This window comes from Prionailurus viverrinus, chromosome C1 (assembly GCF_022837055.1).
Source record: "Prionailurus viverrinus isolate Anna chromosome C1, UM_Priviv_1.0, whole genome shotgun sequence".
Lineage (NCBI taxonomy): Eukaryota > Metazoa > Chordata > Mammalia > Carnivora > Felidae > Prionailurus > Prionailurus viverrinus.
The window spans coordinates 56,797,058-57,085,415 of record NC_062568.1 but is presented as its reverse complement, the minus strand read 5'-3'; the positions used below and the strand labels follow the sequence as shown (position 1 = coordinate 57,085,415).

The following is a 288,358-nucleotide window of genomic DNA, read 5'->3' as shown; positions in this document are numbered from 1 at the left end:
AAACCATATGGTATCTGTCTTTCTCTGTATGGCTTACTTCACTTAGCATCACACTCTCCAGTTCCATCCACGTTGCTACGAAAGGCCATATTTCATTTTTTCTCATTGCCACGTAATATTCCATTGTGTATATAAACCACAATTTCTTTATCCATTCATCAGTTGATGGACATTTAGGCTCTTTCCATAATTTGGCTATTGTTGAGAGTGCTGCTATGAACATTGGGGTACAAGTGGCCCTATGCATCAGCGCTCCTGTATCCCTTGGATAAATTCCTAGCAGTGCTATTGCTGGGTCATAGGGTAGGTCTATTTTTAATTTTCTGAGGAACCTCCACACTGCTTTCCAGAGCGGCTGCACCAATTTGCATTCCCACCAACAGTGCAAGAGGGTTCCCGTTTCTCCACATCCTCTCCAGCATCTATAGTCTCCTGATTTGTTCATTTTGGCCACTCTGACTGGCGTGAGGTGATACCTGAGTGTGGTTTTGATTTGTATTTCCCTGATAAGGAGCGACGCTGAACATCTTTTCATGTGCCTGTTGGCCATCCGGATGTCTTCTTTAGAGAAGTGTCTATTCATGTTTTCTGCCCATTTCTTCACTGGGTTATTTGTTTTTCGGGTGTGGAGTTTGGTGAGCTCTTTATAGATTTTGGATACTAGCCCTTTGTCCGATATGTCATTTGCAAATATCTTTTCCCATTCCGTTGGTTGCCTTTTAGTTTTGTTGGTTGTTTCCTTTGCTGTGCAGAAGCTTTTTATCTTCATAAGGTCCCAGTAATTCACTTTTGCTTTTAATTCCCTTGCCTTTGGGGATGTGTCCAGTAAGAGATTGCTACGGCTGAGGTCAGAGAGGTCTTTTCCTGCTTTCTCCTCTAAGGTTTTGATGGTTTCCTGTCTCACATTTAGGTCCTTTATCCATTTTGAGTTTATTTTTGTGAATGGTGTGAGAAAGTGGTCTAGTTTCAACCTTCTGCATGTTGCTGTCCAGTTCTCCCAGCACCATTTGTTAAAGAGGCTGTCTTTTTTCCATTGGATGTTCTTTCATGCTTTGTCAAAGATGAGTTGGCCATACGTTTGTGGGTCTAGTTCTGGGGTTTCTATTCTATTCCATTGGTCTATGTGTCTGTTTTGGTGCCAATACCATGCTGTCTTGATGATGACAGCTTTGTAGTAGAGGCTAAAGTCTGGGATTGTGATGCCTCCTGCTTTGGTCTTCTTCTTCAAAATTCCTTTGGCTATTCGGGGCCTTTTGTGGTTCCATATGAATTTTAGGATTGCTTGTTCTAGTTTCGAGAAGAATGCTGGTGCAATTTTGATTGGGATTGCATTGAATGTGTAGATAGCTTTGGGTAGTATTGACATTTTGACAATATTTATTTTTCCAATCCATGAGCAGGGAATGTCTTTCCATTTCTTTAAATCTTCTTCAATTTCCTTCATAAGCTTTCTATAATTTTCAGCATACAGATCCTTTACATCTTTGGTTAGATTTATTCCTAGGTATTTTATGCTTCTTGGTGCAATTGTGAATGGGATCAGTTTCTTTATTTGTCTTTCTGTTGCTTCATTGTTAGTGTATAAGAATGCAACTGATTTCTGTACATTGATTTTGTATCCTGCAACTTTGCTGAATTCCTGTATCAGTTCTAGCAGACTTTTGGTGGAGTCTATCGGATTTTCCATGTATAATATCATGTCATCTGCAAAAAGCGAAAGCTTGACTTCATCTTTGCCAATTTTGATGCCTTTGATTTCCTTTTGTTGTCTGATTGCTGATGCTAGAACTTCCAGCACTATGTTAAACAGCAGCGGTGAGAGTGGGCATCCTTGTCGTGTTCCTGATCTCAGGGAAAAAGCTTTCAGTTTTTCCCCGTTGAGGATGATATTAGCTGTGGGCTTTTCATAAATGGCTTTTATGATCTTTAAGTATGTTCCTTCTATCCCGACTTTCTCAAGGGTTTTTATTAAGAAAGGGTGCTGGATTTTGTCGAAGGCCTTTTCTGCATCGATTGACAGGATCATATGGTTCTTCTCTCTTTTTTTGTTAATGTGATGTATCACGTTGATTGATTTGCGAATGTTGAACCAGCCCTGCATCCCAGGAATGAATCCCACTTGATCATGGTGAATAATTCTTTTTATATGCCGTTGAATTCGATTTGCTAGTACCTTATTGAGAATTTTTGCATCCATATTCATCAGGGATATTGGCCTGTAGTTCTCTTTTTTTACTGGGTCTCTGTCTGGTTTAGGAATCAAAGTAATACTGGCTTCATAGAATGAGTCTGGAAGTTTTCCTTCCCTTTCTATTTCTTGGAATAGCTTGAGAAGGATAGGTATTATCTCTGCTTTAAACGTCTGGTAGAACTCCCCTGGGAAGCCATCTGGTCCTGGACTCTTATTTGTTGGGAGATTTTTGATAACCGATTCAATTTCTTCGCTGGTTATGGGTCTGTTCAAGCTTTCTATTTCCTCCTGATTGAGTTTTGGAAGAGTGTGGTTGTTCAGGAATTTGTCCATTTCTTCCAGGTTGTCCAGTTTGTTGGCATATAATTTTTCATAGTATTCCCTGATAATTGTTTGTATCTCTGAGGGATTGGTTGTAATAATTCCATTTTCATTCATGATTTTATCTATTTGGGTCATCTCCCTTTTCTTTTTGAGAAGCCTGGCTAGAGGTTTGTCAATTTTGTTTATTTTTTCAAAAAACCAACTCTTGGTTTCGTTGATCTGCTCTACAGTTTTTTTAGTTTCTATATTGTTTATTTCTGCCCTGATCTTTATTATTTCTCTTCTTCTGCTGGGCTTAGGCTGCCTTTGCTGTTCTGCTTCTAGTTCCTTTAGGTGTGCTGTTAGATTTTGTATTTGGGATTTTTCTTGTTTCTTGAGATAGGCCTGGATTGCAATGTATTTTCCTCTCAGGACTGCCTTTGCTGCGTCCCAAAGCGTTTGGATTGTTGTATTTTCATTTTCATTTGTTTCCATATATTTTTTAATTTCTTCTCTAATTGCCTGGTTGACCCACTCATTCGTTAGTAGGGTGTTCTTTAACCTCCATGCTTTTGGAGGTTTTCCAGACTTTTTTCTGTGGTTGATTTCAAGCTTCATAGCATTGTGGTCTGAAAGTAAGCATGGTATAATTTCAATTCTTGTAAACTTATGAAGGGCTGTTTTGTGACCCAGTATATGATCTATCTTGGAGAATGTTCCATGTGCACTCGAGAAGAAAGTATATTCTGTTGCTTTGGGATGCAGAGTTCTAAATATATCTGTCAAGTCCATCTGATCCAATGTCTCATTCAGGGCCCTTGTTTCTTTATTGACCGTGTGTCTAGATGATCTATCCATTTCTGTAAGTGGTGTATTAAAGTCCCCTGCAATTACCACATTCTTATCAATAAGGTTGCTTATGTTTATGAGTAATTGTTTTATATATTTGGGGGCTCCGGTATTCGGTGCATAGACATTTATAATTGTTAGCTCTTCCTGATGGATAGACCCTGTAACTATTATATAATGTCCTTCTTCATCTCTTGTTACAGCCTTTAATTTAAAGTCTAGTTTGTCTGATATAAGTATGGCTACTCCAGCTTTCTTTTGGCTTCCAGTCGCATGATAAATAGTTCTCCATCCCCTCACTCTCAATCTAAAGGTGTCCTCAGGTCTAAAATGAGTCTCTTGTAGACAGCAAATAGATGGGTCTTGTTTTTTTATCCATTCTGATACCCTATGTCTTTTGGTTGGCGCATTTAATCCATTTACATTCAGTGTTATTATAGAAAGATACGGGTTTAGAGTCATTGTGATGTCTGTATGTTTTATGCTTGTAGTGATGTCTCTGGGACTTTGTCTCACAGGGTCCCCCTTAGGATCTCTTGTAGGGCTGGTTTAGTGGTGACAAATTCCTTCAGTTTTTGTTTGTTTGGGAAGACCTTTATCTCTCCTTCTATTCTAAATGACAGACTTGCTGGATAAAGGATTCTCGGCTGCATATTTTTTCTGTCTAGCACCCTGAAAATCTCGTGCCAATTCTTTCTGGCCTGCCAAGTTTCAAAAGAGAGATCAGTCACGAGTCTTATAGGTCTCCCTTTATATGTGAGGGCACGTTTACCCCTTGCTGCTTTCAGAATTTTCTCTTTATCCTTGTATTTTGCCAGTTTCACTATGATATGTCGTGCAGAAGATCGATTCAAGTTACGTCTGAAGGGAGTTCTCTGTGCCTCTTGGATTTCAATGCCTTTTTCCTTCCCCAGTTCAGGGAAGTTCTCAGCTATGATTTCTTCAAGTACCCCTTCAGCACCTTTCCCTCTCTCTTCCTCCTCTGGGATACCAATTATGCGTATATTATTTCTTTTTAGTGTATCACTTAATTCTCTAATTTTCCCCTCATACTCCTGGATTTTTTTATCTCTCTTTTTCTCAGCTTCCTCTTTTTCCATAACTTTATCTTCTAGTTCACCTATTCTCTCCTCTGCCTCTTCAAGCCGAGCTGTGGTGGTTTCCATTTTGTTATGCATTTCGTTTAAAGCGTTTTTCAGCTCCTCGTGACTGTTTCTTAGTCCCTTGATCTCTGTAGCAAGAGATTCTCTGCTGTCCTGTATACTGTTTTCAAGCCCAGCGATTAATTTTATGACTATTATTCTAAATTCACTTTCTGTTATATTATTTAAATCCTTTTTGATCAGCTCATTAGCTGTTGTTATTTCCTGGAGATTCTTCTGAGGGGAGTTCTTCCGCTTGGTCATTTTGGATAGTCCCTGGAGTGGTGGGGACCTGCAGGGCACTTCCCCTGTGCTGTAGTGTATAACTGGAGTTGGTGGGCGGGGCCGCAGTCAGACCTGATGTCTGTCCCCAGCCCACCGCTGGGGCCACGGTCAGACTGGTGTGTGCCTTCTCTTCCCCTCTCCTAGGGGCGGGATTCACTGTGGGGTGGTGTGGCTCGTCTGGGCTACTTGCACCGTGCCAGGCTTGTGATGCTGGGGATCTGGCGTATTAGCTGGGGTGGGTAGGCAAGGTGCTCGGGGGCAGGAGGGGCAGGCTTAGATCGCTTCTCCTTAGGTGATCCACTTCAGGAGGGGCCCTGTGGCAGCGGGAGGGAGTCAGATCCGCTGCCGGAGGTTTGGCTCTGCAGAAGCGCAGAGTTGGGTGTTTGCGCGGAGCGAGCAAGTTCCCCGGCAGGAACAGGTTCTCTTTGGGATTTCGGCTGGGGGATGGGCGGGGGAGATGGCGCTGGCAAGCGCCTTTGTTCCCCACCAAACTGAGCTCTGTTGTCAGGGGGCTCAGCAGCTCTCCCTCCCTTTGTCCTCCAGCCTTCCCGCTTTCCGAGCAGAGCTGTTAACTTATGACCTCCCAGACGCTAAGTCGCGCTTGTTGTGGGAACACAGTCCGTCAGGCCCCTCCGCTTTTGCAAGCCAGACTCGGTGGCTGTGCTTGGCCGGCGAGCCGCCCCTCCGCCCCGGCTCCCTCCCGCCAGTCCGTGGAGCGCGCACCGCCTCGCCGCCCTTCCTACCCTCTTCCGTGGGCCTCTCGTCTGCGTTTGGCTCCGGCGACTCCGTTCTGCTAATCCTCTGGCGGTTTTCTGGGTTATTTAGGCAGATGTAGATGGAATCTAAGTGATCAGCAGGACGTGCGGTGGGCCCAGCGTCCTCCTAAGCCGCCATCTTGCCGCCGACCTCCCCCAAATTTTAATAAGTAATAGTTTCATTGTCATTTAGTTCTACATATTTTTTTTATTTCTATCTTAATTTTTTTGTTGAAAAGTAAGTTATTTTTTGGGGCGCCTGGGTGGCGCAGTCGGTTAAGCGTCCGACTTCAGCCAGGTCACGATCTCGTGGTCCGTGAGTTCGAGCCCCGCGTCAGGCTCTGGGCTGATGGCTCAGAGCCTGGAGCCTGTTTCCGATTCTGTGTCTCCCTCTCTCTCTGCCCCTCCCCCGTTCATGCTCTGTCTCTCTCTGTCCCAAAAATAAATAAATGTTGAAAAAAAAAAAAAAAAGAAAAGTAAGTTATTTTAAAATGTACTTTTTATTTACTATAATACATGAGGCTTTTGTTCATTCATTATTTACCATCTTTTTAACAATTCACTTTGAATTTTATTACTTTTTTTTCATGGAAAATATATCCATTTTTGGGGATTTCTCTTCTTTTATGGCCTAATATATGATTTGTTTTTGAAAGAGTTTATGTATATTTGAAAATAATGGGCATATTATAATTTTGATGATAGAGTACTGTTTTTGTATGAAGCTGATAATTTTGTGGTTCAAGTCTTCTAGAGGCTTACTGATTTTTTTGACTATTTGATTTATTAGTTTTGGATAGATGTATTAAAATTTTCCACTATGATTTCAGATTCGTAAAATTTTCTTGTGATCCTGTTCATTTTTTGCTACTTATATTTTGGCCTGGTTATCAGGTATATATGAAAATGGTAGTTACTTTCTCTTAGTGCTTTTACAACATTCATTGCTTTTGCCTCTGACCTCTATTGTGTTGTCTATCCAATTGCTGATTCAGTGTCAGCAAACTGTCTTTCCATCCTCCTTGTTTTTAAAGATGTTTCCCCTTGTCTTTAAAGTTCTAATATTCCATCATGATGTTTCTAGGTAGATTCCTATTTGGAAATCTTATAGGGTCCCAAGGTCACTCAGCACTTATACCCTAGGGCCAATATCCTGGTTTGATCTTACCCTGAGCAACTGGCAACTTTTGGATCTTACTACTCTAGCTTTGAGTTTTTGCTTCATTTCCAGACTTAATTGTTTTCTTCTCACACTTTTTTTTTAAATTTTATTTTTTTTAATTTACATCCAAATTAGTTAGCGTGTAGTGCACGCTAAGATTCCTTAATGCCCCTTACCCATTTAGCCCATCCCCCCTCCCATAATCCCTCCAGTAACCCTCTGTTTGTTCTCCATATTTATGAGTCTCTTATGTTTTGTCCCCCTCCCTGTTTTTATATTATTTTCGCTTCCCTTCCCTTATGTTCATCCGTTCTGCATCTTAAAGTCCTCATATGAGTGAAGTCATATGATATTTGTCTTTCTCTGACTAATTTCGCTTAGTATAATACCCTCTAGTTCCATCCACGTCGTTGCAAATGGCAAGATTTCATTCTTTTTGATTGCTGAGTGGTACTCCATTGTACATATATGTATACCACATCTTCTTTATCCATTCATCCATCAATAGACTTTTGGGCTCTTTCCATACTTTGGCTATTGTTGATATTGCTACTATAAACATGGGGTGCATGTGTCCCTTCAGAACAGCACAGCTGTATCCCTTAGATAAATACCTAGTAGGTCATAGGGTAGTTCTATTTTTAATTTTTTGAGGAACCTCCATACTGTTTTCCAGAGTGTCTGCACCAGTTTGCATTCCCACCAGCAGTGCAAGAGATCCTCTTTCTCTGCATCCTCGCCAAGATCTGTTGTTGCCTGAGCTGTTAATGTTAGCCATTCTGACAGGTGTAAGGTTTTGATTTGTATTTCCCTGATGATGAGTGATGTTGAGCATTTTTTCATGTGTCGGTTGGCCATCTGGATGTCTTCTTTGGAGACATCATATCTTTTGCCCATTTCTTCACTGGATTATTTGTTTTTTGGGTGTTGAGTTTGATAAGTTCTTTATAGATTTTGGATAGTAACCCTTTATCTGATATGTCATTTGCAAATATCTTCTCCCATTCTGTCAGCTGCCTTTTAGTTTTTCTGATTGTTTCCTTCGCTGTGCAGAAGCTTTTTATCTTGATGAGGTCCCAGTAGTTCATTTTCTCACACTTTTTCCTTTATTCATTTCTTCCATTAAAAGACAACTTAGTAATATTTCTCTCCAGCATTTCTATGTGTTTCTAGTGGAAAGAGGTGCTTCATCAGCTGTTGTCAATATTGATGAATCTGGAATCATCTTTACTTTTATGTGAGATCATGAAGAAGCAATGAAGAGTCAGCTGCTTTCCACTGAGAACTTGGCATTGAGAATCAAGAAATAGTATTCTCTTTCACACAAAATCCCCATCTGACTTAATATCACTGTAATTTAAAAATATAGACAAAAATGCATGAAAGTAAGTAATGCTATATTGAAAGGACATGTTATTCACATTTTACAGAGGAGGAACTGAGGCTCAGAAGTTAGGTAACTTGGGGTACCTGGCTGGCTCATTTGGTAGAATGTGTGACTCTTGATCCTGAGTCTGAGTCCCACACTGGGTGCAGAGATTTTTTTAAAAAAAATCTTGGGGAGCAGCTGGGTGGCTCAGTCGGTTGAGTGTCGGACTTCGGCTCAAGTCGTGATCTCACAGCTCATGAGTTCGAGCCCTGTGTCGGGTTCTGTGCTGACAGCTCAAAGCCTGGAGCCTGCTTCAGATTCTGTGTCTCCCTCTCACTCTGCCCCTAACCCACTAACATTCTTTGTCTGTCTCTCTCAAAAATAAATAAACATTAAAAAAAAATTTAAATAAAATCTTGGGGTGCCTGGGTGGCTCAGTCAGTTAAGTGTCTGATCTTGATTTTGGCTCAGGTTATGATCTCACGGTTCATGAGTTTGAACTCTGCAACAGGCTCTGTGCTGACAGTGCAGAGCCTGCTTGGGATTCTCTCTCTTCCTCTCTCTCTACCCCTCCCCGACTCACGTGTGTGTGTGTGCTCTCTCTCTCTCTCTCAAAATAAATTACCTTTAAAAACTAAAACTAAAAATAAAATCTTAAAAAAGTAAAAGAAGTTAAGTAACTTGCCCAAAATTACAAAGACTATAATTGAAAGAAGTGAGATTTTAAGTTACGATTCTGAGACCAAAGCACCTACTTTCTCTACTATGCTACTTCCTAGGAAATTGTAATCTTTATAACAGGAAGAGACATGTTTAAAAGGTAAAAACTAAAGAATCAGAATACATTTAAGGGCTAAAGCGTGTAGTATAGAGAAAACTATAAAAGGAAGATATCAGTGCGGGGTGTGTGTATATATATATAATTTATATATTTATATAAATATTTATATATTATATATTAAATATTTATATATTAAATATATATTAAATATTTATATATTTATATATTTATTTATATATTATTTATATACATATATATTTATTCCTTTTGAGAGAAACCAAATAGCTGCATGTCAGTTGAATGCATTCCTCACAGATAGATTTACCTGTTGAGTATGTTTAGACGAGTTCACTAGATGGCATTCCAAATGAGAGAATGCCCATGTGGACTGTGAAGGCATAATGGTTTTCCAACATCTATGACTGTCTCTCTGGCAAATGACATTGCTTTGAAAGGTGCATTTTTTTCTTTGTCTTTTGAAGCCTATGTCCATTTTTAAAGAGAAGCACATCTGCCTTATATTGATTGGATCTGTGTAGATATCAAATTGTGTGTGGCAGTTAACCCAATGATAGTGGGTGATTCTGAAAGCAGAGATACTCTAGCTGATTACCCCTAATATTCTCATTCTTATTTCTTCATAAGACAAAGGGATATGATTTTGCAAGTAAATATGATATTTCCTGATGTAAAGTTGATGATAAATGATGTCCTGGATTTTAATTCTAATGGTTTTTGGCTGTATATAATAGAAAACCCAACGAAAAGTGGCTTAAACAGTAAGGATTTAATTTTTCCATGTAGGTATTCTGGAGATAGAGTGGTTGGTTAATTTAAGAGTCCAGTAGTGCCATCACAGACTTTTTCCATGAAAAACATGGCTCTTTCCATGTTTTCTTGTTCCCATCTCCAATGTGTTGGGTTTTGCCCTCGTGTTTTTCTTATCATGGTTCCAAGATGGCTGCCTCATCTCCAGACATCTTTCCCTCATACAGCAATGTTGAGAGATCAAAAGTGGCAGTTTTCCCTCATAATCACAGAAAAGTCTCTCCCAGACGCTGTCATAGAAAAATTTCTTTCAAGTCTTGTTTGCTAGTATTACCTCATACATTCATTCCTGAATAATCAATGGCAAGAAAAGTGGAATTTCCACAATGAATTTTCCTAATGGTGACTTACTCTTTGGAGCTAGAGAAGGGCTCCTTCACTGAGCACATGGCCATGATAAGGGTGAACCAAATCACGGTTCTGTTGGTAAGCAATATGGGATGAACTGGCTGTTGATAGGCAACTAACAGTATTTGTAACACTTAAGTCCTGTTAGACAAGGGAAATGTGCTAACAATTATTAGCTTGGTCAATTGTTTGAAGGAGGAGGAGTATCACTATTTAACTACCAAAGTGCTATGAATGACCATTTTGGTTTTGGCCACAAATATTTTATCTTTTTTAGCTCATGAAGCTTGAGCCTATATCTTAAAATAGTATTTAGTTTTTTCTGCTCAAAAAGCATCCCCACATCTTTTTTTTTTTGAAAATCAAAATTTTCACCACTCCAAACAAGTGAATATTTTGCATTGCTAATCACTGTATCTCCTTCCCTAACCATAGAGCTGAGCATCTGATTCAGGATGGTCAAATATATTCATCTCTCTGGCCACAGTGATTGGTCTGTGATGGGCGCATGGCCCAGACTAGGTCAAGTGTCCTTCTAAAGATTTATCTAACTGGAGATGAAAGAAAATAATCATTTTTTGAGAGTTGGGGTAGGATTCAAACAGAATTATAAAGCCTACACACAAATGCAGCCATAATTCTGGATGCATAGTTGTAACTGGCCTGAAACAATGAGAGACTATGCAGAAGAAAAAGGAAAAAAAAAAAAAAAAAAACAGAAGCAAGATATGGAATGGAGAAAGGGAGAAAGAAAGGACAGAGACAGATATATAGTAGCATTTAATTCCTTGAACCCCTCATTTCTGCCCCTTTTAAGACTTGATGATTTGAACCAATGAATTCTTTTTTGTTTAAGCTAATTTGAATTAGATTTCTCTTAATTGCAACAAGAAGAGTCCTGATTAAACAGAGTCTTTAATTACCTAAAGTATAGTTAGCTAAACTACAGTTGAGGAGGATCCATTGTACAATAGAGGAACTGTATCCGTCAAGATTCAATCAGGAGGTAGATGCCAAATACTAATTTGAACAGAGGAAGTTTAATATAAAGAAATATTAACCATAACAGAGAATCAGAATAATGAGGGAATGGATAGTAAGAAGTAAAGGGAGCTCTAAGTAATACAGGAATAGCAGCTACAATGGAGCAGCCCCTACCCTACGGCTGAAATAGAGTAACTGTGGAAGCATCTCCCAGTCTTTCTAGGTTTAGAGCCAGACCTTGTTGGAGTGGGAGGGACAGGCAGCTCACTGGAAGGCAGAGAAGTCTCTGTAGTGCTATGTTAGTGCAACTTCCTGGAAATACACCCTGCTAAGAAAAGCTTTAAAGGAAGAGGTATCTCGCTGGAAGCATTCTACTACAGAACCACATGAGTGGGGTGGGGTATTGCTGACACCTGACCCTGCAGTGGTCTAGTTCTGGAGAAAACTCCCGTATTGCTGGTTGCCAGAGTTACCACCTATATATACTCCAGGAGCCTGCTGCAAGGCACAGAGGGACTAGGAGGGAAAACAACTTTTTCCTGCAGTGTCTCTCCAGCAGTCCCTGCTGTGAAACCTTGATATTGTGTCAATTGGCAAAGGAAAAAATATTTCAACGTTTATTTATTTTTGGGACAGAGAGAGACAGAGCATGAATGGGGGAGGGGCAGAGAGAGAGGGAGACACAGAATCGGAAACAGGCTCCAGGCTCTGAGCCATCAGCCCAGAGCCCGACGCGGGGCTCGAACTCACGGACCGCGAGATCGTGACCTGGCTGAAGTCGGACGCTCAACCGACTGCGCCACCCAGGCGCCCCAGGAAAAAATATTTAAAATAGTTAAATATCAAAAATATCAGAACCTGATAGGAATTTTTTTAAGGTTTTCTCCCATAAGCTAAATTGAAACCATGTACCCAGAGAGAGAGAAAACCTGAAGCCTTTATGGAAGAATTTGCTAAAACATTTCAAAGACAAATAGCTCTAAATACAGAACACAGAAGTCTTTTGATTTCCATCTTAGTTGGAAATCGTCTCTCTGATACAAAGAAGCAAATTGAGGATAATGTAATCAGATGGGTGGATCAACCTGTGATGTGATTTAAATCGAAACCCAATTCCTGGAGGAACAGAAAGCAACTATCCTCAACTTACAAATCTTTGCAAAACCAACAGTTCAGCTGCAGACATAATTTAAAGTCTACCTATCTTTTTTTACCAATGCCAAAACCTCCGCCACTTATCTCAAAAGGCTTGCGAGTATGGTAAAAATTCTGGCCTTAGGAAACAAAAATCCTTCCTCAAGGAACTGGCTTTCTTTCCCTGTGCCTTTGAGATGTGAATGTTCTGCCTGGTCTTCTCCAGTAACTCTTATCTAGGTCATCTCTTTGAAATACCAACTTCAGAGAGATAATTCTTATTAGAAGAAAAACAACAGGGGAAGTTTATATAAATGAAGAATCTGAAGATTCTTCATATAATAGAAAAAGTTTTAGCCATCAGAGCAGGTTAATTTATTCTCACTGTTCTTTTTTTTTTTTTTTTAATTTCTTTAATGTTTATTGATCTTTAAGAGATGGAGAGACAGAGAGTGAGTGGGGAAAGGGCAGAGAAAGAGAGGGAGATACAGAATCCAAAGCAGGCTCCAGGCTCTGAGCTGTCAGCACAGAGCCCCATGTGGGGCTCGAATCCACCAACTGTGAGATCATGACCTGAGCTGAAGTCGGGTGCCCAACTGACTGAGCCACCCAGGCGCCCCCTAACTGTTCTTTTTATAAGCTAATGAGTTCTGCATGATCATACATGTCTTATGGCTAGAACTTCAAAATGAAAACTATAAGGTCTCTGTTTTTATGTGTGTGTTTACATGTATCTCTATATAAGTGTTGTAAGTGTGTGGGATTTTCTACTAGGGATTGTATTGTTAAAATTAATTTGTAAAAGAGTCCTATTTAATTGGCTTAAGGAAAACTAAGCACTTATATAATTAGATATTCATAAAATTCTCAAAAATATAATAGAAACTCACCCAAATGCTTTTCAGGTTCATGTGATATTGGAAATATTTGGCATTAAGGCTAATTTAAATTTGTTGGGGGGTGCCTGGGTGGTTTAGCTGGTTCAGTGTCCGACTCTTGGTTTTGGCTCAGGTCATGATCTTGAGGTTCGTGGGTTCGAACCCTGCATCAGGCTCTGTGCTGGCAGGGCAGAGCCTGCTTGGGATTCTCTCTCTTCTTCTGTATTTGCCCCTCCCCTGATTGCTCTCTCTTTCTCTCAAAGTAAATAAATAAAGTTAAAAAATTTTGTTTTTAATTTGTTGGTTTAATTAAAATAGAAATGTCTTTAGAATCACTAACATTGAATGTAATGCAGACATATAATGTTTATCCTACCTGGATTTATAAGTCAAATAAGTTCATGTTATCCCTTTTACGAATTTTGACAGCAAGAAAAACAACTTGGTCTTTATGATAGGTGTACTTTTAAAAAGTTCCCAAATCTTTTTGTAACCTAAAACTTTAAAGTTTTCTAAGTTAAATTAAATGACAGAGAGCTATTAAATATCTACATAATTTCCAAATAAGATAAAATACTGAAACCTTAATTACTGAACATAGGTTTTCTATTTTGGTTTTCTTCCACAGAGAAAACTAAAAATAATGTGTATTAGGAAACATGTCTAATATATGAATACTGGAAAAGGTACTATGAGAAAGTATGCATTTTTAAAATTATAAAAAGAATGTACAAGTCTGCCAATCCACAGACAGCTAATGTAAGAGCTAGCACACAGTTGTTTTCTTCTTAATTTCCACTAGAAAATAAAGTTTTAGGGGTTAAAAATTCTAGGATATGCAATTAAGGCTACTAGAAATACTAGGGTAAACATCTCTATACGCGCAAGGATGTGTGTTTTCAGTAAATGAAGGGATGAGAAACGGAGACGTGTTTTGCAAAGGGGAAAAATGTAAATTTGTCCTAAAGTAAAACTGGTTATTTCAGAACAGGAAAGAGAAGAATAAAATACAAAATGGTATAGAAAATCGGGAAGAGAGAGAATTTTACCTTGTGTAGCCAAGTTGGATAAAACTGGAATTTTTATTATAAGGGCTTAAAATATAAGCTTTAGTATTAATAGTGTACTTATACAACACTAAAACTTGATTTTCTTTCTTCCTCCCTCCCTCCCTCCCTACCTCCCTCTTTCTTTCTTCTTTCTTTCTAGATTTTATTTTTAAGTAATCTCTATGCCCAATGTGGGGCTTGAACTCACAACCCTCAGATCAAGAATTGCATGCTGCACCAACTGAGCCAGCCAGATCCCCCTAAAACTTGATTTTCTTTAATCTGCTAAAAGGATTGGGGTTTTTTTTGGTTTTGTTTTTTTGTTTTTTGTTTTTCTGACTACTGAGCTGTTCCTAATAAGAGATTGTCAAAGGTTTTTCTTTGCCTTTTAAGTAATTTGCCTAGAAAACAAAGATTTTGTGTTTTGTCAAATAATTTCCTATACTTTATCAGGTCTGATGTGTTTTGCTCACAACTATGTAACCTTCTTTATTTGCCTTTGAAACCTTTTATTGTCACTTTGGTCAAATAGATGATTAAATATTGTTTCATAATGATTTGCAATCCTAATTAGTCATATGTCCAAAACCTTTTGATATTTTGGACAAAGTTCCCAAATTCAAATTCTAAATGAAGTCTTTTTGACCTCAAACTAAATGGGATTTTAAAGAGGGTCCTGGAACATCTCAAAAGATTTGTTCTCCCTCTTTATAAAAGAGAGGTGTTTGGGTGCCTGGGTGGCTCAGTCGATTAAGTGCCAGACTCTTGATTTCGGCTCAGGTGATGATCTCATGGTCATGAGATTGAGCCCTGTGTTGGGCTCTGTGCTCTGTGCTGGGTGTGTAGCCTACTTAAGATTCTCTCTCTCTTGCCCTTTGGCCTTCCATCTTTCCTGCTCATGAATGCAGTTTCTCTCTCCAAAAGCAAAAAGAGAGAGAGGTGCTAAACAAACTGGCCTAGTTGATATGTTAAATTACATAAAAGGCACTGTCAATTAAATAATGCTAACCTTTAGATTATATTTGTGTAGATATATAAGTGTCCCAGAAATTGTATGAAACTCTAGAAATCTGATATGTCCTGGTATAATGTTTTTAGCCATAATTTTAGTAGTATCTTGTAATGTTTTATGACACAGAAATAACCAAATGCCTCTGTCGATTGTGTTATAATGAAGTCTAATCAGATCTTTAACTGTGACCATTTTTAAATCTTTGTCATTTACAGAAGCTACTTGTTTTAGTGTGATGTTTTTGCAGATGTGTTTCATCTTCAGATAGATTCATAGAAAGGACTCTGACAAATTACACACTTCTTATAATTTTAAGATCATACCATTGAGCTGAATAAGAAGTTATAGAACTCTAAGGGAAAACTTGATTCATAAAACTGCGAATGGAGAACAAGAGTTAATAACATGGGATTGAATGAACTGATGAGGATGATTGTAATTTGTTATGACTTTTTGTTTGACGCACCACTGGTCCTTTAATGTTTTGTTTTTCCAGATTTCAGGAAACATTTTTCTCTTTCTCTTAACCTGTCTGTGACCTACAGCAATTTGATAAAGTATACCTTTGTGAACAAAAATGAAACATTTACTTTTTCTCCACACCTGATCCCTCCAGAATTTGGAAACTAAGATCTTAATGAGTATTCCTATTTTTCATGTCAATATAGTTATTTGCATAAATCAATAAGAATCTGTTTTTCTTGTAATGGGACACAGTTGGAAACATTGGTTATATTACTAAGGCTTTGGATGGAATGTCATATTTGAAAATGATGTACATAAAATCAGATATGACCAAACGATTTAAATAAACTAAGGTTGACTTTATGGAGTCAATAAAGCCTCTTGGTAAAACATCCTGGTATCTTGCTTAGAGGGTTCCTGACAGCTTTACCAGGTGAGTAAGAAAAGTCACTTCCTGGGGCACCTGGGTGGCTCAGTCAATTAAGCGTCCAACTCTTGATTTCAGCTCAGGTAATGATCTCAGAGTTCATGATTTTGAGCCCTGCAAGGGGATCTGAGCAAACAGTGCAAAGTCTGCTTGGGATTCTCTCTTTCTCTCTCCCTCTCTCTCTGCCCCTCCCCCACTCATGCTATCTCTCTCTCTCAAAATAAACAAATTAATTAAAAAAAAAAAAAAGAAAAGAAAAGGAAGATCACTTCCTGACAGATACAAGAAGCCCAGGATATTTAGGAGATCTTGGCAAGAGAGGAATTCACTCAAACTATAGTATTGCAGGCAAAATCTGATAACAAATCTGTGGCTTGGCTTCCTAGGCTCAAGAGGCTTTTAAAAGACCAATTTTGAGATTCCTTATAAAAAGTTCCAGCAAAGCATATTTAAAAGAATCTAGGGGCGCCTGGGTGGCGCAGTCGGTTAAGCGTCCGACTTCAGCCAGGTCACGATCTCGCGGTCCGTGAGTTCGAGCCCCGCGTCGGGCTCTGGGCTGATGGCTCAGAGCCTGGAGCCTGTTTCCGATTCTGTGTCTCCCTCTCTCTCTGCCCCTCCCCCGTTCATGCTCTGTCTCTCTCTGTCCCAAAAATAAATAAACGTTGAAAAAAAAAAAAAATAAAAAAATAAAAGAATCTATATGGGAGTGCCTGGCTGGCTTAGTTGGTAGAGCATGTGATTCTTGATCTTGGGGTTGTGAGTTCAAGCCCCATGTTGGGTATAGAGACTACTTAAAAACAAATAAACAAGTAAGTCTATACGGCCAATCACTATTCTTGTTGCACTTACTTAAATAACCAGGACAAGTTTATTTTGTAAACAAATTTGTCCTAATTTGGCTATCTCTGGTAGAAATGAGGGTGGTTTTAGAGGGAATAATTATGTTTCAGTAGAAACTATAATATATACTTGTGGATATCAGATTTTAGTTCTGTTAATTGTCTTTGAGGTTTTGTTTTCTGCATGTAAAATGGACTGGATCCTAACTTTTAGTTTCCTCAAATATCTAGCTACATTTCTCCAAACTGTTTGCAATTTTCCCCTATCCTTCCAATTTGGAATTACTACAAACAATGACGGCCTTTGAATCTCCTGGACAGGACTGTATCAGGTGTCTTCACTAGCCAGATACCAGCCAACTTCAGGGACTTGAACCTTGGGTACACATCTCACAGCTAAAAAAAGCTCCACCCAACATCTAGTCCTGTGCAGACACTGGAGAACTCTGAATCACATTGACTAGGAAGAGAAGTAAGTGACATCAATGTAGCCCGCTTCTACACAGGGTGCTGGGGCAAGACTTTATACCCTAACTAAACATAAACCGTCTCTTCTTCTCTTTCCTCCCTTTACTCTGGCATTGGCCTGGAAAGATAATACCATCATCTGTATCTCCCAGACCATTGCTAAGGGAGGTAACCCCCAGACTGCTGGATTTGTCTTCAGAAACTCTGATCTTTCCATTAACAATGTCACCTTAGTGGGAGTGATTTGTGCCCTGACAGGATTTATCTTTGCCTGTGGTGGTTATCATTCTTCTTGGGCCTGTAAATGACTAGATGGCTGGTGCATAAGTGGGCAATGCCTCCTAGGTAACCTAACTGTGCTCCTAACTATTCACACACAAAGACAGTTCTTTTGTCAAGTCCCCTGAATTGACACTGTCAGGTTAGAAAAGACCTAGCAGGAAACCCTCATGATTCAGGATTTATCTCCTTTGCCAGGGCCCTATATCTTTTGTTAAGAACAAATGTATATGAGGCAATGATCAGGAACCCCTCCTTAACTTTTGAAGATAGTGCAGAATCTGCTACTAAAGTAATAGCTGCCCAATAAAAATCCTCAGACTCTCTGCCCAAAGTTGTTCTGGATGATAGGATAAGCCTTGATTGTCTTTTAGCCAAGCAGAGGGTGTCTGTGATGTGATCAGCACTACTTTCTACTGCTGGATTAACACTTCTGGGGAAGTTGAGCCTCAGTTGTATAAGATCACTGAGCAAGCCACATGGCTTAAAAAGGTGACTCTTCCAACAAGGTCTTTCTTTGACCTGTTTGATTTTTCTTTAAAGATTATTTTTATTTTTAAGTAATCTCTACACCCAATGTGGGGCTCAAACTTACAACCCTGAGATCAAGAGTCTCATGCTTCACTGACTGAGCCAGCCAGGCATCCCTGACTCATTTGAGTTTTGATTGATTTGAGTCTTGGGACCATGACTTTGAAGTATCCTCTAGACATTGTGAATTATCCTGCTTATAATAATCATAGTAGATCCTCTGGTAAGCTGTATTTTCTCAGAAGTTTTAAATGTATGTTTGCAGCTGCTAACCACCAAGCAAATGATATCCCTAAGACTGGAACATCAGAAAAGAAATGAAGAGAACCCCTGACTTAAAAAAAAAAAAAAAAAAAGTGAATGTGAAGTCATGACCTGTGAACACCACACAGAGTATCAGCAAAAACTGAAAAAACTAAAGAGTGGTAGCTGGGAGTAGTGCTGATGCCTTAAATTTTGACCACATCTCTCAATTAAGCTGAGAGTCTGATGAAAAGGGAGTAATTATTTTAAAAAAGACAACAGGTCCAAAATGGAGTCACTGGTGCTAAGCTCTCCCCATCAACAAACCAAGACTTAATATCTAACCTAATTGCAGTTTCAGCCTCTCCTAGGAATAATCTTAACCTGGAATTACCTGGTCAGCACTGGTGAAGTAATTTACCTGATAGACTGCTTTCTTCCCCCCAAAGGAAGGTGACCTTGCCTGAAATAATCCACTGTTTGCTACAGTAACTTCCTTGCCCTGTCTTCTTCTGCATATAAAAGTCTATAGGAATTTTGTACAACTCCTTGGAACTCCTGTCTATCTGCTAGATGGGAAATTGATAACTTGTGAACTGTTGAATAAAACAATTAGATCTTGAAATTTACTCAGTTGAATTTTTTTTTTTTTCTTTAACACTATGTAATGGACAGAGTGCAGGATCTGGAGTTGGGTAGCCTGAGTTTGACCATTTGGCCTTTTACTAGCTATGCAGGATACTTGACCATTCCCTTCCCTATTTCTTTCATCTATAAACTTATGATAATAGTATCTCCCTAAATGGTTGGTATGAGGATTGAGGGAGTTGATATGCTCAATCGCTTAGAACAATTCCATGCCTCATAGTAAGTAGTGTGGGGGAGGAAAAAGAATTTTTGCTCTACCCTTCCAGATTCTGGGCTGAGACATCCCAGTAATAAAAAGTCAGATTAACAGGAGAAAAACAAACAAAAGTTTAATAACACACGTACTCCCCATAAACATGGGAGAGAGACTCAAGAAAACTGAGTAACTCTCTGAAGTGGCCCAGGCCATCACCTTAAATACCATCTTCAGCTGAAGAAGAAAGAAAGATGATGGAGTTGAGGAGCCACTCATGGGAGGTGACCAGGAAGGCACAGTAAACAAGGGTATGGTTGCTCTGCAGATTTGTCCCCGTGCCGTCTCCACTGATAAGAGTTTCTTGAGATTTGGTCATTCGCCTCTTGCTAGTACAGCAAGGAAGACACCCTTACAAATGGAGAGTTCCTTCTACATGTAAATGTCTTTTACAAAAGGGCGACTTCTACTTGGTTTTTAGAGCTTCTCCCATATCCATTATTAAAAAAAAAAAAAAAAGAGCTTAAAATAATCAATATGCCAAAGAGACGTATTTGGGGGTGACAAAATTCTGCTTCCCTTCAGTAGCAATTATTATTAAAATGAGACCCTGGAAAATACAACCACCAGAGGTTATAAAAGAAGACAAGGCTAAATTATTTGCAAACTCAAACCCTCATGGGCTCTTGACACTTTCCTCTACCAAAAGAGTGGGTAAAACAAAGAGAGGCTAGAGGAGAGAGGAGAGACAGGCAGATAAAGAGACAGAGAGATACTCTAGGCCCCATTCATCAAGTGTCTTGTCATTCCCTCAGTAACCAAGTGGCCAGTTTCTGCTCTATTTTCCCATGCTCCTGATTAGGCTCTACTTGACTGAAGAACCCATGATTCTTCGATTTCTATAATGAAGGCTGGGTCAGTGGCAACAGGAGTCGCTATCCTCTTTGGCTGACATTTTCTTAGAGGAGGGAGATGCTCTGTTCTGATTTTACTATGTAACAGATGATTGATACAGTGAACAGTCATTGTGTGAATTTAAATTATGCCCTCCATCCTGACCCTAAACAAGGATTTGCAAAAGATCCTCTCTTCAAATTGCTATGGTCAGAAGTGCTCTCTCTGTGAGGCTTTTCCTTCTATTCATGGACACCAAAATGCAGCAGTGGGACTGGCTCTAGGAAGAGCGATTAGAAAAGAGGGGGCCTATGGTGGCAGGGGCAGGGCCTATCTGCGGATTGAAATAAGGAAGGGACTTGCAGAACAAGGACCCAAGGGTAGAAGTGAAGGGCAGGTTTTGGCTGAATATAAGGTAAAATTTCCAAATAGTGTTACTCTAAAATAAGATAGGCTACTGTACTAAGTAGGGACTTCTCCAAAGTAGACAGGTTCAAGCACAAGTAATAGACATTGTAAAACAGGTTCTTACTTTGGTGGGAAGAATGGATGAGGTGACCTCTAGACTGTCTATGAGTCCATGGCACTTGATGGGACAAAGGGACCGCTATCCTCTAACATCAGTCTTACAGAGAGCTGCTTGATGATGTTTATCAACTCAAAGGCTCCGGCATTAACCGATTCTTTTTTGGGTATCTGACTGACCAGCCATCATCAAGGCTTTCATAATTTAATCTTCTCAGCGAGCCAGTATCAATTATTATGGCGCTTTTATAAAGGAAGCAACTGAGGCTCTGAGGATTTAGGTTGCCTATATTAAGTCAAATCCAGTCTTGTCTTTGAAGATTTTTTTTCTTAAACACTTTACTAAACTGAAACACTGATTACAAATTTGTAAGCATATTTCAGATGCTCTACAAAATCAAGCAAACTTTAAAGGTAGTCAAGCAAATTTAGATACAAATCATTGTTACTAACTACAGCATTAACAGCCACTCCTTAACAAAATCTTGATTTTTCTCTTCCGCTTTTCAGAAAACCTTCCTTTCCCCCTCCACCCTCAGGTTTAAAGCTTCCAGGCCTATGGCATGCTATGAATGAATCACTATTTACAAGTCATAGTAGACGTTACGGGGTGTCTCCTTTTGTGTATGTTAATTCAGAATTTTGAATAGTAAGTTTTCCATGTCTTTAACGACATCACTGTTGCTCTTATGTCTGCTTTCCTTACCCCTTCTTGTTCCTGTTTAGAAAAAAAATCATGTTCTTAAAGGCGAGGAAAATGTTTCCCTTCCCTTCTACACTTCTAGGTTCTGTGGCTGGTCTAAGAATTAAGCTGACATAAAACCGATTAACAGAAGGGGAAATTTTTTCTTAATTATGGGCATGGGAGCTTCACAAAGATCTGAGACTCAGCAGGCAGCCAGGTGACTGAGACTTGTATACCAAAGGAAGCTCAGCTAAAGAGAAGGGTTTGGGTTTTCTAGGCGCCTGGTAAATAACAGATACCTTGTTATGCAGATAATTCTCTCTGGTGAAGCAAGTTCTCTCTGGTAGTAGCTCACTCCCTTGGTCCAGGTACCCTTTCTAGTGGAACTTTCTTTTATAAATGTAGATCTATCCAACAAATGGGGAATATCTTACCTACTTTTAGGCAGTTAAGAGGGAGATAAAAAGCTTCTCCTGAGACTTCTGGGTCTTGATTCTCTTCTGCTCAAAATAATCCATATGCCAGAGTGGTATATTTTGGGATGGCATGTTCTGAACCCCTTCGCTCTCCTTGTGTTTTTTCTTCTACCACTGTCCAAAGTGCGTCTAACCAGTTTGTTTCCTTTAAACCAGGAAAAATTTACTCTAGTAACCAAGTTACTAATTCACTTAATTAACTTCCTCTTCTACTACTTCTCAATTAGCTTAAGTGACTTCTTTGCTAAATCCTGCAGTCTGACAATCTGCGGTTGCCAACCTGCATCTTCAAAGAGACTTTTTTGCCTAATAAAAATACTTTAAACACTTCTTAACAGAATAGAACCATTTAAAAATAAGTTATGCATGATAAAGGTATAGGGGTGGGTCCATACACCTCACTTGATTTCTCTTCTTAAAAATGATGCTATCAGTAAAAATGATGTAAGCTGAATCTGATTTTCCCCTTGGAAGCCACAGGAAGGCGATGAAGCATCTGACGAAGGGCCTGGAGCCCATGATTTAATGAATGCTAGGAATTCATTAAAATGAAAGAAGTGAGAAACTGGAAGGAATTTTAAAAATCAACCAGAGACTCCATCTCTTCTATTTTACAAATATAGAATAGCAACCTTATACTCCACAGTCCATAAATCATATATTTAATGCTGAATAGTGTATAGTTTCCAAAAATATATGCAATCCAAATACTAATTCATCACACACAACTTCCATTTTCATGATAAGAACATACGAACACACTATAAAAAGTCTTTTTTAATATTTTTCATAATTTGTTCCTTATTTTTACTGTGGCAAAGCAAAAATGGAAGGATCATTACACCTTGAGCCAAGAAACTGTAAACAATTTCTAGGGATTTTGAGAAAGCTTCTTGGGAAGGTAACTTTGGGGAATATTTGGGGGAGAGTTTTGGGTACATGGTTTAGGAAAGTTTGTTTTATTGTCTAATGTCCTAGCTTTATATCTGAAATTAATGCTGTTAGATTGAGGTAAAATAAACTTATATATTTGGTCTTTGCCCCCAGTTCCTGCTACAGATCTCTTAAAATGCTTGGAATTTCCTGAGTGATTGGAGTGTCTTTTTTTGGTCCTAAGGAGCCACTTTCAAAGATATCAACATATATGCTAGTGAAATGACCCAAGGTGGGGCCCGTAGATAGTTTCAGTATGGGGGCTGGTCACCAGAATGACCAAACAGGTGATTACAGCCTTGGAATTTTCAGTTTCCCTTTCCAGTGAGGGGGTGGTGGAGAGGAGATGGAGTTCAATCACCAATGGCCACTGATTTCATCAGTCATGTCTACTTAATGAAACTTCAATAAAAACTCTTGAACAATGAGATTCAGAGAGCTTTTGGGTCAGTGACATCAATGTGCCGGGAAGTTATGGCATGGGGGCTTGGCACTGACACCCACTCCCACCTCCAGTATCTCCCACATATGGCCATTCCTGCGTTGGGTGCTTTATAATACACCGGTAAACATAAGTAAAGCTCTTTTATAGGTTCTATGAATTGTGCTAGAGAATTATTACACCTGAAGGAGGGTCATGGAAACCCCTAAATTCGTAGCCAAGTTGGACAGGAGTGCACGTAGCCTAAGGATCTAGGATGTTTGACTGACATTTGAAGCACGTAGTCTTGTGGGGCCCAGCCCTCTAGGTGGTGATGGAATTGAATAGAATTTCAGGACCCTCAATTGGTGTGAGAAAATTGGAGAACTGGTGTTGGAATAAGGCATTTGTTGTGAAAGAAACCACATGGTTGGTGTCCGAAAAAAACACACATGGTGTATGCAAGGTTAGGATCTATTATGGGATAAATGTTTGCGCCCATGAGAAATTCATACATTGAAGTCCTAACCCCCAGTGTGATGGTATTTGGAAACGGAAATGGGGCCTTTGGGAGATAATTAGGTCATGAGGGTGCTACCCTCATGAATGGGATTAGTGTCTTTTAAGAGGATGAAGGGACCAGAGTCCCTTTTAGCCTCTTTTAGTCTCTTTTAGCCATGTGGGGATACAAAGAGAAGTCCGAAGTCTGCATCCTGGAAGAGGGTTCTCACCAGAACTTGGTGCTGGTGCCCTGACCCCAGACTTCCAGCCTCCATAACCATGATAAATCAATTTCCCTTGTTTATAAACCACTCCATTGTTTCCCAGTTGGTCAGATGATGCTACATTGCAGCACTTGTAACACTGTATCAAACTGCTTGTTTCTTTATCTGACCTACTGACAGGTGAGCACTTGGACGAGTCAGTTGGGCCTTCATGCATCTGTGTTCCAAAAGCCACACATCAGGGGCAAATCTGAGTTCTGTGGGCTTAAGGCTTATATGGTTTGGGGAGGGGAGGGTTTTCAAAAGAATGCAAGATTCGGTGGGAAGAAATCACAACAAATTACAAATATTAAGAGCTGATAAATTACCACAAAATTTATAAAAATGAAATATTTTCATTTAACTGCCTGACTGCTCTATAATATTTTTTCTTACTTTTTTGATTCATACTTTTTGATTGCAACGTATGACACCAAGTTAGAAGTTCATTTTCTATAGGGATTAGAAAGATAGTTCATGCTTTTCTCCAAAATAGTTGATCAATAAGTTTTCTATTAATGGTAATTTTATTTTATTTTATTATTAAAATTTTTTTAACATTTCCTTATTTTTGAGAGAGAGAGAGAGAGAGAGAGAGAGAGTATGAGTGGGCAAGGGGCAGAGAGAGAGGGAGACACAGAATCTGAAGCAGGCTCCAGGCTCTGAGCTGTCAGCACAGAGCCTGACATGGGGCTTGAACCCACCAACCATGAGATCATGACCTGAGTTGAAGCTGGATGCTTAACTGACTGAGCCACCCAGGCACCCCTCTATTACTGGTTGTTTAAAAAAGTATCTTTCAGTTTCCCAACTCACTACTGACAAGTCATGTACATTTCTAGGAATGTTGTCTACTTTGGGAAAACCTCTTAACCAGGTTTCTCTCATATATAGGCTGATATTTCAGGGCACTCAAGTTTTGTTTTGCAGTCACTAATCTTTTTTGTTTTTTAAAGTCTATTTTCATTTTGAGACAGACTTAGAGAGCAAGCAGGGGAGGGGCAGAGAGAGAGGGAGACAGAACACCAAGCAAGCTCTACGCTGTCAGCTGTCAGCACAGAGCCCAATGGGTGGCTCAAACCTAAGAATCATGAGATCACGATCTGAGCTGAAATCAAGAGTCAGACGCTTAACTGACTGAGCCACCCAGGCACCCTGTATACTGACTAATCTTAAATATTGTTTGAATTGACCATACTCTCATTTACCAGTGGATGTATCATCAATGGCCCCGCACCTTCAGGTCACAACAATGGTGAGTTGGCATAGTGAAAGGTAGGAGTATTCCTACAAGGCATTCCTGAGCTGGGATGGCCAGCAACAACTGAACTATTCACAGAAATGACTGCCAACCACATAAACATATCCCACTGAACCCAAACAAAATGTATTCCTAACTTAACTTCCCTTAGATGGGTCCTTAAAGTGACCACGGACTTTATCCAAGGCCATCAGACAAAAGGGAAAATTGTGATAGAGGGTATGTCAGACTTGGAAGAGATAACAGCCCTAATCAATTGTGGTTAAAATATTTCGCTTTTGCAAATTCTGTAAAAACCTATGACCACATGAATATATTGCTAGGTGCCACATGAAATAGCAAGTCCCTGAAGATCAAGCTTTTTGGGCTTCATATCAAATTCTCCTCTGCCTAGCACAGTGCCAGGCACAAAATAGGTCCTTAATAAGCATTTGAAGAGTGCATAAGTGAGAGAGGTCATCTGTGTGCTGCCTGTCAAAGGGAAGTAGCTCCACACGAGTGGGGAAGGAGGAAGGAAGCACTCTGAGTTCATTATTCTAAGTCAGGGACTGTCTGAGCTTTCCTCTTAAACGTTTGTTTCAATGTAGTAAAAGTAATAATAGGTTCCTCTGGTTGAAAACAGTGAAGTGATTACATCCCAATAGCTCTGAAAATAACTTTTGTAACACATACCTCATGGTCTCTTCTTGCTACGTAAAAGCAAAGAGAGGGCTGGCAAATCCACTGGGGGATAAGAAGTTTTTCCAGTTCCTTGGTGCCTTGATTCTGAATATTCCTCTAGTCACTTAGTCTCATCGCCCTGGTGAGCATAACCATAATTTGGGGAAAAGTTCTTTAAAAACTTTGATATGATAAATTGTTTCTCATCATCAGATTAGGGCTTACATTTTATATTCGTCAAATAAAAATGTGAAAACAAACTTTAAAAAATTTAATTGGCACTCGTAGGCACCATCAGGAAAATGCCTTCACAAACCGCTTAGGGAACATTTCTGATCATGAAAATAACAAACATTTCCAAAGTTTGAAAAAATAATATTAAAAGTTCATATAAAATTATACCCCATCCTAATTATTTGGGCCATTTATATTCTAGCTGAAAAATGAGCTATGTGCTAATATTATGGAATACATTAAAAGTCTATATTGCTGTGTAGCTTATTGTTTCTTTTATAGTCTCAATTCTGGGTTGTGCCCTAACTTGTGACTTATGGGGGCAAACAGTTGTGACCTTGTTGGGAGTCAGACAAGTCCAAAGTTGGAGAAAAGTAAAGCTAATAAAAATGAAAATAAAAATAGGTTACGTAAAGGATAAGGGCTCACAGATAGGCACACTGGGAACATACCCAGGTTAGAAGCTGATCCTTTGGATGTCTGCTTGTAGTTTGTCCAACACTGGGTAGTCAATCCTCCTTAAAGACTCTACATAGGAAATATTTACTATCGTTGGGGTGCTACTCAGCATCGGACACCCCCTCCTATGTTTGGGGATTGAATGTCCTTTTGTGAGTCTTAGAGGGAAACAGTGCCTACTTCTCACTTTAGAGGCAGAAAATTCCAGATGCTCACGTCCCAGCTTCCATACCGGAAGACTGTGTCACAAAGTGGGCAAAGCCAATGAGAAATACCTTATACTTTGAATCAGTGGTGGAGAACATACATATTGCAGAGAATCTTTGTGTGTGTGTGTGTGTGTGTGTGTGTGTGTGTTGGGGGTTAGAGAGTGACAGTATCACCACCTAGACCCCAAGACCTGGCTTTTACAATCCACCTGCTTGTACTTGCTAACCTTTGTCTTACATTTTCCCCTAAACTCTTCTTCCCGACTTTCCTCTTTAACTCAGGCAAATGAAACCCGAAACCACCCCCAGATGATGGCAAGTGCTCTAACAAAAATCTCTGGCCGGCCCAGACCTCCCAGATGGGTGCCTAAACTAGTGCCTGTGCAGATAGACCACGAAGTGGCCTCTGGGATGCCCTTGAATCACCTTTACCTGATTATAGTACTAAAATCTCTGCCCAAGGAGGAGCACAAGCCTCATTTACATAACATACAATGTATGTACAGAGGCATATTTCCTTAAGGTGCATATGCGACATTATGCCTGCCTCCACATAGGATGACAAGGCTTCCCTATCTAAATAGTCGCCCTGGGGTGCCTGAGTGGCTCCGTCTCTTGATTTCAGCTCCAGTCGTGATCTTGTGCTTCATGGGTTTGAGCCCAACATCAGGCTCTGCACTGACAGTGTGGAGTCTGCTTGGGATTCTCTGTCTCCCTCTCTCTCTGCCCCTCCCTCTCTCTCTCTCTCTCAAAAATAAATAAATAAAAAGAATAAATAAATAAATAAATAAATAAAATATTTGCCTTAACCCTAAACAAAAGCAACTCATCCACTCACCCTCTCTCAGGGAGTCATGGCTTTGGAAGTCATTCTCTGTGATCTCCTTATTGTTTTCAATACAAGTTTTCTTTGTGTCACAGCTCAACCTGGTACAGTTTCTGACTCACCAAGGAGCCAACCCACGTTAGTTTGGTTACAGCACCACCGAGGCAGGGGCAGTGTTGGGTGACATGGTTTTGGCCACAGTCCTGGCTGCTTTGTGCCCTCCTTGTTCTTACCCATTTTTCAAGCCTGGAAATTGTAGGAGTTACTCAAAATTGTTTCCAATTACTTTTTTCTGTCGCACTTTCCTAAAAAAAAAAAAATTGTTCTTTGCTTAAATCAGCCAGAATTAATTTCTGTCATGTGACATGTGTGACCAAATTGTAGCTCTCACAGCTTGGTCACAAGTAAATTGTTATTTTAGCGGGCTTGAAGGGCACTTTGAAATTTTGAGTAGTCTCTTTAAGTACAGTGGAACCTTGGATTGAGAGTAACTTGTTCTGTGAATGTTCTGAAAGACAAGCAAACATTTCTGATAAATTTTAACTTGGTAAACAAGTGATGCCTTGCAATAACCACTAGTACATGATGCCAAAGGCACATGATCACAACTGAGCCAATGGGTCTTGAAATTCACTATGATACACAAGTGCTTTGGATTATAAGCATGTTTCTGGAACGAATAATGCTCACAAACCAAGGTTTTCCTGTATTTAAATATAACTTTGTCCTGAATTTTAACCTTAAAAAAAATGGCAACATCTATTATGATCATTGACCCTCATGGTGACTAATTGGGGCACATATTGTGAATACAACTTTACAGCTTTGGAAACTGAGGCACAGAGAATCAAGTGCTCTTCCCAAGTAAAAAAGCCCATTTAATAGCAAACCTGAGAATGCTGAAATCCAGTCTTAGGTCCTCTTTTCCCTTTCTTTCTTTCTTTCTTTCTTTCTTCTTTCTTTCTTTCATAATCTTTTTTAAAAATTTTTATTTATTTTGAGAGAGAGAGAAAGTGAAGGTGGGAGAGGGGCAGAGAGAGGGGGAGAGAAGGTGGGAGAGGGGCATATTGAGTACCCGCACTGTCAGTGCAGAGCCCAATGCGGGGCCCCAACTCACAAACTCACAACTCACAAACTCAGGTCATGACCTGAGCCGAAGTCTGACACTGAACTGACTGAATCACCCAAGCACCCCACTTTCATAATCTTTATTGTGAAAGCAAAAGAAAAGCAAAGAGAAAGGTGCAGTATCAGTCCTCAATTCATATAAAGAGCAGAAAGATAAAGATCAGCATATCTGGAGATAGCTGATAACTTGAGGTAGCTCCTTCTGTCAAGGCAGCCCCCAAACTCTGAAACCAGGACCCGAAGGCAGCAGAAAGGGGATTTCAAGTGCCTCACTCATTTTGCCGCTAAAGAGGCAAATCCAGAGATTCCTCCTTTCTCTGCGGCCGGGTGATGTAGACTGTGACCAATTGGTGGAGGACGGTCTCAAGATAATCAATCATCAGTTCTCTCTGTTCAAGAATGACCTCTGTAAGGTTATGTTAAGTGGAGCAATCACTTCTAAAAACACAGCCATGGAGTAGCAATCAGAAAGGTTTTCTCTCGCACAATTCCCAAAGGAGGTATCTGTACCGCATAACATATTTAAAACAAACCTACTCTGAAGAATACATTTCGGTTCCCTCCTAATGCTTCTGCTTTATATAAAACTCAACTCTGTACAGGGTAACGTGAACACTCATCGCTCCCAGGATATCAACCCCCAAACGGTAATGTGCATTTAATGAGAATTTCAAGGAACGTTCCTTAATTTGGAAGAGGTGCTGTCTACAGGCAATGGTTGTAGTTATTGCAGACAACCACTGAGAGTTCAGCTGTTGTGTTAAAAATAAAAGGTCGGATTCCATCTTGGAGTTTCTCACAGATGATGTTCTATTCACACTGACACATAACAAAATGGTTTGGGAAGTTATTCTTTTGTGTACACTGCTCTAATTCCGGTTTTTGTCTAGATGTAGTTTAAAAATGTACGGCTGCTCATTTATATCCTCTATTATCTAGCTGCAGATGATGAACGGCAGATTGAACGCCACATCAATACAACTGCTGTCTCTGCTTGTGGCTGCAGGGCCGGGGAAGTCTGGCGAAAGGGAAAGCCTACTGTTTTCTTTTGAATAAGCTTTTTATTTTAGAACAGTTTTACATGTACAGAATTGTTGTGAAGAAGGTACTAAGAGTTCCCATATCCCCCCCCCCCACCCCGCATAGTTTCTCCTCGTGCTAACATTTTATGTTAGTACATTTGTTACAATTAATGACCCAATATTGACATATTATTGTGAACTAAAGTCCATAGTTTACTCAGACTTCCTCAGTTTTTCCCTAATGTCCTTTTTTCTGTTCTAGGATCCCATCTAGGATTCCACATACTTAATTGTCATGTCTCCTTAGGCTCTTGGCTCTGAGAGTCCCTCACCCTTTCCTTGCTTTCGATCACCTTTTGAGGAGTACTGGTCAGGTATTTCATAGAATGTTCCTTGAGTGAGATTTGTCTCATGTTTCTCTCACGATGAGACCGGGGTTATGGGTTTGGGGGAGGAAGACCACAGAGGTAAAGTGAAATTCTCATCCAGTCACATCAAGGGTACATGCTATTAACATGAATTCTCATGTTAAATGTTAGGGAAGGCCTACTCTTTCTCCCACACTTTGGTACTTTTTTCCTGGCCCCCAAATAACACTGACTTGATTTCTCTCCTGATTACTTAATTATTGTAATTTAGAAAGTAAAATTGAAGATCTAATATTCAAAGGTAGAGAGAGTCCCTAATGCAGGCAGGAAGTCTATAAATTCCAAACCTGCACCCGAGGAGAAGGCAGGGAGAGGCTTTTTTGTCTGAGCCTTTGTCTTCTCATTGTTCCCCTGACAAATCAAATCACCCCAGACTGATGAGACTCTTCTCACATCAGAATATGAACCAGGCGATACTTGTCAGTAAAGGACAAGAGGAATTGCCAATTGTGTCAATCATACTGTCCAGTAGATTTTTATACAGCTTTGGTCTAGCTAAATATAGTTGTAATCCATTTCTGTTGCTAAGCGTCATATTTTTATTAGACAAGTTACTCTATTTGAAAATGCAAACGGAGTCTGGGTTTTGTAGTGAGGTGCCTGGAAAAAAAAAAAAGGACTAAATGTCAATGACTTTGGTCAGTTGGGCTTCCAGAATGGCGTGGTACAGTTTCCTAAATCCACCTTACAAACGAGTCCAGGGAATGACCTGCTTTCATCTTGCAGCCTACTTTATTTTATTGCCATCTCTGTATGTCTTATTTCACATATCTTTCCTGTCAGCTACAGAAAGGCTGAGCTACGGCTATGGCTGCTGAGCTCTGTCTATCCACAGTCATGTGGTTCAGGTGACAACGAAAGAAATAGCTCACTCAGATGAGCGAGGGCTCTCCAGAGCAGAGTAATCTATAGGAGAGGGAAACAAAAAGCTATTTAAAATCCTTCCTCATGAGGAGACTCTGGAAATATATTAGACAGTGCAAGGAGTCTACGGGTTGCTAAAAATTGCAGCAGGTGACCCACGGAGGTTTATGTAGAAAATTCTTCTTTGGCAGCTGAAGAAAAGCAGAGTGGGTATTTGTCTATCTCAGTGGCTTAAGAATAAGCTTCTCTTAAAGCAAGCATAGACTAAATGTATTAGTCAGTGTTCTCAGTTGCAAATGAGAAACCAACGGTAGGTTGTTTAAGCGGAAAAGGAATGTTTTTACAGAGGTCAACAAACGTGACCTGCCATTTCTTTCTGTATGGCCCGCAAACCAAGAATAATTAAAAAATTTTTGAAGAGTATTTCACGACCCGTGAAAATGATAGGAAATTCAAACTTTAATGCCACAAGTAAATTGTTACTGGAAAACAGCCACACTCATTTGTTTATCTATAGCTGCTCTCATGCTATCGTGGCAAAGCTGAATAGTTGTGATGAAGACTGTATGTCCCATAAAGCCTAAAATATTTACTAATGTCTTAGCCAGTTTGGCTGCCATAACAAAATACCACAGACTGACTGTCTTAATAACAGGAATTTATCTCCTCACATTCTGGACACTAGAAGTCCAAGATCAAGGTGCCAGCACGGTTGGTTTCTGAGGCGTGCTTTCTCCTTGGATTGCAGATGGCTGCCTTCTTGCTGGTCCACGCATAGAAAGAAAGAAAAAAAGAGCAAGCTCTCTGCTGTCTCTGATTATAAGGGCACTGATATGGGCCCCACTCTCACCACCTCATCTAAACATAATTACCTCCCCAATTCCCAATTTGAAATATCATCACATTGGGGGTTAGGGCCTCAACATATGAATTTGGGGGTGGGGAGACATAATTCAGTCCATAGCCCATTCTGTAAACTATCCCTTTACAGAAAAGTTTTTGCTAATCCCTGTATTAAATGATACTAGGACACACACGGATTGTCCAAGAGGGCCAGAGTATCATGCTACACACTGTTGGTGTCAACACAGCCAGGAAATTCACAAAATCACACTGTAAACTTGTTCAGGGAGACTCCATTTCCACCACCCCAAGGTACTGCTAATACTTCCAAACACAGGCACTGGACAGAACTCTAGGATCCTCGGCAGTGCCGCCTCTGCGAACTGGAATGTTGCTCTTAGCACCTCATCAAAACAGATGCAGCCAGTGCCTGCTACTGGCCCACAGACATTTGATTTAAAGTCTGGTGTGAGTGGGGGTACCTGGCTGGCTAAGTCAGAGGAACATGTGACTCTTGATCTTGGAGTCATGAGTCTGAGCCCCACATTGGGTATGGAGATTACTTTTTTTTTTTTTTAATGTTTATTTATTTTTGAGAGAGACCGAGACAGAATGCGAGTAGGTTAGGGGCAGAAAGAGAGGGAGACACAGAATCCCAAGCGGGCTCCAGGTTCTGAGCTGTCAGCACAGAGCCCGACGCGGGGCTCGAACCCACGAGCTGTGAGATCATGACGTGAGCCGAAGTCAGACGCTCCACCGACTGAGCCACCCAGGCGCCCCTGGGTGTGGAGATTACTTAAATAAATGAACAAACAAACAAGCTTTAAATAAATAAATATTTAAAGTCTGGTACGGGTAGATCTGATTAGTGTATTCCAGATCACATGTCTATGTTGCCCACAGCTGCAAGGGAGGCTGAGACGAGTGTCTGGTTTTTGCAGTGATGGGGGTAGGGAACTCATAATGCGGGGAATTCCCTAAATACCTTATGATACTATCTAATAGCAGCACATAGTGTTAAAATGACTTGTTTCCCTTCCCTTCACATGTTTCCCTTTACTTGTTTCCCTTGTCATTTCCCCTGACAATTGTTACCTCTTCAATGAGCTCCTGTTCTCTTTGGGAAGTATCCCCAGGTGGCATCCCGATAGGACAAGTCTTCGTGGATCCAGAGATTGTTCTTGACAAAATGAGAAATGGAATACAATGGGGACTCGGTGATTAGGAACCCCTCAGCAGTGGCATGACACGCTTGTGTCTCTCCTTCCTTTCCTTTCTAAATTCTCTTCACCGGAGATGAGCTGCTATCAGTGTTTCCCACTTTGGAATTAGGATTTTCCCCTTCATTCTGGGCCAGAATTTACTTTGATTCTTTTCGATCAAAACAACATGGACATTTGGGAATAACTAGAAAGGAAAAAAAATCAGAGGACCTCTTTATTTTTAAAAATTTTTTTTTTCAACGTTTATTTATTTTTGGGATAGAGAGAGACAGAGCATGAACAGGGGAGGGGCAGAGAGAGAGGGAGACACAGAATCGGAAGCAGGCTCCAGGCTCTGAGCCATCAGCCCAGAGCCTGATGCGGGGCTCGAACTCCCGGACCGTGAGATCGTGACCTGGCTGAAGTCGGACGCTTAACCGACTGCGCCACCCAGGCGCCCCCAGAGGACCTCTTTAAAATCCCATGTCAGGTGAATTTCCACTTTTAGCCAAGGTAGGGTAACTAACAGACCAGCTTTGCCTTTGTGCCCAGAACAACCAAATCTACCCCTCCACCAAAACAAAAACAACAGCAACAATGACAGCAAACAAAACCTCAAACCACAAAACCCCACATGAAATGTATAAAACAGTAGGTTTCAAAAACTGGACGTCAGGCATTGTAAGATACAAGATGAGCCCTATAATCTACCTAGCCTACTGCCTTGGGAGAGTTTCTAGGTAACAGTGCAGGAAGGGGGACCTGGGAGGACTCTGGCCCACTCTTGGTGTTGAGGATGGCCAGCTGAGAGTCCTGGGTGATCAAGAAGTCTAGTATTCCAGGGACGAAAGAGCTCCACAGCCAGAGGACTCTGGCAATCTGCAAAGAGTACCACTCGAGCACTAAGCAGAGTACTTGTCAGCCCAGATGAGCAAGAGAAGTGTCCCAGGCCGGAGAAAGAGCAGTCTTAATGATTTGAAAGAACAGTGTCCATTGGTAACACAGGCTCAGGAATACTGCCTGCTCCCACCAGCTATACTGGTAAACCTCGAAGTTCACAGGGCATTTAGGAGAGTATGCAGTAAGGTCTTAGTGGGGAACTGGTCTCACCTAACAAAACTTAAAAGCAAGATAAAAAATGTTTAATCTGTTTCCAAGTAATTTAACTGTATCCCAGGACAAAGCTCAAAAATATTTATAAGAATACAAAAATATCCAGCACCTAATAGAGTAAAAATCACAATATTTGCATCTATTGTTAAATAGTTAAATAGTTAAAACCTACTAGGCATACAAAGAAGCAGGAAAATACAGCCCCTGATAAGGAGAAAAATCAACCAATTGAAACTGATACAAAATTGACACAGATATAGGAATTAGTGATAAGGACATTAAAACAGTTATTATTATATTCCAGATGTTCAAGAAATTAAGCAGATACATGGGGGAAAAATGAAATTTCTAGAGATAAAGACTATAATATCTGAGATGAAAATTACACTGATGGGATTAGTGGCAGAAGAAAAGATTAATGAACTTGAGACACAGCAATAGAAACGAAACAGAGAAAAGAGGATTATAAAAAAAAGTGGAAAGAGAATCAGTGAGACAACTTCAAGCTTCCTCGTATACCTGTAATCAGTGTTCCCAAGTGGGGGAGGGACAGAAAAACTATTTGAAGAAATGATAGCAGAAAATATTCCAGTTTATTCAAAAACTATAAACCCAATAGATCCAAGAAATTCATTGAATTCTAAGCCCAAGAAACATGAAGAAAACTACACTAAGACACCTCAGAACCAAATTGCTCAAAATTAGCAACAAAGAGAAAATCTTAATAGCAGCCAGAGAGGAAAAGATACATTTTATATAGAAACTCAAAGATGGGGTGCCTGGGTGGCTCAGCTGGTTAAGCGTCCAACTCTTGATTTCAGGTCAGGTCATGATCTCATGGTTCATGAGATCAAGCCCCACATCAGGCTCTATGCTGATAACACAAAGCCTGATTGAGATTCTCACTCTCTCCTTCTCTCTCTTCCCCTCCCCCACTCTTTCTCTCTCAAAATAAATAAATAAAACTTAAAAAAAAAAAACCTCAAAGAGAAGAATGACAGAAACTTCATGGGAAACAATACAAGGATAAGATAGTGGAGCAAAATCTTTAAACTGTGGAAAAAACCCCACTAAACTATGACTTAGAAATTTATACCCAGAGAAAATATTTTTCAAAGAGGAAAGTAGAACAAACACTTGTTCATATATACAAAAACTGAAAGACTTTATCACTAATGGACAATAAATTATCACTACAATAAATTTTAAAGGAAACCTTTCAGGCAGAGGGAAAATAACATCACACGGAATTGTGGACATACATAAGAATGCAGAGCAACAAAAATGGTAACTACATGAGCAAATATGTAAAATTTGCTTTTTTTTTTTTTAGTAGGCTCAATGTTCAGCATGGAGCTTGAACTCAGGACCCCAAGATCAAGAGTTGCATGCTGTACGTACTGAGCCAGCAAGGTGCCCCATAAGATTATTTTTTAATGATTTGAATATCTTTAAAAGACAAAAATAATTCAATGTATTGTGGGGAATTATAACATATGCATGAGTAAAACATGAAAACAATAGCATAAGTGTTGGGAGGGAGACATGGAAGTATACCATTATAAAATTCTTAAAGCATATGTGAAGTGGCATAATATCACTTGAAAGTAAACTGTGATATACCTCCTATCTATCAAAATGGCTAAAATCAACAACACAAAAAACAACAGTTGTTGGTGAGGAACTGGAGAAAAAGGAATTCTCTTGCACTGTTGGTGGGAATGTAAACTGGTGCAGCCACTGTGGAAAACAGTATGGAGGTTCCTCAAAAACAGTTAAAAATAGAACTTCCCAACAATCCAGCAATCACACTTCTAGCTATTTACCCAAAGAATATAAAAACACTATTTCAAAGGGAGACATGCACTCCTATGTTTATAGCACCATTATTTACAGTAGCCAAGATACAGACCAAGTGTCCGTTGGTTGATGAATAGATATTCATCATATCATGATGGATATGGATGGATGTCATATATATGGAATATTATTCAGCCATAAAAAAGAATGAAATCTTGCTATTTGCAGTGATATGGATGGGGCTAGAGAGTATAATAAATGAAATAAGTCAGTCAGAGAAAGACAAACACCATATGATTTCACTCATATGTGGAATTTAAGAAACAAAACATGAACAAGGGAAAAAAAAGAGAGACCATAAAACAGACTCTTGGGATGCCTGCGTGGCTCAGTTGGTTAAATGTCCAACACTTTTTTTAAAAAATACTTATTTATCTGGGGGAGAGTACAAATGGAGAGGGGCAGAGAGAAAGGGATAGGCTGACAGCAGTGAGCCCAGTGTGGGGCTCAAACCCACGAACCACAAGATCATGACCTGAGCCGAAGTCAGATGCTCAACTGACTGTATCCAACTCTTGATTGCAGCTCAGGTCATAATCCCAGGGTCACGAGATCAAGCCCCGTGTTGGGCTCTGTGCTGGGTGTGGAGCCTTCTCAAGATTCTCTCTCTCCCTCTCCCTCTGCCCCTTCCCTGCTCTCTCTCAATAAATAAATAAATAAATAAAAACAAAAAACAGATTCTTAACTATAGAGAACAAACAGATGTTGGCTGGACGGGTGGTGCATGGGGGATGGGCGAAATAGGTGAAGGGGATTAAGGAGTGTATTAGTTGTGATGAGCAATAGGTATTGTACAGAAGTTCTGAATCACTATAACATATATCTGAAATTAATATAACACTGTATGTTAACTAAGTGGAATTAAAATAAAACTTAAAAAAAAGAAGACTGTGATACGTTAAACATATACTGACAACCCTAAAACAGCCACTAAAATAACAAAACAAAAAGTTATAGCTAATAAGTCAACAAAGGAGATAAAATGAAATCAAAATACACTCAATCCAAAAGGAGACCAAAAAAAAAGAGGAATCAAGAATATAGGGGTCAAATAGAAAACAAGTGGCGAAATGATAGATTTAGACCTAACCAGGCAATAATCACATTAAATATGATGGACTAAACACCCTAATGAAAAGTCAGAGATTGTCAGGTTGGATAAAAAGGCAAGACCTTCCTTTATGCTGCCTAAAAGGAATCCATATTACATATAATGGACACAAATAGGTTAAAAGAAAAAGGAGGGGAAAGTATATACCTTATTAGCCCTAGTCAAAGAAAGCTGGAGAGCCTGTATAAATAAATGAAAAAGAAAATTTCAGAACAAAGAATATTGCCAAAGATAAAGATGATTTCATAATGATAAAGGGATCAATTCATCAACAGACCAAAATGATGAGCTGCAAGGAGAAATCAACAATTACGTCCAGAGATTTCGATAGTACCCTTTCAATAACTGATAGAGCAATACTAGCATCCAAGACTTAACTGGTTCAACAACCATCAGCAAAATAACATTCTTTTTAATTTCATACAAAATATTTACCAAGAAAGACCTTGGTATACATCTATATAACAGGTCTCAATAAATTTAATAATTTAAATATATTTTCTCTGACCACAGGGAAATTATAGTAGAAATCAAAAAGTTCCCAAATATCTGGAAATTAAATAACCACCTCTAAGTAACCCATGAGTCAGAAAAAAAAAGAGTCAAAAGAGAAATTAGCATTTTGACTTGGATGTAAATCCAAGTATTTTGACTTGGATGTAAATACAACACATCAAAATTTGTACAGTGCTGTTAAAGATGTACTTAGAAGACAATTTATGGATCCAAATGCCTATATTAGAAGAGAAAAAAAGACCCAAATTAATAACTTCACTTTCCACCTTAAGAAACTAGGAAAAGAATGGGGCTCAGAGCCTGGAGCCTCCTTCGGATTCTGTGTCTCCCTCTCTCTCTGCCCTTCCCCTGCTTGCGCTTTGTCTCTCTGTCTCTCAAAAATAAACAATTAAAAAAATTTTTTTAAAAATTTAAAAATAGAAACTAGGAAAAGAAGAGCAAATGAAACTCAAAGCAGGAAGAAAAATGGGAATAATGAAGATAAGAGTGGAAATCAATGAAATAGAAAATCAATGAAACCCAATACTGGTTTATTATCCTTATTCGGAAATAGAGTCTTGCAAATGGGATTTGCAAGGCTTATATCTGATAAAGGATTTGCATCTAGAATATATTTTTAAAAAGACTTCAAAGCTCAACAATAAGAAAATAACCCAATTAAAAAAAAATGGGCAACAGATTTGAAAAGACATGGATGGCAAATAAGCATATGAAAAGACAGTCAGCATCATTAGTTATTAGGAAAATTCTAATTAAAACCACATTTAGGGACACCTGGGTGACTCAGTCAGTTGAGTGTCTGACTTTGGCTCAGTTCATGATCTCATGTTTCATGAGCTCGAGTCCCACATCCGGCTCACTGCTGTCAGGGCAGAACCCACTTCTGATTCTCGTCTGATCCTCTCTGTCCCCCTCTCCCCTGCTTTTGCTCTTTCTCTCTCTCTCAAAAGTAAATAAAACATTTAAAAAACACAATTAAATATCAGTATACACTTACTGAATGGCTAAAATTAGAAAGACTGACCATACCAAGTGTTGGTGGGAAAATAAAATCGTACAACCACTTTGGAAAACAGTTTGTCAGATCCTAAAAAGTTGAACATACACCTACCATATGATCCAGACATTCATTCCTAGGTATTTACCAAAGAGAAAACAAAACATACATCCACAAAAATGTATGCATGAATGTTAATAGCATCTTCATGTGTAATGACTCCAAACTGAAAACAACCCAAATGTCCATCTATAGATGAGTGGCTAAACTGTGGTATATGTACCCAATGGAATACTCCCTGGCAATAAAAAGGAATCTCCTATTGACACATGGATGAATCCCCAAATAATTATGCTGAGCAAAAGAACCAGACAAAAAAGACTACATACTGTATGAGTTCACTTATATAACATTCTAGAAAATTCATACTAATGTATGAGTTCACTTATATAACATTCTAGAAAATTCATACTAAATTCAAACTAATGTAGATCAGTGGTTTCCTGGTGGATGAGGAGATGGGAAGGTACAAGAGGAAGAGATCACAAAAGAGCATGAGGAAACTTTTGGAGGTTATGGATATTTAAACTATCTTGATTGTGGTGATGATTTCATGGGTGTATTCATGTCAAATTGTGCACATCAAGCATATGTTATTTATTTTATGTCAACTATACCTAATAAAAAATGAAGTATAAAAATAATAAATATCAGTTATGAAAAAATCAGTGTTAGGCATTGTCCATACCGTGTTTGACCTCTTAGCTCTTTGAAGCTGGGATTTTTAATCATCATAATGGTTCAAGCCCCAAACTGGTAGTTCTTTTGTGGAGTTTTGTCTGTTCTCTTACAGCCATGTCTCTACAAGCCATCCAAGGTGATAGGAAGGGGTGGGGGGCCATAGTGTTGAGCTTTTGTATTTCTCTCTTCAAGGCAGAAATTAAGGTCTCTTAGGGTCTTCCGATCACAATTCTCTTATCTCATTCAAGTCACTGCAGGCAGGTTTCTTTGTTTTATTTTATAGAAACATAAAGAGTGAGCATGATTCCTAAACAAAGTAGTATATTTGTAGATGTTCTTGTCCCTTGATGCAGATATAAAGCCTATCTTGTGAGAAAGGACAAAAAGATTCATATGTGCCTTGCTTGAGAACAATAGACAAATGTCACAGCCTGTTAATTCCATCTGCTTTCCAAGAGAAGAAAGAATTTGTACAATGAGGTGTCAGAGGGTCTTCAGGCCCCATGGTGGAGATTTTCCTGAGGGGATCCCTTAACAACCTTTTCTGTGTATTTAAGCCAATATGCTCTACCTCCTAGGGTAGTTTGCCTTATCTCTAACTATGGAATAAAAGGCTTTGTCTTATTAAGAGAATTTGAGGCATGGGGAGAATGGAAAGTATTTTGGTTGGTGGGGGTGGGGTGGGGTGAAGTCACATGGTTGCATACTTCCCCGGCCATGATGAAATCATTCGTGTAGGGAAGAAACATTCAAAGGACCGTCATCTACCATATTCCACAGATCATTAGCTTTCCTGAGGCATTCAGTTACTGGAGCAGATAAATTGCTAGCAGAAGATAGTAAGGATCAAAAAAAAAAAAAAAAAAAAAAAAAAAAGCAGACAGGTTCAACTTTATAGGCCATATTTCTCCATTCTTTCTTTTCTGGATTTGTGGGGATATGTCTGCATAGCAAGGGGTGGCCCATTCCTCCCTTGCTTAGCAAAGCCTCAGCTGCTTCCCAGTCTCCAGGATCTCTATCTCAGCATGTCAATAGGCAGGCTACTCTGCAATGTGATGTGTGGGTGTCCAAAGGACTCCCCACCCAACAAACTCTATTCCTTCAGGATGATTCTAGCATGTTTTCTAGTCTTCTGCGCATGTGGAGTGTGTCAGAGGAGTCAGGACTGCAGACCCTACTCCTGGCAAGTTTTCCTGACAGGGAATTGGGCTTTGGTCCCAATCAGCTGGATGGGGCTGGGATGCATTTTGCATGCCCAGGCTCCCAGGATATGGGTTCTTGCTTCATGAGACTACAGAACTGAGGGTCAGTTCCATGGCTGGGGATATGTGTGAAAAGTAGTGTGGGGATTTCGTATTATGCCTGAAAATGACTATGGAACTCTAAGGAGAGCCTCAAAAATGAATAAAAATAAAAATATTATTTCAGTAATGTAAGTTCTCCTCAGAGGAATCACCTCAGAGAATATTTTCAAAGGTAAGATGGTAAGATATGAATAAAGTGAAAAGTGTTACTTTTATCTCTGTTACTTGATGGGCAACATTAAGCTATTCCATTCTTTAAGGCCTAGTCATCAGTCCCAGAAATCTACTGAGTACAGGAAAACTGTGGGTGGACATAAAACATTAAAATAAACCATATTGTTCAACCTTCAGTAAAACTCAACTCTACATTTTGTTCCCCTTCGAAAAGTACCTAGTGAATTAGTTTGAACAGAAAGGAACCCAAAACGTAATTCAATTGAGAAATAAATACACAAATGTGAAAAATATTCAACAATAAAAAAGGAGACTACAATGAAAGTAGTTTCTCATCTAATCTCTGTCCCTTGTTCTCCTGTCTCCTCCATGGATCCTTGTTAACAATGACTTAATCTATACATAATCTGTACCTGATATTGATGTATACATTGTGTGCATACGTGTATACACACACATACGCAGAGCACATAGAGCACTAGGTAGATATACAGATATCTCCTATGCCCTTTTTATGGTTGTCAATTTCTTGACAAATATATATAATGTATAAATGATGGACAAAGATTATGACTAACATGAAGAGCCATGGTACTGCAAACAGATGACATGCTCAAACGGGGAAGTCACCGTAGAGTTGAATAAAATAAGTATTTACAAAATTGCAAGCAGGTTTAGGGAAACCAATAAAGGATAATGCAATACTCAATGGTTTATGCAGGTTTTGTGTGATTTTGTGTCTAAGGCATACTCAATTTTTAAAACCTTTAAGAAAAAGAAGGCAAAATCATTGATACAAAAAAAATGTAGAGTTTAAGATGAGAAAGAAAGCATATCAAATCACAAATCTATAAAACTATAAATACCACATGTCATAAAATCTAGGTAATACTATCCTCTCATATCACTATTAAATGTATCACATCTCTTTAATACTCTTTGCCTACTTTTTTGTTTTTGTTTTTATTTTGCTACATGCTCTTTTTTTTTTAAATATATGAAACTTATTGTCAAATTGGTTTCCATACAACACCCAGTTCTCATCCCAACAGGTGCCCTCCTCAATACCCATCACCCACCCTCCCCTCCCTCCCACCCCTCATCAGCCCTCAGTTTGTTCTCAGTTTTTTGGTTTTTAAAAAAATTTTTTTTAACATTTATTTATTTTTGAGACAGAGACAGAGCATGAACGGGGGAGGGGCAGAGAGAGAGGGAGACACAGAATCGGAAGCAGGCTCCAGGCTCCGAGCCATCAGCCCAGAGCCTGACGTGGAGCTCGAACTCACGGACCGAGATTGTGACCTGAGCCGAAGTCGGACACTCAACTGACTGAGCCACCCAGGCGCCCCTGTTCTCAGTTTTTAAGAGTCTCTTATGCTTTGGCTCTCTCCCACTCTAACCTCTTTTTTTTTTTCCTACCCCTCCCCCATGGGTTCCTGTTAAGTTTCTCAGGATCCACATAAGAGTGAACACATATGGTATCTGTCTTTCTCTGTATGGCTTATTTCACTTAGCATAACATTCTCCAGTTCCATCCACGTTGCTACAAAGGGCCATATTTCATTGTTTCTCATTGCCACGTAGTACTCCATTGTGTACATAAACCACAATTTCTTTATCCATTCATCAGTTGATGGACATTTAGGCTCTTTCCATAATTTGGCTATTGTTGAGAGTGCTGCTATAAACATTGCTCTTTGATCACCACTTCACATGGCATTGACATTATCCTCCATGGAAAGAATAGAAAGTTAAATTAGTCTTTCCTCTCACATAGTCTCTTTCTGGATCAATTGGTCCATGAGTTCCTCCCTATAAAAACGAAGAGAGTCCGGTGTCACAGTTGGAAAAACAAATTATAGCACATGTCCTGCCAAGCATTGGTCAGAGACACCATTTTTTTTTTTTTTTTTTTTTTTAGAGAGATACCTTTTATTTTAAGTGCAAAGGCCAAGGCATTTTATAAAACTGGGGAAACTCAGTCCACCTTCCATGCCTAAGAATGGTTTTGTCACTTCCTTCTGCCTTCGGTGGCTCCTTATCCCTTCAGGATAAGATCTAAAGTTCTCTGCACGACAAAGGAGGCTCTGCATCCTCCTATTCCTTCTCACCAGCCTGCCTCACCCTTTACCACCTTCCTTGCACCACCTCCGCCCATTCTGTACACGTTTAAATAATTTGCCTATGGCTACTTCAACCTGGTTCTGATGCCAGAAATTCGTGTTGTTTACCACATGATGCTATTCTCCTCGCAGGTAAATTGTGTAGTTTGGGTAGCACTCAAGCCAGCTGCATATGGCATGCTGATCTAACTTTTTCTGAAATAATGTACTGGTCTTCATTTCTTTTTTTTTTTTTTTTTTTTTTAACGTTTATTTATTTTTGGGACAGAGAGAGACAGAGCATGAACGGGGGAGGGGCAGAGAGAGAGGGAGACACAGAATCGGAAACAGGCTCCAGGCTCTGAGCCATCAGCCCAGAGCCTGACGCGGGGCTCGAACTCACGGACCGTGAGATCATGACCTGAGCCGAAGTCGGACGCTTAACCGACTGCGCCACCCAGGTGCCCCATGGTCTTCATTTCTTGACAGATCAAAACCCCATTATGTTTCTGACCCATCCCCACCCCCTCTCCCCCACTGAAATTGCTCTTTTTCAAGGTCACAAGTGATCTCTTTGCTGCCAAATCTATTGGCCACTTTAATCTTTTTGGCTCTCAAAAGTTTTCCACAAAGTTGGCTGTCTCTTCATTCTGGAAATAATTTTCTCTCTCTTCTTTTGTGACAAACCATCCTCTCAGGTTTTTTCTTGCCTCACTGGGCACTCACTCAGTCTCAGTTCCCTTTTCTGACTCTTTCTCCTCTTACCTAGCTAAATACTGACCTTCTTCAGAATGAGGTTTTGAACTAAACTCTGCTTACCCCCTGCCCTGAGTGAACTCACCCAGTCCCAGGAAAGTAGATAGGATCCATATGCTGTTTGACGATTAGCATGTCTCTGGCTCAGTTGTCTGCTTACGCTCATGTGTCCAACAAACTACTTGATCTCTCTACTCAATTGCTTCACTTTTATGCCCTCAGTTTTCACTGGCATCTCTTCATTTCTCCCTTCAAAGATGTTCCTCTTCTAGTGGTCCAGTTACTATTTGCTGTGTGACAAACCACTTCAAATCTTAATAGGTCAGGAATTCAGACAGGGCATAGCGGGAATGATTTATCTCTGCATCAAGATATCTTAGGTCTTCAGCTGGAGAGACTCAGGGACTGGGGGGGGGGGGGAACCTAATAATGAGGGGCTAGAATTATCTGGAGACATCTTCTATCACACATCTGACCGTTGATGCTGGCTGTCGACTAGGACCTCAGCTGGGGCTGTTGACCAGAAAATTTACACAGGGACGATTTATGTGCCCAGGCTCCTTCATAGCCTAGGGAAGCCTCAGGATAGGTGGACTTCTGACATGGTGGATCAAGCAAAGTTCACGCAAAGAAGGTATGGCCTTCTGTGGTCTAAAGGCAGAAGTCCCAGGGTCAACTCCAGTGTTACTCTATTGGTAGAAGTAGTCACAAGCCTGCCCAAACTCAGGAGAAAGGGATGTAGATCCTCCTTCTTAGTGGGATATATCTATCTATCCCTCATACAAGTTACCATTACCTTGCACCTCCTAACTGGTCTCCCTGCTTCCATTTTGTTCCATTCCAATACACTTTCCAATATCACAAAGTGATCTTACTAAAATGTCAAATTTTTTTCTCTTGCTTGAAAGCCATCAATTTCCCAGTGCACTCAGAATAAGATCTTAACTTCTTGTCTCTCCAACCTCATCTAAGGTCACTCTTCCCTTGACTCATCATACTACACCAGATGTATGGTCCTTCTTTTCTACTTTATGGCCTTTGTACTTGCTGTTACCTCTGCCTGAGACATTCTTTGCTTCCCTGGTGTTGTTTACATATGGCTAGCTCCTTCTCATCCATCAAGACTTGGCTCTATGTGACCTAACCACTAATTATAGTGAACTTTATTCACTTTAGTGACCTTTTTGTTCACTCTCTTATCACCCTGTTTATTTTCCTCAGGGCTCATTTACAATATTTAAGTATAATATTTATTTGTGTTCTTGTTTATTTTGGGACTTCTCCATTAGAATGTAAACTCCATGAGGGTCTCTTTAACTGTTTTATCTTCAGCACCCACAGTGCCTGGCACATAGTAGATACTGAGAAAATATTTGTTGAATATAATAAATAGATAGATGATGGATGGATGGGTGGATGGATGAATGGATGAATGATCTGTTTATCCAATGGCAGCAAAAGAAGACACACTTCCTCCTGAGTGCCTTTTTAGCCAAGAAGAAAAACAGTTTCCTTAAGAAGTCCTTCCCCCATGAGATCCCAGGTCCATTTCCCAGCCTTCTTAAGATTCCCAGGCTTCTTGAGATTCTAGACATCAGATCCAGGACCTAGAATGGACCTGTCATCTTGGATCACACTCTGTCCCTGGAGGAGGTATGCTTATCAAATGATCAAAGCAATAGGTCACCTGCTGTCTCTTAGAGGCAGTGACATTAAACCATGCTGGTTTCTGGAGCTCAGAGAGGTCCTTAATGGGTTTCCTAACATCCTCATTTTCATTCAGGCAGCCATTTGAGGCCAGGCCTGACCGTCTACTTTTAGATCATCATCTTTGTAAACATCTTGCAATTCCAATCATTCAAAAACACAGACACAATGGTTTCCAAATACTTTGAGCTCATTACAACACCTCATTTATGCTTTTAATCCCCGCTCATCTAAGAGCTATTGGCATCTATTTGATTTTCTCAAACAAAAGAGAATCAGAATGAAGTAATTTCAAAAGCATTTTTTGAGACTTTGGGTATTTCCTTAAACTTAGTAAACACCTTCAGGTGTCAAAAGACCAGCACTCCAAATCACTCATCTAAAGGCTTTTTTTTTTTTTAATGTTTATTTATTTTTGAGAGAGAAAGAGCACGAGCAGGGGAGGTACAGAGAGAGAAGACACAGAATCCAAAGCAGGCTCCAGGCTCTGATTTGTTGGCACAGAACCCGTTGCGGGGCTCAAATTCATGGACCCCAAGATCATGACCTGAGCTGAAATTGGACGCTCAACCGACTGAGCCACCCAGGTGCCCCTACAGGCTTCTTGACAATCTCATCAGTACTGAAGGTTGGTTTACCCTTTCATTTGGCCTTATCAAGATGTTATTTTTTTTCTCTTTTATTCACACTGGGTGTTCAGCCAAGGAAATGTATTTCCAGTTTCCCTTCAAGGAAAGTTTTGTTTTTATTGTTTTCACTGCACTTCTTTTTCTTTATTTTTTTCTTACTTTATGATAGCTTGCCATGTTCTCTCTATAGTTTATTCTTAAAACAGCATTTAAGCTTTTTACAACTTGCTACCTTTACTGATAACAAAATGGAAGCTTATTTGTCTTCTTCCCTTTGAAACTCAGGGTGGATTTGTCAAGTGTGATGTTTAAAAAAAAAAAAACCAACAAACCAACTGTATCTGTTTGGCACAGATTCACTGCTGCATTTGCGATTCTCCTCTCTAGTACATTTCCTGGGACTGACAGTTTTTTGGTCTATTTCACTGGCTGCTGTTAACATGTTCCCTTTACACTGTCTCATTCCCAATGGTTTGGTAGCGATGTCTGCGATGAATGAGTTCTGGTGAACTGGAACATAGATTTAACACCTGGAACTCTCCACACTGTCCCTCAGCCCTTGTATAAGCCACTTCTCATCCTTTACCTGTTGCGAAGAGCCAGGCAACTTACTCTAATACCAATTCAACTGTCTACAAGTGGAGATTGCGAAACTTTTATGAGCGCAAAGCATGGCTGCTATGTATGGGATTTTCTCTGCTACGTTTTCCCCTTGGAAAGTTTAAAATTTAACTTTTCTGATAGGGAAAAGTTTTATGGTAAGGGATAGTGTTATGGTAAGGAAAAAGAGAGAGTGAATGTTAATGAGCAACATTTTTATCAGTTCTCTCAGGCTTTACCCAAACTATTCAACTATCTTATTTCTAAGAAGAATTCTACAAATCCTTTTCAGATGGAAATCCTTTGGACGGGTGCCTTATAGACCAACCTTGAGAACAATTTAATGTGACTGGGCTTTTATTGTTTTCAGTTCCTTCAAAGAAAGACAAATATTTACTACATCTGATACTTTGTCTCTAGTCAACTGATTTTCTAAAAAGACAAGGTCTTTTTGAGTACTTTATTTTCTCCTAAGTACTCTGAAAAGTATTCTGTTTTGCAGTGCTCTTCATAATGTTCCATCTGTTCTGATTTTTCAGAAGCTTTTTTTTTTTTAAATCTCCTCAGAAAATTCAATGAAAAAAGGTAAAGGCTTTACTGCCAGTAAATTTTTGTTTCTCTTCTTTCTGGGAAAGAGCCAGTTTGAGTTTAAAAATAGACCTGAGAAATGTCTACAGCTTGAGATTCATTCAATCCACTAATATTTGCTCTAGAATAATAAGGATATTTGATACATCTGAACTAAAATGATCCCCATATTTGTCACCTTTTCCATTTCACATCAGATAAAACACCATAGCAGCCTTCTGTCAAAGCAAATTCCATTATGTTAACCACCCCCTCTCTCTTATTTTTAATTTACCCTGAAAAATGTGAAGCTGGTAGTTTAGGTCATTCTAAGCATCCTATGTTAAACATTTGCCCATTGATGCTGTTTATTATTAATTTCCAATAGCAGTTACTGTGGTCCTAATATCAGATACCCACTAGGATAAAAATATTGGGGCAATAAAAAGAATAACTTAATTTTAAAGTTTTTTTTTTTTAATCAGCAATATTGAGCAATAACTGACTACAGTAAAATTCACAAAAGTTAAGTATACAATTAATGAATTCTCATAAGTGCGTATATTTGCTTAACAGCTCTCACAGTTATGGTATAGAACATTTCTGTCAAACTAAAAGATTCCCTTCTGCCCCTATGCAATTCTCTTCCTATCTTTGGCAGCAAGGAACCACTAATCTGCTTTCAGTAACTCTAGTTTGACTTTTCCAGTATGTTACATAAACGAAATCACACACTGTGTGGTCTTTCATGTCTGCCTTCTTTTACTTAGCATAACACTTTTGGATTCATCCATGGTGTTGTGTATATGAGTAGTATGTTCCTTTTTATTGCTGAGGAGTATTCCACTGTATGGACATGGCAGACGTTGTCTATTCAGTCATCAGTTGGTGAACATTCAGGTGATTCCAGTTTTTGACGATTATCAATAAAGTTGTTAGGAATATTCAAGTACGCGTGAAGTATATTTTCATTTCTCTTGGGTGACTGTGTACGAGTGAGACTGCTGGATCGTATGGTAAGTGCATGTTTCATTTTATAAGAAATAGCCACATTGTTTTCTATAGTGGATGCACAATTTTTGCATTCCCACCGGCAATGTACAAACATTGTGTCTGTTCCACATTCTTGCCAACACTTGGTATTGTCAGTGTTTTTGAATTTTAGCCATTTTACTGCCTGTGTAGTGGTATTTTATTGCCATTTTAATTTGCACTTCCCTAATGACTAATGATATTAAACATCTTTTTATGCACTTGCTATGTTCTTCTTTGGTGACATGTCCTCAAATCTTCTGCCTTTATTTTATGTATTTTTTAAAAATATCTATTTATTTATTTTCAGAGAGAGGGAGTAGGGTACAGCTCAGAGCATCAGCACAGAGCCTGACGTGGGGCTCAATCTCACAAATTATGAGATCATGACCTGAGCTGGAACCAAGAGTCAGAAGCTCAACCAGCTGAGCCACCCAGGCGCCCCTCAAATCTTTTGTCTTAAAAAATAAATCAGGTTATCTCCTTGGTACTGAGGTTTAATAGTTCTTTGTTTTGGATATAAGAGCTTTATCAGATTTATGTTTCAGAAATACTTTCTTCCAAAAGAATGATGTAGGTTAGCCAAAAACCAGAGGATTTCTGATAAGTTGGTAAACCTAAAATTGCAGCTACTTGGGGCGCCTGGGTGACTACTTGGTTAAGCATTTGACTTGGTTTCAGGTCAGATCATGATCTCAAGGTTTGTGGGTTTGAGCCCTGCATTGGGCTCCATGCTGACAACGTGGAGCCTACTTGGGATTCTCCCTCTTCCTCTTTCTGACACCCACCCCTCCACACTCATGCTTGCACTCTCTCTCTCTCAAAATAAATACATAAAATTGTGGCTTCTTGAATTTCTAATGTCAAATTAGAGTTCTATATATTAATACATTGATACTTTGATGTAGACTTAGGAACAATGTTGAAAGACCTCTATAAAAAGATGATTTGGATGCTTTGCCCTTGAAGCAGTTCATCTGTGCATACAAAATCAGTTCTAAAGGAGCTGTAGGTAAATTCCCATATAAAATGCTTCCAGACTGAAGTAAATATTCCCCACAGTGGGGATGGATTTAAATTATGGCAGCTCTAATGCTTACAGGAAAAGTAGAGTATACTCTAGGAAGGGAGGGAGATATAGGACACTTAGGTAGGCAAGCTCCTGTGTGTCCTCTTCTGGGTTTTCTCTTAATCTCCTTAAAATACATTTTTTCTCTTTTTCTTGGTAGCTTTTAAGTTTTACATAATTTCAAACTTACAGAAAAGCTGAAAGAAAAAAATACAAGGAACTCCTAAATATTCTTTATTTAAATTCACCAGTGTTTACATTTTACCCTAACTTAAATGCATTTTACATTTAATTTTTTAAGTATTTCATAGAGAAATTATGGTCTAGTTCTTTTTTAGTGTTAATTTATTTATTTTTGAAAGAGAGAGAGAGAAAAAAAACATGCATATGTGGGGGAGGAGCAGAGAGAGAGGGAGACAGAGACAGAGATTCCTTGCTGTCAGCACAGAGACTGACTCAGGGCGTGAACTCATGAACCGTGAGATTATGATCTGAGCCGAAATCAAGAGTTGGACACTTAACCAACTGAGCCACACAGGTGCCCCAAGGCCTAGTTCTTTTTGAAGTTTTTATTTCCATTCGTCTCTAGCCTAAGTGGTAGAAAAAGTAGCAATTAACACCCTAATTAAAATCCTGAAAGACAGAGACACAAAGAATCCAGTCACAGAACGCTGGAGACCCAGCACTCTCCATACCCACCGTCATGAAGCCAACCACCATTCAGCTGTGTAGTCTAGCTTTGCAGCCCGTTTCCTGACCTCTTCCTGGTATGGTTGGCTCCTACTACAGGCCATTGTACTTGACTTTTAGTTTTGATGACTGATATTGCTTTTAACGACCTAATCTTTGGTGTGTTCTCAACCGTTGGTAATTCTGGGAAACAGCCAACCCAGTTCAGCTCACCAGGGACCTTAACCTGGTACCCTGCTTTGCCTAAGCCCTAACAGCAGGCAACTTAGCAAGCAGCAGTATTTGCAAGGAGGCACAACTAGTGATACTAGGTATCCCAGCACTGAGAACCAGAGAACCAAGACATATGAGTGCTGAAAGGACCTTGAAGTCATTCAATACAACTCTTTCATCTTCAGATGAGGACACTGAGACCCCAAGAGATTTAATACTTTATCCAAGGTCACAAGTAAGTTGGTAGCCAAGGCATGACTAAAATTCTAGTTTCGTGCTTTTTCTACAATATAATGTTGCCTCTAATAGTTATTACTACTAATAATTAATTTTCAGCTGCAAAAACTCATGTGTTCACTCATGAAGTTAACATATATCTATTGAGCATTTACAAAGTTCTACGTACAAGGTATACCATATATTTAATCTGCCTTCCCAGATCTTACTTTCTGGCAGAGAAATAGATGATTAAAAAGTAATTATGCACAGCAGAAAACAGTAGAGAAGTTCCTCAAAAAATTCAAAGAAGTTCCACTTCTGGAACTGAAAGCAGGGACTCGAACAGATATCTTTATACAGTATTAGTTCAAACTGCCATAAAAAATACCACAGACTGGGTGCCTTACACAACATAAATTTATTTTCTCACAGTTTTGGAGAAGTCCAAGCCCAATGTGGTATCAGGGTGTGTTTCTGATGAGGTCTGTCTTCCTAGCTTGTAGATAGCTGCCTTCTTGTGTCCTCACCTAGCCTCTTCTCTGTGCATGCAGACAAATCAATCTCTCTTTCCTCTTCTCTTAAGGACATCAGTCGTATCAGATTAGGGTCCCACACTTATGATGTCATTTAACTTTAATTATCTCGCTAAAGGCCCTATCTCTAAATATAGTCATAATGCGGGCTAGAGCTTTAACATGAATTTTATGGAGACACAATTTAGTCCATAACATATACCAATATTCAGAGCAGCACTAATCATAGACAAAAGGTGGAAACATCTAAATGTCCATTGATAGGTGAAGGGATAATCAAAATGTGATATATACCTACAATGGAATATTATTCAGCCTTCAAGAAGACAGATATTCTGACACATGCTACAACACGGATGAGGCTTGAGGCTATGACGCTAAGTGAAATAAGTCAGGCACAATAGGATACATATATGATTCTACATACATGAGGTACCTAGAATAGTCAAATTCATGGAGACAGAGAGCAGAACAGTAGTTTTCAAAGACTGAGGAGAAGGGGAAATGGGAGTTATTGTTTGATGGGTACTGGATTTCAGTTTGGGATGATGGAAAAGTTTTGGAGGAGGATGATGGTGATGGTGGCACAACAATGTAGATTTACTTAATGCCACTGAACTGTACACTTGAAACAGTTAAATGTAAGTTTTATGATATGCATATTTTACTATGATAAAACAAAAATGTAATTTTGACTTCAGTATGTGGCCATAATACTGAGAAACTGGATTTACTCTCCACTTAAAATTGAAAAGCAAGTGTTTGCTTCAGCAGCACATACACAAAAATTGGAATGATACAGAGAAGATTAGCATGGCCACTTTTGCAGGGATGACACCCAAATTCACGAAGCATTCCATTAAAAAGAAAAATTAAGGGGCAGCTGCGTGGCTCAGTCAGCTGAGCATCCAACTCTTGGTTTTGGCTCAGGTCATGATCCCAGGGTCATGGGATCCAGTCCTATGTCAGGTTCCATGCTGAGCATGGAGTCTGCTTGGAATTCTTTCTCTCTCTCCCTCCTCCCTCTGCCCCTTCCCCTGCCCTCCCCCCCCCTTTTTCTCTCTAAAATAAAATTAGGAAACAAGACAAAATATGAAGCAATGGTTTTTAGATACCGGACACTCAAAACCTAGGACAATAATCCCTCAGAGAAAAGAAATAGATGAGGTGAGCCCTACGATAGCTAGTTTAATGCCTACAGAGTTTCCAGGCTATAGCACAGGGAGGAAAATCCCAAACAGAGCCCAGAAATCTCCCTGAGTTGAGTAGCCAGGGTTGTGGATTTGGAGGAACCAAGTATACAGAATTCACAGGGTAGGGCCAGAGAAGAGAGAGCTCCATAGAGAGAGAGAGAGCAAGGGCTTCAGAAAACTGTGGTTCCTTTTTAGTCTTCAGGCAAGAACTAACTGGACATGTGAATGAAGAATGTACCCAAGTAAGGGAAAAGACCCACTGGAAAGGAGCACACAGACAATCATCAGACTTCACACAGGGCCTGGAATAATTTATGTTCCCAGCACCCTGAGTGGACCCTGAGTGGACAAATCTTGTGCTACACTGGTCATCGAGAAGAATGCTCATAAGGGTATTGGTATTTGTATGGCCAAACTCAAAACCCTAATCTAATCATTTAAAAAGTCAGGAAATCTAATAAAGGAGCATCCTGTTATAACCTAACCAGTGTCTCTGAAAACCTCAAAGGTCATCAAAAACAAGGAAATTCTAAAAGACTGTCAGCCAAGAGGAGCCTAAGGAGACATGACAAATAAATTTAATTTGATATACTAGGAGAATCCTGAAAAAAAAGTATATTATGGGAAGGTTAAAGGAATCTGAATAAACTTTAGCTGATAATAATATATCAATATTGTATCAATATTGGTTAATTAATTATAACAAAAATACCATACTGATGTAAGATGTTTATAATAGGGGAAACTGGATGTCAGGTGGGAGTGAGTGCCATGGTTAATATGAGAACTTTTTATACTATTATATTAGTCTTCTATAGTTATAACAAAATACCATAGATTGGGGGCTTAAACCACAGAAACTTATTTTCTCACAGCTCTGGAGGCAGGAAGTCTAAGAGCATGGTGCCTTCAGGGTTGGTTTCTAGTGAGATCTTTTTTTGGCTTGTAGACAGCTGCCTTCTTACTGTGTCCTCACTTGGACTTTCCTCTGTGCATGCATGTGGAGAGAGATTGATCTCTGGTGTCTCTTCCTCTTCCTACAAGGACACATGCTATGGCCTCACCCTTATGACATCACTTAACCTTAATTATCTTCCTAAATGCCCTATTTCCAAATACAGTCACATCGGAGTTAGAGCTTCATATGAATTTTGAAGGGACAGTTCAGGCAATAACAGAAGAAAGAGATGGGTGGGGCGCCTGGGTGGCTCAGTTGGTTAAGTGTCTGACTCTTGATTTTGACTCAGGTCATGATTTCACGGTTCATGAGATCCAGCCCCACATTGGGCTCTGTGCTGACAGCACGGATCCTGCTTGGGATTCTCTTTCTTCCTCTTTATCTGCCCCTCCCCCACTTGTGCTCTCCTCTCTCTCTCTCTCTCTCTCAAAATAAATAAATAAACTTAAAAAAAAAGAGAGACAGAGAAAAAGAGATGGGGGTACAAGACATTTTGAAGAAATAATGGCTGAAAATTTTCCAAATTTAATGAAAATCCTAAACCCATAGATCTAAGAAGCTCAACAAACCCAAGTGTAAGAAACAAGAGAGAAGTGCACCAAAGTAAGCACACATCTGAATCAACTTGTTCAAAACCAGCAAAAAGAGAAAAATTTTAGAAACTGCCAGAAAAACAAAGGTAAGAATGACAGTAAACCAGTAAAGTTCTTGTCTGAAAAAATGCAAACAAGAAGACAATGAAGCAACATGTTTAAAGTACTGACAGAGGGGCTCCTGGGTGGCTCAGTCCATTAAGCATAGGACTTTTGATTTTGGCTCAGGTCATGATCTCACAGTTTGTGAAATTGAGCCCTGAGTCAGGCTCTGTGCTGACAGCATGGAGCCTGCTTGGGATTCTCTCTCTCTCTCCCTCTCTCTCTGCCCTTCCCTCCCTTGCATGCACATGCACCCTCTCTGTCTCTCTCAAAATAAATAAATTTATAAAAAAAAGTACTGAAAGAAAACAAAAAATGACCAAAAAGCAAACAAAAAAACCCTGTCATCCTAGAATTTTATACCCAGTGAAAACATCTTTCAAAGCGAAAGGACAAATAAGGATTTCTTCAGGTATACAAAAGCTGAAAAGATTTGCACCAGTGGATCTGTACCACAAGAAATGCTAAAGGACATTCAGGAAGAAGGAAAATTATACCAGTGGAAAATCAGGATTGCACAAAGGAAACAAGACCACCAGTAATGGTAACTCTATGGGAGGATATAAAAGACTGTTTCTGGCTGTTCTTTTTAAACATCTCTTTAAAATATAATTGATTATTTAAAGTAAACATAACAGGTTATGGTAAATAATTACAGTAAAAGTGAGTTCAGAGTGATGCTATGGGAATGACCTGAAGCTATGAAATAGCAAGAGATATAGGAATTTTAAATAAATCTGCTTGCTTATTCCGTCAGCTTACCAAAAAAGCCATTTCTAAGCTCTTTCAGCATGAATTTTATCACAAAGTAAGATGATTACATTTCATCTGATCTTTTTACCACTTCATACCCTTAGTGATCCCTAGGCTCACAGTTCCTCTGGGAATAAAGTCTCTTTTAATAAATAAAAAATAAAGTGTCCTCCCTTTTAATAAAGTCTGTGTGGGAAAACTGGGGCAGCTCAGAGTCCTTTCTTCATTGATTTCAACTCAGTCATTTAAAAACTAAACGTAGGCTTAGTTTCTAGTACAAACGTTCTTTCTTTCTTTCTTTCTTTCTTCCTTTCTTTCTTTCTTTTTTGAATAAGTTAAGAAAGGGAGGTAATAGTATTTCTTTAAAAAACTAGAGGCAGACATTTGGTCAGGGGGATTGTACATGGCACAGCTAACTACACTCTTTTTCAAGCAACTTGAGGCAATGGAGAGATGGAGGGGAAAATTGGACACAATATTCTGGGTTAAAGATAGGATAGAGGAAGGGTGCCTGGGTGGCTCAGTTGTTAAGCATCTGACTTCAGCTCAGGTCATGATCTCACGGTTTGTGAGTTTGAGACCCATATTGGGTAAGCTCGAGCCCTGCTTGGGGTGAGCAGGAGCCCCACTAGGGGTGAGCATAAGTCCCATTTGGGGTAAGCTCAAGTCTCATTTGGGGTGAGCCCCACTTCTCTGTCTCTCTCTCTCTCTCTCCCTCTGCCCCTCCTGGGATTCTTTCTCTCTCTGCCCCTTGCTCACTTGTGCCCTCTCTTTCTCAAAAAGATAGAGAGAGGGTCTGGATTTGTAAAATGATCTGTATTTTCCTTATTCCCACATATGTCCTCATTGGAAGCACCACTTTGGATCACTTTTTTATAGGCTTATCTTTTTGTCTTTTTTCCAAGGATGTGGGTCTTACTTCCGCAAGCAGAAGGCTGACTCCTTGATGGTAGGGGCCCCACTCTAAAAGTAGAGCACTCTAAAAGTACTGCTTCAAGGTAGGTTTGGCAAAATGAAGAAGGAGAAAAAAATGCTTCAAATTTATATAAAAATAAATGAGTTAAAAAGTGATTTTCTGTAGGGATCAGCCCTCTGGGTTGGACGAGGTTTGAGAAGAAAGCAGTTACTATTTGGTAGCTGTTTGTTTTTTCCAGCTTTATTGAGGTATTATTCACAAATCAAATTGTAAGATATTTAAAGTGTACATCGTGATGACTTCATATATGTATACATTATGAAAAATGTAATATGCTACTTAATAAAATAAGCAGGTTACAAGATAGTGTATAGTGCAGAAAGAGAAATATTCATCAAACCGAGTGGTGAGATTTTAGATATTTTCTTCCTTGTTTACTCATGTGTACATTCTACTTTCTTCATAAGATATATGTTTTATTTACAAAACTAGGCAGAAATTACACAGAGTGGTTTTTTAATTGAATGAAATTCTGGACTCTTATTGAGAATTTGGATGCTCTCAATTGTCACCTGTTTTCAATGGTTCAAGGGCGTTCTTACCTGGGAGAAGTATGTGAGCACATTCCCTTCATTGGAAGATAAGCTGCTCATCCAATAGCCCAGGCAGCTCTTGAAAATGTGAGGCTAAGGAATCCTTAACAAACCAACAGAGAAGTCTCAGAGAAGTCCCAGGAACATTGGAAACAACCTAACGGTCCAGTGGTATGAGATTTTAAAAGTAAATCATGATACCTCCAGATAATTGGAATATTTGCAGGCATCTATGTTCCTAAGAACATTTAGTAACATGGGAAGATGCTCAAATTTTAACATTAAATTTAAAAATTTATATGCAGCATTATGCTATTTGAAATGAGTATTATATATGTAATTTAATTTCTTAAAGGAAATAGACCCAAATATTAATAAACCTTATCCCTGGGTGATAAAAATATGAATAATTTTGGCTTCTTTACTCCTCTGTTCTCAAAATTTTCTACCATGACTTACTTTTATAATTAGAACACATACAATGTTATTATTATAATTATTTTTAAAGAAGTTGGCTTATAGGGCCGGAGAGTGGTTCATTACATGGGCCTTGAAGCCCATCTATGAATGTAAATCCTGGTTCTGCCAGGCAGGCAAGCCACTGTCCCTTTCTGTGCCTCAATTTCCTTACCTTAAAATAGATATGAAAGATAGCACCTACATTATAGGGTAATTGTAAGACTAAATTAGTTAACTCATAATAAAGTGCTTAACACAATGCCCGGTGTATAGTAAGCACCCTCAGATTAATCTGTTATTATTATTATTATTATTGCAGGTTAAAAGTTCTAGCCTCCTACCTATTTACTCATTCAGTTATTTCAATAAAGACTCTTTTCTGAATATAATCACAGCCCTCCAAGACTCAGCAGGACCCAAAGACACTACTTATTGCAAAAAACCCTAACAATTTTCTTGAGGATCAGGTATTTAGAGCAAACTAGTTAGAGACCAGCCTCTGGCTGCTTTTTCTCTTTCTTGGTGGCTTTAATGCTGCAGGTGTGGCCACTGAGTTGCACCTATTTATTCATAGAAGGATAAAGGAGCCCTCTTTGAATTTTTCTTTGGTGGGCTCCAAATTTAGAACTGTATCTCCACTTCTCAGAGTTTGATTCGATCTTGTGATCCAAATTGGAAGAGATTCCATGTCCAACATCACCCAGCTAATAAGGGGCAGACAATAGGATTTGAACTTAGGTCTACCTGGCTCCACATTTCAGCATTTAACTTGTGTCTTATAATACCTTCCAACTAAAAGAAGAAAAGCTTAAAGAAGTCCATTTTATCCATCAAAACCAAAGAGTGGGACATAGAGAAGATCAGTTTGCTTCCCATTTCTTATTTCTAAGTGTCATCAACATAAAATAAATCAAGATCCAGCGTGGCATTGGCGCAAAGATCAGTTCCTGACTCTAAAACAGGGCACAGAGCAGAAGAGACCTACTTCCTTCATAAAACGGAGCATGAATTATAAAAAAGGCCCCATGTGCACCATGAATTGGGCTAGAAATCTGTGTCCCAGCATCATTCTCTCAGGGAAATCAATTTTCTCAGTTGAGGCAACAACTCTAGGCAGACCCATAGGAAGGGAGGGGTAACTCGGTGCTCTGAGAGCCTGGAGTTTCCCTAGCTTCTGCAGCACTTATAGTCCATGCTATCAACCCCTATCTGTCTGTCTGTTGTCTGTATCCCTGCCTGCTCAGTAGTATCTCTTTGACGTGTTTGATTTCTGCTTTAAAACTAGAATGCCGACGGGGCGCCTGGGTGGCGCAGTCGGTTAAGCGTCCGACTTCAGCCAGGTCACGATCTCGCGGTCTGGGAGTTCGAGCCCCGCGTCGGGCTCTGGGCTGATGGCTCAGAGCCTGGAGCCTGTTTCCGATTCTGTGCCTCCCTCTCCCTCTGACCCTCCCCCGTTCATGCTCTGTCTCTCTCTCTGTCCCCAAAATAAATAAACGTTAAAAAAAAAAAAAACAAAACTAGAATGCCGTCACCTCTGCACCCACTCTCTCAGGACACCTAAACTATTCCCCCCTGTACTGAGCTTACCAGCCCTGGGCCTGTTCCTTCCTGACATTGCTTCTCACACTGCGTATGGTTGTTTTCTGTCCTGTCATACCCCAGCTAACTCTTTGAGGTCAAAGATTACAACTTAATTTTTAGGGTTGATGGGAGAATAAATTGAGATGATGTAGGTAAAGTGATAGATCGTGTCTGGTACATAATAGATGTTCAGTAAATATTCTTCTGCTTTGTTGGTTCTCTCATTTGTAGACCCAGGACTCAGTGCAATTCCTTCAAGGCCATGGTTACTAAACAGATTTTTCTTGAATGAGTGAATGCGTAAATTAACAAATGATTCCACCTCTTGCCTCCAGGGCTGGTGTCACATCTTACACTGATCTATATCCCCTCAATATCCTCTTTTATTTATATCCTCTGAAATATCTGTAACAACACTGGCCACATGGCTGGCTACAGTAAATAATTTGATCGATTTTCTCTTGTTGTAAAGGATATTGATAGATGGACCATTTACCGCCGGGGCAGCTACAGGAAACATGTCCTCTATTGTCTGTTTCATCTTGAATAGAGTGAAATTGCCAGGGGTCTTATAGAAAGAGCTTTCAGTCTCTCTAGTAAAACTTTAGCTTAACTCACTTGCCAAGGGCTGTTTTCTTTTTTCTAAACAGTAAAGAGCCAACATAAACTCTAGAAGAATAAGCCCTCCAAAGCAAGAACCCTGCTGAAATCCAAGTATTTATTGTTATGATCCTAAGTAAGGCCTGGAGAGTCTCATTTATTTCTATATCCCTAGCGCCCGCCTGGTATTTAATACATAGTAGGTACTCAAAAAGCATTTCTTTAATAAATGAAGTCCCTTTTAAAGAAATAAAGGGAAGTTATGAACTCTATGGTATAATTTTGTGATGGTCTGTGGCTTTAAACCCATACGGTACAGAGAAGAGATGAAAAACTAATTCACATATCTGGATAGCATTATGCAAGCATAAAAGCATTTTCCCACATGTTATATAATATTATTTACATAGCGTTAATTGAACCCCTACTGTATAATAAGTGATTTACATACCATTGTGTCAAATGCTAACAGATCTTGAATTATGATAATTCCCACTTTATAGCTGGAAAAAATAAGCTGAGATGAGCTAAATGATTTGCCAATGACACAGACTAATAGTGATCCCCTCCACACCAAGTGCCTCTCTACTGCCTAGAACAGTACGTGGCATAGAGTAGATGCTAAATAAATATCTGTTGAGGAAATGTTGAGGTTGGATGACTCCAAAGCTTTCGCTCTTTCCATAACATTGCCTGCTACCCCGGAAAATGGTCTTTTGAATCATCCAGAGAAAGTAGTACATCTTTTCACACCCATGAGGAACTGCGGTTATGGGAGATGAAGTTAATTTGCTTCCAGCTCACAAGGGTGGCTGGGCCAGCACTAGGACTCAAGGGTCCGGTTTCCTAGCAGTATTTCCTGTTGGCCATTCCACAGAGAGGCCATAAGGCAGGGACAGGTTGTGGTCCACTTCCTTTCCCCAGGAAAATCCAGGGAGCCTGGCCTAGAGGTACATCCAAGACTTTCTGCCTAAAACACCAACAGGCATCCTAATGTTGGAAGAAAGTGATGTTCCCCAGTAGATGGGTGGCGATTTTAGGGTTACTTTTGATTATACCAGAATCTGATGTTTTCAGATAGGGCTAAGTCTTGTGGTGATGTCCAACCAGGCAGGTGCAACCTGACAGTAGCTACTTCATCACACAATTGTTTTTTCCTCTTAATCATAACATTATTTTTTCTCAAGATTTTAAGTAATCTCTACACCCAGCGTGGGGCTTGAACTCACAACCCTAAGATCAAGAGTCCCATGCTCTACTGGCTGAGCCAGCCAGGTGCCCCAATCGTATCATTTTAAATAGTTGTGGGCCTTGAACTTGTCAAGGAAGAGATGTGTATTCAATTAAACATCTTAAGGTTATACACAGCTCTTATATATATGTTTTGGCCAAATAACTTTTTTCTACTCTTTTTTAAACTATTTATTTCTTTTGAGAGAGAGAGTGCAAGCACAATAGCAGGGGAGGGTCAGAGAGAGAGAGAGAGAGAGAGAGAGAGTCCCAAGCAGGCTCCATGCTGTCAGCGCAGAGCCTGATGCGGGGCTTAAACTCACAAACCATGAGATCATGACCTGAGTGAAAATCAAGAGCTGGGTGCTTTACTGACTGTCTTCTCTTTCTTTCATTTTATTTTCAACACCAAAGAAAATATCTATGCATATCCTACTGTTAATGTAAGTTAGAGGCTATGGCAACTCCTATATCTATTTGTTAAGTGCCCAACTGGGTATGACCCAATGCTGGGTATAGTATAAAGTCAGTAAGTAAATATATACATAAATAAGTAAATGTGTACAATATTCCATATAGCATTAAAGAGGCCATGTAAAAATAGGCAAACATATATCAAGCCCACAGACAACCAAATAAACCTATTATTATCTGATATAATGAACAATGAGGTTTTTATAGCTACAGTCAAGGCAATAGCTCATCTCAATGTCATTTCTTCCTTGCTTTGTTTATCTTTCCTCTTTTCTTCTTCTTCTCCTTCTTGTTTTAATCTCCAAGTATTTTGCCCATTAATCTTATCAAAGCATCAGAATCCAGGGAAACAAACCAGAGCATATTCTGGTTACATTCATCTCTGGAATCCCCAAACTGAAGTTTCTCGCCACAGCTTGCAGAAGAACCATACAAACTACTCCTGGTGGGGAAGGAAGTCATTGACCTCCTCAGAAGCTCATGTGCTGACAAAGGCACAAAAGGGGAGATTATATATGTGGTTATCATAGCACACAGACATACCATTTGTAGCCGACGCATCGGCCCCTGTATTCTCACACCGTTTCTGTCGTATGCCCTGGCAAAGCTAACTCTGAGGACGCCATGGAGTAGTGGATCCATGTTTTCTTTGGCTATTGTTCCATTCCTCATCTCCGCACTTAATAACTCTGCATTGTACAGTGAAATACTTGGCAATGCAAGAAAGAAATCAAGCCTGGGTGCCAGGGGCATCTCTTATCATTGAAAAGGATCTGTGACTAGCTCTTGCCCTTCTCGCTCCTCCTCCGTGCACTTTTGCTCTCCTCTAATTTTTCCATCTTATACATCTTTTATTGTTTTCTAAATATAGACATGCTAAAACCTCAGTGGAAAGACCATCTATTGAAACCAGAGTGATAGCAAGTAATGTGCCCAGCAGGCAAATCACAAAACAAATAGAGGGTGCACTCAGCACTTTTGCTTCTGCTGCACAAAGGAACCCAAATAAGGCTCCTGGAAACATGGGTTGAGTAATCAAGTCCTTTTCCTGGATGTACAACAGCACAGCTTTGGGAGATAACGAATTCAGCTCGTGTAATTGTACACCCGCCTAAAAGAGTAAAAGGAAGCACAAAAAGAGAAAAAGAGGCGAGTGGGCCAAACTCTTAACTGCTTGCCCTCCTTCTGCACCTGCCATGACTTGCAAACATAATATCGTGTCCCAGCTGGCCACTTGTCCTGAATTCTGAGACCCCAAGACACCCATTGCCCTTGGAATTAAAGAATTACAAATGGAATTTTTGCACCTGCAAATAAAAAAAAAAGATAGTGAGAGAACTTAGAAAAGATCCTTTGAAACATTTCTATCACCCTTGTCAGGCTGTTTTCTGCCCCCGGTGAATACTAACCAGACATATGAGCAAGGACTCCGGAGGACCATTTGGCTGTTTCACTGAAATTAATTTTGGTTCCTACACATTAACCATAAAGACACGCACTGGCTGCAGGTGTGCCAAAGCCAGCATCAGAAGCAAACCCAGCATATTTTGCAGAGATGGTTAATGACTCCTGCAAAATTAATTTAAATTGAAATAGGATAAGAACATATGGAAAAAATCAATCATTCCCTATTTTGAGTGAATATTATTTTAGCATGCATAGATTTGATATAATTTTCTTTCTTTCCCTTAAGGGTCAGGAGGGACTCACACCCTAAGTCTTTTTGCAAAAGAGGTTTTTTTCCTCCCCAGGAAAGAGGAGATATATATTTCTAAATCTTTTTCCTTGTCTAATGCTGAAACATTCATCTGGGGCTCCACACACACTGATAAAAGCCCTTCCAGAAAACCTAACTCTGTTCTTGGGATAATTATGCTTTCTCTAGTGTCTGGACGCTGGTTCTGGCTTCCATTTAGAATAAGATCTGGGCCCACTTATTATGCATGTCCACATTAACTGGACAGTTTACAGAATTTAAATGTTAAATGAGGAGAAAGCACAGAGGCAATGGCAATAGGATGGAAAATATAAAAGAAAAATATTTTTCGAGTGTTTGGAAGGAAATGACTACATTAACAAAAACCCCACAGCCACATGTTCACACTCTTGTACTCCCATTCCATGCACAAAGCCATCTCTGAAGTTCGGCTCCAGTTTCTTTGGGAGGAAAAGAAACAGAAGTAGGCACACCCATTCTAAGGGAGGGGTTCCCAGAGCAGGAGTTACACCAATGTAGTCTCATCTCCATAGACATTCTTCTAATACTATTTATAGTTTATTTACCTAGGTTACTTATACCTTGTTCCAGGGAATATTCCAGGTAATATTATTAATATAAATCCTCATCTATATCATCCACAGATATTTACTGATATTTATTTACTGATATTTATTCATTCTTTATTCAACAATGTAAATTAAGATCTGTTCTGTACCAGATATTGTGTTAGGCACGAGGTAGCAGATGATACAAAGAAGAACAAAGACCAGTCCCTATTCTTTTTTTTTTTTTTGTCTTAATGTTTATTTATTTTTGAGAAGGAGAGAGAGCACATGAGCAGGGGAGGGACAGAGAGACGGGGAGACAGAGGATCTGAAGTGGGCTCTGCTCTCTCAGCACAGAGCCCGATGCAGGGCTCAAACTCACAAACCGGGAGATCATGACCTGAGCCGCAGTTGGGCGCTTAACCCACTGAACCACCCAGGTGCCCCAAGACTCGTCCCTATTCTTGAGGACCAGGTAATTTAGGAATAAAACCTATACGTAACCCCCTCAATTAAAAAAAAATTTTTTTTTCAACGTTTATTTATTTTTGGGACAGAGAGAGACAGAGCATGAATGGGGGAGGGGCAGAGAGAGAGGGAGACACAGAATCGGAAACAGGCTCCAGGCTCTGAGCCATCAGCCCAGAGCCTGACGAACCCCCTCAATTTAAATACAGCAACACTGTTCATGCAAAAATGATATACTGATTTTTTTTCTCTTTTTTTCACTTTGGATTTATTTTCACATATACTTATTGGACATCTATTATGTACCAGGCAGTATGCAAGGAATTGGAGATATAAATTGGGCTACAAAAACCCAAAGAAGAATTTCAAAACAACATTCCATAACTCTAGGGACAGCAGAAAAGAAGTCAGAAGACATCTATTTGTAAATATGTGTGTCAGTGGAAGTGGAGCAGAGAACTAAGAAAATACCAAAAAAAGATTTTATATATATATAAATTTCTATGTGGCTTTGGAAGAGATCCTAAATTTTGTGGCCCATAGGGGGGAATAGGGAAGAGTGAAGAACTAATGATTGTCTAATTCAACTTTCCTCAGGCTAATGTTACAACTAATCCCTGAGTATTCATTAGCTGGGGGCAGGAGGTGGGAATCTGGAGGGGAAGTTTAAATCCAGATTCCACTATTTGGGTTCAAACATTAATTGCACAAAATCCACAAGAGATAATCTTGAATTAGCTGTAATTATTTATAAATAATAACACACAGGGGAAAAAAGTGGACACAAGACAGCTAGAAAAGGTAGTCCCCAAGAGAGAAGGAAAGCTGGAGGAGAGTAAAATAAAAGACAAAATCAGATAGTAACAGACCAAAAGATTAGCACCCTTTTCCCAGTCTTGCTGATTAGAATCCCAGTGTAAGCGGGGCGCCTGGGTGGCTCAGTCGGTTAAGTGGCCGACTTTGGCTCAGGTCATGATCTCTCAGTCCATGAGTTCGAGCCCCGCGTCGGTCTCTGTGCTGACAGCTCAGAGCCTGGATCCTGTTTCAGATTCTCTGTCTCCCTCTCTCTGACCCTCCCCTGTTCATGCTCTGTCTCTCCCTGTCTCAAAAATAAATAAAACGTTAGAAAAAAAAAAATTTAGAATCCCAGTGTAAGCAAGGTTTAACCAATTGGTGTCATTAGTTTATGTACTATATCTGCCTAGCTAATCCCTATGGAGCTGTGATGGTGTTCTGGTCATCGTATCCCCAAACCTAAGCACCGCACCTGGCCCAGAATTGACCTTCAGTAAGTGTTGGTTAAATAGATAAGAAAGTGAATCAAGGGGCACCTGGGTGGCTCAGTTGGTTGACTGTCCAACTCTTTTTTTTTTTTTTAATGCTTATTTATTTTGAGAGAGAGAGAACAAGTAGGGGAGGGACAGAGAGAGAGAGAATCCTAAGTAGGCTCTGTGCTGGCAGTGAAGAGCCTGACAAAAGGCTGGATCTCACAAACTGTAAGATCATGACCTGAGCCAAAATCAAGAGTTGGACACTTAACTGACTGAGCCACCCAGGTGCTCCCCAAGCATCCAACTCTTGATTCAGCTCAGATCATGATCAATCGTGGGATTGAGCCCTGAGTCAGGCTCTGTGCTGAGCGTGGAGCCTGCTTAAGACTCTCTCTCTCTCTCTCTCTCTCTCTCTCTCCCTCTGCCCCTCTCCCCTGTTCATGTTCTTAATCTCTCTAAAATAAATAAATAAAATAATAACAATAATAATAATGTGAATCAAATGAAGAAGATAGAAATAAGCATGCACATGTGTTCATAGGAGGCTCTAATTGCATCTCCTAAGTTTCGGGATACTGTATCCTCATTTTCATCATCTTATTTCTCATTTCTTCCGTGACCTATTGGTTATTTAGGCACAGGTTGTTTAATTTCCACACATTTACGAGTCTCCCAGATTTTCCATAGGGAAATGATAATGTTAAACATCAGTTTGGGGAGCCCAAGATGAACACAATTTGGAGAGGACATGAAGACACAGATTAAACACAAAGTTTCCTGGTGACCTCTGCTCAGAATGAACTCGTCTATATAAACCTGCCCTCCAGCTCTCCGTCCGGAGAACACATATGAGCTCAGCAAGTACATATTCTTCCAAAGTACAGCTGAGAAATATATGCCCAATTACACATGGTACCAGACACGGTGAGGTGGGGCACATGGCAGAATCAGGATTCTGGGCAGGATTCCAGGCAGGATTCCAAGCTTAGGTTCAAATTCCTATTCTGCCATTTTTTGGCTGCATGAGCCTTGGAAAGGTACTTAATCTCCTTAGGTTTCGATTTCCTCCTTTATAGAATGGGGATAATAGTAGTACCTATCTTATAAGGTTATTGTAATAATAATAAGAATTCCTATAAAACACTATAGTAACACCACTGAAACACCATTGAAAGCGCCATAGTAAGCTTTCAATAAATGTTAGCCAGTATTATTTTACTTATTTATTTTGAGAGAGACAGAGACAGCACAAGTCGGGGAGGGGCAGAGAGAGAGAGAGAGAGAGAGACACAGAGACAGAGAGAGAGAGAATCCCAAGCAGGCTTCTCCATGTCTGCACAGAGCTGGACGCAGGGCTTGAACTCATGAAACCATGAGATCATGACCTGAGCTGAAAGCCAGAGTTGGATGCTTAACCGACGGAGCCACCCAGGCGCCCCAGCCAGTATTATTGTCGTCAGTTTGGGCCCTGAAATCTGAAGCTTGTAATATCAACTGTGCTGCTGTACCTCTGGGTTCCCACTGAGTAGAACTGGAGCCAGATTTCTGGTCTTGACTCCTGGTTCTCCCATGTAATGGCTACGTGACCTTCATCAGATTATTCATTTCTCTCTCTCAGTGTCTTCATCTCTAAAAGGGGGTTCAGAAGGACCCTCACAAGGATTTTATGAGCAGATGGATTAATATAGGTAAATGTTTCTACAGTAGAGCCCCACTCATGCTAAGGAAGAACCCCGTCCTAGCAGTGATGAGATTTAAATTTTTGCTAAGGAGGCACACAAAAACCAAATGAGGAGGAAATGAAACAAAACAGTTACACATTGTGAAAAGTACTATGTGAACAATAAAACAGGGCTGAAATAGAGAATGGAGGGGAGGGGGAACTAATTAAAATATTAGGTGATTAAGGAATCCTTTCCTGAGGAGGAAACATTTGAGAGAGCTAAAGGGAAAAGGATGAAAAGGACCAGAAATATCCTAATCTCAACGTTGCTGAGAACTGAAGGAATAACCTTCCAGGAATAGGGAATGGGACGCACAAATGGCCAGAAGTGCATTTCAAATGGAATTCCTAACAATATTTGTAATTGTATAATTCTTTTTTTTAATGTATATATGTTTGTTTGTTTATTTTAAGAGAGAGAGACAGAGAGAGAGAGAGAGACAGACAGAGTGAGAGTGGGGGAGGGGCAGAGAGAGGGACACACAGAATCTGAAGCAGGCTCCAGGCTCCAAGCGGTCAGCACAGAGCCCGACCAGGGGCTGGAACTCAGAAGCCATGAGATCATGACCTGAGCCGAAGTCGGCCACTTAACCGACTGACCTACCCAGGTGGCCCTGCAATTGTGTAATTCTTTGCTAAATATATCATATTTACAGAAACATGATATAAAATGATATAACATGACTAGACGTGAGAACATGGGCAGATACACCTGCCTGAAACTTGGCATTTCACTGAGCTCTGCACATGTGCTACACTGGCATACTAATGTGTACAATTTTATGTAAGTGGACACGTGTAGACCTGAATTTTCGTAGAAGACTAATGCAGACCTAAATCTTCCTAATTAATGATACATTTAAGATATTCAAACAATATATAGATATAGATATAGGGGCGCCTGGGTGGCGCAGTCGGTTAAGCGTCCGACTTCAGCCAGGTCACGATCTCGCGGTCCGTGAGTTCGAGCCCCGCGTCAGTCTCTGGGCTGATGGCTCAGAGCCTGGAGCCTGTTTCCGATTCTGTGTCTCCCTCTCTCTCTGCACCCCCCCCCCCCCCCGTTCATGCTCTGTCTCTCTCTGTCCCCAAAATAAATAAACGTTGAAAAAAAAATTAAAAAAAAAAGATATAGATACATAGATATGTAAAATCACAGGAAGAAATGTCTGTGAAGTCCTGAAATAATTTCACTAAACTCTCAGTGCCACAGAATCGTATGAAGAGCACCGCTGCAAAAAGATCCCAGGTGGGAAAATATTATCACTGTCCGCCATTCTCTCCCCACTGGCTGGTTTTGTTTCATTCAGTCATTCAACATTTACTGAGCCCTATGCTGGTTATTCTTCATGTCCTTCCCCCTTCTTGCTCTGATCAATTCTCTACTCTGCTCCACACTGCTTAGTGCCCTGGAAGGTGAGAGGTGACCTCTAAGGACGGCATCATTCAGGATCCTTTGCCCTCTGGCTTTTGATTCTCTACGGCCAGTGGAGCGCAGAAGAAGATGAAAGGCAGGTGGTCTCCCTGCTTGGCTCCACAGTTCTGGCGGTGACTGGCTCCCTGTATAAGTAGAGCTCCTGCTAGCTGATCCTCTAACGTGCCTGTAGTGCTCACCAGCTCTGGTGACATCATCTCCTTCCCTTGTTTAGGCTGAGTGTTAACTGCTCCCCTCTGTTGCTAGTCTCTTGATGCTTCAGCATCTTTTGTGGATTTCCTGCCCCTACTTCTATAAATCCTCCCTTTGTTAACATTTCTTCAAACCGAGTAGATTTTCTTTTTGCTGCTGAGACACCGACTTGGACAAGCCTCCACGATGTTCGAAACCAGTCCTTTCCAATAAAAAACATAAAGGGCGTCACATATATAATTTTAAACTTTCTAGTAAGTAAAAAAAAAAACAGATAAAATGAATTTTAAAAGGTTTAACCCAGTGTATCCAAAGTATTTATCATTTTAATGTATAATTAATTAATGTGATCAATATAAAACTTTATCAATGACATATTTTACATTCTCTTATTGCTATGTCAAACTCTGTATTTTACACTCAAAGCTTGTCTCAATTTGAACTAGTCACATTTCAAATGCTCAATAGCCCCAGTTCTAGATACCGTGTTAGGGCTCGATATATAGAGATGAAGGATACTGTCCCTATATCACAGAGTTGATGGTCCAGTAAGAATGACAGACAAGCAAATCACCCCCAAACAGTGTAGTAAATGCTTAATTAGTGCTATGAACAAGATCCTATGGAAGTAGAGCTCTTTCTAAACACCAGTGGTGCTGAGAGAGGAGACAATTGTAATACGAGTGGACCCTGCATGCTGATTAGGGTTCCACGAAGAAAATGAGAGTGAAGAGGGCAATACAAGCAGAGGAAGAATCCTTGCCTTTCCATCTTCTCTAGCTGTGTCAATTCTTCTTTGCCTCTACACCAAAGATGGGTATCCTGGCCACCTAGGGTACCCTCGGGTCTCCCTTGTTATTCTGGTCCGGATTTGGGTAGATCTCCACAGACTCAGCACAGGCTCTGGAATGAGGAGTTTTTGAAGGGAACTCAACCAGGACGTAATGGAGAGGGTGCTGGTGAGACATGTGTGAGGAGAACGCCTATAAACAGACATGTTGAGAAAACCTGGATCCATTTTCCTACGGTAATGTAAATCTGGCCACTGACAGGCTCAGTTGGTGCAGGTTCCTGGGCACAAAGCAGAGCTATAATTTCATCTCATCTGTTTGCTCTGCTATTCAATAAGTATTGTCACTGGACTGATATTAGAACTTATTTGTTGCAATCCTTTGGAGATGCTTCTTTTGTTGTTGTTTTTCATCTATTGTCCTCAGATGAACCTCGTTTCTCTAGTGGTTCTGAGGATTTAAGGACCAAAAGTGACCTTCCCAAAGTCTGTCTCTCTTACATGAAAATTCTACTGTCTATGTCCGTCTTCCCATTTCAAAACACAGATTCCCTATAGGACAGCTCAAGAAGTTCTTATCTCTTGTCTGAGAGACACTGGTGGTTCTCTGCCCTTTGAACGGAGAATATAACTTAAATGACATCAAAGGAATGGTCACATCTTTCGTGACTCACGTTACCTTCTCCACTTACGTTGTTAGATATCTTTGGAAGATTCATCTGACTCTCCTGAATCCCCTGACTTCTGTTTCCTAGCATAAAAGCATTTCACACAAATAACATTAACAAAATAGAGCCCCCACCTTTCAAACCCAGGGCCTCAAGTGAAGTTCCTCTTTAGGATAGTAGGAAATGATGCTCCTCAGGAAGCATCTGATGCTCTTTAGGAAGTAAAGTACCTACTGATCTCTTTAGGTGACTCCATAGTGCTTAAAAGCTGGTGATATCAGCTTAATAGGTTGATTTTTGAAGGATACCCAAACAGTAACAGGAGAGAAAAGGAGGATGAGGCACTATTCTTAGATACTAAAAAAGAAGTATGCACTTAACTCAGACAAACATTCTGGCGCCTTTCTGTATGAGCAGAGCTCTGATTTCCAGGAGGTTGGAAAGCTACAGCTGTTTACATCCTTTGTCTGCCACAGTCAGATGGTATACACTGTAGCCTTATTTTCCTTGTCTCCTTAAATCAACCATAAATCATTTTCAGTGCTGAGCTTTCACACAAAAATTCCCTGTGGTTTCTTTCGGTCTCTCACTCCAACTATCATATTGCGATTCCCATTGGCAATAATGTCAGCATCTGTTCTCCATACCAGCACTATTTGCAAATACTTTGAGACCAAGTCCTTGATTACCACTCAAAAGTTCAACTTCTGTTTTCTCAGAGCCAAAACACATACTGTAATATCCAGTTTAAACAGTTTCCAATCCTCATCTGGGCAGCGGACTTCTTCAGTCCTCCCATTACTCATATACATTTTTTTTTATTGCTCTTTATCCTTTTCCTTCAATTTGCTCATTGTATAGATGATTAACTTTTGTCTTGAGCATCACTAACTCTGCCATTCTGAGCTTTGCTTCCTTCCCTCCCTAAGGATCTCTTCCATCCACGATGTTGTAGAATCTAAGATGTTCTTTTACGCCCAAAGGCAATTTATTTAAAATGTCCTTCATTTTAAGTAATCTCTACACCCAGTGTGGGGCTCCAACTCATGACCCTGAGATTAAGAGCCGCATGCTCTTCTGACGGAACCAGCCAGGCGCCCCCCAAAGGCAGTTTATTGATGCCACCTTTTTGTTTTTCTTTTGAGTGGTCTAAGTTAGACCTCAGCATGCCAGGAATCGGGGCACAGTTGCACACAAAGAATCAATTACTCTTAAAGAGAAATTTCCATGGCTTACATCTGCCTCCCTTTCATTTTTCTGGCTTAAAACAGCCACCGTTTTGTTTGTGCGTTTGTAATGTGCGTGTAGGTACATGGTTTGTTTTTGGTTTGGGTTTTGTGGGTGAGTGTATGTGTGCGGTTTGCTTTTGCTTTTGCTTTTGTTTATTTGTTATTTTTCTAAATGACTTGGTTGAACCATTTCTTCCGCAGAGCTGGGCGTGCCCTTCTGAGAACTGGCCACGGCCAACATTTTTGTTTTGAGCTGCCCCTTTTGCATAGACATTGTGTTTCTGGACTTCTGAGAAAACACATACTCATATGCTCATGCGTGCCTATGTACACACACACCCAAAACTAATATGGAAATTGAAACAATGATCTGGGATTAAACACTTCACCAAACCCAGCAGACCAAAGGGATCACATCTATATTATATAAAGAGCTCTTTTATAAAAGTTAATCAAAGATATGTATGTATTTATACAAGAACTAGAAGAAATCATATAAACTGTAAAGAAAACCACCACTATCCTATTGTATAACTAATATCGATGCTACTAACGCTAATACCAACATTTTTTGAAGATTTTCCATGTGCCAGATCCTGTTCTATATGCTTTACATTTAGAAATCTATTTAATCCTGGGGCGCCTGGGTGGCTCAGTCGGTTAAGCGTCTGACTTCAGCTCAGGTCACGATCTCGCGGTCCGTGAGTTCGAGCCCCGCGTCGGGCTCTGGGTTGATAGCTCAGAGCCTGGAGCCTGCTTCCGATTCTGTGTCTCCCTCTCTCTCTGCCCCTCCCCCGTTCATGCTCTGTCTCTCTCTGTCTCAAAAATAAATAAACGTTAAAAAAAAATAAAAAATAAATAAAAAAAATCGATTTAATCCTTACAACAACTCTATAGGCAGGTACTATTATTATCTTGTGTACCGATGAGAAAATGGAGCCACAGACAGGTTGAGTGACTCACCCATCGTTACACAGCCAGATAGATGGCAGAAGGAAAAATGGGACAATTCACAGAAGATAAACTGCGATCACAAATGGAAAAATATTCAAGATTTCCAGTAATCAGAGAAATGTGCATTAAGACATTAAGTGTAATTTCATACCTCATTTTTGGTGAGGCTGTGGTTAAGCTGTCACTCTCAGATATGGTGGCAACCATGTAAATCAGTGCAAGCTTTTAGGAAAGCCATTTGTCAACACTTTCAAACAACCATAAAGAGGCTCCCTTTAACTCAGTTATGATACACCTAAAAATTTATTCTTAGAAAGTTATTCAAATGACAGTCATGCGAATAGAAAGTTTGCTGCAGCATTCTCGGTTATCAAATATTGAAAGCAATCTAAATGTCCAAATACAAGAAATAACTTAGGTAAACTATGGTACATTAATGAAATGGGATATTATGCAGCCATTTAAACTATAATTATGAGCCATAATGGTAAAATTAAAATGTTGTGTAATATCAAATAAAGTGAGCCAGATATAAAATTTTACCTATTTTATGGTTACAACTATGTAAAATTATGTATACATATGTTCAAGGACCAGAATGGAACATAAAATGATAATAATTAAGATGTTAGGATGGCACCTTAAATCCATTTAATCATGTTTATTTATTTTTGAAAGAGAGAGAGAGTATAAGTAGGGGAGGGGCAGAGGGAGAGGGAGGCACAGAATCCAAAGCAGGCTCCAGCCTTGATGTAGGGCTCAAACCCAGAAACCATAAGATCATGACCTGAGATGAAGTTGGATGCCCAACCCACTGAGCCACCTGGCGCCTCTTAGATCCACTTTTTAATCTAATTTTAATTGCCTTTATTTCTGTTGTTTTCCATATGTTGGCAAAGCCCAAAGTTGGGAAAAAATAAAAGATGATGTTTTTGCCCTTTGATAATGCATAATTTAGCTGAGAATTCAAAGAATCATTGACTTTTAGAGCTGGAAGGGACCTTATCAAACTCTTGGTACAACTTCCTAATTTTGCAGCTAAATATTCTGAGGCAGGAAAAGACTGACTTACTCAATGACACATATTGAATTTGGAGCCAGAACTTACAACCCAAAAATGCAAATCAGCCTTGCGTATATTTAGGGTACAATTTTCAATGAGAAATTAAATTGTGAGGACCCTATCTTGAAATATATCATGTCAACAAAAAAAAAGACGATTTTTATCTAACTTTACTTTCTTACTACACTATCAGCTGCTTCCTTTCCCCACCTAAAACAAGCTTTATGCCAAAGCAAGATCCCTGTCTAATTCTTGACTATACAGTACACATCATGCATATTTTTGGCATTTAAAAAATGTCAAAATATTTATAAAGAAGATGAGTATTTCAGTAACAATGGGAAAGCTGCTAGTCATTCTCTTGTGATGGTAACAGCAGGAATTCAAATGAGATTGATAAATCAATTAAATTGAATTTCACTTTCAAACATTAAAACAAAGTTTTTTTTCAACAGTGACTAAAAAAATCTATCCAAACCTCTTCAAAACTAGTTTCTGGGATAGAAATGAAGAATATGAGTGAATATATAAATGTTTACTAAGCCTTGCTGACAGGCCCTCATCTACTCACCTGCGACCACAGAAGGAAAGTATGTCTTCAGGAAGCGACCCATCTGTCAGGTGAAGCTTTTTACTCTTAAACCCATTTAGATTATGATAGATTTTGGCTGAGCTCTTTGAAAGGGCACGTGGAAAACAATAAACACGGGAAAAGCCTAAAGAAAATTTGGAAGTTGCAGACTGGTGTGGGGGATACTAAAGTTGTTCTAGTTTGGGGGTGGGTGTGGTTTACGTGGTATCTAAATGGGATGTGGTTTACGTGGTATCATTTGGATGGGGGCTGCCAAATGTGGGGCGGTGATTGGATGGAAGCTGGTGGTGCAGGCGGTGAAAGAATTCATCTGAGGTGAAACAAAGGAGATGGAAGTTTATTGAACACACCGCAAGGAGTGGCGGGCAGGCCAACAGAGGAGAGGCTATCTACAAGGAGCCCTGGGAGGGGGGGGGGGCTGTTTTTAGAGGTGGAAGATGAGGAGGTATAGGGACAAATGGAATCTTCCCCTTTTTTGGTAACTGTACCTGGTTGTAAGTAGCCCATTGGCAGGTAGGGCCTATGGATACTTTGGGGTGGGTCCCCTGATGGGCTTGTCTGTAGTCAGCCAGGGGGTTGCTGTGGCCCTTGCTACCTTCCATTGCTCAAGCCTATTTGCCTAAAAGCGGTCTCTGTGGTTTATACGAAGCCCACAAGGCTGATTGGAAAAGGAAATCTTGAGGCTACGGTGTGTTCACTAATGGGATTCAAACATGTTTAGATGGACTGGCTTATAGCACAGTGAGCTCTGGGGCATCGCCCCAATAACGCCAGTGACAGTGATGGCTGCTCCCACCAGTACCCTGTACCTGAGCCTCAGCAGCAGTAGGAACCTGTGCTGGCTTTGGGGACTGGGACTGGAGGGAGGCCTTCTCACTGAGTTTGGTGGAAAACCCTGGATGCCATTTAACAGAGGTTAAGAGAGCTGCTGAGACCCCTTTAAGGTCTAAGGAAAGAGAAAATAGAGAAAACTAAGGAATAAGAAAGGAAGACTTTTTTTTTTTTTTAATATTTATTTTGAGAGCTAGAGAGAGAGAAAAAAAGAAAGAGCCTGTGCATGTTCGAGCAGGGAAGGGGCAGAGAGAGAATTCCAAGCAGGCTCCATGCTGAGTGTGGAGCTGGACTCTTAGCTTGATCTCAACACCTGGAGATCATGACCTGAGCTGAAATCAAGAATCAGATGCTTAACCAACTTGAGCCACCCAGGCCCCCCAAAAAAGGAACTTTTTTTTTTTAATGTTTATTTACTTTTGAGAGAGAGAGAGCATGAGCAAGAGAGGGCCAGAGGAGACACAAAATCTGAAGCAGGCTCCAAGGCTCTGAGTTGTCAGCACAGAACCGGATGTGGGGCTTGAACTTACAAACTGTGAGATCATGACCTGAGCCGGAGTCAGATGCCCAACCGACTGAGCTACCCAGGCGCCTCAAGAGAGGAAGACTTTTAAGGAGAAACTGCTTATACATACAATCTGTAGTTTCAAGTTAATATTCACATATTTATGTTAAGAAATCTATTCAAATTTAACAATTTTACTTTGCTTTTTTACAACTCTAAGCCAGTTGAAAATTCATGGAATTCTCTGGGATATTTTTCTTTCAGTTACACTCTAACCCAGTGGTTCTCAACTCTGGCTAAATAACAAAATCTCTGAGAGAATAAAAAACAACCATCCAGGTTGCCTGGCTGGCTCAGTCAGTAGAGTGAGTAACTCTTGATCTCTGGGTTATGAGTTGGAACCCCACATTAGGTGCAGAGATTACTTAAAAATGAAATCTTTTGGGGTGCCTGGGTGGCTTAGTTGGTTAAGTGTATGACTTCAGCTCAGGTCATGATCTCTTCAGTTCGTGAGTTCAAGCCCCACATCTGGCTCTCTGCTGTCAGCAGGAGCCTACTTTGGATCCTCTGTTCCCCTCTTTCTCTGCCCCTCCCCCACTCAGTCTCCTTCTCTGTCAAAAATAAAATAAACATTAAAAAAATAAAATCTTTCAAAAAACCCACAACAACGAATCAATGCAGATGCATGAAATCAGAATCTGGTGGTGGAACCTTGGGATCAGTAATTTTAAGAGCTCCCAGATGTTTCTAATGAACAGCTAAGGTAGAGATCAATTTGCTCCAATGGGAGCAGATAGAAATTTTCTAGAACACTGGGGTGCTTGAATGGTTCAGTCGGTTGAGCATCTGACTCTTGATATTAGCTCAGGTCATGATCTCACAGTTTGTGAATTCGAGCCCCACATCAGGCTCTGTGCTGACAGTGCAGAGCCTGCTTGGGATTCTCTCTCTCTCTGCCCTTCCTGTGTGCGCCTGTCTCTCTCTCTCTCAAAATAAATAAACTTAAAAAAAAAAAAGGGCAAAACAGGGGTGCCTGGGTGGCTCAGTCGGTTGAGTATCAGACTGTTGTTTTTGGCTCAGGTCATGATTTCAGGGTCATAGGATCTGACACTAAGCATGGAGCCTGCCTGGGATTCTCTCTCTCCCTCTCCCCCCCTAGCACATGTGCAAATGCACTTTCTCTCTCTCTCAAAAATGCAAAAGAATGAGGGGTGCCTGGATGGCTCAGTTGGCTAAGCATCCGAGTCTTGATTTTGTGAGATCGAGCCCCTCATCAGCACAGAGCCTCCTCAGCATTCTCTCTCTCCCTATGTTTCTGCCCCTCCCCCACGCTCTTTCAAAATAAATAAATAAAAACTTGCATTAAAAAAAAAGATAAGCATGAACTCTGAAGGGAGATGCAAGGTCAGAAAAAGGAAAATGAATACTCTGGTCAGAAGGCAGGAGGCTGGAGGTTGGAAGAAATGTAGTGCCTAAAATTCCAAACAAAGGCCCTCAACAAATGCTGGAGTTCTTTTATGTCATGCCAGCACGCTGTGTGGGGAAGTCAAATGTTAACAGCTTTGCTTCAGGCCCTCTCCACTTAACCATCACTTCCAACCATGAGGATTTGTGGAAGGCCTGAAAGGTTCCCACGTTTGCTTGGTAAAGGGTTTTGATGATCCATACTTAGGGATGGAAGCTTATGAGAAAGTCATGCAGTGGGGGAAGCCCAACATCTCCCGTCCTTAAGTCCTCTCTCCTGGACCAGGCAATGAATGTGTACGGAAACTGCCAGGCCAAGTCCAAGTGGGCGGGCATAGTGAGGAATAGCAGGAGGCAGGGTGGTGTGTGTGGAAAGCAGGTGGGAAGGGCCAAGAGCTAGAGCCAGAAGGCGGCAAGTTCAAGATTTTGGAAGGCTGAGCTGAACATAAGGGCTGATTTTCTTTTTCCTTTTTAAAAATTGTGGTAAAATATACCTAACACAAAATTTACCATCTTAAACATTTTTAGTATGTAGCTCAGTGACATTAAGTGCATTCATTCACGCTGTTGTGTTACCATCACTACCAGCCATCCACAGAACTCTTTTCATCTTGCAAAACTACGACTTTACCATTAAATGCTAACTCCCCATTTTCCCAGTCCCTTGCAACCACAATTCGACTTTCTGTCTCTATGAATTTGACCATTCCAGGTACCTCAAATGGAGGTGGGGTGGAATCATACCATATTTGTCCTTTCGTGATTGGCCGATTTTACTTAGCATAATGCCCTCAAGGTTCACCCATGTTGTAGCATGTGTCAGAATTTTTTTTAATTGTTAATTTTTTTTTTTTTAATTTGAGAGAGAGAACATGAACAGGGGAGAAGGACAGAGGGAGAGAGAAAAAGAATCTTCAGCAGCCTCCATACTCATGGAGCCTGAAGTGGGGGCAAGATCCTATGACACTTATATCGTGACCTGAGCCGAAATCAAGAGTCAGACTCTCAACTGAATGAGACACCCTTCTTCCTAAGGCTTAATAATATTCCTTTGTGTGTATGTATCATGTTTTGTTTACCCATTCATCTGTTGATGGACACTTGGGTTGTTTCCATCTTTTGCGAATAATGCTGCTTTACACATGGATGTACAAATATCATTTTGGGTCCCTGCTTTCAATTATTTTGGGTATATAACAAGAGGTGGGATTTCTGGTCATATGGTAATTCTATCTTTAATTTTTTGAGACACCACCATCCACCATAATGTTTCCATAAGTGCTGCACCATTTTACCTTTCCATCAATAGTGTGTAAGCATTCTAATTTCTCCATATCCTTGCCAACATTTATTTTCTGCTTCTTGGTGGTCTTCATCCTAATAGGTGTGAGGTGCCATCCCACTGCTTTTTTAATTAGTGATGTCCAACACCTACCTGCCATCTGAGTGCCTTCTCCAAAGAAATGTCTATTTAAGTCCTCTGCTTATTTTATAATAGCGTAGTTTTGGTTTTTGTTGTTGAGTTGTAGGAGTTCTTTATATATTCTGGATATCAACCCCTTATCAAATACATACTTTGTGAACATTTTCTCCCATTCTGTGGATCACCCTTTCACTATGTTGAGTGTGTCCTTTGATGTACAGATTTTTTTATTTTGATGTAGCCCAGTTGATCTTTTTGGATTACAAAAAGATTCTTTTGTTGTTTGTGCTTTTGGTGTCATTTTCCAAGTAATCACTGTAAAACTTGTGTTATGAAGCTTTTCTCTTGTTTTCTTCTAAGAGTTTTATAGTTTTAGGGCTTACCTTAAGTTTTTTTGAAATCCATTTTGAGTTCATTTTTCTATGTTTTACAAATGAAGGGTCCAACTTAATCCTTTTGCAAGTGGATACTCAGTTTTCCCAACATAATTTATTGAGAAGATTGTCCTTTCTCTATTGAATGGTGTTGGCACCCTTTAAAAAAATCATTTGATCATATATATGCAAGGTTTATTTCTGGGCTCCACAGGGGCTAATTTTTGAGTTTATGTGAGACTCAGGTGATAAATGTGACCAAAGGTAAGCCAGACCGGGTTCCCTGCTTGGATGATCAGGTGAATGGTGTACGTGCAAGGAGTGGGGCTTTGTAGCACTATTAGGGAGAGTCTTGTAGATCTCTTGAAGGCAGCCCAGATATCATCTCAGTCGTGACCAGTTAGATGGATTGTGGTGATGCTGAATGGTGCTGAGAGATACTGTGAGTGGAAGCCCTAAATGCTGTGAAGGAGGTGGTCTGTGTAGAGTTATGGGTAGTATTATTAAAAGTGATCTCGGACAACAGAGGGTATATGGTACAGGGGCTACATCTTGAGGACTTTTTTTCACATGCTTTGTTTGTCTTTCACTAGGTATCACACGACTAGATTTGTTCATGGAGGGCCTTGGAAAGGGTCTCAAACATGAGGATGCCAACTGATATGGTACAGTAGGGTAGACTGTGGCAGTGCTGGCCAGTGGAGCCAAGAGGTTTAAGTAGGTGCGTGGAGCTAGGCAATTTACGTGAGAGATAGTTGCCACATCTCAGACAAATGGGCATCCGGCCTAAGTTGCAGGCATCTAAGAAGCAGGGGCCCAGGACTTATTCACCCTAGTATTGTCAGTGTCCAACACAGTTTCTGGAACACAGTGGGTGCTTAATAAATGTTTGAACGCAATTGAATCTAAGCCAAGGAAACAGAAATGACTTTCTGAAATAAAAAACTCAACTCTTCATAGTTAGGAACAGTTTCTTATGGCTAATTTATTTATATTGCAGAAAGAGTCCATTTCTCCTCCTCTCCCCAAAAGAGACAAAGACTTGATCACCATCCTTTGTTTAAAAAAAAAAAACTATTAGTGATAGATTAATAATTATCACTTAATAAGCACCGATCATCTCCAGGCACCATGCCTTACATTTGATGTGCTTTGTATTTTGTATTTGCAACAATCTTCAGGTAAGCAATATCGTCTCCAATTTATAGTTTAGGACACTGAGGCTAAGACACCCAGATAGGTTCTGTGTTTCTTCTCTGAGAACCGTTTTTGCCTGTTCCTCCCTGGGAACTATCATTCTCATCGTCTAGTGTGCTCTTCTTCTAGGACAAATAAACATTTTCTTTAGCTTCTAAACACAGCCTTACAAATAAACTATTAATAATCTTATCTATCTCTGGCCTTCCCCAAGTTCCCCACGTTCTTTGAGTTTGGCATCAACTCTGTCTTTAAAACACCATTCAGTGGGGGAAAAAATCACAGGTTTTGACTTCAACACAAGAATAATAGAATCATCTCCCTTCCATTTTAAATCGGGATAGAAACTATTAAGCACCTATTCACATATTCACAAAAAGCTATTTTTTAAAAAATGAACAAGTAAAAGGAACAATAATCACCAGAAATCCTGGTGAGAGCTGGGTGGTGTGGTGTGGTTTTGGGTGCTTAATACAACCAAGTGTGTAAAAAGGATACCAGGCAACAGCACTGAGCACCTGAACTACACATTTTCTAGGTGCGCAAGCCGGGTCCTGGTGCCGTACACCCAAAGGTGAAGGGACACAGGGTTCAGGAGGTGAAGCAGAACAAATACTGTGATGTGGGTTTAGTCGTCTCCCGTGGTCTAGAGTAGGGCAGCTCAAGGTGTGGGCTGTGGGCAGATGCTAGTCTGTTTTATTGCCAGCCTGTGTCAAGGTAAGTAGAGAAACTGAATAAATTTACGTCTGTTGAATCTAATAAAAATCTTGGGCTTGTATATTACCCATCTTTATTTTTTCCTGTTCATCCCTTTATTTCCAAACACTAGAGCAGCGCTTGACATGTAGCTGGTATACACTGGCTGCCTGGGAGATAATAAGGAGAGATTGCTGGGGAGAGGGCAGAGACTAGGAAACACAATGCCAGGAACTGGAGGATGTCTTTTTTTTTTTTTTTCCTAGTAATTTATCTTTGAAAAGTATTGGTCTATGACAAGTTGCAAATAGGCAAAACAAAACAAAAGGCAACAACTCATTCTTTACCTCAGATAGTTTGAGAAGTGCTGGGTTAGAGCCAGTTATTTGTTTTGCAAGTCAATATAGAAGCGGTGCTTGGCAGAGTTGTTAGATCTCCTGACCATTTATTTAGCAGTCTAGTAAAGATTTAAGTGTAGTAGGGTTCCCAGAATAATTCACTGGTAATACCTTTGGAAACTCACTTTTAGTTCCCAGCATTCCAACCGTCTACATGTGTCAGTGCATATCCTGAAGATTCCATCCATCACCAAGGCAGGTGCTCATAGACCTCGTCCACTGCCGCAGGATTATAGGTAAATGCTGAACAACTAGTGAAGGGGTAGCTCTCTAAGCCTACTACTCAGCAAGTCACAAAGGGCATAGTAGAGTCCACTCCACATTGCTCTAGCCTCAGTAGATGTGGCATAGGTTTACTAGGCACTTATAAACATTTCAGGTAACGCCCACTCCTGTTGTTTCTCGCCATGTGGAGGGACCCACCTGGTTTCTTTAATCCTGCTTTCTTCATTCCTGAGAGAGGTAGAGTACCTTATACAGGTGAATTTGGGAAACGAATTAGGCATGCTTAACCTAGTCCTCCTCCTCTCTCTCTCTCTCTCTCGGAAACTGGCTACTCTGTAAGAGGCTGTACAGGGGCAGACCCCCATGAGCACAGTCAATCTGTGGGTCTTGATTCTTGGATTGAGTAGTAGGAAGCCAATTTTTCCCATGTGCCCTGGGCCATTTTTCTCCAGTATCAGCTTCTCTCAGCTGGTTTGAAGTTTGGGCAGGAACACAGAGATATTTTGGGGGCTTCTCTCAAACCTAACTAAATGGTGGTGACTATACACTGAGGCCTTGTCTCATAGGCTATGCTGGCCTGCATTCTTCACGTGCCTTCCATTAATCTTCTTGCAGAGGGTCAGAAGATCATGAATTACTTGGTGACTACATCATATTGATATGTAATCTGTACCTTCCTCTGTCATACTGGTGAATGAGGGCAATCTTCTGGCTCAGTCAATGTCCCCTTCTGCCTGCACTTCTCTGGGTGTGTTTCTCCTAAAGCTGTGTCCCATCTTTCCAGGTTTTTGAAGATCAATAAACTCATACTTTGTGACACATCATGATGGAAAACATAAGGGTCCTGGAATCAAAAGGAAGAATCAGATAAAAGGGAGTCTTTGCTCTTCCAAAATGTATCAAGAACAAAATGTCTTACTAGCTGTTTCTATGGTATAATTCAGGTAAACAGAAAAAAGCTCATGGCCTCTCCAGCCTTTCCATTTCCAAGGCCAACTTAGGGCTCTTTTTTGGCTCTTTCTGAGCTAGGCCAGGGGGCATTTAAGTTTACAGTCCATTTCTCTGAGATTCAGTTACAAGTCACTCTTGCTATAATTTTCTCTGACCTTGCATTTTTCTTTGGGTCACTGGAGCAGTATTTGGTTAATCTGCCTGTGAACACTGCCTACTTTCTCTAAGCCAGAGTGTGGCTTGCTTCTTCTGGTAGCCCTTCCTAGTGATGACTAGCTACGCCTGGCTGAGGTTGAGAAATGACTGACCCTAGATTCCTTGTCACCATATTGACTCTGTCAACTAGACCCTATTTATGCCCATGGCTTTGTATTTCTTTTCCCCACCCCCCAATTATGGCCTTATTACTTTGTATTACAGATTAAGTCCTTAGGGGTGCCTGAGTGGCTTAGTCCAAGTGTCTGACTCTTGGTTTTGGCTCATGGTTCATGAGTTTGAGCCCCACATCGGGCTCTGTGATGACAGCCTGGAGCCTGCTTGGGATTCTCTGTCTCTCTCCTTCTCTCTCTGCCCCTTCCATGCTTGTGCTCGCTCTCAAAATAAATAAATACACTTAAAAAAAGAGAAGACAGTACCTACCCCCTTGATGTAGTTCTTTGTCAGTGTTTTCTATTTTTATCATTCAACTTTGCTAGTCCAAACATATTTTAATGTAAAAATGCATTAATATAGAAAAGCATAGGCTTCAGGTTTGGAAAGTGGTCCCTTTGGAAAGTTACTGACCTCATAGAACTATAAATAAATTCCCCAAGGTAGGATGAACCAAAAGTAACTTATATTCATATATAAACATAATTAAGTATAGATACAGTTGCATAAGTAGAATAAGATTTAATGTAAATGTGCCAAAGAGAAGAAAGCACCAAAAAAAAAAAAAAATGCATAAAACTTGAAATAAGAAAATGTCCAGAGGCACCTGGGTGGCTCAGTTGGGTGAGTGGCCGACTCTTGGTTTTGGCTCAGGTCATAATCCTATAGTTTGTGAGTTCAAGCCCCACGTCTTGTTCTTCACTGAGCATGGAGCCTGCTTGGGATTCTCTCTCTCTCTCTCTCTCTCTCTCTCTCTGCTCCTCCCCTGCTCACTCGCTCTTGAAATAAATAAACAAACATTAAAAGAAAATGTCCAACTGGATAATAACCAAAGCTTCATTAACTTAGCAGTCTTGGGGACCCAGAAAGTGAGGCAGCCCAAGCCAAATTCCTCTGGTGTTGCAGGTCCTTCTATACCAGCCCAGGCAACTGGCGATGGAACCAGAGCAGGGGCAAATGTTGTGCAGCACACTGTATTGTAGGTAAAAACCAGCAAACAGGGAATTCATTATTCTTGAAAGTTTCCCTGTGTACATGATCAGCTTCTGCGTGCACTTGGAGGAGAGACAACCCTATTAAAATGCCTTTTAAAAAGTCAGAGCTAAATGACTATAAACATTAGAACTTTGAGGAATGGGGGTAAAATCTATGAAGAAAACATCAGCTTATGTATCCAGGGAATGAGCAGAACTTAATTCCCATTCCAGCATGGGGCTGCTGGGCACCAGGCTCCTTCCACTCTGGGTAGAAAACAAATCCCCAAGTTGCTACTGAGCCAAACTTTAAAGGCCAGTCAGGAAATGAGCAGCACTCCCGAATGGGAAAGACTGGATCAGTGTTTTTTCTAAAGTAAACAAAAGATCTGCAAAAGTATTTCCTTGCACTATTTGGCAAGAGAAAGAAGCACCTGGAGAGTGAGTTAGGATGAGAAACCATATAAGACATGGGAGTAAAACAAGGATGGTTATAATGAAGCTTTGTCTCACTAATCTCCAGAGCCCAAGTGTTCTATTAGGAAACAAAGCTGCAAATGAAGAGACACTCAGAAAGACTGGTTGATTAAGAATATATTCAGGGAAAGGATAAATAGAATAAATGCTTTTCTGGATCTCGAATTGCATCCTTCATTTGGATTTTTTAAAAACTTTAAAAATATCTTCTAGAGAGTCAAAGTGGAATATATACATTAAAATAAATGAGGGCTGTGAAGGAAGAAGTATGAGCAATGAAAAAAGCAATTATCCTTGGAGACAGAAATTTCCTTGCTTCAATGCAGCATGTGATGCTGGCAATTTCAGCCATTCTCTTTCAGGTGCTTTTCAGTGTGAGTTCCAAATGCTGCTTGAGGGGACTCGGTCTCAGTTACCTGAGGGACTGGGGCATAACTAAAGATGTATGGAGAGCTATCACATTCTTTACGCCAAACATTCTGTTCAGTAGGATAGCCTCAGGAGGAAGATAAGTCACCCTTGGGAGACAGGAAAGAGAAATGAGGCAGCAATTGCATAGCGTTGACTGTGGTAAGTACATAGCATTAAAACAAAACAGAACAACAACAAAAACCCAAAAAAACCTCAAAGGCATCTCATCATTAATTTTATGAAGTCACACAGTTTTGGCTCTTTTTCCCAATGAAAAAGGCTGAAAGACTTGAAGTGTGATTGCCATTCCTCAATGATTCTGAAACAACCAATAATCAATACATAAAGATTAACGGAGAAAGAAAATTCATTTCTGCTCTTTGTGCAAGGAGCTAGGAAGTGTCACATAAGGGAGCAATGGATTGAAAAAACTGCCAAAAAACTTGTATAAGCCTAACAAAACTTACAGTTTTCCTGGACCAAACCCATCAGCCCAAGTAGGAGAGATGGTGCTTGGGCTTTTAAGGAGGCAATCAATGGCTCACTTCATTTGATAGGCAACATCTGATAGAAAAACATGTATTTTCTGGGGCCCAGGCTCAACTTGGTGCCTACCTGCTGAAGAAAATCAAAGATAAAGATGCAAATCCCTGGGAAGCCAGAGACACAGCTAACTGGACGCTTTTTGTGACTCTCTGAAGTCCATGTGCTCCTAAAGTATTGATTTTTTTTCTCCTTATGAAATGTTAACATGTATTTTTATTCATTCACCTGCCTCTAGCTGTTCCTTACTAAAGGTTAAGTGGTTGTGAAACCACATGCACTAGAGAATCCAAAGCAGCTGTTTCAAGCTCTTGAACAAGTAGTGGTGCCTTGTAGTTCCAGGGGAAGAGGCGGGGGGCTCTCTTTGACCACCTGCAGGTTTTACTGTGCTCCATCCATCTCACGCCAACCTGGCTTGCCAGTGTTAGGGTCACTGTGCTCTGAGACACTTCAGAATGGTGCTCTGGGGAGCTGTGTTCTGCAGCCTCCTGGGCCTCTCCGGCAGGTGCACTTGCATTTTCAATTTGATGCTGTTTTTCTTACCCTCTGCCTGCACTCATACACAGAACTATTATTACTTGTTACTGCATGTTGCTGATTCATACTCGGAGGAAAAAGTAATTTTGTCTTCAACACCTCTTCCCTGTCATTTAAGGCATATGTTAATGAAAGACAGATTTTGGCATCCATTCTCTTTTGCAGCTTTGAAGCCACAATATAAGATTCATTATAACTGAAGATGCAACTGTTATTTTACTTCTATTTATAACAACACCAAAGTCATCTTGCAGGTACCTTTGTGCCTCTCAAATCCCAAACCATATTCCAAGAAATGCTCAACATTTTATGCTTGAATTGGCATTAATGTACATACAATGTTTTAAATAAAGATGTTTCCACTTGTATTTTATTACTGACAATCCCTGAATTCACATATTTTAGATTATACAAAAGCTGAATCCCTTTGAAGACATGTTAAGGGCTTTTTCAGACTGATTTTTTTTTTCTTTAAGTGAGGAGTACGCAAGTGATGGGTGCTCTGCTCACTCGGAGGGGAGCCAAATGGAAGCCTGAAGCCTGACGCCTGAAGCCTGAAGGGGGTGGGGTGAGAACAGAAGTAAACATATGCAGAATGCTGAAAAGAACTGATTGAAAGCTTTTGCTCTGTCATTCCTCTCTTTCCTTTCCTGCTTTTCCTTCCCAGTTTGTGACTGTGGACCAAATGCAACCTACTTATTTCAAAGAATCACTGGATCTGGAATGAGCTGTCACCTTGTAGATTGTCTCATCCAAACTCCTACCCATTGCTATAATTCTCCGCTTGATTCAGGAGCACTTTTTCTCCTCCAGCAGCTTTCCCAGCAGCATTTGAGCCTATCAATTAAAAGTGTGCTGAGGAGACTAAAGGTTTCGCAATCAGTTCTGGGTCCAAACTGTGGCTCTCTCACTGACTTGTGATATCCAGGGCAAGTTATCCCAAATCTCAGGGCCCCTGTCTTATCTGTTAAATGGTTATAATAGAAATGAATTCACAGCAGTCTGAAAATTAAATGAAGTAATAGTTTAATATATAAAACTGTAGTCTATAAAAGACTCAGCACTCAGAGCTAAATTAAGAGTAGCTAAGTGTTGGGGCGCCTGGGTGGCTCAGTCGGTTGGGCATCCGACTTTGGCTCAGGTCATGATCTCGTGATTTGTCACGCGATTTGTGAGTTCGAGCCCTGTGTCAGGCTCTGTGCTGACAGGAGCCTGGAGCCTGCTTCAGATTCTGTGTCTCCCCCTCTCTCTGTCCCTCCCATGCTCTTACTCTGTCTCTCTATAATAAATAAATGTTGAAAAAAAATTTTTTTAATAAAAAAAAGAGTAGCTAAGTGTTTCAAAAGGAACTAAGACCCAAGCTTTCTGCTGACTCCAAGGCAATATTTTTCCACCGCATCTTACTGTCTTTCTCACAAGGTCTCATGAAACCGCTGAAAAAGTTTCTGTTGCTGGAATACTCTGTATGCCGTCTTATAGACTGTAATGTTGTTACTAATCACAATACCTCACACATATTCAGTGCTTTAGAATTTACAATGCACTTTCACATGTGGGGAGGGAAAATCCACGCCAACATGTCGTCTACGGATGACTAATAGAGGCAGGAAGCAGAAGGAGCAGAGGCTCTGAAAGAGGTCTATTAGTGATGCAAATGTGAAGTTATCTGCACTTGTGAGGAGCATAATAAACATTAAAACCAATTAGAAGTAACAACGAGTGATAAGTTCCAGTTTCAGAATTCGGCTTTGATGAGTTAGAAAACCATAGGAAGACAGCATAAGAGTTTGGGGGCAAGAATTTAGCTAACCTGAAGTTTCAGTCTAAATGATTCAGATGCCCAGGGGGGCATCTCTTTGCCTATGGGTGAGGTTTCACAAACTAAAGTAAGTAACTATTTAGATTGCATAATGGTAGAAACCTCCGTGTGTTCATAATTCAGAGACAAAGCATATGGACCAGAGTCAAGCAACACAAATAATTTCTCAGAAGTCAACATTAACTTGGTGTTTCAATACAACAAATGTGTCATACTGAATGCAAAACTTTTAATAACAGAAACCGTTACCTTGGCTTTTTTGCAAACTTCTGAAAACAGTTTGTGTAGGAGAGTTTTTACATTTGGAAAATACTCAAAAGCAAATTTTTAGAAGTGTGGAAAAATAGAGGGTGCATTTTTAATACAGAATATTTCATTGTTTCTATCTTGCAAAAAGATGAAGGAACATCTTTTTCTATTAGAAAGAAAACTGTCCTTTTGAAATTCAGCTCCCTCAGAAGAATTTTTAAATATCAAACTCTGCCTAACTGGTCCTAGCTTTATGTTTATGAAGAAAAAATTAGAATTTCATGCAGTTATCAAATATTTTAAGCTAATACCCAAGCAGATATATTTGCAACACTTCATGATTTTAAAACAACTCAAACTTATTACTTTCTGGAGGTCAGAACTCTGAAATGGGTCTCACTAATCTAAAATCAAGGTATCGGCAGGGCTGCTTTCCTTCTGGAAAGGCTCCAGGGAAGAATACATTTCCTGTCTTTTTTTTTTTTTCTTTTAATTTATTTAAATCCAAGTTAGCTAACATATGGTGTAATAATGATTTCAGGAATAGAATTTAGTGATTCATCACTTACAACATGCATTCACCAAGTGCTCATTCCCACAAGTGCCCTCTTTAATGCCCCCTGTCCATTTAGCCCATCCCCCCACCCAACACCCCTCCAGCAACCCTCAGTTCATTCTCTGTATTTAAGAGTCTCTTATGGTTTGTCTCCCTCTCTGTTTTTATATTATTTTTGCTTCTCTTCACTTATGTGCATCTATTTTCTATTTTAAATTCTACACATGAGTGAAATCATATGATTATCTCTTTCTCTGACTTATTTGGCTTAACATAATACACTCTAGTTCTATCCACATTGTGGATTGGAAAGAATCTCATTCTTTTTGATCACTGAATAATATTCTATCGTATATATACCACATCTTCCGTATCTATTCATCAGTTGATGAACATGTGGGCTCTTTCCATACTTCGGCTATTGTCGATAGTGCTGCTATAAACATTGGGGGGCATGTGCCCCTTTGAAACAGCACTCCTGTATCCTTCGGATAAATACCTAGTAGTGCAATTGCTGGGTTGTAGAGTAGTTCTATTTTTAATTTTTTGAGAAACCCCCACACTGTTTTCCAGAGTGGCTACACCAGTTTGCATTCCCACCAGCAGTGCAAAAGGGTTCCTCTTTCTTTGCATCCTCACCAACATCTGTTGTTGCCTGAGTTGTTAATTTTAGCCATTCTGACAGGTGTGAGGTGGTACCTCATTATGGTTTTGATTGATATTTCCCTGATGATGAGTGATGTTGAGCATCTTTTCATGAGTCTATTAGCCATCTGGATGTCTTCTTTGGAAAAGTGTCTACTCATGTCTTTTGACCATTTCTTCACTGGATTGTTTTTTTGACTGTTGATTTTGATAAGTTCTTTATAGATTTTGGATACTAACCCTTTATCTGATATGTCATTTGCAAATATCTTCTCCCATTCCATTGACTGCCTTTTAGTTTTGCTGATTGTTTCCTTCGCTGTGCAGAAGCTTTTTATCTTGATGAGGTCCCAATAGTTCATTTTTGCTTTTGTTTCCCTTGCCTCCAGAGACATGTCAAGTAAGAAATTGCTGCAGCCAAAGTCAAAGAGATTGTTGCCTGCTTTCTCCTCAAGGATTTTGATGGCTTCCTGTCTTACATTTAGGTCTTTCATCCATTTTGAGTTTATTTTTGTGTATGGTGTAAGAAAGTGGTCCAGGTTCATTCTTCTGCATGTTGCTGTCCAGTTCTCCCAGCACCATTTGCTGAAGAGATTGTCTTTTTTCCATTGGATATTCTTTCCTGCTTTGTCAAAGATTTGTTGGCCATACATTTGTGGGGCCATTTCTGGGTTCTCTATTCTGTTCCACTGATCTGAGTGTCTGTTTTTGTGCCAGTACCATACTGTCTTGATGATTACAGCTTTGTAATACAGCTTGAAGTCTGGAATTGTGATGCCTCCAGCTTTGGTTTTCTTTTTCAGGACTGCTTTGGCTATTTGGGGTCTTTTCTGGTTCTATATGAATTTTAGGATTGTTTGTTCTAGCTCTGTGAAGAATGCTGGTGGTATTTTATAGGGATTGCCACATGATTTTTTATTATCTATAGGCAAAAGGTTACACCCCCTCCTTTTTTTTTTTTCCCTCTGCCAAAAATCTGTTATTTTGTCTAGCAGCAACTTTAAGTAGGGGGCTGATTTAGGTGGGTTAAGCAAGAGAAAGACTAACCAGACAAGCAGAAGACACTGGTAGAAATGACCTATTGAGCAGCCATGTGGATTAAGAGGTCTATGCTAGACGGAGCCCAAAAGAGCCCAGTTTGTGTCTCACAGTCCAAATTTGGTTGATGTATTTTTGAAGTTTCTAAAGGTTAACTACATGCTATAATACATTATAGAAAGACACAAAGCTGAATTTTACTGTGCCAGTCAAAAGCCTGGCTTGAATCTGCTATTTAGGACTGAGAGAGAGAGAGAGAGAGAGAGAGAGAGAGAGAGAGAGAGTATGATTTACATGTGTGAGGATGTGAGAATGATTTTATCTTCTGTTGTTTTTAAAACCACCTTAGGCCATGATTTTTAAATTGAGACACAAGAAGATCTACTGGGGTTCCCATAGCAACATTAACTTATCTAACTGCCCTTGTTGTATGTAATACGTTCATTAGTTTGGCTTTAAATGTACACTTTAATTATGAAATACAACAGAGTGAAGAGTCTCAGGCAAATTTCAACTTTTGGATTATTGACGGAAGCATATTTAAACAGAAACCTTAATATTGTACTTCTGAGGAATTGCTACCAAGGCAAGTATATGCAAAAAGCTTGTGATCCTCCTTGCTCCCACATATGACCTCACTGCATTCCATTCTACATAAGATGCCCTAATCTCTCTAAATATATTCATAACATGCTATCAGTAGGATAAAACAGAAACAAAGAAACAAACTTCAGATTGCTCCAATCCAGAGACTAGAACCCAATGTGTCCCCCCCCCTTTTTTTTTAATTTATTTTGAGAGAGACAGAGAGTGAGTGCAAGCAGGGGAGGGGCAGAAAGAGAGAATCTCAAGCAGGCTCCGTGCTGTCAGCACAGAGCCCAACGTGGGGGCTCCATCCCACAAACCGTGAGATCATAACCTGAGTAGAAATCAAGAGTTGGATGCTTAACTGACTGAGCCACCCAAGCGCCCCCCCCAAAATGTGCTCTTCTATTCTGTCTATAAGCTGACCTCCCTATCTTCTGTCCATGATTCCTCATCTCGAATGGTCCATACCAAACACACTTGTCTTTCATCATCTTCTGAGAGCACATGTTCAAGGACTAGCCTGACACCCACCTCCCCCAGAATGCTGATACTTCCCCTTTTCTTCCCACCAGCTAATCTTTCTCTCTCTTTGGAACCACTATTGCTGCTGCTACCACTACTACGTGACATGTTTATGACTAGGCAGCATCCCTCTTCTCTTTTTTTGATAACAGGGTCTTCATTCTGCTTTGAGGAACTTTTCTCCACTCCATACATTTAGTCGCATCATCAATGAAGCCACCCTGCCCCAACCTGTCAAGAGATGAATCCATGACCCAAGTGGGACCAATCACATTCTTACAGAAAACTGAATTTTAAGTGAATTCAAAAAGGAAAAAACAGTGGGAACTAAATTTTTCCCATGGTGGTCCTTCAAGAGACTATCCATTTCTTCCAGATTTCTGTGGCTCAGAACCAAAGTCCACTAGCTGATAAGTTCCCTATTTGAGTACCTGTTCATATATTATAAGAGATTGTGATTGAGAGGCTTGGGATGTGCACATTTTTCTTTGCCAGCCAGATCCTATTTATGCTCCCTGAAGACAGGACTGAGTCTTTGTTGTATTACTCCATATAATTTTGCACAATGTAAGTACCCAGTAGATGTTGTATAACAAACGAAAAACCAATCTTAGAAACTCTGTTTTTACAAAGTACAATTTGAAAGCCAACTTATACCCTTTTTGAGGCAAGGTGGTAAATAAATTTTTAATTGCTACAATTTAAGAATTTTCTCGTGTATAGCAGTTGTCTTAAAGAGAGATTACAACTTGTATGCCTAAGAATAGCCTGAAAATAATGTTAGCTTGGGTCATACTTCCCTAATTTTAGGAAAGGAAAGAGAAACTAACATTCTATTTCAGACATTAGTTTCTGAATCAAAAAAAAAAAAGAGTTTTGGGAAAAAACAGACAACAACAAAACAAACACCTTAGTCTTGGTTTTGTGACTGGCCAAGGAAACAAGGAGAGCTGCCTTTCCGTTATCAGATAAGAGAGGAAGAGAATTTAACTGTGTTAGACTAATGTATAAATAGATGTTTTTTTCCCACTTCTAAAAAGTGGCAGGGTATAGTTTCTCAGAATCATCTGACTTATATCAGTCATTTAACTGAATGCTTATAAAATTCAAAGAACAAACAAAATGGTTAGACACAATAAACCCAAACAAGCTTGAGCACAGAATATGGTATATATACTCTTCCAAATCATTTACAAGTGCTTAAAATGAACAAAAGAGCTCACCCATGATAAACAGCAGGATATACAAATTCTCTTGTCTTCCCTTTCAAAAATGAAAGATTTACAGAAGTCTTTGAATAGTGTAATCCTCTGGTTTGTACCTTAACATGATACATAACTCAGCCATGAGAAAGGAGTGGTGATACCAATTTGGAGGGTTTTTGAGTCAAGTGTAATGGTTTCTGGAATTTGCCTTGAACCCACACTCGGTGCATTTTCACTTGTTTTTTCCTATTAACTTGTAAGCGACGATCAACCAGATTTTGCTTCTCATCTAACCCAGCCTTGCAGAACATAGTGTGGACTTCCCCTGTTGAGACAAAAGTGGCAATCAAATGTATATGTGACTGGGGCTTGGTGGGGGGAAAAGGAGACAGTCAAGAACAATGGAATGACTGACCATCTAAATTTCATTTAAACCAAGAAACTCTCTAGTACAAATTAGTTAAGGAAACCTGTGAAACCAAATAGGTTTCTTCTACTTCACAGAAATATACCAATATACACAGTTTAACATAGCAGGCATAAATAGATATACATTACTTACTACTGGTTGCAAATTTAAATATTTTGAAAGGTGCCCTCTGTTCTGAGTTTTTGTTAGTTTGCAGAGACCCCAAATGGCACATTTTAAAAGTGCTCACATAAGTTTGGAGAAAATCCTTGCATGCAGAATTCATTTTAAAAGTTTTTTTTTTTTTTTTTAAAGGAGAAATTGACAAGAGACAAGTAATTTTCTATGGACTCTTAAAATCAAATTCCCTCCTTTGGCTGTGGTATGTCATCAGCTTCTTCATATCTGGGCTAACAGTACTTCCAAAATGGAACAGACTACATCTTCATTTGGGTATAAGATGAAACAAGCGATTCTTTTAAAGCAGTTTCAGCTGGGAAAGGATTAAAAGGCAAAAAGGCCATTTTCAAGCTTTCATGTAGAACAGCTACAGTGCGGTGACAGACTAACCAAAGAGTTTTTTTTTTTTTTACAGCTAATTATTTCCCCTTATAGATAAGCATACCTTTCGTAAAGAAATATGCTCTGGTACCATCTCCTCGCACATAAAAATTTTCAGATAAGCAATGCCCTAAAAAAAATAATTGCGATCAGAGAAACCGAGTATTCCTTCAAACAAAACAAACAAAAACTTGAAATAAAATATAAACAAAGCATTCTTTAAAACACATGAAAATAACTCCAAACTGAATATACCCCTTTTAAAACGAAGCTGAGTCTTATCATATCTTCCATAGTCCCGAAATAGCAGCATTCCCCCAGGCTTCAGTAACTTGGACAGTCGGTTTATAACACCTTGCATCCTTTGAAAACAAAGCAAGACACTGTTTACAGAAATCTTGTTTTACATGCCACATCCTAACCTTCTTAGAGATAAAATAAGGAAAGCTCGATGGGGCCGAAAAATCTAACCCACAAAAATATATATATTTTGTATAGAAAGGAAAAAGGGTACCAACTTGCTAAATGATAAGAATCAAAAGGCCTAGAGTATCAAGTAATCACCCAAATGACAAGAGTGGTGACTTCAGAGAGCTTGATATATGATGTCAAAGCTGCCCTGCAAAACCACAGATGGTTCCTGATATTTACATCAAGTTAAGGTAGTTCCAAGGCAGATAAACACTGAAGTTGCTTCATTTTCCTTGAAGATAAAAAAATATTGTAGAGCTATTCCAAATCGCACATATCTAAACAGAGACCACCTTTCCTCCCAGACTAGCTCCTTCTCCTTTATTTAGTTCAAAGGTACCATCATTCATCAAAGTGTTAACACCTCAGAGACATCCTTAACCCCTTTCCTTTTTCTCCTCTTCCACTAACCTCCCCATAACCATCTAGTCATCCAATTCTAGGTGTTCTTTTTTTAACTGATGGCTTTTTTCTCTTTTTTTGTTTCCCTTTGGTGCTCCTTTAGTACAAACTTCTACCTCCTTAGGCCTGAAAACATACTACTTCTTAACATGCTTTATTATTCCCCTTGTTAAGTCTTCCTGTATATTACTGATGAATTATTCCGCTTAAAATGATGGTTTTGTCAAATCATCCCTTTGCTCAAAAATGTTCATGATTTTAACCCATAGGATAAAATCTTAATTTCTTAGTTGGGCCCTTGAGATCTCCTACAACTGGTCTCAATCTCTCTAACATCTTTACCATTACTTCTCAATGTGAAGCATCAACTCTCGCCAAACTGTTATATGCTTGGCTCTGAAGCAGTCCATGCCTTCGTTCACATGGTTTCCCCTCAAAGAATTCTCTCCTTCTTACTTTCTGCCTATTTAAATTCTATTCACACTCCACCCCCAGCTCAATACTGGGAAGCCTTTACTTTCTTTCTTTTATTATTTATTCTTTTCATTTGGCTCTCAATCAAATATGACCCCTTGTGACTGCTCTTGACTTAATGTTTTTGGTTAAGTTTATGGTCTTATGTGTGATTATGGGCCAGAGATGGCAAAGATTTCAGATCTCATATTAATGCCAAGTGACTGACATTGGCTGCCTACAGAGCTCTATTGAGAAGGGCTCTTAGGGCTCACTGGGAATGACAATCAGGGTACAAAATCAGTTATCAGTGTCTGCCCTGAGCAGAGAATGGTAAATGGCAGCCTGTGTGCTAAGTCCTCCCCATCTCTGTTTCATCCATGCTACTTAAAGCTTCTAGATTTTTCTTATTTTAAAAATGAGGGTTTTAGATTAGATAATCTGTAAATCTTTCCAGTTAAAACACTGTTCAGTGGAATAATGGAGTGAAAAGCCAGATTTATGTCAGGTTTTGAAGGAAGTAGTGAGGAAATTAAAGTAACTATGAAAACAAGACAGAAATATAACAGAAAGAGGTGGCATAATTAGATGAAATGCTCTTTTAAAAAACTGGAACATAAGTACATGAAAGGGAAAAAAGAAAAATATTTTTCCTTGTTTATTTTATTACAGGTTATTTTCACACTGTGCTTATGGCCTTAGGCTTTGGCAATTAAAGAAAACTGTATCTAATCCTTAAAATATCCACTTTCAGAAGAAATGTTTTATGTACTGAGAAAAATATCTTTCTGCAACGATTACTAAAACAAGCATGAAACAAAGATGCAGAAAAACAAAGGGCCAAATACAGCCATCTCCGTCTGCAAATCCTCTCTTCCCAATTATCCTTTAATGTCTGGGGTTGTGAGTAAAGGCAAGGGTGGGGAGCTGCTTTTCTTCATCATCCCATCTTGCTTGGCTCAGTGCCAACTTCCAGAGCCACTTCCTGAGAACTGTCGGTGGGAGAGGGCTGGGGGAGATGGACAAGACAATAATGGGTGAAGGCTCCTTTTCTTTCTTTATTCCACTCAGGCCAACTCTGCTATCCTCATCTACCTCTAGTTGGAGGGTGAGGAAAAGGAAGAAGAGATTTTAAAAAGGAGTGTTTATTGACTACCTACTCTCTGCTTGGATCTGTGGTAAACATATTATACTGTACTTTATTTTAATGATAAGGACAGTTAGCTCTTCTTTTGTAGCCTCCTGTGGTTTATTCCCATTTAGGCTAGGATGCCCAGACTCAAGGTCTAGCAGAATCGCTTGCCATTCATTTGTGCATGGATTTTCCAAGCTGTCAAGAAGACACTTTTCCAAAACTTTCACGGGGCTAAATACATCACTGTCCCAAATGACTCTAAAGATACTGTCCTGCCTTTTCACTTACTACTGCCCTCCTTCTACGCATTCACCCTTTTTTTGGGTCATTTGGACCATTTTAGGCAAGAAAATGGCTAGGGACATGATACATGTAAATTTATTTTATAATAATTACATAGAATGAACATACTATAGAATGACAGTAATCCTTCCAAGACATCTGCTTCCCCTTCTTTTTAACATTCAGTTCAAATCATAAGAAAATACATTATCTAAACTAATTTCAAGTAGTGGTTTTGTGGTCTTATTTGGAATTTAAACACTTCCTGTTACAGGTGTCAAATAGAAAATCTTGTTCTCTATCCATCTACTCCATCCTTTTAACTATTCATTCTTTTAACTATGAGACAAAATACATAGATGACATCTTTCTACCAGTACCTGAATGATGCCAATATTCTACCCAGATTAGTAGAAAGACATAGATTATAGAAACTGGGAGGAAATGTAGCTTCATGGAATGTGATATATCTCACCAGGTACAAATATGTTTCATTCAGATTTATTTGAAAATTTAATTTGTCTTTCAAAAAGCAACCAAAAAGCTCATCTCTGAATGAGAAGTAAAAGGACAGTAAAGGGGCTTAATGATTTTATAATTGCAAAGGAAAACGCACACATTAACCCACTTTCTTTGGGAAAGTGTCACACTCATCAAAGAGTGGTTGATATCAAGTCTGTATCTACCAGCAGAGGAACATTCCTGGAGCTAAATCTACTACCAGAGCAGAAAACCCAATTTTAAGAAAACTTACAAATGCACAACCCTTGACACCACACGTGTCTTAATATACATGAGGTGGCAAAATTCTAAGAGAAGTGATCATTTTAATAGCTGGTAATATGTCTTTCTACTTCCTCTCTGAACAAAAGCTATGTTTACTGTTTCAAAACATTGTGTGAACAGGGCGTCTGAGTGGCTCAGTCAGTTAAGCGTCCAACTCTTAGTTTCAGCTCAGGTCATGATGTCGCGGTTCATGGGATCAAGCCCTGTGTCAGGCTCTGCACTGACAGTGTGGGGCCTGCTTGGGATTCTCTCTCTCCTCTCTCTCTCTCTGCCCCTCTCCCACTCCCACTCTCTGTGCCTCTCAAAATAAATAAATAAACTTAAAAAAAAAATCGAAGTCATAAATATTTAAATGACGGCACTAGGCCAACCTTAGATTATAAAGGACCAAGGTTGATCTGGCAAATCTTGAGTACCCCTAATTCCCTAGAGGGCTCTTTAAAACACATTCTTTTTTATTAGTTTTCTTTATTTTTGAGAGGCAGAGAGAGACAGAGCACGTGTGGGGGAGGGGCAGAGAGAGAGGGAGACACAGAATCCGAAGCAGGCTCCAGGCTCCGAGCAGTCAGCCCAGAGCCCGATGCAAGGCCCGAACTCACGAACCGAACCGTGAGATCATGACCTGAGCTGAAGTCAGACGCTTAACCGACTGAGTCACCCAGGCGCCCCTAAAACACGTTTTTTTTAAGTCTTGTGACAGACTGGTATGAAGCCAAACAGATTCACAACCCACCTCTTCACGAACATTCAGTAAGATGCTAAATCAAAGAAAGATGTTTGTTTCTGATCACCAAGTACAATTTCCCTCTTGGGAGTCTATTAGGCTGTTCTGAATTTGTAATCTCCTTAAAGTACTGTCACTTTTAATAGGTATGTGTCTTGCCAGAATATGCTCACTTCACTCTGACAGTGATAGAAAGCTCACTAATGAAGCAGTTTGACCGGTTTCTTTCTAAAAGTCTGAAGAAAGGAAAAACTGCACTTAAAAGGCTGCATGTTATATATGGTATAGTTCACTAAATAATAAAGTTAAGAATTGTCACTTTTGATAGTTCTGAAAACCACGATTGATAAAGGTGCTTTACACATTTGCTTTGCCCTTTCTCGTGTCTTCAGTTACCTGTCAGGATGAATAGAAGAGAGCACAAAGACAAGGAGAATGACGTCCAGGATCCCATCTGGAAAAGGGTACGGTGAATCTTCATCACAAACATCATGAACAAAGGCGCAACACTGAGCTGCTCTGTAGGATGAGTGCAACTATCATGATAAAGGAACAATAATAATAAAAAAGCAGTTAGCAGACTTTTAGCATTTTTCTTAAAATAAAGAGGTCAAATTTTATATTTCTCCCTAGTGTCTTCCCTCTGTAAATATGAATGCATTTTATTTCAGATTCCATATTCTGTTAGCTTATTTCAAGCTGCCATAAAAAAATTAAGTCTAGCACTTGGACTCAACAACAAGTATTCTTCACAATCCCTTTTTAATTTTAAAAGTGGAATAGGGCAGGCTTTTGAGGCAGCGTTGCTGGAAGCCTACCCTATGTGATTTCGGAGGCACTGAGATCATCCTGTTTTCTCTCCCACTGCTTGTCCATGCCTCCTTTGGCTTAAGATACAAATATCCTCTAATACACAATCAGATAATAGTAATGACTGTACAACTCTGTAAATATACTAAAAATCACTGAACTGTATACTTTATTTTTTGAAAGAGATAGAGAGAGAGACTGAGCGTACAAGCTGGAGAGAGGGGCAGAGGGAGGGAGAGAGAGGGATAGGGAGAGAGAGACAGAGAGAGAGACAGAGAGTCTTAAGTAGGCTCTGAGCCCAATTCGGGGCTTGATCCCACAACCCTGGGATCATGACCTGAGCTGAAATCAAAAGAGTTGGATGCTCAACTGACTGAGCCACCCCAGTGCCTCTGAACTGTATAACTTTAAAATGGTGAATTTCATGGTCTGTGAACTATATCTCAATAACTGTTATTTTCAAAAAATTAGAGCAGGGGTGCCTTGGCTGGCTCAGTTGGTGGAACATGTGGCTCTTGATCTCAGGGTCATGAGTTCGAGCCCCATGTTGGGTATAGAGATTACTTAAATAAATAAACTTTAAAAAAATAAATAATGAAAAAATTAGAGTACACACACACACACACACACACACACACACACACACACACACACAAATGCACATGCACACAGTTTGAGTACAAAACAACACTAGAAGCATATATACCAAAACAGTAAGCTCGATTCACCATAGGACTCTAGGAAGTGTGACTATAGGTGAATTTTATCTTCCTCTTTAGGTTTTTTAGTATTTTAGAAAATGTCTACCATGAATAACTATTACTCTTGTTATCAGAAATTAAGTTCCATCTATTGACTACACATTTATGTTAGCAGAATTTCCTTTCCTTTCCCATTTCCTAAAAGTACTTTTTGCTAAGGTAATGCTTACTAGCTTTTGGGGATTGGTCAAACAAACCCAGGCTCCCCACTGTTTTCCAAATAGTCTAGGACATTTTACATTTGTATCATATACTTTCTCAAAATTTGTTTTACTTTCAAAAGTTTCAATTTAACTAGTGCCTACTATGTGTCAGTCTGTGCATAGGGCTATAGGGACATAAATATGAATAAGATCACCTCATAGGACCTGCTGACCTTTCTAGGTGTACCAGTCCCTTCATTTTTATTTCATTTTATTTTCCTTTTTTTTTCCCAGCTTTATTTTGAATTCAAAATAACTTCTATCATTTTAGGGTAATATCTTAGGCATCAGGTGATGATGTGATTCCCAGAATTAGTAAAAGCTCAGTTAAAAATGGTTACAGATAACACTGAAACATTTAAAAAATATCACTTCAACAACAAATAAATTATATCCTTACATGGCTCTCTTTAAAGAAAATATGAGGCATACCTTTACTAGTTCCACAGCTCCGGAAGCAAAATCACAACAATAAAGAAAGGACTCTGGAGCATTCCTATGGAAATGGAAGAAATATTTAAATCTAGAGTTCACATATGCTCAGGTTACAAAAGAAAGGAAACTGTAGGCTTGAACTTGTTAAAAGGTATTTCTTTAATAAAATTTTGGATGACACCTGGCTTACTGTTTCTCCTTTTAGATGGTGTTCTCTATAATGGTGTATGGGTGCCTTCATGTTACTTCTGAAACAGCATTGTCTCAAATACTTATTAATTACAAGGTAACTTTCAAATTCCTGTCCTGGTTTTTTTTGTTTTTTTTTTTTGTTTTTTGTTTTTTAATTTTAGAGAGAGTGTACATGAGTGAGGGAGAGGGACGGAGGAGGAGAGAGAGAATCTTAAGCAGGCTCCATGCTCAGCACAGAGCCTGACACAGGGCTCCATCCCATGACTTGAGCCAAAATCAAGAGTTGGACGCTCAACAGACTAAGCCACCCAGGTGCCCCTTCCTGTCCTGGTTTTAAAGCTCTCTGTTGCTTGGGCCTACCTGCCTTACGTCCCATCACACTCTCACACAGGAACCCTCCAATGCCATCCATCATCATTGCTCCATCTTCCTCCCCCCCAGTCTTTCTTCTGTGCCTCCAGCCAGCAGGGCCTATAGTTCCTTGTTGCCTAGTCAAGTGCTACCCTTGTGCAAGGATGCTCAGATCCTTGTGTTCTTTGGTGCTTCATTCCCCTTTCTGTGTGTACAACTCATTTGGTTCTTGAGCTTCTCACAGAGGCTCTGATGCCCTAATGGGACAGGAATACATATGTATTTTAATAGCATGTAAATACAACTTCTAAAAAAGAGTAAAAAAATACTAATATATTAACTCTTAGTTATCTTTTCAAGTTTTTTCAAACATTTATTAAGACTCATGTATGTACCAAGAATTAGAATACAAGTTAGTAAATGAAATTGTCTAATAAAATAGTAAGAGTATGGATTTTGAAGCCAAACAGACCTGCGTTTAAGTCCTGAATTTGCCATTTATTAACTCTGTGAATTTGACTCATCCTCTCTAAGACTCAGTTACTTTATTTACAGATGTAAATAAATACAGTTATTTTTTGGTTGGAGGATGTTTATTCATATAAAAGTCTTGAGTAATCTTAATTGGCCTCCACTGAACTTAGACAAGTTCTATTTGGCTTTTTACCTGAAATTCAGTAACAATGTCTGGACCATGGTTATTCATGGGCATGCATATACTTTGAATTTTGTGGGTCAGTACTCTTCCCGGTCATCCCTCATATGCTTGTATCAATAATTACTGCATCATGTTGCTTAGCACCATGCCTGAATCACAGAGACTGGCATGTTATGAAACAACAATTATAACTATAGTTCTGGCTCCTGTGGGTTTTACAGCCTAGTTGGGGATATGATTGGTTTTATCTAGCTTCTACAGGGTTATGGATAGGGCAGACTTCCTAAGTCTTACCTAAGGTGTAAGTTTTAACAATTCTGAAGAAGGGGGATAGCAATGCTGAATGGGGAGAAGGATAAATGGTATAGGGCTTAAAGGGGGAGTCATGTGCCAAGGATGAGAAGCAGAGTTGATCCTGAGAGCTCAAACCAGTATGTGGCAGGATATACAAGTGGGCCTTGAAACACATAATTAGAACTTTGATTCAGGAGACATTTCAAGCAAGGAGAACTACTAAATAAATATGGGATACAAGCACAAATATGAATTCCACAAATAAAATCTCACCCAGGCTCAGATAATACTCTTAAATGCTACTCATGGATGAGTACTATGAGAAGGAGTCCTTCATTCTGTGGCATTTGGAGATTTGCGTTCAATTTAAGATCTGTCCAAATAAGTTAAAGTATAATGAACAGGATTTGGTTATGACTTGCACTACTTGTTTTTTTTTCATCTGTCCCAAATAAAAGCAGTATTTAGGGGCACCTGGGTGGCTCAGTCGGTTGAGCATCTGACTTCGGCTCAAGTCATGACCTCATGGCTCATGAGTTTGAGCCCCACGTCGGGCTCTGTGTTGACAGCTTGGAGCCTAGAGCCTGCTTCAGACTCTGTGCCTCCCTCTCTCTCTCTGCCCCTAACCCACTCGCATTCTGTCTCTGTCTCTCTCAAAAATAAATAAACATCGAAAAAAAACCAACAGTGATTTATTGCAGCCTGTACCCCTATTGCTTCCTATGAAATCCATATATTCATGACTCTTAATTTGCTGGGCGGTCATACGTGTTTGAAAATTTTCCGTAAGCACTCAGATGCACGATGTAATATGATGGCAAAGGGCAAGGGCTCTGGAACCAAACTGTCTAGGGGCGCCTGGGTGGCACAGTCGGTTAAGCGTCCGACTTCAGCCAGGTCACGATCTTGCGGTCCGTGAGTTCGAGCCCCGTGTCGGGCTCTGGGCTGATGGCTCAGAGCCTGGAGCCTGTTTCCGATTCTGTGTCTCCCTCTCTCTCTGCCCCTCCCCCGTTCATGCTCTGTCTCTCTCTGTCCTAAAAATAAATAAACGTTGGAACCAAACTGTCTATGGTTTGAATCCTGGCTATACCACTTAGTTGTGTGGCCTTGGAATAGTTACTTAATCTCTTTGTAATCCTGTTTCCTCATCTATAAAGCAGAGATCAATGGCATCTAAGGTCACTGTGAGGATTGAAGGGATTCTTAGAAGTTTCTAGGAAGGTTCCTAACTCAGAGTAAGCACCTAATAAATGTTAGTCATTATTATAATTGTTGTTGCTATTGCTATTATTACTATTATCATATTATAGGAAGATCTGCCTTTGCCTTCTAGGAACTTAAAAACTTAAGAAATTATCATGGTTCTATAAAAACTTCCATATAACTCAAAATGCTTCTCTGGACACTGGCATATCTAGCTCATTATAAAAGGTATGCAGTCAACCTTTGGGCAGTGGTTACTAAACACCCACAAGATATAGAACAGTCTAGCAGTTAAAGAAAGTATGTGCCATTTGCCATGTGGTCCTACCAGGACAGCAGCATGACCTCTGAGACTGAATTCCCATGCATCAGCAGCCCAAGCTGAAGTCTTGTGACCACCCAATGACTTTCCAGAGCTTTTCTGTAAAATCAGCTGACTGCCTTGGCCCTTCTCCCAGCAAGCAGGTGTAAATATCACTACTAACACCACACCACAAAGCACTCCCTTGGCAGGGGGTTTAAGAATTAAATGATCCTTGGAGAATGATATGACCTCTCAATTCCAGAGGTCTAATTATGGTAAAATATTCTGAAAATGTAAAACACTAATCCTGTACTCTCCAAAAGTAATAAAACATAATTTCTTAGGTGGGGAAAAAAAGTCTAATCCTCCCTTTGGAAGGCTAATCACTGATTGCCTTTTAATGATGAATTAATTATCTTGCGTTATCGAACTACAATGAGTTTTTTTTAAAAAAGACAGAGCCACGAAGAATCAGGGAGCAAGGAAGCAAAAGATTGCAATTATTAGCTGGAGGGAGAAGTAAAAAGGGAAAAATATTACTAACAAGTGGGGATTCAGAGATATTAGTCAATATGTATTGAGCTCTAACTATCTGTATTATACTGTTGGGCTACCTGGAAAATCAGATTAGGGTAAAATATGCTTTCTACCTCAAGGAATACAAGCAGTGGCTGGAGACACAAGACATAAAGAAATGACATGCTAAATAATACCTTGGGATGAGTCATAAAGTAACACATTATCAACTGCCAAGGTAGTAAATTTCTGTGTACCATAAGCTCAGAGATAACTCGGGTGAAGGAAACTGGCTACGTGGTATAATAAAACAGGAAACATTGGCCCAGAAATGAGGAAAAGGGAAAACAAAGAGAATAAAGACAAAAGGAGAAAGGCCATTCAGACCTGCAAATGTGCAGTTCTATCACTTCTGCCTGGCCACTTTAACTGGTAATCTGATGGTATTTGGAAATTACTATTTACTATGTTAGTAATGAAGAATATCCTGATTTTTTTGGTGCTACATCACAAGTATTTAAAAGTAGTGTCCTGGGGGCACCTGGTGGCTCAGTTGGTTAACTGTCGGACTAATGATCTCAGTTCAGATCTTGATCTCAGGGTCATGAGTTCAAGCTCCATGTAGGGCTCCACACTGGGTGTGAAGCCTACTTACTTACTTCCGTACTTTATTTATTTATTTATTTATTTATTTATTTATTTATTTATAACATTATCTATTATTGAGAGACACAGAGAGACAGAGCATGAGCATGGGAAGGGCTGAGACAGGGAGACACAGAATCCGAAGCAGGCTCCAGGCCCGGAGCTGTCAGCACAGAGCCTGACGTGGGGCTCGAACCCACAAACTGAGAGATCATGACCTGAGCCAAAGTCAGACGCTTAACCGACTGAGCCACCCAGGTGCCCCTATGTGAAGACTACTTTAAAAAAATAAAATAAGGGGCACCTGGGTGGCTCAGTCGGTTGAGCATTTGACTCTTGATTTTGAGTCAGGTCATGATCCCAGGGTTGGGCTCCACACTGAACGTGGAAGCCTACTCAGGATTCTTTCTCTTTCTTCCTCTGTCCCTTCCCCCTGCTCACAAGTTCTCTCAATAAAAATAAAAATAAAAATAAATAAAGAAAAAAAAAGTGTCATAATGTTGGCATTGTGTTAACTGTTAAATTGAGGTGGTGGGTATATGAGAATTCATTGTATTACAAGGAAACACTAAAAAAATAGCATCATTAGAATTTAAAATACACATAAAGACTGAAAGGAACTATAACAAACAGTAGCTATGTTAGGATGATGGGTGATTCCCACCCCTCTGTCCTCTAATGGAAATGTTCTGCAATGTGCTCATGTTGATTTTATAATGGAAAAAATAATGTGAAAGTTATTGTATAAACTTAAAAAAAAAAAAAAAAGAGGGGCGCCTGGGTGGCTCAGTCAGTTGAGCATCCGACTTCAGCTCAGGTCACGATCTCACAGTTTGTGAGTTCGAGCCTTGCATCGGGCTCTGTGCTGACAGTGCAGAGCCTGGAGCCTGCTTCAGATTCTGTGTTTCCTTCTATCTCTGCTCCTCCCCCACTTGTGCTCTGTCTCTCTCTATCTCTCAAAAATAAATAAAATGTAAAAAAAGAAAAAAAAAACTCAAAACAAAACAAAACAAAACAGAATAGGTAAAAGGTGCTAGAAAAGCTTTGTAAGAAGTGTCTTCATCATGGAAATACCACAACATATACGTGAAGCAGTGAACAGGAAGGATGTGTCAGGAAAACACCTCTGTCCCTATCATCTCTGTCTGCTTTTTTGAGTTTTAGTCTAGTCTTAGACTAGTTGCTGTTACCTTCAAACATTTTCAAGTTATTTGACAAAAGAAGGTCTTCTACTGGGTGTGGCTCCAGAAGTGATGACAAAATGAGGGTTAAGAATAAGCTTTAAACTCAATTCTGTGTGTGTAAAATGGCACCTACATACCTGGAGGAGCAAATCGATTTCTGAAGTTAGCAATTCACAGCTTAGTGGAAGGGTCAAATCCCTTGCTCTTTTCTTATTCTCTCATCCATGCAAACACAAGCTTTAAAAATTACTTTGACCCATGGTGGACAACCCATAGCTGTGAAACATTCTTTTCATAGTAATTCCTCGTTTACGTGAAATTAGACACCGAAACAATTCTTTGAAATTTGCTTCAGTGATTGTTTATATGAGAATAAAAACACTACCAGCATACACGTGACATTTTCCCAGAATTTCTGAACACCCCATACATATGTAAAATTTTGTAGGAGAAAACTTTAAAACTCACTGTAAAGTGTTCAAAATTGGAAAAACACTATTTCCAGCACCACAGCCAACCTAAAAAATTGAAAGAATAAACAAATATCATGAAAAGAAGGTTAAATTTTCTTCACCAATGTTAGATTTTTTTCATTAAAAAAAAAACTAGAATAAATTTACTGGATCTCTAGGTGTAGGAGAGTTTTCTAAACTCAAAAGCAAAGGAATAAGCCACAAGAATAACACTGATTAATTTAACTATGGAAACATGTGAAAATTTTATACACCAAAACTCAAACCAAATTAAAAGGTGACCAATGCACTATGAAAAAAAATTGGCAATAAATATGATAAAAGGGTAGAATTCATTAAAAAAACAGTAACAGATAAATTAGCAAAGGAAATAAATAGAACACAAAAGAAATACAACTGTCTTCTAAACATCTGAAGAACTATCTGACCTAGTTAGCAATCAAAGAAATGCAAATTAAAACAAGGTGTAATTTTCATCTGTCAAAAAGGAAAGCACTTAAATAAGAATATTCTAACCAATGAGAGTGTGATGAAACAGACATATATTGCTGTGAATTTGTATTAATACAGCTTCTTAGAAAATTATTTGGCAATATATTTTAAGAGCACTAAATTTATTATTTTATTATTTTTTTAAGTTTATGTATTTATTTTGAGAGAGAGAGAGAGAGAGAGAGAGAGAGAGAGAATGAATTACAAGGGGTCTCCATGCTGTCAGCACAGAGCCAGATGCAGGGCTCGATCCCACAAACCATGAGATCATGACCTGAAATCAGGAGTCGAATTCTCAAATGACTGAGACACCCAGGTACCACTAAGAGCATTACATTTTTAAAATAAATTACGAATTAGTAAATCTGACCCAAGATAATAAAAGAAATACAGAAAAGTCTATACCCAAAGATATTTTCTGTAGAAAACCTGAAAACAATTTAAATGCTCAGTACTGTAAAAACAGATAAGCAGAATTAAAGTACTCCACATAATAAAATATTTTGCAGCCACAAAAATGTTTATAGAGAATTTTTAAGATAGAAAAAACTGCTTATTATATAATGTTAAATAGAAAAAAACCAAAACCTCAAAATACAGGTACAGTATAGCTCAACTATATAAAATAGTATAAATGAAAAAAAAAAGTTAGTAAAATGTGAAGGGTGGTTAAATCCCTTGTATAGATACCTTTATAACCAAAAGGAGGAGATTTACTTTAAAAAAAATTTTTTTTTCAACGTTTATTTATTTTTGGGACAGAGAGAGACAGAGCTTGAACGGGGGAGGGGCAGAGAGAGAGGGAGACACAGAATCAGAAACAGGCTCCAGGCTCCGAGCCATCAGCCCAGAGCCTGATGCGGGGCTCGAACTCCCGGACCGCGAGATCGTGACCTGGCTGAAGTCGGACGCTTAACCGACTGCGCCACCCAGGCGACCCGAGATTTACTTTTAAAAACAGAAGGTCAAGGGGCACCTGGTGGCTCAGTTGGTTAAGCGTCCAACTTCGGCTCAGGTCATTCTCTCACAGTCCTTGAGTTCGAGCCCCATTTTGGGATCTGTGCTGACAGCTCAGAGCCTGGAGCCTGCTTCAGATTCTGTGTCTCCCTCTCTTTCTGCCCCTCCCCTGCTTGTGCTCTTGCTCTCACTCTCTCTCAAAAAGAAATAAATACATTAAAAAAAAAAAAAAAAAAGAAAGAAAGTCAAGGTCTACACTGGATTATAGCTAATTATATCTCACTTATTTCTATTTCACTTAAAAAGGGGTAATAACAGAAAGAGACAGAAATTAAGGCCAAAACTTTACTGGTATTTAAAACTGCCTTCAAATTAGAAATGAAAACAAATTAAAAAAAAAATTAAAATCACAAACTTAGAGCTTGATTATACATGTGAGTCCCTTCAATATTTTTTATGCACAAAGGCATACTGAACCCTTTTCTAGTTAGATTTGATCATTATTCTCCCTAAAAAATCTGGATCATTAATAAGGTAATATGCAATATACATTTTAAAATTATTTGCCACCTCCCATCTTTGCCCCTGCAGGACAGTACCTCAAGGATTCTGAAAGTGGCACTGCTACCAGGAAACAATTCAGTCTTCAGAGGTCCTTCGCTGTGTTCTTCAGAGTCTAGGTTGGAAAAATGAGATCTTGCTTTGCTTGGACCATCTGATGAACCACACCTTTTCATACCAAGATTTTTTTCTTCAGGCATAATAGGGCAGTGCGTTCTTGAGAAACAATTTGCAGCACCAGTTTTCACATTATCCCATGATGATTCTTGTGTCTTCTCTTCAGTTTTTTGATCAACTGGAATAATTTCAGGAAATTCCCTCAACAGCCAATTACGATCCTTGAAAAACTTATTCTTATGAATCTTATAAAATGTATCCCAATATTGACTAGCTTCATTCTCATACTTAACTAAAATAAAGAGAAAAAAAAAGATTTATTTTACTATAAATAATGTTTACTATTAGTTACTACTTTAATAACTGAATATATTTAATAATTAAATACTGTTAAATATATTACATACATTTATAACAATTACATTTACTACTGAATAACTTTAATATTATAATTTTTATTTATCTGATTTTTTTTTGGCCTCTTACAGGTTAAAACTACAGAGTATTATTTTTCTCAAAATGTGTCAGTGTATGGGGTATTTAGTTCTATCCCCTACAAATCTGCCTGTGTCTTAATAGTTTGGCCAATACATTTTTGTGAGGAATATAATCATTGCAAACTACTTTTTATAGTTTAAATCTGGAATTTATTTTTATTTATTTTTTTAAGGAAGATAGATTTTAAAAAGTTTTTTAATGTTTATTTTTGTGAGAGAGAGCGCATGTGTGCACACAGGCACAAAGGGAGGAGGGGCAGAGAGAGGGGGAGACAGAGGATCTCAGGAAGGCTCTACATTGACAGCACAGAGCCTGATGAGGGGCTTGAACTCATGAATCAAGAGATCACGATCTGAGCCAAAGTTGGAGGCTTAACCAACTGAGCCACCCAGGCGCCCATAGATTTTTTTTTTAAGTTTATTTATTTCTTTTGAGAGAGAGAGAGAGCACACACACAAGCAGAGAAGGGGGAGAGAGAAAGAATCCCAAGCAGCCTCTGTGCTGTCAGTGTGGAGCCCAATGGGGGGCTTGAACCCACGGACTATGAGATCATGATCTGAGCTGAAATCAAGAGTCAGACACCAAATGAGCCACTCATTTAGGCACCCCTAAATCTTGGATTCTTAATACTCACATTTTTACCAATAACTTATAGGACTCTTAGAGAAAGGACACCATTTTTTATGTCTCTGTATATGCAGTTTCAACACAATGAATATCTTGGTAATCAGACAGGAAATTGCAGAATTATAAATTACACAATCTTAGAGCCAGAATGGCCCATTGAAATAATCTACTCCCAACTCCCTTGTTTTGCGTTTGAACAGAAGATAGCACAGATATGAACCCACTTGTTCTAGGCCCCAGAGCCCAGTCACAGCAGAGCTAGGACCACCTATCTTAACCCCTGGAGCTAAGAGCCATCCCATTCTCCCCCTACCTCCAGAGGAATCTCTTCCTATTGACATCTCCTACTATGAAACCTTAAAGAGATATGCCTTTTTAAAGGAAATTTGCGTTTCATGATGTTATCCCTTGGATTTTCCTCTGTCCAGTGTCAGCGTTAGTTCAACCATCTCAGAACTTCAGACAATTCTTAGCTTTCTGCCTCTTTTTTTTCTTAGCCTTATTTATTTATTTTTGAGAGAGACAGAGTGAGCGGGGGAAGGACAGAGAGAGAGAGGGAGTGAAAGAATGTCAAGCAGGCTCCATGCTGTGGAGAGTCTGTGTGAACATGCACTGCAGAGTCTGATGTGGGGCTCAAACCCACAAACCATGAGATCACGACCTGAGCGGAAACCAAGAGTCGGACGCTTGACCAACTGAGCCACCCAGGTGCCCCAGCTTTCTGCCTCTTTTTATTTGTACCTTAAATTAATAAAATAATTCACTCACTCCTTCACTCAACAAACATTTCTTGGACACTGTTATGCATGTACCAGGCCTAATCCCTGGGTTAAGAATTATTCTCACCTGGGGCACCTGGGTGGCTCAGTCGGTTAAGTGTCCAACTTCGGCTCAGGTCATGATCTCATGGCTTGTGGGTTCTAGCCCCACATTGGGCTCTGTGCTGACAGCTCAGAGCCTGAAGCCTGCTTTAGAGTCTGTGTCTCCCTCTCCCTCTGCCCCTCCCCTGTTCGTGCTTTCTCTCAAAAATAAAATAAACATTTAAAAAAAAGAATTATTCTCACCCAATATAGACATGACCTTTTTATTTTATTTTATTTTATTTATTAAAAAAAATTTTTTTTAATGTTTATTTTTGACAGAGAGAGAAACAGAGCATGAGTGGGGGAGGGGCAGAGAGAGAGAGGGAGACACAGAATCTGAAGCAGGCTCCAGGCTCCCAAGTTGTCAGCACAGAGCCCAATGCGGGGCTGGAACTCACAGACCGCGAGATCACGACCTGAGCCAAAGTCGGTTGCTCAACCGACTGAGCCACGTAGGTGCCCCGACACACGACCTTTTTAAAGTGCTTTCAAAGAATAAAAAAGATCTTCTATCGATATAATTTCCAAGATCTAATGTTGGGCAAAAAAGCAAAGTGTAGCACAGTGTGTATACGATACAATCATTTGTTAGGAAAAATGAAGATAAAGAACACATGTGTGTGCATACACAGAAACACAATGCATACACACACACATATTTGCTTGTATACGTACAGAATACCTCTGGAAGGATATTCATATAACCAGTAATACTGGTGGCCTCTAGAAAGGGGAACTGGGTTGGCTGGGGCCAGGAATAGAAAAAGAATTTTCATTTGGGGGTGCCTGGGGAGGCTGAGTCGGTTAAGTGTCCAACTTCAGCTCAGGTCATGATCTCAGGGTTCGGTTTGTGAGTTCAAGCCCTGCACTGGGCTTTCTGCTGTCAGCATAGAGCCTGCTTTGGATCCTAAAGCCTGCATCAGATCGTCTGTCCCCCTTGCTCTCTGCCCCTCCCCGCTTGTGCTCTCTCAATATCGCTCTCAAAATAAATAAATAAACAAACAAACGAAAAAAGGCTAGGAAAGAAATTAAAAAGAAAGAATTTTCATTTGAATTTTGATCTGTATGAAATTACTATCCCCTAAATAAAGTTATAAATAAAAATAATGGAATCATTTCTTTCATAATTGTAAAGAAGCCCCAACCCTCAGAACAAGCAGTTGCCAGCAGTTGCCAGTTCATCTTTGTTGTAGAACCCTGTCCTGAAGCCTTTATAGTTTTCCTTTTCTTTCCATTTTTATCTTTATGGCCTTGTACATGGATCTCCACCCATCTGGCCACAAGACTTCCTTCCCATCAAGGCTGAATTGTATCTGGCAGCAGGACTGCTATAAAGACAGAAACTCCCATCTGTATTTAAGGTCTGAGAAATGAAAGTAGATCTCTGTAACAAAAGAATTATATGATGCTGAAGTCCAAAACATGTTCACATCTGCACTAATGGAAGGAAGCCCATTTGTGGTTTATCTGAAAATTTTATATATTATCTTTAAAATAGTTCTATCTCTACTTTTAAGAACTGGAGTGTGCCTGGTATACTGTGTGAGGAAATAAAACAACATTCTGAAAATCAGATTCAGGAGGAATTAGGAAACTATCAAATTTCCCCAGGGTTTTCTCACACCTCCCCTGTTCCTTTTTCCTTAAAAACTCTCTTTGTAACTCACTCTGTGCTGGTAAAAAATGTTTCAGTTTAATAAAAAGCAACCACCTAAGAAGACCTACATTTAGTAAAATCCCTAGTATCTGAGGTTTCATTGCCAAGCTACTTGTGAAGTGAGTTTGAACCTAACTATCAGTAACTAGAATGTAACACTACATCTCAATTAATCTGTGGAAATATTCCCCTCGGAATTAATCTTCAATAGCCACTAAAATCTAAAGGATAATGATATTAACAGAAAACATTCACACAGACCAGTCTATACACTGATCACAGTTCTAAAGTTTATTATATACCAGGGCCCCTGGGTGGCTCAATTGGTTAAGCGTCCAACGTTGGCTCAGGTCATGATCTCACAATTTGAGCTCCATGTTGGGCTATGTGCTAACAGCTCAGAGCCTGGAGCCTGCTTCGGATTCTGGGTCTCCCTCTTTCTCTGCCCCTCCCCTGCTCATGCTCTGTCTCTCTCTCTCTCTCTCAAATATAAATAATTTTTAAAAAACATTAATATTTATTATATACTCATTTATAATAATCAGATGAATATTTAGAGTGATGGCAACAATTTAATGATTATTAAGTAGTTCTTTCTTTTTGTAAAGTTTTATCTATATCTTATACACAAAACAAGAATTTTAGATGAATTCTTCACTCAACTTGCCGACAGTTTCCTCATTTGATGAGGGGTTGAATTAGTGTTTCTCTATGTTCAAGGTCTAAAAGTCTATGTACTTTTCTTATTAAACCCCATGAATTTATGGAGAACATTAAACATTGTCAGTTCTACAAACTACAAAACCTTGGGTCAGATTGCTGTCTTAAATATGAACTTGTACTACTACTGTTTTAATTTCTACAGTTTATAAAGATGAATCTTCAGTAAGGTGACTGGAATCTGGTTCATTGCAAATACATCAAGCATCTAAATTCAACCCTAGATTATGCAATCTTTAAAAAGGATCTGATTACTATGAGAAGACTACAGTCAAGGTCTGCTAATACGTACACTTCCAAGCCTTTTTCAAGTATTTCCCACTATTCAGGAATTAAGAGAAAAAAACATAAATCATTATATCATTAACAGCAATAACACATACTGTTTGTTATGTGCTAGGCACTATGTCAAATGCTTTATTTGGATTTTTTCCCATTTTAATCCTAATGATACCCATCAGACATATTATTACTCCAATCTACAGACAAAGAAATTCAAGGTCAGAGGGGATAAAAAATTTTCCAAGGTCATCCAGCTAGAGCCAGGATCTGGACCAAGTCTACTGGATGTTTTTTTTTTTTAATATTTATTTATGAGAGAGAGAGAGTGTGTGAGCACAAGTGCACACAAGTACGCATGAGTGGGGAAGGGGCAGAGAGAGAGAGAGGGACAGAAGATCTGAGTCGGGATCCGTACTGACAGCAGACAGTGCAATGCGGGGCTCAAACTTACGAACCGTGAAATCATGACCTGAGCTGAAGTCGGATGCTTAACCAACTGAGCCACCCAGGCACCCCCCAAGTCTATTGGACTTTAAAGCTCATGCTCTGGGGTATCTGACTGGCTCAGTCAGAAGAGCATATGACTCTTGATCTTGGTGTTGTGAGTTCGAGCCCCACTTTGGGTGTAGGGATTACTAAAAAATATAAATTTAAAAAAGAATAAATAAATAAAGCTCATGCTCTTAACTATTACACTATATTGCCTTCCTAACACAAAATCAGAAAATTTTTAAAGTTTATTTATTTTGAGAGAGAGAGAGAGAGAGAACACCAGCAGGGGAGGGGCAGAGTGAGAGGGAGAGAGAGAATCCCAAGTGGGCTCTGCATTGTCAACACAGAGCCCAACCCAGAGGTCTATCTTAAGAATCCCGAGATCATGACTTGAGCCGAAAATCAAGAGTTGGATGCTTAATCAACTGAACCACCCAGGCATCACAACACAAAATCAGTAACAACCCCTCCAAAATATCTCTGAAAATAACCTGTTTTTCTGATTTTGTACTTTCCTCTCATTATAAAGCATCCAATTGAAATTAAAACTTCAGGGGCGCCTGGGTGGCGCAGTCGGTTAAGCGTCCGACTTCAGCCAGGTCACGATCTCGTGGTCCGAGCCCCGCGTCAGATGGCTCAGAGCCTGGAGCCTGTTTCCGATTCTGTGTCTCCCTCTCTCTCTGCCCCTCCCCCGTTCATGCTCTGTCTCTCTCTGTCCCAAAAATAAATAAACGTTGAAAAAAAAAATTAAAAAAAAAAACAAAAAACTTCAGTATGACATAATCAGTATAAATTGTAAAAATAATGCTGATTGGAGTGAACCTTCATAAAAACAAACAAAAAATACAGAATTAAACACCATTTGATTTATATAAAATATAAACTATGCAAAATTATATGATGAAATTATGATGAGCAATGGAAACATAAAATGTTCTATGAGAATAGGTGGGTTTGTGGGATAGAAACAAAACAGAAACAGCACCCAGCATGGGCTGGGGTAAAGGCTAATGGGCCGGAACTTTCTTGTTCTTTGCTTTTTAAAGTTGTGCTTTCAGCAGTATCTCAATCAAAGCTGGCAATTCATAGTTCCCAGTTATGTGTGATGGCTTCTGAGACCCCACCAGAAGCTCATTCACACTCACAGATCTGGTTAGGAGCAAGGTAAACACCTTCAGCATATGATTTAATTTCCTGAACATTAAAGGTCTCTGATAACAGGGAAGTGGAAGAGCTATTTTTCCTGACCATGAGTGAAAAATTTAGTTTCAACCTCCTATTAACTCATCTCAAGTTCAGGCCAATAATGATAAATATAGTGTGGAGAATCTGCCCTTTCTTAATCTTGTCCAAAATACATACATAATGTATGACCCTGAGATCAAGAGTCACATGCTCTCCTGACTAAACCAGCCAGATGCCCCAACCAACTGATTTTTTTTTTTTTTACCAACTGATTTTCTAAATAGGTATATTAATGATCAGTTTTTCTTGAAGAAGCAGTTTTTCCTTTCATATTCCTAGGCTGTGGACTCAGAGTTAATTGCTCAGTGCCAATGGCAGTAAAAGGGATGTAGTGATGTGCTTAACCACAGACAGATGAAGCAAATTCTCAATTATTCATTTATTAAATTTAATACTGCTGAGGGGAAGAAGGAATATGACATACTAACTATACTTAAATATTCAGAACTCACCCTGAATCACACTGAATATCACAACTAAGAAACTGAATTAAACCACTTATGTATCTGACATATGAGATATGATTAGTATGAATTATGAAAATTTACCCTGTTACAGTAAAACAAAAGGCAATTTAGAATTATTTTTACACATCATTTACACAAACACCTGAGCTCTCAAAGTTAGAAATTTCCATATATCACTGATAAAGTTCATTGTCTAATTAAGAAAAAACTCTTACGAAAAGTATACATATATATATACATATATATATGTATATATATATATACACATATATATATATACACACACACACACATATATTTTAAGATTTTATTTTTTATTTTTTTAGAGACAGAGAGAGCACGCAGATTGGGGAGAGAAGCAGAGAGAGAGAGACAGAGAATCTTAAGCAGGCTCCATGCTCATGTGGAGCTCATGTGGATCCCACAACCCTGAGATCATGACCTGAACCACAATCAAGAGTCAGAAGCTCAACTGACTAAGCCACCCAGGTGCCCCAAGATTTTATGTTTAGGTAATCTCTACACCCAAAGTGGGGCTCAAACTTACAACCCTGAGATCAGGAGTTGCATGATCTACTGACTGAGCCAGCCAGGCGCCCCATGAAAAGTGTATTTCTAAGAGCACAGCATGAACTTTTAAACAAACAAAGCTGACTTAAAAATAAATACCCTATGGGCACCTGGGTGGCTCAGTCGGTTAAGCATCTGACTTCAGCTGAGGTCATGATCTCACAGTCTGTGAGTTCAAGCCCCACATCGGGCTCTGTGCTGACAGCTCAGAGCCTGGAGCCTGCTTTGGATTCTATGTCTCCTTCTTTCTCTGCCCTTCCCCAGCTGGCGCCCTCTCTCTCTCTCTCTCTCTCAACTATAAATAGACATTTAAAAAAAAAGTACCCAAAATTTATCAGCACATGAAACTTTTAGCTACTCTTTTTTTTCCACACAGGACACTTTCAAGTGGTAAAGGTATTCACAAGTGGTAAAGTTATTCTTTTACTATTTTGCTTAACATAGATAACTCACCCTAGAGAGGTAGTTATTTGAAAGTATATTTTAAAGTAAAAATAGCAGCTGCTTTCGTTATTAAGTTTTAAAAGCCCATTACATTTGCTAAATGATCAGCTAAGATATAACACACTGGAGATGTTTTTAGGAAATTATAAAATATAAACATGTTAACTCAAAAACTGCCAAATGTGTTTTTCTTATTTCTCTGAATTAATCTGCTTTTAAAAGAAATATGAGCTATTGTAATATTTAAAATAAATTACCAAAAGGAAATGTGGAATTAAAACTATTAATCTGGGCACCTAAGTGGAAGAAATATTGCTAATGAGAGCTTGGATGTTATATACTTTAATCACAGACATGAAATGTCAACCATCTCTCAGCAAAAAACTACACTATTTGTGATGCTTAAGTTCCTATTTTCAGAACTGTGAGGGTGTTTCCTGACTTCAGTTCTCACAACATCTGAGACAATAGGTGAGAAATGAGAAATGGGAGTGACAGGAGGGAGTGACACACACAAGACCAAAAGAAGTGTGCTAGAGAGTAGGCCAGCATGGCAGAACAACCAGTCTTTCCTCCCAGGGACATTAAAATAAGTGAGATAAGATCAATAAATAGTCCTTATGCTATATAATGATCTGCCAACGGAATCCTCTGTGATGGGAGAAAACAGGCTCTTTCAGAGACTTAGGGCTCTCCTGGAAAAGAAGAGATGGTGGTTAACAGAAGCACCAGAATAAGAACCGGGTCAGAGCCTCCTTTGGGTTTTTACAAAGTTTACGAGCAGAGCTTTTAAATGGATCCATTCACCTTGACCTGTATTCATCAGAGACAGTAGATATCAAATTAGAAGCTTCCCCCCGGACTTCCACAGCCTAGCAGGATCTGGCAGAGACTGGCTGGGTGGCTAAGAAGGTATTTAGTCTCACTGTAATGTCTTGTCACTGAACATAGCTCCTCAGAACAGAAGTTCTCTTTCTTTGCCATCCCCACAGCAGCCTCAATTGCGGCTCTATGCAATCTTACTTAAATGGCATAATCTTACTTAAATGGCCACTCTCCCTGTGTGGTCCCCTCCTTGTGGCAATTCCCTGACATGTATGCAGTCCACCGCACCATGTTCTATTCCAGGGTGGGGAAACCTCAATCACTTTGAGTCATTTTATTTCATTTTACTTTTATTACTTAAAACAAAATTTTAAGTTTACTTATTTTGAGAGAGACAGAGACAGCACGAGTGGGGGAGGGGCAGAGAGAGAGAGGGAGAGAGAGAAACCCAAGCAGGCTCTGTGATGTCAGCATGGAGCCCAGCACGGGGTTTGAACCCATGAACTATGAGATCATGACCTGAGCCGAAATCAAGAGTCAGAGGCTTAACCGAATGAGCTCCCCAGGCTCCCCATTTTGAGTCATTTTAAAATGGAGTCTTTAGTTCTGGGTCTCCACAGCAGCCAGAAAACTTGCTCAGAAAGAGACTGTATGTGCTAATAAGCAAACCAAATGCTTCAAAGCAGTATCATCAGTCCTCTCCAGCCTGCTTTTCCTGCTTCTGTAGAGAGAGGCCAGTCACCACCTTTCTATTTCAGTCACACTATGGTTCTGTGGGAACTGTCATTTTCCTTTACTGCGGTTTCCGAGCCCTAAAATAACCTTCTCATTAGCTTCACTCAAGTTCATTGTTAACATAAATAGGCCAAAATAGGCAGCCTCAGTACAGAGCACTTTAAGGGAACATTATCAGCACTGCTCATCTATTTATGTCCTAAACAAATATTCAAGAGAGCATGAAAAAAATTCTTGGTTTTTCATATCAGGAAATATACTGTAGATAATTTTTAACTTCCTGGAAACGAATTAAGATGACTGATAACTTTTAATTCTGTTTAGGCTTGACTCTCTCTGTCACATCCAGGTGGCCACTAGCAGAAGCTTGAGTAATGTGGAAAATATGTCTGTGCAGCTGCTGGCAAAGAAGCAAAATTATACTTCCTCAGAAACAGTGTGACAGAGTTCCTGCAAAGGAATGCAATGTTGGCTGATTTGTAAGCAGAACTGCCACTGGTATGCACCCTCAAATCCAGCCCCAACACTCCCTGGCTATATCCCACTCTGGGACTGCATGGCTGGAGCTCATAAAAATAGAATGGCTCCATCGTGGATCAGGTGCTCTTCTATCCTGCCCACTCTCCAGGACATATTCATGCTTAAGATAAGGAAGGAGAACTAGCTCTAAGGAGTACCAAACAGTGCCAGAGGATAAAGTAAGTCATTAATGGTGGCAGAGAATAAGATAGGGATGAAATGCCCCCTTCATTGGTTAAAAGCTGTTTCATTAGCTCAGTTTTCAAACCTTAGCTACAATTGTATACTAAAGTCACTAGAATAATAGTTGACTATTGGTGAGATTAGTGATTTTCACTATGTTTGGCTTGCACAGAGGAATTAAAACATCTTTCCCTGGGGGTGTTTCAGAACATAGGATTGATCTGGAAACCAAATTCTATCTCAGGAGTTGGCAAACTTTTCTGTAAAGGGTAGGACAGTAAGTAGTCTTTGTGGGCTGTGTACAGTCTCTATTACAACTATTCAGCTCTGTATATATACCTCAAAAGCAGCCATAGACAATATGTAAATAAATGATTATGTCTGTGTTCCAATAACACTTTACTTATAAAAGCCGGCAGTACACTGGATTTGCCCCTGGCCATAGTCTGCTGACACTTGCTCCATCTAACAGGTACTCTGATACTGCTACAAGAATGATTGAGAAATCATCATGACCAAAACCAAGCTGTTCTGGCAAAATTAATCTAGGGTATTAGAAGCCAGAATAGTGGTTGCTCTTTGTGGAGTTGGAGGGGTTGGAAAAGTATTGTTACTCGTTCAGAAAATGAGGAAGTTCTGGGGTTAATGGTAATAATCTGTTTCTTGACGTGGATACTGGTGAAATTCAATGAGCTTTGGGACAATTCATTTAGGAGTTGTGAAAATTTCTCTATGTATTTGGTACTTCAAACAACTTTTTTTTTTTTTTTTTAAAGAAAGAACGAACCTGTTTGAAAGGAGAAATCACTTTAGGAAAAACAAGGTAGAAAGTCTTATCTCGAGAGTACATGGGTTGGTCAAAGTGTATATGGGTTCCTAGCTATGAAGTGAGAATGACACAGACCAAGTTTTTTCTAGTGTGCTTTAAAAAAAAGTGGTAAAAAACACATCACATAAAATTTATCATCTTAACAATTTTTTAGTGTACAGTCCAGTAGTGTTAAGTATATTCACTTTGTTGTGAAACAGAGGTCCAGAACTTTTTCATCTTGCAAATCTGAAACTCTGTATGTTTTAAAACAACAACTGTGTTTCCTCCTCCCCCCAGCCCCTGGTAACCACCATTCTACTTTTCGTTTCTATGAATTTGACTACTTAAGGTATCTCATATAAGTGGAATTATATAGTATTTGCCTTTTTTGTGACTGACTTATTTCACTTAGCATAATATTCTCAAGGTTCATCCATGTTGTAGCATGTGGTGGGATTTTCTTCCTTTCCAAGGCTGAGTAATATCCTCTTGTGTGTATACCACATTTTGTTTATCCATTTATCCGTCGAGGGACATGTGGATTGCTTCTACCATTTGCCTATTGTGACTAGTGTTGCTATGAACATGGATGTGTGAATATACCTTCAAAACCCTGTTTTCAATTTTTGGCTATATATCTAGAGGTGGGATTGCTAGGTCATATGGTACTTCCATTTTTAACTTTCTAAAGAACTTCTATACTGTTTTCCATAGAGGCGGCACCATTTTACAATTTCACCAATTGCACAGTGCATAAGGGTTCCATTTCTCCACATCCTTACCAATGCTTGTTATTTTCTGTTTTTGTAACAGTAGCATTAGCCAATTTTTTTAGAAGCCAGATTCGAAGGTTGGCAAGGTCTTACCTCAATTAAACTCTGAATATCAAAAGGCCTCCAAGAAAAGTACCTTGATGTTTAGCCTAAAAGGTCACAACATTTTAATACGACTTTACCTTTTTTGCTCAAAGTTTCTGAATTTATTAAATATTCCTGGCCAGTAAAATGCACAACAGCATACTAAAAGATGCATAGTGAGGCACCTGGGTAGCACAGTCAGTTAAGCATCTGGCTCTCGATTTTGGCTCAGGTCATGATCTCACGGTTCGTGAGATCAAGCCCTGGGTCTGGCTCTGCACTGACAGCATGGAGCCTGCTTAGGATTCTCTCTCTCCCTCTCTCTCTGCTTCTCCCCAGCTTGTAAGCTCTGTCTCTCTCTCAAAATAAATAAGTAAACAACAAAAACAACTAACTAAATAAATAAAAGATGCATAGCAAGAGGGAAATTTCAAAATTTCCTTGTGTGTATCTCTCAGAAAAATGTAATACTATGATTACCAAAAAAGCAAGTAAAGAGTCAATACATAATTTATTTCACTAACTTTGTCCCACTACACTAGAATAATGGAATTCTCCCAAATGGAACAAGTGGATTGGTGTAGGTAAAAGCTAAGAACTCTCCAAAGTAATGACACAGGAGGAAAACAGACTAACATGTGAACTGAATCAGCGGAAGGTCAAAGAGAAAAACCAGGCTCCAGAAGCTACTACATGTAGTTGCCTACCTTGTTCTTCCAGAAGGACTCGCACAGCTGAGTTTTCCTCTACTCTTTTTCTGGCTGCTGCTTCTTCTTCTTTTGACCACTGCATGTGATCCCTACCAAAAAATGAAAAGATTGTAAAACCTGCTTTATAATTGAAATCAGAAAGAGAGTGACAAAGGATACATCTTTCATTCTAGCAGAGTCAAAGACAAATGATACAAACTAATTCTGTGTTGAATGAATATATTTTGTGTCAGATGTTTCTTCTGATAGTGCTGGTACAATCCTGGAACTCCTATAGCTCTTCTGTTTAAATCTGGCTGTGTTGCAAGCCCCAGCCACCTTTTGGAAATGACTGCGAAGTAATGTCCCAGGAGCGCTATGGTGCATGATTATTTGAGTACTAGTATGGTTTGCTCTATTTTACTCTAAGGCTAAATTTATTTGCCCTTTTGTTTATGAATATGGCATTCTTTAACAGTTTTAAAATCTCTTTCATGGGGCGCCTGGGTGGCGCAGTCGGTTAAGCGTCCGACTTCAGCCAGGTCACGATCTCGCGGTCCGTGAGTTGGAGCCCCGCGTCGGGCTCTGGGCTGATGGCTCAGAGCCTGGAGCCTGTTTCCGATTCTGTGTCTCCCTCTCTCTCTGCCCCTCCCCCGTTCATGCTCTGTCTCTCTCTGTCCCAAAAATAAATAAACGTTGAAAAAAAAAATTTTTTTTAATCTCTTTCATAATAATTGTATTCTAATACTTCACTGTCAAAGAGATATGTTTTAAAATAGTTTGCACTTACCTTCAGTCTTTTAAGTAATTTTATATTTTTATTAGTTGCCTTAATTTCTATAAATGGATTCTTTTACATTTAAATGATAGAATAATTCACATAGTATATAAGAAGGTCAGCTTTTCAAGATCTTGCACTTTGTATAAGTATTTTCAGTTTCAGAATTTATACTTCCTATATGAGAAGATATTTTCCGCTGCTAAAATGTTTTCATGGAATAGAAGCAACATCTTTATACACAAAAGGTGAGTTTTTTGGGTTTTTTTGTTTTTTTTTTTGTTTTTGTTTTTTTGTTTGGTTTTTACAAAGTTTGCAATGCCTTTTTCTCAATTGGTAAGACTATGAATGAGTGACGTAATTTTCAGGAATAAACCGTTTTTCTAAACAACAAAGAAACTACATATCTAAAATTCAAGTTCCATGTAGCTTATTGATAATTATAAGAAAAATTAACATTAATATCATATGATATTTGTAGCTACCTCATTGATTATAAAGGGGCAAAATATCAACATTTTGACATGCATCATAATGGTGGCTGATAAACATTAACTGAGCACTTAGCCTGGTCATAATTATTATACTGATAAGCTACTATTATTTATTATGTGCTAAGCATTGTGCTAGTAAGCACATTACATACATATATGTCTTACTTAATTCTTTCAAAAACCCTATGAGGGGGTTATAATCATGCTCATTTCTCATAAGAGGAAAGAGAAATTTAGTAAGTTAATCAAGGTAAGATAGCCATTAAGTGACAGAACCAGAATTCAAATCCAAGTCCATCCTCTTGGCAAGTAAGTAGTCTATTAATGTCTACCAAGACAGTGGGGGATACTGAGAGATTTAAGACTTATCTTTGGCCATAATGGGGTTTATATTCTCCTGAAGCAGGCAGATTAACAGAAGTAAATGAGAATACAAGGTAGTCTACTTGGTTAGCATCTACTGTATGCAAATATAGCCAATTAAGGCTAGCTGGGGCAAATAGGAAGGCTTGAGAGGGAGGGGAGTTTGGGCCCAGGTTAGAGGGAAAGGAGGTGGGGCAATTATTCATGTCATTATGAAGCTGGGAATATGGACAGTATATACAGGAAACAATAAAAAAATCCATTTTGATTGGTTCTCTTGGGTAACGGCAGATGAAGTTGGCAGCTGGGTCACGGTCAGATTTCAGAGGATCTTAAGTGTGAACAGGTTAGTAGTGCACAAGAGAAAATGACGTGGGGAGGTGGAAGGGAGACCAGTGAGAAGTCTGTTCAGTGGTCTAGGAATAATAAGTCCCGGGACTAAGGCAGTGGCAACAAACAGAAAGGCAGAGCAGAGGGAGAGACACCGACAAAACCTGTAGCTGTGACCTAGAGGTTAACTAGCTGCAGGGAGAAGAACAACAGAGTCAAGAATGATTCTAAGGTCTCAAAACTGAATATTAATCAAGTAGGGGTAACCAAGACAGAATAAGGAGTTACTTTGGGTGGAATGATAAGCTTGGTCCTATTTTAAGTCATGTTTATGCAATCAGATATGAGAGGGTATATTCCAGTGACCTGGCTATAAATACACCACTGGAAGGTGACAAACTGCTTTCCTTTAAGTAGGATCAAAACTGGTATACTGAAATTCTCAAGAAAAGTAAATGATAATGCAAAAAAAATCAGAGTTCCAAAGATGAAAATTTAACCACTGTCGTTTCAAATAAAACCCAGTCATTCACAGCCTAAATAATCATTCAGCAGCTTTGTTCACATGCTTCAATGAATGAAATTAGAACAGATTTTTGTTTTGACTTAACTTATGTGAGCAATCACATACGTAACTTGGAGCTGGCAATTATACTTTATTTTCTGTATATATAAATCCATATAGAGCATTATTAAATGATAGTTATGATATTAAAGGCAACAGGTCATTTATTGAAAAAATAGGATTACTAAGGCTGGGTACAAGCTTCTCATCTATGAATTTCTACAGCATATAAGAAAGAAAATAGAACAATCCATTTCCCTGTAACAAAAATCAAGCTCTGAGACAATGAGAGTATATATGGTCTTTAGCTTTAAGCATTTGTTTTAAACTGTTAGTTTAACTTGCTTCTTCCTGAGTATTTAATAGATTTAGTTATTTCTTAAATTGCTCTAACTTCCTTACACTGTTCTTTATGTTGCTTCATTTTCTTAACTGCTAAGTGAGGGGAATATTATACCCTAAGCCCCAGCAGAACAGATTTTCCACTGTACAGTTACCAAATCCCCACAGAAACCTATAAAATGTTTCTACTGTATTTATGAGAACTTCCTCCAGACCTGCTGCTTTATGGCATTTCTTTATATTAGAAGAGTCTGATTCACATATACTAAAACCCAACAGACGGCAATAAGAATCATTCAGGTTTGTAAGTAATAAATACAATTACAATAGAATTTAAGCATAGAGACAAATAACAAACAAACTGAAAATAGTCAGGTATTACAACCACCATCATTAACAACAAAGGAAAAAAGTGTTCCATACTGTTTGACCTATGAATTGCGCTTCTGGGAATTTATTGTAATAAAGTAACTCAAAAGAACAGAGAAATACCTATAAAATGATATTCACTAGAATACCAAATATAACACCAAAAAGTTGGAAATAATCTCAGTGATAGGGTAATGAAAAAAAATATGGTAACTTAAAGGAATATTATGCAGATATTTAAAATTATAAATATAAAGTTTACATAGCAACGTGGAAAAGTATTTATGACACATGAGGTTAAAACAGCAGATCCCAAAATTGTATATGTATTATAATCAGAACTAAATAAAGTTATAAAGATATTGGATGAATAAAAACAATTGTGTTCAAATAACAGAACTGAGATTACTGTTTTAAAATTTCCTTGGGGCGCCTGGGTGGCTCAGTTGGTTAAGCGTCCAACTACTGATAGTAGCTCAGGTCATGAGCTTGCCCCACGTCAGGCTCTGCACTGACAGTGCAGAACCTGCTTGAGATTCATCTCCCTCTTTCTTTGCCCTACTTGTGTGCTCTCCCTCTCTGTGTGTCTCTCTCCCAAAAATAAACAAACTTAAAAAAAAAAAAAGAGAGAGAGAATTAAGCAGAAAATACAAAATACACTTAACATTTTTCCTGGAAAGTTTAATATGAGAAAAAGAAATCTCAAAAATAGGGGCACCTGGGTGGCTCAGTCGGTTGGGCATCTGACTTTGGCTCAGGTCATGATCTCATGGGTTTGTGAGTTCAAGCCCTGCATTGGGCTCTGTGCAGATAGAGCCTGCTTTGGATTCTGTGTCTCCCTCTCTCTCTGCCCCTCCCCACTCATGCACTGTCTCTCTCTCCTTCAGATATAAATAAACATTAAAAACATTAAAAAAAGAAATATCAAAAATAAAATAATTTTTGAGTAATAAATTTTTACAATATGGCTGGTAGAATTTGTCTTATAATTTTGTAGTAGTCATAAGTCTTATGACCTCAGTTCATGAATGTGCATATGTCCATACTTCTTATTCCTTCTATATGTAAAGTGTAATCAAATGATGATTCCTTGCTTCAGCTTTAAGTTGATTGCAGTTAACAGTCTAAATAATTGTGTATCTGGTTTGGTTTGGAAAAGTTAAACACAGACACACACACACACATACACAGACCTCAATAATTTAGCTTGGGTACTAACATTTTTGAGGATCCTGCCTATTGAAAATTCTGCTGAATGTGGTGCCACTATTATAATTTTTAATAATCAGATATAAACTAAAGTACCCAGTATAAGCTATATGAATAGAATGCTCTTCTGTCTTTGTTACTTGTTGGTATATAAAAGCCTCATCATAAGACAAAATTTAAAGACAAATTTAACAAATTTATTAGGTGACTGGTGAATTAAAAATAAAATATTCTTAGGTAAAAAGGAAGAGATGGAGGGTATTAGTTTCAGCTTAAACTTATATTAATAATCCTTAATTCCATGACAAAATCATATGTATTGCAGTTATCATTATAATAATAATGGAAAATTTTAAAGAGAAAAAGTCTTTCCTTTCATTTAAATATCCCAACAGATTAATAGTTCTTAAGTTCCCTTCCTGTATTTGTATATATACATATACACAAACATTTTTCTATAAAGCTAAAAAAATCTTCATAATTATGACTTAAAATTGCTGAATAGGACTTGTAATTTTGGCCATGACAGAGTACGTAGTAATGGGCTTACCCTTCTACCATAAACAATGATAAAACTGGATAAAATATATGAAGGAATTGTTTTTAGGCACTGTGTTACACCTCAGACAGTGCAAGACTGTGATCCCTAAGAGAAGAGAAACACAAAAGGTCAGTCCCCACATTCACCCTGGCCTTCTGTCTAGGTCATGTTCTAGACTATAGTACAGAGGTACAGCCCATCAGAGAGTGGCTGTCTTACTGAGTGGCACTTTTGTAAGCTGAGAAGGCAGAGATCAGGGTTCAGAGTTCCTGAGGTGGTGCAACTTTGTGCAGCAGAATAATGAAGAGAAGGCTGGACAGAAGGGTAGGCTCCTGAAATCTACAAGAGAGTTCTCCTAGTGTTTAATTAGTTCTGGCTATTCACCAACAGGACAGACTCCACAGGTCCTGATGGATTCTGGAGGTGAAGGCAGAGAAAAAAAAAAAAAAAAAAAACCTGACTGGACATAGGCAGTGCAGTACTCAGAGTTATTGGAATTTTGGCTAAGCCAGAGTGGAAAGACCACTCTGAACACCTTCATTATTCAGTTAAGACCCTAGAAATGCCATGCGATAGGAATAAGACCCAAACTGGATTCAGGACAATATCAAAACAGTCTCACCCTAACAACACTTAAAATTAAATCTCACCTGGGGTGCCTGGGTGGCTCAGTCGGTTAATTGTCTGACTTCGGTTCAGGTCATGATCTCACGGTTCATGGGTTCAAGCCTATGCTGATGGCTCAGAGCCTGGGGCCTGCTTCGGATTCTGTGTGTGTCTCTCTCTCTCTGCCCCTCCCCCGCTCATGTTCTGTTTCTCTCTCTCTCTCCTTCAAAAATAATTAAATATTTAAAAAAAATTTTTTTAAGTTAAATCTTACCCGACCAGAGAGATCTGGCAGTAATTCAACCACTTGCCAGAAAAAAAAAATCCAACACCTTTAAAGTTAGAAATAATCCAGATTCCATAAAAGATATCATCTGCAATGTCCACTACACAATCAAAACTATTTGCATTTGAACAATCAGGAAAACGTGATCCCTAATCAAGAGAATTCAAGAGAAAAGGCAGCCAATAAATGCTGACTAAGAAGACTCAAATGTCAGAATTAGTACACAAGAATTTAAAATAGCTTTTGAAAAAGGTTCAAAGGTTTAGAGGAAAAGATGGACTGAATTGATGAATAGATGGGGATACCTCAGCAAAGAAATGGAAACCATTAAATGGAAATTCTTGATCTTAACCCATATACAATATCTGAAATGAAAAATTCACTGGTTAGGCTTAACAGCTAATGGACACTACAAGAAGAAAACATCAGTGAACTTAAAGACTTACAGGTATGGAAATTATTCAAACTGAGAACACAGGGAAAAAATTGGGGAAAAAAAGGTGCAAGTCTTCATAATCTATGGTATAATACAAATTGGGTCTAAGAAACACACAAGTTGAAGTCCCAGTGATAGAAGAGACAGAGTGAATAGGAAAAAAAACCTGAAGAAATACTGTCTAAAGTTTTTCCAAATTTGATTAAAAACAAACAAACAAACAAATAGTAACCAATAGTAAATCCAGGAAGCAAAGCAAACCCCAGGCATGGTAAATACACAGAAAAATTCTAAAAAACAAAGGTAAAAAGAAATCTTTAAAAAAATTATAGAGAGGGGAAAAGCACTGCAAACATCAGCTGACTTCTCATTGGAAACAATGGAGGCCAGAACACAAATGAACATCTTTAAAGTACGGAAAGAAAAATCTCTGTCAACCTAGAATTCTACATGCAGTGAAAATATCTTTCAAAATTTAAAAATAAAAACATTTTCAGATAAACAAAATTTAAGAGAATTTGTTACTAGCAGAATCTATAATATAAGAAATGTTAAAGTTCTTCAGGCTCAAGGAAAATGGTACTAGATAGAGACACAGAGCCACAGAGTAGAATACAGAGATGAGAAGTGATAAATATGTGGGTAACTATAAGACAATTTTTTTATACTTTGTCTTAATTTCCTAACAAAATTACTAACTGTATGTAGCAAAAATAATAACAATGAATCATAGAGCTTATAACATACAGAAGTAAACCAAACAGCAACAATATAACACAAGTTGAATACATAAGTAGAATCATATTACTGTAATCTTTTTAACATTTTATATTATGTGGTACAATATTAATTCTAAGTAAACTGTATCAAATCAAGGAAGCACCTTAAGATAATGACAGTAACACTGTAATCTCTAGGACTATAGTTATCAAAGTGTTGCCCACCGTGTCAGGTGGTTCACTAAGTCAAAACTATATAATACTGCTATTTGCCTTTTTCACTGATTGATGTTTACACTGATAGTATAAAAAACAATGGTAGGTAAAAGTGCAGCTGCCCTAATATGAAACAAGACAGTGGTACCAAAATGTGCGAGTAGTTGTTGATTCTACACCACCATCCAGTGGGTGGTAAAGAATTCACCAGGTTTTGTTCTAAAAAACAGAATTCACTGGAGAATGTGTTTGATAAAGCAATAAAAACTATTTTATAAAATATTGACCCTTGGGTATACATATGTTTAACATTCTATGTGACAAAATGGGAGGTATACATAAAGCATTTCTGCATTGTGAAGTACGACGACTGACTTATAGAAAAGAATTTGTATGGTTGTTTATGTTGTGAACTGAATTATCTGCTTTTTTGTTTTCAGGGAATCCTATTTTTAGTTGAAGATGCAACTATAGACAAACTTAGTTATTCAGACTTGGGTATCTGACATATCTTAAAAGTAAATGAAATGTGCTTCCACTTTAAGGAAAACAAATGATAATATTTGCTGCCAAAGATAAATTTTGTGTTTTGAAACAAAAATTAGGATTTTGCAAAAGTTGTGTCCACCCATGAATTTGATAGCTTTCCAATCAATACTTCGAGATCTTACTGATGAGAAAGTGGTGATATTACAAAAGCAATTCTTAAATGTTGTATAATGAAATGTGTCAACATTTGAAAGATTTACATAAAACAGAGAATCAAACTACTCAAAATTATCCATGCATAATGTTATAAAATGATGCAGAAATAAAATATCCAAAGTGTAAAATGTATCAATGAATTATAACTAATATGGTTTCATATTCCGTATTGTAACTAAGAAACTACCATTGCTGAGATTTAGTATAATATCAGGAAAAATACCTACAATTATTTTTAAATGCTATGTGAAAACTCCTCTCTTTTACTAGCACATATCTGTGTGTGGCCAAATTCTCTTCATATAATTCAACTGAAACAACATATCACAACAGATGGAATGAAGAAGCAGATATGAGAATCTAGCTTTTTCCATTAAACCAGACATTAAAGAGACTTCCAAACATTTAAAATAATGCCGTTCTTTTGGGGGAACAAATAGATATTTTCATTAAAATATGTAATTTATATAACATGTAATGGATTGTTGTTGTTTTAAAATGAATTAAATATTTTTAATGGCTCAGTTTTAATTTCTAACATGGAAAACATCACTACATATAATTCACATGAATAAAAAGTTCTTTTAGTGTCCTCAAAAGGTTAGAGTCTAAAGAGGTTCTGAGATGAAAATGTTTGAAACTATTTTCTAGAATAGTATCTAAAAAATAATGTGAAGATGTATAGCCAAAAAGCTAGTAGAGGAAATAAAAGAACAAATGACACAAATAAAAAAAGGAAGATAATTAAACACATTATATTAACTTACAATGCTAACCAGAATCGAGTGTTATCTTAAATTTTTCTCTCCTTTTCTTTTTTGATACTATTTTAATAGATATAAAAAGGTACCTTATTGTTTAATGTGTATTTCTTTTACTCTTGTGTATTTCCTCATATGCTCACATGGACTTCCTCCTGGATCAACTCTCTATGTCTACTGCCCATTTATCTGTAGAGCAAAAACCTTAATGCTTTTTTAACAATGTAACAAAGATTCTATGTGTTCTATATGTTAACTTTGATATATGGTAGTGAAAAGTCATTTAAATTTTCTGTGTCTCTCAGTTTGTGTATTAGTAAAATAAGAGCAATAATTCTCAAAACAATATATAATTAAGATTAACTACTTCGGAATTATAATTATCCTAATTCGTCAAATCTAAGACAGTTATTTTCTGTACCGGTAAGAAAGGAAAAAAAACACTCCAATTATAATTGTAAGATGTCATCAGTTGTAAGAAATATCATGATTTCAGAGATGTTAATCAGTGAAACAAATGTGAGCCTCAGATGGATGAAATACAATTATTACAGGTATATCAGCTAATAATTTAACTAATTTCAATTAAATCTTTTCTACTATTGACACTAACTTATACTTATGACTCCTGGCTGCCCACTTGTCTTTTTGGCTATAGTTAAGTATTTCCGTTGATTATTTTTATTAGTAAATCTGTTTCTTCCTTAGGAATGAATGACTTACAAAAGACACACAGAAAGAAGTGATGCCTTCCCACTTCTGCATATTCTGCATATTCTCTATTCCATTAAATAGAGGTCACAGCTGCTGGAAGAAGCTAATACCCACTTCCATCATTAGACATTTATTGAGAACCTGTATCTTTCAAGCACTGAAATGTGAATTGGAGACATAAAGATGAAAAAGATTTGGTAGAACTCAAAATTTTAATAAGATGAGTTCTAATCAGCTATTAAAGAATAAAGAATTTATCAGGTAGAAAGTAAGATGGGAATAGGTGTATGGAGGGCATTCTTTTAAAATTGCAACAGTAATTAATGCATATAAAATATAAAGTTTAATCTCTACATCTCATCCTCATGCCCATTCCTGAGATAAACAGTATGATGTAGACATTTCCAGACTTTTCTGTGTATATAAAAACAAAGATATATATACACATATAGCACATGCACAAGAATTCCTTACTAAAATGAGACCTGCGATACTTTTCTGCAACTTGCTCTTTTTGTTGTTGATATCTCTTAATATCAACATACATAGATCTCTCTTTTTTTTAAGTAGGTTTTATGCCCAGTGCAGAGCCCAGTGTGGGACTTGAACTCATGACCGTGGGATTAAGACCTGAGCTGATGACAAGAGTCGGATGCTTAACTGACTGAGCCACCCAGGCACCCCAGATCTCTCTTATTTTTATTAACTACGACATTATTTTCCAGTGTATGGATATAACTATATTTTAATGGGTTTACTGAAGTATAAATGACATATGGTAAACTGCACGTATTTAAAGTGTACAATTTGAGAAGTTCCGACATATGTTGGCACTCAGGAAACAATCGCCACAGTCAAGACAATGAATATGTCCATCACCCTCAAAAGTTTCCTTGTGTACCTTTAAAATTCCTCTTTTCCAGCCCTCCCCTTCTCATCACCACCCCCAATTTCACTGACAACCACTGATCTGCTGTCTGTCTCTATATATTAGTTTGCATTTTCTCGTGTAGCACTAAGAATACAATATATACTCTTCATTTTTAGCTTCTTTCACTCAGCATAATTATTTTGAAATTCATCCATATTGTTATGTTTATCAGTATCTCATTCCTTTTTATTACTAAGTAGTATTCCATTATATATATATATATTATATATATTATACATATATTATATATATATATAATACACAATTTGTCCATTTACTTACTCATGGACATTTGGGTTGTTCCCAAATTTGGCTACTACAAATAAAGCTGCTATGAATAATCATGTATAAGTATTTGTACGGACATATGCATTCTTTTCTCTTGGGTAAATATCTAGGAATTGAATGGCTGAATCATATTACAGGTTTATGTTTAGTTTTTTAAGAAACTGCTAAGCTGTTTTCCAAAGTGGTTATACCATTTTATATTCCCACCAGTAGTATATGAAAGTTCCAGTTCCTTTATATCCTCTCTAATATTCAGTACAGGATTTTGAATTTTAGTTATTCTAATAAGTTTGTAGTAGTATCTCATTGTGTCTTTAGCTTTTTTTTTTTTTGAAAGCTTTTTATTATTTATTTATTTATTTATTTTTAAAGTAATCTCTACATCCAACATGGGGCTCAAACTCATGATGGGAAGATCAAAAATCACATGCTCTACTGACTGAGCCAGCCATACGCCCCTCATTGTTAACTTTAATTTTCACTTTCCTAATGACTAATGATGCTGATCATCTTTTCATGTGCTTATTATCCATGTATCTTCTTTTTTTAATCTGTGAGTCTTCTTTGGTGGAGTATCTGTTCAAATATTTTGTCCATTTTTATTGGGCTCTTGTTGAATTTTGGGAGCTTTTTATATATTCTTATCATGAGCTTTGTTTACTGAATTTTGAGAGCTTGTAAAAAGCTCTCATGAGTCTTTTATCTACAATGAAAATGAGCAAATTATTGATACATGCAACAACATGGATAAATCTCAAAAGTAATTATGCTTAGTGAAAGAAGCCAGGCAAAAAAGAGAATACATATTGTGATTTCCTTTAAATACTGGAAAATGCAAACGAATCAATAATGCTTGCTATGTTCTTTCTCCCTCTTTCTGTCTTTCTGTTTTTCTGCAGATAAATTCTCTTGACACCCAACCTTACTCAGCGACCTCTTTATCTTTCTCTGTAATTTCCCAGTTTGAAGGCTCAGCGTTATAGATTGTATCCACTTTCCTATATTTTGAGGGTCTTAGAATTGAGTGAGATGGAGGAAACTCCACTGGGTAGTGGACAGCCTTTATGAGAGTGTGAAATCTGTTTTCTCTTCCCTCCCCTCCCCATGCCTCCTCTCTCTCTCTCTCTCTCTCTCTCTCTCTCTCTCTCTTTTTCTTTCTCCCTTCCTTTCCCCTTCCCTTCCCTTTCCTTTCATTAAGTCCTATGCTAGGTTTCACTCATCTAGTTAAGATGTGTCCTATTCCTAAAAGGGTTTCACTTGGGCTTGGGATAGTTCTCCCAATTCAGCATGGAACCCCAGAAAATGGCGAGCCTCAGGATTTTCCCTGCTCTGCTGAGACCTTAAATTCTGCTGCCATAGGCAAAACCATTTATTTTCAAGAGTTCTTTTTCAACCTTTACTGGGCTGCTAATGAGCATTAGTAATGATCTGCCAGCTGATCTTCTTTTCCTGGTACTGCTTCTGAGAGATGAAGGTGAGGTCAGGAACCACTCTGAGCCACATATGAATCTACAGTTTCTTTACTTGATCACTAATTTGCCACGTTTATGGACTTTTCTGGTTGCTATTGGTAGTTTTGCTTGCTTTTATTACTTTTTATTCATTTTGTTGAAGGAAGAATACTTTGTTTTTCAGATTCATTCCATCTTCTTTATCTGGAGAACTCAGGCTTCTTAGTGAAATGGGCTGGAGGGCAATTCTTTCTCAGGATATCAGAAACTGAATAAAAAGGCGTATATTTATATTTATTTTTTCCTCAAAAAATATTTGTAAAAAGTGGGTCACATATAGAGTAAATAGTACTTACTAACTAAATTAGAGGCTAAACAGAAAAATAAACTGTAGACAATTTTACATCTCTGAGAAAGAACTGACAGGTACAGTAGTTTTCTAAAAACATCTTTTAAAAATCAAAGTTCGGCAAGAGAGGAAACATTCTTAACTACAAAGGAGGAAATGAGGAAGTCAGAAATTTTGGACAGAACTTGGACTTGAAGGAAGGGGAAAGTAAAACAGTCTTCTGGTTTTCAGTTTAATTTACAAATCTTCTCTTTAAGCAAAAAACAAAAACAAAAACAAACAATAAAAACAAACAAAAACCAAAACCCAAAAAACAAACAAAAAAGCAACCACAGCAAAACAGGTACATGAGAAGATGATAGGAAGCAACTACTTTTACTTTCCTCTTTCTTTGGAGGAAATTATTTTTATTATTACAGTACGAATCCACCTTTGGAGAGAGTTCACTACAAGTATCCTGGCATGGGCTGCACAACCTTTTAGGGAGTATGCTGTGGAGAAGGACAGCTGTCGAGACTAGATTAAGGTTTTTCAAACTTCAATTAACAGAACCCTAAGAGGCCATGAGGCTTCTACAGTGAGGGAGGCACGGTGGGAGAGGAAAAGGGAGGTGGAGCTGTTGGTGCCTCAGGCCTCTACATGCTTCATTAAGACCAGGTTTGTTTTTACCGCTTAAATATTGGGATTCCATGATAAGACTTCACCTGGAAAAAAATTCCACTGCTAAAGAAAAGTTTGAAAACCACTGGACTGGATCAAAGATTCCTAAACCTGGCTGCTCAACAGAATTACTAAAAGAGCTTTTTCAAATTACAAATTCCTGGGCCATACCTCTAGACCTAGTGAAATAATAACTCCCCAAGGGATTCTTGTACTAGCCCACAATGCTTGAGAGGCATTGACCCAGAGGACCCTTGCTTCCCTGAGAGTCTATGACAAAACAGAACATAAATGGGTAGGCAGGAACCTTGGACAAAAGAGCTGGTGGTAGCAGATGGAAGAAGAGAACATAGACCGCTAAATCACGAGACTCTAATGAAGAATAAAAACTTGGTAAACGAAGATCTTGCCTAGGACCAGAAGTTCCTGTGGAGGTTTAATTGCCTGGCAATGATCTCACAGCCTACTCCAACTGTCCACACTGGTAATGGCAGGCAAAGTAGTTTAATTCAGCAACTGTCCAAAAAAATATAATGTCAACCATAGGTGTAATTTAAAATTTTCTAGTAGCCATTTTTAAAAAAGCTAAAAGAGGGATGCCTGGGTGGTTTAGTCGGTTAAGTGTCTGACTTAATTTTGGCTCAGGTTGTGATCTCACGTTTCATGGGATCAAGTCCCATGTTGGGCTCTGTGCTGACAGCACAGAGCCTGCTTGGGATTCTCTCTCCTCCCCCCTTCTGCCCTCCCCATCCGCTACTCACACACATGTGCATGCACACACTCTCAAGATAAACAAACTTTAAAAAAAGCTAAAAGAAATAAAATTAATTTTAATAATATATTTTATTTAATTCAATATATCCAAAACAATATCATCTTAACATGTGGTTCAGTATAAAAAAAATTTTAATGATATATTTTACCTCTTCTTTTTGTACTTTCTTTTATTTTAATGTTTATTTATTTATTTCGAGAGAAAGTGTACATGAGCAGGGGAGGGGCAGAGACAGAGAGAGAGACAGAGAGAGACAGAGAGACAGAGAGAGAAGCCCAAGCAGGCTCCACACTATCAGTGCAGAGCCCAATGTGAGGCTTGAACTCACAAACTATGAGATCATGACCTGAGCCAAAATCATGACTCAGATACTTAACTGACTCAGACACGCAGGTACCCCTGTACTGTTTTTTTCCTTCAGCTAAGACAGCAGAAGAGATGATTTATTGTACACATGTTACATTCAGCCACAAATGAAAACAGAATTATTTCTGAAAGTCACGGGTCCAGGGCAAAGGACCAAAAGGAACTGTTTTGGTATAATAAACAAGGTGGGTCGCTCAAAGGTGGTCCTTGTGATCAGATGGTGATGGACATTCTAGACCCATTGAATCAAGTTCTAGAAAGTTGGTATGCAGTTCAACAATTTGTAACAGCATCCCCGCCTCTGTCTTTCCTTATTTCTGCTCCTGTGGCTTCCATGGGCTCACAAGCTAGTGGTTTCTTTGGACCTCTACCTCATCTTCTTTTACACTTCAGCCTGAACATTTGCTTTTTCCTCCTCATGGTGCAGAAGTTTCCAAAAAGATGGCACTAAGGCTGAGAGAGCCCACACTAAGTCTTCAAAATGTTACAGCACATATCACTTGAGACTAATTAGGTTTCGAGTGCTCAATAACCACATCTGGCTAGTGGCCACATATTGTATAGTGTGGAACTAATTAATAACTTTCAGTTAGTCATCTTGGATCAAAACTTCAGAGTCAAATGCTTTCTTTTCCTTTACTCTGCAAAAGCATCAAGTTCTATTTATTCTTCCTTTGAGATCTCGCTTTCATTGGTCCTTTCCTGCTTCTAGTTCTACCTGCTGATCTATCTAGTTAGTATACTGTTAACCAAATAAATATACAATAGTTAATAGCCTATGTGTGCTGCCATTTCTCTTTAGTGGCTCTTGAATGCCTTCTACTTCAGCTGTGAATTCCAGAACTCATGCAATCCTGCTCCCACCCCCATACCTGCTCTATATCATTCCAGCCTTATCATTTATAAATCTTCTAAGAGTCCTTATTTTAGGAAAACTATCCTGTTCACAGTCTCCTGAATATGTCTTATACTTTTAAATCTCTGTGTTTTATGACTTTTTACACACCTAGAATGCCCTTATTCCAGCTTTAACTATCTAAGTCATTACTTCACAAATATTTATGTGTCAGGGACTGTTCTAGGTACTGGAGACAGAATAAATAATCCTGATCTCAATTTCTCCACTTAAAGAAAGCTTCCTTTATATATCAGTGATACATCAATAAAGCTGAAATTGGGGGGGGGGGTGAATCTTCCAGCGTCAAAGGAAAAGTGGTTTTGCACTACTGAGTTATTCTTAGAAGACATACAGTGTATATGCCTTATAAGAACACACTGGGCCCTTACAATCTGCTGCTATGTACTGCATGTATTTTCTTCCTAGAAATATCTATCCTTCCAAACAGAGGCTGGATTTCCTAAAAGCACAGACTAGGGTCATACCAGTGTGTTCTCCCTGCTCAGTAAGCAGCAGGTGGTGAATATACAGTTTGCTGACTGACAAGTACTCAGGACCAGAGGTGAGCAGGAAGGGTCTGCAAGAACACCAAAGCTGAGGAAAGCACTTGGGAAGTCATTTTTCCAATTCCATTTGTGAAGAAATTCAGAATTGGCAACACTTAAGTTAGGATGAGTTACCCTGCCTTTGGACCTTAACAACACGGATCAAGTTTAAAAATCCTTTCTTGGCACTAAATGAAAATAATACCACTGTTAATGTTTAACAGGCATATATATTAGACCTTGAAACATAACTCACCACATGTTGTGTTCAAAAACTTTGGCTGGGTCAGTTAAAATCCTTGATCCCAGAGGGGCCGCTGGGTGATTACCACTTTGGTATCTATGTGGCACCTTTCTTATCCTTAGACAGGAAACAGAATTTCTCCAAATCACATTCATCCTAATCAGTACCTGTAAAGTTACAAATGATTAATGAGTCAATATGGATTACACAGTGTATTGTTTTATCTAAGAGCCAAAAACTATTCTAAAAGGTTTGGAATCTAAGACATGAAAACTGATCATTTTTAAATGAAAGATGGGTATGATAGCTTCTCTCCTGAAGTATTTTCAGGCCAAGAGAAGGAAAAAGAATATTTAGGGTTGTACCATTGGCTGGTATTCTTCATAAGTCATAGCCTTGACCAACTTTGCTTTGTTTGGTATTTGTTTATTTAATTTTTAGCACACAGCCAAAGCATATCAGCCCAGAATATGAATTCTGTGTATTAAAAGGTTTTTTTTTAAGTGATTTTATTATTTTGTTTTGGGGATTCTAAGCAAACATATTTGTAGGGAATATTTCACAACCACTAGACCGAAAACCAAAGTATAGTAGTATCAGAATAAGAAAGCAAACCTACTAAATCTCCTTCCCTGGACTGAGCTGAATAATATGAAATTTAGTCAAATAATAAGTAAATACTGTCGTAGTAGATGAGCCCAGCAATTCTTAATTATAACAACCCTGTATACATTTATTTGTAAGAATAGTCAGTAATACATTTGCAAAAATAGATTTCCCTGTACAAAACATAAATCATAGCTCAAGAGGAGAATCATCAGTTGGTTAGTCAATTCCATCTCCATTTCTGGAAGAATAATTTTAACATTAAAGAGTATGCCATCTTAATTATGTACTGGCAAATATGTTGGCTTACAATCTTTACAGAAAAGTATCAGAAAGAAGCTGTGAAGAGCTTACTTTTTATAATAAAAATCCATTGTTCTACTGCTCAGCATTTCACCCCGACTCAGTTGTTCACCAAAACATTCAGCCTAATGCTGTAAGCTGCCAGATAGAAAGAGATGCTAAAAGGTATGTGTACATAATACACATTAGAGACTATCTAAGGTACTATTATGTGTAAAAATGACGTGTATTATATACATCCTTTACCACCTTACTGAAAGGCAATGGATTTTGACTGTGATTTTCAAAATGAACTGCAGAATGTCAAAAACATCTCATTGTGCTTTTAAACATAAAATTCAAGATCTTCTTTTTGGAGGAAAAAGAAAGGCTTAGTTATACACCAAAAAGACTGTAATGGTTCCATTCAAATGTGACGAACAGTGATGAGAAATGAAACATTCAATAGCTACTGCAGATCTCCTGTTTCTTGTTTGTTTTTCCTTCTCTGCTAAATGCAAGCTCTTTGGTGGAGGCAAATGAAATTAAATGCTCTGCCTACCACTACCTTTCCTCTGATGTGCCTTTGTTCTTTTCTCCTGCCTGTGTTCCATGTAAGACTAACAAAACCCTACCTGCACAATTATTTTTAGAGCTCTCTTTCTGCACTGAATATTATTCATAAAATCTGTATGCTGAAGAGTAGAAACTGATTACACCTAGAAAGAGAGGCAATTCATGCTCAAAAGTGTAAAATGATGTAAACGTTTTCCACCCAGGAAAGCCAAATCAAAATGAAATTTCAATCTTCAAATAATCATGTAATACTTATCTATATCTATCTATATAAAAGAGGAAGACAGGGGAAAAAAGATATGAGTTTCTCTCACTATAAATGATCAAGAATCTCTATAGGCAGCTGTTTAGGCAGCTTGTTTTTCTAATTAACTACATAAACATCTTTACCTCATTTATTTATTATCTGTAACAGTTACACACAGCCTTGTATTGCTCTTTATCTTTCTTATTATATAAATATGATACACTTACATAATACAACATAGAAAAATACATAATAAAATTATATAAATGCCTTAACCAAATTGCAAGCTTCTAAGGGCAGCACCAAGCTGCTCATGAATTAACTGTTTGACTGACAATACAAAAATGATCCTTGTCTGACATAAATTTCATAAGAAGGAAACAACTTCATATCTTCCAGGCTGGCTCCTAAGCAGCATACAGCATGGAAGAAGGACATGACAGAAGAATGTGGCAGTATACAGACAGCTATCCAGTTACATTGATTACAGTGATTCAAAAGGGTGTGTCTTATGTTATAACTATCATGTTAGCTTAATGTCTACTAGGTCTTGGTTTCATTTTGTGATGGGAAAAGAAAAGATGGGCAAGGTCAACCCCAGACAGAATTCCGGTACAGAAAGCTGTACATGCGTGTACATAACAGAGCTTCAAAATACATGAAACTGCATGAATAAGCAGTATTTTTTTTAATGTTTATTTATTTATTTTGAATGCGAGCAGGGGAGGGGCAGAGACAGAGAGTGTAAGAGAGAAATGAGAGAAATGCAAGTAGGCTCCGCGCTGTCAGCGTGGAGCCTGACAGGGGCTCAAACTTATAAACTGTGAGATCATAACCTGAGAGGAAATCAAGAGTGGGATGCTTAACTGACTGAGCTACCCAGGTGCCCCAAGTAGTATTTTTATTTGAAATAAGACAAAGAAGTATAGCTAAAAATATTCCATTCACCCAAAAGAGGCAGGAAAGGAAGCACAGAGAAACTAAAAACAAAAGAGACAATTAGAAAACAAATACTAGGATGGCATATTTATCTTTTTAAATTTATTTTTATTTATTTTTTTGTTTTAGAGAAAGAGAGAGCATGCAAATGGGGGACACAAGCAGAGGGCGACAGAAAATCTTAAGCAGGCTCCATGGTCAATGCAGAGCCTGATGCAGGGCTTGATCCCATGACCCCGGGATCATGACCTGAACTGAAATCAAGAGTGTTATGCTTAACCGACTAAGACACCCAGGCACCTCTAGGATGGCATATTTAAACCCAACTATATCAACAGTTACATTAAATGTAAATGGACTCCCATTAAAAGACATGGATTGTCAATTTGTATGAAAAAGCAAGACTCAACCACATATTGTCTATAAGAAAAGCACTTTCAATATAAAAATACAACTAAATTAAAATAAAAGAGATACTGAGCAAATGCTGCATAAGAAAACTGGTGGAGCTATATTAATAGTGTTAAAAATAAAACCACAGACCCAAATGGCATCACTTAGGGTAAGGCCCCAAGTCAGTAAAATAAAACTTAATACCTAACCTAACTGTAGTTTTAACCCCCCAGAAATGTAACCTTTAATCAGTCAGCATGAGACTTTCCTTGTCAGCACTAGGGACTTTTATTGAGACACCCTTTCACTTCTCCTTAGGAGGGGAACCTTGCCTAAAACAATGGATTCTTTGCTAATAATTTCCTTTTTTCTGCTCCCTCTTTACCTTCAAAAACCTCTTCCTTTCTGTAGCCCTTCAGATCTCCTTTCTACCTGCTAGATGGGATGCTGCCTGATTTGTGAATTGGTTAATAAAGCCAACTGGATCTTTATAATTTATTCAGTTGAATTTTTGTTATTTAATAACAAAGTAGACTAACACACAAAAAAGAGTATTACAGATATAAAAAGGGACATTTAACAATGGTGAGCCAATTTATCAATACGTACAATCCTAAATGTGCATGTACATAATAGCGGAGCTTCAAAATACATGAAGCAAAAATGAACAAAACTTTTTAAAAGGATAAATTAACAAATTCACAGTAATTCTTCAAGATTTCGATACCCCTCTCCCAGTAATAAAAAGAACATTCAGAAACAAACTATAAAGAAATCAGTAAGTATATGGAAGAATTAACATTATCAACTTGACCTAAATGACACATAGAAAGAACACTATACCTAATAACTGAATGCACATTTTTTCTTTTTTTTTTCTTCCTTTCTTTTTTATTACAGTGTTTCTCCCCTTGCGGCTAATGATTTCCTCCTGCATGGAGTGCTCTTCCTCTTCCTCTTTGTCCTTTGCCCTATCTACTCTTGAGTCTTAATGGATCCCTTATAACCCTATCCCACCTTCTCTACAGCGTCATCCTGGGCCAGCCCAATACGCAGAGACATCTTCCTCTGATGGTTGGGGGATCTACCAGGCTACACCACTCAGGAGGCATTAACTTGTTAACTTTTTGTGTGTATTTGCATGATTTGACCATCTAGATTTTGATGTTTTGAGGGTAAGGATTCTGTTTTATTTTATTTGTATTTTTTAAAGACTGATTATTATTTTTATTATAATGATTTTTAATTCAAATCCAAGTTAGTTAACAGATAGTGTAATAATAATTTCAGAATAGAATTTAGTGATTCATCGCTTACATATAACACCCAGTGCTCATCCCAACAAGTGTCTTCCTTAATGCCCCTCACCCCTTCCCAATACCCCTCAAGCAACCCTCAGTTTGCTCTCTATATTTAAGAGCCTTTTATGGTTTGTCTCCCTCTCTGTTTTTATATTATTTTTGCTTCCCTTCCCCTATGTTCATCTATTTTTTTCCCCAATGTTTATTTACTTCTGAGAGAAAGAGAGACAGAGGCGTGAGCAGGGGAAGGGCAGAGAGAGGGAGACACAGAATCTGAAGCAGGCTCCAGGCTCTGAGCTGTCAGCACAGAGCCTGATGCGGGGCTCAAACTCACAGACCGTGAGATCATGACCTGAGCTGAAGTCAGATGCTTAACCAGCTGAGCCACCCAGGCGCCCCATCTGTTTTGTTTCTTAAATTTTACATATGAGTGAAATCATGTATTTGTCTTTCTCTGATTGACTTATTTCACTTAGTGTAATACACTAGTTCTTTCCATGTTGTTGCAAATGGCAAGATTTCATTATTTTTGATCACCAAGTAATATTCCATCATAAATATATACCTCATCTTCTTTATCCATTCATCACTAGATGGAAATTTGGGATCTTTCCATACTTTGGCTATTGTCAATAGTGCTATTAACATTGGGGTGCATGTGCCCCTTTGAAACAGCACTCCTGTATCCTTCAAATAAATACCTAGTAGTGCAATTGCTGGGTTGCAGAGTAGTTCTATTTTTAATTTTTTGAGGAACCCCCACACTGTTTTCCAGAGTGGCTGCACCAGTTTGCATTCCCACCAGCAGTGCAAAAGGGTTCCCCTTTCTCCACATCCTTGCCAACATCTGATGTTGCCTGAGTTGTTAATTTTAGCCATTCTGACTGGTGTGAGGTGGTATCTCATTGTGGTTTTGATTGGTGATTTCCCTGATGATGAGTGATGTTGATGTTGAGCATCTTTTCATGTGTCTATTAGCCATCTGGATGTCTTCTTTGGAAAAGTGTCTATTCATGTCTTTTGCCCATTTCTTCACTGGATTATTTGTTTTTTGGGGGTGTTGATTTTGATAAGTTCTTTATAGATTTTGGATAGTAACCCTTTATCTGATATGTCATTTGCAAATATCTTCTCCCATTCCATTGATTGCCTTTTAGTTTTGCTGATTTTTTTTTCCTTTGCTGTGCAGAAACCTTTTATCTTGATGAGGTCCCAATGGTTCATTTTTGCTTTTGTTTCCCTTGCCTCCAGAGGCATGTCAAGTAAGAAGTTGCTGCGGCCGAAGTCAAAGAGGTTGTTGTCTGTTTTCTCTAGGATTTTGATGGTTTCCTGTTTTACATTTAGGTCTTTCATCCATTTTGAGTTTATTTTTGTGTATGGTGTAAGAAGGTGGTCCAGGTTCATTCTTCTGCATGCCGCTGTCCTTTTCCCAGCACCACTTGCTGAAGAGACTTTTTTCCACTGGATATTCTTTCCTGCTTTGTCAAAGATTAGCTGGCCATAGATTTGTGGGTCCATTTCTGGGTTCTCTATTCTATTCCAATGATCTATTTGTCTGTTTTTGTGCCAGTACCATACTGTCTTGATAATTATAGCTTTGTAATATAGTTTGAAGTCTGGAATTGTGATGCCTCCAGCTTTGGTTTTCTTTTTCAACATTACTTTGGCTATTTCTTTGGCTTTTCTGGTTCCATACAAATTGTAGGATTGTTTGTTCTAGCTCTGTGAAGAATGCTGGTGTTATTTTCATCAAGATTGCAGTGAATATGTAGATTGCTTTGGGTAGTATTGACATTGTAACAGTATTTGTTCTTCCAATCCATGAACGTGGAATGTTTTTCTTTCCATTTTTTTGTGTCTTCAATCTCTTTCATAAGTTTTCTATTGTTTTCAGTATATAGATTTTTCACCTCTTTGATTAGGTTTATTCCTAGGTGTTTTATGGTTTTTGGTGAAATTGTTAATGGGATAGATTCCTTGATTTCTCTTCTGCTGCTTCATTATTGGTATATAGAAATGCAACCAACTTTTGAACATTGATTTTATATCTTGTGAATTTGCTGAATTCATGTATCAATTCTAGCAGGGATTTTTGGCGGAGTCTTTTGGGTTTTCTACATCGAGTACATGTTATCTGTGAAGCGTGAACATTTGACTTCCTCCTTACTGATTTGGATGCCTCTAATTTCTTTGTGTCGTCTGATTGATGAGGCTACGACTTCTAACACCATGTTGAAAACAGTGGTGAGAGTGGACATCCTTGTCATGTTCCTGTCGTTAGAAGGAAAGCTCTCAGTTTTTCCCCATTATATTAGTGGTGGGCTTTTCATATTTTGCTTTTATGATCTTGAGGTATGACTCTTCTATCCCTACTCAAATCCCTACTCTATCCCTCAAAAAGAAGGTTTTTAAGAAACCTTTTGTCAAATGCCTTTCAACATCTATTAAGAGGATCATGTGGTTTTTATCCTTTCTTTTATTAATGTGATGTATCACACTGATTGATTTGCGGATATTGAACCAGCCATGCATCCCAGGAATAAAACCCACTTGATCATAGTGAATAATTCTTTTAATGTATTGTTGGATCTGGTTTGCTACTATCTTGTTGAGAATTTTTGTGAATGCACATTTTTGTGAATGTGCATTGGCAAATATCTTCAAAGGCAGACCATGTATGCCATTCTACAAGATAAGTCTCAGTAAATTCCAAAGTATTAAAATCATACAGAGTATGCTTTCTGGCCATTAACAATGTTTAATGTTAATATTTCTGATGAATTGATTCATTAATAAATATTCCTCCTGAGTTTTGGTAATAGTTATTTTCTTGAAGTCTACTTTGTCTAATATTAATATAATCCTACCAGCTGTCTTATGCAGTGTTTCATATGTTTTATATATATATATATATATATATATATATATATACACACACACACACACACACACACATTCTAAATGCATTTGTGTGTTTACATTTAAAGTGCATATTGTTGGTTCTTGCTTTTTTAATCCAAACTTTAAGGGGTAAGTAAGATATCTAGAAATTTTCCCAAATACTTAGAAATTAAGCAACACACATCTAAACAACATATAGGTCAAGGATTTACATGAGTTAGTAAATCTTAAGGTAAATTAGAAAATATGTTGAACTAAATAACAATGAAATGTTAAAATATCAAAATTTATAGGATGTACCTATGTTTAGAGGAAAATTGATAGTTTTAAATGCTTCCATTAGAAAAAAAGAAAGATCTCAAATCAATGATCCAGTTTCAATCTTAAGAAGCTAGAAAAATAGTAAATGGGATGCAAAGTAAGGGGAAAGAATGAAACAACAGAAACTAAAAGCAGAAATGGGGGCACCTTGGTGGTTGAGTGTCTGACTTCAGCTCAGGTCATGATCTCACAGTTCCTGAGTTCGAGCCCTACATAGCAGCTCTGCTGACAGCTGGGAGCTGGGAGCCTGCTTTGGATTCTGTGTCTCCCTCTCTCTCTGCCCTTCCTTTGCTTGCATTATACCTCTCTCTCTCTCTCTCAAAAATAAATAAAACATTGGGGCGCCTGGATGGCTCAGTCAGTTAAGTGTCTGACTTCGGCTCAGGTCATGATCTCAGGGTTTGTGGGTTTGAGACCCAGTGGCGCTGGCTCTGCACTGACAGCTCAGAGCCTGGAGTCTGCCTCCGATTCTGTCTCCCTCTCTCTCTGCCCCTCCCCTGCTTGTGCTCTCTCCTCTCTCTCAAAAATAAATACTTGAAACAAACACACAAATAAATATTTAAAAAAATAAGGGCAGAAATCAATAAAACAGAAAATGGACAAAACAGGGAAAATCAAAGTCAAAGCTGATTCTTTTGAAAAGATTAATAAGACTGATAAGCTTCTGGCAAGACTAATCTCCAACACTTGTGTCTCAAAAAATGCAAATTTCTGGATCCTTTTGTAGTTCTTAAGTGTAAGGATTGGGTGTTCATGCTGTTGTGTTGTGTGACATGTGCTTCCCTCAAACCTTGTTATGACCTCAGCACATTATTCATCTAATGTGAAAAAAAAATGAAAAAATCCCCACAAATTTCCAATAACAGGAATAAAATAGGAGGCATCACCACAGACCCTATAGGCATTTAAAAGCTAATACTGAAGTATTACAAAAAATTATATTCCATTTATTAGATGAGATAAATGCCATCAAAACCACAATTTAGCAATAACTTACCAAGACAGCACAAGAAAAAAATTCAAATAGCCCTAAATTTATTAAATAAATTTAATTTGTAATTAAAAGCAAAACAAACATCATACCCATTAGGATGGCTATTATTTTTTAAAAAAAGGATGTGGAGAAACCAGAACCTTTGTGCATTGGTGGTGGGAATATATAATGGTGCAGATGCTGTGGAAAACAGTATGGCAATTCCTCAAAATATCAAACATGGTATTACTGTGCAATCCAGCAATTCTACCTCTGGATGTATATCCAAAGTAAGTGCAAGAAAGGACTTGAAGAGATATTTGTACATCATGTTTATAGCAACATTACTCATAATAGACAAAAGGTGGAAAAAAACCTGAGTGTCTACCAAAAGATGAATGGATAAACAAAATAACATATACATAAAATGGAATATTATTCAGTTTAAAAAGAAGGGAATTTCAATGCATGCTGCAACATGGATGAGCCTTGAAGAAATTATGCTAAGTAAAATAAGCCAATCATAAAAGGACAAATGTAGTATCATTCCTCTTACATTTAAGTTCCTAGAATAGTTAAAAATTCATAGAGGCAGAAAGTAGAATGGTGGTGGGCTACCAGGATGAGAGAATGGGAAGTTAAGTGTTTAATGGGTATATAGCTTCAGTTGGGGAAAAAGCTCTAGAGATGGATAGTTGTGATATCTGCACAACAACGTGAATATACTTGATGTCACTGAACTGTACACTTGAAAAAGATTAAAATGGGGAGCACCTGGGCAGCTCAAATCAGTGAACACCCAACTCTTGATTTCAGCTCAGGTCATGATCTCACAGTTTGTGGGATTGAGCCCCACTTGGGACTCTCTCTGCCCCACCCCACTTGCACACATGTCCGTGTGCACGCTGTCTGTCAAAACAAATAAACTGAAAAAAAGATTCAAATGTATGTTAAATTTTATATATATTTTACCATGATAAAAAACAAAAAACCTGCCTACAAAGAAAACTGCAAGCTCCAATGGCTTCACTAGTGAATATCAAACACTTAAGGAAGAAATAACAAAATCTTACACCGAGTCTTTCAGAAAATAGAGGAGAGAACACTTATCATTTTGTTTTATGAGGCCAGCATAACTCTGATAAGTAGAACAATTGTATATTTGAATTGTTTGAATATTGGCTACATTGTTACAATGCAGCTTTTCTCACAGACTTCACGCTTCTCATTGTAGTTTCAAGTTATCAAGTGTTTGTCAGAAATAAAACTTGAGGGTATCTAAAAGGGAGAAGCCTAAGTAAGAGTTTTTTAGACGTGTTTTAGTGTGCTTTAATTGCTAAGGCTGATATTTAGTTTGAGTTCCTTTAGTTCAGAGAAGAGAAAAATGAAGGTAACAAAAATCTTCACAAATCCTTGTTTGGTGTTTAGAAAGTTTTTGTTTATTGTTGGAAGCACCTGAAAGAGTTTTGTGGTCTTCACCCTTCATTTAACTTAGCTCAAACCAATTCTGCCATATCAAATTCTAGTCCATAAAATCATACGGTATTTTTTTTACTTTTTACTTTACTTTCTTTTACTTACTTTGCCTATAGGTTCCTACTTGCAGCTCACCATCCCATAGTGGTTCTTCCTATCGAGTCTTGTCAAGGTCAAAATGAAACAGAATGAGCATGACTTCAGGGCCATGGCCCTCTGAGATTTCAATGCCACGACTCAGTCATGAGTATTTAATTGGCTAAAGAAATCACTAAGGAACAGATCCAAAAAGGACCTGAAGCTCAGATAAATATCAGAGTGATATCAGAATTTATCAGAGTAAATATCAGAATTTTATTATCTATAACATTATACTTTTTAGTTGTAAGTACACAGAGGTACGCCATGAAATGCTGACAGACTTTCTGCCAGCTTAGATACAGCTAAGTGTGGACCTATTTTAGAATGCAAGGAAAAGCACAAATGTACAAAATGCCTCAGGTTCCACATACAGTATGACAAGCCAAGGAGAAGACGGTTTTAATACCACTCTGCTGGGCTCATCACTTGTGCATAGCAAAAGAAGAAGCCTTGGTATAGAAGGAAGATCTCTGCCCTACCTCCGATTTTGGCAAAAGGCTTTGCTTTCTACTAAAATGGAGCCCTTTTCACAACGACTCACCCATCTGTTTTACCATACCAGCAAACTATACCATATTCTACCAGAATATGTAAGATGTACAAGGGTATTTCATGTTACAAACATGAAAAAGTGTTTCTTAAATAACTGCAAATTTAATTTTTATAGAATAATAGTTTTAAGTACTTTTTAAGTAAAAAGGATAACTTCAGTTGAAGGAAACACTCCATACTAAATTTTGAAAACTGAAAAAAATATTTGAGGAAGTAAAAGCACTGATCCCAATTTATCTTTCATGTAAATCTCAACTAATAAAAAAGTTAAGTATTTGCCACGTGTGAGACCCTATTCCAAGCACTTTACATGTATTATCTTATTTAACCTCTATTTCCCTATCACAGGGCATTATTTTTATACCCACATCACAAAGGAAAAACCCATACAGGATGACATAAAACTAACATGCTTAATGGTCACCCAACCTATAATTGATGAGGCTTTAATTTGAACTCAAGCAGTCTAACTGGAGAGTCCACGCTCTACTTTCATTGCGTGTTGTTTTTACATCTTTGTTATTCACATACATATAAATCACCCGTTTGCCTTCTACTTTTGTACATCACACCTGCAAGCAAGAAGGATTATAGCATTGATTCTCCAGTCTTTACTGGGGTTGCTAATTTGCTCTAACTGATTTAAGGAGGCCCAGAATTCCTTCTCCTCCTTCATTTTTTGCAATTCTGTTTCTTCTCTTGGGCCTTAATTAAATAGCAAGCAATTCCAGCGGGAGACACTAGTCCCCAGATTTAGGAAAGCATCGTTACACTTTTGCCAATACTCAAATCTCAAGATGCAGGCAAAGAGCTCTTGTATCACCTAAATAATGTAACATTTTAATACCCATTTTATTCTCTCTGGTCTTCCACTTTTACACAGCTGAGGGTTAGAGGCGAAGGAGGACCTTACTTGCCTTCTATCTAAGCTTGATCCTAAGATTGCTGTCTCACATCTCAATACTACCAGAAAAGCACCAAAGAACTAGAGCAAATAGTACTGCTGTTTGTGTGAATCTGTAACAGTTATCCTTGGAGCATTCAGCTGGCTCTGAGCAAAAACTATTTGTTAGGCTCCCCAAGAATGATTCCCAGTTGTCTCAGCTAACTGAAATCACAGGAAAAGAAACTGCTGTTAATCATACACTAAATGCCTGCCCTCCACTTAAAAGTTAACTCCCCTTTGATGTTTCCTGGGTTCTGAGCATCTTAAAAGATAAATTAGCGAGACATTTGTGTTTTTACCTTTGTCACTGTTTAGCTTTTCTTCTCAGTTGGGAAGCTGGTACAAAGGTTTCATTCAGAGGAACAAACATCATCTAGATAAAACTGCACTAACATTACCTGAGAGGCTAGCATTAATGAGAGCAAATTAAAGTGCTATTGTTGTACTGTTTTTGGATAGTGAAAGCCGACAGGTAAGAAACACTTAAGTATCAACTACACTGCAGTGAAAACTAAAGCTTCAATTAACCCTGGCAATTTCTAAGAACTCCAAGGGTGACCATCTGTGAGGCAAACAGCTCAGAAAACTTATACATCTTGTTTTAATCTTTCTATGGATGATTATAATTTCAGGGTATAAATAAGGCTATTAGCAAGAACAGAACAACAACAATAATTACAGTAAGTATTTGCAGAGCACTTTGATCACACCATGACATCAGTCACTTTGCAGCTTCAAAATGGAAATCTCATGCTCAGTGTTTGCTCACTATGACTGCCCTTAAAGGGGGCCACACCATGTACTCACGAGGGTCTACTGGGACTCACAAGTTCTTTAAGGGATTTCATGTCAGCCCATCTTAAAGGAGCCTCAATCCTAAACATCTGAAGGATATACCATTCTACTTACACTGGAAGTTGTTTCCCAAATCATTATGCTGGACCAGAATGAAATCTGTTTTAACTCATTCACCTGGCATTTCACATTTGTGTGCACTATAGTAACCTCTGGAGGCATTAATTAGATTTGGTGGGCTGAGAAAGGGTACTAAGTTACATGCATACTTTATGTGCTATCAGTCTCGACAAGTGCTAGTAAAAAATGCACATGGATGAGATTGATGTAGTTCATCTGTTAACGAGACTTCTGCTTTTTGTTCATGGCAAAGGTCTCTATCCCTAGGCATAGCAGATGGCAGAAGGTACTTGTACACATATGCAGGATTTACCCAGTCACATTTTGGACTAATGTATCAATAACGCTCCCCTGTTACAAAATGGAATATTATAAAAACTTTATATCATAAATGGATGTTAGGTATAAAAAGCCTGAAATACAGAATCAGTGAATAAAGGTGTCCAAATGAATGTATTTCTATAATTTCAAAATAACATGGAATTTAGGTAAGCAGAAGCTATAGCACTGTGTAAATTCTACTTTAAAGAACTACAACTAGTTATACCTTGCAAAAAAAAACAAGGCAAACTGCACCATGGACTATCAGGGAAAATTCTAACTGCAAAACCACAGAAGGCGTAACAGAAAAGGGGCCAAAGAATAAAAAGTAGAATTCACATGAATGGTACAATTTCTACATGAAGAAAGACAAGATGAAGGTCTCCAGAGAGGAATATTGAATTGTCTAGGATTATAGAGTGGATGGCCAGAGGATATTAGATTCTACAAAAGATGAACCTGTGCTTTCTACCTGTGCTCCCACTTGGATCACTCATGTTTTTTTCTTGTATGGAAGAGCCTTCTTGGACTGGTTTTCTGTCCTTAGGCCTTTTATCCAATAAGAAACAGATCCCTGATTTCCTTGTGGTCTTGTGATTACTTGGAGCATCTGTGATTATTCCAACATCTTGTTCTTACTCAAAAGATTAGTCTTCCTAAAAACTCACTTTTCCAGCTTCTCTTACAGCTAGAGGAGACAAGACACCAAGTTCTAGCTGACAGAAACCTGTTAAGGAGCTAATGTTGTTGCTTTCCTACAGAGGAAAAGGGGGCAGAGGATATCCATCTGGCACAATCTCACCCTACCTCTTTCCTGAACTTAGATTCAATGCTATGTACAAAGGAGGAAAAGGATCTGATTCTTGATGGCAACCCTGAACAGGTAAACCAATGTTAGTTACCACCTTCCCTCTGGACTTCTTGCTAGGTAAGAAAATAAGTCCTTATATATTTCAGCCACTATTAGGTTTTCTGTTATTTTTTAATCCAAGAGGATTCTAAGATACAATATCCACTACTGTTAAGTCCTGGTAATCCAGGGACAAATCCATTTGGTTTCTGAGCTTAAGGATCTTACCATCCAGTGAAGAAGAATGAGATGCAAACAAGGAGTCCTGACGCATGTGTGGTAAAAGTGGGTACAAGGTGCTATTAGAGCAGAGAAGAATGAATGATTAAAGGCTATTGGTAGTGGCCAGGAAAGTTTCTGGGTGGAGGCAAAATCTGTGCTGGGTCTAGAAGAATGAGTGGCAATATTCCAAGGAGATAAGGATAAAAGCCAGGACATTTCAGGCAGAGGGACTGGCACAATTAAAGACAAAAAAGTGTGAAAGCATATGGTACATTCAGGAAATAAAAATTAATTTGGAAAAAGATGCTAATAAGGTAACTCTGAAAATGAATTAGTCTTTAAAACTAAAGGCAAGAAGTATAATAAGCACTGTAATCCAGCTGAAAAGGGGTTAACAATTCTGAAAGCACTATAAAAACACATTGGATTTGAACAATTCAGAAAAAAATAGTAGATGGTGGGAACCAGGTTTCTCACTGGGAATAGAAGGTTACAAACAAAGGGAAGAAGCTTGGAATGATACATGTGGTAATGGATTAGAAATGGAATCATCCGTATGAACTCATGTAGCGCTTTATATAAATACAGATGTCATATATAGAAATATTTGTAGATATGTATATACATGTTAGCAAGTTAGAGTATATACATATATTTCCTTACTCTGCTGGCTGAGAAGGCCTAGAAGTAACCACATCCCAGTAGCAACAAGCACATGAAGCACCCAAATCTTGGTTTCTAATACTATTCTCTAATAAAAGGAACTACTGCTCCTTGGAGAAATGACTGATGCTAGGACTGGGGCAAGGAATATACAAGATGAGTTTGGAGCATCTAATAAGTGCCAGAAAGTAAGGAAGTGCTCAAAAATAAAATACAACAAACAAACCCCCAAACCCCACAATGAAAGAGGTATGTTAAAGGGACATGTGAGCCAACTGAAAGAGCTCCTAATGGGGCCAAAGCTGAAACACTATGAGCAACAAAACAGTTTGGGTTATAACCCCCAAATAAAATAAATATCCATATGTCCATATGGATATAAATGATTGATTAAATAAATAAATGAAGGAAAGGAGACAAATTTCCCATGCAGAAGAATTCCAAATAACTTATGTAGATACTCCATCCTCAAGGGGGTAGACCATAACTTCTCATTCCTTAAGTGCAGGCTGCACAGAGTGACTTCCTTCTAAAGAGTACAGTATGGAGGGGCACCTGGGTGGCTCAGTTGGGTAAGCGTCCGACTTCAGCTCAGGTCAGGATCTCGAGGTTCCCAAGTTCGAGCCCCATGTCGGGCTCTGTGCTGACAGCTCAGAGCCCGGAGCCTGCTTCGGATCCTGTGTCTCCCTCTCTCTCTGCCCCCTCTCCCACTCACGCTCTGTCTTTCTCTCAAAAATAAATAAAACTATTTTTTAAAAAAAGAGTACAGTATGGAAAGGGGGAGAAAGTTAACTTTGAAGTAGCGAAACTTGACAAACACTAACTCAGGTAATCAAAGTTAACATCAACAGTGATGTCATGTTGATAGTATGTATTCTTTTTTTAATGTTTATTTTGAGAGAGAGAGGAAGAGAGAGAGAGAGAGAGAGAGAGAGAGAGAGAGAGAGGGAGAATGAGTGGGGAGAGGCAGAGAGAGAGAGGGAGAGAGAGAATCCCAAGTAAGCTCCATGCTGTTAGCACAGAGCCTGACTTGGGGCTCAGTTCCACAAACCACGAAATCATGACCTTAGCCAGAATCAAGAGTCAGACACTGAACTGACTGAGCCACCTAGGTGTGCCGGTAGTATGTATTCTTGACGTGATGTAATGAGAATGGCACTTTGCCTCTGTGTTCTTCTTCTTCCCCCCAAACCCATAACCCCAGTCTAATCGTAAGAAAAACATCAGACAAACCTCATTTGAGGAACATTCTTTAAAATACCTGATAGTACTCTTCAAAACCATCAAGGTTATCAAAAAAAAAAACAAGGTAATCTGAAGGGTGCCTGGGTGGTTTAGTTGGTTAAGCATTGGACTCTTGATTTTGGCTCAGGTCATGATCTCACGGTTTGTGGGATTGAGCCCTGTGTTGGGCTTTGCACTGGCAGAGCCCGTTTAGGATTCTCTCTCTTCCTCTCTGCCCTTCCCCTGCTCATGCTCTATTTCTCTCCCAAAGTAAACATTAAAAAAAACAAAAACAAAAACAAACAAAACAGTTAATCTCAGAAACTGTAAGGGCCAAGAGGAACCTAAGGAGACATGACAACTAAATGCAATGTGGTGTCCTGACTGAGATTCTGGAACAGAAAAAGGATATTAGGTGAAAACTAAGAAAATCCAAGTAAACTATGCACTTTACTGTAAACAGTAATGTATTGACACTGGTTCATTAATTGCGACTAATATACCATACTAATATAAGATGTTAATAATAGGAGAAACTTGGTATGGAATATATGGTAGCTATGCTATTTTCACAATTTTTCTATAAATCTAAAACTGTTCTAAAATGAAAAGTTTATTTAAAAGAATTAACTTTGTATGCTTACAGTCTATGATGTGAAGGGCAGACAGGGGGTGGGGGTAGGGGTGGGAGGTGTTTATAAGGCTGGAAATTTAGGCCGGAGCTAGATAGGAATCTTTCTACCAAATTAAGCAGTTTCAATGTTTTTCTAAAGGCACTGACAACAACTGAAGAGTTTTAAACAAGGTGAGCAACATGACCAGATTTGTATTCTATAAAGACTATTATGATGGTTTTATACTACCAAACTACCAAAGTCGGACACTTAACTGACTGAGCCACCCAGGCGCCCCTTTGCATGTATAGCTTTTAAAATCTTCATATATGATCCTGGTGCACATCAATGGTTGAGAACCACTCCTACACAGAACTGATTAAATGAGGGCTCCACACAATAAGAATTTGTCAGAGATCATGGGAGCTAGAGAAGACAGTAGCATGAAAATCAAGGAAGGGGCCAAGTCAAGACATTTTAGAGTCAGAATCAATAGTTTTGTTTTTGTTTTTGTTTTTTTTGAAATGACTAGATGTGAAAGCAGGATGAAGCCAAACATGAAACACAACTTCTGGCTTGGGTAGCTGGGTAGAGGATGAGACTATTCATGACAGAATTCAGAAAAAAGGTTATGACAATGGTGGGACAGTGGTAGAGAAGAGAAGATAGTTTGTTTGCACATGACAAATTTTAAGGATCCCACAATATATTTAAATGGGTATTGCAACATGAATTTAGGTAGCTGGTAGGCACTAGAGATGTAGATTTGGGAGACAGATCACTGGTTTCCAGGCGGTGGCTGAAGTCATGATGAATTGACCAAGAGAAAAAATGAGACAGACGGAACTCCTAGTAATACAACACTTAGGAGATGGGTAGAGGAAGAAGAATCAGCTTCTGTGATCAAATACTAAAGAACACTAAAAGAAACTAAAAATAACAGGTTTTGGAAGCAGAGATCAATGATGACCTTTATCAAAGTGTTTTGATCCTGGCTGTGCCAGCAGAAGGCAGAGTTGAGGAATAAGTAGGTCAATATGAGTAGGGGAGGTAGTGAATAGAGATGAGTCTGATAGGCGGTGGAAGGGAAAAGAGAGAACTTGGCTAAATCTTGAGGTGCCACCTGGATCAAAGAAGAGTTATTTGTTAAGATGCAGAGAATCTTGAGTATCTTTGTAGAATGAGACAAAACCTAATATTGAAAAAAAAAAAGAATGAAAATACTGGAAAGAGATGGATGGTTGACAAACAAATTTCAAAAAGTGGGAGGAAGGGTGGGGAATTAAGTACACCAAAAATATAGTTAACTATGTAAGATGTCAAGAACAATCTCATCCTCTGATGAGTGAGAACAGGTGAGTTTGTGGTGAAAGGGAAGATTGTTCAATGAGTCCTTTCCCAATACTCTCTTCTTAATAACTTTAAAAAAATTGTTTTTATTTTTTTTTGAGAGAGAGAGAGAGAGAGAGAGAGAGCAAGTTGGGGTGAAGGGCAGAGGGAGAGCAAGAATCTTAAGCAGGGCGCATGTCCAGCATAGAACCCAATGTGGGGCTCGATCTCATGACCATGAGATCATGATCTGAGCAGAAAGAGTCAGATGCTTAACTGACCGAGCCACCAGGCACCCCCCACCCGAATCCCTGATGCTCTCTTTGTGAAGAGGCTGCAAGGTAGGGAACTTGAGAAAAAGTGGAACAGAAAAAAATGGAAAAGAAAACTAACAACATTTGAGTAAAGGAATGTTAACAGCTAATTGGTCCATCTGAAGTTGTGATTCACATTAGTGATCATTTATTGGTGGCCTCCTGAGCACTCACTCCCCACTAATAAATAGCTCATGTATTTGAAATCTTTGAGTTTATAGAGAAGCCACAGGAGACCTGGCTGAAACTAGAGGTGAACTGTTTATGCTAAGCCAATCAGCCACATTCCAAACCTATGGGTATAGTGATTGGTTTAGAGGTAAGTATGTGACTAAACTTGTCCAACAGAGTGCACCTTAGGTCTACTGCCAGAGATTTTAGGACAAAGATGGTTTCTCGTACCTGTTATGGATGAAAGAGGAAACATGATGCCCTGTAGCTGCTGAAAGCTGTTACTAGTTAGCTCAGGCTGCCTTAACAAAATGCCAAGGACTGGATGGTTTAAAAAGTAGAAATTTATTTTCTCACAGTTCTGGCAGCCAGAAGTTCAGTATCAAGGTGGTATCAGAATTGGTGAGGTTCTGGTGAGGTATCTCTTGCTGGCCTGTAGACAGCTGTGTCCTCCATGCATGCTTGGGGAAAGAGATGTCTCTCTAGTGTCTTTCTTCTTATAAGGACACAGTTGTTTGTTTTTAATTTTTTTAAATGTTTATTTATTTTTGAGAGAGAGAGAGACAGAACACAAGTGGGGGAGGGGAAGAGACAGAGGGAGATACAGAATCTGAAACAGGCTCCATCCAGGCTCTGAGCTGTCAGCATGGAGCCAGACAGGAGGTTCACAAACTCAGGAATGGAAAGATCATGACCTGCGGTTGAAACTGGATGCTTAACTGAGCCACCCAAGCACCCCAGGACACAGTTTTATTGGATTAGGGCCCCACCATTATGATCTCACTTAACTATTATTACCTCGATAAAGGCCCTATCTCCAACAGTCACACTGGGGGTTGGGGCTTCAACACATGAATTGGGGCAGAGTTGGGGAGACACAATTCAGTACATAACAAAAGCCATCTTGGTCTGGCCTCAGGATGGTACAACTTTAGGGCGAAACTAACTCTGAAAGAAAAATTGAAAGATAAAAAGAAGTTAGATGCCATTGTTAAGTAGCTGGATTAAGTTTCATTTGAAGCCTGTCCTACCTCTGGCTTTTTCAGTTATTAAGCCAATACATTCCCTCAATTATTTAAGCCAATCTGAGCTTTCTGTTATCTGTAACCAAAAGTAACCTGATAGTGGGGCACTTGGGTGGCTTAGTCAGTTCAGCATCCCACTCTTGATTTTGGCTCAGATCATGATCTCAGGGTCATGGGATTGAGCCCTGTGTTGGGCTCCAGGCTGAGCTTGCAGCCTGCTCAAGACTCTCTCTCTCCCTCTGCCCCTCTCTCCGCTTGAACTCTCTCTTTCTCTCTCTCTCTTAAAAAAAAAAAAAAAAAAGTAACCTGATAAAGCAGTTATATGATTTCCTCTACCACCTGGCAGTCTGGGGGCAATATATTTGTTTTTATCTAGATTAGGCCTGTCCAGGCTGGTAGTACAGAAAGTAGTGGTGACTTAGGACAGTGGAATTGAGGGTGAACAGAACTGATGACCATGAAATAAGCCCAAAATGACCAGAAATAAAAAATAAAGAGGATAGAGGAGAAGGAGGGATGAGGGTGGGGTGCAGCTGATGGACTTCACGGGGCTTAAGTCTGGGTTAAACAGAAATAAGGGAAGGGGGGGGCACCTGATGAAGCATGCAACTCTTGATCTCAGGGTTATAAATCAGAGCCCCATGTAGAGATTACTTAAAAATAAAATCTTACAAAAGATTTTATTTTCTTTTAGGAAAGAAAAGAAAAGAAAAAAGAAAAGAAAAAGAAGGGGAAGAGAGATAGAATGTATGGGTTGATAATGAGGCCTTCAGAGTTTATTAACCCATGTCACCTAGTAACAAAAACAGTAACAGTGTAACAATGGGAAGGAAATCCTGCTTTCAATGAGAGAAGCTCTTATATGTGGCTAGAAAGAACCACAAGGTTATAAACACCCATGAAAGAGAAACTTTAGCATGGACAGGAGCTAAAAACATGATGGCCATCCACCACCTCATTTTAACCTTCTGAAGGTCATTACAACAGATCTCCATTCCTTGCTCTTCAGGAAAAATCTCCTACTGGACACACCTATGAAAACAGCCTTTGGGGTGCGTGGCTGGCTCAGTCAGTAGAGCATGTGACTCTTGATCTCGGGGTTGTGCGTTGGTATAGAGATGACTTAAAACAATTAAAAACAAACAAGCAAACTGGGTTTGTCAAACTGAGGTCCTATGACAATTTTTTAAATCGTGTTTTTATTATGACAATCTAAAAACAAAATCAATAGGAGCAAAGGTATAACTGCTACTTGATTTCAGTGCCTGGGTTTGCATTTATGATCTTGTTGGCAACAAGCAGCACAGATATAATATGGAAATGAAGCGTCTGAGTATATAGCACACCGCAAAAGATTCTGCAGTATTTCAAATTGAGAAAAGTGGTAAGGGAATTGAGAAGATACACAGCACATGATAGTAAAGATGGGCTGAAGTCAAGTGAACCTACGTGGAGGAGGTCAGTACCTAATTAATAATGAGAGCTGCAATTTAGTTTTGGTAACACATCAGCAGTCACATTATGCTGTTAATTTGAATTGTATTGGCCTTGTGATGGTATTTATACTTATTTTGATCTTATAGTTGAAAAAGAGCTCTATGCACAAGGACTTTTACCTAGATTTGTATAACAATATGTCAATTTAAGTCAACCCAGAGATCTGAGAATTTTTTCCCCTTTAAATGGAGGTTTATACATTTTTCAACATTGAGAAATACTGTATTAGGAGATTCTGTTCCAGAGAATTCTCTTATTCCTTTTTTTTTTTTTTTAAGTTTATTTTGAGACAGAGAGTGGGACAGGCACAGAGAACGAGGGAGAGATAGAATCCCAAGCAGGCTCTGCAATGTCAGTGCAGTTCCCAACCAGGGGCTCAAACTCACCAACCGCGAAATCATGACCTGAGCTGAAGTCAGACGCTTAACTGACTGAGCCACCCAGGAGCCCCTCTTATTCCTCTTTAATAGCTGACATATTGCAAAGTAGGGCAGAATCACCTCAAGTCTTCTTGGAAAGCAGTTTCAAGTGGAGAGGCAAAGGGTTTGGACTAAGTTGAGTGCAGGCTCTGCCACCGGCTACCACACAACCTGTGACGGGATACTTTAATTTACTCAAAGGTGGCTAATAAGAGTATTCTAAGATATAGGAAGGTCACAGAAGGTGATCTATGTAAAATATATATGTAATGTAGTTCTGGATACATGGTAAGTGCTCAGTAAACTTTAGCTGATATTACTGTCATTATCATTAACTTATAACTTCCAGAAGGCTTCATGAACACCACAGAATCAAGCCTTGCACTATACTTCTTAAACAGCCCTAAAGTTGTCCCAACTTCCCAAGAAGGTAAGACTAATTTAACAATGAAGTAGGGAAGCAGAGTAGAAAGTGCTAAACTAAGAATATAATAAGCCTCAAGTTCAAGTCCTGGTCCAACCATCTATTATCATGACTTTTAGAAAAGTCACTTACTGGGCCTGAACCCATTGGCTCATTTGCAAAATGGAGATAATTCCGAAGTTACAAAGTTCTTGCACAGAACGTTATAAAATACATCATACCTCACAAATATAAAGTCAAATTATTATTCAGTGAATTCCAGAAACATTTCTATATGGCACTTGTTGGGATGAACATTGGGTGTTACATGTAAGTGATGAATCAATCACTAAATTCTACTCCTGAAATCATTATTACACTGTATGTTAACTAACTTGGATTTAAATAAAATTAAACAAAAATAAATGGCACCCCTTAAAGCTTGAAAAGGAAAAAAATCCATCAGATGAAAAATTAGTAAATTATTAGGAACACCATTCCCACCTCCTACTGTTGAGCAATCAGGTACTGAAATGGTAAATTAGGACATCAAGCCAAACTGAAATTAACAGTCGAGCCTTTTACTTACTGCAACGGTGTAAGCAAGAGGCAACAAGAGGCACCAGCTCTCCAGCATTCCATTTTTCCCTGCGGAATGGCACTCGGTAAGGATCACGTAGATGCAGCACAGATGGGGGAAATTGTCTCCTGCCTTTTTATGGATCCATGGGCAAAGGGGAGTGGGGCTGGGGGAAGAAGAGCTAAGAGGGGAATAGTACTGAGCCACCAAAGTGGAGAAAGTATCTCAGCAGCAGTCCTCATTATTGAGCATGACTGCCCAGGGGAGTCTTGACTGCAATCACTCCAGAAAACTGCAATGCACTGGCTGTACCCCAATTCTTGTCTGGGAATGGTAGCTCTTCCCATGAGGCCTTCCAGGAAAATCTTGTAATTGCCTATGGTCAGGCCTGAAACATCACACATAGGATTCTGACTTGGAGCCAGACTCCTCACCCAAAGAAATAAAGGATACAAACACTCTTTACCTAAACATACAATAAACCTTATTCCAAGAAATTATATAAACTAAAAAAAATCAATAAATTTAGGAATTATTTTTTAAAGCCCATGAATAATAATGCCATAGCAAGTTGCTTAAGAACATTATATATATATGTATAGATAGATGCATGCATACATACATACATAATGTTATATATGTATATATAAAATATTTTTTAAAGACTTATTTTTAAGTAATCCCTACACCTAACATGGGGGTTGAACTCACAACCCCAAGATCAAAGTCACATGCTCTACTGAATGAGCCAGCCAGGAGTCCCAAGAAAGAATTATATATTTAACCTCGATCACATCATGTAGAGAAACCTTTGTGATCTTCAATCTATAAAAGGTCTTATTTCTAATATTATCTGTAAGTCAGCTGTTAAAAGCTCAGAACTACATTTTCTTTTTTTTTTTTTTAAGTTTATTTTGAGAGAGAGAGAGAGCACATGTACATGTGGGCACAGGGGACAGGGTGGGGGGTGGAGAGAGAGAGAGAGAGAGAGAGAGAGAGAGAGAGGAAGAGAGACAGAATCCCAAGCAGGCTCCATGCTATCAGCACAAGCCTGACCTGGAGCTCGATCCTACCAATCGTGAGATCCTGACCTAAGCCCCTGACCTGAGCAACCCATGCACCCTAGAACCATATGTTCTATAGAAACATTTTAAATGGTGATTAAGATACAAGACTAGCCCACACATGCTTTTTAAATCCATAATGTGGATGAAAAGAAATTTGTTTATTTTAAATGATCTTAGAAAACTGGCAAATTTCATTTTCCCAACAGCTGAAACACTGCCAATCCATAATGCCTGGGGCAACATGAATCTTATTTAATACAAAAACAATATGATTCTTTTAAAACAACAACAAAACACATAAAACTTGTCAGCCATTTTTTTGCCACCTGATAACATAAGGTGTGTCTACAAGTGATGTTGTTTAACTAAAAACTAGATGTGGACATCAAAATAAGTGTTGACCCTTCAAGTAAGTCACTTTGAGAGATTACCATTTATTCCAATGATAAACATCTTTGAAATTCTATTTTCAGATAATGTCCTCATAGCAGGCCTATCAATTGTTTTTCGTATCCTCAGTGGTGGCAAACTCTTTGCTTGAAGATAATACCCTTAATTTTTTTTTACAGTAAGTTGTTGTTCTTGTTGCTATAACATAACCAGCTTAGAAAGATCATATTCATTGAGAGCTAGCTTCTGGTATGTTCTGTTTCCTTAAACAGCCTTAAACAGTCATACCTCATAAATCAAGTTCACACAGTATATACTGTACTAACACAAATGATAGTATCCTGTGTGCTTATTCTTTTTTAAGAAGCCAAAACTATCTGGAAATATGAGCTGAATGTTTTTTTTTAACATCAATAGCAAAATAGAAAATATACAGGGGATAAGGTTCCTCTTATGATTATAACAAACATAATATGAAATACGCAGGAATAAACTTAGCCAGAAATGTATAGAACTGATATGAAGAGAGCTATACAACTCTACACAGGGGCATGGAAGATAATTTTAATAAATAGGAAGACGGTACATGGGTTTCTGAAGCTGAAGATTAATATTGTAAAAATGTAAATTCTCACCAAAATCATCCATAAAATTAAAGAAATTCATTCAAAATTCCAAAAATGTTTTTGAGAAGCTTAAACAAATAATTTAAAAGTTTATCTGGAAGAATACACATGCAGAAAGTGCCAGGAAAATACTGGAAGGGAAATAGTGATGCTAGTTGCGGTGGCATCGGGGAAAGGGGGGTAGGGAAGTACTCATTTTTCCAGACATTAGAGTACACTATACATCAAGTATGTGTATACTTAGCCATGTCTCTAGTGCTAGGATATATAGTCAAAGCAGTGAAAAAGAATAGATAATCCAGAAACTAGTCAAAATGCATGTAAGAATTCTATTTGTAACAAAGCTAGTATTTCAAATCAGTAGGTTATGGTTGGACTATTCAAAAAAGTGTTTGAAGAACATGGGCTACCAGGGAGCCTGGCTGGCTCAGCTGGTGCAACCTGTGACTCTGGATCTTGGTGTGGTGGGTCCAAGCCTCAACTTGGGTGTGGAAGGAAGGAAAGAAAAGAAAAGAAAAGAAAAGAAAAGAAAAGAAAAGAAAAGAAAAGAAAAGAAAAGAAAAGAAAAAAAGAAAGAAAGAAAGAAAGGAAGGAAGAGAAAGAGAGCGAGGAAGAAGAAAGGAAGAGAGAGAGAGAGAAAGGAAGGGGTGCCTGGCTGGCTCAGTCGGTGAAGCATGTGACTCTTGATCTCGTGATTGTAGGTTCAAACCCCATGTTGGGTATCGAGATTACTTAAAAAAATAAAATCTTTAGGGGAGGTGCCTGGCTGGCTCAGTCAGTACAGTATGCAACTCTTGGTCTCGGGATCGTGAATTCAAGCCCCATGTTGAGCGTAGAGCCTACTAAAAAATAAATAAATAAAATATAAATAAATCAATAAAATCTTTAAAAAAGAAAAAGAAAAAGAAAATGGCCTACGTATTTGGAAATAATAAATTTATATGCCAATGCTATATCTAACACCAAAATAAATTCCAGGTAATGTAAAAAATACTCCTTAATAGGCCTAAAATATATATGTGCTTACTAAAAAGTAGGGTAGAAAAGACTCTTTTGAACATGACGCCAAAGCTAAAAAGTTAAAAATGAAAGAAAAAGACTAATATATTGTTTATAAAAGCTTATGGGGGATTTTGAGGGAAGATGGCGGCGTAGGAGGACGCTGGGCTCACCGCGCGTCCTGCTGATCACTTAGATTCCACCTACACCTGCCTAAATAACCCAGAAAACCGCCAGAGGATTAGCAGAACGGAGTCGCCGGAGCCAAGCGCAGACAAGAGGCCCATGGAAGAGGGTAGGAAGGGCAGTGAGGCGGTGCGCGCTCCACGGACTGGCGGGAGGGAGCCGGGGTGGAGGGGCGGCTCGCGGCCAAGCAGAGCCCCCGAGTCTGGCTTGCAAAAGCGGAGGGGCCTGACGGACTGTGTTCCAACAGCAAGCGCGACTTAGCATCTGGGAGGTCATAAGTTAACAGCTCTGCTCGGAAAGCGGGAAGGCTGGAGGACAAAGGGAGGGAGAGCTGCTGAGCCCCCGGACGACAGAGCTCAGTTTGGAGAGGAACAAAGGCACTCACCAGCGCCATCTCCCCCGCCCATCCCCAGCCAAAATCCCAAAGAGAACCAGTTCCTGCCAGGGAACTTGCTCGCTCCGCGCAAACACCCAACTCTGAGCTTCTGCGGAGCCAAATCTCCGGCAGCGGATCTGACTCCCTCCCGCTGCCACAGGGCCCCTCCTGAAGTGGATCACCTAAGGAGAAGCGAGCTAAGCCTGCCCCTCCTGCCCCCGTGCACCTTGCCTACCCACCCCAGCTAATACGCCAGATCCCCAGCATCACAAGCCTGGCAGGGTGCAAGTAGCCCAGACGGGCTACGCCACCCCACAGTGAATCCCGCCCCTAGGAGAGGGGAAGAGAAGGCACACACCAGTCTGACTGTGGGCCCAGCGGTGGGCTGGGGGCAGACATCAGGTCTGACTGCGGCCCCGCCCACCAACTCCAGTTATACACCACAGCACAGGGGAAGTGCCCTGCAGGTCCTCACCACGCCAGGGACTATCCAAAATGACCAAGCGGAAGAATTCCCCTCAGAAGAATCTCCAAGAAATAACAACAGCTAATGAGCTGATCAAAAAGGATTTAAATAATATAACAGGAAGTGAATTTAGAATAATAGTCATAAAGCTAATCGCTGGGCTTGAAAACAGTATACAGGACAGCAGAGAATCTCTTGCTACAGAGATCAAGGGACTAAGGAACAGTCACGAGGAGCTGAAAAACGCTTTAAACGAAACGCATAACAAAATGGAAACCACCACAGCTCGGCTTGAAGAGGCAGAGGAGAGAATAGGTGAACTAGAAGATAAAGTTATGGAAAAAGAGGAAGCTGAGAAAAAGAGAGATAAAAAAATCCAGGAGTATGAGGGGAAAATTAGAGAACTAAGTGATACACTAAAAAGAAATAATATACGCATAATTGGTATCCCAGAGGAGGAAGAGAGAGGGAAAGGTGCTGAAGGGGTACTTGAAGAAATCATAGCTGAGAACTTCCCTGAACTGGGGAAGGAAAAAGGCATTGAAATCCAAGAGGCACAGAGAACTCCCTTCAGACGTAACTTGAATCGATCTTCTGCACGACATATCATAGTGAAACTGGCAAAATACAAGGATAAAGAGAAAATTCTGAAAGCAGCAAGGGGTAAACGTGCCCTCACATATAAAGGGAGACCTATAAGACTCGTGACTGATCTCTCTTTTGAAACTTGGCAGGCCAGAAAGAATTGGCACGAGATTTTCAGGGTGCTAGACAGAAAAAATATGCAGCCAAGAATCCTTTATCCAGCAAGTCTGTCATTTAGAATAGAAGGAGAGATAAAGGTCTTCCCAAACAAACAAAAACTGAAGGAATTTGTCACCACTAAACCAGCCCTACAAGAGATCCTAAGGGGGACCCTGTGAGACAAAGTCCCAGAGACATCACTACAAGCATAAAACATACAGACATCACAATGACTCTAAACCCGTATCTTTCTATAATAACACTGAATGTAAATGGATTAAATGCGCCAACCAAAAGACATAGGGTATCAGAATGGATAAAAAAACAAGACCCATCTATTTGCTGTCTACAAGAGACTCATTTTAGACCTGAGGACACCTTTAGACTGAGGGTGAGGGGATGGAGAACTATTTATCATGCTACTGGAAGCCAAAAGAAAGCTGGAGTAGCCATACTTATATCAGACAAACTAGACTTTAAATTAAAGGCTGTAACAAGAGATGAAGAAGGACATCATATAATAGTTACAGGGTCTATCCATCAGGAAGAGCTAACAATTATAAATGTCTATGTGCCGAATACTGGAGCCCCCAAATATATAAAACAATTACTCATAAACATAAGCAACCTTATTGACAAGAATGTGGTAATTGCAGGGGACTTTAACACCCCACTTACAGAAATGGATAGATCATCTAGACACATGGTCAATAAAGAAACAAGGGCCCTGAATGAGACATTGGATCAGATGGACTTGACAGATATATTTAGAACTCTGCATCCCAAAGCAACAGAATATACTTTCTTCTCGAGTGCACATGGAACATTCTCCAAGACAGATCATATACTGGGTCACAAAACAGCCCTTCATAAGTTTACAAGAATTGAAATTATACCATGCATACTTTCAGACCACAATGCTATGAAGCTTGAAATCAACCACAGAAAAAAGCCTGGACAACCTCCAAAAGCATGGAGGCTAAAGAACACCCTACTAATGAATGAGTGGGTCAACCAGGCAATTAGAGAAGAAATTTAAAAATATATGGAAACAAACGAAAATGAAAATACAACAATCCAAACGCTTTGGGACGCAGTGAAGGCAGTCCTGAGAGGAAAATACATTGCAATCCAGGCCTATCTCAAGAAACAAGAAAAATCCCAAATACAAAATCTAATAGCACACCTAAAGGAAATAGAAGCAGAACAGCAAAGACAGCCTAAACCCAGCAGAAGAAGAGAAATAATAAAGATCAGAGCAGAAATAAACAATATAGAATCTAAAAAAACTGTAGAGCAGATCAACGAAACCAAGAGTTGGTTTTTTGAAAAAATAAACAAAATTGACAAACCTCTAGCCAGGCTTCTCAAAAAGAAAAGGGAGATGACCCAAATAGATAAAATCATGAATGAAAATGGAATTATTACAACCAATCCCTTAGAGATACAAACAATTATCAGGGAATACTATGAAAACTTATATGCCAACAAATTGGACAACCTGGAAGAAATGGACACATTCCTGAACACCCACACTCTTCCAAAACTCAATCAGGAGGAAATAGAAAGCTTGAACAGACCCATAACCAGCAAAGAAATTGAATCGGTTATCAAAAATCTCCCAACAAATAAGAGTCCAGGACCAGATGGCTTCCCAGGGGAGTTCTACCAGACGTTTAAAGCAGAGATAATACCTATCCTTCTCAAGCTATTCCAAGAAATAGAAAGGGAAGGAAAACTTCCAGACTCATTCTATGAAGCCAGTATTTACTTTGATTCCTAAACCAGACAGAGACCCAGTAAAAAAAGAGAACTACAGGCCAATATCCCTGATGAATATGGATGCAAAAATTCTCAATAAGATACTAGCAAATCGAATTCAACGGCATATAAAAAGAATTATTCACCATGATCAAGTGGGATTCATTCCTGGGATGCAGGGCTGGTTCAACATTCGCAAATCAATCAACGTGATACATCACATTATCAAAAAAAAAGAGGAAGAACCATATGATCCTGTCAATTGATGCAGAAAAGGCCTTCGACAAAATCCAGCACCCTTTCTTAATAAAAACCCTTGAGAAAGTCGGGATAGAAGGAACATACTTAAACATCATCAAAGCCATTTATGAAAAGCCCACAGCTAACATCATCCTCAACGGGGAAAAACTGAGAGCTTTTTCCCCGAGATCAGGAACACGACAGGGATGCCCACTCTCACCGCTGCTGTTTAACATAGTGCTGGAAGTTCTAGCATCAGCAATCAGACAACAAAAGGAAATCAAAGGCATCAAAATTGGCAAAGATGAAGTCAAGCTTTCACTTTTTGCAGATGACATGATATTATACATGGAAAATCCGATAGACTCCACCAAAAGTCTGCTAGAACTGATACATGAATTCAGCAAAGTTGCAGGATACAAAATCAATGTACAGAAATCAGTTGCATTCTTATACACTAACAATGAAGCAACAGAAAGACAAATAAAGAAACTGATCCCATTCACAATTGCACCAAGAAGCATAAAATACCTAGGAATAAATCTAACCAAAGATGTAAAGGATCTGTATGCTGAAAACTATAGAAAGCTTATGAAGGTAATTGAAGAAGATTTAAAGAAATGGAAAGACATTCCCTGCTCATGGATTGGAAGAATAAATATTGTCAAAATGTCAATACTACCCAAAGCTATCTACACATTCAATGCAATCCCAATCAAAATTGCACCAGCATTCTTCTTGAAACTAGAACAAGCAATCCTAAAATTCATATGGAACCACAAAAGGCCCCGAATAGCCAAAGGAATTTTGAAGAAGAAGACCACAGCAGGAGGCATCACAATCCCAGACTTTAGCCTCTACTACAAAGCTGTAATCATCAAGACAGCATGGTGTTGGCACAAAAACAGACACATAGACCAATGGAATAGAATAGAAACCCCAGAACTAGACCCACAAACGTATGGCCAACTCATCTTTGACAAAGCAGGAAAGAACATCCAATGGAAAAAAGACAGTCTCTTTAACAAATGGTGCTGGGAGAACTGGACAGCAACATGCAGAAGGTTGAAACTAGACCACTTTCTCACACCATTCACAAAAATAAACTCAAAATGGATAAAGGACCTGAATGTGAGACAGGAAACCATCAAAACCTTAGAGGAGAAAGCAGGAAAAGACCTCTCTGACCTCAGCCGTAGCAATCTCTTACTCGACACATCCCCAAAGGCAAGGGAATTAAAAGCAAAAGTGAATTACTGGGACCTTATGAAGATAAAAAGCTTCTGCACAGCAAAGGAAACAACCAACAAAACTAAAAGGCAACCAACGGAATGGGAAAAGATATTTGCAAATGACATATCGGACAAAGGGCTAGTATCCAAAATCTATAAAGAGCTCACCAAACTCCACACCCGAAAAACAAATAACCCAGTGAAGAAATGGGCAGAAAACATGAATAGACACTTCTCTAAAGAAGACATCCGGATGGCCAACAGGCACATGAAAAGATGTTCAGCGTTGCTCCTTATCAGGGAAATACAAATCAAAACCACACTCAGATATCACCTCACGCCAGTCAGAGTGGCCAAAATGAACAAATCAGGAGACTATAGATGCTGGAGAGGATGTGGAGACACGGGAACCCTCTTGCACTGCTGGTGGGAATGCAAATTGGTGCAGCCGCTCTGGAAAGCAGTGTGGAGGTTCCTCAGAAAATTAAAAATAGACCTACCCTATGACCCAGCAATAGCATTGCTAGGAATTTATCCAAGGGAGACAGGAGTACTGATGCATAGGGGCACTTTTACCCCAATGTTCATAGCAGCACTCTCAACAATAGCCAAATTATGGAAAGAGCCTAAATGTCCATCAACTGATGAATGGATAAAGAAATTGTGGTTTATATACACAATGGAATACTACGTGGCAATGAGAAAAAATGAAATATGGCCTTTTGTAGCAACGTGGATGGAACTGGAGAGTGTGATGCTAAGTGAAATAAGCCATACAGAGAAAGACAGATACCATATGGTTTCACTCTTATGTGGATCCTAAGAAACTTAACAGGAACCCATGGGGGAGGGGAAGGAAAAAAAAAAAAAAAAAAGAGGTTAGAGTGGGAGAGAGCCAAAGCATAAGAGACTGTTAAAAACTGAGAACAAACTGAGGGTTGATGGGGTGTGGGAGGGAGGAGAGGGTGGGTGATGGGTATTGAGGAGGGCACCTTTTGGGATGAGCACTGGGTATTGTATGGAAACCAATTTGACAATAAATTTCATATATATAAAAATAAATAAATAAAAAATAAACATTTCATTAAAAGCTTATGGGAAGATATGCTACAAAAGACTCCAGTGGAGATACTGCAAAACACTGCAATGTACTATTGATCTATAAGGAACACTTAGAAAATACTTAGAAATGACCTCAGTAGAAAATGTGCTAATGCCATCAACAAACATTCACCAAAAAAACGCAAATGGCCACCAAACACTTAAAAATATTCATCACCCTAACAAAAAATATCTTTGGGGGGTGCTTTCAACTGCAAGTAACAGAAGATCTTGGCTTAAATAATGAGAGAAAAATATCTCTCATGACTGGAAGTCCAGAGGTTGGGCCAGTTCTAGGTGTGGTTTCATCTTTAGTTCAAGGATGTCATCAAGGACCCACGTTCTTGCCATTTCTCCATCCTGCTCTTTGAGCATCACCTTCACCCTAAGGCTCGTTCCCTTTGCCAATTACGACATGGCTGCTGCAGCTCCAGGCATCACACTGACACAGCAACATCCAGAGGAAGAAAAGGACTATTTCTTTCTTACGTCTTTTTTTAGGGATGGAGAAATTATCTCACAAGCCCCTCAACAGGCTTGCTCTCGGATTTCTCTGGCCAGAATTGAGAGTCACAAACTATCTCTAAATCAGTCTCTGAAAATAGAATGGGTTCCTATGATTACCTTGGACTACAGGTTCTCAGAGTGTGGTCCAGGGATCCCTAGGGGCCCAAAACACTTTAAGGGGGTCCACAAAAGGTCAAAATTCTTTTCCTCATAATATCAACATATTCTTTGTCTTTTTTACAGTGGTGACAGGTGCACTGATGATGCATAGGCAATGGTGGATAAAACTGCTGGCACCTTAGTCTGAATCAAGGCAGTGGCACCAAACTGTACTGCAGGTGACTATTTTCTTCACCAACCATGCATCGACAGGAGAAAAAAAAAGTCTGTTTCACTTCGGCATATCCTTGATGAAGCGAAACAATTGTTTTCATGGAACACCATTTGTACTTTGGCATTTTCTCAGAAACAAAGTAAGCCTGGCAGGAAAACAACTGACACCATTTGTTGCCATTAATAAAATTCAAGCTTTTAAGCAAAAAGTTAGAGTTCTTCTAGAAAACTTGTGTCCACCATGCTTAGCTTAACAGCTTTCTGACACTTCAACACTGAGGAGAATAAGGTATTTTTGACATGGTATAATAAAATGTGTCAACGTTTGGAAGACATGCACAACTCAGTGAACCAATATTTTCCAGATGACACATACGGTATCACAAAATCATACATGGGTAAAAGATCCATTCAGAGTGCAAGACGATCAATGGATTTTAATGTAACAGAGTAAGAGAAGTACACTGATATGGTTTCAAGTATTATATTGCAATTCACCTTTAAGAAACTACCACTTATTGGAATTTGGTATAATATCAAAGAGAGTATTCACATTCATCCTAAGAGACTATTAAAGTACTCCTCCTCTTTCTAACTACTCACATTTCTCTGTGAGATCAGCTTTTCTTCACATATCTAAAAGAGAACAATAAATCACCACAGACTCAATACAGAAGCAAACATAAGAATCCAGTGTAACAGGTGAGAGGATTAAGAGGTACAAACTTCCAGTCTTAAAATAAGTTGCAGAGACAAAATGTAAGAATGTAAGAAATATAGCCAATAATATCATAATAACATCACATGGTGACAGACAGTGACTTATCACAGTGAGCACTGAGTAATGTACATATTGTAAATCAATATGTTGTACATCTGAAACTAATATAACACTATGTGTTAAGTATACTTAAAAAAAAAAAGAATCTGGTCATCTTCTCTTAGAGGCCAGATATTAAGGAGATTTGCAAAAATGTAAAGCTATGCCATTCTTCTCATTAACTTGTTTCTTTTGGAAAATATTTTTAATAAAAATGGTATTCATGCTAATATGTAGTGGGTTTATTACTGTTATTTTAAATGACTTAATAAATATTTACATTTTTCTTCGGTTTAATTTCTAATATAGTAAACATTGACAACTATGATCCATATAAATAAAAGCTCTTGGGGGTATAATTTTTCAGTGTCAAGGAGTCCTGAGACCAAACAGTTGGAGAACTGCTGCCTTTTGGCTTAATTTTCTGGGGTGACCAGGAGAATGGCAGGACCACTAATTTTTTTAAAAAAGAGCACGATGGGGGGCGCCTGGGTGGCGCAGTCGGTTAAGCGTCCGACTTCAGCCAGGTCATGATCTCCCGGTCTGTGAGTTCGAGCCCCGCGTCGGGCTCTGGGCTGATGGCTCAGAGCCTGGAGCCTGTTTCTGATCCTGTGTCTCCCTCTCTCTCTGCCCCTTCCCCGTTCATGCTCTGTCTCTCTCTGTCCCAAAAATAAATAAACGTTGAAAAAAAAATTTTTTCTAAAAAAAAAAAAAAAAGAGTACGATGGGGGCGCCTGGGTGGCTCAGTCAGTTAAGCGTCTGACTTCGGCTCAGGTCATGATCTCACAGTTCATGAGTTCAAGCCCCGCATTGGGCTCTGTGCTGACCGCTCAGAGCCTGGATGGAGCCTGCTTCTGATTCTGTGTCTCCGTCTGTCTCTGCTCCTCCCCTGCTCATGCTCTGTCTCTCTCTCTCCTTCAAAAATAAATAAAAACATTTAAAAAAATTTAAAAAGAGCATGATGGCTTAATTAAGTATTTAACTTATCATTTTGGCAAAGTGAAATGTTGTGATCAGTGGTATAGAAAAACAAGCATACTCACACACTCTCAGGGGAGACTGCATTGAGAAACCTTTTCTGAGGAAACTCTGTCAATACAAATGAAAATTCTTTTTTTTCTAAATTTTTAAATGTTTATTTATTTTTGAGAGAGGAAGAGAGAAAGAGGGAAAGAAGAAGCAAGCACAAGTGGGGAAGGGCATAAAGAAAGGGAGACACAGAACCCAAAGCAGACTCTGCACTATCAGCATAGAGCCTGATGTGGGGCTTGAACCCACGAATCACAAGATCATGACCTGAGCCGAAGTCAAACATTTAACCGACTGAGCCACCCAGGCGCCCCTGTATGAAAATTCTTGAAGAATAAATTTGATGGAAAATTCAATTTCTAGAATTATATCCTAAGAATGTAACCAGAAGAATATATTAAGCATTTGTCACGGCACTGTTGTACATTATCCTGAAAAATTTTACACCATCTAAATAGTCATCTTCAGAAAACTGACTGAATTACTGTATATCCATGTAAGGGAAAATCACGTAGCTACTTAAAAATGTTACTTAGGGACTCCTGGGTGGCTCAGTGGGTTGAGCATCTGGCTCTTGATTTCAGCTCAGGTCAAGATCTCATGGTTTATGAGATAGAGCCCTGCATCGGGCTCTGTGCTGACTGTGTGGAGCCTGCAAAAATATTGCTTATAAACCTAAATTTACTGATATGGAAAGAAGTCCATGATTTTTTTAGGTGGGGGAAAAAATAGGGTACAAAATCGTACCTTTAGTAAGATCTCATTTTTAAAAATTAATATATGTAATAACAAATATACATATGTATAGGAAAAGTCTGGAAGAATTTACAGTTTTCTCTGATTGAAACGCTCAAGGAGTTCCTTCTATTTTCTTCTTCACACATCTCAAATGTTCTTTTTCTTTTTAAGTAAACTCAAATAACCTTTATATTCAGGAAACTTATAAAAATATTTTTACAATCACTATGTATATAAACTCTACACAATATCCACAGGTAGAGGATCCGTGCTTGGGAAGGAAGGAAAAAAAGATGGTAAGGGCAGTGGTAATAGTAACACTTGAAAAGTCTCAAAGTCTTTTTTTCTAACAGTCACCCATTTACATGGAGGAAAAGATGCCATGGAACCTATGAGAGCCTTGGTAAGGGGACCCAGACAGGGTGCTGTAGACAGTTGGATCCAGGACCCATTTACCCTAGGGCCATAGAAGTTCAGAGAAAGGTCAGTTTTAAAAGACTCCAATTTGTTAGACCACATAAGGCCAACAACTGCAGATGCTCAGACGGTAAGGGCAAAGAATACAGAAAGAGAAAGAAATTATTGGAAAAGGCAAAGAGTAGCAGGAGGAGGTGGAAAACAAATAACCCATGCTAGAAGACCAAACTCCAATTATCTAGAAACTTCCTACTCACCAATTACGGCAGATACTTGCCACGTTGCTAAGTGACATTAAGATTGCTCTCTCTTTCCATTCGGTAACTGTGTTTTTGGTGTGCCAGAACCTTTTCATTTATAGTACTTCTTAATCATCAGACAGCAAACACAGATGGCACCAGTCAGGTCTGCCTAGCCTAGCCTTTGAAGCCAGCTCCTGGGAAAGCTCGTGCACCCTCTGCTGGTCAGCTCCACTCCAGGACAAGAGGGTCTGTGTCCTACAGAGACAATTTCACAAATCACAGGGATACACTTTTGTGTTCTCTATATAGCTAATTTCAGCGAAGAGCTTGGAAACCATTTCCTCAAACTGCCACCTGAAGGAAACAATTACAGATAAAAACAATGCCTTCCTTTGTTACACCAAAGAAAAACATCATAAAAACTAAAGTACTGTGAGAAAATATACCATAAAAGGCATGTTAAATTCAAATGATTTCATCTTATTATATAATTAAATAAGCAAAGGCATGCAACACCTAATCTGACTATAAGGCTTCATTAGAGTTTTACTCTGGTTGAAAACCTGAGAATTACTATAACAATAATATCTGCATAGGTTTTATAATTTACAAAAAGCTCTCACATTCACTTTTACAACTCATCCTTACAATAATACAATAAGTAAGGGAAGGAGGCAGGACAAGCATCTTTATCACCATTTTACAGATGTGGGAGACGAGGCTCAAAGAGGTTACATGTGTTACCTCATGCACACAGCTATCAGACTCCATACCCCAAGCAGGCTTCCTGACTCCAAATGCTATGGTCTACTCAGTACACTATTACACCTAAACTGCTGATCTATATGGAGTTTTCGATAGAGCTGGTATGTATTTCAGGCAGAGGAGTAAAAAGCCTAAAACCTATGTTTTTATAATACATTCCATTTTGTTTCAAAAGTCACCAAAACTTCAGATGCTGAACTCTAAATCTGGGGATTTGTACTGTAGGCAGTGCTTTGTCCTAAAATAACATGAGTGTTTTTGTTTTTTTTTTGAGAGAGAGAGAAAGAGAGAGAGAGAAAGAACGAGTGGAGGAGGGGCAGAGAGAGAGGAAGAGAGAGAATCCCAAGCAGGCTCCTTGGTATCAGCAGAGCCTGATGTGGGGCTTGATCTCACGAATCATGAGATCATGACCTGAGCTGAAATCAAAAGCCATATGCTAAACCAACTGAGCCACCCAGGCGTAACCAAATACCAGTTTAACAAGGGGAGTGGACATTTTAATAAGAAATCTGAAAACCAAATAACATTAACTTCGGAATTTCTATATGTGGCATGTCTATGCCCTTAAAGAGTAGATCCTACCAGGCTTTGTACCTTCTCCATTCACTTGGTCAATTCTATTTATTTGGTTTGAAACGGGGTGGGAATCCTCATGTTCTGGTCCTTTCTCTTGAATCTTCACAATCTTAATAATTTCTCCCTTATGAAAAAAGCATTATGGATACTGTTTTGTTGGACACTTCAGCATGCTGAAGAAGATTCAGTGTAATTCAGCTATAAACATATAGATCCCCAAAACGAAAGATCAAAACAAAGTAGTAATGATAAACAGAATCAAACATTATATAGCACTTGCTATGTGCCAGGCATTACTTTAAATACTTTACTATGTTACTCATTTAGTCCTCCCAAACAGATAAATAAGTGAGGCATAGACAAGTTAAAGTAATTCTAGTTAAGTGGGATACCCTGGTTGGTATAGCTAGTACGTTTTGAGGCTGAGATCTACAAGCAGGCAGGCTGGTAACTGAGTTCATCTTAAGTTTACTTTTAAAATGCAGGGGCGCCTGGGTGGCGCAGTCGGTTAAGCGTCCGACTTCAGCCAGGTCACGATCTCGCGGTCCGTGAGTTCGAACCCTGCGTCGGGCTCTGGGCTGATGGCTCAGAGCCTGGAGCCTGTCTCTGATTCTGTGTCTCCCTCTCTCTCTGCCCCTCCCCCGTTCATGCTCTGTCTCTGTCCCAAAAATAAATAAACGTTGAAAAAAAAAATTTTTTTTTAAATAAAATAAAATAAAATGCAATAGGGGTACCTAGGTGGCTCAGTTGGTTAAGCATCCAACTCTTAATTTTGGCTCAGGCCATGCTCTCATGGTCTGTGAGATTGAGCTCCATGTCATGCACTGCGCTAGCAGTGAGGAGCCTGCTTGGGATTCTCTGCCTCTCTCTCTCTCTCTCTCTCTCTCTCTGCCCCTCCCCCACTTGTGCACGCACGCCTATTGCATTTCAAAAGTAAACTTTTAATTTTAGAATAGTCTAAGATTTACAGAAAAGTTGCAGATAGTATAGAAAGCTCCCATATTCTAACCTAGTTTCCTATATTACTAAAATCTTACACTAGCATGGTAATTTGTTACAATTAATAAGCCAATACTAATACATTACTATAAACCTAAACCCATACTTTATTCAAATTCCCTTTATCTTCATTCGATGTATTTTTCTCTCATAGAATTCCATCTAGGGCATCATGTTATATTTCGTGATCAGGTCTCCTTAGGCTCCACTTTGGCTCTAATAGTTTCTCAGACTTTCTTTGTTTTTGAAGACCTTGACAATTTTGAGGAATACTGATCAGGTATCTTGTAGAATGTCCCTCAATATTTATGAGATGTTTTCCTCATGATTAGACTGGGGGTTTGGGTTTTAGGGAAAAAAAACACAGAAGTAAAGTGCTATTCTTATCACATCATATCAAGGGTATTCATGATATGAATATGACTTATCAGGGTTAATGTTAACCTTGATCACCTGGCTGAGGCAGTGATTGACAAGTTTCTCCACTGTAAACTTATTCCCTTCCTCCTTTCCATACTGCATTCTTTAACTTTTTTTTTCAGTATTTATTTTTGAGAGGAAGAGACAGAGTGTAAGCGGGAAAGGGGCAGACAGAGGGAGACACAGAATCCAAAGCAGGCTCCAGGCTCTAAGCTGTCAGCACAGAGCCTGAAGCGAGGCTCGGAACTCAAGAGCTGTGAGATCATGACCTGAGCTGAAGTCGGTCGCTTAACCGACGAGCCACCCAGTGGTCCCTCCACACTGTATTCTTTAGAAGGAAGTCACTATGTGCAGCCCACACTTAGGGAGTAGCGAGTTATGCTCCACTTCTTTAAGGGCAGAATAGCTACATAAATTATCTGGAATTCTTTTACATGGGAGATTTGTCTCTTCTCCCCCATTTATTTACTCAATCGCTTGTTTCTATCAGTATGGATTCAAAGACATTTCTTTTACACTGTGGGTTATAACCCGATACTATTTTATTTATTGCTCAAACTGTTCCTGTTTTGGCTATTAAGAGTTCTTTCTTCTATAGTTTCTTTCTATAGTTGGCTCCTATGTTCTTTTGACATACTCTCATCATTGTATTTTTGTTTTGGAGCACTTGCCTTATTTTCCGGCACTACAAGATACTGCAGGCTCATGTTGTATATTCGTTAACCCAATCCTAGAATCAGCTACTTCTCCAAAGAGTGTCTGTTTCTTTTATTGGGGAATGGACCAGGTACTGGGTGTGCTCCTTGCTACAAGATTGCTTCTAGGCCCTCTCAATTGACAAAACAAGGAAATATATGTGGGAATACTAAACCTTGTATAAACACGTTTTTATAAATGCTTCTACATGTATCTATCATTATCTATAGCAAGCTAGAATTCATACTTTATCAACTAGAGTACAGTGCTTATGAACAGTTCCTACTGCCTTTAGTTTTAGTCTCATTTTCAAGTTACTTGGCTCCTTTCAGTGAGGTTATTAAATACATTTATAATACAATTAGATTCTTTTATCAGTCTGCCCTCCATCCTGAATCCCATTTCCCCTTATTTATTTTTAAAATTTGCATGTGTCAAGGTTTACTCTTTGTGCTGTTGAGCACTGTGGGTTTTAACAAATGCACAGTGTCATGTATCCACCATTTCAAAACCATGAAATAGTTTCACCACACAAAAAAGATCCTCTGTGCTACCAAATCAACCCTCTTCTCTCCTTAAACTACCTGTTTTGGTTACATTTCCTTAACAGAGAATGTACTAGACATCATTGGTTCTCATCCTTTCCCCTTACAACAACGAGTTGACATTTATAAACTCATGTAATTCTCACTTCAATCCTGAGTATTCCCTCTTAGCAGGTGATTGAATGAAACTCAGAGAGAATAAGTGGCTTGGTTAAGATCCCACTAACTGGTGGTGCTGGAGCTACAACTTGTGCCTCTTGACTCCTGGTATGATGCTCTTTCTACTACATAACACGGCTTCCTTGTTTCCAGCTGGAAGAGAGATGGTTATGCATAGAGACAAGAAGACAGAAGTGATGGTAAGTGATCATATCTTACATTAACAGAAGTCTTTACACTAAAAATACTGAAGTGGAATTGTAGGGGTGCCTGGGTGGTTCAGTTGGTTAAGTGACTGACTTTGGCTCAAGGATCATGAGGTCAAGCCCCACATCAGGCTCTCTGCTGTCAGTGCAGAGCCCGCTTCAGTTCCTCTATTTCCCTCTCTGTTCCTGCTCCACTCTCATGGTGTGTGCACTGTCTCTCTCAAAAAGAAATACATAAACGTTAAAAAAAAATAAAGTGGAATTGTAGTTCTGGTAATTTGGTGAACTGACACCCCAAAAACCTTTCTGTTATAAAATACTCCCAAAGGGAGAGCCAAAGCATAAGAGACTCTTAAAAACTGAGAACAAACTGAGGGTTGATGGGGGGTGGGAGGGAAGGGAGGGTGGGTGATGGGTATTGAGGAGGGCACCTTTTGGGATGAGCACTGGGTGTTGTATGGAAACCAATTTGACAATAAATTTCATATATTGAAAAAAAATTGAAATAGATACTGAAAAAAAAAACTGAGAATAAACTGAGGGTTGATGGAGGGTGGGAGGGAGGGGAGGATGGGTGATGGGCATTGAGTAGGGTACCTGTTGGGATGAGCACTGGGCGTTGTATGGAAACCAGTCTGACAATAAATTTCATATTAATTAAAATAAACAAATAAATAAAGGTATCTGGCTAAAACCAAAAAAAAAAAAAAAAAAAAAAAAAAAAAAAAAGCTCCCAAAGGCTGAATAAAAACATTAAAAAAGGGGCGCCTGGGTGGCTGAGTCGGTTGAGCATCTGACATTATCAGATTAAAGGGAAAAAATTATATGATTATGTCAGCAGATATAGAGAAAGTAGTTGATTAAATTCAACACCCATTCATGATTAAAAATCAAATAAACAAAGGGTGACTGAGTGGCTCATTAGATTAAGTGTCAGACTCTTGATTTCAGTTCAAGTCTTGATCTCATAGTTGTAGGATCAAGCCCTGAGTAGGGCTCTGAGCTGAGTGTGGAGCCTGCTTAAGATACTCTCCCTCTCTCTCTCTCTCTCCCCTACCCGCCTTCTGCCCCTTCCCCCAACTCATGCATGCTATCTCTCAAAATAAATAAATATTTTTTTTAAAAAAATCAAATAAGACTTTTAGCAAATATGGAATGGAATAGAATTTCATTAATCTGATTAAGAGTAGCTATCAAAAACTTACAATGTTATCCTAATGGTGAACTATTAGAAATATTCTGTTTATAAACATGAATAAAACAAGAATGGCCACCTTCACCAGTTTTATTCATTATATTAGAAGTCCTGGCCAGCACAGTAAGAAAAGAAAGAGTAATAAATGGTAAGAGTTGAGAAGGAAGTAATAAAGCTGTCACAGTTTCCTGAGGACATGATTATCTACATAGAAAAATCCCCCAAATCTTACAAATGACTTTTTTTGTTTTTGTTTTTGTTTTTTACAAATGACAATTATTATTGCTAAAGATAAAGTTTGTCAAGGTTGCTAAATAAAAGACCAATATACAAAAAGAAAATTTGCATTTTTATATGCTAGCAAAAATATAGTTAGAAAATCTAATTTAAAAATTTACCATTTATAACACTGACCAAAAATATAATGTACTTAGGAAGTTTAAAATATGCAAATCCCTTATGAAAAAAATTATAAAACTTCATTGAAAGACACTACAGATCTAAATAAATGGAGAGACATATGGTCTTCATAAGTAGGATAATTTGATATGGTAAAGATGTTAGTTCTCTTCAAGTTGATACACAAATTTAATGCTATTCCAATCAAAATTCCAATAAGGTTTTTTTGTGGAACTGAAGCAGATTTAAAAAGGTATTTGAAAATGCAAAAGGCAAAAAAGAAATAAGATACTCCTGAGGAAAAGGAATAAGGTAGAAGATTTGTCCTACCAGCTCTCAAGCCTTACTATAAAAGTGGTCAGGTATTAGCCCAGTAATAGAAATACAACAATGGAACAGAAAACACAGACTAGAAACAGACCTAATTATAAATGTAAACTTGATATACAATGAAGTTAGCACTGCAGATCTGTGAAGAAATGAGGGAACCTTCAAAAAAATAGTTCTGGGACAACTGATTTTTCATGTAGGAACAAAAATTAGGAATAATAAATGGGTGTTCATTTAAGCTGCCAAGTTTGTGGTACTTTGTTACACAGCAAGAGAAAAGAAATACATTCTTTAACATGTATACCAGGAGACAGGTTAAAGGATGTCTGTAACAGTACTTTTCTAGGAATAAAAAACTTGAAAGAAACAAAAGCCCAGTCAGTAGAAGATGGATAAATTGTAGTAAATTCATACAATTAAATACTATATAGCAGTAAAAATAAATGAAATGAACTATAGTACTTTGTCAAGTATAATGCTGAAGAAAAAATAGGTGGGGCGCCTGGCTGGCTCAGTTGGTAGGGCACGTGCGGCTCTTGATCTTGGGATTATGAGTTCGAGCCTCAGGTTGGGTGTAGAGATTACTTAGAAATAAAAAATTTTTTTAAAGGGAACTTTTTTTTTTTTTGACAGAATGCAGGTGCAGGGAGTGGGGAGTGGCAGAGGGAGGGAGGGAGGGAAAGAGAGAGAGAGAGAGAGAGAGAGAGAAGGAATCTTAAGCAGGTTCCATACCCAGTGTGGAGCCTGATGTGGGCTCGATCTCACAACCATAAGACCATGACCTGAGCTGAAATCAAGAGTCGGACGCTTAACAGACTGAGCAACCCAGGCATTTGAGAAATAAAATCTTTAAAAAAGAAAAGAAAAGAAAAAATAGACAAATTGTAGAAGAGTACACATATATTGTATGATTCAATTTATGTATGTTCAAAAACACTTATAAGTTAACAATATTTTATTTATATAAAGAGGAAAGAGGGATCTGGGAACCAGGAGAGGCACCTAGGAGATGTCAAAGTTGCAGGTAATGCTCTAAAGTTTTGTTTTGTTTTTTAAGTAGGCTCCACGTCAGAGTATAAATCATGACCGTGAGATGGAGATCTGAGCTGAGGTCAAGAGTCAGACGCTTTACTGACGGAGCCACCCAGGCACCCCTCTTCTGGGTTTGTTTTTTTTAAGTTGATGATAAATACATGTGCATTCATTTTATATTTTTTATACATTATGCTATGTTATCTATACATGTTCTTTAAATAAAATAATTTTAAAATAAGAATAGCTTATAATCATTACTATCAATCTTTAAGCCTAATCTTTCTGGATTTTGTATATGCATGAATGTACTTCATGTTTAAACAAAATGTGAAAATATACAGTGAAAAGGAAACATGAGAACATGACATGGTCAAAAGCCTCAGTAATTTCAAAATAAATTTCCAAAAGTGATTCTCACCTAAAGTACACCAGCTACCTGCTAACTGGCCTATTTCACTCTTGTTGTTAAAGGGAATGTTAGCCTATCACTAGTGATTTTTCCATCACACTATCGTGGTCCCACATGCTCTGACCCCTGCCCCTTCTGGGACCTGATTTTACTTCCTTCTTCCCACATTCCTAACCACAGAACAGAACCTAACATTCTTTAGCATCAGTGTGTAAAAAGCTGATATGTACATTTAATAAAATCTAGGTATTGTTTCATAGACACCACATCATAAGTGGTTCCCTGTTTTCCATTTGTTCTGGGGAGTTTGGAGAGGATTATTGTGGTTCTGCTTTATTATGATTTCACTTGAATCTTTTATTTTCTTCATTGTTAATATCCACTACATTAGGAGTCTTATCAACTCTACTTCCAAGATATATCCTGAATCTGTTCACTTTTTTCAATTTCTCCTGCTACCACTCCAGTCCAAACACTACCATCGCTTACCTGGACCAAGTGAACAGCCTGTTCACTTGCATTCTTATCTCCTCACAGTACATTTTCCACACTATAGCCATAAAGATCTTATTATATCACAAATTAGATCATGTCACTCTCCTTCAAAGCCTCCTTTGGCTTTGAATAAAATCCAAAATTCCTTATGCCCGATATAACTTGGTTCTGGCTTACCTCTCCAAGTTCATCTCCCTCACATGCACTATAGAGTCACACTGGCCTGACAGTTTTAGAATAAGCCAAGGTTGTTATTGCTTTGGGAACCTTGCATTCAAGCGTTTTCTGCCTGGACTACTCTAACCTCAATTCTTTGCAGACTCACTCATCCTCATCATTCAGGTCTCAGCTCAGAAGTCCAATCTACAAGAGGCCTTCCCTGACCACTCTAGCTAAAATAAAGCAGGGCTTCCAACCATACTCTACCAAGCACATCACCCTGTTTTGTCTTCTTCATGGCCCTTATCACTACCTGAAATTTTATTTTTGTAATCTATGTATTTATCGTCTAACTCCCTCCACACGTAGAGGCTTTGTCTATCCCATTCACTGCTATACCCTATGCCAAAATAGTTCCCAGCACAAAGTACATGAACATAATTACATGCTGAATGAATGACCTCTTGTAGTTTTGTCTCTGAACAATTTATCTCTGAACAAATGTTCAAGTTTAATAACCTGAGTGCTTTACCATGCTTCTTTAAACAAAGAACATAAACAAAAAGCATTTTATTAACTTCTGAATTCATATCTCTTTGTCTTTAAATATCATGATAGGGGTGCCTGGCTGGCTCAGTTGGTAGAGTATGTGACTCTTGATCTTAGGATCATGAGTTTGACCCCACATTGGGTGTAGAGATTACTAACAAAATAAATTTAACAAAATATATATTAAAAAACATCGTGGTAGGGGCGCCTGGGTGGCGCAGTCGGTTAAGCGTCCGACTTCAGCCAGGTCACGATCTCGCGGTCCGTGAGTTCAAGCCCCGCGTCGGGCTCTGGGCTGATGGCTCAGAGCCTGGAGCCTGTTTCCGATTCTGTGTCTCCCTCTCTCTCTGCCCCTCCCCCGTTCATGCTCTGTCTCTCTCTGTCCCAAAAATAAATAAACGTTGAAAAAAAAATTTTTAAAAAAACAAAAAAAAACATCGTGGTAAAGATAGCTAAGTATTCTATTAAAACACACGACACAGATTGAAAAAGAAAAACAAGAAACAAAAAAACAATGTTTGTTCTAGGTCTTAAATTGAGAAGTCATTTTCAAATCCTAAACTAGGGATATCTGTGCATGCCATTTTACCCTCAACAAATGGAAAAAATATCTACTTATAGGTAGAACTGTTGGGGATTCAAGTTTTTAAAAAGTTATTTCTTCTTATGAACACTGTGGTTTCCTACTGATTTAAAGAAGAAAGGGAGACTAAATCTGCATGTATGTTGAAAGTACTTAGTTGCCGATAATGGATTCTATACAATGTCCTTAGAACAGTCAATTTATTCAACATACATATGCATCCTTTGTATACTGCCTAAAATGTGGTTAATGCATATGTATGTTGAATGAACGAATGGACTACTCTAAAAACAGTATGTTGGGGGGCACTCAGTACAGCATGCAACTCTTGATCTTGGGGTCCTGAGTTCAAGCCCACACTGGGTGTAGAGCCTATTAAAAAAAAAAGCATAAAAACAATGTGTTGGGAAGACCAACAAACCATAATTCTAATACAGTGCTACAACCAATGTATGCAGAGAAACATGTTAGAAGAAGCAAGTCTACACCTGAAGTGAAGGGGTCAGGAAAAGTGTGAGTGGAGGTGTGATACCTGGGATGAGTTACAAGATAAAACAGACAAGAGAAGGAAAGGGAGGGAGTTCCAAAGAAAAGTTGAAAGGCCCATTGGCTTGAGTAAGTGAGCAACATGTCAGAGCCACAAGAGCAAATGTTAAGTAACGATGGACAAGGAAATAAGGCTGAAAGTGTGGGCAAGATGCAGATAGAAGTGCCCTGTACACCACATTAAGGGATTCAGATTTTGTCCTGTACGGCACCTATTCAGACCCCTAGGGATTTGTACAACTTGATAAAAATCAACAACAAAAACATTTTTTTAAAAAGGATACTCTGGATTATCTGAATGACCCCCTTATAATTGAATACTGTCGTAAGATTTCAGTTTACATGTTTGTGTTTAGCATTGCACTGGCAAACAAGTGGTACCATTTGTCACTGGCATAGGTTAATGAGAAAGAAATGGGGACTACTTTGTGTAAATCATGTTGTTTGACAAGTGAAGATCAAATGAAATCATGACACATTGAACAAAGGCAGGCTTTGCCGTGGTTTAAAAAAAGAAAAGAGGTGAAGGCACTGAGTAATCTCAACACAAGTACAATATGGACAGGGCTTTTGTAAAGAAGTTATGCTATGGAGGACAGCGAATATTTGCTTTTGGAGCATATCAGGTCCAACAAAAACTGTCTCTTTGGTAACAATGAATAAGTATTCATTTGAATTTATTTGTTTCATAATTGTGCTTCATTTAACTTATAACTGGGAGTTATAGTTGTATAAGATATACAACATAAGGAGTGTATATATAGTTTTATATTTGCATATATTTAACATACTAAAAATATTTTAAGTTAACAATGGAGAATCCTGGGTATCCACTCAGGCTTGAGAAATTCTGCTCTGAGTGATTGGGAGCCACTGAAAGATTTTAATAAGGAAATGACAAATTTGTGCTTTAGAAAAATCACTCTGGCAGCAGGATGGAGAATTGGAATCGAAAGTACTTAAGTAAGGCAGAAAGGAGGGTACTTAATATAATAATGTGATGAAGTGGTGGGGCCCTAAATTACGCAGGGGATATAAAAAGGAGATGGAAAAGAGAATCAAAAGGACTTGGTTGTGGGTGAGAAAGGGAGGGTATCCAGGATGACTGCCCTCTGGGTGACTTGGTGGTGAGATAAAGACAACAGGAAGACAAACAAGTGAGGGTGAAGGGGGATGAGAAAAGAGAGAGATGATGAATTTAAGTCAGCAATGATTTGAATTTCATTTCATCCAAAGAAAATCCAGTTCTCCTTTCTGGGTCCCACTTTTCTCAGTGACAGCTGCATTCATGAATTACCAAATTAACTATTATAGTGCGCTCTAAAAATATACAAAGCGCTCCACAGTATGCTGTAAATAAGTCATGAAAAATCAGCAAAAGCTCAAGCCCTGAAGGAAATATTTTAAGTTAACAATAGAGAACCCTGGGTATCCGGGACACAATTTTTACCAAACACTTAAATTGTGACCCAATGCACTCACCCAGTACTGCACTCTTTGCTGTCAGTCAAATGCAATCACTCCCTTGCCCACGTATGAAAGAGAGGTGGCATGTCAAGCCCACGTGGGAGACGCAAAGACACGACCCTTAACGGACTTGCAAAGCAATCCCCGGGGGCACATGTAGTGCGTGATTACGGAAAATGTAGTGTAGCAGGAACTTTGACCCTATAGGCAGGGGTAGGCGACCAAGTTACCTTTTACTTAGAGGAATCAACGTGGAGTATCTTACAGTCCATTAAGAATGTAAACATTTCATATTTTATTAGCAAAAGAAGAGAAAAAAGAGGCGAGAGGAAGGAAAATGCAGCAATTATCACAAAACCAGCCTTGTGTCCCCGCAGGCCACAAAAGGAGAGAGTAAATCAATCCTAGTTTGGTGGGAATGCCAGCATCTTCCACCACTCTACAACAGCATTGTGCTTCTAGACCCGAAATGTTTAACCGTCAACCTCATCCACAACGTCCAACGTGCGACTGAAGGGAAAGCCGCGGGCCGTACCTTTAGCACAGGACACTGCTTTGGAAAGAGGGGGGGTGGCTTTCAACACAGCGCCCGTCCCGGCGCTCGGCCAGGGCCTCCTAGAGCGAAAGTCGGGAGCTGAGAGACTCGAGGGTAACCGGGCGGCAAGGTTTACACAGCTAAGCGAGACCAGGAGGCGGCAACACAGCGCCCCTAGGGTTCTGCCCCGCTCGGTACGCAGACCCGGAAAAGGGGGGCGAGCCCCACGGCGCAGCCTCGGCGCCGCCAGAGGAGGAGGGGCTGGGCGGGGTCTCGGCTGGTTGGGGCGGGGCCGGCACCAGAGCTCTCTTCCCGCCGCCTGATGGGAATTGTAGTTCTGGGAACGAGCCAGGTTCCCTCAAAGGGCTCTGGGAACTACATCTCCGGGTGAGGAGGGTACGGCTCCGGCAGGCCGCGCGTTGCGGGGGCGTCGCACTGTCCGCAGCCCGGTCCAGACTTGCAGAGTGTTTGAGTGGCAGGCCGGGAGGGGTATCTTTCCCTTTACTCTGCGCTCAGGCAGCGCCAACCCCTCCTTCCCTCCCCCCACTGCCGTGCGCTCCCTGCCCGGCTCCCCGCGTCAGCTTTTCCTGGGCCCCTGGATGAGCTGGGGCCTGGAGGTTCGAAGGTAACGGCCGCTGCCTGGCGCGGAAGCGAGGGGCGCGCCCCTCTTCAGCCCAGCAAACCCCGCCCCCGGCCCTTGCCTCCATGGGCCCAACTCAGAAACCCAACGTGTGCCGCCAGCTGAGCCGCCGGGCGCTGGGCTTCTTCTCGCGGGACGCAGGCGTGGTGCAGAGGACGAACCTGGGCATCCTGCGGGTGCTGGTGTGCCAGGTGACCGCCGGCTGCTGGGAATGGGGCCAAGGGCAGAGGGGCGACTGGCGGCTAAGCCTCCTGCTGGGGTGCAGTTTTTACTCGTTAGCGCTTCCTTTTAAGAAGATCACAGGTGATGGACAGGGGTATCCAGGCCCTGAACCTGGGGAATTAGTAAATAGCTATTAATAGAACCACCGTATGCTTTTAGTTTTAAGCTTCTTATGTCTTTCTGCAAACGGTCTTCCTAAAATTTGGTCACACCGCGTAAAACGTGAGGACAGAGTGAGGGAGAAATGAGCATGTTTTAAATAACGTACGTGGAATTACTTTGAAAACTGTAGATTTAATTATCCCACTTAATATTGCTGCAGGGTAGAGACTTATGAGTTATTTCCTAAACCAAAATTCCTTGTGTCTTTCAGGAAAGTACTAAATTTAAGAATGTTTGGACAACTCATTCCAAGTCACCTATAGCCTATGAGAGAGGAAGAATATATTTTGACAATTATCGGTGCTGTGTCAGCAGGTATCTTGGTGAACGTTTTTCCTGTAATTCACCTCACTGTTGATCTTGACTCATTTTTATAGAACCACATGCTTTATCAATGTTTAATGAAATAGGAGAATGGAAAAAATGAGGCCAAAAGAAGAGTAGGTGGTAAATGGGTATAATTTTAAAATCTTCTTAAACCCAAAGTTAGAGGTTTCATCTTTGCAAGTACCAATTTAAAATGAATTTACTTTATAGTGCAGGCAAAATGATAGGTTGCTCAGAGTATGGTGTAGTGTTTTATTCTGCTTAGAAGACGGCAGAGTCAAGGAAGTCAGGTATCTAATAATTATATGCTGCTTTAGAGAAAAATTTCTTTAAATTAAAAAAAATTTTTAATGTTTATATTTGAGAGAGATAGGACAGTATGCTAGTGGGGAGGGGCAGAGAGAGAGAGACTGAGACTGAATCTGAAGCAGGCTCCAGGCTCTGAGCTGGCGCAACAGAGCCCCAAGCAGGGCTCGAACTCTCAACCCTTGAGATCATAACCTGAGCTGAAGCTGGACGCTTAACTGACTGAGCCACCTATGTGCCCTGGGAAGAAGTTCTATGTTTTGTTTTGGAAGTACTTGCCTTTCTTTGTTTTAAGAGAAAATTTTCGAACATGCTTCAGAGAAAATAGTGTAGTGAACGCCCATGTACTAATTACCGAAATTCAAAGATGATCCAGATTTTACTGCATTTGCTTATCTATGCCATTGCTCACTTTTCCTTTATCTTTTTACGAAGTATTTTAAAGCATATTCTAAACACCATGCTTTGCTTCTACAAAAAATATTAGACATTTTCTTTCTCTTAACAGCTTGATTAAGATATAATTCACACACTGGTGCCTAGGTGACTCAGTCGGTTAAGCACCTGACTCTTGATTTTGGCTCAGGTCAGATCTCTCAGTTCCTAGATTCGAGGCCCATGTCAGGCTCTGCACTGACAGTGCGGAGACTGCTTGTGATTCTGTCTCTCTCTCTCTTTGCCTCTCTCTCTCAAAAATAAATAAATAAACATTTTTTAAAAGATATAATTCACATACTATACAATTTGCCAATTTAAAGTATACAATTTGATGATATTTAGTTCATTGAATGTTCATTCAATGATAGGAATTTTGGCGAACCCTTGTGGTTCATATAGGCAGCCAACACTACAGTTGACTTTAGAACATTTTCATCACCTCAAAAAGAAAGTTTATTGCCTTTAGCTATTGCCCCAATACCCACATCATCCTCAGCCCTAAGCAAGTGCTAGTCTCTTTTCTGTCTCTATAGATTCATCTGTTCTGGACATTGCATATAAATTGAATCACATAGTATGTGTCTTTTGTGATTGGTTTCTTAGTAGAGTACCAGTTGATAATAAAAGATATAATTCAAGAACAGCCAGATGGAAGAGTTGCATAGGCAAGTGACATGCGAAAGGGCATGGAATATCCATGCTCTTTGGGCACACTACTCTCCCTGAATGTCCATGTGTTCACCAACCTAGAAGCTTCTCCCTTTGTTAATATATACATTTCAGGGTGCCTGGTGGCTCAGTTGGCTGAGCATCAGACTCCAGCTCAGGTCATGATCTCGCATTCCTGGGTTCAAGCCCCGTATCAGGCTCTTTGCTGACAGCTCAGAGCTTGAAGCCTGCTTCAGATTCTGCGTCTCCCCCTCTCTCTGCCCCTCCCTGCTCGCACTCTATCTCTCTCTCAAATACAAGCAGTAAAAATATTTTTTTTTAAATAGTAGCTTAATTTTAAAGTACATCAGTTAAAAAAAAAAAGGAAAATATCTATGATGATATCTCAGTAATAATCAGAGAAGTATAAATTAAAAATAAGGGACTATTTTTCACCTAAAAATTGTAGTTTCAATACTGGCAGAGGTATAAACTTGTTCAATTTTTCTGAAAGGCAGTTTGGGAATTAAAAAAAAAAACAACAACTTAAAGGTATTTCCTTTTTTAACCTATTAATTTTCATTCTAAAATAAAAGGACTCTTTTTATCTAATTTTCATTTTACAATATTGGAATAACAGTTTATGAATGCCATGGAATTCAGCAGAGATATTCACCGTAATCATTCAGGGTTAAAGAAAGAAATCAATATGATCCAACTTTGGAAAATAATCTGCAGGTAAGTATATGTATATAAAGAAAAACCAGAAGAAAATGAACCAAAATGTTAATAATGGTTATTTTTATAATTTTATAGTATTCTAATCTATGTTACTGTATTTTTCAGATTTTTTTCCAGTGAATTTCCTTTTGAATTATGTGATCAGGAAAAAAATGTTAACATTTAGTTAAGAAAAGGAAGACAAAGTAGCAAGTTGTATCTTGGTATTCCAAATCTCTAAATAGAATAAATCACTCAAAGCTGAGCAAACACTGTCTCAATGAATAAGAAGAATAATCATTCATTTTTCTTTTTTCCCAGTGTTGCATCAGAGCCAAGAAAACTTTATGAAATGCCAAAATGTTCCAAATCAGAAAAAATAGAGGATGCTTTATTATGGGAATGCCCAGTGGTAAGATTTATTTTTAGAGTATTTGTTTCTAATGCATTTTTTGCTTAAAAGAACTGATCATTGTTGATATGTAGTATGAAGGAATAAAGCTTTAATATCATAGTGATTCCTGAATCTTGAAAGGAGTCAAGAAGAGAGAGTGTATCCTTTGCTTGTTTTCCCTCAGGAAATAACTTATATCTTAAAAAATTATATATTAATATTATGAATGTATTTTAAAATTTTGATGCCATTTGTAAATCTTAAAAACTAGAAAAAAGTTATGAACTGATTAAAAGTTTCGCAAGCAATATAAGCTAGTTTAGAGTTATCCTCAGTGTTTAAGAGATCATTCTACTGATTTAAGAGATCATTCTATCAAAATAAGATATTTATTTAGGACAGCAGTTATGTCACATGGCTCTGTGAAAGTAGACTTATAAGTTTCCTCCGTGAATCTCGTTAGGAAAATACTAAGTCAAAAATAAAAAATAAAATAATAAAAGTAATACAAAATAAAATAATAAGATAAGCTCACTCCATCAGACAGACTAACATTGACCTGATGTGTATTTGTCAGAACCGTGTTTTCATAAATAGCATCTTCTACTTGCTAGAGGAGGTGAGAGAATTGACTTGTACACAAAATAAGTTTGGAATATTCTGAGTTTAAAAGGCTAAACAAGTTTATTTATAGAATTACTTGTCAGAGCCTTTAATAATACTTACGATAATACTAATGTTCACAGTGATTATCAAACCATTTTCTGAAACTCTTGATTATAGGACTTCCTTTTTAGAGGTATATTTCTACATATTAGTTTTTCATGGGATCAGTGTTTTAAGAACTGTACTTATGGCATACTGTAGCAAATTAATCAGGTTTTTGAATCTGGCTGGTTGTTTTTTAGGAAAAATGGAACTTAAAATATGTGACCAAAAATAATGTTTAAAAGAAAAGAAGCTATCCTTTGAATTTACTATTAAAATTCTCTCTTTTGTCAAAGACTACTGTTTTTACATAAAATTGTAGTTTTCCAGAGCTGCTGCTTTCTTTTCCCTTAGACACTTACTCTTTTTAATTTTTTTTTAACGTTTATTTATTTTTGAGACAGAGAGAGACAGAGCATGAATGGGGGAAGGTCAGAAAGAGAGGGAGACACAGAATCTGAAACAGGCTCCAGGCTCTGGGCTGTCAGCACAGAGCCCGATGCGGGGCTCGAACTCACGGACCGTGAGATCATGACCTGAGCTGAAGTCGGACGTTTACCCGACTGAGCCACCCAGGTGCCCCTACACTTATTCTTTTTAAAAAGAGACATGTTTTTAAAAATCAGAAAGTTTTAAATCTGTTTTCTTCCCCAATTTCTTACTGAAAGCTGAAAATAACTGTTGTGCCCCCAATATCTAAAGCCTTTTAATCTGTTTTCATTGGTTGGGGGAGGAAGGTGACAGATTTTTTTTTTTTTTAATGTTTATTGATTTATTTTTTAAACAGACAGCAGGGAAGGGGGCAGGGAGACAGGGAGAGAGAAATTCCCCAGCAGGCTCCTCACTGTCAGCGCAGACCCCCACGTGAGGCTCAATCTCACTTAACCCTTGAGAGCATGACCTGAGCTGAAATCAAGAGTGGGTCGCTCAAACAACTGAGCCACCCACGCACCCCAAGGATGACAGATTTCTTAATTGAGAAAAGTTTTGAAGACACAGTATAAAAACACAAAAAATTTAGCGCAATCCTTGAAAAAATAGAGTTTCTAGTAATCTAATTCCTATTCTCACTTCTCTTTAAACATTTTCTTCTCATTTGAAGTTAAGCAAGATTTTCCATTAAGAAAAACTAAGAAGGTTATCATTTATTGTTGTTAACATATTGATGTGAAACTACATTTAAATTAGCACCCTTTTAGGGGCACCTGGGTGGCTCAGTCAGTTAAGCATCTGACTTGGGCTCAGGTCATGATCTCCCCATTAGTGGATTTGAGCCTCGCATTGGGCTCTGTGCTGACAGCTCAGAGCCTAGAGCCTGCTTCGAATTCTATGTCTCCCTCTCTCTATGCTCCTACCCTGCTTGCATTCTCTCTCTCTCTCAAAAATAATATTAAAAAAAATTTTTTTTAATTAAAAAAATAATAAATTAGCACCCTTTTCTGAGACAATGTGTGAAATGCAACTTTTGGTTTAGGAAAATACCTCAAACCTATTATATATGCTACTTCCAATTCTTTTTTTTTTTAAATCTCCAGGAGGTGAGTGGTGCCTGGGTAGCTCAGTCAGTTGAGCATCCAACTCTTGATTTTAGCTCAGGTCATGACAGTTTGTGAGATCAAGCCCTGCACTGTTAGTGCAGAGCCCGCTTGGAATTCTCTCTCTCTGCCTCTCCTGCATACACACACACACACACACACACACACTCCTCTCTCTCTCTCTCTCTCTCTCTCTCTCTCTCAAAATAAATAAACATTTAAAAAAAATCTCCAGGAGGTGATACTTATGTAAGACACCACAGACTAAAAATGTTTACATCATTATATGTTATTTTAGTGTAAGACTTCCAGTAGTTAAACTTAAACACACATACACACACAACCAAGAAACAAACACAAAAACTGAAAGGAAAGACAAATCTTTAAAACCATATATAAAATACCTATGCTTTTATTCTTTTCTATTCACTTTTTAGCCAACGCAAATAGATTAATTTTAACTTCCCTATTCTTAACTTTTGTCGTAGAATTTCCTTTTTCTTTTTAATGTTTATTCATTTTTGAGAGCGGGAAAGAGAGAGTGCAAGCCGGAAAGGGGCAAAGAGAGAGGGATTCAGGGGATCTGAAGTGGGCTCTGTGCTAACAGCAGAGAGCCTGACGTGGGGCTCAAACCCACAAACCCTGAGATCATGACCTGAGCTGAAGTGGGAAGCTTAGGAAGCCTAACTGACTGAGCCACCCAGGCGCCCCCCAAGAACTTCCTTTTTATTTTACAAATTAAAGTAGAACTCTTTGCTTCTCTTTCTTTTCCTGCCTTAGACTTCCACCTTGTGGCAGCTGATCAGTGGCAGGTATGCCCAAATAGCCATTACCTCCCTTTTTGGGGGGTAATGCACTAACAACAGAGGGCATCTTTTTAAAAAAAGTTTATTTTATTTATTTTAGAGAGAGAGAGCACAGAAGGGGCAGAGAGAGAGGGAGAGAGAGAATCTCAAACAGGCTCCACGCTGTCAGTGCAGAGCCTGACATGGGGTTCAGTCTCATGAACCATGAGATGACCTGAGCCAAAATCAAGAGTCAGACACTTAACCAACCGAGCCACCAACAGAGGATATCTTTAAAATCAGGTCCATCTTCTGTTTTTCTTTGCCTTGATTCTGCATTCTAGCTTTTCATTTGGGTTAAGAGTAGAGCTGCAGTGAATCGTGGAACAATTTGCCCTCTTACCATTTTGACTTCTGTCAAAAAGACGAGTCTTAGAACAAAGAAACATCTATTCTAGCAGATGACTCTTTTTATTGTTTTTTAAATTTTTTAAAATGTTTATTTTTGAGAGAGAGAGACAGAGCACAAGCAGGGAAAGGGCAGAGAGATGGAGACATAGCATCTGAAGCAGGCTACAGGCTCTAAGCTGTCAGCAGGGCTCAAACTCATGAGCCAGGAGGTCATGACCTGAGCCTAAGTCAGATGCTTAACTGACTGAGCCACCCAGCTGCCCCTTTAGCAGATGACTATTAATTCTTATGGTTTTAAGAACTGTTATTGTTGTTATCATTGTTATCACAACAGCATTGTTAGTAATACTCCTATTGTTATGATGATGATTGGCTTACACTTGTTGAATTACTTAATGATAAATAACAATAAATAATAAATTATTTCAGGTACTGCCTAAGCACTTTATGTGAATAAACTCAATAAGTTAATGATGAAAATAATAACCTACAGTCTTTTCTTTCCTTGTCTTAATTCTCTATTTGTACATTTAATATTTCCTCTTTGGTTTTACACAGCTATTTCTTTAAGGTTTTAGCTAGTTTCTTTGGACATAGATTACTGCAGATTGTTCATGACCAGCCAGTTTCGTTTTTACACCTTGATTTTTATTTATTTATTTTTTTAGGGGGAAATACTTCCCAATCCATCAGATTATAAATCCTCACTCATAGCACTGACTGCACATAATTGGCTATTTCGCATATCAGCAACTACTGGAAAAGTCCTTGAGAAAATATATCTTGCTTCATATTGCAAATTCAGGTATTAAATGTGGCTTTATTACTCAAGATCTTATTTATATATATACATATGTAAATATAAACCTGTGAAATAAATTTGAGACTTGTGGCCCAGGAAATTTCAAGCTTTTTTTTTTTTAGTTTACCATTGTATACCTGGATCTCAATTTATAAACCTATTCTATTTTTCTTTCCTCATGAGTACCTTTGAAGGTCTGAGGATAACAGACCTTTTATCATTTATTGTTGTATCACTCTTAAGTAACTAACCTGTAATAGTTGGCAGATATCACCCCCACCCTTTTTTTTAAGTAGGCTCCATGCCCAACGTGGGGCTTGAACTCACAACCCTGAGATCAAGAGTCACATGCTCTACCAATTGAACCAGCCAGGTACCACCCCTCTCCCGTTTTCATTTCCATCTTTTTTAAACTTTAAGTGTTTGTTTTTGAGACAGAGACAGAGACAGAGACAGAGCGCAACCAGGGGAGGGGCAGAAAGAGAGGGAGACACAGAATCCCAATGAAGCAGGCTCCAGGCTCTGAACTGTCAGCCCAGCGCCTAATGCAGGACTCAAACTCATGAACTGTGAGATCATGACCTGAGCAGACACTTAACCTACTGAGTCAGCCAGGTGTTCCTAATTTCTCTTCTGCAAATAGTATTTTATATGTAGGTTGTACTTCATGGTTGATTTTCCTGAAGGTTATTCTGTTTCAGTTAAATATCTGCCTAGTACAATCTAAGAAGTATTTTTGTTGTTGTTTGTTTTTAAGCAATCTCTACATCCAATGTGGGGCTTAAGCTCACAACCCTGAGATCAAATCACATGCTCTTCTGATTGAGCCAGCCAGATGTCCCTAAAATTGTTATTTTAACTAGTAGTTTTTAAATTTCATATATATACACACACACACACACACACACACACACACACATACACACACACACACACCTATATAGGTGTGTATATATAGGTGTATGTGTGTGTGTGTGTGTGTGTATATATATATATATATATATATATATATATATTTGGAGTGAATAATGCATGCAGAATGTGAAAGTAACATTTTTAATGCTTTTTGTAACTTCCATTTTAAAGCAGGAATAGTTTTTTGTTTTCTAAGTTTTGAATACTGTTTGATCAAACACAGAGTTTATTCACTGACACTCTAGAAGGATTAAAGTTAAATATATATATATATATATATATATATATATGTTTTTTTTAAATAGGAGTTATTGCATAAGGATCTAGAAGGAAATTTTAAGTTGTTTTTGTTTTAAAATAAATTACTTTGTTTTATAATTTAAATAACTAAAGAACTATTTAGAAAATACTATTATATTTTGATTATAAGGAAACTGACCCCAATGAATAACCTTCTCCTCATTCTTTTATAAGATATTTGAGCTGGGACACTCCTCAAGAAGTCATTGCAGTCAAGTCAGCTCAAAACAAATGTTCAGCATTGGCCCGGCAGGTAGACATCTTTAAGTATCAATAAATAAATCTTAAGCATTAATGAAATGAAGAAATTGTCTGCAAATTTGTTGTGAAAGAACTAATGATCTTTGATTTCTGAAAAATGGTATAAAAGTTGTTTACCACGAGCTTAAGAAATACCCTTTAAGCCACTCTGGAGAAGTACAGCAGATTATTTTACATTCCATAGTGGAAAGAAATTGAACCCTGTTCTTCAAAGTAAGGGAGCTATCTTTTCCAAACAGACAAATCATTCAAGCTTTAACTGTTGATAATTTCTTCTCATCTCACGTAGACATGTCAGTGTAATGCTACTTTCAGGTGATATGACCATAACTATGTGTCTTTTGATTAAGGTCTTTATTATTAGAACTCCAACTTACAATATAACTTATACTATATTAATATACCATAATATGTATAATAATAACAATTTATATGGTATATGGTAGATATTATAAATATATATTTATGCTGTAATTGTAATATGGAAAGTTATTTTGTTATGCAGTAGATAAAATGTTTTTGTACAGTATGTAAAATATGTTTCAGTGTTAAGAAATGTTTACTGTTAGGTTTACTTTTATAGATTTTTGTGTGTATGTGCATGTGTGTTGAAGGGCTGAAGGTTTAATGGACTTATTTTGAACACGTATGCCTTCCTGTTTAAGTAACTTTGCAATGTAGACGGAGGTTTTTATGAGTTGAAAACATCCACATAACTGTATGCTAGGATAGATGGATGTTTTCAACTCATGAAAACTGTTTCTGAAATTCTTCTGAGAGCTGCCTATAATTTAATCTTTCCTTGTAGGCAGGCATTCAACAGCCTATTTTGCTGTACCTTGCAGTGTTCCATGTTTTACCTTTTTCACTCATAGGGATTCTGGAGATCAGCAAGAAGGTAAGAACTTACTTCTGATTTAATTGCAATATCAACTTTTTTATAAAAGATCGGATGCCATTGGTTAATTATTTGTTTTATTAAGTCATTTGATTGCAAGTGTTCCCCTAATTGTAAAAAGCTTTCTGATCTAGCTTGTTTCATATCAAAACACATGAGAATGTTTCATTTAGGAAGAAAATCTAATCATTCCTTCCTCTTTCTACATGTTTTTATGCCATTCAAGTGCATAGTGTTGAATTACCTTTGGTGTCATTAACAAACCACTACTTTACAAAATTATGAAATGAGTAAGGTGGTTTTTTGCAGAGGAATATTCCAAAGTTCATTTAAAATGGCCATTAGGAAGGTGAAAAGCTAAACAAAAAGCCTCATTTTAATTGCAAGGTATAGATCTAAAACTTGTTTTATGATACAGAAACAGCCTTATAATTAAATATGTGAGTTTTCCAACTCATTCAGTTTTAGGTTTTATTCTTGTCATTGTTCTTGATTTATAGGCCATGATATGGGAGGAAAGAAAGGACATACTTCCTTTGAGTAAAAGAATCAATAGCCTTCTACTTTCCATTTAAAAATTGTTACTTAGTCTGGGGGGATAGTTATTTATTGGTCTATTCTACTAGTCTTTAATTAAGTATTACTGAAGCAGATCTTTAGAGTCCGCTAATAGTCATTAGCAAATAAGATGAACATATTAAAAAATTTTTGTAAAAGCATAGTATACTAAACTACATAAAGGCAAATGAATAGTATCAATTACTTGTTCATTCTTGGCTTTGTGCCAGGCACTTTGAGTAGTTTACAACTTTGTAATGTATGATGTATTCCACTAGGAAATTAACCAAATCCTAAGTGAATGCAGAAACTGGAATTAGAAACTAGAGTTGACTCCAAAGTATGAACCAAATTTTAAAATAGAGTGGCTACTTTATTATAGCACTCATTATTTGAAAATATGTTTGAATTACACAAGTCTTCTTTTTCAAAGTGGGAAACCAGGATCCGCCAATAAAAAATTATGAGCTAGTCAAGATCAAAGCAAAGAAAGCATAATTATCCTTCTAAGAGATGACAAAAAACATAACTTATGAATTTAATTGTTTTCTTTGTGCTCGTGGATTAAGTAATTGTGTATGCTTATTACAGTCCAAAACAGGAATGAACACTTAGCTAAGTCATAAATTGTTTCTATCTATTTTTACATGCCTACAATAATCATTGGAGGGATTTGGTTTTGATTAGGGTTAGTTGGAATTGAAGCGTATCTTTCACTTACCATGTATAAAAGACTACCCATGGGCTGGCTTAGAATGTACTTTAAGCTATTTATTGGGGTAGTAAATTTTCACTAAGTAATTAGAAACAGAAACAGATTTTCACTTAATTTCTACTTGTTCTTTCATTGCTATGAAAATTTGTCTATGTTGGCTTTTGTAAATATTAAAATAGGCACAGAATCAAGTTCTTTGTCAGAGCTCTGTGGAGGATTATGACAGGATCCATTGCATAGAACAAAAACAGAAAGGGAACAAAGAACCAAAGCTTTACTCAAGGTTAGCCGGTCTAAATGTCTCTATAGGTGTTGGCTTGGTCTTTAACATGTTTGGGTTTTATATGTCTAAAACACCTAGCTGTGTTAGATATTTAAAGAACAAAGTAATAATAAAATTCTGGAATTGGCTGTTTCTCATTAGAAGTACTTTCTCAGAGCCAATCTTTTCCCTTCTAGCTAAAAACTGTCTCTTTATAAGGAACATTTTAGCATGAAGAATAGGTCTCTATATTTGCTATGCATATCCTGTATGGTAGAATTAGATGGTCTCGGTGTATGCCTATGTCCATGAAGAATAGGATTTGTTGGGTTTTTTTAAATTTTTTTTTAATGTTTATTTTTGACAGAGAGAGAGAGAGACACAGAGCATGAGCGGGGGAGGGGCAGAGAGAGAGGGAGACACAGAATCCAAAGCAGGCTCCAGGCTCCAAGCTGTCAGCACAGAGCCTGATGCGGGGCTCGAACTCACGGACTGTGAGATCATGACCTGAGCTGAAGTCGGTCGCTCAACCAACTGAGCCACCCAGGCGCCCCAGAATAGGATTTGCTATTAAAAGATATTGGCAAAACTGTAAAGCAAATGGATGAGGCAAATTAATGCTGCTGAATCATTTTGAAGGTTATATGCTACACTGCCATTAGTGTTCCAGTTTGAGACTCCAGTGGCCTACCACCCTAATGACACCTTAACTTCAGGTCTCTAAATTATAATTAAGTTATAATACTAGGCGGCAGTGATGTCGTGGTGACCGGAATATTAAGCAAAGCACAAACCACTGTGAACACTCAAGAGGATTGGCCTTCTGGTCTTTTCTCAGGTGATATCTACCTTTCCCCTCAGATTTTCGGGAACGTTACAGATGCTACCTTGTCTCATGGGATACTGATTGTGATGTACAGCTCAGGACTGGTCAGACTCTATAGCTTCCAAGCCATCATTGAACAGGTACAGAAGCCTGAAATTTGCCATATTATAATAACTTGAATTTTGGACTGAGGTATGATTTTTTTTTAATGAGATGCTTTAGAGTAAGGCACTTGTGTAGATTTCAACTCTACAAAACTGTGCAAATGCAGAAAGACAAAGTAACCTTTAAAAGAGGGTGGGAGGATAAATAGAAAGGCCCTTTAAATAAAGACATTTTCTCTGTCAGATACATGTGAATTTAATTTTTTCTCTCTCCAGACAGCAAATAAGTGGGTGCTAAAGCCACCGTTTTTGTTTGTTTTGTTTTGTTTTTAGTTCATGCAACAGAAACTTGACTTAGGGTGTGCATGCAGATGGGGTGGGACTGCTGGAACTGTAGGAGAGGCTCCTTTTGGCATTCCTTGTAATATTAAAATCACAGGTATGGCTACTATGTAGCATTTTTTTCACCTTAAAAAATAAGTGGTCATATAAATAGTTATTTATTGTAATCATCCAGTGTTTTCTCATAATTTAATTATAAACTCAATTCATTTTACTTCTATATAGCTTATTCCTTGCTACTGAATAGGTATTGACAAAATCTATCAGTTATTCATTGAACTGAACACCTAATGATACTGAGTCTTGCTTGGCATTTAACTAGCAGAAGGCAAAGCCCAACATCACTGAGAAGAGAAATGTAAATTAAAATTATCCTAAGATACATCTTTTCAGGTTTTCAGCTATCAAAAAGTTACTAATGGGGTTGTTAAAAGTATAGTATAGAAGTATATAAGACTATAAAACTATATAAAACTATAGTCATTTATTGTTGGAGTCATTTGTGGAGGATAGTTTGTCAATATGCAGCAAAGTTTTAAATATATATACTCCTTGAACAATTCCATGTCTAGGAATTTATACCAGATACATTCATATGTGTACAAAAATGACAAATGTACAAGTGTAACATTATTTCTAATAGCAAGTGGTTAGAAACAATGTATAATTGATAGGTGACACTAATATTATTTCATTGTTTAGCCGTATCATAAATTTAAGTGTTACAAAGAAAGAATTTTTTTGTATTGTTGCAGCGCAATTCCCAATATATATTAATAAATGATAAAAAGGAGTGTAAAACTGTACATAAAAAGCTTCATTTGTATAAAGAATTTGTATTCACATGTTTAAAATGTACACATGAGCATATACTTTTAGATTTGCTTGGAATATATGGAAGGACACACAAAAACCTGATAAACAGTAGTTTCCTCTGAGGGATACAGATGAAAGGAAGACTTATTTTTCATTATGTATCTTGTGATACTTTTTGAATGTGGTGCCTACATTACCTTCACCAAAATGTGGTTCCATGTGTATGCATGTACACCCACACACACAGATCCTTGAAGTTTTAAGAACTTGACCTGTGTATCATTCTATGGATGAACTTTGAATTTGTTGAGCCAGTTCACTGCTTTGGACATTTAGGTTGTTTTTAATTTTCTGTGATTACAGATAACTAGTAATGCTTGAATCAATTATGTCATTGTGGGTGGCAGAATGGCCATTTGAAAAGATTCTGTCATTCCTTCTACCTTTAATAACTGACATTTTTCTGTAAATAAAAACTTCCACTCATCACCTAGGGATGAACTGTAATTCCTCCTAAAAAGTCAAGGTAAATACTTACTCTTTCTCTTTAAGTATCAGTATTCAAGCAAGGATTTGGTGTTAATAGTCACGTCCAAGGTGGCAAAATATTTTAGAGGTCAGCACACATATATAATCACAAAATTATATAGTTACAGTCATTATTCTTCATGATGTTCAAATTGCCCCAAATTTGGCCAGTGAGAACTCCATTTTGACATACCCCAAGAGTCTTGGGGAATTCCCTTGCTCTTCTGGAACAATAATGTATCCTAGGTTTACCTTTTACTTTCCTTGTCCTCGATGTGACAAGGAGAGAACACCCTCATTGACTGTGTTAGTGTCCTAGGACTGCTGTAACACCACAAACTGATAGCTTTAAGCAACAGAAATTTAATCTCTTACAGCTTTGGAGGCTAGAAGTCTGAAATTAAAGCATTGACAGAGACCACCCCAGGTCCTCTGAAGGCTCTAGGAAAGAATCCTTCCTTGCTTCTCCTGGCTTCTAGTTGTTGCTGACAATCCTTGGCATTTCTTGGTTTGTGGCAGCATTGCTGCCCTCTCTGCCTGTCTTCACATGGGCCTTCTTCACTCTGTTGTCTTCAAATCTCTCTCTCTCCTTATAAGAACACCAGTCATGGGTTTTAGGACCCACCCTTATCCAGCATGATCTCTGCAAAGACCCTGTTTCCAAATAAAGTCATATTCACCAATACCAGGGGTTAGGGGTTCGACATATCTTTTTGAGGGGCACATTTCAACCCAAAACATAGACCAAGATCTAGTTGTGCTCAATGCAGCTGGGTGTCTTTATTTTTGGTGAACAGAGCTGGGAAATATATTAAAACAAAAACCTTTTAGTTCATTCTCGTATTTCTAAATTTAATTGTTCTTTGATTTTTTTAACTTTTTTTTTTTTTTTTTTTTTTTTTTTGAGAGAGAGAGAGAGAGAGAGAGACAGACACAGAATGCACGTGGAGGAGGGACAGAGAGAGAGAGGGAGATACAGAATCTGAAGAAGGCTCCAGGCTCTGAGCTGTCAGCACAGAACCCAGTGCGGGGCTCAAACTCATGAGCCGTGAGATCATGACCTGAGCCGTAGTTGGACGCTTAACCGACTGAGCCACCCAGGAGCCCCAATTCTTCTTTGATTTTATATTTGTATTTCTTTTGGCTCCCACTGAACTTCTTGATTCCTAGTGAAACTTTATCCTATAATATATATGTGATAATCTTAAAATTGCCATATCAATGCTACTACTGAAAACTAAAGTACAGTGTGAAAGTTAAGATTTCTCTGCAGTTCCTTTTGTCCTTAGTGTACAGCCCCATAAGTGTACTATCAGAGTAATGTGTTCAAAGGTTGCTTGAAATTATTTTTCTGTGTCATTAGGTTACCAATTTTATGTAATTAGGTTCATTTGTTTTAGTTTTTCAATTTTAGGTTTATTTTTTCCCTTTTGACTTTATTCTTGAAGTTGTAAAATGTGTATGTTTTAATGGTCAAAACTATGTAAAAAGATATAGTCTGAGAAACTTTGCTGCCATCCATAAAAGCCCTTCCATTCTGTTACTTCCCTCCCCTAATTCCATCCTGCCCCTATAAGTAATCATTGTTTATAGTTTCTAGGTTATCCCTCTGTTGTTTCTTTTCATAAAAATAAGCAAACATGCAGGGGCGCCTGGGTGGCTCAGTCAGGTAAGCATCCGACTTCAGCTCAGGTCGTGATCTCATGGTTTGTGGGTTCGAGCCCCGTGTCAGTCTCTGTGCTGACAGCTCGGAGCCTGGAGCCTGCTTCGGACTCTGTGTCCCCCTCTCCCTCCTCCCCTCCCCCGCTTGTGCTCTGTCTCTCTCTGTCTCTCAAAAATAAATAAATGTTAAAAAAAAAATTTTTTTTTTAAATAAGCAAACATGCATATGCATTCTTTAAATGTTACCTTCTTGGGGCGCCTGGGTGGCTCAGTCGGTTAAGCGTCCACCTTCAGCTCAGGTCACAATCTTGTGGTCCATGAGTTCGAGCCCCGCGTCGGGCTCTGGGCTGACGGCTCGGAGCCTGGAGGCTGCTTCCGATTCTGTGTCTCCCTCTCTCTGCCCCTCCCCCGTTCATGCTCTGTTTCTGTCTCAAAAATAAATAAACGTTAAAAAAAAATTTTTTTTTACAATAAATAAATGCTACCTTCTTTCTTACACCAAATGTAGTATATTGTATACTCTGTTCTGTACCTTGTATTTTCATTTAACATGTAAATGTTAAAGCAAACATTTATTTAACAGAAGAAATATATAAGATTAGCTACCTATATTTTATTGAGATAAAGTTGATGTACAGCATTAGATTAGTGTCAGGTGTACTTGCCAGTGATTCTTCATAGTTAGAATATTATTAAGGCCAGACGTCAGGCAAAGAGGAATTCTTGATGGTTTTGTTCCTTAGCCGTATTTGTCCCGGGAGCCACCTCTATACCTGTAAAATTACAAATAGAGACTGTAGTCAAGCATATGGTAGCCACCTTTAGCCAAACCCGACATGCTGTCACCCACAAATTCAAAAGGTGGCCCTCCAAAGCCTTGATATCCTGACTACAGCTCAAGAAGGCACTTCTGCTAATATTGAGACTAAATGTTATGTATATATCCCAGATGACTCTAATCTCTATCAAAAGTTTTAGCAGACATGCACACACAAATTAAAGCAATGTCTGACTCTTCTCATTCTCTCAGTGAGTGGGTTTCTTCCTGGTTTAGCGGACATGGATAGTCTTGGTGGAAAACACTTCTTCTACTAGCTATGATAGTAATTATGCTAGTCTTTTTTATTATGGGGACTATTGTTGCTACATGCTCTGCGTAAAGATGTCAGACAAATTATCTCAATGATGACTGTAGGAAACATCCTATTCTTATGATGAGACCTCACGCATGCCTCCAACTCAAAAATATCTGCAACTAGGAGCCCTTCCTTTAGTGAGATAGCTCAGGATTTTTATGCCTCCCATTAGGTAGGACCTGCAATCCCTTTCAGCCTGAAGAAGCTACAGGAGATGAGACCTTCACCCTTCAACACCCCTTAAGAATAAGGACGATAAAAATCCCATAGCAGGGAATGAGACAGGGAAACTGAAGGGGACGCCATGAGAGAAAAAGCTGGGTTTTTTCCCCTTTGCTTCTTTTCTGGCTTCTCTTCCTGCTAGGACCTGCATCTCTACCCCACTTTACACATGCCTTGTAATGAAAACAGCCTAAGCCCTTCTTGTAAGGGACGAGGAGTTGATGACGCTCTAGAATAAATGACATCTAAGGAAGGCCCAGGTGAGAATGACTGGACGAAGCTATCATATGTGCATTGCAGGCCACGAGAGCTAGACGTCTCCACACCAAGAACCCCTGGCTCCTAGGAAGAGAACCTGAGCCCTCATCTTTGTTCTAACCATTTCCTGGATGCCTGAGAGGACACGTACACGAGACTGCCATCCTCAATAAAAAAACCCAGACCCCAAGCAGTGATGAGACTCATGCTTCTTTCCTCTCTCAGTCTCCCGGACAGTTCATCTGTATCTGTTTGCTCTATATCTTCAATAAACTCTGCTTTCACCTAAAAAAAAAAAAAAATTTAAAATTTTTGTGTACACTACAAAGTGACCACTGCAGTAAATCTAGTTACTACTTTCATCATATAGTTGACCCCCTTCCCCTATGATAACCATCAGTCTGTTTTCTGTCTCTAGGAACTCCTATAAATAATGCCCCAATGAACATAGGGGTGCATATATCTTTTCAAATTAGTGATTTTATTTTCTTTGGGTAAATAACCAGTAGTGGAATTGCTGGATCATATGGTAGTTCTATTTTTAATTTTTTGAGGAACCTCCGTGCTGTTTTCCTTAGTGGCTGCACCAATTTACATTCCCAGCAACAACGCACAAGAGTTCCCTTTTCGTTACATCCTCTCCAACTGCTATTGTTTCTTACCTTGTTATTTTTTAATTTTAGAGTGTGAGTGGGGGAGAGGGGTGGCAGGGGGAGAGAGAGAGAGGGAGAGAGAGTATCTTAAGCAGGCTCCACACTCAGCACAGAGCCTGATGCAGGGCTCAATCCCACAACCCTGGGATCATGACCTGAGCTAAAATCAAGAGTCAGATTCTCAACCAACTGAGCCACCCAGGCACCCCTCTTATCTTTTTAATAATAGACATTCTAACAGGTGTGAGGTTTTGATTTGCATTTCCCTGATATATTCCCTATATTTTATTTTATTTTTTTTTTTTTTAAATTTTTTTTTTTTTTTTCAACGTTTATTTATTTTTGGGACAGAGAGAGACAGAGCACGAACGGGGGAGGGGCAGAGAGAGAGTGAGACACAGAATCGGAAACAGGCTCCAGGCTCTGAGCCATCAGCCCAGAGCCTGACGCGGGGCTCGAACTCACGGACCGCGAGATCGTGACCTGGCTGAAGTCGGACACTTAACCGACTGCGCCACCCAGGTGCCCCCCCTATATTTTAAAATTACAGAAAAATATTACTCTAGCTATTCTTTTATAAACAATACAACATTTTGTACAATTTATATTAAAACTCTGAAGTATTGCTTGACCTTTCACAGACTCAAAGCACTGTAATCATTATTATTATTTTCTTTTTCATGCCTCTCTTTTCACAGTCTAGCAAGTAGGAGCCCCTTTTGCTGACTCTGTTATTCTTTTAATACTACCCTGCCATCCTATAAATATCCTTTATCACAACAACTAGATGGTTCAGAAGGATCTTAAAATTTCCTCATGACAAGACATAGAATCAGCTACTCTCTGAGAACTTCTAGGACTCTAGTTGAAAATAGTATTAGAGATCAAAATTTCAGGTTACTGGGGACCCATCAGAATTGTGATTAGCAGAGTCCCACTGCTACTCTGGGGCCATTTTTAGCAACTGCTGAGAAAAGTATTTCTTTTTAAGTGTATCTTTTTGCATTGATTTTCTTCTAGTGTTAATACCTATTTTATATTCTCTATAACATACCTACTTAAAATTTTAGCCCCAAATTCAAACTCCAATTATATTTTTTCTTTTTTTTAATAATTTTTTGTCATCCACCATCATTTCATAGCTACTGTATTATCACATATGATGTTTGTATTTCTTTCATAATTTATCTAACATTTTTAGCTGAGTTTTCTATTGAGTTCAATTTTTCCTCATTAAGAAGACTTCTTTATATATTAAGAATATTACTTTCTTCCTAAAAGCTTTTTTTAAAAAAGCACTTTAAATATATTTGATATGTTTATACCTGTCTCTTCCTCAGCACTGTCAGTTTGTGAATTCACTTTTCATTATTTTTCTCCTATATAGAGGACCCAGTAGTAAAGTGTCTTATGAAGAGGCCTAATAAAGCACACACTTCTTTTTTTTTTTTTTTAAGATTATTTATTTATTTTGAGAAAGAGAACACAAGCAAGGGAAGGGCAGAGAGCGGGGGGGAGAAAGAAAATCCCAAGCAGATTCCCTGCTGTCAGCTCAGAGCCCAACACAGGGCTTGATCTCACAAAACGATGAGATCATGACCTGAGCCAAAATCAAGAGTTGGAAGCTTAAGCAACTGAGCCACCCTGGCAACCCAAAGCACACACTTATATATGTAACTTAGGGCTCTTGAGTGAATGGGTCTTCCTAAGGCAAGCCCCTTTACTGGCAGTGTTGGCCTCATAACCAAAGATTAAACACTAAAAGCAAAAGGGTAAAGAAAGAGTCCCAAGTAACCACTTGCCGAAACAATGTTTGGGATATTCTAAAGCTGTAGTACCTTCCACTTACGCACTGGTGTAAGAGTGCATCTGTTTTGCTCTACTTAAAATTAGTTGACCTAAAGACAACTAATGACCTGAGCTAAAATCAAGAGTCAGATTCTCAACCAACTGAGCCACCCAGGCACCCCTCTTATCTTTTTCATAATAGACATTCTAACTAAAAAGCACCAACAGATATTTCTTTTATGGTGTTAGTCTCTACAAGACAGTGAATGGCTAGATTTATCTAAGCTAGTTAACTTATCTAAAGATAATACTAGTATTAGTCACCATCCTTTAATAAAGCTACCACTGTGACAGGACCTGTCCTAAGTGGTTACATTCATTATGACTAATATCACTTATGTACTGGAAATCTTAAGACTGCTCGTATAAAATTTGCTAAGTATAACCTGTTAGTCTGGAATATGGAAGATCTCTTCCTCACATCTGAAGGAAATTATTAGACCTAATTATGTTGTAGGATTTTTATGAGAGTTGGAAATTGTGTTTAACTCAGAATCGTATACATAGATGTCTAGTAAATGGTGCTGTTTTTATTAGGTGTACTTTGTCACTTTTTGCTATCATAAGCACCTTCGGTCCACTTTTTTATCTCCACTCAGCTGCAGGTCACACATGCCCTGGAAACAGATGTCTAAACTAGTTAACTTATCTAAAGATAATACTAGTATTAGTCGCCATCCTTTAATAAAGCTACCACTGTGACAGGACCTGTCCTAAGTGGTTACATTCATTATGACTAATATCACTTATATACTGGAAATCTTAAGACTGCTTGTGTAACATAAAGTTGACTTCTTGCATAACATTTGTTGCCTACCAGCTTTCTCTTTTCTTAGCAATCAGCTCTTTCCTGATTATATTTTATTTCTTAAATGTAGTAATTTCTCATTAATGAAAGTTCATAGATGATGCATGCATCATGAATGTTCCAAGGCTACCAGAACAGAGAAACTAATAAATTCCTTTTGCCCATCTCTACAGACTCACCACCACTGCTCTTTGAGGTGTCCTCCCTGGAGAATGCTTTCCAGATTGGAGGCCATCCTTGGCACTATATCATCACACCTAATAAGAAGAAACAGAAAGGAGTTTTCCATATTTGTGCCCTGAAAGATAATTCCTTGGTAAACCATGAGTGATCAGACTTTTTAGTAGTAAATGTATATCAGAAATTTTTTATTTTCTACTTTGTATTAAGAATTCCTAAGAATTACTTTTTGTTTGTGTTAATAATTTGTAAACAATGTTAGGTACAGAAGGATACAAAGAATATAACAAATGCCTGTGTATACTACCAAGCATTTAAAAACATTAACATTTGAAAATACTTAGTGACCAAAGATTTCTCATGGGATCTCGTGCAACACATCTCCCAAGCTCCATAGTGGGAATTACCGTTGCAATATGTTCAGGCTGCCTTTGAACTTGCTGGTGGAATGTGTAGTTGGTTCTGGTTTTTTCGTGGTTTGCTGCTATTTGCTTTCCAGAGCAGAACCAGGTAGAACTCTGTTGGTCACAATGTAAGCACTGAAACACTTTGAATTTTCAAGAACTTTATTTATGGCAGAATAGGAAGAAATGATAAGACATGATAAGACAATAGAAATTTCTACTCCTTGAATTCATTTTTATTTTCTTTTTGAAAATGATTTAGGCATTGATTTATAATTTAATTTAATTTAATTTAATTTAATTTAATTTAATTTAATTTAATTTAATTTAATTTAAAGAGTGCCTAATGTGGGCCAGGCATGGCTGGGGACACCTTCCTTCCTTCAAGTTGCTTATGCTGTCTAAAGCACACATGTAGATAAGTAAGATGCAGTCTGTTAATGTACAGTAATTAAGATAAGTGCCAAAGAGTGAATGCACAGTGATGATGGGTAGAGGGGTTCCATCTTTGTTTTCTATTGCTGAGTTAGTGTAGTTTATTTCTGGAACCTCCTGATATATGAGATGAACTTAATTTTTCTGAAGCAGACTCCACTTATTCCATATCTATCTCTTCCAGGACCATGCTCAATCAGTCACTGTTCGATTCAGTGGCTTTTAGAGTCACAGGCCTCCTTACACCACACTGAAGATCAACATAGTCTTGGGTCCAGTTATCTATTTCTGTTGATGTCGCCACCAGGGAACACTATGTATAGTGTCTTCTAGTTTCCTTCTGTCGGAACATTGTTCCCTTCCATTTTCTCATTTACCTGTCACATGTGGCAGCTCCAGTGACGTCCTCTTTTACAGTGGCCTCTCTAGATAGAGGCTGTCATGACAAGTCTGTGATTTGATTATTCACCTCTCAGCCAGTGAACATTCTTCAACCACCAGGACCTGTCATAGCCCTCTTTCACTTAACTTTTCCATCCTGTCAAACCCCGTACAATTCTAGATATTCTTTTTATATAAGAACAGATAATATATATTATTGTGTGTGTGTGTGCACGTGCATGTGCACACACACACACACACACACAAAATGGCTTCCAGCATCTATACCAAGCATGTCTATCAAGTACTGTCCTGTAATAACTGATTATAACATCTAGTCAAATCTGTATTTCAACATATTCATAACTAATTGCCAAATCCAGGGAAAGTTTTCAATCCTTTTGCCAGACAGCTTTCTGGTAAGGACATTAATTTAAGGATGCATATGCCCTTTACTTCCCCATCTGTCAGTCAAAAGAGTAGATTACCCAAAAACACATGCAGCCAAACTGAAGAATTCAGAAAATGTTTCATAGCTTTCTATTAAACTGAGCTTTAAAATCTAGCATTCAAGCACATAATAAAAACTGCAGAAGCTGGTAATAATGCTGTCTTATATTTAAAAGATAGTATTTCTTTTGCATGTTATAGTTATTACAATGAAGAGAATCGTCTAAGGAAAGATATGTATAGTATGTGCATGTTTGATATTAAAGGGACATCTGGAGCTAATGCCATCTTGGATATGTTAATTTTAGTGGTAGCAAACAAGGTATTTAATTCCATTGATTTTCTTATGTATATACAATGTGATAATACCACCATTCCTATTAGAAATTATTAGGATACTTATAAAAATTCCTTAAAAATTAAAACATGCACTAGTACAGAATATGTGTTAAATTCCTTTTTTTTTTTTTTAAGCATGGAATTCAAAAAAGTAGCCCCCACCTACTTCTCTAGTCTCATGACTGGACACCATGCATATTTTCTAGGAGCCAGAATTAAAATTTTTATTCATGTGTATGCACACACATGTTGTATGGAGTAACATTTTTGTGCTTCAGATTTTGCCATCTCTTGTAGCCATTTTGTACTCATCCTTTAAGGCTTACTTCAAGCTCTTTTTTTCATCCTGAAATTCTGCTCACTTGGGTTGAATGCTTGATAATATCCTGTGTGTGACTTGATCATTTTGTTTTCTACACCGTCTTATTCTTTTCTGTTCTGTTTGTGTTTCTGCCTCCCTTTTTGATAATGAGATTTTGACGGCAAGGGTTATGTTTAGTTCATGTGTGGTATGAACACCTAGTGTGATACTTGAGACATAGTATCCTGTCAGTATATGCTAGTGAAATTAGTAAGTTAATATTTCAAAAATATGAGTATCTAATAGGAAAGGTGGTATCACTTCATTTTGTGTTGGAAAAATTAAAGAAATTAAATGAAATTAATGTATCCATGCTGGTATTAGTTCCCAGTGCTCCTTTGTATAAGGTAAAACATTTATGTACATATGTGATCATATATCACGGAGGTAACTTCTCTTTATTTTAATGTCTAAATGTCCTGCCATGAAATAAATCTCTCCTTGCCTAAAAGGCTAAGCAGACCTAAAAGGCTATTAGACCATTTCCTCATTATTAGAGGTTAACATCTGACTTATCCAAAAAGATTATGTGACCTGTTTCTGAGATTTTAGATTGGGTTGCATATTTATTTGTGCGCTATGCACGCTTTTTGACAGTTTATTAGGGATGGGCAAGGGAAGAAGAAGTTGTAGGGGACTGCATGTGCATAATTATACAGAGTTATATAATGGAAAGTCCTTGGGCTTTGGAGTCAGAGCTGCTGTTTTGCAGCTGCAAAACATTGAGCAAATGATTTGTCCTCTTTGTGATTTTATCCTGATCAAAATGGGGGTAGTCACATGTGCTTTGAGTATTGTTAAAATCAAATGAAATGGCTCTAAAACATCTACTGCAATGTCTGACACAAAATAGATGCTTGAGATTGGATTACTGTTAGGTTGTTATTTGTGAGGCAAACTGTATGGTACAGAGCAGATGTTCTGGATTTCTCAAGTATGACTGCCCCAATTCAGTTCTTCTGCATATCCCAGTTCAACTGTTGATATTTTCTTTTCCCTGTAGCTTTGATTTACTGATCTATCATTGATGTTAGATTTGAAAACTTATTTTATTCTCCCTTAATCTTTATTTTCAATATTTTTCCCCCAACTTTAGGCAAAAAATGGGATCCAAGAAATGGAATGTTGTTCTCTAGAATCTGACTGGATCTATTTTCATCCTGATGCTTCTGGTAGAATAATACATGTTGGCCCCAATCAGGTCAAGTGAGTATTTTTTTTAATTTTTTTTTAAGTTTACTTATTTATTTTGAGAGAGAGAGAGAGAGCAAGTGAGCACAAGTAGGGGAGGAACAGAGAGAGAAGGAGAGAGAGAGAGAATCCCAAGCAGGCTCCACACCAGCAGCGCAGAGCCTGATGCAGAGCTTGACTTCATGAACCCTGAGATCATGACCTGAGCTGAAATCAAGAACCAGATGCTTAACCAACTGAGCCACCCAGGTGCCCTTCAAGTGAGTATTTTCATTAGTTGCTTTAAAGCGAAAAGTAGCTTTTGGAAGCATTTATTGGCGTGTTTATTTTTGCCAGCTCATTGCTGACCCAATTACAGAAATAATTAGCTTGTTGTAGGTTGCTTCCTCAGAGAACCTGACTTTATTCTTTCAGCCTCCTCATTACTGTTTGTAGATATTACATTTAAATAAATTCTTTGGTGGATGATATATGGGTAAAAGGAGATTCAGATTGGCTTGTCTTCATCAGGTTTTAATTCTCTAGGATTAATGAGAGATGATTGTTTTTGGTGTAAAAGATAGCTTTAGTGCAGGAGTTGTTTGAAGTGAACCTTGTTTTGTTTTGTTGACCCACATCTACATCCAGGTGACCTTTCCTTCCTTGAAATACTCTTCATTTGGCTTCCCCGACACCACAGTTCTCCTGAATATTTCCCTCCCTCTTTGATGTGTCTTTCTTCATGTCCTTTCATGGTCATCCTCTTCTAGAGGAAGTCTTCCAGACTTTAATTATTACATGTCCTCAGGATTTAGACCCTATTTTCTTCTCACTCTTCATTCCCTTTCGGCATGATTCTATTTATTCCTTTGGCTTCAAAGATCATGTGTACACCAAAACTCCAAAATTTATATCCTTGCCCAAATTTCTCATCTAAGCTCAGCCAAAAATCTGGAATTATTCTTAACACTTTGTTACCTTCTTGTCTTTCTTTCATCATATGCATATACTCTTGACTTTTCATATACATATACTCATGTACATTGCCCCCCATCTCTCTCTCTCTCTCTTTCTCTTTCTCTCTCTCCCTCTTGCTCACCCCCTCCCTGTCCCTTACATACACACACACACATACATACACACACACACCTGCACCATATATCCTGTGAATCCTTTGTTGTTGTTGTATTACTAAATTTTCCTAAATCCTCCTCTTCCTGCCCTTGGCCATTGTCACCATGTTGGTCAGACCATTGTCATCATTAGCCTGGACTATATTAATAGGCTACCTCCTGGACTCCAAGAATTGTTTTTGCACTCTTTAAGTCTATTTTCTTCTCAGCAGTGAGAGTGATTTTTAGGAATATTAACAAACACAAAAACCTAACTAAATGGATTCTACTTTAACCTTCTTATGGCTTCTTGTTCCTGAGATAAAGACCAGCATACTTAGTATGGTCTGGAAGATCATCCTCCCACCCAGTTTACTTCAGCAGTGCCGTCATTTCAGAAAGCTGGGGGCTGTTTCCTCTGGAATGTGTTTCCCCTCCCTGTTCTGCCTCATTTCTATTCATATTTCATGCCCCAGCTTAAATATCCTTTTTTTGCAGAGTCCTTCCCTGAGACCCCTCGTTAAATTCGCTCCCCCATCACATTTTCATTGCACCCACTGTGTCATGTTCTTCTAACACAGCAATTTTAATTAGTTATCTATGTGATCATCTGTTTAAATATCTAGCTTTAGAATCAGCAACTCCATAATGACAGAGAAAGAGTCTGTTTTGCTGATATTTAGAACCCCAGCACTTGAACATAGTGCTTAGCACAGAGTAGGTGCTCCGTAAGTTTGTTGAGTAAGAAAGGTATTGTCTGCCTTATTTATTCCTCATGCTTCATGATAATTAATCTACTTCTCTGGATTGATTATAAAGATGATAAAGGGACTTAATTAAATAAGATGATGAACTTTTATTATAAAAAGTCTTAAAATCTGTAGTTTAGCTTTATTAAACCATACTTTTAATGTTTGTTGCTACCCACCTTTAAAAAAAAAAAAAACTTTATTTCTTTTGAGAGAGAGAAAGCGTGCGTGCGTGCTTGTGTGTGTATGTGTGTGTGCGTGTGAACGAGCAGGGAAGGGGCAGGGAAGGGGCAGAGAGAATCCCAAGCAGGCTCTGTGCTGACGCAGGGCTCCATCTCACAAACTGGTGAGATTGTGACCTGGGCTGAAATCAAGAGTCAGACACTTACCCCACTGAGCCACCCAGGCACCTCTCTACCCACCTTTTAGTAGTACTTTGAGTTTAAGAAAATAAGAGCCACAGAGTGTGTGCCCTTTTGGCAGGTTCTAAAAGATAGGCACTTTTAAATAATTAAGATAATGAATTGAGTAATTTAAAATACAATCTGATTTCTTTGTCTCTGGCAAAGAAAGCCTCCTGGCTCTCTCTGGCCACTGTGGCTGCTACTCCCTGCTATTCTTTTTGCTTGCATTCTAGATTTTATGCTTTAATAACATTGTGCTTTTGAAGCTTGTTAATGCTGTGAACAGATTTGTGTGGGTGGTGAGCAAATTATTTTATTTTCTCTTGCTTAATAAGTTTGATCCATAAGGCCATTTGCACTCAGAAAACCCAAATCTTTAAATATAATCCTACAAAAAAAAAAGTGTTAAGTAAATTGCAGTTTTCAAATATTACTCTTTTATGAAAACTCTTAGTTTAGGCTTAGTTGCTAATCGAGTCTCTCCCTTTTTTTAATTTTAATGTTTATTTATTTATTTTGAGAGAAAGAGAGAGCCAGGGAGGGCCAGAGGGAGGAGGAAGGGAGGGAGGGAGAGAGAGAGGGACTGTGTGTGTGTGTGTGTGTGTGTGTGTGTGTGTGTGTGTGTGGATGAGAGGCAGAAGGGCAGAGAGAGAGAGGGGAGAGAAGGAGGGAGAATCCGAAGCACAGAGCCCGACATGGGTCTCAAACTCACAAACTGTGAGACCGTGACCTGAGCCAAAATCAAGAGTCAGACACTTAACTGACTGAGCAACCCCAGGTGCCCCAAATCCAATCTGTCATATAGTTAACTCTGAGTATTGGTCATTAATATCTCATGATAGATTCAGAAGTAAAAAATGCCAATATCTAGTATAATGCCATTGTTAAAACTGAAACATTAAAGACTTGTTGCAGGACAACAAAGATAAGGTTCTTTAAGAGTAACTTTCAGTAAGCCAGTTTGAAAGATGGCTTAAGCCTGAGGAAGCTGCAGGAGTACCTGTTGTCACAGGTTTTTCTGTCTAACAAAATCTCTGAATTTGAAGGAGTTTCTGGACACTTAAGTGATCAGACATGAACATTTCAGACTACTCAGGAGGAGAGAACTAACTCAGTGTTGTTACTGTACTTTTCATTTGTTAAGTTTTATTTCAGTAGTTCAACTTTACCACTTTGATGGTGTGTTGAGGTCTTAGGTTCTTAGAATCTTTTTTTCTTTTCAGAGTTTTAAAGCTAAATGAAGTAGAAAATAATAGTGCCCAGCATCAGATCTCTGAAGACTTTGTCATTTTGGCCAACAGGGAGAAGAACAAAGTAAGACAGGAGTACTTTAAAATTCTTTGTATATCACTGTCTTTCTATTTGAGAATATAGTATGCAAATGTGTTTGTCTTTCGGTGTGGCTGAAAAGAACAGCACGATCCTGTAGAAATCTGAGTGTTTTTGTCTGCATAGGGAGCTAGGCTTAGCCTTATGCACAGTTGAGATTTGAAAAGAGTTGGTTACATTAAGCTGTCTTTTGCTAATTTCTGTTTCCTTTCTGGGTTTCTCTTTTAGTTTTTATTGATGAGTTATTGACCTTTGGGTTTAATTAATTGTGCAAACTTGGAGTCAGCTGGGTTAAATATGAATCAGAAATCACATACCATGCTTTAACTCCAGGTAGTTGTTTTCTTTTAGTGTGCAAATTAAGAGCATGAAGAAAATTATGTGGAGAGAAATTTCTAAAAGCAGATCCACTGCTTTTGGTATTTTATCCATTAATTTATGATAGTAAAGTATTTTTGCTAATAGGAGGATCAGAAATCTGATTTAGAATTTTCTCAGTAGAAGAAAGAATTATGGGTGTTGGAGAAGGGTTGATTGTTTAACCAAATTTAATACAATTTTGCTATTTGCTGTACATGATAGGACTCATCATATCTTTTTATTTGTCTCCATATGATAGAATGAAAATTTACTCACTGTTACAGCTTCTGGACGGGTGGTGAAAAAAACATTTAACCTTCTGGATGATGACCCAGAACAAGAGGTATTACTTTAGCCAGACATAGCAAACCAAATGAGTGTGTACTAGCCCTATGGTTTTTAAATTATGCTTCCCAAACTCTGGGGTAGAGGTTCGGGGTGAGCAGTTCCATACAGATTTCGTTGGTAGGATTGTGCGTGCTATTTCAACCAATGCGTCCCCATCATCTGCTCTTCTCATATTAGAATTATTCATAAGATTTTGTTTGCAGAAAGATTTATAGAGCCAAAATAATTTGAAAACACTACTAGCTTATTGCTTGTTAATATATACAGGGTTTTTTCCTTTTCTTTCTTTCTTTTTTTTTTTTTTTAACGTGCACACTTTGTAGGGAAATATATCCTGATGACTTTATGGCTTTTCCTTTACAAGATACAGATATGTTTATTAATGATCGTGGGCCAGGGAAGAAGGGTGTGAGGGTGTGGTAAATTAGTTCAGCCTGTGGCCTGAACTTGACATCGCCAGTCACTGAGCTAATACATTTTTATCCTTTTCTTTTAAAGAGGCACTGAAAGTTCTTATGAAATCAACTGGCAGTGATAATGCTTTGAATATATAACCATTGCATGAATACAGAGTCTATTTAGACCAGATAATTGTATTCGTTCTGTGACCATTTCTAGGTAGAAATATTAGAGTAGCCTTCTAAGGATAGTTTTTGAAAATCTTTTTCAAAGGTTAGAGGTTTCCCAGTATGTGGCTGCACTCCAAAAAGTATGTGGCTGCATGCCATATATATATGGCAACAATAATTAACAAGGAGAAGGTGGTAGCAAAAAGAGAGATAGTCTCCATCAAGAGCTTAGAAAACAAGGTTTAGCCTGCAAAGGAAAAACCAAAAGGGATTGTAACTAAAGGCTATAAAATCACTGACACCCAGGCAAGAAGTCACTCTTTGAAGTTTGACCAAGGTAATATTAAGGCAAAAAAGTAAATAAAAAGGAACCATGTATAATAAATCTGATAAAGTTTTATGTTATGGGTAGTAAAGGCAGAAGATATAAGTGGATTAAAAAGTAGTTTTACCAAATGTAAGTGAAGGATTAGTATGTGGTGGTTAAAAGAAACTTGTGCCTGCCAAAATGTGCCTTCCTGTAGCCCATCCTCGGATGGCTGGCACAGATCTGCTTCCCCTGTGAGGCTATTGGAGTCCCAGGTTTTCTTCTTTAAACAGAGTTCTGAGGTTAGATTTTTCTCTTGTAAGTCTTTACCATCATTAGTCATTTCCAAGAAATATCTCTTATCCCAGTTCTGTTCTGTGGGTTGGATTTCAGTTCCTAGTTAATATTCTTCCTCAAGTGTAAGCAGCCATTTTTACTTTTTTTTAGAGAACCAAAAAGAGTTAAAAAAAAAAAAAAAAGATGGCAAAGAGAGTCATAAATAGTATGTGATAGGTCATCAGTTCTTCCTGAAATGACTTGTGATTTTCTGGTGTAAGACTCTTCTGACACAGTAGGTAGTTTTTAGGTTTCAGAACTGAGCTGCATATATTTAGTACTATCTGGGAACCAGTGAACACACATGTCAGAGGCAGCAGTTGAACACCTCTTTGGAACTTGGAGAAGTTCTGGGTTGCTGTCATAATAGAGAATTTCAATAATACTTTGGCCAAGATCTACATAGACTTGAGTCTGTTAGAATCTGTGGGATGCTGCTTAAGTCTTCAGAATCTTGTGACTTTTACTAGGCATAAAAGTAGAGACACATTTCTACTTATGCTCTCACCCATTCGTTCTTCTTTCCACATGCTTAAAATAGAAAGATAATAGAAGAGTTAAACTATGAACAGGAATAATCCTAAGTGGATAACTGGATTTTGCCCCTTTTTCCTCTACCTAACCCATCCGTTCCCTAAGACTTTTAAAATTGTGGACTACGAAGATGAGCTGGATTTGCTTTCTGTGGTAGCTGTTACCCAAATCGATGCTGAAGGAAAAGCTCACCTGGATTTCCACTGTAATGAATACGGAACTTTACTTAAAAGCATTCCACTAGAGGAGTCATGGGATGTGGTGAGTAGAGTCCGTGGTATTCAAAGTTGTAAGAATTTTCTTCATAGGTGACATTCATTGAAACACGTGCTACTGTGTTCATGTCAGTCCAGGCTCGCCTGTACCAATGACCACATCAAAGAGGTATCATCCGACCGGACAAAAACGAGTACTTCTTAAACCTTCCTTCCCTAGGAACTAGAGGACGCCTCCTTTCTGGAGGCCCTAAAGATAAAGTTTTATGTTTTATTCTGAGACATGCTGTTTATTTCCTTACCATAGTCTTAGGTTTTCTCACATTTTATAAGTTAGATAACATTTTTAAAAACAGAAGCGTACTGTGTTGAATCCCCCCAGTTATTTAAGAGATGATATCTAAGCATGTAGGGTTTCTAGTCACTCTCAGAAATATCTGTTTACTTTTTTGATTATTATAGAATATAAAAGTTATAAGGAAGAGTAGCTGCCATTTTATCCAATCATTTGTTTTATCAAATATCTGAGAGGTTTAGCAACTTGCCCACTCTCACACAGTGAGATAGAGTACAGGCAATGGAATCCAGGTGTTCCGACTCCTAAGACCAGGGTTCTTTTTATGTTCAACATTTCCTGTAATGCCTGCCTCATAAGGAATCTACATGTTCATAAATAATGACAATAAACTATTTCTAGCAACTGTTTTGCTTCCATGTATATATTTGAAGATCTCTAGCATAGGTGCTATGACATTTTAGTGACACAGTTGTGAATATGGTTGTGTGAAAAGGAGATTTCATTTGGCTGTGTTTTCATTCCAGACATACAGCCATGAAGTCTACTTTGACAGAGACTTGGTACTACACATAGAACAGAAACCCAGCAGGGTCTTCAGCTGCTACGTTTACCAGATGGTATGTGACCCTGGTGAAGAAGAAACAACAAACAGAAGTTGTGAAAAGGAGTGAGATACTTTTAAAACTTGAGATGTAACTCATGAGACTTTTAGCCACATAGCCAAGCAACTATGTTCAGTCCTCCTCTCTGTTATCTGTGTAGCAAGTTCTCCAGTATTTTCTAGAAAACATTTTGTATTGACCTCACATGACTGTGACTTCTATTTTAAATTATTGCCATACAAGTGGTAAGGACTTCATTTTATGGAGAGAGTTTTTTAGAATGACATCCCAAGAAGTCTAGCATTTAGAGCTTTTAGCTAGGTGGTGATGCAAATATCAGGTGTTGGGGAGCACAGAAAAACAAATTGGTGCCAGTTGTTGGGAGAAGGTTACTGATGGAGAAGTGTTAAACATGGTTCTTAAAGGATGGTATGGAATTTTGATTGGTAAGACGATGCAGTAGAGACAAAAAAAAAAAAAAAAGACGTAAAGGATTCAGAAAGAAATGCTCCATCCTGTATACCAAACTTTGCCTTAGGGTGAGAAATGAGATCCATAATGTGAAATAATACCTTTGAGCCAAAAATGTGTCATCATGTTTTTTTAATCATATATGTGTATATATGTATATGTTTATATTTATATGTAGCGTTAGGAATTGGTTCTAGTTCTCAGATGATCTTTTCTTCCATGGTTTTATTCTCTTGGCTTGGTGTTCCCATTGGTTATTTACATTTCTATCACAGACTAATGTAAAAGATTCCAAGCAAAATTTAAGTGAAAATTTTTCCTGATATGTAGCCTGTTTAGCTCTGAATATATCTAAGAATGTACTCATTTCACCATTCTGTTTATTTGGTAAGTTTCCCAGTTCTGCTTAGGCAGTATTTTCATACCTATGCAATAAGATGAAAGTATCCTGGATCCCCCCAGTTCTGTTCCTTGTGGAAGAGTAGATAAAGTCTCAATTCCTACTAGCTTGGGGACTGACTGATTAGCTAGAAAAGGCTTTTGACTCTGGCTTAGTTGTGAAACCAGTATTTTTGCTTCTTTGTTAGGACCAATATAGATATAATCCTTGAATTCAGATAATCATTCGTCAGATTGTTAAATAAAAGCGATATAAGTCATGGGAGAAAATTGTTTCTTTTTGCTTCCTGTTTGAGAAATCCGGTTGCTGAGATCCACATGTTCAGCACATTTCTCTGATTCAGCCTCAAAAGAAGAACCAGTAAAAATAGAAGGGGAGGAAACAGCAGTGAAAATCATTGCTGAATCAAATTTAAGGTTAAAATATGGGATTGTAGCTTGGATAATTTGCATTAAAACCCTTTAGTTTTCCCTTTGGTTTTGGCCTGACCCCATGTTAAGAATGATGTGAATTCTGCCCTTTTCTGCCCTTGAAGTTTGCAGATAAATGTCAAGCTAATTATGATCAACAGTGCTGAGGAGAAAAAGGTGTTAACCTATTCCAGACATCAAGAAATTAGTAGCAGAGTCCATAAATTTAAAAGAAATACAAGGAACAAACCTAAAACTATCTTTTGTGCGATAGGTAAGATTGCTAACGTTTTAGAATAACAGAAAATATTTATATGTGGCCAAAGATAAATCTTTTTGCGTCTGACCTTAAGTGTAATAACCACTTGGGCAAGTAGAAGTGATTACCTTGTGAGCAAGGTATAACTATCTTCATATATTAATTCTAATCCTTATATCTCTACTACTGGAAAAATCCATTCTTGTTTTATGCATATTTAATATAATATTTGAAGCTTTCAGAGCATTTTAGAGACCTGATTGTGGTTACAGAGCAGTTGAATAATTATGATGTACTGGATATTGCCCCAAACTTCCAATTAGACACTAGCTATAGCTAAACAGTCATGCCCAATGAATTTACATCTTGAAAAACAAGTCCAGTAAGAGGGAATAGATTAAAATACCAGAGAAAAGAAAGAAACCAGTGTTGTATGGGTTTCAAAGCAGATGCAGTGCTATGTAAAAGCTGAAAGCCTATTCTCCATTTCCAAGAGTGTTTCAGAAAAGGTTAAGACTTCAGTCCTGTTTGATTTTTTTAAGAAGAGGTTTATTGAGTTTCCGCATCTCCTTTAAGGCACTCTCTTCTTTTAATGAAATGATAGGAACTCATCTGCTCAGAAAGGCATCTGAGAATTAGCTGAGATTCTTGGCTGCTTTTTAGGCTGGGGGCAAGAGTGGGTGGGTGGCTAGAATACTTCTAGTCTAGGTATGAACTGACCACTGAGAAACTCCGCATGTTTCACCACTGCTAAAGTCAGACTAGACCAGGATCCTTATGCCGTATCAGCCGGACACTTTCACCTCAGTGTAAAAGACCACGGTGGGGGGGAGGGGGAGGTCAGTTGTGGGCACTGTAACAAACAGAAGGGTTATGCCCCAACTGGAAGGACAAGCTGTTCCTATTTAGGTTCAGCTGATTGTAACATTTTGTGGGAATGTGGGCTGCATGACTTTTAACAAGATGGTTGATAAAAAGATGCCAAATGATACAGAAGATAGTAAAGAATGTGGGAAATTTACAGATAACACACACAGCAGGAGACAGTACAGCACGCTTCCCAAAAAAGTGTGGGTGTCCCAGCCCCCCATAGTGGCATCGCAGCTGTTCATTCCGCCACCTGCCAGCCATGACGCCGCCATTCTCTTGGGGTGGAGGGACGTGGCGGTTAATATCCTCCTGGCCCCACCTCAACCCCCACTCTCTGCCTGACTCTTTTAGAGTCTTCAGTGGTGTGGCCCGCCTACCTAACAGGCACTACTGATAGGCATAAAACATTATGGGCAACGTTTCTGAGTGTTTAATGCAAAACTGAGGGAAGCAATTTAGCTTCTTCCAGCCGGTCTAGATATTAAGCTGATGAGAAGCGTATTGCTACATTTCACTCCTTGTGATGCTGTGTTCTCACAGTATCGAGGCAGCAAGATTATCCTTCTTTGACTCGAAAACGTTTCTCTCAACTCTGAGAGAAAACAAAACGAATCCTATTGTAGTTGCTGTTTGAACTGCCTAGTGAGGAGATGATGTTCTATTTAAACAAATTAAGGTACTTGACATTCTTCCACCAACTGAATGTTTTGTTTCTTGCACGTATTTTTTAAATGGTAACTTACATTTATTGACTGCTTTCTATGTACCAGTCACTGTGACAACATGTAAAATGAAATGGTTCACTCAACATTCAGAATAACCATATGAAGTGTGAAACTACTGTTATCCCCCCACATTTTGTAAATGAGTATCATGAGGCTTATAGAAGTTACTTTGCCACAACTAATAAGTGCAGAGAAAGGAAACACATCCAGATTCTTTTGACACAAACTTATGCCAGATTTCCTCCAAAGCTCTCAAAAAGCAAATCATGTTACTTTATCTCATATAAAGCATACCAATAATGATAATATTAGGTACAAGAAAATACTTAGTGTTTTTTTAATGATGTCTGGATATCCAAATTTTGGACAAAGTTTGGATGAAATACAGTTGGCCTATTCACATATATAACTTGACATAAATGATGGTTCTTCATTCAGTAGTTAAAAGTAGTTTTTTAAAAAGGTACAAAATATGGTACTCTCATCCTGTTTGTGGTAATAATGAACACCAGTATTGGTAATGATTCATAAGTTAATTTGACTTCCTTTTTAATAATCTTTGTATTTCTTACCTTTCTTAACCATGTCTACATATGTATCTAACTTTTAGAATTCTAGGGAAAATTCTGCAGCTAATTTCTGGTCCCTGCTACAGAATCTTACAGAAGGAATAATTTATTATAGGCAAAGGATATATATTAGAAAGATAAGACCAACTGAGGGCTTTTCTCCATCATTTTATAATGAAACTTTTCAAACATACAGAAATGTTGATAGAATTTTACAGTAAATACCCAAACACCAACTTCATGGATTCTAAATTTTACGTGTTTTATTACTATCTGTCCATGTTACTTTTATGATGCATTTCAAAGTAAATTGCAGACCTCAGTATACTTCCCCCTGATACCTCAACATGCATACCACTAAATAGAGTTTAATGTTCAGTTTTTAAAATTTTTGATGTACATTTACATGCAGTGAAACGCACAAATGTTAAATATAAATTTGCTGAGTTCTTGCAAATGCGTACATCCGCGTAACCCAAACCCTTTTCAAAATTTAGAACATAGCACTCATTCCGGAAAGTTTCCTCCCGTTCCTTCCCAGTCAATCCTCACCACACCTATTGGGGGTTAACTACCGTTTTGATTATTTTGCCTCACAGATTAAATTTGCCCATTCTAAAACCTTATATGAATGAAATCATACAAAGTGGAATGCTTCCTTCATTCACCGTGTTTTTGAAGTTAATTCACTTTGCATGTACCAGTGATTCATCCCTTTTTATTGCTGACCAGTCTTTTGTATGAATGCGTCAATTTGTTTTTTCCAGTTTTCTGTTAATGGACACCTGGGCTGTTTCTGATTTTTTTTCTTTTTTTTTTTTTTTTACTATTGTGAATAAAGTGCTGTGAACATTCTTGTGCACATTTTTTTGTGAACATATTTCTTTATTCCTCTTGGGTAAACATCTAAGAATGGAATTATTGGGTCCTAGGTAGGAGTGTGTTTAGTTTAATAAGCAATTGCCAGATCCCCCCCACCCCCACCCCCGAAGGATTGTATCATTTCACATGCCTGCAACAATATGAAACTTCCAGTCCTTCCACATTTTCTCCAACATTTGTGGTTCTTAGTCTTCTTTATCTTAGCATTTGTGGTGGGTGTATAATCATCTCTAGTTGATACGTAGATTGTTTCTACTTGCCTCTAGCAGCCCTTTCTCAGGTCACCCTCTTTATCTTTTTTAACCCCACCCCCACCCCACGAGGAACTGCTGAAAACATTCTTTCTTTGGGATAATAATTAAGATAACTTGGGGCGCCTGGGTGGCGCAGTCGGTTAGGCGTCCGACTTCAGCCAGGTCACGATCTCGCGCTCCGTGAGTTCGAGCCCCGCGTTGGGCTCTGAGCTGATGGCTCGGAGCCTGGAGCCTGTTTCCGATTCTGTGTCTCCCTCTCTCTCTGCCCCTCCCCTGTTCATGCTCTGTCTCTCTCTGTCCCAAAAATAAATAAACGTTGAAAAAAAAATTTAAAAAAAAAAAAAAAAAGATAACTCAAAAGCCAGCCTGCATTATTCTTTCTCAAACATAGAATACATTCTCATCAAGGAACCCTGTTTCCTTTAATGAGGACTAACAGAACAAACCTGGATTGTTAAAGGCTTATGTTAGACTGTTCTACGTGACTGCTGGAGCTGGACAGGATGGCACCAGAGAAGGGGCTCCATAAAACATTGTAATAAAAGCAGAAAGTGATTTTTTCCTTTAAAGGCTGGGAGTTCATGTTATTTGTAAATCGGATGAATTTTTGCTATAATATGATATTAGTATTAAATAAGCTTTATCCTTTCCCTAATAACTACATTGATGTGGGTTATGTATTTTCTTTTGAGAGAGTAGGGGAGGGGTGGAGAGAGGGAGAAAGAGAATCCAAAGCAGGCTCCTCACTGTCAGCACAGAGCCCAATGCAGGGCTCCAACCTACGAACCGTGAGATCATGATCTGAGCCAAAAACCAAGAATTGGTTGCTCAACCAATCACTCATCCAGGCACCCCCTCAGTGTGATTTTGATTTATATTTCCTGATAAACTAATGATAAGCATATTCAGGTGTGTTTATATGCCATGTGTAAATTTTAAATTTTCTTAACATAGATTTTTTGAGGTATAATGGACATACAATAAACTGCACATATTTAAATTACACAGTTTGGTAATTTTTTTTAACTTTTTTTAACATTTATTTATTATTGAGAGACAGAGCATGAGCGGGGGAGAGGCAGAGAGTGAGAGAGACACAGAATCCGAAGCAGGCTCCAGGCTCCAAGCTGTCAGCACAGAGCCCGATGCGGGGCTCGAACTCACAGACCGCAAGATCATGACCTGAGCTGAAGTCGGATGCCTAACCGACTGAGCCACCCAGGTGCCCCAAGTTTGGTAAATTTTGACATGTCATGTATACACCCATGAAACCATCACTACAATTGAGATATTAAACACATCTATCACTCCAAAAAGTTTCCTCTTGGTTCTTTGTGACACCCCTCTCTTGCCTTTCTCTCCTGCCTTCCCAAAGCAGCCACTAATCTGTTTCTGTTGGTTTAGGTTAGTTTGCATTGTCCAGAATTTTATATAAATGTAGTCGCACAGTAAGTACTCTTCTGTTTTTCTCCTGGCTTCTTTCACTCAGTATAGTTATTTTGAGATCCATCTGTATTATGTGTATCATAGTTCATTCCTTTTTGTTACTTAATATTACTCCATTGTGTGGTTATAACCACAATTTTTTACACATTTACCTGTTGATGTACATTTGGGTAGTTTCCAATTTGGGGCTACTGCAAACAAAGCTACTGTGAACATTTAGTACAAATTCTTTGTATGGACATAATGCTTTATTTCTGTTGGGAAATACCAAAGAGAAAATGGCTGGATCCTATGTTAGGTATATGCTTAATTTTTTAAGAAGCTTACAAACTGTTTTACCAAAATGGCTATGTCATTTTATATTCCCATCATCCCATCATCAGTACATGAGAGTTCCAGGTGCTCCATATCCTTGCCAACACTTGTTATGGCCAGTGTTTTTAATTTTAGACATTTAGTTTAGGTTTTACATTACAATTTTTTAAATTTATGTTTATTTTTGAGACCGAGAGAGTACGTGTGCGTGTGTGAGTGGAGGAGGGGCAGAGAGAGAGGGAGACATGGAATCTGAAGCAGGCTCCAGGCTCTGAGTGGTCAGCACAGAGCCCAATGCGGGACTCAAACTCACAGACCACAAGATCATGACCTAAGCCGAAGTCGTATGCCCAACAAACTGAGCCATCCAGGTGCCCCAAGTTTGGGTTTTACATTTAGATCCATAATCCACTTTTTGTTGATTTTTGGGTACGGTGCAAGATATGGATCAAAGTTCTTTTTTTCTATATGGGTATCTAATGCATAGTGGGTAGCATTTGGTCTTTCACCATTATGTATGATATTAACTGTTGGTTGTTCATAGCTACTCCTTATTAATTTGAAGAAGTTCCCTACTATTACTAGTTTTCTGAGTTTTTATTGGATATAGATGTTGGAGTCTGTCAAATACTCTGTTGAGGCGACCATATGGCTTTTAGTCTGTTAATACGGTAAGTTACATTGATTGATTTTTTTTTTTTAAACTTTAGACCAGTATTGAATTCTTGGGGTAAACGCACTTGATACCTCTAAAGTTCTAATCATATTTTAAGTCAGACGGTCTCTGCAGTTCTACTTTGTCACATGTGTCATTTCCACAACAACAAATTCATAAAATTTACCACTGTATTGGCACCGTGGTACATGGTAATCATTTCAAGTTCATTACATTTAGATGTCTTTCTGCCTTTACAAATAATTTCCAAACACTTTTGGACCCTTTGCCAAATACTTCATTCTCATATAAACAGAATTTAGCAAGTTGGGACTCAACAGTGTTGGAGAAGCTATGGGTATGCTGCCAGCCTCTCCCGGTCTTACCTCAGTCCAGAAAGTTCGTATACTAAATAAAATTATATCTGAGGTAGAAAAGTCAGTTAATACCTGCTGTGACCCCAATTAATGCTTTGAACCCATTATAGTTCAATATACTTTGAAACCTTGGACCACCGCAGAAGTGATGAAACTTAGAGTGAGCTAAATTCACAAAGGTGACAATCCGTGAAATGAGTCATATGGAGGACAATCTACCTTCTCCGGTAATAGGCATCCATAAATTGATCTCTCAAATGAAACTTTCAAAAGAAAATGATTTATCAATAAATTCTTTATCAGTTCTTTCCAGTAAAAGTTTTAAGGCTCAATTAAGGATTTTAAATTTTCTCTTAGGAGGGCACCTCCTCAAGCAGACAATCATTTCTGAATCCTATTTTAAACACCATTTTTTCTTTGAAAAATCACAAGCTCCAAGAGCACAGGTTTTCAAGCTTCCTCTGTAAGAGTAATAAGACTGGTTAAAGCACGTTAAAAGAATTACAATTTAAAAGCCATTCTAACACTTCATTTTCCTGTCTGTAATCTGTCTTTCTCTCTGTAGAGAGCAAAGTCAGTGAGAGTTAAAGCATTTCCAGCTCCAACCTCTCCCACATCTATAACCTCAGATTTTACACAGTAATGACACAAGATCTGCTTGAAGATACGCTGACTGACACTATCATGAACTTAAAGAGGTCCTTGAGACCACTACCACATCTAATATAAAGTCCCAAATATCTCAGCGTGCCTGGGTGGCACAGTTGACTGTCTGACTCTTGCTTTCAGCGCAGGCCGTGAACCCATGGTTTGTGAGATCGAGCCCGATGCAGGGCTCTGCGCTGACAGTGCAGAGCCTGCTTGGGATTCTCTCTCTCCCTCTCTCTCTCTGCCTCTCTCTCTCTCTCTCTCGCGCAAAATAAATAAGTGAACTTAAAAAAAATAAGAATGTCCCAAACGTCTCTTTTCCAGAGTCTGTCTTGGTTCCCTTACCAGACTCCTGATCTGATGGTTTCCATTTCAGTTTCTGTCAGAAAGTCTTGGGTGCCTCTGCCACTTTGGCTAGCATTAGAGTGATTTATTGTGCATATACAGACACTTTTGAGAGTGAAAGGAAACATTACCAATCATTATTGATTGGACCACTAAGAGCAACTAAATGCTTAATCTCACGGACCAGCCTCCAAGAAGCCACAGAAACTGCACCTCAGGGCAGTGTGTGAGTTATAGGTTAGGGAGGAAGGGGGAAGAATTTACCCCCAGCTCTTATCTGCCACTCTCCAAAGATTCCAACATAACTCCCCCGAATTTCCAGATTGCACAAGGGCAGAATTCACCTTGACACCAATGGGCAGGAAGCAAGGGAAACTCAGCAACAGGACATGAATGAGGTCCTCGCATTGGCAGGCTGTGTTGGCATGAAGTTTGCAGGGTCCGCACAGAGCAGTCTTAGTAGCAGTGACTGAAACAAGAGAGGGGGTGAGGCCAAGAGAATCTGAATTTGTGCAGGATGTCTGGTTAAAGGGAGAATTGGGAAGAATTCTATTTCTTCCCACGTGTATGGGTTCTGGTCTGCTTTCTGTCCGGTGAGCACGGCTTAAGGCCAGAAAGATGGCAGAGAGCCCTAATCAGCAAACTCCAATCTAAAGAAATAGAAAGAAACTCCAATCTAAAGAAATACATCCAAGATAGTTAAATGAATGTACCCTTCTATGTTTTAAGGTAGCATATGATCTGGAAACATTTTATTTTTATTCACACACTGTGAAGTTCACCTTTTCAAAGTGTACAATTCAACGATTTTTAGAATGTTCACAAAATTGTGCAGCCATCACCCCTCTCTAATTTCTAGAACATTTTTGTCACCCCAAAGAGAAACCCTGTATACATTAACAGTCGTTCCCATTTCCCTTCCCCCCACCTCCTGGCAACCACTAATCTGTTTCTGTGGATTTGCCTATTCTGCACGTTTCACCTAAGCGGAATCATGCAAAATGTGGCCTTTTGTGTCTGGTTTCCTTCAGCATGCTGTCTTCAAACTTTAACCCATGTTGTAGCATGTATCAATACTTCATTTCTTTTTGTGGCCAAGTAATATTCTCTTATTAAGCTAAACACATTTGTTTATGCACCTGTTGATGGACATCAGGTTGATTCCAGTTTTTAGCTATTGTCAATGATGCTGCTATAAACATTTGTGTGCACATTTTTGTATAGATAGATATTTTCAGTCCTCCTGAGAAATGCCTAGGAGTGGAATTAGTGGGTCCCATGGTAGCTCTAGGTTTAACTTTTTGAGGAACCGACAAACTATTTTCCACAGCAGTGGTACCATTTTATATTCCGAATAGCAATATACAAGAGGTCCAGTTCCTCCACATACTTGCCAACGCCTGTTATTTTCTATTTTTTTATTATAACAATCCTAGTGGGCATGAGGTGGTATTTCATTACAGTTTTGAATTTTATTTCCCTGATGACTAATGATACACATCTTCTTATGTGCTTATCGGCCATTTGTATACCATCTTTGAAGAGACATTTACTCTAATCCTTTACCCATTTTTAATGAGATTGTCTTTTTATTATTGAGGTGTAAGAGTTATTTATATATTTATATATTTCTGTATATATTCTAGATACAAGTCTCTTATCAGGTAATGTGATTTGCAAATATTTTCTCTCATTGTGTGGGTTGTCTTTCCTCTTTCCTGATGGTGTCCTTTGAAGCACAAAAGTTTTCAATTTTGATGAAGTCAAATTTTGAATCTATTCTTTCTTTTGTTGATTGTGCTCTTGATGTCATATCTAAGAAACAATCGCCTAGTCTAAGATCATAAAAATGTACACTTATGTTTTCTTCTAAGAGTTTCTTAATTAGCTTTTACATTTAAGTTGATGATTTTAATCTATAATCTTGAATAAGGGGCACCTGGGTGGCTCAGTCGGTTAAGCGGCCGACTTCAGCTCAGGTCATGATCTCTCAGTCCGTGAGTTCAAGCCCCGCATCGGGCTCTGTTCTGACAGCTCAGAGCCTGGAGCCTGCTTCGGATTCTCTGTCTCCCTCTCTCTCTGCCCCTCCCCTGCTCACACTCTGTCTCACTCTCAAAAATGAATAAATGTTTAAAAAAAATTTATAATCTTGAATGAAATTTAATGGTAACACTAGTTACTCTTTTAGTCCTTCTTCGTATTAACACAGGAAAGTAAGTTGTAGTTTGATTCTAAGTTTATTCACAAATGTGAGGCTTGGGATTCTCCTGGGAAGGGTGAGAATGAGGGCTTTGGGGGATATTGCTGGGAGTCCATTCCCAGTAGGTGTTGGTGAGAGAAGCACCAGCCACTGACCTCACTAAGAGCTGGAAGAATAAGATTTCATCTGCTCCTAAAAGGAGTGTGAGGGAAACACAAAGATACTGCCAACCTACCAGTCCAGGCCCACTGACAGGAAGTATCTCTTCTGTAATGTTTTAAATATTTGTTTAATGTTTATTTATTTTTGAGGGGGGAGGGGCAGAGAGAGGGGGACAGAGGATCTGAAGCGGGCTCTGTGTTGACAGCAGAGAGCTCAATGTGGGGCTCGAACTCACAAACCGCAAGATCATGACCTGAGCTGAAGTCCAACACTTAACGGACTGAGCCACGCAGGTGCTCCTCTTCCCTAATTCTTAATGTTTCCCCTAAATTCAGATGGGTGTGGTTTTTGCATGCTCCTACAATGAGTAAATACGCATTCCATGATCAAGTGAAATTAATACTTGTTATTTTATAAATATTGACAGCAAAATAGTGACTGTGTTACAAGCTTGTATAATTTTCTGAGCAATTACTTTTTCTGTCTCAGAATCTTAGACTTTTTAAACTTAATAGATTACACGGAAGCGTCTAAGAATACTTTTGAGTCATTGCACGGACAGGCTTGCTAATAACTACTAAAACATTTAGATGCAGCAACCTCTGTGGCTATCTCTTGAGTTGGATCACTAAACTCATTAGGTTCTCTATCTGCAAAGAACAGCATTGTTAATGTTGCCTTTATGACATCAGAATAAAACAAGATGTGCTTTAATAACTAGTGATACCTGCTGCACAAGTGGGTTACACAAGGAAGTGCAGCTAATAATAAAATGTTCGTGTCAGTGAATACTGTCATTACATACAGATTAAAGAAATAAGACTATTTTTAGTTAATTGCTGGTATTAATCTAAAATTCCAGTGAATCAGAAATCCTGTATTTAGGTGAGTTCAGAAGTGCATAGTCACTACCGTCATTCTAATAAACAATGTCATTTGGGATATAGTACTACAATCAGTATATTTTTAATACCTAGGACAGTACTTATTTTTGAGGTTTTGAGAAATGTATTGATGAATCAACAGATTCATCAGGTGGGAGGGGAATTTCCAAAGAGGTGTTTTGTTGTTGTTGTTGTTGTTGTTAGCAGAACAGTCCAGACTCATAAAGGACCATGAGGAACAGGGAGATAACCTTAATGCTATAGGGAACCAAGGTGTTGGAAGCAGGTGGAAATGACCCATGTGGGATTGGGCTGTGTCAGGGTATAACTGAGGACAAGAAACTTGAGAATCAAAGCTCAGTGGAGCTTTTTGGGCTCATAGCTTTTGTCGTAGATGAAGCTTAATTTGAAATCGTTTTTGACAGTGTCTTTGCCAGATTTGGATCTGTATTTTAAGAATGAGGTCTAGATCTCTTCAAAGAACTAGTTACTATGAACTGCCATGTCCGTGTCCCTTAGATGTGCTGTAACACATACCTCACGGCCCCATTGCGGGCACAAAATTCAAAATGTTTGAAAGTGAAAAGTGATCTCTCCCTCACCCTCTTTTTGGGTCTGTTTCTGGGCTCTTTCTGATCCTTACCTTTTACATTCAGAGGTATAGTCCACCTGGAATTGGTTTTTGTTTATGGTTAACTCTCTTTTCTCCCTTTTTGTAAAAAAATCTACTCTATCCAGCACCATAAATCCCAGCTTTGTAGTGACACCTTTGTCACCATGTGTCTATATGGACTCTATTCTGTTCCATTGATCTATTTGTCATTATTGTCACCAATATCACACTACATTGATTACTGTAGATTTATAATATATCTTAATATGCAGTAGAGTATGTCCTCATAAATTGTTCTTTCTCAGGAATGTTATGGCTATTCTTTACCCCTGACATATTCTGTGCCTTGGAGTCTAGAATCTTCTTGTCAATCCCACAGAAATTAACTCACTACAATTTTGATCGGGATCGAATTGACTATAGATAAACTTAGGGAGAAATGACATCCTTACTATTTTGAGTCTTCTAATACATTGATGTAATAACATCCTTCCATTTATTTATGTCATTTTCAATTTTTCTAAAAGTGTTTTTAGGTTTTCTGTATAGAAGTGTCATCTTTTTTTATTGCTAACTATTTTATGTTTTGATGCTATTGTAAATGGTATTGTGTTTAAATTTCATTTTTAAAAAATAAATAATAAATTTCAATTTTTTAATGGTTTGATGCTCAACCAAAGAAATTCCATTGATTTCTGCATACTAATCTATATCCTGTAAGCTTATTCAAATCACCTAATAATTCTAATACTATTCTGTAGATTTTATTTTCTAAGAATGCAAAGAATTCAATTCTATTATTTTCTCTATCTATAATACTGTTATCTATTTTTCTTGCCTTATTATATTGACCAGGTCCACCAGCATATTTCTGATTTCAGAGTAAACAATATTAACATTTCACCATTAGGTACTATGTTTCCTGTAAGTTTTTTTTCCATAGATACCCTTTAACAAAGAATTTTTCTTCTGTCCCTTGCTTACTAAGAGGTGTTTTTTTTTTAATGACTACATGTGCAATTTTATCAGTTTACATCTATTAAGGATAATCATGATTTTGTTTATTTCTTCTGATAATGTTGTGAATTACATTGATTTTTATATGTTAAAACCATCATACATTCCTGAAATACACTCAACTTGGTTATGTTTCCTTTTATATTTTGTTACATTCAGTTTGTTATCACTTTAATGAAGACCTTCTTCTTCTTCTTTTTTTTTTTTTTAGTGTTTACTTATTTTTGAAAGAGAGAGAGGGAGGGGCAGAGAGAGAGAGAGAGAGAGAGAGAGAGAGAGACTCCCAAGCAGGCCCTGCGTCAGAGCCTGCTGTGAGATCTGCCAGAACTGTGAGATCATGACCTGAGCTGAATTCAAGAGTCTGATGCTTAACTGACTGAGCCACCAAGACCTTAACTTCTAAGTAAAATATGTTAATTAGCAGTAGTCTAATGCTTTTGCTGCAACAACCAGAAAATGAAATGGATGAATTTTAAAATTATATTTGTGAAGATATCAGAGAGTTGTGGAGCAAGGAGGAATAGACGAACTACAATTCCAGAACAGTAAGAACTCTTCCTAAGTAAGCCAATGATTGTTTTTTTTGTTTGTTTGTTTTGTTTTGTTTTTCCTGATGGACTTGACTTAGCAGAGAGAATCTCCTAGAGGGAAAAAAAACCAGCATAATTTTTGACCATTACACAGGGCTTGTGTGACCTATTAGAAACTGGAAGAGCCTGAATGCAAGGCAGGTTTTCCCCCATGAGATATTTTTTGAGTTTTAGGGTGATGTATGAGGCTGGAGGCTGGCCCAGAAAGTCAGACTGTAATCTATTGTTCCGTGGTGCCTGGAGGGGAACATCCTACTAGGGGAAAGGAGCCTTTCACAAACTCATAACTAGACGGTCCCTGAGGCATGTGTACATGGGTGTATTAGTTTGCTAGGGCTGCTAACAGCAGCAAAGTACCACAGGCTGGGGAGCCTAAACAAAAGAAGTTTATTTACTTATGATTCTGGAGGCTAGCAGTCCAAGATCAAGGTGTCAGCAGGGTTGGTTTCTTCTGAGGCCTCTTTCCATGGCTTGAGAATGATGGTCTTCCCTCCATGTGTGTGTGTCCTGATCTTTTCTTACAAGGACACCAGTCATACTGGATTAGAGCCTACCCTACTGAACGCATGTTAACTTAATTACCTCTTTAAGGATTCTGTCTCCAAATACAGTCCCACTCTGAGGTATTTAGGGTTAAGACTTCAACATATGAATTTGGGGGATACAATTTAGCCCATAATAATGGGGTTGGGGGCTAAAGAGCTACACTCAAACGTCTTCTGAAGGACTACAGTAGTTTCAGGCCTGCAGAAACAGAGACATTACAAACTCTCAATTAGGCCCTGACCCAACTAAGTCACTAAGTGGATTGAAATCTGTCTGCCTAACTGAGGAAAAGGGGACTCACTAATGGGAGCTATCAGCTGGAGACTTCTTTTACACATAAGTTGTGTCATATAATAAAGGATTATTAGACATGTAAAGAAGCAGGAAATAAATGGCCTGTGACCAAGAGAAAATACTAATAATAGAAGCAAACCCTTCCTTTCATTGAGAATGTTTTTATTATAATTATAATTATTATTATTATCATTATTAATTTTAGAGAAAGCAAGAGTGCAGGAGCTGGGGAGAGGAGCAGAGGGAAAGAGAGAGAATCTTAAGTAGGCTCCACACTCAGTGCAGAGCCCAACGCGGGGCTCGATCTCACAACTCTGGGATTATGACCTGAACCAAAATCAAGAGTCAGATGCTGAACCAACTGAGCCACTCAGGTGCCCCTCATTGAGAAGCTTTTAAATTACAGATTCAATTTATTGAAGAGTTAGTGAATTAATCTGGTTTTTCTTTCTTCTTGTGTCAATCTTGAATAATACGGTCTGGCTAAAAATCTGTCCCTTTCATCACATTTTTCAAAGCTATAATCATGAAGTTGTTTATAATATCCTTTTGACATCTTTTAATAGCTAAAGAGTGTGTAATGCTGGCGAGCAGGTGCAAAGCACCTGAAAGCTTGATTCACAGCTGACCCAGGGATTCTCTTTTTCCCATGATCAGTCTCATAGGATGTTTATTATGCTCATTAGCCTTGTTCAAAAAGCTGTCTTTTGGGGGGCGCCTGGGTGGCTCAGTTGGTTAAGTGTCCGACTTCAGCTCAGATCATGATCTCGCCTTTCATGAGTTTGAGCTCCATGTTGGGCTCTGTGCTGACAACTCAGAGCCTGAAGCCTGCTTTGGATTCTGTGTCTCCCTCTCTCTTTGACCCTACCCTGCTTTCTCCTCTCTCTCTCTCTCTCTCAAAAATAAACATTAAAAACACAGTCTTTTGGCTGTGTTTTCTCCATCAATGTATTTTTCTGCTACTTTTCTAATGTTGTGGATAGAGACTTAGATAATTGTTTTTTTAGTTTTCCTTCTTTTCTAATATATGCACTTTATATGCTAAAAATTTCCTTTTCAGCATGGCTTTTACTATATCTTACAATTGTGACAAGTTTTATTTCAATATTAATCTAAAATATTTTCTGACATCCTTAATGATTTCTTGTTTGCACGATGGAACTCTGTAAGAGTATATTTCTTAATATACAACAAGTGAATTTTCTACTTTTAATCTTGTATTCATTTCTAGCTTGATTCTACTGTGGCCAGAGAATATACTCAATATCATTTCAGTCCTTTGAAATTTGCCGAGAGTTGCTTTGCGGTCCAACATTTGGTCAATTTTGCTTAATTTTGCGTAAGCACTTGAAAAGTTTTACTTTTGCTCACAATTTGCCTGTTCATTTCTGGTACTCTCCTGTGGCCTGTTTATCTTAGTGGTGGTTTCTCTTGTTTCCTCTTTAAAAAAAAAATTAAACTGTGAAATATAGCATGCTTCCCAGAAAAAGCATAATTCAAAAAATTGCCACAAAACAACCACACAACCCATCGTACAGGTCAAGAAATAGAATATTATCAGCATCTGAGGAGCCACGTATGTATGTCTTCTGTTTACAGTTTTACCTCTTTTCCAAGATGTCACCATTATCCTGATTTATAACAATTTTCCTGTTTTTCTTCATAAATGTACTACCTCTGCATGCATCTCTACAGGGTTTATTTGTGCCTCTTTATAGAACTACACTGTATATATTGTTTTGTGTCTTGCTTTTTTCCTCAACATTAGGTATATAAGTTTCATTTATGTTGTTTTATGTATCTCCAGCTACTGTGTAACATTCAGTTGTATAAAAATTTATTTATCCATTCTGTTGCTGGTGGGCATTTGGGTTGTCTCCGGTTTGGGGCCAATTATTAACAATACCACCATGAGTGTTCTTGTACATACTTCCAGATGCACATGTGTATGTATCTCTCGATGGTATATATCTTGGATTAAAATCCTTGGATCAGAGGGTATGTATATGTTCAACTTTATTGGATGCCACACAATTTTGCAGAAGGATCATACCAGTTTATAATCCCACCAGCAGTGTCCGACACTTAATATGGTCAGACCTTTCATTTTCTGCCAATCTGATAGGCATGTATCCCATTGTGGTTTTAATTTGTGCTTCCCTAATGACTAAAGGTAGAGCTCCTCTTTGTTTATTGGCCATTTGAATATCAACTTTTGTACAGTATCTATTAAAGTCTTTTACCCATTTTTTCTATTTGGCTGTTTGTCCCATCAGTTTCTAATAGTAATGCTCAATAGGGTTTGCTAATTATGTGTATTCTAGAGATCTTTTCCTGTCTTTTTTCTGTTTTTACTCCAATAATTCCTAATAATAATGGAGTCTTTTGAGGAACAGAAGTTCTTCATTTTAATGTGGTTAAATGCACCAGTCTTTTATGGTTGAGATAGTTTTCATCTTTTTTAAACTTTATTTATTTAGAGAGAGAGTGAGAGAACAGGAGAGAGGGGCAGAGGAAGAGAGAGAGAATCTTTAAAAAAAATTTTTTTTAATGTTTGTTTATTTGAGAGAGAGACAGAGCACGAGTGGGGGAGGGGCAGAGAGCTATGGAGACACAGAACCTGAAGCAGGCTCCAGGCTCTGAGCTGTCAGCACAGAGCCTGATACAGGGCTCAAACCCATGAACCACGAGATCATGACTTGAACCAAAGTCAGACACTTAACCGACTAAGCCACCCAGGCACCCTGAGAGAAAGAGAATCTTAAGCAGGCTCCGTGTTCAGCTTGGGATCGTGATCACCCTGGGATCATGACCTGATCTAAAATCAAGAGTCAGATGCTTAACCAACTGAGCCACCCAGGTGGCCTTAATCTTCTTTTATAGATTCTTTACTGTCCTGGACCAGGAAGATACTCTCCTACATTCTTTCCCAAAAGCATTATAGTTTTGACTTGCTTATCTAGATCTACCGAAAACTGATTTTTGTGTTTATTTCTTCAACATTTTATTCATCACTTTTCTATATTTTATTATTGATGCAGATTCTCACGAATGGTGGCTTGCCTTGCTCCCTCATGATCTTGATGATATTGTGTACTTGGTCTTAATCCATGAGACTCCCATAGCCCCCAACTGGGAAAGCTCTCCTCCAGAGAGGATTTGTTTCTATATCTGCCTATAGTCAAAGCTGCCACCATCCTGGGGCCACTTCAGGGCTTTGGCTCAGTTCATCCTTCCCAACCTTGTGTTGGTCCAAGCCTCCATATCCTGACAGAAGTATCACTAGTGTCATCATTTCCCTCATGACAACTGCGTTTTTGTTTTTGCTTTTGAAGGAGAAAGGTCTGCAGAAACCTCCCGTACCTCTCGAGAGATGAACGATGCCTCAAAGAAGTGGTTTGTAATTAAGGTCCACTTGTTGCTTGGTGGATGGGTGCCTCGGTGCATCTGATTAGCCATAACACCGTACTTGGAAGTCCTTAGTAATAGATTTTGCATAGTGCTCCAGATCCATACATATAGAGCCTCATCATTGTTGTATAAGACTGCATAATGATCTGTTGTACAAATTGGGGAGGAGGGGCAGAGGGAAACACATGGCTCAGTCCCATGAACCCATGAGATCCCGACTAGAGACGAAACCAAGAGTCAGGTTTGTATTTTTGGATTATCTTTTTTTTTTTTTTTATGAAATTTATTGACAAATTGGTTTCCATACAACACCCAGTGCTCATCCCAAAAGGTGCCCTCCTCAATACCCATCACCCACCCTCTCCTCCCTCCCACCCCCCATCAACCCTCAGTTTGTTCTCAGTTTGTTTTTTTTTAATTTTTTTTTCAACATTTATTTATTTTGGGGACAGAGAGAGACAGAGCATGAACGGGGGAGGGGCAGAGAGAAAGGGAGACACAGAATCGGAAGCAGGCTCCAGGCTCTGAGCCATCAGCCCAGAGCCTGACGCGGGGCTCGAACTCACGGACCGCGAGATCGTGACCTGGCTGAAGTCGGACGCTTAACCGACTGCGCCACCCAGGCGCCCCTGTTCTCAGTTTTTAACAGTCTCTTATGCTTTGGCTCTCTCCCATTCTAACCTCTTTTTTTTTTTTTTTCCTTCCCCTCCCCCATGGGTTCCTGTTAAGTTTCTCAGGATCCACATAAGAGTGAAACCATATGGTATCTGTCTTTCTCTGTATGGCTTATTTCACTTAGCATCACACTCTCCAGTTCCATCCACGTTGCTACAAAAGGCCATATTTCATTTTTTCTCATTGCCACGTAATATTCCATTGTGTATATAAACCACAATTTCTTTATCCATTCATCAGTTGATGGACATTTAGGCTCTTTCCATAATTTGGCTATTGTTGAGAGTGCTGCTATGAACATTGGGGTACAAGTGGCCCTATGCATCAGTACTCCTGTCTCCCTTGGATAAATTCCTAGCAATGCTATTGCTGGGTCATAGGGTAGGTCTATTTTTAATTTTCTGAGGAACCTCCACACTGCTTTCCAGAGCGGCTGCACCAATTTGCATTCCCACCAGCAGTGCAAGAGGGTTCCCGTGTCTCCACATCGTCTCCAGCATCTATAGTCTCCTGATTTGTTCATTTTGGCCACTCTGACTGGCGTGAGGTGATACCTGAGTATGGTTTTGATTTGTATTTCCCTGATAAGGAGCGACGCTGAACATCTTTTCATGTGCCTGTTGGCCATCCGGATGTCTTCTTTAGAGAAGTGTCTATTCATGTTTTCTGCCCATTTCTTCACTGGGTTATTTGTTTTTTGGGTGTGGAGTTTGGTGAGCTCTTTATAGATTTTGGATACTAGCCCTTTGTCCGATATGTCATTTGCGAATATCTTTTCCCATTCCGTTGGTTGCCTTTTAGTTTTGTTGGTTGTTTCCTTTGCTGTGCAGAAGCTTTTTATCTTCATAAGGTCCCAGTAATTCACTTTTGCTTTTAATTCCCTTGCCTTTGGGGATGTGTCGAGTAAGAGATTGCTACGGCTGAGGTCAGAGAGGTCTTTTCCTGCTTTCTCCTCTAAGGTTTTGATGGTTTCCTGTCTCACATTTAGGTCCTTTATCCATTTTGAGTTTATTTTTGTGAATGGTGTGAGAAAGTGGTCTAGTTTCAACCTTCTGCATGTTGCTGTCCAGTTCTCCCAGCACCATTTGTTAAAGAGGCTGTCTTTTTTCCATTGGATGTTCTTTCCTGCTTTGTCAAAGATGAGTTGGCCATACGTTTGTGGGTCTAGTTCTGGGGTTTCTATTCTATTCCATTGGTCTATGTGTCTGTTTTTGTGCCAATACCATGCTGTCTTGATGATGACAGCTTTGTAGTAGAGGCTGGATTATCTTTTGATGTAGTGTGGGAAATGTGTGGCCTGGGGGAGGTGTGGCAAGAGTAGAAGCCAAGAAAACCTGTTGGGTGGTTGTTTGCTCATCTAGGTTTCATAACAGGGTTGCTGGAATTAAGCAGCACCAGAAAAGATGGAGAGAAATGAGTGGATTTCTCAGGGGGTAGAATGGACCCATGTAGGGCCTAATAAGGGAAGACAACCTCAAAAGATTGCTCTCTCGCTCTCACTCTCTCTCTCCCTCTCTCCAAAATAAATTTAAAACAATTTTTTTTAATCTAGAACAATAATATTCTTCATTGGCAATGATGTGAAGGGACATGATCATACAGTTCTGGTGAAATCGCTATAATCTTTTGTAGGATAATTAAGCAATTTGGTTAAAAAAATTAATGGGATAGATTCACTTTTAGGAATTTACCCTAAAGAAACAACCAGACATGTAAAATTATCTATGTATAAAGACATTCATGAAGGCAATTTTCTAGTAGTGAAAAACTGTAAACAATATAAATGCCAATTCAACAAATAGGCAATTTGTTAAATAAATCATGGCAGTTTAGCATAGTATCGACGAGTGCAGGTCTGGAGCCAAAATACTTGAGTTTGGATCCCAATCCCGCTACCTCCCACTACCTCCTTGCTATGGGAACTTGGACAAATTGCCGCACAGCTCAGTTTCCCCATCTGTAAAATGGGGTTGTTGTAAGAATCAAATTAGTTAATACACGGAAAGTTCATAGAACTGTGCCTGGGGCATACTAAATTGTCAATAAGCATTAGTAATTCTCATGATGTTAGTATGATCATCAACCATTAATACTTACCGTGAAAGAGACCTACAATTATTCCATATTGATAGATGGTGAAGGAAGGTTGAATCTCCATCCGGGGACCATGATGGTGGTAGGAAGGTCTGAGTGTTGGACGTCCTCGTACAAAATGTGGGTTCTGGGAAGAACAGCCAAGAGAGGGGAGGAGGAGGGGGCAACAAGACACCCATGACAAAAAAGTTCTGTTTGACACTCTTGCCTGGCCTGGTGGCTATGCTTATAGAATACATTTACCAGATCGTCAGTAAATAAAGATTAAACAATCAAGGGACAGACAGGCTTTTATCCTTGAGGAAGTATGACACTCAGGACAATTCAGCATTTAACAATAGCTCTGGATAAAGAGGATACAAGGTTTTTCTAGGTTGGTTTTCCAAGAGATGTATCAAGTTCTTCAAGTGTTGTTTTTTACATTCCTATCACAGCAGGATGGTGACTGCACTTTGTAAGATGTGAGTTGGATTTAGTTCATAGCTCCCCACCCCACCCCACCCCCGCCCTGGATTTCTGGGTACAAGTGTTGAAAGTACAGATTTAAAAGGAAAAATAAGACTTAGAGGTCATTTTACTCAGGCATTCTCAAACTTTTGTGTGCCAGGGACTCCTTCGGCAGGCTAAATAAAACCTATGGACCTCTCCCATGAATATTGTTTTAAAATATATAAAATTTAAAAAATAGGTTTACAAATAAAACCAATTATGTTAAAACGGAGTTATCAGAATTTAAAAGAAAATGCTAATATAATAGCATACGTGCTTTGTTATTGATGCATTAATAAGATCTGCTAATAACTGCTGAAAAATGCTGAGCATAAATGATATATTGAGATATCCTTAACAAGTCTTTTTCTTTCTTTTCTTTTTTTTCTTTTTCTCTTTCTTTCTTTCTTTCTTCTTTCTTTCTTTCTTTCTTTAGAGAAAGAGAGAGCATAAACAGGGGAGAAAGGCAGAGGGAGAGAATCTCAAACAGGCCCCATGCTCAGCACAGAGCCCAACATGGGGCTCAATCCCATAACCCAGGATCATGACCTGGGCCGACATCAAGAGTCGGTGCTCAACCGACTGAGCACCCAGGCGCCCTTCTGTAACAACTCTTAAGGCATAAAAATATCAGTGGTTTTTATTGGTGAAAGAGTATTAGCCACTATAAATACCAGTGGCGTTTGTTGTCTGCATTCATAATTAAAGAAATTGTTAAATTTCAGTTATAACTTAAGGAAATAAAGATGCAGTGCCCCACCCCCACCACGCCCCCTCCACCCCACCCCACCCCCCCATCCAGATTCTACCCACGGACCAGATCAAGAACCTGGATCTAGTTCCAAGCCGTCCTGTCACTGCAGCCCGGTTTTTGGCCCCTGTAAACTGTCTGATTATATAGCAAGCCAGTAGCAGATTGAGGCCCCAGAGCAATGAATACTTCCTCATTTCAAACTGCTTCCTGTTGACTGGAATCTCAAGGATCTAGTCTCGGAGGCAACATATAAATGACAGACGCCAAACTAAATTATTTTGGAGCAAAAATAAAATTTGGACTTACACCCTTTGCGTTTCTCTTTCAAAAGAACTTCTAACAGGACTTCTAGTCTCTTCCCGAGATCCAGTGAGGTCAGTTTAAGTTGTTTGCAGATAGTTTATTCAGCCAAATATTTGCGTATTGGACCTTCTTGTACAAAATGTGGGTGCTAGAAAGAACAGCCAAGAAAGGGGCTCAATCTCATGACCCTGGGATCATGACCTGAGCCGAAATCAAGAGTCAGGATGCTCAACCAACTGAGGCACCCAGGCATCCCCTTTTCCATATTCTTGCTGCTCTGGCATTTGGGGCCTTGTGGACCTGGGGACTGCCCCTCTCAGGGTTAACTAATTCCTAGAGATAACGATTTGCCTGCCAGCAAGCCTCTGATATGCAGATCATCCACTTCAGAGTCCTTTCCCCTATCCAGCTCTTTTATCCAATTCCAGTACTGTCTGGGCACTATCCCCTACCCTAATGACTACAGGCCCAGGTACCAGACCAACTGGGGGCCACCCCTATAAACCAGAGCCCATGGAAATTCTTCAAACTATCCAATCATAAGTGTGTTCCACTTGCCGATCTTGCCTTGTCCATTTCTTCCCTGGAAAACCACAATAAAGACTCCTCTTGTGTGGGTGCTTCCCTGCGTGGCCCTGCGTGGCCCTGCAGGGCATACTTGCAGTGCCTCCTGTTCGTAGGGGACCATGAATATAAAAAAGTAACTTCTTCCTTCATGACAGTCCTTTTCATGTCTGTGTCTCGTACTCACCCACACACAACACATCTCAACACATTTTTAGAATACACACCCTAAAATTAGAGCAGCAGCAAATAAGGTAGACCAAATCATCACCTCCAAGGAGTTTATAGTTTAATCTAGGGTTTATAAGTGTGTGGGGTGGGGAGGGCTCTAAAGTAAATTGAACTGGGGCTCCTGGGTGGCTCAGTCAGTTAAGCGTCCAACTCTTGGTTAATCTCATGGTTTGTGAGTTCAAGCCCTGCATCGGGCTCAGTAGCTGGCAGGGTGGAACCTGGCTTGGGATTTTCTCTCTCTCCCTCTCTCTCTTCCCCTCCCCTGCTTGCACTGTCTCTGTTTCTCTCAAAATAAATAAACTTTAAAAAACATAAAAAATAAATTGAACCTAGGTATGATCAAACCCCATTCTTTTTTTCTTCAGCTGGTTAGTTCCTGCTAACCTATAAAGGTGGTAGATAAGAATCGGGGAATCAAAGAATTGAATCCCGTATCTCTTCTGCCTGGACAAAACTCCACCTGCTAATGTCTGGGCTGAGGAGATAGGCCCAGAGTAGGGCCATTGTAATTTTACTTTGCCAGATGATTAAATGATTAGGAAGAGTTATCAATCCCTTTCCCAAGTGCTTCCTGCCTCGCCAAACTCTCATGATGATGGAAGCAATTTTAAAAAGTAAATGAAGGGTCAGTTAGATCTTACAGAGCAGTATGGCGTGGGTGAACAAAACTAATGCCTTGATCTAGCCCCCTCCCCTCTATGTCCTACGGGGAAGACGCCCTACTGAGTTAAGCCTTTGGCTTGGGCACCTTTCTAGGTGATTTCCTCGCTTCTTCTGTTCTCCCCAGACATCTTCCTCTTCTTGTGTTTGCCTCCCAGGCTGGTGTACCATTCTGCTCCCTCAGGAAGAGAGTTACTTTCTACCTCTTCCCAAACTGGGGTTCCTGAAATGAAGTCTATTCTTACTCCAGCCCTGCCCTCTTGGGGCAGGTAGACTCGGAGAGTCTCTTGAGTTAGGGAGGCAGTAGAGGCTGATTGCACAGCTAGTCTCCCCACAGCCAGAGCTGGAGATAATCTCCTCACCAGTTCTCTCAAAGGAGAAACACCTCAGCAAAGCACACATTTATTTTTTCCCCAAAGACGGCACAGTCTAGCCTCACATAAGGAAGTATATTCCACCCATTAACATGGGTTTTTGTTCTTTTCAAAGTCCTAAACTCTGCTTTATTTTGCTAGGACACTGTGACCACTGCTTGAGCTTGGTTTACATCATGCGTCATGGTGTCAGCTGTGAGTCACTGAGAGAGCTTTCTGATCCCCAAATCTCCTGTCCAGTAAAAGGGAGAACAGGAAGATGTGTGAGCTCATTCCTCCTACTTGTGGTTTTTTTTCTTGTTTCATATATTCCTCTTTTCATAATATGTCCTAAAAAGGCATAGGCAATTAGGTGGGGCTAGGGGAAGAGTAGTATTAGGTGAGGTAATTTTTCTACTTGTCTCTGTCAGGGTCCTGCAGGGAACAGTCGGTTTGCACAAAGGTTTAACCGAGGAGAGTGTAATAAAGGGAGTATTTAGAGAGGTGCAAATGGACTTAAGAAAACCCAACAAAGAATGGTGAAAACAAGGGACAAGCAAGGGGGTGCTCAGCACCACATACAGGCCTTATATACGCAAGGAGGCATGGTGTTACTGAACTCTGGGAGAGCTATAGCTATGGAAGAGGGGCCACTCAAACATTGTTGTGGCAAAGGAATGCAACCACTGCAAAAACCATGGCCTAGCAAAGGGGCACAGATGGATAAGTAGGTTGACCTCTCTTTCTTCCTGCCCTCTAATCTCCTTCAGTGTACTGGCCACAGCTAACTGGAAGCCAATGGGCAAGGAGCCTGCCAGGGCAGAAGGCAAGCCAAGGAAGGATGGAGAATGGAGGGGCAGAGTCCCCAACGCACAGTCAATATTTGAACTAAAAAAACAGTCCACTTATCCAACAAGGCAAACCACTATGCACAACTTATTATACTTGACATTAGAATATTGGACTTCTGTATGCACCAAGAGAAATGCAACATTGCCTCATGGAAATTCAGTAGATAAATGGCATATAGAACACCTGGTTCCTAATCTCATGACGGACGGGGTTTGGATTTCCTTTCCCCACCCCTTCACATCCTATCTCCTTACTCTGAATTCTATGTTTGTCAGGGACAAACAAAACAAAACAAAATCTGTCAATATGTACGTGTTTGTAGCATCACACGTTTTTAGGAAGGCTATCGTGTTCATTGCCCATCCTCCCTTCTCCCCCTACACACATCAGAAATCCCTTTGAGAGCATTGCTGACAAGTTATCTAGTCAGACTTTGGTGACTAATTGTTTACCATCTCACAAGGGGAACTTCTAGTATTGAACAACTCTTGTTTTAAAAAGTTAATACTGGGGCGCCTGGGTGGCGCAGTCGGTTAAGCGTCCGACTTCAGCCAGGTCACGATCTCGCGGTCCGTGAGTTCGAGCCCCGCGTCGGGCTCTGGGCTGACGGCTCGGAGCCTGGAGCCTGCTTCCGATTCTGTGTCTCCCTCTCTCTCTGCCCCTCCCCCATTCATGCTCTGTCTCTCTCTGTCCCAAAAATAAATAAAAAACGTTGAAAAAAAATTAAAAAAAAAAAGTTAATACTAAGCCACAACAATATTTATTAAAAATTTTCCTCTTTCAAGTGACAAGTTTTATCAAAGTTAGGTCTTTAAAGGATGTTAAGAGACAAAGACCAAGCTTGAAAATTCCCCGAGCAAACAAAACCAGTTTAATTATACAAGCAAAGCTTAATTTAGCTCATTTTGCAAGACTGACTTGCCAAAGTCATTTCTTGCTTATGCCTCTGGAAATCATAAGCAAAACTTGAACTGTTTCCTAAGATCGATATAACCACTAATCAATTCCCTATCTTTTAAGAAAATTCTAGTATTAAAACCAATCACTGTGGAGCACCTGTGTGGTTTAGTCTGTTAAGTGTCCAACTCTTGATGTTGGCTCAGGTTGTGATCACAAGGCCCTGAGATCAAGCCCCAAATGGGTCTCTGAGCTGAGCGTGGAGCCTGTTTGGGATTCTCTCCCTCTGCCCCTCCCTCCCTCTCTCTCAGAATAAATAAATTTGAAGAAATACAACCAATCACTGTGAAAAATAAACAATCACTGCTATCTAACTATATAAGCTGCTTTTTTTTTTTTTTTTTTTTTTGGGACAGAGAGAGACAGAGCATGAACGAGGGAGGGGCAGAGAGAGAGGGAGACACAGAATCGGAAACAGGCTCCAGGCTCTGAGCCATCAGCCCAGAGCCCGACTCGGGGCTCGAACCCACGGACCACGAGATCGTGACCTGGCTGAAGTCGGACGCTTAACCGACTGTGCCACCCAGGCGCCCCTATAAGCTGCTTTACAACAATACACCTATACTCCTGAACCTCATTCCATGTTTTGGGTTGAATGCTCCTAGTTTACAAACTGTCTTTTTGGTGTGTGTGCAATAAATACACTTTTACTAATCACTGCTTCCATGATTCATTGGTTTTCTGTTCTTTCTGAACTTTTGAGAAGTTTAAAAGTTGAAAGTCTCTCAGTTTAGCTTGTAACTTCAAGATGATTGAATACCATCCGTACCATTTGGCCATGTTTTCATTCTCCTGAGAAGTTTTGTTAAATGGAATCTGGAATCCCCCAGATGATTCTTCTTCTTTTCCTTCTCCTTCTCTATAGGTTCCATGCCCGGCATAGAGCCCAAAGTGGAGCCCAACGCTTGAACTCACGACCCTGAGATCAAGACCTGAGCTGAGATCAAGAGTCAGACACTTAACCAGCTGAGCAACCCAGGCACCCCTGGAATCCCAGAGATTCTTATTTTCTGCTTCTGTGGAGAAAAATTAACTCATGAGTGAAGTGCAGATGCCGAGTTAAAGGGGTGAAGTTAACTGGGAACAAGGAGTAGACACTTTAAGGAAGAAGAATAGGGACACAATGACATTGTTAAGGAACTGCTAGTTAAAGATCACAAAGGAAGAGAAGCAGTATAAAGTTAAACAGGAAACGTTTGCAGCACCCAGGAACCAAAAAAATCTGAAAAAATAAAACTGGAAGATTTGGTGATAGTTTGTTTATTCCTACAGGTTTACTTGTCCCTTTTCCCCCTCTGTTGTATGTCCTGAGAAGCTAACCCTTACGGACTAGATCAATTATCCTCTGGCTTCTGGTTAGGGTCAGCCATTTGGGACTCTGGACAGGAGACTGGAGAGGAAGAAAGTACAGCTGGAATATTCATCTTGCCTCTCATTCTCCCTGTGGGGTTGCTGCAGGCTGGCTGCGTCCCTCAACTCAAGGCCATAACCTCAGTCATACTGCCCTCTTTACATAGCTCTGTCTCTGGATTCCAGTAACCCTCTTTCCTTCAGGCCTGGGCACTGCAAAATCCTTGTGGTTTCCCACACCCAGCCCACAACTTTGTAAATAGTCCAGTTCATTGCTAAATTGCCCAGTTGGAGTGTACCACCTGTTTCTTGCTAGGACCCTGGCACACTCAGTTTGATTCATCTCCCCAACAAACTTTACTGAGTAACTATTACATGCCAAGGAAGAATATAATGATAAATTAGACAATACTCTCAAGAGGGCAGTTTGGGGAGCGGAGACAGCCACAGGAACAGATGTTTATATCACATCTTGATAAACGATGCAGCCAGGCATGGGATGGGGAGGTGAGTGGGTGGAGGCATAAAACAGAGGCAGGAGCAGATTCAGGGAAGGTTTCTTGGTGGAGATGGGAGTCAGGAAAATTTAGAAGCGAGCATGTGGATGGAGTGGTCAGCTGGGTGAGAAGTTTACAACCATGGACATCAGGGGGGTAAGGGTGTGAAAGGATGAGTGGAGGGCTAGGTTGGACCAGACCATTAGAAAACCTTGTACTGCGGGGAGGCGTCCTTCTTTTCCATTTGCTTATTCTCCCTCTCTTTCTCCACCAAGGGAAAAATGATGACCTAGGTGAAGTCTGCAGCCTCCTACTCTTAACCCTTGATCCTGCCCTATGACCAGGGCTTGACACTCCTGCTTCCTGGGCTGAAAACTGGTCTTTTCTGTTGAAAAGCACTTCCATAGAGCACCTGCACATTCTCAGGGCTTTCAAAATGGCGCAACGACACAATACGGTAAACCAGTCCTTGGAGATGAGCTACAGGCGACGGCTAGAAGTGAACGTTCCCAAATGCATTCTAGAAGCCCTAACAGCCAGAGCCACGTTTTCTTTAACAGCAGCAGATGACAACACCACGTCCCTTGTCTAATGGAGAAGGGTGACAATGATGCTGGAAAGAGGGCAAAAGAGTGAAGAAGCTTCACTTCATCAAAGCGGGGCTTTGTTACAAATAGGTTTGTGCAGATGAGCGCATTTAAGATCCACTATTTCTGACACTATATAGGCAAGTCCAGGGTCCAGACGATGTCTGTCTCCCCTGTCGAAAGCTCAAACCGCGAGTAGTTTACTTTGCCAGGTAGGGCCTCCTTGGCGCATTCCTGGCATCAAAGACGGCCAATCCTCAGGGCTGGGGCTCTGGAGGCTTCCTTAATCCACATCGACACACAGTCCCATCTCTTCTCATAACCTAGAGCGAGCACCACTGCCTTCGTCTCCCCACAAATAAGAGACGAGGGCAGAGTCAAAAGCAAGCGGCGGGCACGGAATCCTCCGCGCTCCCTCGCTCTCAACAACCAACTGGATCGGTTACCGGATGCTGGGCCAAGGGGCGGCCCGAGATCTCGGGGGTGGGGCGGGTTTCTGAGCGCGAGCTGCCCACCCTCGGGAGGCCCCACACTCCGGCAGGCCCGCGAGGAAGCCCCTCCTCCCGGGCGGAGACGGCTCCCAGGAGTGCCCGGAGGCCGCCGCCGCCGCCTGGCAGAATTTCTGTCGCTGCCGAGGCGCGGAGTATGGGGCTCTGATGGCCATGGACGGCTACAGGGGCTTTCTGGGGCTGCTGGTGTCGGCGCTGCTCGTCGGCTTCCTGTCCGTGCTCTTCACCCTCATCTGGGTCCTCCACTACCGGGAGGGACTCGGCTGGGATGGGACCGCGCTCGAGTTTAACTGGCACCCGGTGCTCGTGGTCACTGGCTTCGTCTTCATCCAGGGCATCGGTACTGGGCACCTCCTGGGAGGCAGCGGGGAGGGACGCGCCGGCCGGGCTCCCCGACCGATCCCAGCCGAGTGCGGCTGACGTGGGCGAGCCAGGGGGTGCGAGCGGGTGCGAGGGGGAGCTCGGCGAGCGCGGGGGGCCGGGGCGCGGAGACGGCCGGGCGTGGCGGCGGGACGGAGCCGGGAGCCGCGGGCGCGCGGAGCCTGCCCCGGGCCGACGTGGGCGAGCGGGGAGGGGCGGCGCGGCGGCGGCGCGCGAGGCGCGGGCACCGCCACGAGATGCTTCGCGGGGGGCGGCTGGGCACGGCTGCGGCGGAGCGGGTGGCCCGGCGCGCGGGCCCCGCTTGGTTAACTCTTTGCTGCGAGGGGGCGCGGGGCGCACGTGAGGCAGCCGCGTGACGCCAGAAAGCGGAGCGGAGGAGGGAGGCCGGAGTGCGGAGCGTCCCTGGCCCCGAAATTTGCCCCCCGTGGACGGAGCCTGCGCAATCATGGGTGCCGAAACGCTCTTTAGGCGAGGCCTTCCTCTGAACTTTCTTCCCGGCTGCAGATTAGGAGAGGAAGGCGGAAAGGGTAGGGCGAGAATTGGTCTCCTGTTGCCCCATCCTCAGGCCTGAGTGAAGGTGGTCGGGGTGAGCGAAGCATCAGCTCTAGTCTCGCGTCTCCTAGAGCGTTCACTTCAGTCCAGCCCAGGAAGCTGCCAGGACTCAAAAGGGGGTTAGGCTGCCCTGCCTTCACAGACTTGTTTTTGTGGCTTCCGACCAGCGAAAGTTCTCCCGCGGGGCTTCCTGTTGGGCGCTGGCCTTGAAGTGGGGCGGGAGCAGGCAGGTGGGGCTTGCGGCTGCCTGGCTCCCGGAGATGCTTGTGCTTGAGACATCCCTGGGGTTTGCTGTGTCCACGTTTGGCCCCACGAGAGTGCAGCTCCGGGCGTGTACTCATGCTCTGGGATGAGGCCAGCCCAGAGGGAGGGTTCAGTGGATGACATATTTCGTTTTTGGTTTTGTTTTGAGCTATAACTGACATAACAACATGTTTCACGTGTATAACATGGTCATGTGTAAGATTATATATGTGTGTCGTAGACTCCTAAGTCTAGAGTTCTCTTTTGGCCAGCAGAAGAGCAGACACAGGATGAAAGCAAGAGATGGCTAATGTCCAGGAAAAAGACAAGAGCCCCGAATAAGGGTCCTTGCCCCGTATTTATTCAGATCAGAAGGCTTGCAAACGTGATGGGCATGCACAAAGAGACAAAGAAACTAGGAACTTTAACTTGGGGATGTGAGAGAAGAGGGGGGTTTTGAAGAAATACAGTGTTTGCGGTTTGGGTCAATATAAAACAAAATCCGGGCACCGGGCAGATGGGTAGATGGTTGTTAACAGCCGACAGGAGGCGCAGTGCCTGTTTATCTTAGCTAGCCTAGGGATGAGACAGGGGGAATAGCCTCCAGGTGAATAAGGCACCTTTCTTTTTGTTAACCATCTCTGCTTCTGGCTGCTTTGCCTGCAGCACAGCAGTCCATAGTCCAGTTCACCAATTTACCTAACCTGGCCCTATTCTCCTGTGAAAGCAGCTTTTCTGCTATACTACTAAATTGGGGGTGCTTTCACCCTGAACATCTAATCTTGTCTATTTCCTATACCTATGTATCAGGCACCTTTGCACTGTTTCTGTCTCAGGCCTTTGCCTCTCCCTCTCTATTTTGGGGACTCTGCACCCCCTCTCTCTTTTGGGGTGTCTTTGCACCTCCCTACTCCTGGCACCTTTGTGCCTCCCTATTCTTGGGGTGTCTTTGCATTCCCCTATTCTTGGAGTGCCAATCTGGTTTACCCAAACTCAGGTGTGAGCATTTTATGACTTTGTATGTCATTATGCCTTGTTAACCCATTGGTGTAAGCCCGGGGGACTCCTAAGCTTATCCCCCACACATGTGATTTATAAATCGAAGTGGTCACCCCAGTAAGTCTCGTTAACTTCCAACAGCTCACGTAGCTACGCATTTTTTTTCTTGTGATGAGAACTTTTAAGATGTACCCCCTGAGCAACCTTTAAGATCTACTTTCTTAGCAACGGCTCAAATATACAATATAATATTATTAATGTAGTCACTATGCTGTACCTTACATCCCCTGGACTTATTTTATAACTGGAAGTCAAGTTTTTTGACCGCCTTCACCCATTTCGCTTGTCCACCCCCCTCCTCCTTCAATCCATGGCAGTTTTTATTGTGGTTGTGTGTGGTATTGTGTGTGTGTGTGGTATTGTGTCCTGACAGTTTCCTTCCTCCGCTGTTTGGCTGGAGGAACCTCCAGCCAGTGGCGCAAGTGCCATTTCTTTGTAGGCACTTTTCGAAAAGTGAAGTAAAGGCCTTGCAGACAAAGTATTTAGAAGAAGGTAGAAAATGGTGAGCTGAGGTTATACCTCAGAAAATAATGGACAGACGGGGCGCCTGCGTGGCTCAGTCGGTTAAGCGTCCGACTTCGGCTCAGGTCATGATCTCGCGGTCCGTGGGTCCGAGCCCTGGGTCGGGCTCTGTGCTGACAGCTCAGAGCTTGGAGCCTGTTTCGGATTCTGTGTCTCCCTCTTTCTCTGACCCTCCCCTGTTCATGCTCTCTCTCTGTCTCTCTCTCTCTCTCTCTCTCTCTCTCTCTCTCTCTCTGTATCAAAAATAAAATCTTTAAAAAAAATTTTTTAAGTAAAAAAGAAAATAATGGACAGAAGTGTAAAGGCTTCAGAAAGAGGTGCCACCGGCCGAAACCTCTAGCTCTGTCTCCGAGCGGGCTGCCTTTTCTCCAGCCATATCTGGCTCTCCGAATCAAACAAGCTAACAGAAAAGCTCCGACCTCATTCCTGAAGAAAAGATTTTTGTTTCCATTTAAAGCTCCTGCTGCAGCCTTCAGCAGGTGTGGCCAGCATTCTCCCACTCTGGGATGTAGTGGCAGACAAGTTGCTAATGCTTCCCTTACCTGGGTTGTGACAGGCATGCGGGTGCGCCTGCCATTGGCCAGCCAAGTTATTTCGTTACATAAGTCCCAGTTATTTTGCCACTGACCTAAAACGAGAAAAACAGACTCAAGTCCCAAAGTCACTGTCATCAAAAACACTCTCTCCTTCGTGGTGGGGCCCTTCAGTTTGGCCAGAGCTGTGAACATCTCCTGTTTGCTCCAAGTAGTGGCAACAGTCTCTTCATCTTTTCCAACCAGCCCTTCAGAGCAGCTCCTAATACCAGGAAACTTTCCAGAGTCTTCTCATAGTTGAGGGTAAGGGAAACACAGATGATATTAGCTGTTTCCTGACTTACGAGAGAGGAGACAGTCACCAAACAATCGCTGGCATTTATTGAATGCTTCCTGTATGCCCACTGAGTGCGTTCTTTCACAGTTAATGTAAGAATAAACCAAGACAAAGCAGTTAAGTACCTTACCCAGGGAAGTAGTATGTTTCCAGTGGCTCTATTTTCAAGGTTCATTTCTCTGCTTTTATGGCAATAGGCTTATTTTCTGCAAAGTATTCTTTTTTTTTTTTTCAACGTTCATTTATTTTTGGGACAGAGAGAGACAGAGCATGAACGGGGGAGGGGCAGAGAGAGGGAGACACAGAATCAGAAACAGGCTCCAGGCTCTGAGCCATCAGCCCAGAGCCCGACGCGGGGCTTGAACTCACGGACCGCGAGATCGTGACCTGGCTGAAGTCGGACGCTTAACCGACTGCGCCACCCAGGCGCCCCTGCAAAGTATTCTTAAGAGAAGCAAAAAAAGGGTTAATCTCAAATACACTTTGAAATGGTTTATTCGTGTTAGAGTCCATTAGAGTTTTCCTAAAAGTTTAGTTTCTTGAAACTTTGGATTTTTCTTAATCTGTTCATACTGACTTTTTTTTTTTAATTTTTTTTTCAACGTTTATTTATTTTTTTGGGACAGAGAGAGACAGAGCATGAACGGGGGAGGGGCAGAGAGAGAGGGAGACACAGAATCGGAAACAGGCTCCAGGCTCTGAGCCATCAGCCCAGAGCCCGACGCGGGGCTCGAACTCACGGACCGCGAGATCGTGACCTGGCTGAAGTCGGACGCTTAACCGACTGCGCCACCCAGGCGCCCCTGTTCATACTGACTTTTGAGCAAAAACGTGTGAATGGATATTTTGGAAATGGTCATCTGTTGCTTTTATGCAAACCTTGTTTCCCCTAAGCTAAGTTACGGGCTTTGTATTAGTTTTGGAATGTTTGTTCTGTCAACATTCCCCGTCCTGTTTACTATTTGGATTCCAGACTTGGAAAGCACTTTAATCAGATCATGTATTTCATTGACATAAACATAAGCTTTTTCATACATACAGGCACATGCATTGTATAACTGAGTTCTTACGAATCTTGGTCACCCCGCACTTGCTCCTATCCAGCAGTACAAGGGCTCTGGTTGCAGGGCCAGGGTTAAAGAGTTGGCTTTGTAAGCCAGGAGGGAAACACACGTTACAGACTAGCCATGTTAAAACAGACTTTTTTACTGTTTCAATGAGGAAATATTTAGGTTTTGCTCTTTCAGATCCCTAGTAATGAACACAATGAAATGGAGTTTGTGATGCACAAATATTTAGAGATGAGGAGGGGAAGGCTGAAATCCAGTTATTACTCTGAGCATAAAATGCCTTACAAATATAATACACAGACAGTAGACAACATGTAAAACCATTTGAGAACAAGTAAAGAGTCCTGTGAAGCACCTTTAAGAAGTAAGCTCTGGAGTAAGCATAAAAGTTACAAAATAAATGCCCGTGTGTGTGTGTTGCGGTGATGGGGAGGGGGGCGGGTACATGCATACCTAAACGCACATAGTCCAAATACATTTTGGGAAATCTATGTATTCTAAAATAGAATATAACAGACAATAGGACATCTAAAACTGAAATAAAATTTTAAACTAGTGGGAAACCTAGCGAACGTGAATGAGGAAGAATTTCAAAGAGAACTTGAGAAGAGGCTTTGTACTTCTCTTAAAAGGAATGTTTCCCATGAAATAAGTACACTGCCAGGAAATCAGAGAAACAGCCCTTGAAAAGAAGGCCACAGAAAAGATTGAAACAAACCCTCTCAAAGTGGCAGTTGACCTTTTAAAAGGTTCAGCAGGGTGGAATATGTTATTTGGTAAAAGGTAGAAAATTCAAGTATATAAATTGGGTGAATAGAAGCCTCAGCAATTCTATACTCCTTCCCTTTCCACATGCAGAACTCTGCTGACTGTATAAACTGAAGGAAGAGAAATTGAATAGTATGGTGATCTCAAGTTGGCTTTGTGAGAGAATCTAACTACATTTAAGTAACATTTAAAAGACTAAGAAAAAGAAATTGAGTAGGCCTTAAATTAAGGCAGTTGGCGTAGCCTAATAATGTATCTCAAAATGACGAAATCCAAGTCCACTTAAATATGATTTGAAAAGGCTCTTGGCGTAGAACCTGGCAAAGAAAATGGTGGAGAAAATGCCCCAGATACCTACTCTAAACCCAGCCTTGAGGACACTATTAATAATAATACCTACCAATTTTAGGGAAATGAGGGTTTTTACAAAGCATGAAGACACAATTCAAGGCAACCCAAAACACATTTTTTTTTGTTATAAATACATGCAGATCTCTTTGTAATGTAACTAATAAAAATGTTTTAGAAACGATTACTTTGCTCACTGTTGTATATCTGGCACCCAGAATAACAACTAGATCTGGCAACTGGTAGGCCAATAAATAGCAATTGAATGACTGAGTGATTCGTTCTGTAACAAAATGCAATTTTACTCATAATGATAATAATAACATCTAAAGTAAATGTGCTCTCCCTCCCCGCTCAGTGATTATCCTGTTCAGCCAGTTTGGCAGTACTGGTTTATTAGGGAAGAATGGGCGTCATATTATATTGGAAATGCATCTTTATTCTAAAGGCCTCAGGGTCATTAGAATGTTGCTAAGTACGACCTGTGCCTCCTCTTGCCTACCTAAAGACATCATCACTTCAGTTCTCCCCTTTTCCTTCTGCATCACTAAGTTTCTCCCCCCCCCCCCCATGGATTATTTCCAACATGTTACAATTTCTGTCATCTTAAAAACAACCATACTCTTAACCCCATCCTTCTGGATGTTCATTCAGTCATCCTGGATTCCTCTTTCCCTATCACACTTCTCACCCAGTCCTTCAGATAATTATATAGATGCCAAACTTAAAATACAGTATTACCCAGATTCTGACCATCGACTGTTTTAGTTATTTATTCACTCATTGGCTTCTCCTACTAAAATGTCACTTCCCTTGTCTGTTTTCCTCACTGACGTATCCATGGTGTGTAGAACATTACCTAGCATGCAGTCAGAATTCAATAAATATTTACTAAATTAATGCAAGTTTGGGCAGTCCTCTAAACCAGGGGCCATACCTACAAGGATGGTTTATAAAGTAAATATGTGAAGTGGATTAGGTGTGTAGCACCCACGAGAATGTCTTTCTGTGTTCAACTAAACATTCAGACACACAAGACTGCCAAGACCACACTGGGCACCAGCCCACTTAGGAGGATGTAGGATAGGAACCAGAGCTTGCTAGCGTGACTGCATCGGGTATCCTTTTTCTTTTCTTTTCTTTCTTTTTTTTTTTAAGTGATTAAAAAAAAATATTTATCTTGAGAGGGAGAGAGAGAGTGTGTTTGGGGAGGGGCAGAGAGAGAGGGAGAGAGAGAGAATCCCAAACAGGCTCTGAACTGTCAGTGCAGAGCCCAACGTGGGGCTCGATCCCACGAACCATGAGATCATGACCTGAGCAGAAAGCAAGAGTCTGATGCTTAACCAACGGAGCCACCCAGGTGCCCCAAACAGGCATCCTTTCTGCGGTGGTTCATGTAGCAACCATATATCCCCCCCCCCCCCCATAAACTAGCCTCTCTGCAGGTGACAGTTTATTCACCAGGAGATGAGCTCTGCATTGGTGGGATCAGAGCTTTAGGTCTCCATGCCCCAAAGCAGCCAGTATCTCTTGCAATACTCTATAGATCTGGCTTCCAGTGTTCCTGCAGGGGATATATAGTGAGTTGAACAGTGTCCCCCAAAAAGATATGTCCAAGTCCTATTCTTAAGGACCTGTGGATGTGACCATAGTGTCTTTACAGAAATAAAGTTATGGGTCTCAAGATGAGACCATCCTGATTTAGAGTGGGCCCTAAATCCAATGACTTGTGTCCTCAGAAGGGAGAAGATTGGAGACACAGACACAGAGAGGGGAAGGCAATATGAAGATGGAGGCAGAGATTGGAATGATGTGTCAACAAGCCAGGCAACACCAGGAGTTGCCAGCAGCCTCCAGAAGCTAGGAGAGAGGTATGGACTGGATTCTCCCTCAGTGCCTCCAGAAGGAACTAGTCCAGCCAACACCATGATTTTGGGCTTCTGGCCTTCAGAATGATGAGAGAATACATTTATTGTTACTGGAAGCCACTCAGTTTTTGGTAATTTGTTATGATAGCCCTAGGAAAGCAACATAGGGTATAACAGTTATCATTGCACTCTGGGAAGCCCAGAGTTTGGCATTCTTATCACGTATTTATAGATTTTTCATTACTTTTCCCAGTCTAGACACAGTTTACCAATCAGGGGGTCATTTTATTGTGAGCAATGTTTCCTAATAACATTAGTGTGAAGCTACTTTATCTGTTAACTAAGACCATTAACAAAAGGTCAGATCCTCATACAGCTGAAGGGAAATGCCTTCTGTGTGTGCATGTTGAGGGTGGAGGGAGGACTGTAAAGAACTGGAGAGTGTCTACTTTTGACAAAATAGGAAACCTCTTAGCTGCAGCAGATTGTGGCTCTATGGGGATGCCAGCCCCGAGTGGCTAGAGCTTCCCATTATCCAGGAGAATACAGATTTTAAAAAACTGGTTCAGTCTAAAAGTAAACCAGCCACAAAGCCAAAACAGAACCCCCCAAATATTGTGCTGATCAAACAAAACACATCCATGGACCAAATCCACTCCATACCTCCCAGTTTACAAGTGACTTTCTGTCTTGACTTTGTGGGATTTAAATTTTTCCCTTAAAAAGGATAATCTTCTCTGTTGAGAAAATAGACCAGAAATGTTTTTTTATAACGTTTTTTTTTTTTTCTTCCAGGAGAAACTTTCTTAAAAGGTAAAAATAGGCTTTGAAAGAACTGTACAGACTTTGGCTGTACTTTTCTAAGTTTGTTCATTCATCCAGTTTTCATATATCATCCTATTTAATTAGCATACATTTATTAAACACTTACTGCATGCCAGACACTGTGTAAAACAAATAAGTAAAATGTAGCCCTGTCTACAAGCTGTTCCCATTTAAGTTTGTTAGAGCTGAGTTACAGTTTTCTTCTAGAAAACCTGAGCCCTAGATATTTAGAGCTGGCTAAGATTTGACGTTCAGCTCCTAAGTTTAAAGATTGTCTGACTAGGGTCAAAGAGGTGATATCAGAGCCAGTACCATTTCTAATTTGTTACATAATATCGATGTGAAGCATAAGAAAATATAGCTTATGTTTCTACAATGCAGAGTTTCTGGGTATTTAAATATCTAGCAATTAATTGAATTTTTCTCTCTTCACACACTCTTCGATACCAGGTAGCCACCTGTGTGATGATTTCAGTCACTTTAAAGAGATGCTTCAGTGCCAAGATACTAAAACAAATCTACCAAATCATCCAAATCACTTCCTACATTTTGATTCTCTAAAGGTCGAGGCGGTTTGAATACACAGAGCTCAGATTCTTTTTTTTTTTTTTTTTTTTTTTTTGCAGTGGCAGGTAGATTTTTTTGGACTGGGACACACTGGGGACCCTCACCCATGGCAGGGAGTGGCGGTGAGGTTGAATACAAAAGTCTGATGGTCACTTGTGGTAGAATGGCGAATTCTGGTTGTGCTGGATGAAGATGGAGCCGAGGGCCAGGCTGGCTGGTAGCTGCAAAGCCCGACTCTCCTGCCTGTTGCATCTGCACAGGGAGCTGGGCAGAGGCAAAGAGGGCAGGGGCTGGACGCAGAGCTTGGGGGTGCATGCGTGCAGGGAGGAAGAGTCAGAAAATAAGTCCGTTGGTTAGTATGTTGCATCTGCGTTTGCAAGGGCTTTTGTCAGGCCAGGTCACCACCAGGCTGGAGGAACCCTATCTGGGTGGGCTGACGGTGGCTGTGCACTTCACCGGGCTGTGGCCATGACAGGTACCGCAGTGCCGGAAGCGCGGAAGGTGTTCTGAGCGCAGCCTTAGGGATGGCTAAGGGGGTCCACAGCGAGGTGGGCGGTCCCATAAGCACGGCCTTGGTATTGGCCGACCTCTGCGGTCCCTGCGAAAGCTGCTGATGAGCCCGCCTCCTGCAGGGTTGTAAGTACTTGGAGTGGGAACATCTGTTTGGCCCTGCCAGCAGCCACTATGAGGGTGCCTGGGCGACTGCGCCCTCCGGGGCTCTTCTGCATGCTGAGGAGGGGAACTTCTGTGTGAACAGTCAGGCTCTGCTGTTGCGCAGCTGACGTCAGCCTGGTCAGGTCACTGTGCTCCCTAAGCCTCCGTTTCTCACCCTCAGGTAAAACTTTCTAGAGCTGTCGGAAAAGCTGGTGCTTCTCTTCCTGTAGGGCCCCAAGCTTCTGCGACTTCAGGATTTGTTCCTTGTTCTCCTCTAGCGACATTCTCTCTGCCTGTAAGGGTTAAATTGTAGTGTAGGGCTAACGCTTAGCTTGAAAAATAACAGCTTTGTGTTGACACGGAAGGCTAAGAGATAACAGCCTTGCTTTGCTCTTGTAAACTAGGCCTCATACTCTTGTAAATTAGGCTTCACTAATTAAGGAAACAAAAGTTCAAAGAAAAGAGCATCAGAGGCAGGGTCAAGGAGATCCACTGGTTGCAACTTAGAGGCAGAAAGTCTAAAATAAATACCTCATTAGGCAACTGTTTCTAACTCATCTGGCAACTGTTTTCTAACTCATCTGGAAACTGTTTCTTTGTTCTGTTCCCAGGTGATGATAAAACGATGTAATGGGTTATAGAAACTCTGTACCCTGGCTGTTTGGGGCCGCACTCCTATCAAGAGTGTTGGTCCCGATCGGTCCGCCTTGCCTCTCGTTGTAATAAACTTTGTTGTGACTGTCACTGGTGCCCGTAGCATTCTGTTTCAGGAGTCGTGTGGATGCCACATGCCGTGTCCTTTTTCTCCCTTCTCCCTGCTCTTCCTTCATCTTCTGTTTCATCATCTTGTCCACCTCTCCTTACTCCTCTGGCCGCTTGCGCTCCCGCTCCATTTTGTGTGCTGGTGCAACGCCCTGGCCACGGTGTTGGAAAGCTTGGGGCGCTCCAGGAGCGCAGGCGTGGTGCTTTTGAGGACGCTTGGGCCAGGGGCGCCCGGCTCTGCCACTGAGGCTCTGCCACTGACTGCCAGACCTCGGACTGGGCCTACCCGAGGCGGGCGCCCAGGGCGGGGGGGGGGGGGGGGGGGGGGGGGGGGGGTTCGCGCCGGGGCCGCCCAGGCGGAAGCCCGCCGGTCAGTCCGCGGCCAGCCACCGCAGCCCCGGTCACGTGCCCGCCCCCGCCCGTCCAGCCTTGGGTGCTCCGGCTAGAGCAGCTCTGGCGGGCCAGGGTTCAAGGCATTTGTGCTTCAAAGCTCAGGTTCTCTTTGACAGCTACCGTAGGAATCTTTCCAAGATTATTTTAAAAGATTCTCTGCTTTTACATTTAAACTGGAGATCTTTGCATAGAGTCTGGTACATTCTTGGGTGCATGGGGGAAATTAGTAAATCCTGCTCTGAGCATAATACCAAGGAGGTCAAAATAATACTTCATTCAAAGGGTTAAGGAACGTGTAACGCATACGCCATATTTAAATAGAATTTATAAGTGTTTTAAAATTCCACTGTACTTCAAACAATTACTCCTATTTTATTTGGGGGTTCATTTAAAGCATACGTCAAGCTGTTAAGTGGGCCCAGGTGTAGACTACCTTTTACTTGCTTGAAAGGACCATTTGGTCTTACACTTGGATCAGCAGTACAGGTTGTCTTGAGTTTTTGATTTGTGCATTTTCAAAGAGGATCTGCTCATTTGCTGGGAAACAATGGATTACTGTACTTTTTAATTTTTTTATTTTTAAGTGTTTATTTATTTTTGAGAGAGAGAGAGCACACGTTGGGGAGGGGCAGAGGGAGACACAGAATCTGAAGCAGGCTCCAGGCTCTGAGCTGCCAGCACAAAGCCGGATGTGGGGCTTGAACCCACATACTGTGAGATCATGACCTGAGCCCAAGACAGATGGGTAACTGACTGAGTCACCCAGGCGCCCCTACTGTACTTTAAAAAATTTATTTATTCAACAAACACTTAATGAAGTCCTACTATGTACCAGGCTGTGTGCTACCTGCTGAGATATGACACTGAACAAAGTAGACACGCCCCTACCTTCATGAATCACAAGATTGAAACACGGAAGAACTAGAGTCAAATTGTTTTCTATGTTTGGGGACATTTCTCCGTCCAAGTGCCTCTCTCTTCACATACGCTTTGACAGATCTAAAATTTGTATTGCCTATAGATAGTTTATGGATGGAAAGCTGGTGTCAAACCAGAGATTACATCTTAGAGAATGTATATTTTCACACATTCCTGCATTGATCATGCAGCTAGGAGCTGAGAAATTTTCTAATTAAATTCAGTTCAAGTTACTATATTTTCACCTTCATTTGCCCGAGAAATAATTATACACAGGTGTTGATTTCCTTTTCCCTTTCCTTCTTTGCCTTCTTTTCTCTTTTCTTTCTTCTTTCTTCCTGGTGTGTTCCACTACCAATAATTTTTCTTCTGAAGAAGATTTAAAATGTATTTTTCACATATATATGTGTTCATGTTTCCCTTCGTTTTCTGCGAGGATATGGTCTTGCCAACTCGGGCCTCTAACAGAAAACCCTTGTTTCAGTTACAAGTAGCCGTTTGATGCCGTTTCCCCTCCTCATGGGCTTAGGAGACGTTTTTCTTCCTTCTCACTGAACCTCAGGAATGGTGTCTAGGTAAATGCCAAGCCAAAAAAGCAAGAAATATTTAAATTCCCCTCTCCAGGCAGTTTTTATAGCTGTTGAGAGTAGCTTCTTGTTTAAGAAATGTGGTCTGCTTTGTTAAGATTGCCCTTTTCTCTGGGAGTCCACCGTATTTTTGTTATTTATACATCTTTAAAAAACATGTAAACACTTTATGCAAATGTAACATTTTGCAGTTATCCTTCATTTATCTAAAGAACACTCTGAATGATAGTCAACTATTTATATTTGGCAGAATTTCCACATACCCAGGAGAGGCAGAAACTCCAGGCCTCACTCACACGAGAGCCCCCTCCAGTTTTCGCGGGCTGCCGACTTAGTGGCTGAGATTAATTCGCTATTGGGTTTGTGAACTTACAAAAATATTGTTTTAACTTGAAAAATAGTAAGAATTCTTTCAGTCGTTCGGAAAGTAACATAACATCCCCATGTATCCATCACCCTGATTTAACAGAGGTTCTGATTTTTGTCAACATAAAAAGGTATAAACTAGAACTCAAGGGTGGTAGGAAGAAAAGATTATACAGGATGATGGAAGAGGGTAAGCACCCTAACCTAAGCAAGAAACTAAAATTGGAGATTGAAGAACTCTAAACTAGACCCAGGGGCTGAACCATCGTAACTGCCTGGGCTCATGCGGATGGGAGGGAAGCACCTCTCCAGCTCTAGAAGCCCCTTAGGACTTTCTCCACTGGTAATAGGACAGTATGTTTTATTGGTAACCCCAAATCATCAATAAAAGATTACATTGTGTCCATTCATGCTACTGCTAGAGAAGGAAAGCTTGTGTGCAACCAGTCTGAAAGCATTTGAGTAAATGTGCAAGGTTCAAAAATCCAGTTTTAACACTCAAGGAGCAAAGATTTTAGTTTTGCAGGAAATTCAACACATTCCTCTATGATGCCTGTAGTATTTAGAAGAGTAAAAATTCTTCACTGAGCATTTTTTTTTAGGCAAGTGTTTTATTGAAGAACCACACACATGCAGAGAAGTACCTAAATCATAAGTTACATGTTTTTATAACATGAACACACTCACGTACCTGGATGGTGAAACAACACCCCAGGCACCCAAGAATCTTCCTGGTAACCATCGTAACTTCTCTCGGTCATGATAATTATTCCTGACTTCTAATATCAGAGGTTAGTTTTGATTTTGGAAATTTTTGACACAACAGGATCCAGATCGGGGAGAAAAAGCTGTTGTGATTTATTGTTCATAATTTGCTTTTCAAGCAAACATAGTCCACGTATTTCCTTTTCATACATAGATGTTCAAGTTCCCTCATCTAAGATAAGGGCAGTGCCTGGATGATAGGATGATGATGATAGCAACAACAATAATTATTTTTAAAATGTAAATTGAGATTAAGCAAGCTACTTAACATCTCTCTGCCTTAGCTTTCTCCTCTGTATAATGGTAATAGTAATCATACCTTCTTCACAGAGTTGAGGTAAAAATTATGATGTAAACATATAGAGCACTTAGCATGGTGTGTAAGGGTTCAGTTGTGTGTGTGTGTGTGTGTGTGTGTGTGTGTGTAATAAATCATGTTAACCCAGAAGAGGGTGAAATGTATTATTAGATTTTCATATTATCCACATTTTTATTTTACTAATGCCTGATCACACAGATTGCAAAAGGTTCCACGGTGTGGATGAAAGGTCACAAAGTCATGGGTAAAGAGACATTTGCTTTCCTTGAAAACTTGAGAATCATATATGTTTCATACGATTTATATGAAAACTTGAGAATCACATGTACACAGGGATATGTATATCCACTAATTCCAAGGAGAAAAAGCATAAGGAGGGGAAACCATGTGTCTGAGTTGACTTCAGTTTGACTTCGAGACTTTGATCAGCCTGAAGAAAGTATCTTACATTTATTTAAAAAAACACGCAAAAGTCACACACACACAAATAAAATTAGTGAAATCTGAATTAGGTCAGTGGATTATATTGATGTCTGTTTCTTAGTTGTGATGTTGTACTATGGTTATGTAGGATGTTACCATTGGTAATATCAGATGTTATCAGCTGTGGGAGGAGTAGATGGGATCTGTCTGTATTATTTCTTACAACTGCATGTAAATCTACAATTATCTCAAAATAAGAGTTAAAAATCATACTTATGGAGCTACATGCTTTGAGCCCAGGGCTGTTCTAGGCTCAGGATACAAGGAGAAACAGCAAAATGCATTCCTTCCTTCAGAGAGGATGAAGTAAGGATGAGAAGGGACATTGAGCTAGATTTTAAAAGTACAGTTGACTCTTGAACAACATGGGTTTGAACTGTGCAGGTCCACTTACAGGTGGATTTTTTTTGGATAAACACACGACAGTACTGTAAATGTATTGTCCTTATGATTTTCTTAACATTTTCTTTTTTTTAGCTTACTTCCTTCTAAGAATACGGTATATAATGCATATACAAAATATGTGTTAATCAACTGTTTATGTTATCAGTAAGGTTTCCAGTGAACAGTAGGCTATTAGTAGTGAAGTTTTGGGAGAATCAAGTTATATGTGGATTTTCAACTTAGTTGGGGTCATTGCCTCTAACGTTGTTTAAGGGTCAACTGGTATACCTGGTTGCACTAAATGGCTTGAAAAGATTCACTGAATATAGAAATGATTATCCAAAAAGTCTCCATGTCCTCGAAGAAATATAATTGATCGACATTTATAAGGTATCCATATATGCACTAAAATTAGTAAGTAGCAATCCTTCAGAGTTTGGACTAGATAAAAAGATGACTGTCTTAATGGTGAGGGCTGTCAAGTGTTAAGGAATGGAACCAAAGAATACGAAGATTGACATCTTTTGCTGTAGGCTTTAAAGAGGCTGAACCCACATCTGTCTTTGTAGGTTTATGCGTTTGTGACTGAGAATGAACTAGATAATGCCATAAATTTCTGTGATCCTATGAAGTTCTATATATTTAAATTATAAACGTCTGTAGTGGGAATATGCTTTTTTTTTTTTTCGTTGCTGGAACTAAGCAATATACACTGCTGTTATAATGGAATCCACCTTCCAGAGGAAGTATTCTTCAGACTTTATCCTCCTGTCATACATTTTCAGACCTCTAAAGTTTTCCTGACATGGACTGGAGGAGTGAGAATGAGGGTGGGTAGGGGCAGGATATTGTCTTCAGAACAAAAATTGCATGCTGCTTAACATGGCTATGTAATCTATTGCTTAAACCAGCACATTTAAAAAAATGCTATTCAAAAATGTTTTTGTTGAAGTTTAATCTACATGCAGAAAAATGTACATATGGTGTATAGCTTGGTGAAATCTTCCCTCCGTGAACACCTATGTAACCAACATTCAGACTGAGAAACAGATCATTAGCAGAAAGCTAGAAATCTCTTGCATGTTCCTTTTTAGTTACTATACCACTTCCTCACAAGGGCAACCATTATCCTGACTTTTCTTATTGCAGAGATGAGTTTTGCCTGTTTTTATAGTTCGTATAAATTGAATCCATACAGTCTATAACTGTTTATGTCTGGTTTCTTGGCACCCACATTATAGGTTGATCCATATCATTGGGTGATGTTCTAGTTATAGATCATTCATTCTCTTTGCTGTATATTATTCCATGGTGTAAATATATCACAGTTTATTTATTCACTCTATTAATGATGGGCATTTGGGGAGTTTCTAGTTTGGGGCCACTACAAATAGTGATGCTAATAATATTCTAGTGCATGTCTTTTGGTGAACATATGTACATATTCCTTTGGGGCATATACCCAGGAGTAGAATTGCTGGATCATAAGTTATGCATAAGTTTAGCTTGAGTGAATACTGCTAGTTTGCCACAGTGTTTGTTCCCATTTAAACTCCCATCAGCAGAACATGAGAGCTGTGATTGCTTTACATCCTCTGCAATACTTGGCATTTTTCATGTTTAGCCATTCAGATATGTGGTAGACATATTCTCATTTGATTTTAATTTGCATTTCTCTGTTGACTAGTGAAGTTGACATCTTTCTTATGTTTATCTATATTTGGATATACCTTTCTGTAAAATATGTGGATATACTCTTTTGTTCGGTTCAATCTTTGTGCATATATATATACATATATATATATATTCCTTAGTCTGTCTTTTCTTATCAAACTATGACTATATGAAGAAACCAGGTCATAAGATTAATAATTTAGTTTTGGATGTGTTGAGTTTGAGATATTTGGAGGCACCTCTATAGAGATGTAAAGAAGCTGTTGGATTTTGTGGGTCTGGAGGTAAGAAGAAAGTTCTGGGCTTAAGGGGCTCCTGGGTGGCTCAGTTGGTTAAGCGTCTGACTCTTGATCTCAGCTCAGGTCTTGATCTCGGCATTGTGAGTTCAAGCCCCATGTTGGCCTCCATGCTGGGCATGGAGCCTACTTTAAAAAGGTATGAACTGGAGGTGAGAATTTGGGAGTCCCTGCCATGTAGGTAGCATCTCAGTGAAGGAGTGAATGAGATCACCCACAGAGAGTGTAGAGGGAGGAAAAAGTCTTAGAATTGACCCTGAGAGCCACCAGAGTTTGTTCATAAGTCAGAAATAAAGAAGATGACGGCAAAAGAGCCCGAGAATGAACCCCTGAGAGGCAGGGAAGAGGGGAGAAGCAGAAGCCAGGTGAAAAGGGTTTCATGGAAGGGAGTGTTCAGCGCGTCAAACTGTTCAACTTGTGTTAATTAAAAACAACAATGCCACGTTCTGTCCCCTTTTGCTTCTTTCTAGCCATCATCGTATACAGACTGCCATGGACCTGGAAATGCAGCAAGCTCCTGATGAAATCCATCCATGCAGGTTTACACGCTGTTGCTGCCATTCTTGCAATTATCTCTCTGGTGGCTGTTTTTGATTTCCACAATGCCAAGAATATCCCCAACATGTACAGTCTACACAGCTGGGTCGGACTGACGGTCGTCATACTCTACATCTTACAGGTCAATGTCTCAGTGTATTTGTAAGCATGATATGAAAAGCAAAACAGTTCAGATACTGTAGATGTTTTCTACACATTCATATCTCTTGGAAATAATCTTCTCATTCCCTTTAGGCCCTGTTCCATTTTGTTTCCATTGTAAGTATTCTTCCCTGAAGGGCCACCAGAACTGCAGAATTCAGTCTTCAAGCTTGAGCATGAGATTTAAAAAAAATTTTTTTTAATGTTTATTTATTTTTGGAAGAGAGAGAGAGAGAGAGAGAGCGAGCGAGCACGAGTGGGGGAGGAGCAGAGAGAGAGGGAGACACAGAATCTGAAACAGGCTCCAGGCTCTGAGCTGTCAGCACAGAGCCCAATGCGGGGCTCGAACTCACAAACTGAGATCATGACCTGAGCTGAAGCTGGACACTCAACCAACTGAGCTATCCAGGCACCCTGAGCATGAGATTTTAAATATGGACATATCGGGGCGCCTGGGTGGCGCAGTCGGTTAAGCGTCCGACTTCAGCCAGGTCACGATCTCGCGGTCCGTGAGTTCGAGCCCCGCGTCAGGCTCTGGGCTGATGGCTCAGAGCCTGGAGCCTGTTTCCGATTCTGTCTCCCTCTCTCTCTGCCCCTCCCCTGTTCATGCTCTGTCTCTCTCTGTCCCAAAAATAAATGTTGAAAAAAAAATTAAAAAAAAAATATGGACATATCTATGTAGGGAAATTACTGTCTCCATAACACCTAGACTGCCATTATCTGGACTTCAAGTTCCATGTGCTGAATAATCAAGCATAGGCAAGATTTCTTTCCCATATTCCTCTATCATTTTTCTTTTCTTTTTTGTTTTATAAAATTTTATTTTCATGTTTATTTACTTTTGAGAGAGTGTATGCACACATGAGCAGAGGAGGGACAGAGAAAGAATTAGAGGATCCAAAGTGAGCTCCATGCTATCAGCACGGAGCCCAGTGCAGGGCTCGAACTCACAAACTGTGAGATCATGACCTGAGCGAAAGTTGGGCGCTTAACCAACTGAGCCACCCAGGCGCCCCTCCTTTTTTTTTTTTTTTAAGTTTATTTATTTATTTATTTATTTATTTATTTATTTATGAGAGTGAAAGAGAGAGAGGGAGAGGGGGTAGAGAGAGAAATGGAGACAGAGAATCTCAAGCAGGCTCCACATTGTCAGCACAGAACCTGACGCCGGACTCATGACCTAAATCAAAATCAAGAGTCGGGTGCTTAACTGACTGAGCCAGCCAGGTGCCCCTGTCATTTCTTTTTCCTAACTTTATGAGTGAAGACATGAATTTTACTTCTTTGTTAGATTTTGAAGGCTCAGTGATTAGTTTAGTTTTCCCCTGTCTTTTCTTCACTTTTTAAAAACACATATATTTGAGGGGCGCCTGGGTGGCGCAGTCGGTTAAGCGTCCGACTTCAGCCAGGTCACGATCTCGCGGTCTGTGAGTTCGAGCCCCGCGTCGGGCTCTGGGCTGATGGCTCAGAGCCTGGAGCCTGTTTCCGATTCTGTCTCCCTCTCTCTCTGACCCTCCCCCGTTCATGCTCTGTCTCTCTCTGTCCCAAAAATAAATGTTGAAAAAAAAAAAATTAAAAAAAAAAAAAACAAAACACATACATTTGAGAGCAGTGTATATGAACAAAAGTTAATGGAGTGTGATAAGGATTTGGCTATTCTAGGACACTAAAGTAAAAGGTGAATTTTTAAAATCTTTTTGGTGGTAACCATTTTGTTGAAAAATCTTTGTGAACTACGGCAATTCACTTCCCTTCCTTAGGACAGTATATAGCCAGCTATCTAATTGGGATATCAATGTGAACTTCACTTTTCTGTGAATATAGGAGAAGTAAGAAACTGAAATGAATAAAAAATAGAAGAAATTATAAATGAAATGAAAAGCTGGTTCTTTAAAAAAAAATAAAATAAAAGAGACAAACCATTGCCAATCTGAGAAAAAACAAAATACACAACCTTCAGAATAAGAAAAAAAATTAATCATAGATACAGATATTATTTTAAAATTAGGACAGATTGTTAAATGTTAATATATCATAATATACTTAAAAATCTTTAAGAAATAAGGATTCTTTTCTTGCCAAATATAGACTACCAGATTTGATCCAAGAGGAATTAGAAAACCTAAACAGGATTGGGGCACCTGGGTGGCTCAATCGGTTAAGTGCTCGACTTAGGCTCAGGTCATGATCTCAGGTTCCCGGTTTCTAGTCCCACGTTGGGCTCTGTTGCCGAAAGCTCAGAGCCTGGAGCCCGCTTCAGATTCTGTGTCTCCCTCTATCTCTCTGCCCCTTTCCCGCTCACACTCTGTCTCTGTCCCTCTCTCAAAAATAAATAAACATAAAAAAAAAAAAAACAAACTAAACAGGACAATAAAATATTAGATGAAATTGGTAAGATCTTTTGAAATCTATCTCTAAAAAAGGCACTGGTCCAGACTGTTTTGTATCTTTGACTTTCTAGGAACGGATACTTTAAACTTTTCTAGCACACTGGGAGAAAACAAACTCCTCTTAGATGTGGAGCCACTGTGTACTACATCTTGACATCTAAGATGGCGGCCCGATGATAAACACCTTTACTAACATCCAACAGCAAACACCAGCTTACACTGTGAAATATTGAAGACATTTCCATTATATTCATAAGACATTGGTGCTTGCTACCTTTGTCATTCAAATTTATTTTAGAGGTTTTAGCTACAAGATAATGAAAAAATCTGTATAAGTAATAGAGAATTTGTGACTTTTTTTCAGTTTGCAAAAACAAATACATAGAATCTATGTCTAGTAACCCAGAGATGGTTAGAGTAATGAGTATTTGGGAAGGTGCCTGGATCTAAGATAGCCACGCAGGGGCACCTGGGTGGCTCAGTCGGTTAAGCGTCCAACTTCGGCTCAGGTCATGATCTGACAGTTTGTGGGTTCGAGCCCCACATCAGGCTCTGTGCTGACAGCTCGGAGCCTGGAGCCTGCTTTGGATTCTACGTCTCCCTCTTTCTCTGCCCCTCCCCACCTCAAAAATAAATAAACATTTAAAAATACTAAAAAAAAAAGAAGATAGCCATGCATAATTCAATAACTTTTGCGTAAACTAGAAATAGCCACTTAGAATAAGAAGTAGAATTCATTTATAATGTGAATATAAAATTATAAAATATGTAGGAATAAGTTGAACAACGAAAGTATAAAATCTATATGTAGAATACGTAGAATACTATGAAATTTTATTGAAAAACAGAAAACATGGTATAATTAGATACCATGTTACTAAAAGAGAACAATTAATATAGAAATATCTTTCCCTCTTCAACTATATTTATGTATAATATAATTCTAATTTTAAGCCCAATAGTAGTTTTAAACTTACAGAGCAAATATCCAAGGATAATCAAACAAATGTTGAAAAAGAGGTGAAGGGAGACCTGCCTTCAAAACAAGCTATTAATACAAGAGTAAACAAAATATAGTCATGGAAAGAACAGAGAGGACAGAAACAGTCCACGTAGTACACGAATTTTTTTCTTTGGCACTTTGGTATTTCAATTTAGTGGAGAAAGAATGCTTATTTAATAAATGTTACCATCATAATTTGTTATCCATTTGGAAGAGACCAAACAAACAAGTGAAAGGACTCTGTATATAACACAAAGGAAAAAAGATTCCTAAAAACCCAATGAGAAGAGAAAAAGAAAATTAAGAAGCAAATAATCTATATAATCTGAAGTTGGGGAGTCCACAGGTTGACAAGAAATCCAGAAGTCATAAAGGAAAAAGAAGACATATTTGATTGTATAAAAAATTTTTTTAAGTATATGGAGGGGGGCACCTGGGTGGCTCAGTTAGTTAAGCGTCCAACTCTTGATTTCAGCTCAGGTAATGATCTCACTATTTGTGAGATTGAGCCCCACATCTGGCTCTGTGCTGATAGCACGGAGCCTGCTTGGGATTCTCTCTCTCCCTCTCTCTGCCCCTCCCCTGCTCATCCTCTCTCTCTCTCTCAAAATAAATAAGCAAGCATTAAAACAAGAAAAAAAATTTTAATAAAAAGTTATGTGGGGCAAAACATACCAAAGTCAACAGAAACTGCACAAAGGGATATGGGGATAGTCATGTCATATATTAAGGCTTAATGTGTTTAATATTTAATATTAAAAAACTCCTAAAAATTAATGACGAAAAGGCAACCTCACAGAAAAATAAACAGAAGATTTGAACAGGCAGGTCACAGAAGAAAAACTTAAATCACCAATCAACATATAAAATGTCCAACCTCACTAAGAAGCTAGGGAAATAGAAAATAAAACAACAATAAAATGTCATTTTCCCCCACAAGACTAACAGGACAACAGTGGTGATGTTCCTTGCTGCCAAGGTGTGAGTGGTCAAAGGTGCTCTCCACTTTTGCTTTTCCACTAGTGACAGGAAAATGCGTTGTCACCAAATTTTAGGGAAGTAGTGTGTTAATATCTACTAAATTAAAATATATATATATATATATATATGCTTACCCTTTAACCTAGCAATCCCACATTTGGAGAGAGTGGAAATAAAATACTGTAACGTAAGGAACTCTAAAAAGGATTTTTTTTTAATATTTATTTTTGAGAGAGAAAGGGAGTGAGAGAGAGAGGGAGAGAGCATGAGCAGGGGACGGGCAGAGAGACAGGGAGACACAGACTTCAAAGCAGGCTCCGGGCTCTGAGCTGTCAGCACAGAGCCCGACGCGGGGCTGGAACTATGAGATCATGACCTGAGCTGAATTTGGATGTCCAACTAACTGAGCCAGCCAGGTGCCCCTAAAAAGGGTTTTTAGCGCAACATTGTTTATGCAAGCAGGAAACTAGAAGCCACTAAATATCCATCAATAGGGAATGGTTAAATAATTTTTGGTAAATCCATGGTGGATATCATACAGCCATTACAAGGAATGTAGCCATGTCTACTGACCAAGAGTGAAATCATGATATATTCTTCAGTATAAAAAATACTGGAGAATAAGTAATATGTTTAGTAAAACGTCATTTAAAATAAAAAAGGAAAGAGAAAACAAGCATGTATGTGTTTATGTGTAAAGAAAGGTATGGGAGAATACACCAACCCACTGCCACATTGTGGGAGTGGGTGGGATTGGTTTGGGGGCTTATTAAATTTTTAAATGTGTCTTGTTTGACTTGCTTGAACCTGTGGCTCTTTTGTTTCAAATACAAGTAAATCATATGTTATATACAAAGCATATATTCATAATTTTTAAAACCAAACAAGCAGGCAGGTGTCCCCTCACCACAGATTGTGAATACTCACGTTGTGCTTGGTGCCTGTGGTTGTTCAGGAACCAGGTGAACAGTTTCTTATCAGGAAAAGTTGACGACCTTCCAACTTTATTCCTTTGCTGCATAAAAGCTATTTTCAAGTTACTTGCATTGCTTCTCCATACAAGTGACAGAACAGATCACCCAGATGTGCTCAGGGAGAAATTAAATGAAAGCACATTTCCTTTCCCAGTGGAAAGAAATGAATTCTAGGCTTTTGGTAGGAGCTAAGCTCCCTACTTATTATGATTTACAAAGATTCCTGCCTCCGTATTCTTAGTTGCAAAAATTCATGAGCCACAAAAATATGCTTTGACAGAGACATACTTCTGTCAGATTTCTTAAGTTAAAAGTAAAAAACGGAGGGGTGCCTGGGTGGCTCAGTCTAGCGACTCTTCCTTTCAGCTCAGGTCATGATCCCAAAGGTTGTGGGATCGAGTCCCGAGTCAGGCTCCGAACAGAACACGGAGCCTGCTTAAGATTGTCTCTCTCTCCCTCTGCCCCTCTCACGCTCGTGCTCTCTCTCTCTAACGTAAAATAAAATAAATTAAAAAATTTTTTAAGTAAAAAGGGGAAGCAGTTTCTCTTTCTGAATCAAGACGAATCCTAGATCCTTGGAGCTGCCGCTTGTGGTTGGAGAACAGGAAGTTTCCACTTTCCTGGATCGGGTGCACGCGCTGGCTTGCTGCTGGCTTATGCGGTCACGACTGCGTGCACTTCAGTCTCCAAGTTTAACTGCGTGCAGACCATTCACCCGAGTTTGTGAAGTCAGTTTGTGCTCCCCTCCCCTTCAAAGAACAATTCAAGAAGCAATCCTACCAGAGTGTGAAGAGCGTGGGAGAGAATGTCAGGTTCATATCTTACCTTAGCACTGTTGGGGTTTGGCTTAGCTCCTTTGTTTAAAGTCAGGATTTACCTGCCAAGGGAAGCTAGTGTCCGGATGCGTTCAGTAAATAGAGTAAGGAGGGAAGGACGGAGGTAAGCAACAAAGAATACAACCAAAAAAGGCTGAAAGGTCTTCTTTCTTCCTCATGTTTACCTATGGGTTGTAAAGCATTTCAAGTGTAGAATTCTTTTCTGCTTGTGAAATCTAGCCTCTGGGGCATTTAAAAAAAATAACAAACTATCTGGGGCTCAAAGTGTGCTCTTCACTGGGCTGTTTTCTCTGTATGTCTGACTTCTGCTTCCCTCAGTCTGTTGTCAGGACAGGATTGCTGAGAACCTTGAGCCTACCCCTAAAAGTAGAGAGCCCACCTTTCCTGAGTCCATAGATTAAACTCAGTAAAAATGTGTTTGGGTCCACTTGTGTCTTAGGTGTTCTCTTGAAGAGGCACTTTTACAGGGGGTTGGGCCAACCCGGATCACCTACTCCCCTCCCACACCTCCCCACCCCCAAACCCCAGCCCTGAAAACAGAATCACAGCAATGATTCCCCTGCAAAGCAGAGATCCTTTATTTACTCTTTTGAAGAGGAAATTAAGCTGAAATTTCTTTGTGACATTCTTCCACCAAATTTTGCTGACACATATTTTCTTATTCTTTCATTTCATCTCTCTGAGGTATTCCTTCTCTCTGCTTCCGAGGCATCCTCTTAGAGTAGTTCTCAAAATCTAGTCCAGAGAACTCTGAAGTGGGGAGTGGGGAGTGGTAACCAAGATTTTCAGGTGGTCCTTTCTGTTCAAAGCTCTTTTCATAATACTAAGATGGAATTTATCTTTGTGTCAGTTTCTCAAAAGTGTTACATGGCCTTTTCCAGAGACTACATTATATGTGGTATCACATAAGCCTGAATGTGGAGACAAATAGAGGAATCCAATTATCTACTACTGAATCAGAACTTAAAGTGATTTGCAAATATGTAAAACATGCCACTTGGCATGTTTTTTGTTTCACATAATATAGTTCTTTTTCCTAAGACATGTTATTTATGTAAATATGTAGTGAATTTATTATCATTGTTAAATGAATAAATATTCTTAGAAGTTTCAGCTTTAATTTCTAGTATGGTAAATATCAATAGATGTATAATATAAATAAAAGCTCTTTGGGGTTCTCAATATTGTGTGTATTTAGAAGTAATGAATCATGATAAAATTAACTCTTAGGATTCCACTATCCAACCTAATTTAGAAAACATAGAACTCCACCCACTTCTACTTCAATCCCGTATCTGTCTAACTAACCCCAACTTCTAATGGTAACCATTCTCTGGAAGTTTTTCTGTCATTCCCTGTTTTTCTTTACAATTTTTCTACATACTGTGAATCCCCAAACAATATGTTGTTTAGTTTTGCTTTTTTAATAAATTTTGAAAAACACAGTATCATCATATAAGTATTCTATTGCAACTTTTTTTCATTCTACTGATTCAACTATCTTGATTCCTTAGCTGTAGTTTATTCATTTTTACTTTTGTATTCCATTGTTTAAATATACCATGAATTTACTTATCCAATCTCTTGCTATTAGACATTTGGGCTATTTTTAGTTTTCTGCTAGCTATAAACAATACTATATTGAACATTCATATACATATCTCCTGGCCCTCATATGCAAAGATTACTCTGGGCGTATACCTAGGAGTGGAATTATACTCAGACGAGAAAAGAAATGCCAAACTGTTTTCCAAATTGGTTGATCCCAGTGTGTTCCTGCCAGCAGCGTATAAGAGTACCCATAAGGCACATCCTTGCCAACATGCATCATCTTCAAACTTTTAATTATTACCAAACTAGTGGGTATAAAATGATGTCTTCTTGTGGTTTTAATGTTTATTTCACTGATCACTCATGTTTCCTTTCTAAGAAAGAGAAATATCTTTTGTCCACTTGAAAAATGAGGGGTTTTTTTTCTTTTCCTTGAAGATTTGTAGGAGTTCTGTGTCAGATTCCTTTTCATTTATATGTATTGTTTATATCTTCCAGTTTGAAGCTTAAATTTTCTCTTTTGTTAGTATTTGTTGATAAACAGAAATTCTTCATTTTAATGAAACAAATTAATCATCTTTCCCTTTAAGGCTATTATTTTTTATTTCGTTTTGGAAACTTGTTTGGAAATCTTTCCCTCCCCTGAGGGCCAAACAAACTATATTCTTAGGTTCTGCCTCGGAACTGTTGGATCAGAAACTCTGGGTGAGGGGCCCAGAAATATGTGCTCACAGGCCTTCCAGGTGGTTCAGAAGCATGTGGTTTGAGATCAATTAACCTAGGAGAAAAGCTTTTCTTCTGTAATCTGTTAATGTAGTCAGTTACATCAGTAGATTTTTTTAATATTAAACTTAGGTGAATTAAAAACATTTTAAATTGTCTCAAGATTCTCTTTTGCTCTCTGAAATATTCGAATTCTTACCTTTCATTGTTTTTACTTGTGTGCTAACTAGGCTTCTCAGAAAGGTCATTTCACAGCTTCGTGACTTTTGTTTAGCAGGAGGAAATCTGATCCCTGGCTACCTTCTTGCTCAGATCCAGAGAGCAAGTAGTGTTTAAGAACACAGGACAGGGGCGCCTGGGTGGCGCAGTCGGTTAAGCGTCCGACTTCAGCCAGGTCACGATCTCGCGGTCTGTGAGTTCGAGCCCCGCGTCAGGCTCTGGGCTGATGGCTCGGAGCCTGGAGCCTGTTTCAGATTCTGTGTCTCCCTCTCTCTCTGCCCCTCCCCTGTTCATGCTCTGTCTCTCCCTGTCCCAAAAATAAATAAAACGTTGAAAAAAAAAATTAAAAAAAAAAAAAAAGAACACAGGACATGCAATCAGGGAGACCTCAGTTTGAATCAGGTTCATCCATTTGTAGCTTGTGACCTTAAGATGAATTATTGAACTTTTCTGAACTTAGTTTGCTCACCTGTAAATTAAGGCTTTTGATACATCCTTCACAACATCATGCTCAAAGCCAAATAATGCATGGAAATGCTCAGCCTAGGACTTAGTGTACTAGAATTACACAAGTCAGCCATTGTATAAGTCTTATGGAAGGCTCCTTTATGACCTGTAGATGGAATTTTTTATTTCTATTCTAGATCGTAGGCACCTTTATGGTTGAGAGCATACATTTTATGTCAATGAAATTTTGTTCATTAATCCATCCATTTATTCAACAGAGCCAAATGCCCATTGTGTAGGAGATTCCTCGCCAGGCTGTGGGGGATGCATTGTTCCATAAGAAAAGCATGGGTCCAAAGAGACATGCTCTCTGCCCTCATGTAGTTTACAAGACAGGTCTTTGAGTATTTGGTAGACAAGGTGGGTATGGAGCATTCTGGGAGAGCTCTCGTATGGTATGGGGGGTAAAGGAAGTCAGACCAAAACCTGAACTCATGAGGTTGGTGGTGAAAGGGGAGAGAGTATTCTAGGTGAATAGAAGAGTAGGTGGGTGCAGTTTTCTTTGTTTCAGAAGCAAGAAGGAGCTCAGGCATCATGGAGTGGAGTATGGAAGATGAATTGGAGGTTGGGCAGAAGTAAATATAGATAGACTAGCTGCAAGGTGTTTACAGAGGTTCAGATGAGAAACGATGCTGGCCTGGAGGTGTAGCAGTAGCAGTGAGCAAAATGGATGGTTTCTAAAGATATTTCAAAGGTGGAATTAATGAGATTTGGAAAGTTAACCGTAAAGGGATGAGAGTCGCTTGCAAGCATGAGCAAGTGGGGGGATGAGAAAGGGAACATTAGAGGAGGAAGAGAGGGTTTGAGGAGTGTCAGATGCTACAAGAAGCGAGGGGAATATGGTCTGAAAACCGTCCTTTGGATTTAGTGACCTGGAAGTTACTGATGACACTAGAGAGCCGTTTTCTTAAAGGGGAGAATCCAGATTTCAGTGGATTGAGGAAGGAATGGAAGGTAAGAAAATAGTTCAGTCAAGAGGTTTGGGTAAGGGAAGGAGAGGGTGGTAACTTGACAGGGATAGGAGTCAAGGCAGGTGTTTAGTTGAGGGTTTTTTGTTTCTTTGCTTCTTTTCATTGTGAGAAGCTTGGGCATGTTAAAATGCTCCCAGGATGGCACCAGTAGAGAAGGAGAGGTTGTGAATAGTGGAGTGAATCTATAGCTATGCCTTCAGGAAGCAGGTTGCAGAGCACATCTGGAAGCTCGAACACCAACTCTATTGTAATTGAAGAAAGGAAGGAATTGTTGGCTTGGCTTTTTTGGTTTGTTTGAAGTTCAGCAGCAGAAAAGTGAAGCTCTGTTTTTCCCATGAGATGGTACTAAAATCATCTGCTAATAGTGAGGAGGCACACAGGACAGCCACTAGTTTGAGGAAGAGAGGACATGGAGGACCAGTTGATAAATCAGGCAATAGTTTGTTGAGCAGTGTTGAAGTGCTCATAACTGTGAGCATCATAACCATGAATTTATAGTGCCGCTGGTCTCCTTGGCTGTGTGACTTACTCTAGTGGTACCTAGCAGACCAGAGGTAGTCCTGAAGATGTCTGAGCCAGTGTTGGAATGTTGCCAGGTAGATTTGATGCAAGACAGTGCAGCAAGGAGATGTAGAATATTGACAGAGGAATTTAGTGTTCATTTGTGTGTCCTCTCTGTAAAAAACTGTGGACATATTCTAGTTGGTGCTGATTAGATGTTTTAATCCCTGGAAGAAACATGCTTTTACACTTGAAGAATGCAACTTGGAAATGACCTAATACAGAGCTTCTCAAAGTGTGGCCTCTAGAACAGCATCATTAGCATCACCAGGGAAATCAGAAATACGGATTCTTAGGTTCTATTCCAGACCTACTGAATCAGAAATTCGAGGGATGGGACCCAGCAATATGTACTTTAAATGAAGGAATGATTGAGTATAGGAAATAGCAGGAAAATGAAGAGGATTTCCATGTATTAATCTGTAAATCACTTGATTGGTCATTAAATCCACCTCTATAGTTAAGAGGTGGATTTCCTTTTTCTTTATAGAAAAAGGAAATCATACCTAATACAAAAGCTAGATAGGCAGATATTTCCTGGTTTCATTAATGGTTTGCAAATAAAAGCTTTTGTTGGGTCTCGAAGTTCACACATATCTTTTTTTAAAAACTCTTGTTTCATAAAAGGAGATAAGACTGGCATAAAAATACATTTGTTAGTGAGAAAATAATAATAATTAATAATTAAGTGAGAAAGTCCAGATACTTAACACAGGAACTGTAAAAGTAAAATTTTATTGTTTATTTCCAGTTATAAAAGTAATATACATTAATTTTAACATTTATAAAAATGTTAAAAAACATTTAACATTTCTGTATTTATAAAATACAGAAAAAAGAAAAAAACAAAAACTCATTGGTAATGCCATAATCTAGAAGTATCATTACACTTTGGCTTACTTCCTTTGGGCTTTAATTGTGCCTATGAACATTTAAGGGAAGTTCAATTGCCTGGGGTCCTCTAAGCAAATTTCTGGCACCCCAACTACTTAGCTCATTGAGCCCTACAAGAGGCACACGTGATAAACCCTGAAAGAAATGAGAGAAAACGGAGTATCAGGAATGAAGTCAAGAGAGCAGAAATATGGGAAATGCATATTTCTTTTTTTTTATTTTTTTTTCAACGTTTATTTATTTTTGAGACAGAGAGAGACAGAGCATGAACGGGGGAGGGGCAGAGAGAGAGGGAGACACAGAATCAGAAACAGGCTCCAGGCTCTGAGCCATCAGCCGAGAGCCTGACGCGGGGCTCGAACTCACGGACCGTGAGATCGTGACCTGGCTGAAGTCGGACGCTTAACTGACTGCGCCACCCAGGCGCCCCGGAAATGCATATTTCTATGGACAAGTCACAGAAAAGATGTGGTATGAGTACATAGAAGTATATACGTGCTAAATCCTTGGTGGCCATTTACCTGAGCCCTGTTTCCATTTAGAAATCACAATCTATACATCGGGATGCTTGCCCTTTGATACTAATAGAATCACTAAACTTCACTGAAGGAGAATTAGCAACATTCTCAACCACCGAAGGGGACCCTCTGAACCATTTCTCATACATCCAGGCATTTGTGGCATTAGGTGGACAATAAAATATGCAAACTAGCCTATTGAATGCATTTTTTAAAAATTAACTTCCATTCATTACCATTTCCCAGAAACTGATTCTAAATATATTTTAGGGTCTCAGACCCATTCTGCCTTCAATCTTCTGGTGTCCCCCATTAGTCCTTTGATCCCATTCAGGAAAGATGAACAGTGATGTTGTGTTTCTCCCTATTCTCCCTTCTTCTCATCGTTGTTTTGTTGGGGGGCGGGGGCGGGATGGGGAGGGTAGATCCAAAGTAGTACCTGAAAAAAATGCCCTTTAAATTCAGTAGCTCAGCAGTCACTAAGAAATCTTTATTCTCTTGAGGAGAAGAGAATAGGTAAGGGGTAGGAGGTGTGGAGCCACAAAACAAATGGAAAGTGTCGCTAGACTTCAATTACTTAGGAATCTTGCTATCCTCTGCAGAGAAGCATCCCACTAGGGATTTAATTATCAAGGAAACGGCAATAACCTCTCTGTTTTTCCTCATAAAACAAAATTGTAAACTTCTTAACATGTAACTTTTTTTTAAAGTTTATTTATTTATTTTGAGAGAGAGAGAGAGAGAGAGCGAGCAGGACAGGAGCAGAGAGAGAGGGAGAGAGAATCCCAAGCAGGCTCCATGCTGTCAGTACAGAGCCCGATGTGGGGCTCGAACTCATGAACCATGAGATCATGACCTGAGCTGAAATCAAGAGTTGGACACTTAACTGACTGAGCCACCCAGGTGCCCCTCAGTGCTCACTTTTGTGTAGGCTTTAGGTAACTGGATTCAGGTTTATCTAGAATCTTGTACATATAGGACTAGAGTCACTGTCAGCGCAGAGCCCTATGTGGGGCTCAAACTCACGAACCACAAGATAGTGACCTGGCCAAAGTCAGATGCTTTACCAACTGAGCCACCCAGGCACCCTAACACACAATGTTTTTGATTGAACTGTCTAAATGTGTCCTATCATATATGGTTTTAGGGACTTGAAAATCTTTTCTTTCCTTTTCTACTTGGCAACCTTAAGGAAATAGATAAAAACAAATAAGTTCACTGAAGCTTTGTTAATGATCGAAAAAAACTAGAAACAGGAGCATCCATAGATAGAAAACTGAGTAAATTATGTTACATCCTTAAAATAGAACATTAGCCATTAAAAAGAATAAACCAGATCCACATATGATGTTGATATGAAAAGATCTCCAAGATATTAAAATTTTTTAAATATTTATTTATTTTTGAGACAGAGCACATGCAGGGGAGGGGCAGAGAGAGAGGGATAGGGAGACACAGAATCGAAGCAGGCTCCAGGCTCTGAGCTGTCAGCACAGAGCCCAACGCAGCGCTTGAACTCACAAACTGTGAGATCATGACCTGAGCTGAAGTCGGACGCTTAACCGACTGAGCCACCCACACGCCCCATCTCCAAGATATATTATTAAGGGAAAAAAAGCAATATGCAGATGCAGAACAAATACGTATAGTAAGATATCATTTATACTTTAAAAATTCTCTTTCTCTCTCTCCACACACACACACACACACACACACACACACACGCTTGCATAGGCATAGAAATTTTCTGGAAGGATACTTGAGAAAGTGGTAATAGGTGTTGCCTTTGAGTAGTGGAACTGGAGTGGGGGAAATTTTCATCTTATGCCCTTGGTTCTGTATGAAGGTTTTCTCATTTTACGTACAATTGCTTTTATAATAATACTTTTAAAATTGGTTAACTCTTAAAATTAAATGATAACCTTTGTACTTGTTGATGTTTAGCTTCTCCTAGGTGTTTCCATCTTTCTGCTTCCTTGGGCTCCACTTTCTCTCCGAGCACTTGTCATGCCCATACATGTTTACTCCGGACTGCTCATCTTTGGAACAGTGATCGCAACGGTACTTATGGGAGTGACTGAGAAATTGTTCTTTGCCCTGTAAGTTATATAGTTTTCCTAATTGTAATATTTAAGCTATAAAATGTTAAATACTTACCCATTGGGGGAAAATGTAACAAAATTTTTAATATTAAAAATAGACAATTTAGGGGCGCCTGGGTGGCTCAGTCGGTTGAGCGTCCGACTTCAGCTCAGGTCACGATCTCGCGGTCCGCGAGTTCGAGCCCCGCGTCGGGCTCTGGGCTGGTGGCTCAGAGCCTGGAGCCTGCTTCCGATTCTGTGTCTCCTTCTCTCTCTGTCCCTCCCCCATTCATGCTCTGTCTCTCTCTGTCGCAAAAATAAATAAAAATGTTAAAAAACAATTTTTTTTTAAATAGACAATTTAAAAATTTATTTTTAACAAATGTATTATACATGTAGTATAGCATTAATAATGCTTGGAAGAAGGACCAAAAAGTTCAAAAAAACTGTACCACTCTTACAACTATTGAGGTTACACGTGCCCTCTTAATCTTTTTGATGTGCATATCTTTATATTAATTGTAATTATAGGGGCGCCTGGGTGGTGCAGTCGGTTAAGCGTCCGACTTCAGCCAGGTTACGATCTCGCGGTCCGTGAGTTCGAGACCCGCGTCAGGCTCTAGGCTGATGGCTCAGAGCCTGGAGCCTGTTTCCGATTCTGTGTCTCCCTCTCTCTCTGCCCCTCCCCCGTTCTTGCTTTGTCTCTCTCTGTCCCCAAAAAAATAAATAAACATTGAAAAAAAATGTAATTATAGTGTATATACATTTGTATCATCCGTTTTTCAATTTTTAAGTGCTACTGGTGTTCCAGGTGCTACATTATTTTCATACTTATAATTTTTAACGTCATACTATTTCATTGAGTTATTTTAGCATAACTTAAATTTCTCTTTAATATCAAACTTTAAGGGAATTTACATAGAAGCTCTACCAGTGGGTATTTTTTTTAATTCAAGACTGTTTGACACGCTGCTGCGTCACCCTATTTGTAATTGGACATACTCTCTCTTTCTTGTAGGAATAGTTCTGGGTACAGTACATCTCCACCAGAAGGTGTTTTCACAAATACCCTGGGCCTTCTGATTGTGGTATTTGGGGCCCTCATCTTTTGGATAGTCACCAGACCACAATGGCAGCGTCCTAAGGAACCAAATTCGATCTTTCTTCAGCCAAATGGAGGTGCTCAAGAGGGAGTGGAAGGCTCAGCAATAAACTTCAGCAACGTGGACAAATCAGATTCAGAATTAAACAATGAAGTGGCAGCAAGGAAAAGAAACTTCATCGTTGACGAGGCTGGTCAGAGATCCACCATGTAAAGGGTTGTAGAGATGTGGCCATATCACTTCACTTTTACAAACTAGCTCTACAGTTTATCGCTTCTTCTCTCTAGCCCCAAGGTGATTGGGCCACAGAGTCAATATTTATTTTAATCATAAAGTAGGATTCCTTGGAAGAGTTTGTATTGATTGAGGCCTATGAACTTACCTGAATTGGAAAGGAGATGATCATGTAAATAATAGCAGATATAAATTGTGGTTATGTTACCTCTTTCTTGTTGAGGACCAAAACATTTAGCACAGTGCCTTGCATAAAACAGTCGATCAAAATGTGTCTCTCAAAAACAAACAAACAAACAAACAAAAAATAAAAATGTGTCCCTCGGTTGGTAAATTTCATCAGCTGGTGGCATCTCTGGCCTCTTGTCATTTCCTGTTAATTCTGGGAGTCCAATTCTAACCGTTTAGAATTAGATCTGGGGCAGGGTTTATGCTACACAGATAATGTGAGCAGAGTACAGAAAAAAAATTTAGGAAACTAACTGGTTCCCTTTTCTCAGCGCTCTCTCCCCAACTAGTTTGAGCTCAGATTGGCCCTAGAGACTAGGGTTATTTTAGAGCATTTTGAGGCAATGACTGAACCAAATGTAGCTAAAGAGATCTTCTCTTGTCAGACCTAGAAGTTTTTCTAAAATTCCACTTCATCCCAAAGCTCTCCCTGGGGTTTGGCGTATTTTATAACCCCAGATTCCAAACCAAATTAGAATGGAATATGCCTGAAAGCTTACGTAGCATAAACTGCTCTACAAACCTCAAAGAGCATTTTTTCCCGACTTTCCTTTTTCATTTTAGAAAGTACTTACGTGGCACATACTACCTGCCAGACACTATTCTAAGCACTTTATAAATATTGACTTGTTCAATCCTTAAACTTTTCTCGGTAGGTACTATTATTATCTCCATTTTACAGATGGGAGATCTGAAGCTCAGAATGGCTAGTGACTTGCCCCAAGGTCACACAGCTCATCAACGGTAGAACTGAGATTCGTCACTTGGCCATCTGACTCCTTCGTCCATGACCCTAACCACTTCTCTATGCTGTATCTTCTATTATATACTAGTTTGTACACTGCTGGTGTGCAGTGGAGTTGTTATAGTTTAACTTCTGACTCTCTTGTCCAAGGCAGATTCGTCAAATAACCAAGGAAAGAGGCCTACCCATACCTGGAAATAGATCATGGCACCCTGATGCAGCCAACAAGCCATGGCCTACCTCAATGCCTCTTTGATCTTAAATTTGTGTCTTGGTGACAAAGAAAGATTTGGGCAAGAATATATGTAACTTTCAAGATGAATCAATTACAAGTTTTTTTTCTTCAAGATCTTAGCTGCTGTATAGCTTTGGGTTTGGGGATAGGAGAGACTCACTTCGTGGTCTGCCCTTCCCGGTGGTAAGAGCTAAGGTCCTTCCTGATTTTGGTGGAATTTTAGGTGATATCTAGAGCTTTGAGTTCTTGGTAGTGAGGTGAGAGACTCAGAGGTGACATCTTTCATGCATGGAGATCTCTGTCTTGACTCTAGCTGACTTGAATTAAGACCTAGAGCAGTGCCTTTGCTGAAAGGATGCTTTTCATTTTGGGATTGATTTTTGGTTTCCCTGCAGTTTTAAAGTGGGGCATTTTGATGTGGGTGGAAACCCTACAGTTTATACCCAATACACTTTATTTTTTTTTTAAGTAGGCTCCCTGCCCATTTCGTGGAGCCCAGTGTGGGGCTTGAACTCACAACCCTGAGATCAAGACCTGAGCTGAGATCAAGGGTCAGACACTTAACCAACTGAGCTACACAGACACCCCTACACCAAACACACCTAACTTTTTTGGTGCTTCATAAAGTTCCTTTTAATTTAAGTGGTAGTTACCTCCATAGACTGAATATGAGCTTCTCTCCATCATGTTCCTTAAGCTTCATGCCTAACCATTCAAGATTCCCTTGCCAAAACACTGTTTTCTTCTTATTTAATTCTCCTTCCAAAATTGGTAATGGTGTCTTAAGTATCCCCAGTACCCAGCCTAATGCCTGGCCTGCTGTAAGCACAGTTAAATTCAATATGGACAAAGCACGCTACAAATTTTGGGGTTACGTGGAAGAATAATTGCATTGTCACACACAAACGTATTTTCGATAAATGGATGTTTCATTACAAGGAGGTGCCCCAAATTCCAGGAGTGTTTTGGGGGAAGGCGATAGTCCCAATGACCGAAGCTGCTATTCCATTTTATGTAGGCCAAGGAAGAGGTTACTGGTGAAAAGTTAACTATGGATTTGGCATGAGAATATTCTATTCCATTGCAAAGTCTTTGAGCACACATCATCTCAGCCCTTTATTTTCTCTCTCATGGGCTAATGCGAGGGCAATCTTACAGATATTATAAGAACTTCTTTCTTTCTCAACCTTTATGAAAACAATGCATAGTAAAATATATCTAGAAAACCTTTCTGAGACTCTTCTTTTAATGGGATTTTTATTCTAATGGTAATTGTACCTCTATCTTTCAAAAGCTGGTATTTCCTACCTAAAGCCATCTCTCCCCAAAATATCTCATTAAAGAGTCCACAAAAAGAAAAGGGGAGAAGAAAGCCTTAGGTATCATTTCCAAAACAGTGATTGAAATCTTCCCAAATAATTATAGCTTATATCATCTGCAGAGATAGTCTGGCTTGGCTTACCCCATAATCTAATTTCAGAAAGAAAAAAAAAAAAAAGCTTTTATTTCAGCACTCATCTAAATCAACACTAAAGCCTTTTCTCTGGGTGGGTTTTATTGAGAAACTCAAATGAATATACTTTTTGAATTAATGTTCTCAGATGCATACAGCTTTCTGTGCTTCTTGTGTCAGACTGATTTCACCCTCCAGAATACTTTCCTTTCCATTCCTTGTGTGGTTTCATTTAAGCTGTGCTGGTTAGAAACAGCATCTCAGACCTTACAATCAAGTGACAAAGAAGCAATTGCACTTTTTAAGGGATACTGACAAGTGGTTCCTATTTTCTAAAGGACAAAAGAAAGAGAATGTCTTGTTTTTAATTAGGCTCTTTTCCCCGCTGAGTTGAAAATTACAGTGCAATACCGATTGACCACAACGCCAGATCTAAAACCTCAGAGAAAGAAGTAAAGTGTTATGCTAATTTTATTGCAATATGATAGAATTTTTATCTTGTTATGTCCTTCTTGTGATAACTCTGACAGAAAACTGTTAACTGCTATGTCTTAGAGGTGCACATAGGAAAGTATAGAAAAAAAGAAAACTATTATTCTTTATCCCTTAGAAGATGCCTGAACATTTTTAAGTGGAAAAGATTACTATGTTTAAATTTGCCTTCTTATGGAAAAATATTAAATAGCCTGAATATTTTATAATTTTGTAGAAAAAAGATACATCTATTTTTTCTTGACTTGTTTTTATATAGTAATAAAAGTTATTTTGGAAGCGATTTGTGTGTTATCCATTTGTCCAGGCTGGATGGTGGAGGCATTGTTCTGCAAGTTTCTGTTCCATGGTTGTTTGTTTCGTGGAAAAAAATTTTTTAAGTTTCTTTATTGAAAATGCTGTCAGAGTACCACACCATTTCCATTGCTGGAAGGATCAGAGGATTGTTTCAAAACTGCCAGGGTATCCTCCTCCGTGCAGGATCTGAACTGGAGCCATCCTTGTAGTGCAGAAGGGAGCCGTCGGTGTAGGCAACCAAAGCAGACACAGTGTAAGTGGGAAAAGCATGGAAGGAGAGCCTGTTAAAAGAGTTGGTTATTACAGAACTCTGTTTACAGTAACTTGTCCTTGAGAAAGTATATAACTCATTATGGATGAATTGTTGACTAGTCGCATCTGAGTAATCAGTATTCCTCCAGTCTTAATCACTCATTTAGCCTTTTTTTGCCTCCTGAGAAATTGTCTAGCTATAATAACATCGTTAATATTATATATACAATATGCAATAGAGCTATAATATTGCATGTGAATTGAATTTTTATGTTCCATCATATTTTGTATTCTTATTTTCAGATAACTGTATATTATTTTAAATTTATTTTAATTGGCAAGTACTTTTGATACTTTATGACTATATGGCTCAAATACATTAACACGTAATTTTACATATATTAGCTCATTTAATTTAATTTGCGGTTGTACTGGACATTTACATTGTCTGCCATGCCCAGCCTTACAAACATAGCTGTGTTTTTTTGACCACCCGCATTTCCTCAGCCACAGCTAACTGGATGCTAGTGGGAGAAAACACATCACCCACATGTGGACTTTTCACAGCTCACCAACATACTATGAAGTAGCCTGGTATGAAATGAAAATATCCTCTTTCATTTCCTTTCGGATTGAGGAAGGAGGACTTCAGAGGATTTGGTCTCTCTCCTTTCCAAGAATTTGAATTGGGAAATACTTCAAGAATAAGTCAGAACAGAAGTTAAATGAATGCCTGGTTACAGGAGCCATGAGGAAATCTAGACCAGAGATCAGGAAATTGTCTTTAAAGAGCCAAATAGGTTTTGTGAACCGCATGGTTTCTGTGGCAAATACTCAACTAATGCCATTGTAGTCAAAAGAGACCACAGACGACAGTAAATGGAGGAGTATGACTATGTTTCAATAAAGCTTTATTTTTTTTTTTTAATTTTTTTTTTTCAACGTTTATTTATTTTGGGGACAGAGAGAGACAGAGCATGAACGGGGGAGGGGCAGAGAGAGAGGGAGACACAGAATCGGAAACAGGCTCCAGGCTCTGAGCCATCAGCCCAGAGCCTGACGCGGGGCTCGAACTCACGGACCGCGAGATCGTGACCTGGCTGAAGTCGGACGCTTAACCGACTGCGCCACCCAGGCGCCCCTCAATAAAGCTTTATTTACAAAAAACAGTGGCAGCCCACATTTGTCCCACAGGCAAAAGTTTGCCAATCCCTGGTCTAGACCATTAGGTGGGGCCATGAGAGTTCATGACAGGCTAAAATGATAAGAAATCAAGAACTATGTAGTGAAGAGAAAATACTGATGATAGAGAGGAAGGATTGGCAGGTCATAATAGGAAACACAAGTGGGCAGTGGAGTAGTCTTGGAGAGGGTGGCCAACTCAAATTAATGGCAGGTACTAGAGCGAAGATCCATGAAATGCTGCTGAGTGTTCCTCAAGGTTGCTATGGATTCAGTTCCAGTTCCCTTGGAGACTGCTCCTCAGAATCATGGAAGATCTCAGTCTCTTTTTTGGCACTAAATAAAATTCAGTGAGTTAAATACCATTAATCCTGTTTTACGAACAGAGAAACTTAGGTTCAGAAAGGTTAGGTGTTTGCCCAGGTCACCCCGCTGCTGAGCAGTAGTCAGGGTATACACATAGGTCTTCTGACTCTTAAATTTAGAATGATTTTCACTAAACCCTCAAACCAATACTCCAGTGCACTTCAAAATTGCTACCTAACAATTTCTTTGTAATCCAGAAAACAAAGACTGAAACTGTAATGTAAACAACTATCTATTCCCTTATAAATTTTAAGTGTCTTTAATAAGGCAGCGTGGAAATTTTGGTATGCCACTGTGATAGATAATATCCAAAGATGACCACATCAGTTCCTCTTCTCCTCATATACACACACACTGCTCCTTATACCGGGAGATAAATTTACTTCCTCTTCCCTTGAATCTGGGCTGGCCTTTTGGCTTCCTTTAACCAATGGAATGTAGAAGCAACATTCTGAGAATCTGAGCCCACGCCTTAAGAGAACTGACATTCTATTTCCTCCCATTGGAACCCATCCAGTATGCGGTTGAGGGAGTCTGGTCTAGGCCACCTAAAGGCCACCCAAAGAGAGACCCTAGAGAATAAGAAGTCATGTTAGGTGTTCCAGCCCCAGATGAGCTCACATGCATGAGATTCCAAATGAGATCAGCAGAACTACCCGGCTGAACTCCGGTCAACTCACAGAATCATGAGAAATAATAAATAAGCCTTATTTAAGCCACTGTGTTTGGAGGAGGGGGGGGTTGTTATGCAACAATGGATGTGATACACTACTCTTATTTTAAAAACTTAATTGGGTGTAGACTAAATCCAAATAGGAAGTATTTTCCAGAATGTGTTCTGTAGGGTTTATTACATTTTCCTTAAGGATTTTGTTTGTTTTGCTGAAAAAAGAAGTTTGGGAAACACAGAATTAAACAAAGTTAAACAGTTTTTTTTTTTAAGGTGGGACTTTGCACCAATAACTTTCTCCAATAACTTATGAGTATTTTCAAGCATACAGAAAAGCTGAAAGAATTATAGAGTGAACATATAGGTACCTACCACCTAGAATCTATAATTAGCAATTTGCCATGTTTGCTTTATCACATTTCTATTTATTCATCCCTTTCTTCATCAAATACCCCATCTTAAATTTTTATACATTTCAAAATGTTACAAACATCAATAAATTGGCATGGGTAGACATTCTTAGTTTGTTCACTATCATAGAGGGAAAGCATTCAATATTTTATCATTAAATATGTCATATGTCCCTTCATCAGGTTGAAAATTTTCATTTGCAGAGTTCTTTTTAAAGCCATGAATTGGTTAAATTTTGTCAAAAGGCTTGTCTGCATCTACTGAAATAATCATATTGTTTTTCTCCTTAGGTCTGTTAATATAATGGTGAAATACACTGGTTTATGAACGTTGAACCAATTTTGTACTCTTGTCATGTGTGTTACAGCTACATATATTATAAACCAATAACAGAGTTAAAAGTTTTGCTTTATATAATCATATGTAATTTAAAGAAATAAAGAAGTACTGTATCCCTGTTGCTCAGGCTATATTTCAAATTTAGAAAGTCTTCTTACCAAAACAATAAAAAAGGGAAAGAAAGAAATGAAGAAATAAAAAAAATAGCCTTCTAAAAGTTATCCACATATTTATCATTTCCAGTGTTCATCACCCTCCTGAAGTCTCCGTTTCCAACTGGCATCATTTACCCTCCTGCTGGAGAACTTCCCTTAGTATTTCTTTTGTGCAGGTCTGCTGATGATAAAGTCTTCTTGTTTTCATTTTTCTGAAAATATCCATATAATTTTTGTTTTTGAAGAATTTAGTTAGTAGATATAAAATTCTGGGTTGGCAGACATTTTGTTTCAGCACTCTAAAGATGTCCTTCTTGGGGCGCCTGGGTGGCGCAGTTGGTTAAGCGCACGACTTCAGCCAGGTCACGATCTCGCGGTCCGTGAGTTCGAGCCCCGCGTCAGGCTCTGTGCTGATGGCTCAGAGCCTGGAGCCTGTTTCCGATTCTGTGTCTCCCTCTCTCTCTCTGCCCCTCCCCCGTTCATGCTTTGTCTCTCTCTGTCCCCCCAAAAAATAAATAAAACGTTGAAAAAAAAATAAAGATGTCCTTCTACTGTGTTCTGGCCTCAATAATTTATGATGTTTAAATAGTAGTCCTGGGGCGCCTGGGTGGCTCAGTCGGTTAAGCGTCCGACTTCGGCTCAGGTCATGATCTCGCGGTCCGTGCAGTCCGTGAGTTCGAGCCCCGCGTCGGGCTCTGTGCTGACAGCTCAGAGCCTGGAGCCTGTTTCAGATTCTGTGTCTCCCTCTCTCTCTGACCCTCCCCCATTCATGCTCTGTCTCTCTCTGTCTCAAAAATAAATAAACGTTAAAAAAAAATTTTTTTTAAATAAATAAATAAATAGTAGTCCTTTGTGTTATTGTTCCCGTGTATATAATGTGTCTTTTGTTCCTGGCTGCTTTCAAGATTTTCTCTTCATTTCTGGTTTTCAGCAGTTTAATTGTGATATATCTGGGTGTAAGCCATTTTTTTTAATTTTAATTTTTTAATTTTTAATTTTTTTATTTAAAAATTTTTTTGGGGCGCCTGGGTGGCACAGTCGGTTAAGCGTCTGACTTCAGCCAGGTCACGATCTCACGGTCCGGGAGTTCGAGCCCCACGTCAGGCTCTGGGCTGATGGCTCAGAGCCTGGAGCCAGTTTCCGATTCTGTGTCTCCCTCTCTCTCTGCCCCTCCCCTGTTCATGCTCTGTCTCTCTCTGTCCCAAAAATAAATAAACGTTGAAAAAAAAATAAAATAAATAAAATAAAATAAAAATTTTTTTTTATGTTTATTTATTTTTGAGAGACAGAGTGCGAATGGGGAAGGGGCAGAGTGAGAGGGAGACACAGAATCCGAAGCCTCCAGGCTCTGAGCTGTCAGCACAGAGCTCAATGCGGGGCTTGAACTCATGAACTGTGAGATCATGACCTGAGCTGAAATCAGAAGTTTAACCAACTGAGCCACCCAGACTCCCCTAGGCTTTTTTTTTTTTTTAATCATGCTTTGAGTTTATTGAATTTCTTGAATCTATAAACTGATGTCTTTTATCAAATTTGGGACATTTTTAGCTATTATGTTTTCAAATATTTCACTGCCCCATTCTCTCTTCTCATTTTAGAATTCCACTTATAATGTGTTTGCGTTTTTGATATTGTTCCCAGGTCATTGAGGTTCTGTTAGTGTTTAAAAACTATATACATCTTTAAGCAAATGAAAACTCAAGTTATTTTACATTTGTATAGGTATTATATATTCCCTCTTCTTTACTTTTAAAAGAACTTTTTCTTTTGAAAGAATTATAGATTCACAAGAAGTTGCAAAGATAGTACAAAGATGTCTTGTATCTTCCTGATCCAGTTTGCATGCCAATGGTTATATCTTACATAAGAATAACACGATATAAAAACTGATATTGGTACAATGTGTGTATATAGTTCTATGATAGTTTATCACGTGTAGACTTGTGACCACTACCACAGTCAATATACGGAAAATTTTTTACTTTATTTATTTATTTTAAAGTAGGCTCCATGGGGCGCCTGGGTGGCTCAGTCGGTTAAGTGTCTGACTTCGGCTCAGGTCATGGTCTCACAGTTTGTGGGTTTGAGCCCCGCATTGGGCTCCATGCTGAGAGCTTAGAGCCTGGAGCCTGCTTCGATTCTGTGTCTCCCTCTCTCTCTCTGCCCCTCACCTGCTCCCACTCTGTCTCCCTCTCTCTAAAAAATAAACAAAACATTAAAAAAATTTTTTTTGACATAATAATGTAGGCTCCATGCCCAAAGTGGGGCCTGAACTCGTGACCCTGAGATTAAGAGTTGCTTACTCTACTGCTGGGCCAGCCAGACATCTCCAAGATACAGAACTCTTGCATCATCACAAAGATCTTTCTCATGTTACTCCTTTATATTCACACCCATCACCTCTCCCCCCATACCATTTACATCCTTTTACCCTCCCCATTTATAATGTAGTTATCTTAAATACTTCTTCTACCTATTAACAATCACATCCAACAGTGTTATAATTTTTGTTTCAACCATCAAAGAAAATTTAGAAAACGCATTGAGGAGGAAATTTGTATTTGTCTCATCTATTTACTCTCTTCATTGTTCTTCCTTCCTGATTGATGTTCCAAGATTCCTTCCGGTATAGAGAACTTTCTTTAGCTATCCTTTTAGGGTAAGTGTGCTGGCAACAAGTCTCTTAAGTTTCCCTTCGTCTGAGAATGATTTTATTTCCTCTTCATTTCTGAAAGACATTTTCAGTGAATATTGAATTATGGGTTGATAGTTTTTCTTTTAGCACTTGAGAAATGCAATGCTGTTCGTTCCTTTTGGGCTCCATAGTTCCTAATAAGAAATCTGTGATCACATAAATTGTTTTTCTTGGGGCGCCTGGGTGGCTCAGTCGGTTAAGCGTCCGACTTCGGCTCAGGTCATGATCTCACGGTCCGTGGGTTCGAGCCCCACGTTGGGCTCTGTGCTGACAGCTCAGAGCCTGGAGCCTGCTTCAGATTCTGTGTCTCCCTCTCTTTCTGACCCTCCCCCATTCATGCTCTGTCTCTCTCTGTCTCAAAAATAAATAAAACATTAAAAAAAATTTAAAAAAAATTGTTTTTCTTTTATAAGGAGGGTGCATTTTTTCTCTTGGTGCTTTCAAGATTTTGTCTTTGTCTTTTTCCTTTTGGAAGTTTGATTCTGATGTGTCTTGGTATGGATTTCATTGTCCATTCATTACAAGCATATTTTCATTTATATCCCTGAGCATAGTTACAATAGCTGCCTTATAATCTTTGTTTATTAATATCACTGTCTGCCTCATTTGGATCATTTTGAGATGAGTTTCTATTGGTTGCCCTTTTCTCTTGAATATGGGCTACATTTAGCTATTTCTTTGTATGTCTAACAATTTTTATTGTATGCTGGACATTGCGTGTGGTTGAAGAGTCTGCAGGTTATGTTACATTCCTCTAAAGAAAATTGACTTTTGTTTTAATAAGCAGTTACGTTGGTTACGACTCAATCTGTATGCTCTGTTTACACTGAAGCAAGCAGCAGCTGAAATCTCTGCTCTTCATTTAGTCTTAGATCGGTCACTTAGTCTGCCCTATGCTATGTATAGCTCAGGGTTAGTGCTTAGAAGCTCTCTTCTTTCCAGGGTTCTCTCCTTAGATTCAAGCTGCTGTGGTCACACTGAATTTAGTTTGCTTATTCTTTAAAAATTTTTTTTTAACATTTATTTATTTTTGAGACAGAGAGAGACACAGCATGAACGGGGGAGGGGCAGAGAGAGGGAGACACAGAATCGGAAGCAGGCCTCAGGCTCTGAGCCATCAGCCCAGAGCCCGACACAGGGCTCAAACTCGCGGACCGCGAGATCGTGACCTGAGCTGAAGCCGGACGCTTAACCGACTGCGCCACCCAGGCGCCCCTAGTTTGCTTATTCTTAAAGCCAGTAAACCTGATCTGGGTTTTAGAGGAAATGTTGGCTTTAGCTGGGCAGACAAGGCATGGTGATATTTAGGTCTGTTTTACCAGATCCTGACCATCTTGTAAGCTATTTTAGAACAGAGATTGGTCCTACATTTAGTAGGAAATCGTTACTTAGGAAAAACTCTCCCTGGTTCCTGTTTCTTCTTCTTTGCTCCTGCTCCCACCACCCCTTGGTCTGAGTGAAGCATTTCTCCTCAGAGCCTTCAAAGAATCCTGCTCCTGCCACTAGCTGTTTTTATCAGGCTGTATCTATTGCTCATTATCTCCCCCTCCCTGATTTCTATAAGTGTTGGAGAGATGGGATTTGTACTCCCAGGCTTATGGTAGGGCCAGATAGATATATGTTGAATGTTTATGAAAGTGTAATCAACAAGCTAAGCAGACTATGATAGCAAGAGAGATGGTCAGTGGTGGATAAGAGAAACTAGCATGGGGCAGCAGAACTGGTGAGAGCTGCTATCCCTTTTGTGGTCAGACAGAAGGGGTTGTTGTTTGGCCCTAAGCTGAATTAAACCTCCCTTCCTGTCTCACTGGCATTTTTAAAAAAATCTCTTCACTCCCCAGTTTCTCAGTTCCCTAACCCTACTATTTTTCTCTTATCAAAAGCCATTCATATTAATGTGCATGGCAAGATGAAGACTGGAGAGGGCACCTCTAACATGAAGGAATTTTCTTGGAACCACTTGGAGAGCTTAGTATGTGTCCACAGTGGACTAGTGTCTCCCTCCACCTGGAAAACGTAAAGGGTGGAGAGACAGGCTAGTTAGCTTTTCAAATGGTGGAGGCAGAGAGGCCACTGCTACACTGGGAGAGGCCTGCAGATCCAGAGGCTGTTGGGCAAAAAGTTCATCTCCAGTCCACAAGGCACTTACTCTGTCCTTAGCTAGCACCTAGAAATCTGGTGATATCGATGGCATTTCTACTTTAAGAGGGTCTTTTGCCTTTTTAGGTAGCCCTC

At 39.3% G+C, this 288,358-nt stretch overlaps 3 protein-coding genes, 2 non-coding genes and 1 pseudogene across 10 annotated transcripts; 4 read left to right on the top strand and 2 right to left on the bottom strand.

The window, feature by feature from the left end:
- The first annotated feature begins 51,688 nt into the window (after positions 1-51,688).
- LOC125174201 (U6 spliceosomal RNA) lies at positions 51,689-51,796 on the top strand. The gene has a single exon (XR_007155326.1). It is a non-coding gene; the product is annotated as a U6 spliceosomal RNA (small nuclear RNA).
- A 26,852-nt stretch (positions 51,797-78,648) lies between these two features.
- On the bottom strand, positions 78,649-182,592 carry METTL8 (methyltransferase 8, methylcytidine). 5 transcript variants are annotated; one of them, XR_007155091.1, is made up of 11 exons: positions 182,374-182,592; positions 134,843-134,997; positions 118,908-118,999; positions 106,327-106,697; positions 104,274-104,323; positions 98,456-98,519; positions 96,646-96,785; positions 92,252-92,358; positions 92,061-92,126; positions 91,045-91,351; positions 78,649-80,986 (listed from the first exon to the last, which is right to left on the bottom strand). XR_007155091.1 is itself a non-coding variant. In XM_047872959.1 (11 exons), the coding sequence occupies exons 3-11, from the start codon at positions 134,983-134,985 to the stop codon at positions 91,161-91,163; spliced, it is 1,224 nt and encodes a 407-aa protein (XP_047728915.1). In that variant the 5' UTR covers positions 134,986-134,997; positions 170,321-170,560; positions 182,374-182,592; the 3' UTR covers positions 88,912-91,160. The 5 variants fall into 5 exon arrangements, 3 of the variants coding, with proteins under 3 accessions (XP_047728915.1, XP_047728916.1, XP_047728914.1); XR_007155092.1 differs by lacking the exon at positions 78,649-80,986 and adding an exon at positions 82,234-83,431; XM_047872959.1 differs by lacking the exon at positions 78,649-80,986 and adding an exon at positions 170,321-170,560 and having other exon boundaries at positions 88,912-91,351.
- Positions 143,112-143,220, top strand: LOC125174303 (small nucleolar RNA U13). Its single transcript, XR_007155415.1, has one exon. It is a non-coding gene; the product is annotated as a small nucleolar RNA U13 (small nucleolar RNA).
- A 178-nt stretch (positions 182,593-182,770) lies between the features above and the next one.
- Positions 182,771-219,032, top strand: DCAF17 (DDB1 and CUL4 associated factor 17). 2 transcript variants are annotated; one of them, XM_047872041.1, is made up of 14 exons: positions 182,771-183,204; positions 183,609-183,712; positions 186,158-186,248; positions 190,338-190,474; positions 191,861-191,939; positions 192,756-192,845; positions 195,242-195,346; positions 195,644-195,749; positions 203,757-203,899; positions 207,230-207,339; positions 210,792-210,882; positions 211,517-211,600; positions 213,457-213,612; positions 214,389-219,032. In XM_047872041.1, exons 1-14 carry the CDS (start codon positions 183,079-183,081, stop codon positions 214,533-214,535), a joined length of 1,569 nt encoding a protein of 522 aa, XP_047727997.1. In that variant the 5' UTR covers positions 182,771-183,078; the 3' UTR covers positions 214,536-219,032. The 2 variants fall into 2 exon arrangements, with proteins under 2 accessions (XP_047727997.1, XP_047727998.1); XM_047872042.1 differs by lacking the exon at positions 192,756-192,845.
- A 24,647-nt stretch (positions 219,033-243,679) lies between these two features.
- Positions 243,680-280,039, top strand: LOC125172527 (plasma membrane ascorbate-dependent reductase CYBRD1). The gene is made up of 4 exons (XM_047870746.1): positions 243,680-244,024; positions 260,829-261,037; positions 275,130-275,284; positions 276,285-280,039. Exons 1-4 carry the CDS (start codon positions 243,832-243,834, stop codon positions 276,580-276,582), a joined length of 855 nt encoding a protein of 284 aa, XP_047726702.1. The 5' UTR covers positions 243,680-243,831; the 3' UTR covers positions 276,583-280,039.
- LOC125172737 (G protein pathway suppressor 2-like) lies at positions 252,907-257,198 on the bottom strand (annotated as a pseudogene).
- Positions 280,040-288,358: the final 8,319 nt, after the last annotated feature.

Coding starts and splice junctions, on each gene's coding strand:
- METTL8 (XM_047872959.1), bottom strand. CDS start 134,985: ATGAATGTGATTTGGAGAAATTCTGTTTCCTGTCTAAGGATAAGAAAG. Junction 119,000..134,842: donor GTTTTTGAACACAACATGTG/GTGAGTTATGTT, acceptor ATTTTTTGGTAG/GGATCACATGCAGTGGTCAA. Junction 104,324..106,326: donor CCACTTTCAGAATCCTTGAG/GTACTGTCCTGC, acceptor TCAATTTTTTAG/GTTGGCTGTGGTGCTGGAAA.
- DCAF17 (XM_047872041.1), top strand. CDS start 183,079: ATGGGCCCAACTCAGAAACCCAACGTGTGCCGCCAGCTGAGCCGCCGG. Junction 190,475..191,860: donor GCTTCATATTGCAAATTCAG/GTATTAAATGTG, acceptor TTCTTTTATAAG/ATATTTGAGCTGGGACACTC. Junction 203,900..207,229: donor CCCTGAAAGATAATTCCTTG/GTAAACCATGAG, acceptor CCCCAACTTTAG/GCAAAAAATGGGATCCAAGA.
- LOC125172527 (XM_047870746.1), top strand. CDS start 243,832: ATGGCCATGGACGGCTACAGGGGCTTTCTGGGGCTGCTGGTGTCGGCG. Junction 244,025..260,828: donor CGTCTTCATCCAGGGCATCG/GTACTGGGCACC, acceptor GCTTCTTTCTAG/CCATCATCGTATACAGACTG. Junction 275,285..276,284: donor GAGAAATTGTTCTTTGCCCT/GTAAGTTATATA, acceptor TCTTTCTTGTAG/GAATAGTTCTGGGTACAGTA.